Source organism: Hylobates moloch, unplaced genomic scaffold (assembly GCF_009828535.3).
Source record: "Hylobates moloch isolate HMO894 unplaced genomic scaffold, HMol_V3 SCAFFOLD_17, whole genome shotgun sequence".
Classification (NCBI taxonomy): Eukaryota; Metazoa; Chordata; class Mammalia; order Primates; family Hylobatidae; genus Hylobates; species Hylobates moloch.
Window position 1 is genome coordinate 31,508,448 of NW_026652292.1, and position 288,358 is coordinate 31,796,805.

The 288,358-nt window shown below is 40.7% G+C and overlaps 2 protein-coding genes across 3 annotated transcripts; both read right to left on the minus strand.

The window, feature by feature from the left end:
- Positions 1–3,826: 3,826 nt before the first annotated feature.
- On the minus strand, positions 3,827–48,526 carry AGXT2 (alanine--glyoxylate aminotransferase 2). 2 transcript variants are annotated; one of them, XM_032135629.1, is made up of 14 exons: positions 48,382–48,526; positions 41,152–41,240; positions 39,923–40,107; positions 37,551–37,674; positions 35,831–35,925; positions 34,069–34,162; positions 33,352–33,445; positions 27,137–27,237; positions 26,491–26,583; positions 20,376–20,508; positions 19,289–19,380; positions 16,350–16,499; positions 10,151–10,249; positions 3,827–4,544 (listed from the first exon to the last, which is right to left on the minus strand). In XM_032135629.1, the coding sequence occupies exons 1-14, from the start codon at positions 48,467–48,469 to the stop codon at positions 4,437–4,439; spliced, it is 1,545 nt and encodes a 514-aa protein (XP_031991520.1). In that variant the 5' UTR covers positions 48,470–48,526; the 3' UTR covers positions 3,827–4,436. The 2 variants fall into 2 exon arrangements, with proteins under 2 accessions (XP_031991520.1, XP_031991521.1); XM_032135630.1 differs by lacking the exons at positions 19,289–19,380; positions 20,376–20,508 and having other exon boundaries at positions 4,437–4,544; positions 48,382–48,469.
- A 10,321-nt stretch (positions 48,527–58,847) lies between these two features.
- On the minus strand, positions 58,848–236,383 carry PRLR (prolactin receptor). Its single transcript, XM_058430249.1, has 11 exons — positions 236,185–236,383; positions 233,193–233,849; positions 116,899–116,960; positions 90,930–91,042; positions 87,589–87,721; positions 85,849–86,018; positions 73,985–74,154; positions 71,534–71,675; positions 70,187–70,286; positions 69,625–69,694; positions 58,848–67,502 (listed from the first exon to the last, which is right to left on the minus strand). Exons 4-11 carry the CDS (start codon positions 90,997–90,999, stop codon positions 66,495–66,497), a joined length of 1,863 nt encoding a protein of 620 aa, XP_058286232.1. The 5' UTR covers positions 91,000–91,042; positions 116,899–116,960; positions 233,193–233,849; positions 236,185–236,383; the 3' UTR covers positions 58,848–66,494.
- Between the last annotated feature and the right edge of the window lie 51,975 nt (positions 236,384–288,358).

Consider the following 288,358-nt stretch of genomic DNA (forward strand, 5'->3'; position numbering starts at 1 on the left):
GTTGCAGTTTATCCTGATGAGCAGGAACTGGGGTACAGCCACGTAGCCTTCGTAGTCAAGAAATGAGACTCAGGGCCTGGCTACCTTTTGGAATTTCATTTCTGACTTTGACATTAATATGTCCCTTGGACATGGGAAACTAGCAGGATATACTGTTAGGTATATAAAAGATTCTGTAAGACCCAGGGAACCGCAAGGAATTTGTCGTATGAATTTACCTGAATGACTAAATCTCTCAGCTTCCTACTTCCTGGAGAGGATGTCCTGGCACTAGCAGGGATCTTGGCTGGAGACATTTGTTGTTGTTGTTATTGGTTTTCAGTTTGAGTTTCATCGTTTCATCTTCATATTTTACTAATTCCTAAATTGTGTTTTCAGTGTTCTTCGCTTTTCCTTTATCTTAGAGGAAAAGGAATGTTGGAAGTAGAGGGCTTTGAAGAAGAACTGGAAAGTAAATGTTGACTTTCTTGTTCAATCTCCCTGACCCTGTAATTTTCACTGGCAAAGAGGAGAACATTCCAGGCAGAGTGAACTATAGAAGCAAAGAACTAAGGTGCATGACATGGAAAGAATGGTGGAAATAAATCTCAAAAAGCTTGTTTGGAGACAAATTGTGAAGGCTCTGGAATGCCATAATAATTGGAGTTTGGACTTTGTTCCCTGGGCAATAGGAAACCCCAAATGCTTCAAGAGACAAGAGACATGATCATATTTATTTGTTAAGTAAATGACTTTGGTATCAATGTAGAGGAAGGATTGGGAAGAAATCCAGGATACCAGTTAGAAGGCAGTTTAAATAGTTTAGGGAGATGATGGTCCAAATTAAGGCAGTTTTGGTATAAATGGGTCATACTGGAAAAAATTATGTCAGAGAAGGTATTCATGAGACTTAGTCATATAAAGGGCAGAAAGATAACTTGGGGGAAAAATGATCTAAATCATTGTGAGCCTGAGACTTTTAAAAGGGTACCATTAATAAAGAAGGATTCTTGGAGGAGATATTTAGTAGAGTTTGTGTTAAGTCTGTTGAATTTGAAGTGTTCCTGTGACATCTAAATGACAGAGTCCAGAGAGCTAGAATTTTGGGGTTAGAGCTCAGAAAAAGGGTTGAGACTAAAGATAAATATTTGGAAGTCTTCAGCATAGTCAAGATAGGTGAAATTTCAGAAGTGGTTAAGGTTGACTATAGGGAGAGAGTATAGCATGGAAGAAGAGACAGCTCAGGACAGAACGTTATAGTTGAGGAGTTGCCAGAAAAGAGGTTGAGAAGGCCATCCGAGATAGAAGGACCACACTGCAGAAGCTAATGAAGGAAGTAGCAATTGTTCAGAAAGGTCGTTTAAAGGAAACATTAAGTTTCGGTCTTAAAGAAGTCACCAGGTGCCTTCTGAAAAGGCATTTCCAAGGAATGAGAAACAGGAATGAAATCCTAGTGGTTGGGGCTTGGGTAGGAGGCAAAGACATATCAGTGAGGCACAAAAACTGCTCTTGAGAAAGATTTTGTAGTGAAAGAAAGAGGAGAAATGTGGCTTGAAAGGAAGAAGTTTCTATTTGTCTAGGTCATTGGTTTGCAAAGCACTTTATGTCCACGGGGTCACTCTATTCCCAAGGCAACTCTGGAAGGTAGGAAGGGCAAATATTTATACTCTTGGGAACAAACCGAGGTTAAAAAGAAGTTAAAAGGCTTGCCCAAAGTCAATTATAGCAAATAAGGGGAAGAACTGGATTTAGAATTCAGGTCATTTGACTCTTATTCCAATGAATAATACTGTGCCCAAACAGAACATTTCTAAAGTGTTTGCTCTATTTGGATATTAGATACTAGACAGCATCGAGCTTCTTGTTAAAGGGTTTTGACCTCCTCCAGGGTTAATGGCAAGCTGCTGGAAGGTTTTATGCCAGGGAATGCTATGTTTCAGTTAATGCCTAATGGAAACAAATCTGGCAGTGAGGTGTAGGATGTGTCAGCAGAACAGACACCTGGTGGTGGGGAGGGGTTAGAAAATGAGGACAATTAGCTTCAAACAGAAACACAACTTTTTTTTTTTTTTTTTGAGACAGTCTTGCTCTGTCACCCAGGCTGGAGTGCAGTGGCACGATCTCGGCTCACTGCTAGCTCCGCCTCCCGGGTTCACGCCATTCTCCTGCCTCAGCCTCTCCAAGTAGCTGGGACTACAGGTGCCCGCCACCACGCCTGGCTAATTTTTTGTATTTTTAGTAGTGACGGGGTTTCACCGTGGTCTCGATCTCCTGACCTCGTGATCCGCCGGCCTTGGCCTCCCAAAGTGCTGGGATTACAAGCGTGAGCCACCGCATCCGGCCTAGAAACACAACTTTTGATACGCATTCAATCACATGCTGAGAAAGTGATTTCCCTTCAGGTCTCCAGACCCTATTCTGTTTGTATTAAAGAGAAGGTCTCAGTTTGCCAGTGTATTTTTAACATGTTTCAAATACCCTCTCTCTTTTTTTTTGAGACAGACCCAGGCTGGAGTGCAATGGCACAATCTCTGCTCACAGCAGCCACTGCTTCCTTGTCCTCAAACAAGCTTTTTGAGCTTTGTTTCCACCATTCTTTCCATGTCATGCACCTTAGTTCTTTGCTTCTATAGTTCACTCTGCCTGGAATGTTCTTCTTCTCCTCTTTACTGATGACAATTACAGGGTCAGGGACATTGAACAAGAAAGTCAATACTTACTTTCCAGTTCTTCAAAGCCCTCTACTTCCAACATTCCTTTTCCTTTAAGATAAAGGAAAAGGGAAGAACACTGAAAACACAATTTAGGAATTTAGTAAAATATGAAAAGGAAACAATAAAACTCAAACTTAAACCTCCCGAGTAGCTGGGATTACAGGCATGCGCCACCACACCTGGCTAATTTTTGTATTTTTAGTAGAGACAGGGTTTCACCACATTGGCCAGGCTGATCTTGAACTCCTGACCTCAAGTGATCCGTCTGCCTTGACCTTCCAAAGTGCTGGGATTACAGGCATGAGCCACCTCGCCTGGCATTTTGAATACTCTCTAATTTCCCTTTTGAACAAAGAAAGAACAGGACTCAGGCTGAGAATCTTTGCAAAAACTGCATCTTGCTAAAACTGAATTACATTGTTTTCTGTTCACTCTGTTTTTATGGTTACTTTCTACTTATGACAAGTAGGATTGATTTGTCATTTATTGTAATTACAGAAAGTTTACTACACATCTTAGTAAAAAAAAGTCAAATTGGCCAGCCGCGGTGGCTCACGCCTGTAATCCCAGCACTTTGGGAGGCCGAGGTGGGTGGATCACAAAGTCAGGAGATCGAGACCGTCCTGGCTAACACAGTGAAACCCCATCTGTACTAAAAATACAAAAAATTAGCTGGGCGTGATTGCAGGTGCCTGTAGTCCCAGCTACTCGGGAGGCTGAGGCAGGAGAATGGCCTGAACCCAGGAGGCGGAGCTTGCAGTGAGCCGAGATCACGCCACTGCACTCCAGCCTGGGTGACAGAGCGAGACTCCATCTCAAAAAAAAAAAAAAAAAGTCAAATTAAGGAAAAATATACATAAGACAAGTGGTATGCCTCTATGGACAAATTATATAAGTGTGTATTCTAATGACTAAAGTTGGGGAAATTATGGTCTTGGAGAGTATTGCAATAGGAGTAATAAGGGTTCAGACCAGAGTGGGATGTGGTAGTAGGTAAGGACAAGAAAAGAAGGCTCTGATAGATGTTTTAAGGGAGTTAAAGGAGAGGGAAACTTGTTGTTTCTTTGGGGGTATTTTCTGCCTCATTTCTCAGTATGCTTTTGACCGTAACAGTGAAAATTAAAAGAGTCTTATACAGTACAATGAATTTATTGCCTCATATATCAAGAAGCCCTGAGGTAGGGTGGCTCCAGGAATGCTTAAGTGAGTGGTTCATTGACATCACTAAGCACTTGGCTTCCATCCATTTTCCAACCTCACCAAAAAGGGTTGTCCTCATGACTACAAGATGGCTGACATGGTGCCAGGAATCTTGTCATGGACATATGGTGTTCTCAGCACAACAAGAAGACATCTCTTCTTGAACTGAAGAGTGAGGGGTGAAGAAAACTTTCCCTGAAGGCACCTCCACCAAAAGTCAAGATTCACTGGACAAAAATAAATCACATATTCGTGCATAAACCAATCACTGCAAAGGGGAATCAAATTACCCTACCTAACATAAACTAATTAGGATTTATTCTCTGAGCTAGGGAGATCTTTTCCCTGAAGAATGGAGTTCTCAAGATAATAGGGGCTCTGCTAACAAATATGGTTGGTAGGCAGTCAACCATGTCTTTTACAGCTCCTATGGAGAGCTGCAGGTTTTCTCTGGATACCAGTGGTTCTGAAATTCTTCAAATTCACCCTTGAACATAAGCGGCAAATTCTTGAGACTTGTGGTTTTCTTTATTTCTGACAATGTTACTTAGCTCTTCTTTCCATGTGTTGGGTTAAGGCAGAACGAAATACTTCTACTGCAAAATCAACTTCTGGTTTAGTGATGCACATTGAGGGCGCAATGCGAAATGTCTGAGGAGACACCAAAAAATAAGAAAACAAATCATCAGAGAATCAAATATGACTTCGAGGAAATGCACTAAACTAAAAATCCAAAACCTTGTGTTTAGGGCATTTCTCATTTTCCTCTTGGTTTGGTTCCTCCTGTATCTCCAATGCTGGATCCAGGCCATTCACCCTCCAGTCTCCATACAAACCCTTGTACAATTTGGTTCTGCCCCTTTTCCTTTTTGTCATACATTTACCTCCTGGTCATTCTACACCTTCACTGAAGTCTTAGGCCCCTCACTATACTCCATTTCTGCCCAGGGTGACTTCCATGTCCATATGTGCAACCCAGCAAACTCACTTCTCACTGCCCTTATTGCCACAACTCCCAGAATCTTTACATCCACCTTCTGCAACCATTCATACCCATGGCCAAAGCCATGAGCCTCCTCTTCACCAGGAACAACTCAATTTCTGATTCCCACTATAGCTCTCCTTTTCATGAAGACTTCAGAATCCTCATTCACTCATTATCTTCAGGTCTATTGCTCCACTCAGGTATCCTCCTTCCTTTCCACCCAGCTCAGAACACAGAGTTGACTGAAGTAGGCTCGCACTTGCCCCTCATTTTGCTTGCATTTCTACCCTTCTTCTGCTGCACCCACATAGCCAATCCCAGGGCTAATAAAATATTTTATTGAATGGCTTTTCTCTAATCTAGATGGCTGAGAAGAGTTAGAGAAAAATCACACAGCTAGGCTGAGCAACACCGCTAGATATTCAGGGTCTCCCACTTCTGTGGGTCACCCCAACTTTTCTTGTTCACTGTCAGCGTCCTTTCTCAATCTAAACCTTTAACATTCCTCTCAATTTCCTTACTCAACTCCTGCGCCTCTCCCTCTATTTCTTTCTTTTTTTTTTTTTTTTTGAGATGGAGTCTTTCTCTGTCCCCCAGGCTGGAGTGCAGTGGCGCAATCTCAGCTCACTGCAAGGTCCGCCTCCCGGGTTCACGCCATTCTCCTGCCTCAGCCTCCCGAGTAGCTGGGACTACAGGTGCCCGCCAACACGCCCGGCTAATTTTTTGTATTTTTAGTAGAGATGGGGTTTCACCGTGTTAGCCAGGATGGTCTCGATCTCCTGACCTTGTGATCCGCCCGCCTCGGCCTCCCAAAGTGCTGGGATTACAGGCTTGAGCCACCGCGCCCGGCCCTCTCCCTCTATTTCATAGACAATCATGCCTCATACTTCTCAGAAAATTGAAGCTGTCGGGCAAAATAAACTTGTTTGCTCTCACATCCATTTTTATAACCTTTCCTAAAGGCTCAGAGAACAAGATGTATTTGCTGTTCAACTCCAAATTGTCCACCCATGCCCTTGACCCTGGATTCTCCCATTACCTTCACTCCAGGAAACACCCACTTAGCCTATAAACAAGCAGGCTTAAAGCTCTCATGACCCCAATCTAGACCACATCAAATACAAATCTTTGTTGACCCCCTTGTCCCTTATGGCTACCTCGCAAATGCTTTCTTCCTGCTTTTAGCCACACCACTAAAAAGACTGGTTGGTGCTTATTGGCCATTATTTATTACTTTGCCCTTCCCCCATTCACATCTCAATTGGTTGCAGTCTGACTTCTGCCTCATCAACCACTCTACTAAAGTTACCTGCAAGTGTGGAATCCATGGGGCATCTTCCAGCCCTCATCCTCTCTGGCCTTCTCTGCACTTGACTCTTTGGAATTCCCCACCCCACTTCCTGAACCTCTCCTGTCTCTTTCTTCCATGACTTCACACTCTTCTTATTCTCTTCATACCTGTCCATGCTTTCTGCCTCTACCTGGGCAGCTTTTCCCTTCTCCTGTCCTTTATTATTATTATTATTGTTTTATTTTATTTATTTATTTATTTTTTTGAGACGGAGTCTCTCTCTGTCACCCAGGCTGGAGTGCAGTGGCGCGATCTCGGCTCACTGCAAGCTCCGCCTCCCGGGTTCACGCCATTCTCCTGCCTCAGCCTCTCCAAGTAGCTGGGACTACAGGCGCCCGCCACCACGCCCGGCTAATTTTTTGTATTTTTAGTAGAGATGGGGTCTCACTGTGGTCTCGATCTCCTGACCTCGTGATCCACCCGCCTCAGCCTCCCAAAGTGCTGGGATTATAAGCGTGAGCCACCGCGCCTGGCCTATTTTTTTTTTTTTTTTATTTGAGACAGAGTCTCGCTCTGACAACCAGGCTGGAGTGCAGTGGCACGATCTTGGCTCACTGCAACCTCCGCCTCCCGCTCCCGGGTTCACACAATTCTCCTGTCTCAGCCTCCTGAGTAGCAGGGATTACATGTGTGTGCCACCACACTCAGCTAATTTTTTATATTTTTTGGTAGAGACAGGGTTTCACCATGTTGGCTAGGATGGTCTCAAACTCCTGACCTCAAGTGATCTGCCCGCTTCGGCCAAAGTGCTGGGATCACAGGCATGAGCCACTGTGCCCGGCCTCTCCTGCCCTTTAAATGTCAGTGTTGTGCAAGTTTCTATCTTCATCTTGCTGAGCTTCTCATCTAGACATTAGACTTCCTGGGAGATTTCCTCATCTCACCATATAAATGCTGATGACCTATAAAACATGATCTTTAGTCATTTCCTCCGAGCTACAGACTTCTACAGATGGTCCCTGACAGAATTTTTTTGACTTTACAATGATGGGAAAGCGATACACATTAGTAGAAATTGTACATCAAGTATCTATATAACCCTTCTGTTTTCAGTTTCAGTACAGTATTCAATACACTACATGAGATACTCAACACTTTATTATAAAATAGGCTTTGTCACATGATTTTGCTCAACTGTGGGCTAATGCAAGTGTTCTGAACACATTTAAGGTATGCTGGCTAAGCTATGATGTACAGTTGGTTAGGTGTGTTAAATGCATTTTTGACTTAAAATATTCTCAATTTAGGAGGGGTTTATCAGGACGTAACCCCACTGTAAGTCAAGAAGCATCTGTAGATAGAGTGAGATGTTTATGAACACCTTGAATGGAGCATGCTCAAAGCTGGACTCACTCTTGCCCACTCCAAACCAACATGAGAGCTTCTTCCTCGACTCTCTCTTGTTCTTCATATCCATATTCTGTGCATTTTCCAGGATTATCCTCAGAACGACAGCTCAAGTTCAAACAGCATCCTTGGCTCCCAGAGGGACCCCCCTGTCTCCAGTCTTGTCCCCTTAGATTTGTCCTCCTCAGAGGACAGATTCTGAAATCAGACTACCTGAGTTTGGATCCTGGTTCTGTCATTACTTAACCTTTCTGTGTGTCTTTTTATCTGTAAAATAAGGATAATAATAGTACTTATTTTATAGGCTTGTTGGGAGCATTAAATGAGTCAGTTCATGCAAAGTGTTAGGACAGTGCCTGACAAGCAGGAAGGGCTTCATACCAGCTCCACTGACTACCTCAAGCCTTTGTGCCAGCCACATCTGTGTGGTGTCATGTGGTGTGCAAAATTAGCTCTTTGTACTCTGCCATGTTTCATGCACAGTTTGGTTGTTTATGTCATTATTTAAGATTCTGCTGGCCAGAAAGCCTGGCCTAGAAGTCCCTTCTCTCTCCCCCTTGAATACCTTTTAAAAAATATTTATAGATGAGCTTACTACATTGTATTGTAATTTTCTATGTAGTTGCCTTTCTCTCCCACCAGCTGCATGAAGGAAGGACCAGATCTTATTTATCACCGTATTAGGTTGGTGCAAAAGTAATTGCAGTTTTTGCAATTAAAAAAAATCACAAAAACTGCAATTACTTTTACAGCAACCGAACAGTTTCAGTTTCCAGAATAACACCTGTTGCTTAGCACATAACAAATTTTGCCAAATAACAAAGGAAGAGCTAAGCAAGTACACAAGTATCTCATGTCTTTATAAATTGCACGTCTTACGATTCATAATTATTAAATTATGCTATCTGGTTTGTACAGAAAAATATTTACGACCAAGACTAGAAAAAAAATCACAGAGCACATCCCAGCAAAAGTGCTTATTCTGGTTTTGTTGTTTGGGCTGGGAGAACTTTAAGTCTGTTTTGTTTAAAGGGTAAGGGGAAGTTGGGGAAAAGGTGAAGATGCAAGAAAACATGGGGATGTTTCCTTGAGTGAAGGTAGAGGGAGCTTGGAGAAACAAGCACACAGATGGAAGATCTAGATTTGAAAAGGAGAAATGCCTCATTTCTGGAAACTTCAGGGAAGGAGGTGCTATGATCTGGACATTTATGCCCCTACCCCTTGAATGCCTATGTTGGAACCCTAACTCCCAAGGTGATGGTCTTGCGAAGTGGATCCTTTAGGAAGTGATTAGGTCAGGATGGCAGAGCCCATGTAGTCCCAGGGAGCTCTCTTGCCTCTTCTGCCATGTGAGGTCACAGCAGAAAGATGTCCGCCTCGAAAGAGCACCCTCACCAGACACTGAACTTGCTGGCACCTTGATCTTGGACTTCTCTGCCTCCAGAACTATGAGAAATGAACTTCTATGATGTACAAGCCACCCAGTCTATGGCACTTTGTGATGGCATGCTGGGGGGACTAACACAGGAGGAAAGAATAAATGTGGGGACCGATGAGTTTATATAGAGGTTTTGCCTGACAGTTTCAATTTTATCTGAGAAATATGAGGCAAGAAGTAGATATTTCAGTATCCACTGAAGTTGTGAGAGGCAGGGATGGAGCAGGGAAACTGGGAAGGATGAGGAATGTTTAAAATGGGAAAGAAAGTTAACAAAGGACAGGACAAGTTAGGGAGGAGCAGAAGTTACCTTCTCTCTTAAGTCTCTGCCCTGTAGCCCATCCCTGGGGAGAGGCCTGTTGCTGTGAGGGATTGAGGGGCAGCCCACTTCACTCACAGCAGCAGCAGCCCCTCGGGCAGTGCGTGCAGGGCAAGCTAGGGTCCTGACTGTGGAGCTGGGCATGGCTTTTCAAGGAAGGGAGTGGGGAGGGCTCGACCTCTGAATCTCCCAGCCTAAGGGTGAAGGACACTGGCTGTGGCTGATTTTGAGTTTGGCAATGGGGGTTATGCCCAGGTGGTCCTCCATCTCTCCGACAGGCGTCACCCGGGCCTGCCAGTGCTGTCGGGTTGCTCCCAGCCACAGAGGTCACTAAGGCTTAGCAGGGTCACCAAGTTAGAGCCCGGGGCTGAGCTAAGAACGGCCAGAATTGCTTTCACAGGGGCTAGAATTAATTATACAGGAGACAAATTATTTACTGCATGACTCTGATGTTTATCATCCACACTGTAAATTATCTGCTTTGACCATCCTGTCTGCCTCTATCTTTACCCCACAGAGCCGCAACAACCAAACCATTTTCACTCAGCGCCCCCTTGTGGCCGGAGAGCTGCACTGTCCTCGCCTTTTTTTTTTTTTTTTTTTTTGTACCCGAGCTTCATCCCTAGATGACATGCGGCTGGGTACCCCGGCACAGTTGTGAAAAAACTGCAACCAGCATTAGGACATCTTCACAGTTGTGAAGAAACTGTGATCAGCATTAGGACATCTTCACAGTTGTGAAGAAACTGTGATCAGCATTAGGACATCAGAGAGACTCCTACCTAGAGCGATAGGTAAAGACCGGTCTTTCTCTTACCTGAGAAAAAATGCTGCCTCTGCCAACGAGGAGTCCCATGTGCTTGCAGTCCTCATGGATCTGATTTACTTCTTCACAGGGAAGAGGCCGACGGCTTATCTGTAAATACATTTTAAAAATGCTTTCTATTTAGTGTTGGAATGGTTGAAGGAATTATTTCCAAGAGAGGAAAAAAGAAAAATCCTTCAGCCATCAATGCCCCTCTTTTTCTTCTCTCTCCCTCTTTCTCTCTGTCCTCTCCTTCCCCTGTAATTAAATAAAGCTGCTAATTGCTGAACCAGATTTTTGGAGGATGTTATTTAAAATGTTTGTTTTTAATCCGAATTCATCCCAAATTCCCAAAAGACAAAATGAAGTTCTGTGCGGATAGCCAGTCAATCTCAGCTTTGCTAATGGCTGCCTTGGGAGTCTGGTCCCTTAGTAGCTAAATTTGGAGTCTGTTTTATGTGGAAATTTTCCTTAACTCTTCACTTTGTTCTGCCCACGGAAAGGGCTCATTTCAAAGGCCAGGAAATGGCTCAGAAGTTGTACAAAGGCACCGGCAGCCTCAGCTTTCCCTGGGCAGCGCAGTGGGACAGCTGAGGAGGGGCCGGTTTGTCCGAATTTCCCTGCTTGTAGGACTTGCTCTTTCTCCCCCAAGACTGCATCCCCCAGGGTTAGGAAAGGTAAGTGCTCCAGGAGCCGAGAGGCTGTGTCAGATCCCCAGCCATCCAAAGCAGGTCCCCTCCCTGTGGGGTCAGACATTGGGCTGACTTGCATCCTTTCTGTGCGTCCCGTCTTCCCAGTCTGTGAGTACAAACATCCCTCTCTGACTTAGTCATGTCACACCTGACAGCATGTCTGCATTACCTGGAAGGCTTTCAAATGACAGATATTTGGGCCTCATGCTAGGCCAATCGAATTAGAATATTTGAAGCAGGGCTTAGGCATCTGCATTTTTAAAATGGTCCTCAGGTGCCTGGGCTAAGCCAGCTAAGTGAGGTAGGCGGGGCCCCTCCAGTGTGCCCAGCTTCATTACATCCTCCACACTTCCTACCCACCCTCACTCTGGGCTTTGCCATCCACTTCCTTCTTCCCACCAACCCCAAATCCAACTCTTTCCCCAATCCTCCATTTCTTGTAAGGTGTCATTGTCTGAGAACAGAGTAAGACGGGACCTCTTAGAGAGATGTGTGCATTTTGTTCTGTCTTAAAGCCTTAACATAAGCAAAATACATATTCAAACTTTCAGACTATTGGATCAGAAAGGACCTGAGGGAGAGAGAAGGACTAGAATCTTCTCACTGACTTCAAAATGCTATCATGCATTCCACTTATGATTGATTGGAAAGGGACAATGATAATAATTTAGGGCTAAACTGTGAGAACTAGAAGGGCGTTAAATATGATTCGAGAGGCCAGAGGGATTGGAGAGTAATCCGGAGGGAAGGTTGGGTAGGGGGGATCAGTTCTTCTGTTGTTGTTGTTGTTTTGTTTTTCGAGTCAGAGTCTCACTCTGTTGCCCAGGCTGCAGTGCAGTGGTATAATCTTGGCTCACTGCAACCTCTGCCTCCTAGGATCAAATGATTCACCTGCCTCAGCTTCCCCAGTAGCTGGATTACAGGCACCTGCCACCACACCTGGCTAATTTTAGTATTTTTAGTAGAGATGGGGTTTCACTATGTTGGCCAGGCTGGTCTCGAACTCCCGACCTCAAGTGATCCACCTCAGCCTCCCAAAGTGCTGGGATTACAGGTGTGAGCCACCGTGCCTGGACCAACATGACAGTTTTGAATGGGTGGAGTCTGTGTGGCTTCACCCCAGCCTTGCTCTGGGCCAGTACCCTCTTGGCTCCCTTGCCCGTTTTATCCCTCCCTGGCCTCAACTGCTATGGCTAATTGAACATCTTGTATGCCATCCTCAGGGTAAAAAAGCAGGGTCTAAAACTCTACTAAGGCTAAAGCCACAGCACAGCCTGCCGAGGCCCTTGTGCCCATGCCTGTGCCCCAACTGCTTGATAATGAAGTGGGCATGCTAGTAATTAAACTGCTTGATGAATGTATAATGGAGCATTGTGTTTATCTCTTTTGGTGAATCTATGTTTAAAGAATTATAAATTTAAAATTTGAAAAAAATTCAAATGTTCTGGAAGTGCATAAAGTGAAACCAGAATATTTCCCCACTTCCTATCCTATTCCTAGGGACACCTCCTATTGACAATTTGGTGTGAAACAGATACTTTTTCTATGCATGCAAATACATCTATATGCATGTTTTTAAAAATAAGTCATTTAATGATGTTTGGCAATTTCCTTTTAATAATATATAGTATATCTTGGACATCTTTCCATGTCAGTATATTTGGACTTAGTCTTCTTAAACGTTACCTAGTATTTCATTGCAGTAAGTTGTTCCATCTCCTAATGTTGAGCATTTAGGTCATTTCCAGTTTTTCATGATTGTAAACAATGCTGCAAATATTCCTATCCATACATATTTTTAGACACTTTTGAGAGTATTTCTTTGGGACACACTTCTAGAAATTGCCGGGTATGTTAGACCATTCTTGTGTTGCTGCCAAGGAATACCTGAGACTGGATCATTTATAAAGAAAAAAGGTTTAATTGGCTCACAGTTCTACAGGCTGTACAAGCATGGCTCCAGCACCCGCTCCTAGCGAGGGCCTCAGGAATCTTACAATCATGGCAGAAGGCAAAGGATGAGCAGATGGGTCATGTGGTGACAGCAGGAGCAAGAGAGAGAGAGTAGGGAGGTGCCACACATTTTTAAACAACCAGATCTCACATGAAGTCACTCATCACCAAGCCATTGATGAGGGATCCGCCCCCATGATCCAAACACCTCCCACTGGCTCCACCTCCAACACTGGGGATTACATTTCAATATGAGATTTGGAGGGGACAGATATTCAAACCATATCACCAGGTCAAAATGTATAGATATTTAAATTTTGAGAGCTACAGACCAATTGCCGTCCAAAAGGCTGTACCTCCTTACCAACAGAATATGAGAGTACCTATCCTGGGTGATGCTGGACAGCATTATAGCAAAGGTCTTGGGTGTTATAACTATGCGAATGTGGTTTGATGTGTTGCAGGGGCCTGAAATTAATTGAGAAACACAAAGCACTTACCATCTGCATGTTTCCTGGCCTCAAAAGTGTAAACTTATTTAGGAAAATAAGGTATTTATACATAAAAAGTGAGTCAACAAATACAGGTTAGGTGGCACAGAGTGAATGTTTGTGTCCCTCAAAATTCATATATTGAAACCTAATACCCAAAGGGATGGCATAATATTTGGAGGTGGGGCCTTTGAGAGGTGATTAGGTTACAAGAGTAGAACCCTCATGAATGAGATCAGTACCCTCATAAAAGAGGCTCCAGAAAGCTCTTTTGCCTCATTTACCATGTGAGGGCACAGCAAGAAGGCACCATCTATAAACCAGAAAGTGGGCCCTCGTCAGACACCACGTTGGCCTGCGCCTTGTTCTTGGACTTTCCAGTCTCCAGAACCATGAGGAATACATTTCTGTTGTTTATAAGATATCCAATCTATAGAACTTTGCTATAGCAGCCTGAATGGACTAATATAGTGGGAAAGATCTTTTCAAAGCAGCTCCTTAGACAGTGAGTACCAGAGGAATTCTCTGAAGGGTGGATCTCCTGGATAGAGGAGAAGCAAAGGCAAGTTTTAAGGAGATGCGATGGAGAGCTTGATCTTGAAAAAGACTAGGATTTCCATAGGTAGATATAGAGGGGAGAATACTGTGTTCCATGGTTGAGAAAAAGCTTGAGTGGCATTTGGATTTGGAGAGTAATTGCATTGAGGGGACAGTGAGTAGAATTAGGGGATGTAGGAGCTGGGATTTAAATCCAGGTGGTCTGCCCTTAGAGCCCATGCTTATACTAACAAATGGTTCAGCGAAGAGAAAAAGAGCCCCTTCTATAGATACTATTTTATAGCCTTGCTATAGTTTGGATATTTGACCCTCCAAACCTCAAATGGAAGTTTGATCCCCAGTGTTGGAGGTGGGTCCTGAAAAGAGGTTCTTGGGTGGTGGGGGCAGATCCCTCATGAATGTCTTGGTGCTGTCCTCTCCATAATGAGTTCTCATTCCATTAGTTCCTTCTAGAGCTGGCTGTTGAAAAGAGCCTGACATCTACCCACCCCTGCTCTTTTGCTTTCTCTCTCTCTCTCTCTCCCTCATCATGTGATTTCTGCATATGCCAGCTCCTCTTCCCCTTCCACCACGAACAGAAGCAGTCTGAGGCCCTCATCAGATGCAGATGCTGGTGTCATGCTTCCTGTACAGTCTGCAGAACCATGAGCCAAACAAACCTCTTTTCTTGATAAATTGCCCAGCCTCAGGTATTCCTTTATAGCAACACAAATGGACTAAGAAAAACCTGTTTTACTGTTTCCACAATATGGCTTGCACATATTTCCATGTCAAATATATATCTATGCCATTACAGTGGGGATATGCCATAAGCTAGCTTGCTTTGTATGAATGGTCATCTGGGAGGGGGATTCTGGTGTTTTACTAAGACAAGTTGTGATGAACATCTTTGTTCATATGACTTTGAGCACACAGAGGTTAGGTTCGGAACAGAGCAAAAGGAAGAACTCCTTCTCTCTCACTGGGCTTTCCTCTCTCGAGTCTACACTTCGAGGAGTATAGATAACTTTCAGGGAACCCCTTGGGTGGAGATTAGGATGAACTCTTCTGAACGTTACAACAACTCTTGTACTTGTCCACACACTTAAATACGTTATGACTTGTGAGCTCTTCTCCATTGTAGAATGCATGTTGGGGTCAAAACAAATAAATAAATAAAATGACCTATGAGCTGGGGACCTTAGTCTCATATTACCCTTTGTTTATTTTCCTGGTGTCTTCCCTTGGCTTTCAAATCTTACTTAAACATCCCAGCTTTGTACTGGCTCTGACATGTGGTATGAATTGAAGAGTCTTACACCATGTCTGGTCTAAAAAATTGAGCATCAATCCTTCTAAAGTAGAATGGTGGTAAGACCAAAGAGGTAGAAATTGCTAGAGAAAGCTGGATCACTGTGGACATGAGGTTAGTCTGGCTATTCCTCCCTACTCCCAAGATTCTCCTGCTCTTTTCAGGTTTTGATTTTATGGAGGAAAGGCACAATTTCCTATGGGCATTTACTATAGGGGCTGCAGTAGAAACAAAGGGAAAGATTTGAGAGACATGGGAGAGATCAATGAGTCTTGATGTTAGAAACAAGGGAAGAGGAAGAGTCAGATGATTTTGTGGTATTGAGGCTGAGTAATTGGGAGAACGGTGGAGGGTGAGAAACAAAGAGTGATTTGGGGAGAAATACCTGGTTTGGGGGAAGATGCTAAGTTCAATTGTTGTTATGATGAGTTAGAGGTCTCAGTGGGCAACATTCCTCCCTGGTTACTTGGGAGGTTGAAATCCATTCACAAGTAAGTAAGCATGCAAACAAACACAAAACTCAATATAGGCCAGGCGCGGTGGCTCATGCCTGTAATCCCAGTACTTCAGGAGGCCGCGATGGGCAGATCAGTTGAGGTCAGGAGTTTGAGACCAGCCTGGGCAACATAGCAAAACCCCGTTTCTACTAAAAATACAAAAATTAGCGAGGCAAGGTGGTGCATACCTGTAATTCCAGCTACCCAGGAGGCTGAGGCTCGAGAATGGCTTGAACCTGGAAGGTGGAGGTTGCAGTGAGCCAAGATCGCACCACCGCACTCCCGCCTGGGTGACAGAGCAAGACTCTGTCTCAGCAACAACAACAACAACAACAACCCCTAATATATATTTAACCTCCTCACCCCAAACCTTCACCATAACATTTTCCTGGCCCTTCTTTCTTACTTCCTTCTGTTTCTCCCCAAATAATTTCCTCCCTTCCCTGTATTTCTAAGTATTCAGTCATTGCCTATGCTCTTTGCCTAGGATGGCAAGGATAATGTTGGTTTCTTTTCCCAATGCTCTCCCTCAACCCTCTATAATTCTTGATGATCTGCCAGCATTTTGTTCATACTCAACACTCTCTGCTCATCTCTAAAGGGCTTTGCTGAAATCTTGCTGTTTGTGTGTTCTCTCTCCCTGAGAGTAAATGAAGTTTAGCTGATGTTTCCTCCTATATCTCCTGCTGGCTCCAAGCAGCTGAGAGAGAGGAGCAGATTAGCACCTACCTTATCCTGCACCATTTCTATGCCTATCATAAGGCCTTTGCCTCGGACGTCTCCAACAATTTCAAACTCATCCCGCAGCTTAGCAAACTTTAGTAACATGTAGGTCCCAACTTCTTGACTGTTTTCCTGTAGATTTTCTTCTTTAATCACCTGTTGAGAGAAAGCCCCAAAAGATCTTACATGGCAGAAGTTTTAAGATTGACTGAGAATCATGGAGAAGTCATTTGACATGGCCCTCTTGTAACTTAACCAAACAGAATGCAGAACAAGTCTAGTGTGACCACAAGGACTACAAAAAGATTTGTTGTAAGGAGAGAAGAAAAGTCTTAGGGGAGGTTATATGCTTCTGCCCCCAACTCCCTCACCTTCAGAGGTGGCTAAGAATTTAGGAAATAATGGGCCAGGCATGGTGGCTCACACCTGTAATCCCAGCACTTTGGGAGGCTGAGGTGGGTGGATCACAAGTTCAGGAGTTCGAGACCAGCCTGGCCAATAGGGTGAAACCCCATCTCTACTTAAAAAAAAAGAAATACAAAAATTAGCCAGGCTCGGTGGTGGGCACCTGTAGTCCCAGCTATTCGGGAGGCTGAGGCAGGAGAATCGCTTGAACCTGGGAGGAGGAGGTTGCAGTGAGCCAAGATTGCGCCACTGCACTCCAGCCTGGGCGACAGAGCAACACTTTACCTCAAAAAACAAACAAAAAAGAATTTAGGAAAGAATAAAAGGTGTGTCTCAACACAGTTGAAAATGTAGATTCTGAAATCCCAAGGCTTCTTATTGTCAGGCTTTGCTGAGAACTGGGATATAGTTGTGAATAAGCTGAATGCTCTGAGGAAAGAAATATCACAGGTGGTTTCCCTACTGGAAGATGGTGACCTTTGCTCAGCAGCCCTCAGCCTGACATGGGCTCTCATAGCCCAAGCAGCCTGGTCTGGGGCTCTGGCCTCTTTGGCTAAGCCCAGAGCCAGAGCACCAGAAGATATAAAAGGATTTTTACCTCAGTTTTACTTACAGCAAACACCTGTGGTTCTTGACAAGACACATGAAATATACTACATTTTTACTTAGCTGACAATAATTGCATGACTCCAGGCAAACCTTATTATTTTTAAAGACCTATTTGTTCACCTAAACCTTCTCTACCTTCTAAATTGGTTGAGGTAACAAAGCACTTTTTAAAAGAAGTTGGCAATGTCAGCTCATGCTTGTAATACCAGCACTTTGGGATCTGCGGTGGGTGGATTACTTGAGGTTAGGAGTTTGAGACTAGCTTGGCCAACATGGTGAAATCCTATCTGTATCAAAAATACAAAAATTAGTTGGGCGTGGTGGTGCGTGCCTGTTATCCCAGCTACTTGAGATGCTGAGGCAGGAGAATTGCTTGAACCCGGGAGGCAGAGGTTGCAGTGAGCCAAAGTTGTGCCTCTGCACTCCAGTCTGGGTGACAGAGCAAGACTCTTTCTAAAAAAAAAAAAAAAAAAAAAGGCAATGTCTACAAAGCAAAATAAATGACACATTCCTACCCATACTTTCTCATCTCATGACTTAATTGTAGTTGAAAATAACTTTTTAATTAGCAAGGACAGCGTTTACTTGTTTATTTTTATTTAAAATTTTTTTGGAATAGGTAAATCAAGTTCTTGGTCGAAAATCAGTGAGTGTAACTGCTGATGGGACTGTAAATTAGTACAACCTCTGTGGCAAACAGTATGGAGATTTCTGAAAGAACTAAAAGTAGTTCTATCCTTCGGTCCAGCAATCCCACTTCTGGGTATCTACTCAAAGGAAAAAAAGCCATTATATCAAAAAGACACCTGCACATGTATGTTTATTGTAGTACAACTCACAATTGCAAAGATATGGAACCAACCTAAGAGCCCATCAATTGATGAGTGGATAAAGAAAATGTGGTGTGTACACACACACACACACACACACACACACACCATGGAATACTACTTAGCCATAAAAAAGAAAATAATGTCTTTCACAGCAACTAATAAGTGTTCTCACTTATAGGTGAGAGCTAAGCTATGGGTACACAATAGACATTGGAGACCCAGAAGAGGGGAAGCTGGGAGGGGGGTGAGGGATGGAAAATTACATATTGTGTACAATGTACACTACTTGGGTGACAGTGCACTAAAGTCTCAGACTTCGCCACTATACAATTCATCCATGTAACCAAAACCGACTTGTATCCCAAAAGCTATTGAAATAAATAAATATATATACATATATAAATATATATGTGTATGTATATATATAAATATCAGCAAGTATAAAAGTATATACAGCAGAATGACTTTTGTTGACCCTTGGCCCCCAGCCACCTAGTTTTCCTCCCCACAAAAAAAACCATCATTTACTTCTTAGACATTCTTCCAGAAATTTGTTACAGTTCTTTAAGCAAATGATATTAGGCATGTTAACAAGAACATTAAAAAAATCTTTTTTTAAACAGATGCGATCCCAGGCTAAATCAATGGTGTAGGGTTGAACAGCTGAATTACCTTGCTGTAAGCACGTAGAACTCAGTGTCTCCTTAGTCATTCAATTTATAATAGTACAACAAAAGGAAGGAAGAAAAAATACACAAGAGAAGGCCAACATGAAACTAATTACAAGGATAGCAGTTAACATCTATAAATCACTACCCAGATAACAAAGAAATTTCAGCTGGCTAGGAAAATTCTTATATTTCCCATGTATGTGAGGTTTATTATATATTATTTCTTATCCAATACTTCCAGCACCCAAAGTAGATCTTTAAAAAGGGAGAAGGCAGAATAATAAATGGAAATCTAACTTTAATGGATAAACTATGAATTAACTCTCCCCTTTAACAATTCAGCATGATAGAGTTCTGCTAACGCGTGTGTGGTTTTCAAACAGTCATTTGTGAAATGAGTGAGGATAATGTGGCTGCTGGAACCAACCTCAAGCACAGCAGATCCAATGGCACAGGCCATGGGGTTCCCTCCAAAGGTGTTGAAGTGCTGCAGGCGTTTCACTAAAGATTTGGCAATCTCTAGAGGGAGAAAATAGAAGGTGTGGAAAGAGAGACACATTCCTGTCCACAATCTCTCATCGCGCCATTTGGACTACAGTTACTTCATTTTATAAATGGCATCCAATCCAATTCAACCTTCATTCAACTGATAGTAGATGTTAGGGACTGAATTGTATCGCCTCAAAATTTATATGGTTGAAGGCTTAACCCTGAATAAGACTGTATTTGGAGATAATGCATTTAAGTAGGTAATTAGGTTAAATAAGGTCATCAGGGTGGTAGGTAATTAGGTTAAATAAGGTCATCAGGGTGGGGCCCTATCTAAGCCCAAGGAACTGGTTTTCTTATAAGAAGAGGAAGAGACACCAGAGCCCTCTCCCTACCCTCTCCTCTTCCCATCCCTCTCCTCTTCCCATCCTCTCTCCCTCTTCCATATACCTCAAAAGTGTGGTAGAACCCTGAGTTTCATTGTAGGCATGGGAGAATTAGTCTTCCCTACAGGATGATCAGAATGGGCTGGCTTTCGAATGGGGGTGCAGTGGCTCACGCCTGTAATCCTATCACTTTGGGAGGCCAAGGTCAAACACCTGAGGTCAGAAGTTTGAGACCAGCCTGGCCAACATGGTGAAACCCCGTTTCTACTAAAAATACAAAAATTAGCTGGGCGTGGTGGTGCGCACCTGTAATCCCAGCTACTCAGGAGGCTGAGGCAGGAGAATTGCTTGCATCTGGGGAGGCAGAGGGTGTAATGAGCCAAGATTGTGCCACTGCACTCAAGCCTGGGTGACAGAGCAAGACTCTGTCTCAAAAAAAAAAAAAAAAAAAGGGCTGGCTTTCTTCCATCTGTTTCACAGTCAGGCAGACAGACTCTTTCTGTCTTTCATTTGCTTGGGAAATGCATCATGTGGTTTCCATGATTGTCTCCAATCTACACAAGTTCCAACACACGTGTTTTATACCATAGCCCAATGTACGAGGCCCAGAAGCAAACACAAACTGCCTGTGGGTCCTACCTGGAGTGGTTACGACTGCTGCCATGGGAAAGCCATTCCCAATCCCTTTAGCCATGGTGACAATGTCAGGCAGGACATCGTGGGTTTGGAAGCCCCAGAAGTGAGAGCCCAACCTTCCAAATCCTGTCTGCACCTGGGAAAACAAGTTCAAAACCATTGGAAACCCTTCAAGAAATGCTGTTTTTGACTGGGCACGGTGGCTCACGCCTGTAATCCCAGCACTTTGGGAGGCCAAGGCAAGTGGATCACGAGGTCAGGAGTTCAAGACCAGCCTGGCCAAGATGGTGAAACCCCGTCTCTTCTAAAAATACAAAAAATTAGCCGGGTGCAGTGGCAGGTGCCTGTAATCCCAGCTACTTGGGGGGCTGAGGCAGGAGAATCGCTTGAACCTGGGAGGCAGAGGTTGCAGTGAGCGGAGATTGCACCATTGCACTCCAGCCTGAGCGACAGAGTGAGACTCCAGCTCAAAAAAAAAAAAAAAAAAAGCTGTTTTCTTCTCTGTTCCGTTCCCTTTCTTCCTCTTTCTCCTCATCCTCATGACAGCCATCATCAGTCACTATCATCAGTATCCTGTATATCATGGACAAAGCGCTTGATCTGTGCCTGAGCTATTAGGCATCAAGAGTCATTTCCTAGCTTTGTGCAATTCTGGGTATGTTTCTTAAGTCCTTGGAACCTCTGCTAACTCATCCATCAAGTAGAAATACAACAATATGTCACAGGCTTCATGAGGGTCATACAAATATTATGACAGGGATCATTATGATTAACAATCTTTGATGAGCATTTCCTCTGTGTAAGAAAGCAGGATAGAAAAGTAGAGAAGCTGAATCTGCCCCAGGATAGATGAAAAGGGAGTCACTATCAGTCAAGTGGAGCTGGGGTACTTGCTCCAGCCCAGTTTAACTGGTCATCCTCTTCCCAGGGATACCTTCCCCTTCCTGAGAACTGTATCGTGAGGAGGACCCAGCCGAGGCAGTTAACTCAGGGTTGAACTCCTCTAATCTAGAAACTGTGGTTTGGACTAAAAGTTGACCTTAGTTTTTTTGTGCATGCCGTTCGCTCTTTCTAGAAGACCCTCTTCCTGCTGCTTCATCTCACCGACTTCTTCTGTGCTTCAGAACAAACTTTGCCATCACTTGGTTCCTGAAGGTTCTCCTGAGCCTTAGTTAGGCTCCTTCTCAAGATACTCTGGGCAGGCTGCCGCAGAGGCTTTCACAGAGGACTGTGATCACCAGTGGGCATGTCAGATGGCAGGGACTGTGTCTTACTCCATTCTCTATCCACAACACCTAGCACAGTGCCTGACACAAAGTAGACACTTAGTAAGCACTTGTGGAATGAATGACAGGGTGGCAGAAGTGCCTGATTAAATAAAGCCACACAAACATCTCCATGCACATTTCTGCCAGAGCCTTTCTGGTGAAGTCTCCTTGATTTCTTTCTGGCTCTCAGTTTCCCTGCCTGTCTCTCTGTCTGTCTGTCTCTCTCCACACATACACACAATGCAAAATGGGGGTTAGGGATGTGGGCACTTGAAGCCAATTCTGAAATGCACTTAAAAGTGTGAGCTTCCAGGCTGGGCGCAGTGGCTCACGCCTGTAATCTCAGCACTTTGGGAGGCCGAGGTGGGTGGATCACCTGAGGTCAGGAGTTCGAGACCAGCCTGGCCAACATGATGAAACCTCGTCTCTACTAAAAATACAAAAATTATCTGGGCGTGGTGGCGGGCGCCTGTAGTCCCAGCTACCTAGGAGGTTGAGGGAGGAGAATCTCTTGAACCTGGGAGGCAGAGGTTGCAGTGAGCCGAGATCACGCCACTGCACTCCAGCCTGGGTGACAGAGAGAGACTCCATCTCAAAAAAAAAAAAAAAAAAAAAAAAAAGAGTGAGCTTCCTTTTCAGATTCCTTCTCATTTTCAAGGACAGATTCCAGGGGTTAGAATTAGAGATAGTGACCAATGTAGGAGAAGAGCTTAACCTGGGAGTCAGACAGACCTGGGCTGGAATCCTGGGTTGCCTCCTTCCTACTAATGAGCCTCTGGGCAGCTGATTGATTTTTCCAAATGGGATAATGTATGAGGAGTTCGTGGAAAATCCATTCATTTTGTCTTCCTGCCTGTCTTTCTTTTTCACTCCATCTAAATACCATACGTAAATGGCATAAATGGTGAAAAATCAGATTGCTTGGACAATGTGTAACACTGAAAAGGAAGCCTAGCATGACTTAATCCATTTTGCTCCTAACCAGCTTGCTCACATCTCCCACTGTGATGATGTCTTTTAGGTTAACTGCTTTTGTTTATCTCTGCATATAGGCTAAGCTAACTATGGGAGGAATTTAGTCTGTGGTTTAACTTTAAGGCAAGGATGCTTTAAAAAGAATCCCTGAGGAGATAAGAAGGATGTACACACAAGTAACAACGTTACATTAAAAATTTATAACAGTATTGTAACCTGACCAAGGATGAAAGTTTATTTTTGCTGTGGCCCAAATGTCTGTGGTCACCAGTCACCTTTTGACCTCAACCGCCTCCCTCTTCCCCTTTCCTTTAACATAAAAGGAACCCACATTTGCTTAAGGTGGTGCTTTAGGACAGGAGTCTGCCATCTTCTGGTTTTGCTTGCTCCCCCAAATAAAGTGGTCTTCCTTGCCCCAACATCTTACTGCTTGACTTACTGACTGTTTTGCAGCAAGTGGTACAAGCTTTGGACGCAGTTACAAATGCATGGAATTATGTAAACCATGTTTAGTCACTGAGAAAGTATCAGTTTCATAGACTCTTACAGTAGTACAGAGATGGATCATTCTAAGGTCCACAAACTCAACTGTCTTTGGAGATGAGGAGCATACGTTAGGGAGAGAAGCAGGCTAGGTCACGACAGCAAGTAGGGTGGGGACTACGGGTGTGCATGTCCTGCAGTCAGTTTCAAATTCAAAATCGGTCTATGCTGATATGGGCCCAGAGGCTTCAGTTTTCTAACTTTAATCCAGATTCCACATTTTAAAGAAAAGAATGCCACTGATTGTTAATTAAGATGACTTGTGTAAGACTGCTCCTCAACAGAACTGGCCCTCTGCACTCAGGTTTTTCTGTCCTCTATTCCTTCCTTTTCTGCCATGATTTGCCCTTTCTACACCACGCTCTGTCATTTTGGAGGGGCAGCTTGATACAGTGGCTAGTCATGTGGTTTTGGGAGCCTGAGTTTGAGTCTTGGACCTATTTCTACTAACGGCATAAGCTTGACAGATTGTTTAACCACCTTGGACCTAAATTCGCTTATATTTAAAATGGGATGATATGGTTTGGCTGTGTCCCCACCCAAATCTCATCATGAATTGTAGTTCCCATAATTCCCACATGTTGTGGGAGGGACCTGATGGGAGATAATTGAATCATGGTGCTGGTTTCCCCGATACTGTTCTCATGGTAGTGAATAAGTCTCACAAGATCTGATGGTTTTATAAGTGGAAACCTTTTGGCTTGGCTCTCATTGTCTCTTGTCTGCTGCCATGTAAGATGTGCCTTTCGCATTCCGCCATGATTGTTAGGCCTCCCTAACCACATGGAACTCTGTCCTTTAAACCTCTTTTTCTTTATAAATTACGCAGTCTCAGGTATTTCCTTGTCAGCAGCATGAAAAAGGACTAATACGTGGGAATAATAGCAATAGGGCATGCTATAGAACTGTTGATAGGTATGAACTGACTTAACACATGCAAAGTGTTATGAACAGTGTCTGACACATAGTAGGTACTCAGAAAATTCCAGCTATCCTTATTTTTACCTAGTCCTCGGTATAGTCCTTCTTAAGGATACCCTGTGTTAGATAGCTTTCAATTACATTGTTTGAAAGTCATAAAACCACAAGACAGAAAATTCTGAAATTCATATTTCCTTTGAATTCAGCCTACCTTCTCTTTAATTAGTCTGACTGTGACAGCTTCACTATGTGCTGATTTGGAGGCCAAAGTTTATCCTTTTTACTGATGTAGCTAATTTCAAACTGACTGGATATACTCTTCTTTTTAAAGTAGCAGATTAACTTTCTCCAGCCAGGACTTCGATCGGTTTGTGGGCAGATTGGAGAAGGGAGGATGGGCACAGCAGAAGCAGGCTGGCCCAAGCTGCCTGTGGTACACCAGGGACATCCAATGCACCTGGGCATAACAGAGACCCAGCTGCCCAGGCAGAAATTGCAAAATTTCTGCTGATGGGACAGCTCAGTGTCAGCTGTAGGGAATATCTATTTATTTATTTATTTTGAGATGGAGTCTTGTTCCGTTGCCCAGGCTGGAGTTCAATGGCGTGATCTTGGCTCATTGCAACCTCCACCTCCTGGGTTCAAACATTCTCCTGCGTCAGCCTCCTGAGTAGCTGGGATTACAGGCATGCACTACCACACCCAGCTAATTTTTGTATTTTTGGTAGAGATGGGGTTTCACCATGTTGGCTGGGCTGGTTTTGAACTCCTGACCTCGAGTGACCCCCCTGCCTCAGCCTCCCAAAGTGCTGGGATGACAGGTGTGAGCCACCGTGCCCAACCTAGCTGTAGGAAATTTTTAGTTGAGGAAGTCTATCCCAGCAATGATGGCTGGACTGAAATAGGTGTGAAACATACTTACAGATTCTCCACCTGTCCTTGGCTGGTCTAACCACCTGTTAGTCCAATCATGATAGGTCACCCAGCAGTGGGGCACAGCTTCTGTGGCCCTAGTGATCATCCTCTGGTCTTTTAATCTCCATAGCTATTCTCAGTAGACAGAGGACTGCTTTATTTGACACACTCTAATATGAGGTGTGATTATAAGTAAATTAATCCCTTTTGAAAACACACAGGCTAGAGCTCACATAGCCAGTGAATTTCATTCCCATTAAAGTAATGCCCTTGGGGGTAGTGTCCTTATTCCACCAATGCTGCTTTAATTCAATCTATTTTACAATTTTTTGGGAGCTATTTTCAAATGCAGTACCTGCAGTGGTGGTACTCTTCTAATTTAGAGGCTGGATTATTATTATTATTTAAAAACATTATTTCGGCCAGGCACGGTGGCTCACGCCTGTAATCCCAGCACTTTGGGAGGCCAAGGTGGGCAGATCACCTGAGGTCAAGAGTTTGAGACCAGCCTGACCAACACAGAGAAACCCCAGTCTCTACTAAAAAATACAAAATTAGCCAGGTATGGTGGCAGATGCCTGTAATCCCAGCTACTTGGGAGGCTGAGGCAGGACGATCACTTGAACCTGGGAGGCAGAGGCTGTGGTGAGCTGAGATCACGCCACTGCACTCCAGCCTGGGCAACAAGAGAGAAATTCTGTCTCAAAAAGAAACAAACAAACAAAAAAACCCACATTATTTCCAGGCAAGTTTTGTCAGAAAAATATATGCTGCCAGTTGGTAAATACTATTTTTGCAAAAATAAAGATTAAAAACTTGGCTATCAGGCCTGGCACAGTGGCTCACGCCTCTAATGCCAGCACTTTGGGAGGCCAAGGTAGGCGGATCACTTGAGGTCAGGAATTCAAGGTCAGCCTGGCCAACATGGTGAAACCCCGTCTTTACTAAAAATACAAAAATTATTCAGGCTTGGTGGCACACGCCTGTGGTCCCAGCTACTCGGGCGGCTGTGGCAGGAGAATCCCTTGAACCCCAGGAGGCAGAGGTTGCAGTGAGCCAAGATTGTACCACTGTACTCCAGCCTGGATGACAGAGCGAGACTTTGTCTCAAAATAACCAAACAAATAAAAACAACAAAAACCTTGGCTATGAGATTAAATTTCCTATGTTGTTTGTCAGCCCCTGAAACAATCCCTAGAAAGGAATTAAAAAAATATATTGAGTCACGGTCTAATAACATCACGTAATGGCTGTTAGCAACTTATTTGATAGACATCAATTTGGATATTTAAGTCCTGTTGTACTTGTTAAACTGATCAGCGAATGTACTAACAAATCAACCAGCCGACTAGCAAAAATTTCGTTCATTTGTAGGCAAACTTTGGAATTCACAGAGCGGAGGCTTTCTGCCTGGAACACAGAGGAAGTTTAGGAGGTTTCTGTCTGTGCATCTCCTGTTCCCACAGCACTCAATGGCACTCTTACATGCCACTTACTTCATCTGCAATGCACACGCCTCCCATTGCTCGCACCAGCTCAAAGGCTTCCTTTAGAAACCCCTTTGGGTATTGGACAACTCCATTCACACCCTGCAAAAGACCAGACCAAGAAGACCTATAATAACAGCCAGCCATTTCAAAGTATATAAAAAAGTTAGATCATCATTATCATCATTATCATGATAGTAACACTAGCAATTTTAACAACAGTCTATAGAACAGTTTCCACTATGGGTGAAAAGAGGACTTATTACTCTATACCATGATTTCTGGAAAAAAGATGCAAACATTGATTATTTTCTGAGATTAGAAAACAGTAGAATAAAGGAAATTGGTGAGACTAAAGAAAGAGTTCTTTGGACAATGCGGATGTTATTAAGCAGCTAAAAATGGCCAAGGTTTCCTCTTCTTAAGAATCTTAGGAGTTCAGTAGTTTCATCTGCCTGGTGAGAATGGAGGAGAGGGTTTTTAAAAGGTCATTTGAAAGTCAGCATCTTCTTTTTTTCAAGGAGACCAAGAGAATGAATTTAGAGAGGGACACAGTGAGCACTTAATTCATTTGGAATTCTCTAGAATGCACGAGTTAAAACTTTCTGATAATTGAAGATTCAGCTCCATTAATATCTAAGGTTCATATACCCACTTGAATAGGTTCTGCGAAAAATCCAGCAATTGACTTGGCCACAGATGTGCTCAGCGTATCTTTGAATTGCTCAATATACTGATCTTTAGCTTGGCAGCAGTCTGCAAAAAGCAAACAACAAGACAAAACAAACCACAGCATTTGAAAATGTGAGCCTGATATTTAGAAGCATGGGGAAAAACAGGAAAAAAAAAAAAAAACAGACAGGGTAAGTTAATCGGGGATTTCAGAATACGGTAAACTGGGGTGAGGATATGCATTTCCCAAGGGGGAATATTCTCTCTGAACAACTTATACTTTGGTTCAAGGAGGGAGACTAGGATAGCCATAAAGGCATAAACAAACCACTTCAGTTCTTTCCATCTGGGGAAGAAACATCCCAAAGTGTTATTGAGCTGGTATAGACAGCTGTTTCACCTAAGGATGCCCGTCCTCTCAAACGGGTGGATCTAATTCAAATGAAATTAGAGTGATTTAATATATTTGAAAATAACTCTATTTACCTTTCATTGCCATTTAATCTGATGTACAGTTTTAAAGCTACAAAGTGTCTTTGTCTTTAGAGTTAGTAAATATGTTTGTAGAACAATTAGAATTCAGTCTAAAGAGAAATGTTCGAGAGCCAGGTGGCTTCCATCCATCGCAGCACTTGGCACTTAGTCCTGTGCTTGTTTTTAACAGGCCTTTCTCCCATTAATCAGGAGGTTTTTGTGGGCAGGGACTATACCTTGTTCATTTCTAAAATCTCTGTGGCCAGGCAAGCTGTTTGGTACACTGTAGGTGGTGCTCAGTAAATGTTTAATGCATTAAGAAGAAAATATTAACAAATAGTAGAAATTATGGCTGGAGTGACACTGAGCAATTTTCTTGAAGGCCTTTCTTTTTTTTTTTCTTTTTTTGGAGGTCTTTCTAATGGGGAAAAGCAGTAAAGTGTCCTTGTTGAAGTGATCTGTCTTTAATTCATTACTTCTCCTTTTGGCTGCATCTTACTGTTGATAAACCCACCTACTGAGTTTTAAATTTCAATAATCACTTTTATGTTACTAGAAGGCATATTTGTTTTTAAAACTTGCTTTCTTATTCTTCACAGTGTCCTATCCCTTTCACATATTTTCAAGCTTATATTTGATTTTCTTTAACTGTATTAAACATACTCATTTTATAGTCTATCTGATAATTCTGTTATTTGAAATCCTTGCTGATCTTTTTCTTGATTGTGGAGTTTTGTGTATTGTATGTTTATTTTTGACAAGGGGCAGTTTATTTTCCTTGGAATTTCATTTGTGAGAATTCTTTGAGGCCCAGAATGAGGTAGATCCCTCCAGAGCCTATCTGAGTTTGCAGCTTCCAAGCACATAGGGCATTAGAGTCTAAGAGTCCTTTAAATTATAAGCTTGAGGAAGTGAGCGTTCACAATGCAAAGCCTTGGAGGGCCAGTCTGCAGGTGAAATTTTCAGTGGTGGCTCCTCCCAGTCCCTCCACTTCCATTCAGCACCAGAATCCTTGCAGGCCCTTTGGCCTGTGACAGGTAACATGTTCTTGGTGGTGTATTTAATTCTAGTTGACCCATGGATGAAGATGTGGCCTCTTGGGGGCTCCAGCTTTGTGGCAGGGGAGCGTTTCCTGTAAGATCCCTTACTTTGGCTGGGCCCTGGACTTCGTCATCTCCTCCCTGTACTCCACAGAGCCATCAACATGGAAGCTCAAGGTTACCAGGTTCAAGAAATGCTCTCAGGGTCAAAGCTGGCTGCAGTGCCCTAATGATCTATTTGTGTTTCTGAGAATTCGTGCTTTCTTGTATCCATGCTTTGAAGGGAATGCATTTCATTTTATCCAGGATTTTTTGGTTGTTTTCCATTGGAGAAAACCCAGGCTATCATGTTACCAGTACCAGCTGTCCATCCAGCTCAGTTTTCTTAGTACTAACCATGTCTACTTTCTCATCCTGCTTAAAGATACTAGAAACATTTCTGCCATGCTTCACTAGCTGCAAGCCTCACCACACAGACACACAGGCATGGAATCCTGTGAGTGGGAGAGGACGAGAGATGAGTGGGAGGATTGCCCAGCAGGCTTGCCCAAGCTCCGGAGGCCTTCATCTGTGTGTCAGAATTGAAAGTGAGAATCACCACGGAAGCAGGAAAGGTGAGAGAGAGAGAGAGAGAAAGAGAGAGAAAGAGAGAAATTCTTCTACTCTGGAATAACAAAGGTCCCAGATCAACTGTATCCATACATGACTGAACCTTCAGAATTTTTATCCACACCCGTTATTTGGTTCTAAACAGCACCATGCAGTCTCTGAACTTAAATTTATATCCATAGATGACGGAAGGAGCGCAAAGAAAGATGTGGATGGGATGGAAAGCCTCAACCCGAGTGACAGTGAAAGCAGTTGTGGGAGAGGGTTCCCCACCTACCATCCCAGTGCTTGCTTAGAGGCATGGATGCAGTGCTGTCTCCACAGTGCTAGACAGAAGGAACAAAAACCTGCAATCACCAACAAAACCGAATTTTATACCTCAGTTCTTCATTAAAAGTGAGGAAAGACTAGCTGGCCCCAAACATATTTTTAGGTTACATGTGATATTCGGAAAAGTTTGATTGACAGAGGTACCAGATATCTTTGGTTAGCTGGAGGTTAGAGGTTAAGGGTGTGAGAAAGGAAGTAATGACAAGTATATCAAACCCTCAAAGTATGTTTTTGGCATCACTTGTGTTGTTTTGATGAGAAGAATATAGTAGACAAATAAATCTATGCCTCTAGAGTCAGAAATTTCCCGTTTTTATTGGGAAAGGAAGAGAAAACAGCTTCAGATGACTCTAAAAGATAAGAGACGTAATTTGGAAATTTAGCAAGCCCATTTGTAACTGGAGAAAACAAAGAGTGGAGCTTAAATTTGGGCAGAACCAAACCAAAAGGTTTTGCTTGAACCTATGCTAGACCTTTCATGACTTTTTCCCTCTCTGCCCACATGCTCAGCGATGAGAGCGTCATCGACTGTGATGAGCGTTTTACTTTATTTCACATTAGCTGCGTTGACTCATTGCTGTAACCCCAGGTTAGGCCACTTCTGCAGAGGCTTGGCAGCAGGAAAACCCCAACGGGGTGGAGACAGGATGTTCTGTTGGATACTACGACAGGATGACGAAGGAAGAATTTATTCCAGCTAGTGGTACAGAAAGAGTTAAGCTGAGTGAGGAGCCAAGAAAGAACTACAATTTTTAAGAAAAACAAAACTTGCCTTTCAAAAGAAGAAGAATGACATGATCAGTACCAGGTTTGGGACATTGTGGGGGCAGTAGGTGATGAGGAGTGAATCTCGTCATGGGTTACCTCTGAAACTCAGGGCCTGGAATGAACCGCTGGGGAGAAAAAATCCTGGGAGGTAGATGAGTAGGACAAAGAAATATACCACATAAACATCTAGATTAGACTCACGAAATGGCCCCCTGCCTCTGTTGGGAGGAATGACATATTTCTGAGATGAGAAAAATCTCTACCATGGTCGGTGCCTCAATTCCTCTTAAGGTATTCCTATCAATAGGTTAAGAGGAATTGAGAACAGGCAACATCTATAGTCAAAGAACTGTACATGTTTGGATGCTTTTGTAAACATATATGAATATTCCAGTTTTACAGCAAAGACCAAACCCTTTCCAGGTCCTAAAGGCAGTAGAGGAGACTGGGGTCCTCCTTTTGGATTCCAGTCCTGTTCAAAGATTCCATAAACAGTCTTGTCCCTTGAAGATGTGAGTTAAGAAAACAGCTGGCCGGGCACGGTGGCTCACGCATGTAATCCCAGCACTTTGGGAGGCCAAGGCGGGCAGATCACCTGAAGTCAGGAGTTCGAGACCAGCCTGGCCAACATGGTGAAACCCAGTCTCTACTAAAAATACAAAAATTAGCTGGGCATGGTGGCAGGCACCTGTAATCCCCACTACTCGGGAAGCTGAGGCAGGAGAATCATTTGAACCCAGGAGGCGGAGGTTGCAGTGAGTCGAGATTGCGCCATTGCACTCCAGTCTGGGGGACAAGAGCGAGACTTCATCTCAAAAAAAAATACATAAATAAAAAAGAAAACAACTGACTTCAGATATGCCAAAGGCAACAGTTCAGAGCAGAAATGTACGCCTGTCACTGTCATTTAGCCTCTAGATGCCACTAGAGAGATGACCATGGATTTCTGGTATTGTCAAATTGGCTTAAGTAGTCCTGTAGAAGGCCTTATAGTAGGCTTGTCTCTCTTCTATATGGAAAGAGGAACATATAGCAGGAAAAGAAGGAAATGACCACCTCTTAGTGCTTCCATCTACTAGGCTCTGTGCTGGTGGTTTTGCAGTCAGACCAGGGTCTGGGAGGTGCATCAAACTGATTTTAGTTCTTGATGCCATACAGATGCAATATTCAAATATGGCTTTACCAGGCATTGCTATGGTCTGTTTTTCTCTACAAAAACTCTCCATGCCTCATCTTATGAAGTGCTGTGATGATGTTGGTAGCAGCCAGATGTTGCTGTCTCTGTTTTACAAATGAGAAAACTGAAGCAAAAGGTGAAGCTTTTGCTCATAGCTGAACCATGCCAGGGCTGAGAGTGGAATCCATCTCTTGACTTCATTCAACTCCTCAGTCCTGGTCTGTGGAATAGGAATGATTTTTCAGCTTGGGTTTATCTTGACGGCACATCAGTGTGGATGAGGATGGCTATACGAATTGGGAGCACTGGCTTTGGAGTCAGAAGACCTGGGGTCAAATCTTAGCTCTCCAGTCTCCTCTGTGTGAAACTGGCTTTCCTGATATTTGAAGTGGAGAGTTTGATTTATAGCTTTACATTTCCTTCTGGTTTTAAATTCCATGAGCGTGACATCTTGTCTTCTTTCAGTACTTAGGCTTTCATTCTCTTACCTCCATTTTGTCATCTGAATTTTAAGACAATGGTGAATTTTTTTCCTTTCAGAGCTGGTTTTTTAAGACTTCTGTTTTGCATTTTTCCTCTCAATCTAGTGATTCATACTATTCCATTAAAAATCACTGGGCTGAAGCATTTAGTTATTTCCTTCAGAAGTACTAAGGAGCAGCTATTCAAAAGGTTGTGATGACAAATCGGAGGCAGGGCTTGTTGATTAGCAAGGAACAGATGATGTTTCCTGCCTCCTCTCCCTCCTGTGAAGCATAGGTAAAGAATGCAAATAAAAATGTGATTGGTAAATGGAAGTTCTCCTTGTGAGAAAGCCTTTGAAACTTTTGCCAGGGTTGTCAGCAGCCTGCAGGAAGGGCAGCCTTGTGTTTTGTTTGACAGATGCTTTCATTTTGGCTGGCGGTCCCTGGAGAACTTTTTGACTGGAGTTTTGAGATTCCCAAAAGCATTATTTTCCCTCTTTCCACTGGGATTGGTAAATAATCCCACCCCCTACCCATCTTGATTTCTTGTTTTTTTTTTGTTTTTTTTTTTTTGAGATGGAGTCTTGCTCTGTCACCCAGGTTGGAGTGCAGTGGCGTTATCTCAGTTCACTGCAACCTCTGCCTCCCAGGTTCAAGTGATTCTTGAGCCTCAGCCTACCGAGTAGCTGGGATTATAGGTGCACACTACCATGCCTGGCTAATTTTTGTATTTTTAGTAGAGACAGGGTTTCACCATGTTGGCCAGGCTGGTCCCAAACTCCCAACCTCAGGTGATCTGCCCGCCTCAACCTCCCAAAGTGCTGGGATTATAGCCGTGAGCCACCATGCCCCGCCAGGGCTTGCTCTTTCATGCAGACTGGAGTGCAATGGCATAATCATGAATCACTGCAGCCTTGACTTCCTCAGCTCAAGTAATCCTCCCACCTCAGCCTCCCGAGTAGCTGGGACTACAGGCATGCCACCACACCCAGCTTGTTTTCTTCTAAAATTGACACCAGAGCTATTGCTACTATAATAGAGCTAATAGAATGCCTTGAATCAAGTACCAGCTGATAGTCATTTTTTTAAGCTTGGCTCTGGTAGCGTGAGATGCATTTCCTACATGGCCAGACAGATGGTCTGAGAGTGAAGTGATAGCAGGCATAAGCGTTGATTCAATGAGGAATAACTTGGTTATTTTCCAGTTTTGCTTCCTCTGGCTTTCCCCTTTTCCATGTTTGCAAATCCAATTGTTCCCTCAGGGATGGATCTGCCTTTATTCGTGTCCCTTCCAGCTTCCAACACTCCACCGGCACCCCCCCTTGCCCAGTTGGACCTGGTGCACAGCTGCACTTCCTGATTGTTTGCACTGGAGAATCTCGACAGTGGCTTCCTCCCCAAGGGCCACGAAAAACATCTGGACACATTGTCTGCAAATGACAAAAGAAGGAGTGTGGCAAAACATGAACACAAGACAGCCAATTTAGGGTAGCATATGGCTGCCATCAAGACAAGAGGGCTTCTTAGTTTTCCTCCCTCATTCTTCCCCCACTTAAGATGAAAATTGAAGCATCTGCTTTGAAGAGATAATTTTTTCTTAGAAATCAGCTATGTGGGCCCTCTACAAAGGAAACTGATTTCAGTGTTAGCCTGGAAACAACTTGCTCAAGGGTGCAGTGGGTAAGGGCATCTGAAAGAATAAGAATAATTAGGTATCTGATTCAGATGCTGAAAAGGTGGGTACAGTAAGTGGGAACAGAAGGTGAGTACAGTGATGACTGCATAGAAGTTTCGTGCATTCAAGATTCTCAGAGACTTGATTTTATTTAAAAACAAAATAAATTTTAAAACTCTGTCATTAATTATTATTCAGACTCGGAACGCCTTTCTAATGGTGTCCTCAAGTGGTCTCCAATTCAGTTAGGTCAAATTGAGCCCCTGATTAATGACAGGCTTTATATTAGTTTCTAATCCTTATACCAGGAAAACCTGATCAACTACTTCACATATCCAGCAGTCTTTAAAGGAACAAGAGAAAAATCTCCAAACTCACTGGTTGGCAACCTGTCCCACCAGGGAGTTCCATCTTGTAGGTCCCTACATTTGTCAAGCCAAGTGTGTAAGGACTGCATCCATGGTAGGCTCCTCTGCAGAGAAGAAACAACAGGAGGATGGGGTCAAGTTCCTGGTCCACTGAGTAGGACAAAAGAGAAAATCCAGGAAGGCTATGAAGATGAAATAGAACATCATTCACATTCATCTCTGATTTCTAAGAAGGCATCTAAGCCTAAGTCAGGGGAATATACTTAATAGTCTTTTCTAACTGTTGTTAGAAAACATAGATTTGAAACTGTGAAAGGAATTTTGGAGAACATTTGTCCAAGAAATCCCATCTTAGAACCTGCCCTACTCTATTATTCCATAGTAATGAGACTCATCTTTTAGCAACATACCAGAAATTATATGTTCAATGAATACCAGTCTTCGAAGTAGTCGCCTTGGGAAGCCAAATATTTTTTCCTATGATATGCCTGTTGTTCAATATTTTTAGGGACTTACACACCTTATAAATCACCTTATTCTCCATCTAAGAAACACAGGTTTTGTTTCTTTTGAACATGAAACAGTCATATTTAGTATAAATGCTCCTAATCATCAGTGTCAGCTTCAAATGAGTTCTAACAATTTCCCATATCAAAATCACCTTTAAACAAGGATTTAGGACTATTAAGACTATTCAAAAGAATGGTTGTATTAGGTCGGTGCAAAAGTAATTGTGGTTTTTGCCGTTACTTTTAATGGCAGAAATCTCAATTACTTTTGCACCGACCTAATATATCTTGAAAAAGAAGACACAGTGTGTGTTGAACCCTGGTAGTACCGTGACTACTTAAAACTTACCTCGACATACATATTCGGGAATGTTGTTTAGGTATTACATCAATCACAATTCTTTATTGCCATATTTCTTATTCCTGTAATAACTGCACGTTCATTTGATATGGAATGTGCAGTATTGAATGTACTGTCATAAGGATTAAATAAAATCTTCTTTTGAATTCACACAGAAATTATGACCAGACAGCTTAAAAATGTGACTGTTTATTCATTCCATCAACTTTTACTGTAAGTCACTCCTATCTTTTACATTAACTTTACAGGAGTCTGTTTAAATATGCTGTATACAATTACCCAAGGGAGGCAACTGTAAGCAAAATGCATAGTTTTCTATTATTTTTAGTGCTAATATAGCCATTAAGGGTTTATTAATTAATCTATTATCAGTGCTCAAGAGTCACTGAAAGAAGCAGAAATATACAGGGTTATATGTGCATCCTCTGAACTTAAGGAGAATAAAAGGTAAAAAATGGGCGCAGCTGGCACTATGAATTAAGTGGACAGCTCCTTATCATAAGCAGAAATTAAAATAGGCCGGTATGTTTTTGGTAGAGCCTTGATCTTCTAAGGTGGGGAACAGTCATTTACCGCTTGGTATATGGTGTGGTCCCCGCCACATCTTCAAAGTTAAAAAACTGTCATGTGGGTTTCTCTTTAAGTCCACAGGAGGATCTATGACATAATGAGGACTTCAAGCTGGTTGTGACCAGTTGGGGCCCCCTCTCTTGTATCAGGTTAACTCAAATGGAGTTATCCTGTCATAAAATTCAATTGACCGATCCTTCCTTAAAACTTAACAATTAGAAAAATATCCCCGAGAAAACCTCTCTCCCACTCCATGCTACAGTGTAAAGATACACATTCAGAATGGGGGTAAGTCAGTGTTCCTAAAGTGGAATATTCCAAGTTGTGATTACCTGAAAGAAATGATGTCTATGTTGTTTGAGTGAGCCCTGGCCATCAGCATGGCCAGATCATTGGCTTCTGAGCCACTGTTCACCAAGAAAATTACCTGGAGAGGAAAGGAAGACACGTGGCCTCATAACTTATTTCCTTATTACCCATTCATTTAAAATTGCTGAAGGGCAGGTGTCCAGTCCCTGAGTACTAAGGAGAGTTCCCTTCAGACCAGCTCGGGTTACCCAGCAGTTCCATCATTTAACCACAGTATGAATTCCATAGCCCTTCCTCCAGTAGCCACTAAGTGCTAGACATACAAAAATATCTAAGAGATTGTCTCAGCTGTGGAACATTCCCGGCTTTCAATGGCTTTATTTGATGGTCTGCAAAATGCCAAGAGAGGAGACTTGCTGAGGGGCGCACAGTGGTGAGTAGCTGATAGATCCAAAGATTGGGTTTCTTGGCTCCTGACTGTAACCCACTCACCTGATTCTAAAGGCTTGGAACAAGACAGGACCTCTGACCCTGCAACTCCAGGGGTTGTCCCAGCCTGACTGTGCTGTGTGTGTGAATGTTGAAAAAACAAGTAAACAAGCCGGGTGCGGTGGCTCACTCCTGTAATCCCAGCACTTTGGGAGGTTGAGGCAGGCAGATCAGTTGAGGTCAGGAGTTTGAGATCAGCCTGGCCATCATGGTGAAACCCCATCTCTACTAAAGATACAAAAATTAGCCAGGTGTGGTGGTGTGCACCTGTAATCCCAGCTACTTGGGAGGCTGAGGCAGGAGAATCACTTGAATCCAGGAGGCAGAGTTTGCAGTGAGCTGAGATTGCACCATTGCACTCCAGCCTGGGTGACAGAGTGAGACTCCATCTCAAAAAGAAAAAAAAAAGCAAGTAAACAAAAAATGCAGCTCAGCCTGGACAAAAGAATGGAGAGAATGAAAGTGAACTGTGCCCTCCAGACTCAGGGACTGGAAGGCATGTGTTCATGACTCTGCTGACTCTCTGCTTCTGCTCTTCTGTGAACATCTGGGGCTGAACTGTGGTTGCAGCTCTTCCAAGTTTCTTTATCTGTTCTAGGTAATGTAGACAACATGGTAAAATCATCATAGATAACACTCGGGACTGAGCATTGTTCCAGGTTCTTCATATGTATTAACTCATTTAATGTCTAAATGGAAATCTTGGCCAACATTTTAACATCTTAGTTCAGTTTAAAAGATCAGTCATTTCAGATGCAGAAAAACAGCACATGTAGAAAAAAAATCTAAGTGTATTTTGGACCAAATGAACCAAATGGCACTTATTAAAAATAGTTTCACTCTTTGTAAAAGAAATGCAAATAACTTTGCAGAAAGGCTAAGGAGCGATGAGATAAAAACCTCTTGAGGACATAGATGAGAACATCAGGAGGCCTACAGCACCTGGGAAGTGATTTCTGCTAAGATATGATGAAGAGAGCAACCAAAGAGAGGCAGAGGCTCAGAGTTGACACAAGGGAACACTGGTTTGTTTCACCAGCAATTCATAAATTCCCTTCTTCTGTCTGATTGCTTTCAGATGTAGCTATCAGATCACCACTACAGATGTTCAATGCACAGGCTAAATTCCCTGCCCATGTCCCTGCTTCCTAGGGAAGCTCCCCTGGAATCATAAGACTCCTGCCTCTTTGAGCTGGGAGCATCATACCTTTTTTTTCCCCATAAAATTCAGCTCCTGCTGGAAGAGCATTGTACCTTAAGAGGCTCAGGAAGAAGTGAGGCAAGCTTCTCTGCATATTCATGCATTGGAGGGTGGAAGAAGACGGTGCTTGTATGCCACAGGCGGCTGAGCTGCTTTTGTGCCACTGCATTCACCTTTCTGGATAAGCAGTAGAGCAGAGTTACCTGCACTGTGTGCCACGTCCCTCCTGCACACACACTGGTCATTGGACCCAAACATACTGTTTTTTCTCAAAGAGTTTCAAGAGGCAGATTTTGTTTACATATGAGAATAAACTCCTTTAACCACTAGAGGTGTCCAGAAATGGGATGTGTTGACTCAAAAGGTAACGAATTCCTCTCCAAGAGCAGGGTTCAAAAGGAGACTCATTGATTACAAGGGATTTTAGAAAAGAAATGCCTAGTTTAGGAGGAAGTTTGGGCTTAGAATTTCTTCTAACTTTCTTATTAACCATCCTTTGCAGAGTTTGGAAAAAGAGATGACTAGTTGTAAGCCTAAGTTCTTCCCATTTTATTTTTCTAAAGAAGACTAGATTCATCAAGCACATGTATGCAGGATCAGTAGTTCTTCCCTCCCTGCCTCCCTTTCCCCCTTCCTCCTTTCCTCCCCTCCTTCTTTCTTTCTTAAGGGATGGGTTCTCACTATGTTGCCTAGGCTGGGGTGCAGTGGGTATTCACAGGCACAATCATAGTGCACTGCAGCCTCAATTCCTGGGCTCAAGAGATCCTCCTGTCTCAGCCTCCTGAGTAGCTGGGACTATAGGTGCATGCTACCACATCCAACTAAGATTAACAGTTTTTCTGCAGGGAGATTCTAATATCTAAGTCTGAATACTGGTTAGTGTGGATGAATATCTTGTAACTATAAAGCCACATTCTTTGAAGGATTGGGCCAATCTTACAGGATTAGAAGGTTCATACTGAGAGATACTAGGCACTAAGGATGATAGATTTGTGGAACCTGACTTGGCTTTGAAAACACAAACCAAGATGTCTGAACTTGCTGTAAAGGACATTAATTGCTACAGTTTGTTATATGCCAATTTTATTTGTTATTAATATCTTTCACATCAGAAAAAAATCAATTTAGTGGGTAAGTATTTTGAGAAATACCAGATTATACAGATTTCTTTACTACAGGACATTTTGGTACCTACAACAGACTAGTGTACACTGTTTCTCTTCAGAAGGGAGATATGGTTTAAAGTGTTTCTCAAACTTATTTTCTCATGGTACCCTTTTCCACGGAAACTCCTGTGATCAGTGTTCCATGAAACTCACTTTAGAAAATTGTGGAGTATCAGTAAATTCTTGAAAAGAAGAGACACTTGACAAAAACATTGTTTAGCAAAATATATGAGAGTCACAGGAGGGGTAGAAAAAATGGCTTCCCATTTCCAGGGAAGACTGTCAAAGTTATTGGGAAGATTCAGTGAGCATGTTTGAACTCATTTTCTATTCCATTTTCTCTACTTCTTTCATGTATGTTTGTCCCATGTTTGAAATTGCATCTGAAATTTATTTTGGATACTTCTTGTGACTTTGCATAGGACTAGGGCCTCCTGATGATGGAAGAGGGTAGGAGAAGTGAAGGTGAGGAAAAGATGAGGGCTGGGCCCCTGAGGCACACTCACTCCTTATCTCCTGACAGCTGTCTGAGGGGGTACTCTTTGCCTCCTGCTTTGGCGGAAGGGCCCACATCTATTCAGTTTATTTTAGACTTGCTGCTTTATTGCTTTCCCCTAACTTAGTGTGAGGTTGCATTGGTCAGATTATTAAAGGAAAGAGAGAACAGACATGAAATGAGAGCGCTGCAAGGAAACCAAGAATGCTCCAAGGGTATTTGTGTGGGCGGGTATACCGTCAACACTGCAGACAATCTCTAGATTAATTGATCCATACATTTCCAGGGAAATGGATTGCATCTGTCTCTTATCATTCTTCTTTTCCTCTTCCATCGGTCAGAGGCCATGAAGAAGATTCTCTAGGCTAGAAGTTATTTCTCGTCTCTCATCATCCCTCGCCTGACAAGCCTGTCATGTGTTTCTCTGAGAGCCGCCTGCCTTTCTCTTCCCTTCCTTTCCCTGAATGCACCCCTCTCCTTGGAAAGCTGTTGCTAATGAGAAACACACACAGGAAGACTCCAGTCACACGGTACATGCCACACTACATGTGCCATGAGAATAACAAAATCTTGCGTTGTCAAGAAAGGAAAAGTAAGAGGTTCAAGATTTTGTACTCAGGGAATAGCAGGGAGTATGTCGGCCACAATCTGTCATAGATATTTTTAAACCAAGATAAGCAAATCAAGAGTTCAGAGTCACTAACATAATTGTTTTCCATGCATTCTTTTGGAATAAAGATCTCCAGATTTTAAGGATACTCACGGGTGGCAGTGGCCAACACTGACAGTAACAATCCCGGAAAAGAAATCCAGGTATCTGTTTCCCTCAGCATCAAAGAGCCACTCCATGTGCCCCTGGTGGAGCAGCAGGGGTTTCTGGAAATATGCCGTCACCACAGGAGAAAGATATTCCTTGTGGATTTCCAGGACGCGGTTGTAGCCAAGGGACTGTAGAGAAACAAGATTTAAACCAGCACACTTCTCACAAGATCAATAGCAGTCAATCTATGAGTAACAGTGCCCAGACTCTCTAGTGCACAGAGCAGAGGGCTGCTGGCCTGTAGAGGCTTAAAAGTGGGTGTACTTGCAAGAAATTAAAGGCTTTTCTCTTAAGGAGGTGAATTATTATTTGTATCTTTTCAATCTCTTTCTAGAAAAGGGCTCGAATTTCTACCTAGCAATGAAAACCCTTGGCTCTGAGTTGATTTTAACTATGGAAAAAATAGGCTTTGGAAGTAAATGTCTAAACTGATAAGCAATTAGTCTGAACTAATAAGTCATTTTTGTTGTGGTAGTGTTTTAAAAAATAAAAATACAATGAAGTGCTAGTCATGTTTGTATCTTTATTTATAAAATATCTCTCCTGTATTTCTCTTCTTTGTGGATCCCTTGTAAGTACCTATTGATTCTACAATTTCTAACCTGTAAGTATCATGTAGAATAAAGGAGTTGCCGTGTGTGTGTGCATGCACATGTGCATGCATGACAGAGAAAGAGAGAGAGGGAGAAAAAAAGAAAGAGAGAGAAAGAAAGAAGGAGAGAGAAAGTGAGAGAGAAAATGCCAGCTCAATCTTTATTAGCCTGAGAAAAAATATAATTTGCTGGAGGACTCAGGAAGCTCAGATGGCCACATGAATCAGTTAAAACAGGAGCAACATTTACTTTAAAGCCAACGTGTGCCATCACATTTGTGATGTGTGTGTATCTCCCTGCCATACATATATTAATTATCATGTATAGTGTGCTTCTTGTACTCTCTTTCTTTGCCTCTGTCTCTGTCTCTATCTCTCACACATGGACACCAATTTGTACACTAGTATTAAGGCAGTAAGAGGGTTTCAGATGCTTCCAATGACTTAGAGGTACAATATCCGGAATGAGATAGTTTAGTGGCAAGCAGGGCTATTTTTGTGTCATTCTTAAGGAAACAATCCATTGAGACCTCCCCAGAGAAACTACCTCTTTGAGTTTTCTTAAAGCCCTGAATCTTACCTGGTATCTTTCAGGCATGAAGTCACATGGAGGCATTCTGGGCTTTGTATGAAGACCGAGCTTGGTTACTGATGTCCAGGAAGCACCTACTGAAAGTGAAGTGAGTTAGAATCCTCAACTAAGCACGACATAGGTCTGTTTGTGAAAGTCACCTATAGTTATCCAAATAAAACTGCTTAGACAATTTTGTTTATTTCTTAGTTAAAAAATCATGTAAATCAGCTTTTAGTTTGGATTAAAAAACTGAGTATCTCAATAATGAGTTTTCTGGAGGAAAAAAAGAGATAGTTCTTCTCAAATCTAGTCTGGAAAAAAATCTACTGCAGTCCCTCACAAACTTGGGAAGCTCAGTTTAGGCAAACTGTCCATGTTACCCTCACCGTGTTGATTCTGTCGTCAGTAGGCCAAACTTCTGCCAGTGCAATGCGTTGTTGGAGTCCATCCTCTGTTAATAGAGGTGCTTTTTAGGCTTCAAGCTGCCTAGTGCCTGAATTCTAGTGTGTAGCCAGTGCCTGGTACCTGGTTAGCTCTCAATACACACGGAATTAATGACTGTTGACTATTCTTGTAGGGAATGAGGAGAGGCAGGTGTTAGACAATACACTAGACTAATAAACACATGCAAATAGACCCGGAAGACAAAACCTCCCCCCACCAAAAAAAAAAAGGCTGCCAACACAAGACCATGATGAAACAGGGATAAGCTGAACCAGATTTATTAAATATTTGGAGCTAGGAGGGACCTTACATTTGTGTGTGTGTGTATGTATGTGTGTGTGTGTGTGTGTGTGTCAAAATACATACTTTATAGATAAGGAAAGCAGTGTAAAGCAGTAAATTAGTCTGTTTCAGGTTATGAAGCTAGTTAGGTGAAGAACGGGAACAAAACTCCTCTGACTCCTAGCCCAGTAGTCTGTTTTGCTCATTCCTCAGCCATTTCCACCGTTCGCTGCCAGCACAGACTTTGGCCCCCCTGCAGCAGTGGGATGGAATAATGGAACCAGAACGTCAGAGCTGGAAGAGGTGTCTAGAGACCTTATAAGTAATCCTAGGAAAGATGCTCCTAATTTTGAAGACTGAAGGTCAAGATTAAGATAATTTTACAGGTGGAGAGAGCTAAGGAAATTATGTCTCTTTCTCAGCATGAAGGTTTGAATGCATGAAAGAAAGTTTAGTGCTTTGTGTGGCTATGAAGTCACAGTCCTGAGAAATAGAATGAACAATTGTGTTTTTAAATGAAGATGGAAAGTAACAGCTCTGAATACATCTTCTTTCAAAGAGATCCCATTCACTTTTCTGCTCTAAGTAATCACTAATGTCATTAATTTGCTCTTACTTTAAAAGCAAGTGACTTTTGGTTATCCATGCATAGAAAGGACCAAAAAAAGGATAGCTTCAGTTTTCTGAGAATTTCACCTTTTAAAAAGCTTTTCATTGTGTCTCTCTGCATTAGTTATGCTTCTGAGATGGAAAAAAAAATTCCGAGTGTTTCTAAGAATTCAAAAATCCTTTCGTTTCTTCAGTCTCATTTTTCTATCTGCAAAATTGGAGTTGCCCATTGAGGAGGTTGTAAGCTCTCTTGACTCCAAGGTTATAGGATTTATGAAAGTAGGCTGGAGGGGGAAGGGAGTTGGAGAGAAAGACTTGATAAAGAAAAGCTTGAATTTTAAACAGTCAAGGCAGGTTTATTAATTCATTTATTCATTTATTCACAAAAGTGATAAGCACATGATGGTGGAGTGAGGGCTTCAAATGAAATACATGAAATTCTGCAAGGAAGAAAGAAGAGGAAGAAAGGAAAGAAGGGGGAAAGGAAGAAGAAAGAGGAAGGAAGAAATAGAGACAGTAACGAGCAAGTAGGAGAAAGAATAATAGGAGTCAGTAAGTGAAATAAACCTGGATAATACCTCCAAATCTATTGACTGTCATATCACCCCTCTTAATAAATAACTAGAACTCAAAAATAATAGTAATAATGTTGATATTTGATGGACAGAAAGAAATAAAACTACTTTGGTTTTTATCATTTGCCAGAAAAAAATTAAAATCTAACTAGCTAGATAATTGCATGCATTCTTTATTCAAAATAGTCTGTGTTTTGAGGATGATGTAAGAGTTGAGGGTCCATAAAGCTTTTTGGGGGCTTCTGGAAATTGTGTATGTGTATATATGCATATGCATACCTGTGTGTGTGTGTGTGTGTGTGTGTGTGTGTATGTGTATAAGAGATGGAGGTGGAGGGGAAGGAATGAATGAGATTAGGATTAATAAAACTATATCCAAGGTCTATTTCTGAATAGGTATTTGTTTTGTTTTGTCTTATTGTTTTAACTAATCGGATAATGCCTTTTTAGGCTAACCAGATGACAGCTAATGATTTTCATCCAATTCACCAATTTTCACTTCAATTCACATGAGCAACTCAAGACATTGAAAGATGGAATTCAATTTGGAGAACAGCATCGCTTTTGTATAATGAATGCCAAGTGGGTAACTAGTGAGCTTTCATTTCCAAGCTGCCTAATTCTCACAGAGTTCTATAGCATACAGGTCACTGCAACTTTGTCTTCTTTCCCCAAAATCATAATATCGAATGACAAAAACTGTTGGGCAAAGTAAGTGAGAAAAATCAATTTTTTTTGGCATTTGGAAACTCTAGGGAAAATTCTCTTTGTAATGATAACGAGTTTTTCAGTATTCACAACCAGTTTTCAGCCCAGAAGGAGTATTTATTAAGGGCTTCCTCACCCTTTAAAATGAAAAAAAGATTCTAAAATATTTGAAAATATGCAGTGGACACAGTGTGATTTATTAAAATGCTAATTATTATTATTATTACTGAGACAGGTTCTGGCTCTGTTGCCCAATGCTCATATAATGTGTTAAAATAATGACATGCTATCCCAGCTGCAATAATTTTAAAAATCAAAGGAAAGCATTCAAAATAAAGTATGGCTTTAATTTACAGATGGCCAGGGATGACTTCTTTCTTTTTTTCTTTTTTGAGACAAGATCTCCCTTTGTCACCCAGGCTGGAGTACAGTGGTGAGAGCATGGCTTGACCTCCCAGGCTCAAACAATTCTCCCACCTCAGCCTCTTGAGTGGCTGGAACCATAGGCACCTGCCACCATGCCCAGCTATTTTTCTTTTTCTACTTTTAATAGACATGGGGTCTTACATGGAGTGCAGTGGTGGAATCTCTGCTCATTGCAACCTCTACCTCCCAGGCTCAAGCGATCCTCCTATCTCAGCCTCCCTAGTAGCTGGGACCACAGGTGCATGCCACCACACCCAGCTAATGTTTTGTATTTTTAGTAAAGACCGGGTTTCTCCAGGTTGCCCAGGCTGGTCTCGAATTCCTGAGATCAAGCCATCTGTCTGCCTTGGCCTCTGGAAGTGTTGTGATTACAGGCGTGAACCACTGAGCCTGGCCCAAAATGCCAATTATATCTCATTTCCGTATAGCATCTTAGGTAACTTGAAAAAAAACCTAGTCACATTTGGAATCTCATTTGATGCTTAGGATTGCCAATGAGTTAGGAAAGGGAGATTTCATCCTCCATCCACCCTAGAGTGGAGTCAGTGACAGATGGAATTCGAGGCCTTGGCAGTTTTGAAGTCCCTCACTGACGTTGAGGTTTGAGACACTGCCTCCCGGGGAGGCCTGCTGAAGCTGTGTTGGGGTTTGGATGACTGAGGGACAGTGTCTGGTCGGTGGAGAAACTTTTTCTCCTCTGCTTCTCTGTGCTGGAGCTGCCAACGTGGAGACTGCAGAGTGGTCCTTTTCCCTTTACACATGGGGCTGCAGTCTGCAGGACGCTGCCGAGGACCCTCACCATTGCTGTTTGGTATCATCCAGCTCCGGACATGATCTCTCGCAGCCCGCTCTGTGGAGGTCCCCTCTGTCCCATGCATGCTCTGGGTGAAAGGATGACGGCAATGAATGCCAGGTACCTGCATCCCCCAAGCAAAGCTGCTAAGAGGCGGTTCCTACCAGGAGTTACTCTACTCCCGCCTGGCCTTCCTTGGCTTCTTTGCGTGTGGGGTCCTGTCCACCTCCTCAGCCTCCTGTATACTATTTCAGCTGCCCTCCCTCCTTCCCTCCATTCCTTCATACCCTTCCAGTATATGCCCTTTTGCTGAAGCCAGACAGCGGCAGTTGTGGCTGTCCACAAGCAAGAGCACTGCTCGATTCCTGATTCTGAGGTGGGTGGGTCTTCTGCACGTTCGGGAGTAGGCATTCTCTGTGATCACCCTTCCTGGGCCTTGGAGTGTGTTAAATCAGTTCCGACTATGGCAAGGCTGCCTGGAGGGGTGTAGATGGGAGGCCCCCCTTTAGGGCAAACTTTAAATGTTTTCTTAAAATAGGCTTGGCAGGAATGGAGAAATATCTCAGCTGGAAATGGATGACTTTTTGTGCCCCCCTTCCTTTGTGGGAGAGCAGGCATATATTAGGAAATTGGTACATGGGAGCACATACCCCAGCCACCTGCAAATGTTATACATTTCACAGTCATTAGCTAATTGTAGGAAAGAATGCCCCACTGAGATATTTCTCCACACTTTTGTGCTGAAAACAAATTGCTTCCATAACTTTGCATACACAGTTAGCCCAAAGTGATTGTGCGTATCAAAGTGTAAACAAGGCTGAACATTTTATGCGTATGAATATTGTACAGTAACTATGTAGATACAAGAATTGTGACTTACTTATTTTTGCATATAAAACAACACTTAAAACATGGTGATCTCCCTATCACAGCCCCTCCCCTCCCCCCCATTATATTTTTCTATTCCCTTTCCAGATTTGGTTTTATTCATGGCATGTTTCTCTACTGGATACATACATAAATACATACATACGCATACACATATATATTTTTACATATTTACTTATTCGTTTATGTCTATCTCCTTCCTAGAATAGAGGGCAGGGGCTTTTTCTTGCTTATTGTGGCTAAGTCTGCAGCACTGGTGCATAATAGATGCTCAAATATTTTGCCTGAATGTATATATTGCACATGGCAGGTGCTCAATAAATGTATGTTCAGTGAGTGTGTGTTTGGATGAGCAAGCACAAGCAGGCGTAGACCTAGGTAGAGTAGGTAAGAAAGCAGACATAAAAGTCCCAAAGGTTTTTGCAAGGCCAGGTAATGAGGATGGCATTCAGTCTAGGTGCTGTGGTTATTTCTTGTTTTGTTTTGTTTTTTGAGACGGAGTCTCACTCTGTCACTCAGGCTGGAGTGCAGTGGCGCAATCTCGGCTCACTGCAAGCTCCGCCTCCCGGGTTCAAGCCATTCTCCTGCCTCAGCCTCCTGAGTAGCTGGAAATACAGGCGTTCGCCACCACAACCGACCAATTTTTTGTACTTTTAGTAGAGACAGGGTTTCCCCGTGTTAGCCAGGATGGTCTCGATCTCCTGACCTCATGATCCGCCTGCCTCGGCCTCCCAAAGTGCTGGGATTAGAGGTGTGAGCCACCACATCTGGCCAGTGGTGTGGTTTTCCAAGACTGCTTCTCTGTAGTGTCCTTGCTGGGCCTATGGTAAGGTGTCCCCAAGAGTTGATCAAGATCTCTAGGTACTAGGCCTCACCTGCCCTTTCTAGGTTACCTGCTGCTCCACTGTGCAGCTCCACAATGCTCAGAGGTTGGGGTAGGAAAGGGGAGGGGGCAGTCTAGGGCATTTCTCTCGCTAGGTCAACAGCTGGTACTTTCTGCATAATTTCCTCCTCACTGAGCATAAGACTGGTTATAATTTTACCTGCTTCTGAGAAAATGTTGGAGTTAAGTGATGTTCTGGCAAAAAAAACTCACGACCAAGGGAAAAGAGCAGTCCAAACAGGATTGGAAGATGAGGGGAGGATAGACAGGGCCTGGTAGAATCTCTTCGAGTTCGGAGTCAGATAGACCTGTCTTTGAATCCCAAGTTATCACTTACATGTTTCTGCCTTTGACCACCTTTCTTAGATATTCCTTATTCTCTTGTCTCCTCATCTGTGGAATGAGATAATAGTACTCACTAACAAGTTTGGTTGAAGATAAAAGGAGATAATGCATTTAAAGCATCATGCGTGTGTCAAGTTTCAAAAAATTGCAATTTTCAGGGGGAAGAAAGCGAAGAGGAGTGGAAGGAAGGAGGGTGAAAGGGAAAGATGAGAAGAAAATGAAGGCAAAATTGGTCACCATGGGGAATGGAAAGTGGTCCCCTATACCTGTCTAGGGCCTGTGAAGCACAGGCACATAAACATACAAACAGTTGCTTAATCTCATGTTTGCACGAGGGAATTTGCTGGGGAGGAGGTGGGGCTCTCGTGAAACAAGATCCATGTGAAAATCACAAGCATATAGGATATCACTCATAAAGCCACCAATGTCTGGTTACCCCACATCTCCTCATATTTTCTGTTCCTGCTGCAGAGAGGAGAGTCTGAGTGCATGGGGAGGGCCTGGGGTCAAGTCCTGGCTTGGATGACTCTGGGTGAATCACAGCACTTACTGGTAATTGAGAGAGTGGTCTCACTTCCTAGAGGCATGATGAAAATTCATGCAGATGCTTTATGTCTTTTAAAATAGTCATCCTAGCCTGGTGCAATGGCTCAGGCCTGCAATCCGAGCACTTTGAAAGGCTGAAGTGAGAGGATTGCTTGAGCCCAGGAGTTCGAGACCAGCTTGAGCAACATAGTAAAACCCTATGTCTACAAAAAGTTAAAAAAGAAAAATAGCTAGGCATGGTGGCATGTGTCTATAGTTCCAGCTACTCAGGAGGCTGAGGTGGGAGAATTACTTGAGCCTGGGAGGTCGAGGCTGCAGTGAACCATGATCACACCACTGTACTCCAACCTAGGTGACAGAGGGAGACCCGGTCTCAAAAAAGAAAAAACAGAAATCATCCTTGGGCATCTGTAAATTGAAGTCACACTCTATTTTGATTGCTTTCCTTTGGTTTTTAAAAATATTGAAGCTGAGATAGCATGTCATGTTGAAATTGTGTATAGTTGGGTTTCATTATCCATGAATTTCATTTCAAACCAAAAAGGAGCATTACAAAATACTGGCTATGAAAACGGGGCATTGACTCTGGGTGAGAACCTGTGTGTCAAAAATATGCCTCATCTCTAAGACCTCATCCAGGTCTAACATTCCAGAATCCCAGGCAGCAGCCTTCAGAGCTCAAGCCTTACCCTCTCGCTGATCCTCTGCTGACCCATGTCCCCTTGGTTTCCACTTACGGCTCAGGAAAGGACGCATCTCAAGGATCCTGGGAGCGGAGGTGACCAGGCACAAGGGTCTCAGCAAATGTCTCCAGATTAGAGTCATCTCTCCCACTCAGGAAGCCAACCCCCATGGAAGCAGGTCGGAGGTCAGGCTCTAACTGCTCACTATCCTGCTGGACTTTGAGATTAAGATGGGGAGGAGGCGCTAAAAGGGGAATCCTGGAGTGGTGACTGCCCATGGCTTCAGGCAAGCCCCAGACCTTCTATTTCTAGTAACAGTGCTTTCAAGGGGGAGAAAAAGAGAGTGAAGAAAAGAGGTAGAGAGAGAGTGAAAGTAGGAGGGAGAGAGAGAAGAGGAGAGAAAAGAAAGGAAAAGAAGAGAACAGAAGGGAAGAGGAAAGCAAGCAGGCAGTTAAAGCAAAGGTCATCTGATGAGTTCTGTTAGTTTAGTATTCCATCGGGGTTTCATCTGGGTACACTTTTCTCTGCAGGAGGGTGGTGCTGGGTGTGGGAGAAGGATCAGGACATGGTTGAAGGGGTCAGAGATTGAGAAACGAGGGATGTGACTAAGAGAGCAAAAAGGAGGATATGCATGAAGTGAATGAACAAATAAATTGGTTTTGGGGGTCTTAGAGAAAGAGAGGAGAAAACAATGGGGAAGGAGCCATTCCAAAGAAAAGCAGAGAGTACCAAATAGCTAGGTAAGGTTCTGGACAGCTGTGGATCATCTTATGTGTCTGAGGAAGGCAAAAGTTTGAGAGCTGAGGAGTTAGTGTGCCTTATTTTCATTATTTCTTAAATTCCCATTTATCCCACTCCAGCCTCCCCTTAACTTCAATCCCCATAAGCAACTATTTAGCATGTTTATATATGTCCTTTTGTTGGAATGCATTCTTGTAAAATGTGTATTATTTAGGGTGAATGCAGTTTTAATTTATGTAAATATGTGTAATATCTGTCTTTTTTTCTTTTCAGTTAGAGCCATGTTTTTAAAATCCAACCAGGTTGCTAAGAGTACATCTCTTCTAGGTTTCCTGCTGCTTCAGAATGGGGGAGCACGTGCTTTACATGGCAGTGCCTAAGGGGGACAGTGACAAAGTTGATTGCAACTAGGGCGTCGAGGCAGTGGGGATGGGTAGATATCATTAATCTTGGGTCACCCTGTAGGGGAGACAACTGACTTGGCCACATCCTTCACAAACACCTGCATAACAACCTTTTACTCCAAATGCCCATAGGAGGTGAAGGCACTAGGTAAGCACAGGGAATAGGTTACATTCAATATAATTGTCCCTTTTTGTGTGGGTTTCCAGCTCCCAGTCAATTCTGTTTTGGGGGCAGTAGGGAGTGGTCATATAAGCTGGCTGGTCACATGCTGCAGGAGTAATCCAAGTCAGTGAGGCCAGTGGACACACATCATCTCCCTGGGGTGCACAGTCTGTCCTGTGGTTGGACAGAGGGGAAAAAATGTTGAATTCCTGAAGTCTAGTATATGCTCTTCAGCTCTACTGGACTGTGGTCAACGTTGCCTTTGTGAACACCGCACGTCTTCCTTGACTTGAGATTTTTCTTGGGCTGTAAGATTTGAGATTTTTATAATGAGAGGCACTCAACATCAAGGCGTCACCTGAGTGGGGAAGAAAAACAGTACATTCTGAATAACTTCTGGAGGGAAAGTGGGAGGTTATACCTCTTTTATTTAAAAAGAAAATAAATTATTCTGATTACCATAACATAATATGTACTTTTGTTAAACAAACTCAAGCCTAGAAAAGCATAAAGAAGAAAGAAAAAGATCACAACGAACCTGACCATTATATTTTAGTAAATTTCCTTTCAGAAATCTGTCTCTACATGTGTCTATCTGTGTATACACATGCTGTTTCAGAAGCTGAAAGTCTTCATATTTTTTACTTAATAAGCTTCTTTTGATGGATAGCTGTATTTTCTCCAGCATCCTAGGACAGAGAATTTTCTGTACTTGACTAATTATTTTTTTCTTCAGATAAGTTCCTTGAAGAAGTTTTCCTAGGTCAAAATATATGTACATTTTAAATGCATCTCAGTAAGATGACATCAACTTATAATTCAACTAAACTAACATTGCACGAAACTATATTCTTTTTTTTTTTTTTTTTTTTGAGATGGAGTTTCACTCTTATTGCCCAGGCTGGAGTGCAATGGCATGATCTTGGCTCACCGCAACTTCCACCTCCCAGGTTCAAGCAATTCTCCTGCCTCAGCCTCCCAAGTAGCTGGGATTACAGCTACTCCATGCCCAGTTGATTTTGTATTTTTAGTAGAGACGGGGTTTCTCCATGTTGAGGCTGGTCTCGAACTCCTGACCTCAGGTGATCTGCCCACCTTGGCCTCCCAAAGTTCTGGGATTACAGGCATGAGCCACTGCGCCCGGCCGGACAAAACTATATTCTAAGATGTTTGCTCTTTTGAACTCTGAGGAATTACCTGATATCCACAAAATCTGAAAACTAGGATGAGGAGGAAACTTAGATTGCCTCTAGAGCTTCATTCTCAGCCTAGGAGTCATTTGGAATATCAATCCAAGATCCTACCCTACCTTCACAGATAAAGCTCCAATTAAACAGATATTATTTCTGAGTTATAAGCAACACCTGCTGAGTCTCTCTCTTCTCTCTCCTTTGAGCAGATCAGGTATAATTTTCTCCATTTTACATAAAACTAGAGAAGATGAAGAACTATCTCAGTTTGCACAAATGGTAAATAGGAGGGGAGAAGCCTTTCATCAGGTAGGAAAATATAGAAATTTCTCCTTGAAAAAAATACTTCACAAATGGGGAAACTCAGAAATTCTGTTGTCATGTTAGTAATTATCAGGGAGGATTTTTGCACACAGGTTCACCAGTGATTTATCAGTTAAGTCCTGAGCGTAACTGAACTTTGCTCTGCCCCAGGCCTTCTGTCAATAATAGAGTCCAGTAAGGCTCTGAAGATACTTAACAGCTTTTCCAAAGCAATCCTTTCCCTCTCTTAACTAATTTAGGAGTTGTGAAACTGAAGGAAAGGAAAATTGTTTTGGAAGGATTTCAGATAAATTTATACAATTTACATGAAACTTCATATTACAGGTGTTCTATTTCACAGTTAATGGACTATGAAGAATGCTGTGTGCAGAGTGTTCAGACTGAGGTGCAGAGATTAGCAGTTGTGTAAGAAGAGAATAACTGCTTAAAGATGTGGCTCAGATACTGTAACCCTTAGAATTTCATGGAAAACTGATTTTCTTGAAAAATAATGCAAGGTCAAAGTCCTTTTGATTATTTATTAGGACTCTTTGAAGAAGTGTCATCAGAATTATTGGACTTACTATGTTTTAGAAAGTAACATTCTGGAGAAAGCTAGGGACACATGGATTACCTTATCCCTCCCACTAGACTGTATTCCCCAAGAGGCCGGAGAGCACATCCGTACTGCTCACTGCATACCTAGCACAGTGCCTGGCATACAGTGTTCAAGTATTATTCAATAATGTATGTGGTAGAATGATTGACAGATAATTTATGTGGGGAAGATTTGTGTTTAAATGGGAGATCCTGAAAATACAACTCAATCTCTTTTTGGTGAATGTATGGCAAAATCTTTTTGAGCATAGGCCCTTCTCTTAGCAGTTGGGATTTTCTAGTTGTTCCTTCCCTTGAACTTTACAGTCAAGGCTTAATTATTGTTTTCAATCACAGTAAGATGAGAATCCTTAGAGTTTGGTTCACTATGACTGGGATTGTTCCTGTATGGGGGAAGAGCTGTTCCCAAGCTTAGGGCTCTCAGTTACAGTGAATTATCTCACAAGGATCTTTAATTACAAGGACCTTTAATTATATCCTATTACTATAGTGATTATTACAGAATTGGCTGATTTAAATAATTCAAATTGCAAAAGAAAAATGAAGGAAGCGTGCATCAGATGAGAAGGAGAGAACTGTTTGGCCACCAAAAGGAAAAAATTCTCAACTAGAAGAAAACAAAATCTAGCTTATGCTGTTTTTAAAAGACACACCTAAAACATAATGACACAGAACAATTAGTAAGTAAAGGAATGAAAAGAAACTTACCAGAGAATTACCACTCTCAAGGATCCAAATTAGCAATATCAGTATCAGAAATAATAGGTTTTTTTTTTTTAATTATACTTTAGGATTTAGGGTACATGTGCACAATGTGCAGGTTTGTTACATATGTATCCATGTGCCATGTTGATTTCCTGCACCCATTAACTCTTCATTTAGCATTAGGTATATCTCCTAATGCTGTCCCTCCCCACTCCCCCAACCCCACAACAGTCCCCGGAGTGTGATGTTCCCCTTCCTGTGTCCATGAGTTCCCATTGTTCAATTCCCACCTATGAGTGAGAACATGCGGTGTTTGGTTTTTTGTCCTTGCGATAGTTTACTGAGAATGATGGTTTCCAGTTTCATCCATGTCCCTATAAAGGACATGAACTCATCATTTTTTATGGCTGCATAGTATTCCATGGTGTATATGTGCCACATTTTCTTAATCCAGTCTATCGTTGTTGGACATTTGGGTTGGTTCCAACTCTTTGCTATCGTGAATAGTGCCGCAATAAACATATGTGTGCATGTGTCTTTATAGCAGCATGATTTATAGTCCTTTGGGTATATACCCAGTAATGGGATGTCTGGGTCAAATGGTATTTCTAGTTCTAGATCCCTGAGGAATCGCCACACTGACTTCCACAATGGTTGAACTAGTTTACAGTCCCACCAACAGAGTAAAAGTGTTCCTATTTCTCCACATCCTCTCCAGCACCTGTTGTTTCCTGACTTTTTAATGATGGCCATTCTAACTGGTGTGAGATGGTACCTCACTGTGGTTTTGATTTGCATTTCTCTGATGGCCAGTGATGATGAGCAAGAAATAATAGGTTTTAAGACAAACATGACCATTATAAATAAAGGGGATTGTATGTAACAATGAAAAGAATAATTTATTTGGAGGACTGAACATTTAAATCTATATATGCCCAATAATACAGCCTCAAAATATATAAAGCAAAAATTCATAGAATTATAATAAGTAGAAACTTACTTAATCCTAGAAGATTTTAACTTACTTATAAATCACCTCCAAAAATGATATCTTAAGCAGCAAAAAAGGTGAACCTCATTAATGCAAAAATCCTAAATAAAAGTTTAGCAAATTGAACCTAATAATGTTTGCAAAAATACTTCATGTATAAGTGAGGTTCATCTTGAGAATGCAAGGGTACTTTAACCTTAAAATATACTCTCTGAAATAATTTTCTGTAATAACTTACACATTAATTAACAGAGAAAAGCCACGTGAACATATCAATAGACGTAGAAAAAAATTTGAGAAGTTTTAAAATCAGTTGGATAAAAAATTATTAGGAAACTAGAAATATAAAGGAATATCTTTCACATAACTACGGGTATTTGAAAAATTGTAGGGGCCCAGCAGCAGTTCTCTCTGACCTGCTGCCCCCCTGTCTCGTCCCTCATTCTCTCCAGAGCCTGGCCATAGAAACTGGAATCTCACTTCCCCAAGGCAGGTCATAGAAACTGGAACCCTCTTGCCCCAAAGTCAGCTTTACAGTCTAAAAATATTACTATAACTTTACGCCAGACTTTCTGTGTAAAAACTGACTGTAGATAACCTGATCTATCTTGTTTGACTGTAGGTCATAAGACCCCCTTTCCAGAGAGGGTCCTGCCCCATACCCAGAAGGAAGGAATGGTGAGAGGCATTCCTACACAGGCCAAGAAAAATCTAGACAGACAGGCCTTGCTATGTTTTCTCACTCAGTCTGTCGGCATTAGGTCCAATCATTTTCCTACAAGGCTGTCCATACTTGTTGAAACCAAGCATAAAAATAGACAGTTTCCTCTGTATCTTTGGGTCTTCATTCTGAAGGCTCCCATGTCACATAAAACTATAATCGAATAAATTTGTATGCCTTTTCTCCTATTAATTCAACTTTTGTCAGTGACTTTTAGTGAACTCTTGGAGGGCAAAACGGCAGCTTTCCTTTTCCCCCTACACCACCTACATGATGCCTTATATGTAATAGTGAACTTTTGATAGCATTCTCATTAAAGTCAGGAAGAAGAAAGAATGCCCATAACACATTTCTATTTAACACTGTCCTGGAAGCCCAATAAAATAGATCAAGAAAGGGAAATAAGAGTTATAAAGACTGGAAAAGAAGAAACAGTGTTGTTAGTTTGTGGTGACACAGTTGTAAAAATTGAAAATCCAAGAAAACCTACAAATTATAAGAATGTTAATTAGAGTTCAGTAAGGTTACAGAATGCAAGATCAGTATTAAAACATCAGTGGGACTGGGCATGGTGGCTCACGCCTGTAATCCCAGCACTTTGGGAGGCCGAGGCTGGCAGATCACCTGAGGTCAGGATTTCGAGACCAACCTGCACAACATGGCGAAACTCCGTCTCTACTAAAAATGCCAAAATTAGCTGAGTGTGGTGGTGTGGGCCTGTAATCCTAGCTACTCGGGAGGCTGAGACAGGAGAATCACTTAAACAAGGGAGGCGGAGCTTGCAATGAGAGGGTGCCTAGGGATGAATCTAATAAAACATATGCAAACATTAATAAAGAATAATGTAAAGTTTTATTGAAGCCCAATATAAAGGAAGTGATATACCATGTTCATGATTAGGAAGGCACAATATTATAAAGATGTAACTTCTGGCATTAAAACATAAATTCAATCTAGCTCCCAACACAATTTTTTAGGAGACCTGATAGGCTCATCTGAAAATTCATATGATGAGTAAATGGCCAAGAATAGCCACAACAATTTTGAAGAAGGGTATGGTGGTGTGAGAATTAATATACCAGATAACAAGACTTTGTATAAAATATGGTAATAAAACAGTGGCACACCAGGACAGGAATAGATAAACAGAAAAATGGGCCAGAAAAGCCTGGACTAACATTTGGGCATACATAGACACTCAGAAGATGACAAAGATGGCATAAAAGATTAGCAGGAAAAGGATGAGTTACTCAGATACAAATGGATTCATCAGGGAAATAAATAGTAAAATAACAATGCATCATTTTATGCTCATTGAATTGTCAAACATTAAAATATCTGACTGCACCAGGTAGTGATAAAGATGATGAGAAATGGAAATACTACACTGATGGCAAGGGTACACATCAGTAAAACTACTTTGGAGAGGAAGCAATTTGTCAGTATCTAGGAAATATTAAGATATGCATTTTATACGACCCAACAATTCCACCTCTAGGTATATATTTTGGAGAAACTTTTGCACATATTCCAATGACACTGGCATAGGAATGCTCATTCCGTAGTCATTTATGACAGTGAAAATCAAATGTTGCTAAATAGGGGGATTAATAAATAGTATATATGTGTAAAATTATAGCAGTGGTATACACACAACTTTTGTCATTTATGGCAATGAAAATTAAATGTCGATAAATAGGGAGATTAATACATTATATGTATGTATATAATTACAGCAGTTGTATGCATAAAGCAGTGAAAATTAGATGTTGATAAATAGGGAGATTAATAAATTGTGTACATATATATATATACAACTACAGCAGTTGTATGCATAAAGCAGTGAAAATTAAATGTTGATAAATAGGGAGATTAATAAACTGTATATATGTATGCAACCACAGCAGTTATCTACATAAAGCAGTGAAAATTAAATGTTGATAAATAGGGAGCTTAATAGATTGTATAGATGTATAAAACTAAGCAGCTGGAGCTATTGGTATCTCAAAAACCCAATGCTGAATGAAAAAAAATCAAAGTGCATAATGATATCTGCTATTTTTTATGCAAAACTCATAATACCGAAGTAATTGGTCATATTACTTAGGGATAGATAGATATGAGGTGAATGCATTTTAAAAATAGCTGGGAAGGATATGTAATAACTTTAGGATTGTAGTTACTGCTGAAGAGAGAGGTAGAGAATTTGGTTGTTGAGGGATGTAAATGATGGTATCTGTGATATTAAATGCATCTTTGTTAAAGAAAGGAACAGACAAGGCAAAATATGAATATTTACTAGATTTGGATGTGGGTAAATGAGTCTTTGTTATGTTTTTCTATATATTTTCAAGTATTTGTGAAATATTTTATGCAATAAATAAAAGATCACAAATGGATGATGAACTCACAGCTGGTTTTAAGTAAAGACTGAATAATTCTAGTCAGGAAAACACAAACAAAAGAAAATGTGAAACTTTGGTCCTGAGATTTGTGGCTTGTTAAATGAAAGTTGATCATATCTCAGGTTTGGAAACATGGGAAAGTTAATCGAATCTCAGGTTTGAAAACTCTCCTTTTGATTGTTCTTGGTTGTTCCCAGGAGAAGTTCCAAGAAACTTCTGGGTGCTTCCAAGCATGTTTGCATTTTCAAGGCTCGAGTCTGGCAGATGAATAAAGACTGGGGAAATGTGTGTTCAGTTTTGATTTAGAATTAGTAGGAAAATAAAATCAGAGGTGTTCAAAGATGAACACAAATTTCTGCCTGAAAAAAATGCCACGGGTGAGTGTACTAAGATAAATGTTTTAGCATGTGTCTGCATACTTTATTTCCGGAGTTAAAACACAGTTCCCCCTCCTTCTTTAAAAAAATCTATTCTAATAAATTTTGTTGTGGCAAAGAAAAAAAACTTGTCTCAAGTTAAAGTTTTCATGTAATGCATGTTTCACGTACATATATAAAGACTCTCCAAAAACTATTGCTCAGGTAATAATTTATTAAGTCAATTTAAACTAAACATTGCTACCACTGCAAAAGCATTTGCTCTGAAAAGGGACTGAAAAAATGAATCATAAAGTTATATAGTTCAGCAACAATATCAATATTGATTATGTAAAGTAAAACTACTGGCAAACGTCATTTAAGCTTACCCTGTAATTTTTAGTAACTTTATAAGGAGCAAATGTGTCACCTTAAAAATGTACCAGTGGCATTTACAAATTCCTTCAAACTCATTTACAAATACAGTAATAAAAATTCCTGAGCTCCCTTTTCTTACACCAGTGTTCACCAATCAACATCCACGCGGTGTTTTATTTGACCGACATCCTCTTTCCTTTTCTTAAGAAAATATTTTATCACATTCGTAAAAGTATCTGTGCTTCAAGTCAGTTTGTAAGTATCTGTTTTTAATGTGAACCTGATCATAACAAGAGAAAATGCTTAACATTAGCAGGGGCAGCAGGAATCGAGGGGCGGTGTGGGGCACAGTGGAGGAGATGTAAATACAAGAATTCCAGCTTAGATGTTGGGACTTCCAAAGTGGAATACATCTGACAGTATCAAAAACAGGCTCAGTTTCATCTGCATGGTTTCGAGGGACTTTCAAAGGTGAAGCCAGCAGGAATTACTCTGCATATTCTGGCTAGGAAGGTCCCTGTTGGGGGCTTTTCAATAATTCTATTTCTTATTCTTCTCCCTAGTCCCCCCACTGCTCCCTTACCCCCAAGATGTCAAAGTTTCTATTAAATGGAAGTTGCATCTTCCAGCCCCGAAAGAACTGGGGAGATTTAGAATGTATAAAACTTGATTAGTAAGTTGTAGGAAACCTGACAAGGTTAAGGTGTGAGATGGGATTCTGGCAAGATGTGGCAATATTTAATTTCTGTTTTCTTTCAGGAAAGTATATTCAATGCTTTTGAAAAATTAGCTACATATTACTTCTCCAGCTCATCATTAATTGTATAGATCCTGTGTCTGGTGACTGAGATTCCAAATTTTGCACCTTAAAAATATGAGGGCCCAAGAATTAAAGGCAGATGGCTTCAATATAAGCACAGGAGAGCTAGCGTTTCTTTGACTGAAGCCAAGTTTTTTAGAGCATGATACTCAAGTAAGAAAGAAATTTCTGATTCTTCTGTAAGACACGGCATTAGAGAATTAAGAGGAGGCAGAGAAGAACTTGGAAAGCAAAACCACACACCATTTCACAATTCTGGAACACAAATATGAACAGTAAGTGAAACTTTCTAGGTTTAGATCCATTAAAAGTAAAAGGTTATCCACTTACATTTCATTTGAAGGATTTTGTCAGAAAAGATGTTGTTAATAATAATAATAACTGTTCGAAAGGATTCCCCACTTAAAAAAATGCTTTGGTTCTTCCTTTATTTCACAATATTTAAATAAGCTTCTCTTATTGGATCTCCTTGTATCTGGTTCCATCTCCCCTCATTTTTCTCAGCCTCCCATGTTATAGGGATGAGGCAAAGGAGGGAAATTTTGTCTTGCAATTATATGGAAGGGTGGACATAAAGGGGAAGAATTTCTTTTTGTCCAACTTACATAAACAATGTCCTGATTATAGATCTTTTAGCAACAAGAAATGTCCAAAAAATTGCTTCAGCCATGAATGTGTTATTTTGCTCATCTCCATTTCAAATAAAAAAATAGAGCAAGAGTAGGTAAGGGAATTAAACATTTATTAAGCCAGGCACTGAGCTGGGTATTTTCAATAATGATGTGAATAGAAATATAATTAACATATTATATTGGGATGACTAAGATTTTGTTTGGCAGGCATTGGTTTTGGCATGCAGTAAAAATGAAGACGTTATGATAATAGCAGTTAGTGTTATCTCCAATCCTACTGACAAAGATTTAACTACCCATGTTGTCCCCTCAAAATAGAAGGAGATAAATGAATAAACCCATGGAAAACAGAGAGCACAAGGTGCCATAAGCAAAGATTTACAGAATGAAAAATGCAAAATAACAAATCAGATAACTATAGTCTTCTATAAATCTTTAAGTCTAAAAAAATAGACATTACAATAACTACATATAGAAATGAGTTTTTAAAATCAAAACAAGATTATTTCTGGTAAATGGCTGACTTTTCCAATATCATACTATGTTTGATGACTAAAACCAAATAAGGAAAAGGGTTATTTCTAGGGGGGTTACAGAAGTCAATTTGTAAGAGATATCATTATCATGGCTTTGGACAACTATGAGGTGACTTATAATTAGGAAAAAATCTGCACTCTATGGTTTTGTTGGTTTTTCATCTGATGACTTACTAAGTATTCTTTCTGAACTTTTCTTGCAGCCAGTTTTTATAAAATGTAAAAATGTAAGAACGGTTATTCAGAAACTCTTGCATAACCCTACAAAGTGATGAATTAGAAGGTGTAAAAAAAAAAAAAACCCAGCAACTTAATTATAAAACAATTACTTCTAATTTCTCACTTAGTGTTGGGGAATTTTGCTTGGCCTTTTCTAGGGAAAGAGGAAAAGCAGAGGTAGTGGTAGCTTTGAAAATGTGGAACTTTATGCTATTATGTATAGCTTCACTTCAATATGGCTTTACAGAAGACACAGTCACCCAACAGGCTGTTTCTAGATTGCTTTGGTTTCCACATGAGACTTTTCAATTGTTTAAAATGAATGATGAGCACAAAAGCCAGCCTCATTATGCAAAGAACACTCGAGAAGCGTCAGCAGTCACATGAAACAAAGCCGAGAGGTTGACTTTCAAACAACTGTTGGATTGTACCTTAAATGTGTAACACCCCAGAGTAGCTGTACAATGAATGACATAGGATCTTTCTTGTAGACAAAGATTAAGAAAAAAATTAGTACATTCACCGTTTCAACAGAAATACATTACATAGTTTTTCAGTTTTGTTTTACAGTCATAGACACAATCATATTGAAACTACATATGGATAAATTGTAAGTTATTAAGTAATGATTTTCATTTGTATTACATGATGAGTTTCACAACATGAGTATTACATATTTCAATATGGCATATACTATTTTTGAACCACATAAAGCAATATAGTGCAAAATAATGTAACAGTTACTGTAAAGTCAGGAATGCCACTTGGCAAATACATCAAATATGCCACTGAAAACCAGTCAAAGCATGAGACGTGACATCTTTCATTTCTAAACTATAAGCAGCTTTGAAGGAATGACATTAGGACACCTAAGGGAGGTAGTTACTTTAAAAAATTCAAAATTAGCTTTCAGGAATTTCATAAAACAAATTATTTTTCAGAGGTATCTTCACCATATAGTTTTTCAGATAACATGGAAAAAAGATTTTTTCCCCCAGGATTTGTAAAGTGTGCACAAAAAAACTCAGACTACATTTTGAAGTTTATCCAAGTGAAGCATAATTCGACCATAACTAATAAAGGTTATTTTTATATTACTACTTCAGTTGCTGAAGGTTTTAGGGTTTTTTCTTTTTAATCAGCAGCAAGCAGAATGTCAACTAATAGTCTCAGATGATCTGAGAGTTAATTAATAGACTAAGATTATCTGTGGTCTATTTATTGACCACACCTTATAAACAGGATAGGTTTTTCCTATTTTGAGACTTTACATATCTCATTACTTTCTAAATTGAAATCAGAGCATTAAATCAAGGGAATTGATGTGGACAAAACAGCTGCCAGCATGATAGTGTTTGTGAATTATGTACCTCTCTTAGACATAAACTGTCGGACATAAACTCATAAAATCCGTTCAGAACACTGAACAGATTTAGATTTACCATATCCAATAAAATTTGGATTTAGTGGGTTAGTCTCAGCATTTCATGGAATCCTGAGATGCCCAAATCTCTGGAAACTTCCTATTTCCTATTTTACTATCTTTTTCCTTTTATTGAAATGGGTGCCATGAGGGTCCCAGACCAAAACTCACCATCCTGAAAAACAAAAGTCTGGGGAGAGAACTCCTGTTTTATTTTCAGATGACAAATTTGCTAATCATAGAATAAGTTCAGATCATAATTATAAATAGGATTTCTCTGAAGCAATCAATCTGTATTTTTAAAGCTTCTCCTTAAGACCTCCAGTATCTAGTCATCGAAGTAACTTGGATTTATTTACTTATTGAGACAAAGTCTTGCTCTGTCACCCAGGCTGGAGTGCAGTGACACAATCACGGTTCACTGCAGCCTCGACCTCCTGGGCTCAAGAAATCCTCTGGCTTCAGCTTCCCAAGTGGCTAGGATTACAGGTACACGTCACCATGGCTGGCTAATTTTTAAAATTTTTGTAGAGACTGGGTCTTACTATGTTGCCTAGGCTGGGCATGGATTTATTAATGGTCTTTGAATTAACTAAATAATTAATGAACATGGGCTTAGTCTCTAAGTATGCAAATCTCTAAATGGGATATACTTGTGATCTTCACCTTGGCCTTGGATATCTGTGTGACTGATTTAACCTTTGACTCAGTCTTTTGCAGTGCCAAAGTCATTGTTTATGAATAATTTCATTTCTTGTGGATCCTATGGCTGCTACTAACTCTTAGGAAAAATAGTAGGCTGTGGAGAAGGAGTAAAAACCCTATAAATATGTAAAGCTAGGAAGGAAAAGGAGAAGCAAGGATGTTAAATCAATCTGACTTGGAGGAACAGATCTCTGTTTTTCTCTGAAGCATTGTCACAGTCTCACGTGCTCACTGCTTCAGGCCAAGGGCATGTCAGCAAGGCTTTCTTGCACTGCACCAGGGACACTGACCTGAAACCCTGGATTTTACCTAGATCATGAGAGGTCTTAGAAACCTTTTAGGCCAACCCACTTGTTTAATAAGTAAGGAACCTGATGGCCAGAGTTTAAAAGACTCATCCCAGGACATAGAGCCTACTTAGTCGTGGTGATGTGATTTAGTCTTGGACATTGAGTGCTCAGTCACTGTATTAGTGACAGCAGTATTGTGCTTGAGCCAAAAAGGAAGAAAAGGAAATTTGTTCACTCAAGAACACATGAGACTTTCGTCAATGGCACATCTATGTTAGCAATGCTTGGGATGGTAATTCAAAGTCATTTATATTTTTCTGTTTGTGTGCAAAGTTCCAATGTGCATGCATTGTTCTCTTCAGGTTTAGGCATGTAAGCCAATGACATTCAAAAATGTATCAATAAGTTTTGGTATGGAGAGTCTCAAATCACAGGGTGGCAGGTTTATCCCCAAATCACAGCCAGACTCAATTTCTTATCAGGCAAAGTAAGTCACACTATTCACAACAGCTCTGTGTTGATTCAATTAAACAATACATTCACTGAACATTTGCTGGTTGGCCCTTAGACCATTTTATTGTGCCCTTTCTGGCTTCTTCTCATCTCTCCATTCATATATATATATATATCCCTATAAGGCAAATGTTACTTTCTAATCAATACATTTTTCCTTGCAAAATGAAAAGTTTTTTTAAAAAATAAAACTAGAGGAAGGCACTTTGTAAAATGTGCACAAATCTGTTTCTTTCTTGTCTACTCTAAGGAGATAGGGAAGTTGCTAAAGGCAGGGCCAAGTCTTTCTGCAAATGATGGGCAGCGGTGGACACTTGAGGAAAGAGAAACCCGGAGTTTCCCCAGAGCCAAACTGCTCCTTGGAATGCAGGGGCCTCTGGTTGCTCAATAACTCACAGGCTTTTCACATTCAGCTGGGTCATCACAAGACACAGAGCAAAACTGCCCAGATCTTGTATAGGCAGTAAAGGATTGACCCCTTCAGACCAAGCCAGTTAAAGTGACTCTTCTGTACTTAAGTGACTACCAGGATTGGTCTTAGGCACTTAGGAAAATGTAGAGTCTGTTAAATAGCTAATAAATGTAGGATCTGTTAAATATCTGACACAGCTGATATAACTTGTGCTTATACACATCTGTTGGAATGAATCGGAACATTTTGCTGTTCAGGTTGTAAGCTACACAAATCATCCATCGCCTAGATTCAGTTTCTATGCGCCTTAAAACTTGAATATTTAGGTATTTGTTTATAAAAATACAACTTATTATAACTCAGAGTGTAAGGATCCATGAGCCAACTGTGCAATGGTTGTTAACAATCTAGGATGGTGCGAGGAAAAAAATTAACAGCCACATATAAGAAAAGAGATTTGGGGCTGTTGGATTCAGCAAGGAATGAGCATGGCTTGATTCAGTAAAAGATCATTTTTCTAAAGATTAGTGCCTCATTCAATATGTCTCTTTTCAATCTCCTGCCTCTTTTTTTAATGCCTCTTTCTACACATATATTTGCACATAATCTTAGAATATGATTCTGTACACATACCACTTATAAAATGCTTGTGCAATATATTAAGACCAACTGGAATGGACGGTTTAAAAAGCAAAGTATAAAGAGCACATCACTGAAGATTACTTTGTATTTCTATGATGAAGAGCAATCTTTTGTTAGATTAAGATAGAAGGCATCGGTTGGAATTATCTTTGCAGAAAAATATTCAGTGAGTCATGGAATCAAGGAGTCAGTTTCAAAGGACCTTAGAGGTTATCTGATCCAACATCTTCAGAGGAAACTGAGGCTTAGAGAGGGGAATTAATCTCTCCGAGGCCAAGTTAGGACCAGAATCCAGGTCTCTTCACCGCCCCCCTGCCCCACATGTATCCTCCCGTTTGAACAGCTGTCTCCTTGATAGACCACAAAAAAGCTTAATTCAGATAAACAGTGCTAATTGATCACAGAATTAAAGTCTTGGCTTAATGAGCGGCTAATCGGTGTTTTTTAGGGATTTAGTTCAAGTCCTTAGCTGTCACATTTTTTCATATGTATTATACAAAATTATATGTCAAAAGCAGATTACTTTTATGTTTAGGTTTTCAGACTATAAGAGTGACTGATACATATCTTCTCTATTCTTAGAGAAGAATAGACTATGTTAAGAAAGATTTAGTCTGCATTGGCTTTGAGGGTGACTGTCTTTGGTTAATGCTTCTCAAGATAGATTATATTCCTTGGCCTTTCAGAAGTTGTGCGTACTTTTGCAGGTCATTCTTTTATGTGAATTCACATAAGATTCAGCATAATGTGAATCTTAAACTACTGATATGTTTCTTTTTTTGCCTTCTTACATGCAGTGTTGTTCATTGCAAGTCAAACAGACTTGATCTGTCCTTTTCAAAAGAGGATTGTTACTATGCACTAAAATAACCTTTAGTGGAAATGGTTGCCCAGAACAGTGCTTCTCAAACTTCAGTGTGCACTTGAATCATTTGGGGATCTTAGTAAAATGCAGATTCTGATGCCTAAGATTTTGCAACCGGAATTTTCAAACACTGCCCAGGTGATGTCTATGCAGTTGGTTCTCAGACAGTTAAAGTATCGAGGATTTAGGGGACTGAATGAGCTTGGACAACTTTCCCACATGCTTCCCTTACTCACATGATATTTTTATATATTAGAAAAACGGAGCTTCATATCTATTGCTTTTGCCATTCTCAAAACATTGGCAATGTGTTCACTTTCAAACAGGAGGGGGACCTCTGGGTCCAGTTGCTACCAATATGGGATAGTTGGGGTGGAATATTTAACTCTCAGAGGTGAGCTCAAGTTCTCTATGTCCAGCTAGTAAATGGACATATAGAATAGATTTACCATCAAGTGAAGGGAAAAACAGAGGGAGGCTGTTAGATGAGTCATGGATGCGCCCTTTAAAATGAGGATCCAAGCTTTGACTTCTTTCAGGAAGCCTGGCACTGGAACTGACTGGGAGATTCTCACTACCTTACTCTGACCTTTGGAGCTATTCCCATTGCTCTGGGAAGCAAATACCTAGTTTCCCAGAACTTTTATTTGGACACTTCTGATGTGAGCTGTTTCTGCCTCTGCCAAGATTTTGCAGTTGAATTTACTTCAGAAAGACACTAACTCCTGGCTTTGCTTAAAATTTTTTTGTGGCCCAAGATTTCTCACAAAAACAAAACCTCTCTCTTTTAAACAGCTGTTAGAAATCGTCGCTCTCCCTTTTTATGGTAGCTTTAGGAAGATTCACCCATTGATGACCAGGAGTCCCAGAGGAGCCTGAAACTCAAAGAAGAAATAATTTCTGGTCTGTGGAGAATCCTAAATCCCTAGGTTGTTGGTGGTGGTAGTTGTTGTTTAAAGTGTCCTGGAGATCAAAAGAATCAGATAAACTATACTATATTGCGTTGAAAACTGAATTTTGTCATTCACTTCGTATTTCACAGTGGGCTTTGGGTTGGTATGGCATTTTACTCCACAAACGGGAACTGTATATACTACTATGTACTGTAAATACACATTATAACCTTGCAGCAGAAAATACTGTACCCACTGAATACATAAACAGCTGTACTGGGAAGATAGAAAATAGTCTTTTGTTTTACCTAAGTTATAGAAAAATAGTCTTCAAAAATACATTGTTAAACTTATGGGTTTATATTAAAGTAGAATTTGTATGTACAGTAAGGCAGCAATTCCGTTAGCATCCTGCTGTGGTTTTCTTTTCAAGTTAGTCTTTAGGGATTTTTTTTTTAACTAAGAAGAGACTAAGGTGTATAATAAATTATCTATCAGGCTGAAATGAAGCAGGAAAACATCCTAAAAGGATTCACATGAAATTCATTTGCCCCTTGTGTAAGAAAATTTTTATTTCCAAACTATATTTTATAGAGGCTTTAGAATAGAATTTAGGGGGAAAATCCATGCTTAACATATCTAAACTATTTTAAGAAAAAAAATGGAGGCATTATTTCTTACTTGCCTATCAGCAATGTGTCAGTAAAGTATAGGAACTGATGTAAACAATTTGTTCTGGAATGCATTCTTTCTTTAAATGGTTATATTTGGGTAATCCTAATAAAACGGAGGAGGAGTGTAAAGGTTATGCAATTGTTTTTCAAAAGCAATTTTCGTGGCATTTTCCTATGTGGAAAATTTTCCTTTGTCATCTTTCTATGGTAAACAATTTTGACAATTTCATTTCCGTCTGTCCCATGCCAAATCATGAAAGCCTTTTCCAGAGGATATACCTATCGGCATTGTCCCTCAAGAATACTAAGCAGTGTGCTTTTATTTCATTGAACACATAATTTTATAACTAATAGCAAAAAGTAAATCTACAAATCACAGTTAGGAAACAGAATGATTTGTTCTGGAATCAGCTGCTGGAGAAAGAGGCAAGTGGTTAAAAATGGAGCATGAAAGGAGCTGGGAGCTTTAGTAGTGTCAGTCTGACTACATTCTTGAGCATTTCATGTACTCCGTAGTGTTACCCGAAGAAAAATCACATTTTAACCAATCATTCCATTAGTCAAGCTATCAATGAAAGGAGTGTGTAAAACATGCGGGATCCAGGTAATCCAAACCACCCAGCTGGAGCCTGCACTTGCTTGGTGTCGCAGTGAAGTTGGCCAGGGCTTTCTCAGCTTGATTCTGTTCAAGTGATGGTGGGGCCTCTTTGGCTGATTCTTCAAAGCAAGCCACGTTTTTAGCATGTGGATCCGGCACCAACACCAGGATGTTGTTATCCATGACCCCGGACACCTTGGCATACTCCTTATTGTTCTCAGGAGTCCAGGGCTTCTTGGGCTGGCCGCTGTTGTCTCTCTGTTTTGGTAGCAATGATAATGCGCCATCTTTGTTGACCTTGTGAATCTCCACATAATCCAAGGGTTTAGCGGAGCCAAAGGGGGTTTTCTCCTGGGGCAGCAGCCAGGGCGTATCTTGGTCAGTCTCGGAATGGAAGCTTTGTACCTCCTGGGTTGGCTTTCCCTCCTCTCTAGACTTAATGGTTTGAGAGGATTTTAAAGCATCATTACCTGCTTCGTCCAACAGAGTGGCCGGTGCACCTGCAGGGCTCACAGCCAGCTCACACACATCAGTAATATTGTGGTAAGAGGATCTGGGGTTGTGCTGGCTGGGCTGTGGTAAGGGCCATGTTGAACATTTGGATCCACCAGCATGAAAATAGGGGGTTTTGCCTTCCATGCTTATACACTGGGGGTCCCAGGTGTGGGTTGTTTCAGGATTCTCTGGCTTCTCAATGACCTCAGGATCATAGAAGGTGGAGGGATTGGCCTGGGGTTCCTCACACTTTTCAGACAAAAGGGAAGGGCTGTCACAGCTCCCCCGGCCTGAGTCAGTGTCAGGATCCAGGTATGTGGGTTTCATACCTTGACTTGGGTGTTCTTTTGAATGGACTGACATTAGATGCTGGTCCTCACTATCATCTACTTCTAAATACTCCACCAGCAAGTCCTCATAGTCAGAAGTGGGAGGAAAGTCTTGGCATCCCAAGGCACTCAGTAGTTCTTCAGACTTGCCCTTCTATTAAAACACAAACACAAGAAGAGATAGCTGTTAGCTTCATAACATTCCAAATCAGCATCCCTGCTAAGTGGTGCTTTCATTGCCACGAGCAGGTGGGAAGATCTCAAACTTCAGACGTTTGTGTGCCAGGCCACCCAGAATCACCTTCTGGATACTATTCCACAGATATTATTTTTTAAAGTCAACTCAGGATATTTAATGTAGTCTCTCTCCAAGCAAGAATAATCATGAATTTAATGGGCAAGTAGTATATACACATACAATAATAAACAGATAACTATAAAATGAAGGTTTGTGAAACTTCTAAACCCACAGTGCTCATGCATGCATCTGACACTGCGGCCCACTGGCAGAGCTGTGGTTGCTGGCCTCCTAACTTCCTCTATCACGTTCTAGAGTCTGGCAATAGTAAGTGGATTCTTGTCTTTTTCTTCTGTGGTTCATGTTCCTTCTCTCCTTCCTCTTCTTATTTCCCCTTCCCTTCTCCCCCCTCTTCCTAATCTACTGTTTTCTTCTACTCTATTTCCTCTCCCTCCTTCTCTTCTCCCCCTTCATTGCCCTATTCCATATTTCCCCCCCTTCCTATTATTCTCCCTCCTTCCATCATTCCTTTACCCCTCCTATTTCCTCCTACCTCCTCCTCTCACTCTCGCCTCTTTTTTTTTTTTTTTTTTTTTTTTTTGAGACGGAGTCTCACTCTGTTGCCCAGGCTGGAGTGCAGTGGCGCGATCTCGGCTCACTGCAAGCTCCGCCTCTCGGCTTCCCGCCATTCTCCTGCCTCAGCCTCCCGAGGAGCTGGGACAACAGGCGCCCACCACCACGCCTGACTAATTTTTTATATTTTTAGTAGAGACAGGGTTTCACCATGTTAGCCAGGATGGTCTTGATCTCCTGACCTCGTGATCTGCCCGCCTCGGCCTCCCAAAGTGCTGGGATTACAGGTGTGAGCCACCGCGCCCGGCCTCTTTTTTCTTATCCTCTGACTTGGGTCAGGTACTGACCTAGGTCTTGGCTTTATCACTTATTATAGGGTATGTGACTTTGGACAAGCTGCTCTCTGAACCTCAGCTTCTCCATTTTTAAAAGGTAGAAAATAATATTAATACTACCCATCTGGGAGGGTTGTTTTGAGGATTAGAGGTAATATCATTAAGAATACTAACACGTATTTTTGAGACAAAAGTAGCTATTTTATCATTAAGTCTCTGTGGCTAGCAGGTTAAATTGTGAGCTGGACAGTAACTAATTTAGTTTGCTGAGACATTCATGCTGGTTCTATCAGGTCAATGCTACACTGGATAGTGGAGGAAGGGCACTGGGTCAGGAGTCCGGACTCCTGGGCTCTAGTCCTTGCTTCGATATTTGCAACCAAAGTGAACACAGACAAGCCAGATTATCCAGGACTCAATTCTTCTATTCTTACACTGCCAGACCCAGAGCAGCTGGGTCAAGTGGTATTTGCCTTAATATACAGCTAGTTGCTTTTATATATGTCAGTGTTAAGCTTAAAAGCCAAACTGAAACTATTTATTTCAACTTAGAGAAAAATTTAAAAAATGTTCTAACCTCTCTTTTCATTCAAAACACTCATCATTTAATTCCTTCTTGAATCAGCCCAAATGGGCCCTGGCAAACAGATGGCCCCACTGTACTGATCTGGTCTCAACTGAGTGCCCAAAGTGAGAGATAATGGCAATGGGATATTCTGTTACTGTGGCTTTATGTAAAGAACATTCAAGTAGAAGCTTTTACCAATGTATGATTGAGGGGGTGGTGGTGGGTCCCTGTTTTGCATTAATCAAAATATTCACTCTCTTTCTAAATTGATTATTTGTACAAAATGTTTATCTCTATGCTTATGAGTAGATCTGATAAATCAATAAATGTGTTTCTATGTTTTCTTGGCTTTCTCTCCTTGCCCTCTGACATTTAGTGTGTGAAAGTAAGTACCCTCATCCTTCACACATCTTTCTGTTAACACACATGCTGACCAGGAGAGACAGCCCAAAAAGGCTGGCTGAAACTACCAGGCTGAACTGACGGGGACTGTGTATGAGTGTGTAGAGTTAATTACTACAAAGCAGTGAGTCACACTCCATTTTTTGACTCCTGTACTTACCTCCAACAGATGAGCATCAAATCCTTTTATTTTTGGCCCAGGAACTGGCGGAAAGATGCAGGTCACCATGCTATAAAATAATTCATGAGATTGGCTAAATGACTCATTTCTGACTTTGTAATTTTTGAAAGGTTAGTATAATAGCCACTATATGCACTGTGATAGAGATAGGACTTAGAGTTTGGCAGCTCCATGAAACAATCAATGATGAAAATAAAATTACAGAGGCCTGTATTAAAATTAACTTTAGCTAATTAAGGAGGCTGACTTTGAAGTTAGTGGATTATTTGGACTATTTGCTTCTCTTGATGTTAGCTACTCTTGCCAGATTTTTACTGTTTCACAACTATGAATCTCTGTTTCATAGAAAGAACATCAGCCTGAAACGAGTCAATTTTTCTACTTTTTATAGCACTGATAAAAGATTTTTTTATGGGCAAACACACTACATCTAATGGCTAAAATGAGGATTATCTATAGGTTTCCATCATCTTTGTATTTTTTTTTGTCATTATACTCAACTATCATGATTGGGAGGAAAAGTTGAGAGACAGTGAAGTACCTATAGCCCTTCAAAGCCACTGCCCAGACAATAATCAAGCAGATGACAGCAGAAAGGACAGCCACAGAGATCCACACGGTTGTATCATTCATGGTGAAGTCTAAAAAACAAACAGCCAGAAAGCTTTGGTCACGTACAGCATCATTAAAAACAAACAAACCTAATGAATGAAACTCTTAAACCCAAGAGTGTTTTCCTCCATCTATATATTTTTTTGATTTGAACAGCAATCCAAAGTATCATCAATGACAGGGCTATTTTCTTTTCAATATTATTAATATTTTAATATATTGCATATATTTTATAGTACTCTAAAAATTTAAAAATCCTTTCACATATTCTTTTTAATTGATCCTTAAAGAGGAAATCCAAGGTCACATGGTCGTTTGCAATAATAATAATAAAAGCTAACATTAAGTTCTTACTAAAAGCCGTCAATGGTGTTAAGCTCTTTGCCTACATTGCTTTGTTACAAAAGATAAGAAAACTGGGAATCAAAGAAAGATTTACCAAAGGCCATGTAACTGTAGTGTTGCAGGCTGGGATTTGAACTCAGGCTTTCTGCCTCTAGACCCTGTGCTTTTGTTAAGTAAGAGTCAGGACTGGACTAGATGCATGCCCGATTTGCAGTTCAGTGCCCTTTCCAGTATGCCAAGCCAATGAAAGCCCGATACTTTGGTCAGGTAAGTTGTTAGAAGAGCTAGACTTTCCTTTGTGGTTTTGGAAAAGACCCCTAACTTTGCTGAGGCTTGGTTTCTTCACTTTTAATTTTTAATGATAATCATATTCTCTGAATACCTGGGAGGGTTGGGAGGACCAAATAAGGTACAGGCTTTGTAAGCTGTAAAGCATTTTAAAAATGCAAGATGGATTGTTCCCTTATAGAACACAAGCTACTGAATTAAGGTGCTTTGCTGGAGCTGTCTATCTTATATCCTGTGTCTTCACTAAGAGACTGAAGTGTAATCCATGGCAGAGACTGAGCACTGGTTCATGCCTTTGAGACAGGGTGCTGCCTTATAAATTCTGGAAGCACTAGAGGATGACCTTGACCAAATCCTCTAAATGATAGGAATAGGGAAGATGGTGGGAGCATAATAACATCAAGCCCCTTGAGGCACCAGGCCCATGTCTGTAGCCTTATCCTTAAACTGTTCTCCACTGACAGTAATCCAGGGAGAAATGCTGCTTTTCAAAATGTCTTTGTATTGGGCAGAAAGATTATAAACCCACCTCTATTGTTCTGGCTAAGGCTCAAAATGGTTTCTCTATTAGTAGTTATTATATACAAATATACCATTTAAAACATATTTAGGGACATAAGCAAAAAAGAGCCAAGACACTCACCACTAGGTACCTGAATGAAGGTCGCTGGACTCCATGCACTCCAGTATCCATGGTCTGGTTTGCAGCGAACCTGGACAAGGTATTTCTGTCCTGGATGTAGGCTGAGAATCTTAAACTCTGTTTGCTGCCCAGCAAAATGGATCTAAGGTAGGATAAGGAAAACAGAAGTCACTTCTAACATTTGTTGTGAAGAAAGAGTTTTCCCCTAAAAAATAAATTACAGTAGAGTTAGGCTGAACAATCATATACAGAGAATTCCCTGCTGTCACTACTCCACTGTCTTAGCCCTATCTCTTCCTCCTCTTAAAATTGTTCACACAAAAATTTAGCAGGTTTTCTATCTCTCCATTTGGGACTCTACTTCAGAAAAGTCAAATATTCTGCCTCCTTCCCACTTTATGAAAAACAACTACTTAATAAATGTAGAAAGAATAACAAAATTGGCCAGGCATGGTGCCTCATGCCTGTAATCCCAGCACTTTGGGAAGCTGAAGCGGGCAGATCATCTTAGGTCAGGAGTTCAAGACCAGCCTGACCAACATGGAGAAACCCCGTCTCTACTAAAAATACAAAATTAGCTGGGCGTGGTGGTGCATGCCTGTAATCCCAGCTACTTGGGAGGCTGAGGAAGGAGAATCGCTTGAACCCGGGAGGCAGATGTTTCAGTGAGCCGAGATCGTGCCATTGCACTCCAGCTGAGTGACAAAGTGAAACTCCGTCTCAAAAAAAAAAAAAAAAAAAGAATAACAAAATTAAAGAATTGTTAGCCTTTAAACCCTAATGAAATAACTGATTCAATAATAAATTGGCGTTGAAGACACGAGGTGAAAGAGAATTGGGCATTCATGTATGGTAAAGTAGTAGTATACAAATTACACATGACCTTACAATCAAGGGATCAGTTTGTCATCTCCTCAATTCAGGGGCCAGTTTTAGCATCACTTATGGTGGGTCAACCAGATGGCTTTTGACATCTGATTAAATACAATATAGAGTACATAGTATCACCTCTGAATTTACCAATTCTTGGTAGAAATTGTTCAACCTACATCTAATCGAGTCTGGTTACAGGAAATGGAGGCATAGAGAAATTAGCTAAATGACCCCACAAAGAACTGATCAGAGAAATGTACAAGGTGGGATACTCTATGGGACAAGTGGCCCAGTCTCCTCATTACACTGAAACTGAAGGGATATAACAACCAGTTACAATGTGTGGTCTGGGAGCAGATTCTGGTTTGGACAAAGTAGCTGTTAAAGATATTCGGAAACATTGGGAGGAATTAAACTAGGGACTGGGTATTAAATAATATTAAGGAATTTTAATTTTCCTATGTGTGATCATATTATGTTGGCTATGTTTGGAAATGTGCATTTTTAAAAGAGGCATATACTAAAGTATGTAAAGATGGAATATTGTACCGCCTGCAATTTACTTATTATTTCTTTAGGTTGAAGTATTTTATTTTTATTTTTAATTTTATTTATTTTTTTGAGACAGAGCCACTCTTGTCACCTAGGCTGGAGTGCAATGGCGTGACCTCAGCTCACTGAAATCTCTGCCTCCCAGGTTCAAGCAATTCTCCTGCCTCAGCCTTCCAAGCAGCTGGGATCACAGGCACCCACCATGCCCGGCTCATTTTTTTTGTATTTTCAGTAGAGACTGGGTTTCGCCATGTTGGTCAGGCTGGTCTCAAACTCCTGACCTCAAGTGATCCACCTGCCTCGGCCTCCCAAAGTACTAGGATTACAGGTGTGAGCCCCCGGCCCCACCCTATTTTTTTTTTTTTCAGAGGGAGTTTCACTCTTGTTGCCCAGGCTGGAGTGCAATTGTGCGATCTCGGCTCACTGAAACCTCCGCTTCCTGGGTTCAAGAGATTCTCCTGCCTCAGCCTCCTCAGTAGCTGGGATTACAGGTGCCCGCCACCATGCCTGGCTAATTTTTTGTATTTTTAGTAGAGATAGGGTTTCTTCATGTTGGCCAGGCTGGTCTTGAACTCCTGACCTCAGGTGATCCACCTGTCTCGGCCTCCCAAGGTGCTGGGATTAAGAGGTGTGAGCCATTGCACCCGGTCCGGTTGAAGTATTTTAAAGTAAATAAAAACACAGCCATTGACTATGGACAGGATATACTGAGATTGCCCCCTCCCACCTGGTGCCATTTAAGTACTCTTACGAGGGTCCAGATCTAAAATGTACTAAGGGAGGCAGGTTGGAAACCTGGTCAAGTGTCTGTGCACTGCAAGAAACTAGCCCAAGGAGAGCTGTGAAGATGAGCCCCCATCAATCCTAATAGAGGGGAGAAGGGCTTTTCACATCTGGGTGGGTCACAACTGCATCGGAGACCAACATGGTGACCCAATAATTAGGAGGAATGACCTGTTTTCAGCTGTGAGGGCTTTATCCTTGCCAAAGGCCACAGTTCCTTCAAAAAGCATATGGATCACTCACCTCCCACTCAGCTGCTTTCTCAGGTTTTAATCGAATTTCATACAGGAGCGTGAACCAACCAGTTTTTAAGTCAATCAGGGTAGGTGGAGACCATTTAATCCACAGGTAGGGTTTTCTGTCTTCTGGCTGTTTTACTTCCACAGCCAGCTCCAAAGGAGGGTCTGGTTGAACTGCAGAAATACAGCAAACGCCAGTAGCACTCATTGCTTGCACCTTTTCTTTGGCTTTACCATTTTCTATTAGGAATTCCTTTTTCTGTTTATCATCTCACTCTTCCCACTGTACTATAAGCCCCCCAAATACCAGGGCCTTTTGTCTTCTACCTCTTAGTATGTGACCAATCATATTTGTGCATACAGATGAGGTTTACACGGTAAGAATAATAAGCAGCTGGGATTTCATTCTCTGAATGTTCTCGCTTTTCATCAGTTAGAGTCTCATAGCTATCCCCATAATTTTCATGATGACAGAGACCAGGTGATAAAAACTGGGCTGGGATTTGCAAGTGGAAGTTGGCATGGAAGACTATAGGGAAGAGATTTCGAACAGTTTATTTCCCTCATCTGGGAGTGAGATTCTCCTTAGTGACACACGGTTTTTTGTGAATGAACTATTCATAATCATAACTCTGCAGATAACAGGTTTACAGATTCCATCTTCACTTCAGCAATTACATCTTATATTCAACATACATATTACACCCTGTGGTAAATGAGATCCACTTTCCCATAAGCTAAATGGAGGTTGAGCTTTTTGGCAATGATCCTTTTGGTGATTTCATAACAGCCTGTTGGCCCAGTCACTCATTCAACAAATGCTTAGCGAATTCCCATTAGCAAAATGACAGCTAATGTTTCTCGAGTATTTACTACATGCCAGGGACTGTATAAAATACTATCTCTGCATCATTTCTTATAATCCTCCAGCAACTCCATGAAGTACTATTATTGTTCCCATTCATTTTACAGAGGAGGAAACAGGCTTAGAAGAGGGAAATTACTCACCTAAGGTCACATATTTGGTAAAAGTGTTACTTGAACCCATAACTATGTGACTTAGAGGAAGTGGTCTCTACTATTTCACTCTACCATGGTTGTAAGACATTGCATTTGATGTCAGGTGCTGGAGAGTAGGCCTGGGATTAGGCTGATGTGAGTGAAGTGCATAGGACACAAAATTAAAGGAGGGACAAATGGCCAAGAAGCACATGAAAAGATGCTCAAGGTCATTAGCCTGCTGGGGAATGCAAATCAAAACCGCATTGAGATACCATTTCACATGTACTAGCATGGCAAGAATTCAAAAAACAAAACATAACAAGTGTTGGTGAGGATGTGGAGAGATTGGAATCCTCAATACTGCTGGTGGGAATGTAAACTGGTGCAATCACTGTGGAAAACAGTCTGGAAGTTCCTCAAAAAGTCAAACTCAGAGTTGCCATATTGCCCCTCAATTCCACTCCTAGATATAGATTCAAAATAATTGAAAACAGATGTTTAAGAAAATCTTGTATGTGAATTTTCATAGCAGCACTATTTATAATAGCCAAAAGTGAAGAAATCCAAATGTCCATCAGTTGATGAATGGATAAAAAATGTGGCAGAGGCCAGCCACAGTGGCTCATGCCTGTTATCCCAGCACTTTGGGAGGCTGAGGCAGGTGGATCACCTGAGGTCAGGAGTTCGAGACCAGCCTGGCCAATGTGGTGAAACCCCATTGCTACTAAAAATACAAAAAATTTGCCAGGCGTGGTGGTGTGCACCTGTAGTTCCAGCTACTTGGGAGGCTGAGGCAGGAGAATCACTTGAATCCGGGAGGCAGAGGTTGCGGTGAGCTGAGATCATGCCATTGCACTCTGGCCTGGATGACAAGAGCGAAACTCCATTAAAAAAAAAAAAATGTGGGACAGCTACACATTTTATGATTCCATATATATATGGAAATATCAAGATGAGGCAAACTCCCAGAAACAGACAGTAGATTAGTGGTTGCCAGGGGTGGAGGAAGGGAGAAATGAGAAGTAACTGCTTAGTAGCTGATGTGAAGTTTTCATTGAGGGAGATAAATGTGTTACAGAACTAGATAGTGGTGATGGTTGCATAACATTTTAATAAACTAATGCATTCAATTGCATACTATAAAATAGTTGAAATGGTGGATTTGTGTTTTGTGTTTTTTATCAGAATAAAAACAAATGAAGTGGCTTCCTGCTGGCAAGAATTTAAAAAAAAATGAAGGAGGCATTTACTTCTGTAGACTCCTGTAGGTACAGGCCCTGTGAGTTCTTTCCTAAGACTCAGGTGCTGGGGTGCTGGCTTGCCTCATCCCAATCTCAGTTCTGCTGGTCAGTGACATTTTCTCCATTCATTTATCACCTCCTTAGATCAATCTCCGTACCAGATGGGGAAAAGAGTGACTGTAACTATAGTGTACTTGGCATTATGAGCTACACTTGCCTAAAATCCAACTTTTAAAAATTTGCCATCTGTGGTCTGGTTCCAAGATGGCCGAATAGGAACAGCTCCAGTCTGCAGCTCCCAGTGTGAGCAACACAGAAGATGGGTGATTTCTGCATTTCCAACTGAGGTACTGTGTTCATCTCACTGGGGCTTGTTGGACAGTGGGTGCAGTCCATGGAGCGTGAGCTGAAGCAGGGCAGGGCGTTGTCTCACCTGGGAAGTGCAAGGGGTCAGGGAATTCCCTTTACTAGCCAAGGGAAGCCATGACAGATGGTACCTGGAAAATTGGGATACTCCCACCCTAATACTGCACTTTTCCAATGGTCTTAGCAAATGGCATACCAGGAGATTATATCCTGTGCCTGGCTCAGAGGGTCCCAAGCCCACAGAGCCTCACTCACTGCTAGCGCAGCAGTCTGAGATCAAACGGAAAGGCAGCAGCAAGGGTGGGGGAGGGGTATCTGCCATTGCTGCGGCTTGAGTAGGTAAACAAAGCGGGCAGGAAGTTGGAACTGGGTGGAGCCCACCGCAGCTCAAGGAGGCCTGCCTGCCTCTGTAGACTCCATCTCTGGGGGCAGGGCATAGCTGAAAAAAAGGCAGCAGAAACTTCTGCAGACTTAAACTTCCCTGTCTGATAGCTTTGAAGAGAGTAGTGCTTCTCCCAGCACAGAGTTTGAGATCTAAGAATGGACAGACTGCCTCCTCAAGTGGGTCCCCGACCCCCGAGTAGCCTAACTGGGAGACACCTCCCAGTAGGGGCCGACGGACACCTCATACAGCCGGTGCCCCTCTGAGACGAAGCTTCCAGAGGAAGGATCAGGCAGCAACATTTGCCGTTCTGTAATATTTGCTGTTCTGCAGCCTCCGCTGGTGATACCCAGACAAACAGGGTCTGGAATGGACCTCCAGCAAACTCCAACACCTGCAGCTGAGGGTCCTGGCTGTTACAAGGAAAACTAACAAACAGAAAGGAAATACACACCAAAACCCTATCTGTACATCACCATCGTCAAAGACCAAAGGTAGATAAAACCACAAAGATGGGGAGAAACCAGAGCAGAAAAGCTGAAAATTCTAAAAATCAGAGCACCTCTTCTCCTCCAAAGGAATGCAGCTCCTCACCAGCAACAAAACAAAGCTGGATGGAGAATGACTTTGAGGAGTTGAGAGAAGAAGGCTTCAGATGATTGATAGTAACAAACTTCTCCAAGCTAAAGGAGGATATTTGAACCCATCACAAAGAAGCTAAAAACCTTGAAAAAAGATTAGACGAATGGCTAACTAGAATAAACAGCATAGAGAAGACCATAAATGACCTGATGGAGCTGAAAACCAAGGCATGAGAACTACATGATGCATGCACAAGATTCAGCAACTGATTTGATCAAGTGGAAGAAAGGGTATCAGTAATTGAAGATCAAATGAATGAAATGAAGTGAGAAGAGAAGTTTAGAGAAAAAAGGGTAAAAAGAAATGAACAAAGTCTCCAAGAAATATGGGACTATGTGAAAAGACCAAATCTATGTCTGATTGGTGTACCTGAAAATGATGGGGAGAACAGAACCAAGTTGGAAAACACTCTTCAGGATATTATCCAGGAGAACATCCCCAACCTAGCAAGGCAGGCCAACATTCAAATTCAGGAAATACAGAGAATGCCACAAAGGTGCTCCTTGAGAAGAGCAACTCCAAGACACATAATTGTCAGATTCACCAAAGTTAAAATGAAGGAAAAAATATTAAGGGAAGCCAGAGAGAAAGGTCGGGTTACCCACAAAGGGAAGCCCATCAGACTAACAGCTGATCTCTCGGCAGAAACTCTACAAGCCAGAAGAGAGTGGGGGCCAATATTCAACATTCTTAAAGAAAAGCATTTTCAAACCAGAATTTCATATCCAGCCAAACTAATCTTCATAAGTGAAGGAGAAATAAAATCCTTTACAGACAAGCAAATGCTGAGAGATTTTGTCACCACCAGGCCTGCCTTACAAGAGCTCCTGAAGGAATCATTAAACATGGAGAGGAACAACTGGTACCAGCCACTGCAAAAACATGCCAAATTGTAAAGACCATCGATGCTTGGAAGAAACTGCATCAACTAACGAGCAAAATAACCAGCTAACATCATAATGACAGGATGAAATTCACACATAACAATATTAACCTTAAATGTAAGTGGGCTAAATGCTCCAATTAAAAGACACAGACTGGCAAATTGGATAAAGAGTGAAGACCCATCAGTGTGCTGTATTCAGGAGACCCATCTCACATGCAGAGACACACATAGGCTAAAATAAAAGGATGGAGGAAGATCTACCAAGCAAATGGAAAACGAAAAAAATAAAACAGGGGTTGCAATCCTACTCTCTGAGAAAACAGACTTTAAACCAACAAAGATCAAAAGAGACAAGCAAGAAAAGCTAACTATCCTAAATATATATGCACCCAATACAGGAGCACCCAGATTCATAAAGCAAGTCCTTAGAGACCTACAAAGAGACTTAGACTCCCACACAATAATAATGGGAGACTTTAACACCCCAATGTCAACATTAGGCAGATCGACAAGACAGAAAGTTAACAAAGATATCCAGGACTTGAACTCAGCTCTGCACCAAGCAGACCTAATAGACATCTACAGAACTCTCCACCTCAAATCAACAGAATATACACTCTTCTCAGCACCACATTGAACTTATTCCAAAATTGACCACATAGTTGGAAGTAAAGCACTCCTCAGCAAATGTAAAAGAACAAAAATTATAACAAACTGTCTCTCAGACCACAGTGCAATCAAACTACAACTCAGGATTACGAAACTCACTCAAAACCGCTCAACTACATGGAAACCGAACAACCTGCTCTTGAATGACTACTGGGTACATGACGAAATGAAGGCAGAAAGAAGGATGTTCTTTGAAACCAATGAGAACAAAGACACAACATACCAGAATCTCTGGGACACATTTAAAGCAGTGTATAGAGGGAAATTTATAGCACTAAATGCCCACAAGAGAAAGCAGGAAAGATCTAAAATTGACACCCTAACATCACAATTAAAAGAACTAGAGAATCAAGAGCAAACAAATTCAAAAGCTAGCAGAAGGCAAGAAATAACGAAGATCAGAGCAGAACTGAAGGAGATAGAGACACAAAAAACCCTTCAAAAAATCAATGAATCTAGGAGCTGGTTTTTTGAAAAGATCAACAAAATTGATAGACTGCTAGCAAGACTAATAAGGAAGAAAAGAGAGAAGAATCAAATAGACACAATAAAAAAATGATAAAGGGGATATCACCACCGATTCCACAGAAACAGAAACTACCATCAGAGAATACTATCAACACCTCTATGCAAATAAACTAGAAAATCTAGAAGAAATGGATAAATTCCTGGACAAATACACACTACCAAGACTAAACCAGGAAGAAGTTGAATCTCTGAATAGACCAATAACAGGCTCTGAAATTGAGGCAATAATTAATAGCCTACCAAGCAAAAAAAGTCCAGGACCAGACGGATTCACAGCTGAATTCTACCAGAGGTACAAGGAGGAGCTGGTACCATTATTTCTGAAACTATTCCAATCAATAGAAAAAGAGGGAATCCTCCCTAACTCATTTCATGAGGCCAGCACCAACCTGATACCAAAGCCCGGCAGAGACACAACCAAAAAAGAGAATTTTAGACCAATATCCTTGATGAACAGTGATGCAAGAATCCTCAATAAAATACTGGCAAACCGAATCCAGCAGCACATCAAAAAGCTTATCCACCACGATCAAGTGGGCTTCATCCCTGGGATGTAAGACTGGTTCAACATATGCAAATCAATAAATGTAATCCAGCATATAAACAGAACCAAAGACAAAAACCACATGATTATCTCAATAGATGTAGAAAAGGCCATTGAAAAAATTCAACAGCCCTTCATGCTAAAAACTCTCAATAAACTAGGTACTGATGGGATGTATTTCAAAATAATAAGAGCTATTTATGACAAACCCACAGCCAATATCATACTGAATGGGCAAAAACTGGAAGCATTCCCTTTGAAAACTGGCACAAGACAGGGATGCCCTCTCTCACCACTCCTATTCAACATAGTGTTGGAAGTTCTGGCCACAGCAATCAGGCAGGAGAAAGAAATAAAGGGTATTCAATTAGGAAAAGAGGAAGTCAAATTATCCCTGTTTGCAGATGACATGATTGTATATTTAGAAAACCCCATTGTCTCAGCCCCAAATCTCCTTAAGTTGATAAGCAACTTCAGCAAGTCTCAGGATACAAAATCAATGTGCAAAAATCACAAGCATTCTTATACACCAATAACAGACAGAGAGCCAAATCATGAGTGAACTCCCATTCACAATTGCTTCAAAGAGAATAAAATACCTAGGAATCCAACTTACAAGGGATGTGAAGGACCTCTTCAAGGAGAACTATAAACCACTGCTCAACGAAATAAAAGAGGACACAAGCAAATGGAAGAACATTCCATGCTCATGGATAGGAAGAATGAATATCATGAAAATGGCCATACCGCCCAAGGTAATTTATAGATTCAATGCCATCCTCATCAAGCTACCAATGACTTTCTTCACAGAATCGGAAAAAACTAAAGTTCATATGGAACCAAAAAGAGCCTGCATTGCCAAAACAATCTTAAGCCGAAAGAACAAAGCTGGAGGCATCACACTACCTGACTTCAAACTATACTACAAGGCTACAGTAACCAAAACAGCATAGTACTGGTACCAAAACAGAGATATAGACCAATGGCACAGAACAGAGCCCTCAGAAATAATATCACACATGTACAAAGATCACCTGATCTTTGACAAACCTGACAAAAACAAGAAATGGGGAAAGGATTCCCTATTTCATAAATGGTGCTGGGAAAACTGGCTAGCCACATGTAGAAAGCTGAAACTGGATCCCTTCCTTACAGCTTATACAAAAATTAATTCAAGATGGATTAAAGACTTATATGTTAGACCTAAAACCGTAAAAATCCTAGAAGAAAACCTAGGCAATACCATTCAGGCCATAGGCATGTGCAAGGACTTCATGACTAAAACACCAAAAGCAATGGCAACAAAAGCCAAAATTGACAAATGGGATCTAATTAAACTAAAGAGCTTCTGCACAGCAAAAGAAACTACCATCAGAGTGAACTGGCAACCTACAGAATGGGAGAAAATTTTTACAATCTACCCATCTGACAAAGGGCTAATATCCAGAATCTACAAAGAACTTAAACAAATTTACAAGAAAAATCAAACAACCTCATCAAAAAGTAGGCAAAGGATATGAACAGACACTTCTCAAAAGAAGACATTTATGCAGCTACCAGACACGTGAAAAAATGCTCATCATCACTGGCCGTCAGAGAAATGCAAATCAAAACCACAGTGAGATACCATCTCACACCACTTAGAATGGCGATCATTAAAAAGTCAGGAAACAACAGGTGCTGGAGAGGATGTGGAGAAATAGGAACACTTTTACACTGTTGGTGGTACTGTAAACTAGTTCAACCATTGTGGAAGACAGTGTGGCGATTCCTCAAGAATCTAGAACTAGAAATATCATTTGACCCAGCCATCCCATTACTGGGTATATAGCCAAAGGATTATAAATCATGCTGCTATAAAGACACATGCACACATATTTTTATTGTGGCACTATTCACAATACCAAGACTTGGAACCAACATGAATGTCCACAAATGATAGACTGGATTAAGAAAATGTGGCACATATGCACCATGGAATACTATGCAGCCATAAAAAAGGATGAGTTCATGTCCTTTGTAGGGACATGGATGAAACTGGAAACCATCATTCTCAGCAAACTATCGCAAGGACAGAAAACCAAACACTGCATGTTCTCACTCATAGGTAGGAATTGAACAATGAGAACACTTGGACACAGGGTGGGGAACATCACACACCGGGGCCTGTCCTAGGGTGTGGTGGGGGGAGGGGGGAGGGATAGCATTAGGAGATATACCTAACGTAAATGATGAGTTAATGGGTGCAGCACACCAACATGGCACATGTATACATATATAACAAAGTTGCACGTTGTGTACATGTACCCTAGAACTTACAGTATAATAATAAAAAAAATTTGCCATCCATTGCAAAAAGGACTCATGTTCACAGTCCATGCCATCACTCCACTGAGAAGACTGTTAATGGCCCCTCTGGGAAACTGTGGTGCAACAGCCGTGGGGCTTTCCAGAACATGATCCGTGCATCTGTTGGTGCTGCCAAGGCTGAGGGCAAGGTCATCTCTGAGCTGAATGGGAAGCTCACTGACATGGCCTTCCATGTCCCCACCATCATGTCAGTGGTGACCTGACCTGCCATCTGGAAAAACCTGCCAAATATGACATCAAGAAGGTGGTGAAGCAGGCATCGGAGGGCCCCTTCATAGGCTGCAGGGTTATACGAGAGTTCCGTGGGCACTTCTTTTATGATTTTGAAAAATATGGTCCAACATATTCTTTCACCAGAGAATTTGTTTTCCAGAATCAATGAGAATCTCGTATACACTTGTTGATTTCTCTTTTTAAACATACTACTTTTCCATAGTGAGCCCCTTTTTCGTGGATCACATTTATTAAAACAATTACTAATTTCAGAACATTTCTTGCTTTCATTGTTTTACCTTCAAATATTATAATGCTTGAGGGTAAGGCAATACACACACACACACACACACACACACACACACACACACATGCCTCCTGGGCTACACTAAGCACCAGGCTGTCTCCTCTGACTTTAACAGTGACATCCACTCTTCTACTTTTGATCCTGGGGCTGGCACTGCCCTCAACAACCACTTTGTCAAACCCATTTCCTGGTATGACAGTGAATTTGACTGCAGCAACAGGGTGGTGGACTCATGGTCCACATGGCCTCCAAGTAGTAAGACCCCTGGACCACCAGCCCCAGTGAGCACACAAGAGCAAAAGCGAGACCCTCAGCTGCTGGCGAGTCCCTGTGGCACTCAGTCCCCCACCTCAGCGAGAATCTCCCCTCACAATTTTTATGCAGACCCCCTGAAGAGCAGGTGCTTAGGGAGACCCACTTTGCCATGTGCCATCAATAAAGTCCCCTGTACTAAAAAATAAAATTGCCATCAAGTCTAAGCTGATATGTTACTGAGTAAATACCTAAGAAAGATTATTTTGAGCGCATTTCCTAAACAAATAGCAGCTAATTAATATATATTTTAAGTTAAATACATACTAAACAATGCTTTTGATAAAAAAATTATACAAAAACGCAAGTAAAATGTTCAGGATGTATCTTTTAGAGCATACTTTCCCAACCTCAGCACTATTTGCATTTTGGACTGGATATTTGTTTGTTGGAGGGGGCTGTCCTATGCTTTGCAGAATGCTTAGCAGGGTCTCTGGGCATTACACACCACGTACAAGTAATACCCCCATCTCCCCACTTCCCTAGCTTGTGACAATCAAAAATGTCTCCGGTCATTGCCAAATATCCTGTGGGAAGCAAAAACAGCTCCCAGTTGAGAACCACTGCTTTTAAGTGTTTTCAATGTAACTAAATATTACTCAATAACAAAGAATTCTACTTCTGAGCAATTATCTTTCAATGTTGTCATTCTGTACTGCAGGTTATCACTGGATGAGAGTCGAAGTGTCAGAAAATGTACCGTGCATTTTAAAATGAACTTCCGTGGCCTGTCCCAACACTGTAGGCTGCAGGGTTATACGAGAATTCTGTGGACACTTCTTTTATTATTTTGAAAAATATGGTCCAACATATTCTTTCACCAGAGAATTTGTTTTCCAGGATCAATGAGAATTTCATATACACTTGTTGATTTCTCTTTTTAAACATATTATTTTTCTTTAGTGAGCCCCTTTTTTGTGGATCACATTTATTAAAACAGTTGCTAATTTCAGAACATTTCTTGCTTTCATTGTTTTGCCTTCAAATATTATAATGCTTGAGGGTAAGGCAATACACACACACACACACACACACACACACACACCACACTTATATAAAATTTGTCATTCATCATGGAAGGACTCATGTCCACGGTCCATGCCATCACTCCATAAAGAAGACTGTGAATGGCCCCTCTGCGCAACTGTGGTACTACAACCATGGGGCTCTCCAGAACATCGTCCCTGCTTCACCACTGTCTTGATGTCGTCACATTTGGCAAGTTTTTCTGGAAAGCAAGTCAGGTCCATGACCGACACATTTGTTATGGGGACATGGAAGGCCATGCCAGAAAGCTTCCCCTTCACCTTGGAGACGACCTTCCTGCAACCTTGGCAGCACCAGTAGATGCAGAGGTGATAAATCTCCCTCTCTCTCTCTCTCTCTCTCTCTCTCTCTGTGTGTGTGTGTGCACAGACCATTGGTAGTTTTTAACATTTAAATTCTTTATTTTCTTTTTTTTTTGACGTGGAGTCTCGCTCTGTGGCCCAGGCTGGAGTGCAGTGGCGTGATCTTGGCTCACTGCAACCTCCACTTCCTGGGTTTAAGCAATTCTCCTGCCTCAGACTTCTGAGTAGCTGGGATTACAGGCACACACCACCACAGCCGGCTAATTTTTGTATTTTTAGTAGAGATGGGGGTTTCACCATGTTGGTCAGGCTGGTCTCGAACTCCTGACCTTGTGATCCGCCTGTCTCAGCCTCCCAAAGTGCTGGCATTACAGGCGTGAGGCACCGCGCCCAGCCTACATTCTTTATTTTCTTGAACACCGTGTTTGTCAAAAATTACATGGTGCCACCTCATATTATCTTCTTATGTTATAAAAGTAACATGTTTAGTAAAAAAATTACCAATGGTGTATATATGTATATATATATATACACACACACGCAAATATATATATCACATATATGCAACATATATATGTACACACACACACACACACACACACATATGAGTTTGGGGTAAAACAATGGGAACAATTGCTGTGGATGCAGAATCAGATGAATCCTTCCAAGAGCTGCTTCTTCATGGAGCAGCTCTGTCTTCCATGAAGAGAAATAAAAGAAATCCCAGCTTGCCAAGGAAGAAGGGGACATTGATTGCAAGGGGAGGGCAAGAAAGAAGGGTTGGCAAGGGATACGTACATAGAACATTTGTGCTGAGTGCAAGAGGATGAGGGTCAAGGGAAAGCACAGGAACACAAGGATCCCAAGTGCCAGCCTTAGTGTCATAAATGACTTGATAAAAAATGATTTGAAATGTTCAATTGATAAGCATATTGTGAGTTTTCTCATCCTTCTTTTTGGGGATCCATCCAAAACCCAAGAAGACTCAAACTGAGTGTGACTATTGGCTAATACATAGTGGAGTAACAAATTCCTCACCCACTTTCCTTCCCCTTACCTATGTAAGTCACGTCCACATAAAGTTCATCCGAGAAACTGCTTCCCATCTGGTTAGTGGCATTGACCATCATGATGTATGTCCTCCACATGGAGGTGTACTGCTTGCCAAAGTGGCAGGAGTTGGGGCCACCAGTTATGTAGTCTGGACATTCATGCATGAGTGTCTCTCTGCAATAAGTAATGTATTAGGAATGAGTAAGAAAGTAATAAAGAGAGTCTAGTTTTTTTCTTCATAGATCAATACCACTGGCCTTTGAGTATCAGAAATTCCAAGCACAAAACCCAGAGCTGACAAATGGTTCCTTAGGCTTCCATGATCTGCCCATTTCAGCTGGGAGTGAGAGAGAGAAGAGCATGCTGGAAAGGTTATTTTAGGGCCTCAAGTATTCTGCTTCTCATCAACCCTTCCTTTCTGTAAGTGTTCTTGTGGGCTCTGGGACCTATATTCCCTGCTGATAAACACTCGAGCTTTCAATGGCCCAGGCACCACCATACCCAGGTCATGCCCATTGAGTTGCCTCAGGAAATTGGAACTTTCACCTGTCCACATACAGAGGGGTCATGCACAATGCAGCAGCTATTTCACATACGTTTTGAATTACATTTCATTTTTTAAAAAAGAGTTCAAGAGGACAAAAACTGATGTTGATCAATTTCAGACTGCACCAAGTCAGCAATAAAGTGAAGTGACATTGAAAGGAGGTATTTCAAGCCCACGTGGCTCAGTAGGCTGCTCACGTTTAGACTCAGGAGCCTCAGCGCAAGATACACTGCACAGGTGTGGAGGCTTGTTCAATTCTGGTTGCATTTGAGTTCCTGAAATCTGTTTACACGATGTCCCTTTGGATTTCAGCCGAGATGACACTTTTGTGTACAACAAAGTACAGTCATTGGAACGTGGGCCAGCTGTCTCTACCAGCAACTAAATATTTTCCTTTCTGAAGAAGAATGCAGCTCTCCCAGGATTTCCAGGAGGGTCTCACTGTGAGCGTAACAAAATGCTTGCACAGAGATGATCTGGTTTAGCCCTCATTGCAACCTTAGGTCCCAGTATGTCCTCTAGGAGATCATGGCCTTTGGATCAGCAATGTGCTAAGGAAAAAACCTCACCTTCTTTTCCCTACAAGGTTCTTTATTTTCTTGAACATGAAACAAGTTTGAAAACCTAATGTACCATATTTGTCAAGGATTGTATGGTACCACTTCACACAATCCTACTTATTTTGCAAAAGTGACATGTTTAGTTAAAAAAAATACAAACGGCATAAGAATTATAGATGAACATCTAAGATTAACTAGCAATTAAGAAACACTTCTATGGGGCCTCAGGCTGCAATCTAAGCTGTGAGAGGGGATTTGAAACATTACATCAATATTGAGGTCCATTTAACCATTTGACCCTTCTGCTGGTGACAGAAACAGATTGATGGGACCCCAGCAAGTGATGAAGTCTCAGGGTGAGGAGACCTAGGATGGATGCTCAGAAATGCCAAGCATCAGCATCCAGCAACACTGATATTGTACTGCTATGGCTGGTAACCTTAGGTATATTGACACAGCTCTTAACAGACATTAACAGGAGAATGTGGGCATGGACCTTAGACTCCCCTTTCCCCGGTGGTATGAACCTTACTGGTGTAAATTCAGGGAAGTGCTGTCACTCAGAACCAGTGTTTCTTTGGCCTGCAGAATGGGAGTACTCATGTGGGGTTTCATAGGAGAGAAGGGAACTTCTTACCCTTCCCTGTGGTAAGTCAGCGAATAATTGGTAGGAAGTCCTCCATCTGTCCCAGGCCTCCACCAGCAGGTGAATGTTTCCTTATTGGGAGAACGACATTTAAAGATTTCAGGTTTTCCAGGAGGTAACTGTCCTAGAAAAAGGCAGAAGCCACTGCATCAATATTGAGGTCCATTTAACCATTTGACCCTTCTGCTGGTGACAGAAACAGATTGATGGGACCCAAGCCAGCGATGAAGTCTCAGGCTGAGGAGACCTAGGGTGGATGCTCAGGAATGCCAAGCATCAGCATCCAGCAACACTCCTCTGTGGGCTGCCCTAATGTTGGCAGGGCTCTTGGAGAGCTTTGTGCTGGTGTGTGTGTGTGTGTGTGTGTGTGTGTGTGTGTGTGTGTATACTTTGAGATGGAGATAACAATAGCCTAGTGACCAACTGCAAAATTTCAACAAAGAATGAGCCTTGAATGCAAGATAGACACATATTGGTTGAAGAGTGTGTGGTGGCCCTTTTGTAATCCCACGAGGTCTGTAAAGCTGATACCCTCCCTCAGCCTAAGCGGACCATACAAAGAATCCTTCCCAGGTATGAGCAACCTGCGGACACTCTGGCAAAACACCACTCTATGGCACTTCTCCACTCTGCTCACCAATCTCCGTCTTTCTGCCATCCCCACACAATGAACTCAACTTGTTCCTGATCTTCTGTCCGTTCACTGCATCGCTGAAGCTCCCTGAATCTGGACGTCCCTTCCTTCCTCTTTCCCTTCACTTTTTCTTGATTTTTTTTTTTTTGAGATGGAGTCTCGCTCTGTCGCCCAGGCTGGAGTGCAGTAGTGTGATCTTGGCTCACTGCAACCTCTACCTCCCGGGTTCAAGCAATTCTGCCTCAGCCTCCTGAGCAGCTGGGATTACAGGTGCACACCACCACACCCGGCTAAGTTTTTGTATTTTTAGTAGAAATGGGGTTTCACCATGTTGGTCAGGCTGCTCTCGAACTCCTGACCTCGTGCTCTGCCCACCTTGGCCTCCCAAACTGCTGGGATTACAGGCATGAGCTACTGCGCCTGGCCACTTTTCCTTGATTTTATTCAGCTTTGATCTTGTGACCCAGACTCACAGTCTGTCTCCTCATCCACCCCATCCCCATTTCTGAATCGTGGTTTTTAGTCCTTTTTTTTTCTCTTAGATTTTCCTCTCTTTCCTGTGTGTGTGTGTGTGTGTGTGTGTGTGTGTGTGTGTGTGTGTGTGTGGTGAGGTTGCAAATGGCTTCCTTTGGATACGTAGGGCTTGAAGAGTGTGTGGCCCTTTTGTAATCCCATAGGGTTTATAAAACTATAATTTGATGGATGTTTTTGGGGTAGGAAGTGTGGTAAGAGGTAGGAGAGTAGCCAGCTCCTCTCCTGGTTCTGAGCAACCACTATTATCTAAGAGCTGTACCCAGTTCCAGACTGGATGCTAGAAGGTCTCAGTGAGGTGGTATGAAAATACAACACCAAGGGTGTAAAATTTTTTAGTTGCCAAATCCCCAAAGCTCTTGGCAAGCGGGCTCCCATTTCTCTTGTTTGGATATCAGGTTCAAAGAGGGACAGCAGAGCCCTGGGAGTTTGCCCTGATACTATGGGGCTGGGAAGCCATCATGCTCGCCTACATGACTTCAGCTGATCCTCCTTTTTGTCTAGCTGGATCCCCTAGCATTGAGTTCAGGATATCAGGAGCAGAGAGGAGCGCTTTCAGAGGTGGGTCAGCACCTCTGGGGGTTCTCTCTGTTTTCTCCTCTACCCCTCATGCAGGCTCCAAGGCCAGGGTTTCTAGCTGAGCACCAGAGCAGAAACAGCAGGTTAGGAGGAGACCTCAGTGAGGAGAAATGCATGGGAAGAGGATTCTCTAGGCAGAGTTGGACAGAAAGAGGAATTTAGTGGAATGGCATGTTGTGGGACACAGGCTGGAGCCCAGGACACCAGGCTGGTAGTGTCAGCTGGAACTCACCTACCCTCCTGCTCACAGGCCCTGCTAAAACCCGTCCTTGCCAGCTGGGTCAGCTCTGCCAATATTTGTAACATTGCTCATCCTCTAGGGACAATTTATTTGGGATAATGTGTTGCTGGGAGTTACAGCAAAAATGGAAGTTTTTGTTTTGCTTTGATTTGTCATGAGTGGGGAGAAGTGTGTGAAGTAGAAAGAAAAGTTTATTTAAAAAATTCAAAGCCCGTGGTTCCATAATGAGCACACTCAGAAGCCAATTAGGGTGATCATTGATTTCTTGAGTATTTAGTTTCTCTTGTGGGTCATTCTGACCTCTGCTTTCCCCTTTTTCTCTCTCTGAAAGCTTCTCTTTCTTATTTTACTGTTTATTAATAGTACCTCCAGGAAGCTCAAGAGAGGAGGGTAGATTTATAAAATTACAATTAGACAAATGTTTCCTTCATCTACATTAGAGGAATAAGTTAAAATTAATGGACTTTCTCAATGCACAGAAACATGGAGAAAACCACACAGGAACCACACATACAGATATGTAGATGCCCACACAGAGCCCGCATCAAAAGTACACACACCACACACACACACACAGAAATATACGCAGGTGCATACTCATGGAAGTACATACTGGTATGCACACAGGTACATGCAGAGAAGTGTGCACATATGGATATACACAGAACACACACAGACATACATAAAAGTATATACATACAGGTTCAGACAGAGAGGCATTTGCAGTCAGGTCCATATAGAAAAGTTAATATATACACAGGTACATATAGAAGTCTGCACACCCAGAAATGCACATGGGTTGACATACAGAAGTGTATATTCACAGGCACCCACCCTCTCATTTAGCTGTGGACTTCATTTCTCCTATTAGCACAGATAATAGAGTTGGCTGTACCCGCTTCCTGCCATGTAACAGCAACCTCTTATATCCTATCATGGTTTTTCAAAGAGTTTAATATACATTATTTCATCTGCAGTAGAGGAAACATCACTATTCTCACTTCGAGAGTTTGGAAACCCAGAGAGTTAGGTAACTGGCTCTAGGTCACACAACTAGAAACTGGCAGGACCTGGATTAGAACTCAGGTCCTGTCTTCTTCAGAGCTGTTTCATTACACTCCTGAAATGAGGACAGAAGGCAGAGAGCATGGTGACAAGATTTTGCATTAATTGCATTAATTTTTCTGCATTAACTTTAATGCAAAATATTGCAAATAATTTAACAGCAGCACATAACACAGCATTTTCATTTTTCATAATGGTATTGCAAGAAGACTGCAATGGACTCTCCACCCTGTTGACAAACACCCCAGGCAATGAAAGAGAGCATGATAGTCTCTTACTTACCATTCAGAAGGCAGGTGTTGAGAAAAAGTAGCAAAGTGAAAACAGTTGCAGATGCCACATTTTCCTTCATGTTGGCTGCCTTCTCTTGCTGCAGGAAATGTATCAGAGGTTCACTGGAAGAGAAGGTACCAGGTAACTTTTGTGAAACGGCAGTCTGGTCAGGCACATCCACCACTTTGTTCTGGGTGTTTGCAACTGATTGTTGCTCCTTGCTTAATGTGAATGACAAAATAGGAGGAAAGGAATGTAGGAAAATGTAACAGGGTCGGATGGCTTGGCACAGAAACATCAATTCACACACGCTGGGAAAATTTCCACCACCAGAGGTCCTCAGATGACAAGGTAGAGAGTTCAAGGGGCATCAAGGCAGTCAGTTCCTTTGCACACACCCCAGAGAAAAATTGTTCTCTTTCCACCCCATAGCCACCTAACAATATATCATCCATCTTACGTAACATAGATTGTATGTCCTACAGGAGAATCCTTCTATGAGGGCTCTTGCTCTGGTCCATCAGCCAAAAATTGTCCAGGCTGAAAAGTCAGTACCCGCAGTACAATCTCAACATAACCATACTGATTCCACCAAATTAGGGAGGCTTTGAAGGTTCAAGCTGAGAAGGCTCTGGAAGTCTTCCGGGTTATATGCATTACCGCAAAGTGAACCATACAATGAACTCTAGTGAACCTCCACGTGGTTTCTTTCTCCTGTTTGGAAAGCCCCATAAACAAAAGGTAATAAATTCTGGTAATAATTTAAATCCCTTCGGTTTAGAGTATTAAGTAAATTTTGAACCTGCAGGGATTGGGAGTTTGGAGCAATTTATTATTAATACTATTATTATTACCCTTGGAACAACTTTCAAAGCCTCTAAATGTCCTTGTAAGAAAAAAGGATTTTTAAAGACATTTGGAAAAAAAGGCTCATTAGTCTTGTTGGACTTCAAACAACTGAGAAAACAATAGATTTAATGAGCTAAGTGTAAATTCTTAGAAATGCACGGCTTAAATTTCTCTTTAAATTTTTATTGTTTCATTTTGTTGTTGTTGTTGTTTTAATCAAGGAAAGAACATTCAGGATCAAAGCTGCCCATCTTGGGACATTTGAAACGTCTGTGTTTGATGAGCCCCTGAAAGACCAGCTTTTGCCACTGCTCCTCGTGGGACATACTCAGAAATGGACAAACCATAGCAACAGTAGAGGTTTGGGCACCAGGTACCATCAATTAGCTTTTTTTTTTTTTTTTTTGAGACGGAGTCTCGCTCTTTTGCCCAGGCTGGAGTGCAGTGGCGCGATCTGGGCTCACTGCAAGCTCCGCCTCCCGGGTTCACGCCATTCTCCTGCCTCAGCCTCCCAAGGAGCTGGGACTACAGGCGCCCACCACAATGCCTGGCTAATTTTTTTTGTATTTTTAGTAGAGACGGGGTTTCACCGTGTTAGCCAGGATGGTCTCGCTCTCCTGACCTCGTGATCCACCCGCCTCGGCCTCCCAAAGTGCTGGGATTACAGGATTGAGCCACCGCGCCCGGCCAAGTAGCTCTTTTATACTGAGGCTCCAGCTTCAGTAAAGGATCCCGGTCCAGCGGTGGATCCTGTGAGGTGACCCATATTTTGTTCTTTTGGGGACCTTCTACCTGCTCCTACAAGATTCCTTCCAAACAAATGCCCTCCCAGGGTGCACTTTCTAAATCACCCACTGCATCTCACCCCTGAGGGTCATCTAATTAAAATCAAGTGGTTAAAGGCTCCTACTGGGTTTAAAATAATGCCTAACACTTCTGGAGCATCTATTATGGACAGGCACTGGGGAAAGTTAAGTACCTTAATCATGTAAATTTCATTTCGTTATCCAGAGCCCCGTGAGCAGGTACAGGTTTTAACAGATGAGCAAATGGAAGTACAGAGATTTAGTAGATTGTCCGTCAGGTGCCCATGGGAGAAAGATACCTGGGAAACTTGAGAGCCACTGAGAGATCATCCTGACTTGTGGAGAGTCTGTGATGGGGGTGCAATTATTCCCCCTCTGTGGGAGAGATGGTGGAGACAACAGCCACCGACCCATGGTGAGCAACATCAAGCCTTGGGTGAGTGTGGCATTCTGAGTAGGGGCAGGAGAGCCAGAGCCGAGAGAGGCCTTCTCAGCTACTGCCCTACTTATGCCCAAGGACCTTAAATACTGTTGATCTCGTGAATCCAGCCTCATTAGGTACATATAGCCCCAAATGGTTTTTTATCCTGCTGATCTGGTGATCTCAGCCTGGCTTAGAGATGAGATTCTGTCCACTGGCTGAAGACTTTCTATAATATCCCTTTATTGAGACTTCCTTTCTCTTTTGGGCATTGCACTAACATGCTTAAGATCAACATGCTATAAATCAGACCTTCCTGGTGAGGTTGGCTGCTATCTGGAGAGCTTTGCCAAAGCAGGGCTCCATGCGTTTTGCAAAAGAAACTCTGGGATGGGAAGCAGAGTGGGTCAGGCAGCAGCAGATATTAGATATTGTCATCTGCTTACATGTTCTCATGTGCTAGTACAGGATCAAAGAAACTCTCCTAAATAAAGTTTTCCTATAATAATGTCTTCAGGAAGTATTCTATGAATGAAAAAAACTTCCCTTTGGGATTTCCTGAGACACATCCTGGAATCTAGTTACTATTATGCATTTTCTAATGCCTAAAATCCCCATGCCAAGGAATTAGACATACTCAGAGTGGTGTCATGGTTGTGTTTCAACAATGATTTCCCAACTCATCCTGCATTTTCTTCCCAGGAAGGCAAACACAATGGGGGTAATTTAACTTTTAGAGAAAGACAATCGCAACTTCTCACCCCTAAAGGGGCTACGCTAAATGTTAATTAACTCTGATCACACAAGGAGATGCTTCTCAGCACTAGGCACATCACTTGTTTATCCACCAACCTTTTTTTTTTTTTATGGCTGGCAGACACTAAGCTGGGGATAAATTAGGTTTTTGTCTCCTGAGTCCACCCTGCATTGCACTCAAGATCTTGATCAAGAACAGGCATGGCCCTTCTTATTCTCTCCCAATCGGGACTGGAATATCCAATGAGGATCCTCATCTTTTTAAGATGTTATAGCAGCAAATGGCTCCAAATATGTGCAGTTCGGTTAGCAAAAAGTCAGCCCCACACATCCTAGGGACTATTGTCTTAGGCATCACTCCTCAGCAGCTCCTTGATTTTGACTGAGGGTTGAAAATGTAAGTGGTGGATCTGAAGAGCAGGTTTGTAGCAAGTTTGCAGCCCCCACACCTTGCCCATGGCTAGCTGCCTTGGTTTCCTTGTTCCCAATCTTCGAAGACTCTCTTACCCTTAAGTTCCTCCCCTTACCATATTCAAATATGCCTTCCCACCACGCTGTGGCCCACCGTGGTATGAACGCCAAGAAAAGTCCCTTCTCCCTCGTGTTGCTCGGCATCAGTGCTGATCCTGTTTAGGCCCTCTCTTTCCAAAAGCCTCTCTTCATTCTCCCTTCCATTAAGCCAAGTCTCTTCCACAGAGGCCAACAGTTGAGTAAAAGGCCCAGCAGCTTGTGCTTTTGAGAAACTAGAGCCAGTCTCCCTACATGGAAAATCGGGGCCACACTCCCATGGCCTGGGCTGACCGTACTATCCACATTAGGAAGGGAATGCCATAGGAGAGGAGGCAGTGTGGCCTCATGAGAGTTAAAAATAAACCCGATCTGAGCTCCCAACATACCACTCCCCACTGTCAACCCCTCATCCTCTGCAATACCCTCTCTTAGACTTCACCTTTATGTTCTGGCCGATGCAGTCCCCGAGCCAATCCTGCCTGCCAGCAATCTCAGCCCTTCCATTCTGTGGAACTTACTCCCAAGACTGGTATCCAGTGATCCCCCTGAGTACAGTCCCCAACCTGTCCTGCCGTATCTGTTGCCGCAACCTTCTACTCAGGTTTTTGACTCAGTTTTCCTAACTCCAGAAATGGACCTACCATTAGGGTCCGGAAATGGACCCTGCCATCCCTGTTAGACAGGGATTCTGAGGTTCTTTTTAGCTCTTGCAAACTCAGTTCCTGGATAATCAAGCAAGGCCCAATCCAACATTTGCATTTTAGACTATCATACATATGACATGCACAAATTGTAAGTACAGTCACGTGCCACATAATGACATTTCGGTTAATGATGGACCACATATATGATGGTGGTCCCATAAGATTATAATGCTGTATGTTTACTGTTCTTTTTCTATGTTTAGATATATTTAGATACACAAATACTTACCATTCTGTAACAATTGCCTACAGTATTCAGTTCTGTGACAGCTGTATATAGGTTTGTAGCCTGGGAGCAATAGGCTATGTCATCTAGCCTAGGTGTGTAGTAGGCTGTACAATCTAGGTTTGTATAAGTACACTCTATGATGTTGGCACAACAATGAAATCTCCTGACACATTTCTCAGAACTTAGCCCTATCATTAAGTGCATTAATGACTGTATTCTGCTCAGTGAAGTATCACAAAGAGAATATATCTATGTTACCACTCAGGTCAAGAGATTAACCCCAATAGCACCCCAGAAATCCAACTTGCACCTCCTCCCAATCTCTACCTACTCCTTCCTGATAGAAACCATTCTTCCAACTTCTAACAGTACAGATTAATTTTACCTGCCTTTGAACTTTATATAAATAGGATCATACAACATGCATTTTCTGAGTGTGTGTGTGTCTGGCTTCTTTCATTTCACATGGTTGTAGGATTCATCCTTGTTGTTACATGTAGTTTTACATAATCCATTTTCATTTCATCTCATTCATTTTCATTCACGTTATATTGAATGAAATACCATAACTCATTTATTCATTCTACTGTGTTGACGGACATTTGAGTTGTTTCCAGGTTTTGGCAAACTGGGTTTTGCTGAGACTGATCAAAACTCGAATGGTAGGGAAGCCCTGTGCATTTCATAATCACTCTGTGCTACCCGCCATATCTCCTATTAACCCAAATTAAATTTCAAGTGCCTTTTTTTTGTCCTAAAAAGGCAAAAAGTCTCATTTCTTGCAAACAAATTTTGAATACATTCATCCATTGTTTTCAGTATTAGGCATTGTGTTAAGGGCTTCCTTCAGGGTCCTCAGCCCACTGGGTTTCCTTGCCTGCCTTGTTCTACCTGGGTTAGATGGCCTGAGGCTAACATAACAGGGAGCAAACCCCACATCAGGTACCATTTGATTTCCAGGAGTTGGGCTTTTTTTTTTTTTTTTTTTTTTTGAGACAGGGTCTTGTTCTGTTGCCCAGGCTGGAACGCAGTGGCATGATCACTGTTCACTGCAGCCTGGACCTCCCTGGGCTCAGGTGATTCTCCCACCTCAGCCTCCTGAGTAGCGGGGACTACAGGCACGTGCCACCAACACCCAGCCAATTTTTGTATATTCTGCAGTGACGGGGTTTCGCCATGTTGCCCAGGCTGGTCTCAAACTCCTGAGCTCAGGAAATTTACCCGCCTTGGCCTCCCAGAGTTCTGTGATTACAGGCATGAGCCACTGCACGTGGCAAGAAGTTGGAGTTTTCTTTCCAGTACAGAATGCCAACACTTAATCTGGAAAATAAAGGACGTAATGTGCTCAGAGTGGGAAGAGGAACAGTAGGGATTAGCTATTACATACCAGGCTAAAGATTAAGACTGTTACACAAGCTCTGCCCAATGTCAACAGTCAATGATTGTGAATAAATGAAGCCCAAAGGGTGAAAAAAACACAACAAGATTCTAAGACATGGGACAAAACTCTGCATATAGGAAGACTGGTCCCACGCTGGTATTTCAAACACTAGACTTACAGCTGGCATAGTTTTCAGTATTTGACAGGGGAATCTAAAGAAGTTTTAAGGAGAACATGGCAGCCACTCTTTCAGGAAGACATTAAAAACTGGGGATATAGTGCCAAGAGAACCCTGGCCCGCAGGTGGGGAGATGAAAGTTCCAGCTGTTCTTGCTTTGTCAATAATTGGCTTCACACAAACATGTGCCCACAATGAATGTTTATCTGCCCATAGTCCAGGCAGCATATCTATGCATTTGTCTGTGAAAGTTCACAAGAGGACACTTGCTCGTGTGGTCATTCATTATTGTTTTTTATCATCACTATTATCCAGTTTACAGTTTTCTGTTTCTTGAGCAAGTTTCCATCTTGTACCCTGTTTTGAGGTACCCATTGGGGAAAACATCCAGAACTTTCCGTAGTGAATTACTTTTATATAAAATGTTTATCACCTTACAATCTGGCAGTTTAGTCAGGTGAAAGTAATTAGAATAGTATAGAGGCTGCTGTAAAATGTTCACCTCTGATTCCAGATATTCCCCTGCCCCTCTCCTAGAAACCCCAAAGGTTCCACAGAGGAAAGAACTTCCTGAAGACTCTGCACTCTGTGAAGATCATCAAGAGGAGCGCATGTGCTGTGCTTGGTGATGGCTGCATTTGGTAAGAGGTAGATGATCAGCAGAGATAGGATTTGTCTAAACAAGAGCTGACTTAGGCCTTGGGCCACTCAGGAATACCTATGAAAAACCATCTCCTGGCTTCTAACCTAGTCAGGGCAAATTACTGCAATCTGATATATGTGCCTTTGCACTGGAGTCACTTTAATAACATAGAACACCGATGCTTCCCCATGCTGGAAGTATTGCTTCCAAATCTAATCACATTAACTCCACTCACTCACCACAGCTTCCTCATCCTAGCAACATCTTTTATCCCAGGGAGGCTTGTTTTCGAGCAGTCTTTCTGGCTTAAAGGCAGGAATAGGAATTGGGTGAGTATCAATTCCCCCCAGCCAGTGCACATGTAGGACAGATGGTGGAAAATCCATGCTGGCCTGATTTTCAGAGGAACTAGTCCCTCATGAGATCATCAATCAGTTACTAACAATCAAAAAACGCCCATAAATCGTACATTATGTTTTGCAGTTTACAAAGCTGTTCTATAGACATCAGTGGTTTTTAATCCAGGATTCCCATTACAGTCCAACCCTAACCCTAACCCTAACCCTAACCCTAACCCTAACCCTAACCCAAATTTCTTTTTTTTTTTTGAGACAGAATCTTGTTCTGATGCCCAGGCAGGAGTGCAGTGACATGATTTCAGCTCACTACAGCCTCTGCCTTCTGGGTTCAACTGATTCTGGTGCCTCAGTCACCAGAGTAGCTGAGATTACAGATCTGCGCCACTACGCCTGGCTAATTTTTGTGTTTTCAGTAGAGATGGGCTTTACCATGTTGACCAGGCTGGTCTTGAACTCCTGGTCTCAAGTGCTCTGCCTCAACCTCCCAACGTGCTGGGATTACAGGCGTGAGCCACTGTGCCCGGCCTTAAAATTTCTCATTCCTTTGTTTTGTCCCTGGACATTCTCACTAATTGGCTCAGAATTGAGCCCACTTGGAAGGACATGGGCATTTTAAATAAACTTTCCAGATGATTCTAAATTAAAGCTGGGGTTGAAAACCACTGACTTACGTGCTATCACCTGACACGTAAGTTCTCTGAGTCCTCTAAGGCAGCCTTCCTCTTGATAACAGCTGACTCAGCATGCTCCTCATATAACACCTCCAACAGGAGGCAACTTTATCTCAAAAGCCTCTTGTGTTCTCAGACCTGTGTGCCAATAAAATCAGAAAACTCTTGTACAGAATACACTTATAAATATATAAAAACATTTATAATATCACATGCGAAATGTTTATATGTGATCCACTGCATGCCAGGCACTGTTTTGTTAACTCGCTTCACCCTCACAACAAGCTTGAGGTGTAGGTATGATTATTATTCCTGTCTAACAGATGAGGACACTGAGGCCCAGAAAGGGTCTGTGAGTTGTCCAAGGTCACACAGCTAGTGAGCTGGATATGGAGGAAGAAGATCTCAGGATTTGATCTCTGGGGTCTGTGCTAACTATCACACTTTCAAATGTGCAATGGCCCTCCTTTAAGGAGCTCCAGAAGTACAAAATCCATGCTGGCTGTGAGGAGTGGGGACAGGTCAGAGGACCTTGGGGTCGTAGCTTCTGAGTCCTCTAAGGCAGCCCTCCTCCTAATAATGGCTCACTCAGCATGCTCCCCCAACTCAAAGGCAGCTCTGATGTTGAAGGCTGTGGGAACCAGGGATAGCTCTTCAATAGCAGTAGGTATTCCTGGGGCATCATGCCTGGGCACCACAGTCTACTTCAGATCAAATGTGTGAAAATCTTTGGAAAGGGTGACCCTAGGAAGGGGCATTTTTAACAAGCACTTAGATGATTCTTATCAAGCTCAAGTTTTAGAGCCTGAGCTCAAGCTGAGAGGGGCAGGAAAGGAACATGCAGTGGAGGAGGCTGAGTGGCTTCCTCTCTATGGGAAATGTTGTATTTAGAACTTAGAGGTTTTGGGGGTGTGATCTGTTGGTTTATTGTCCCCAACTATTTGCTTCCTCCCAGCCATAGGATTGCATATCCCTACCCACTGTCATGGGAGGTACTCGTGCATTCTGTGAGAGGAGTACACATCCCACCTCAATCACTTTGGACTTGGCCATGTGAAAAGCTATGGCCCAAGGGATGTGAATGGTTGTGATGTTTTTTTGCCGTGTTTAACCTGAAGCTTAAATGCAATTGGATGGTTTGTCTTAGGTCTCCATGCTCTTGTTCTCCACTGCCCTTAGGATGTCACAGATAGTGTCTATACCCTTCGTTTGGGTTTTAAAATGAGAAGACAGGTGGAACCCCACTGAGCCCAGCTGAACCTCGCCAATTCTAGCAGAGCCACAGCCAATCTGCCGCTGACTCACGCCCTCATGTAAAGTGAGCGAAGAGTAAATGTTGTTGTAAGCCACAGAGATGTCACTGTTGTTTGTTTGTTACTAATTGCAAAACTAATACAGGGCAAGAGTAGGAGGAGGACATAAGTTTTGCAAGACTTCAAACAAGATTATTTTTTCACAGATGGAGCTCTGTGTATGTTATATACGTGTGTGAATGTGCTGTTCATCCAAACACAAAATAACTTTACTTTGCCATAAAAGTCACTACTGTATTCATAACAACTTTGTCTATTGTTATATATTAATATCTAGCAACTCAAGCTTTGAAGGTGAGAAGGAAAATTAAAATAAAACATAAATTATTGGCATACTGGCACTGCTTATTTGTCTCAGGAGGAAGGGAACATCAGGGGAATCATATAAAATCATTATAGAATCATGGGATTTTGGATCTTTAAGGGGCCCAAAGACTTGAAAGGCATTCTAATTCAACCCCTCACTTTAACACATGGGGAAACTGAGGCCTGGAAAAATGAAGTGCCTTGTCCAAATGCTTTGTGGGAGAATCTTTGGAGCTTGAGGATGGGCACAACTGAGAACACTGACAAGTCTAAGAAGAAACTCTCAGGAATGTTGCTGAATGTATTTTCCCACTCTGATTCCTGCTTTCCCTATCCTCTCAGTTAGAACCTTGGAATCCATTCATAGGAATAGTAAAAACATCAGATGTCCATCAGAATTTGGTTTTCTTTTCCTTTCTGGCCACACAGTTAAAGTTACTTCATTGCCTCCCCTGTCGTTAGATGAGGCCAGGTGATGAAGCGGTGGCCTCTGAAAGTGGGTAGAAATAACATACAGTAACGCACTGAATGACAAACTTTGTCCACTATAGACTACATATATGGTGGTGGTCCCATAAGATGACAATGGAGCTGAAAAATTCCTATTGCCTGGTGATGTCAGGGCCATTCTAACATCATAACGTAATGCATTATGCCGTGTTTGTGGTGACACTGGTGTAAACAAATCTACTGCACTGCTAGTCGTATAAAAGTAGAGCACATACAATTATGTGCAGTATATAATACTTGATAATAACTATGTTACCGGTTTGTGTCTTTACTATACTATACTTTTTATTGTTATTTAGAGTGTACTCCTTCTACTTATAAAAAAAAAGTTAACTGTAAAATACCCTCAGGCAGATCCTTCAGGAGGTATTCCAGAAGGCATTGTTGTCATGAGATGACAGCTCCATGCGTGCTATTATCCTTGAAGAACTTCAAATGGGACAAGATGTGGAGGTGAAAGATAGCAATAGGGATGATCCAGACACTATGTAGTCCTAGGCTAATGTGAGTGTTTGTGTCTTAGTTTTTAACAAAAAAGTTTAAAAAGTAAAACAAAAATAAAAACTTTTAAAAATAGAAAAAAGTTTATAGTATAAGTATATAAAGAAGGAAAATGTTTTGGTACAGCTGAACAATGTGTTTGTGTTTTAAGCCAAGTATTATTACAAAATAGTCAAGGCCAGGCACGGTGGCTCACGCCTGTAATCCTGGCACTTTGGGAGGCCGAGGCAGGCAGATCATGAGGTCAGGAGTTTGAGACCAGCCTGGCCAACATGGTGAAACCCCGTCTACTAAAACTACAAAAAAAATTAGCTGGGCCTGGTGGCTGGCACCTGTAATCCCAGCTACTTGGGAGGCTGGGGCAGGAGAATCATTTGAACTGGGAGGTGGAGTTTGCAGTGAGCCGAGATTTGCAGCGAGCCATTGTGCTCCAGCCTGAGCGACAGGGTGAGACTCTGTCTCAAAAAAAAAGAAAAAAAAAAGTCAAAATGAGTTTAAGAAAGTTTATAAAGTTAAAAAGTTACAGCAAGCTAAGGTTAATTTATTATTGAAGAAAAAAATTTTTAAAAAAATTTGGTGTAGCTTCAGCGTACAGTGTATATAAAGTCCACAGTAGTGTACAGTAACTTCCCAGGACTTCACATTCAGTCGCCACTCATTCACTGACTCACCCAGAGCAACTCCCAGTCCTGCAAGCTTTATTCATGGTAAGTACCCCATACAGGTGTACCATTTTAAAAAATCTTTTATACTGTGTTTTTACTATACCTTTCCTATGTTTAGATACACAAATACTTACCATTGTGTTACAATTGCCTGTAGTATTCGGTAAAGTAAAATGTTGTATAGGATTGTAGCCTAGGAGCAATGGCCTATCCCATATAGCCTAGGTGTGCAGCAGACTATCCCATCTAGGTTTGTGTAAGTACACTTTATGATGTTCAAGCAACAACAAGATCACCTAAGGATGCATTTCTCAAAAAGTATCCCCATTGTCAAGCGATGCATGACTGTACTTCTAGCCTGGTCCTGGTCTTTAAAGCTTTTTATGTATTCTCCCCTCTATTTCTCTCTCCTCCATTACTGGCCTGAAGAAGATGAAATTGAGGACTGTGAGGTCCTAAAAGCTCAGTACAGCCAATAGATGAAAGGCTCTTGAGTTCATGCTGACCCCCAGCAAACTGTCACATGGGTGAGAAATAAACCTTTGGTTGTTGTGCTCTGAGCTAAGAGGCTGGGTGTTATAATGGCTAGCTTTATTTAGTTGGGCAAATCTAGGGACAATCCAGAGACAACCAGTACAGCCTAGTATAGATGGTAACTACTACATTTAACCAAGTAGAAGAGCAGTGATTAAGACGGAAGCCTCCAACGCCTGACCCACTGCCATTGTCCCATCTGGAATACCATCATCAAAGTTCCCGAATAATCTCAGTTTGGCTTCGTCTACATATTCAGCCCCCTACACTGTCACCTGTAAACATGTCTACAGGTGTTCAACAACACCTGTTGGGTGACTATTTTTATAAAGTCATATAGAATGCACTATTCTCATGTACAGATCCATGGAAACAGCACTCGGCCTTGAGTTGTGCAACTCTTTTCCATTAATCAATAGGCTTTCCATATTACTAAGGGATAGGTTCTGAGACCTTCTTGATTCCTCCAGTAACCTCTTTGTGTGCATTAATTTGAACTCAAGGGCAGATGGGTGACAAAGCCCACTGAGTTGTGGCTGCAAGGTGGTTGGGCTAATAGCTGAAGTGAATAAAAATTGCAGTATCAGAAATCAAGGAAATGTGGAGACTGTCAAGAACTGGCACAACCTCCATTGTGAAATCTTCAACTAGCAAGGCAATAATAATTCTCAGCCCATTCTTCCTTTTCCTTCATAAACGCACACAATTAAAACATATTTTTCTGGCATCATCATGTCTAAATATCTAAAATACACCCTTTCAGGAATGAAAACATATATATATCTATGAAAACATATATATATATATATAGATAGATAGATAGATAGATAGATTTTTTTTTTTAGATGGAGTCTTGCTCTGTCACCCTGGCTTGAGTACAGTGGCACGATCTCGGCTTACTTTAACCTTCGCCTCCAGGGTTCAAATGATTCTCCTGCCTCAATCTCTGGAGTAGCTGGGATTATAGGTGTGCACCACCACGCCCAGCTAATTTTTTTGTTTTTTTAGTAGAGACGGGGTTTCACCCTGTTGGCGAGGATGGTCTCCATCTCTTGACCTCGTGATCCACCCGCCGTGGCCTCCCAAAATGCTGTGATTACAGATGTAAGCCACCATGCCCGGCCAAACTTTTATATTTTAATCAATTGGGTGCACACTTCTAAAAAATGAGGCCCTTCTCTGACTTCCTAATTGAAACTTTTTATGGAATACCGGGGTCATTTATGAATATAAAAATTATGGTGTGATATGGTGGATATATGATATGCTCAGCTGCTCCTACAGATCAAGGGCTTGTTGCCAAAATCAAATGCCTAGGACTTGAGCATTTTAAGTTTCTGAGTCTTCTTTTTATAGCCTCCTTCCCTCCCTCCATCCTTTTGCCCATCTCTCCTCTCTCCTTTTGTTTTTAATGTCTTCTTTCTTTCCTTCTTTTCTTTCTCTCTCTTTTCTGTCTTTCTCCCTTCCTACCTTCCTTCCTTCCTTCCTTTTTCTCTGTTTCTTTTCTTTCTTTTCTTTTCTTTCTTTTCTTTCTTTCTTTCTTTCTTTCTTTCTTTCTTTCTTTCTTTCTTTCTCTTTCTTTCTTTCTGACAGAGTCTTGCTCTGCTGCCCAGGCTGAAGTGCAGTGGCCCCGTCTTGGGTTCCAGAAATTCTCCTGTCTTAGCCTCCTGAATAGCTGGGACTACAGGCACATACCACTATGCTCAGCTAATTTTTGTGTTTTTAGTAGAGATGGGATTTCACCATATTGGTCAGGCTGGTCTCGAACTCCTGACTTCAGGTGATCCACCTGCCTTGGCATCCCAAAGTGCTTTTTTCTTTTTTAATATATTTTTCTTTACATTCAATTTAACAGCTAATAGTTCTCACTTTTGTTAGCTGACTCCCTTCTAGATGGCTCAAGATAGTTTCTTCTAGCCCCTTCCACTCTATTGTTGCTTCTGATCTGATATGAATTAAAAAACCCAATAATTAAATTTTAGAAAATTAAGGTGATTTCAGATAAGAATAACTAAGTTCTGAGTGATGACTGAAGGAATTTCCTACCAAACCTGTAGGTAAATAGATTTTGTTGTATCTATTTTGCTCAAAAACCTATTTACCTTGCTTCCTGGATCTCATATATGTTCCAGATAGTTAAGGTTGCTGGATAGGTGAGTTTTAAATAGTGATGCATTTCTGTGTCCCAAAGTAAGACTACTGAACTTAGAAAAATATGGTATAGTATGTTTAACATCTTAAAAGGCAAGTGCTATTGTCAATTATAAAAGGATCTCTCTATTGCTTAATAAGTCCTCCATGCCACTAGTGCATATCAGCAAAGGAAGGGTACAGCTAACTCCCCATTGGTTGCTAGGCTTCCTGGGCCAATGGAAGTAGAGTGGGCTTCTGCAAATGTCTGCACATTTGGCTACTAGGATATTAGCTTGGCAGATCCCAGTAAATCTTCATTGACTCACTGCTTTACAATAAAAAAGAGCATCACTTTGTACAGCATATAATCAATGGTGTGTCTTCCAAACATTCCTCTCTGAAACCACTAATGTTTAAAAAAAGAGATTGGGAAGTCAAAACTAAAAATGTTAGTCAATTTCTCTTTATCTGTGTAAACACTCTTCTTAGTAGTTTACCCATGATGGTTTTTCATCCTTGGCCTAGAAAACATCCTATTGTCACATATCCATGCCTCTATACTCAGTTTGGGAGACAGAAATTAATATTATCATAAGAACAATAGAATTTGGAAGGGAAGTTTGATGCTTTGCTGATACTCTCAATTATAGCAATTGTCAGTTTATTTGCAAGTCAAAATATAAATGGCTTGGGATGCTTTCATGTGTGTGCCTAAGCAGAAGGGCTGACAAACACCTGAATGTATTTTTGAATGTCCTTGATTGCCTAAAAGATCCTATTATAATATTTTCCTTTTTTTTTTAAAGCTCTATAAGTGCATGTGCCCAGGCAAACAGAGCCCAAGTGAGGCTAGTGGGTCAGTATGGGAAGAGCAATAGATCATGTTCACTTTTATATCCTGTACAGTTCAAAAGAGGGGTTTCCTGCTTAGCACAAATGTTCTGAGAACACAGTAGCACTTAGCTCCTTACAGAATGAAGTATGAGTAACCAGGCAGGACTGCCTCTAAATGGCAGCCTTTGGTCTCACCCTCCACCCACATGTAGGGCACACTGAACTGTATGTCACTTGAGGTATTAATAAGCGCAAGGATAGGGGTTACAAGATGGCCAAATAGGAACAGCTCCAGTCCACAGCTCCCAGCATGAGCAATGCAGAAGATGGGGGATTTCTGCATTTCCAACTGAGGTACCGGGTTCACCTCACTGGGGCTTGTTGGACAGTGGATGCAGCCCATGGAGTGTCAGCCGAAGCAGGGTGGGGCATTGCCTCACCTGGGAAGTGCAAGGGTTCGGGGAATTCCCTTTACTAGCCAAGGGAAGCCGTGACAGATGGTACCTGGAAAATTGGGACACTTCCACCCTAATACTGCGCTTTTCCAATGGTCTTAGCAAATGGCACACCAGAAGATTATATCCTGCACCTGGCTCAGAGGGTCCTATGCCCACAGAGCCTTGCTCACTGCTAGCACAGCAGTCCGAGATAGAACTGCAAGGCGGCAGCGAGGCTTGGGGAGGGGCGTCCGCCATTGCTGAGGCTTGACTAGGTAAACAAAGAGGCTGGGAAGCTTGAACTGGGTGGAGCCCACCACTGCTCAAGGAGGCCTGCCTGTCTTTGTAGACTCCACCTCTGGGGGCAGGGCATAGCTGAACAAAAGGCAGCAGAAACTTCTGCAGACTTAAAGGTTCCTGTCTGACAGCTTTGAAGAAAGTAGTGGTTCTCCCAGCATGGAGTTTGAGATCTGAGAATGGACAGACTGCCTCCTCAAGTGGGCCCCTGACCCCCGAGTAGCCTAACTGGGAGACAACTCCCAGTAGGAGCCGATGGACACCTCATACAGCCAGGTGCCCCTCTGAGATGAAGCTTCCAGAGGAAGGATCAGGCAGCAACATTTGCCATTCTGCAATATTTGCTGTTCTGCAGCCTCTACTGCTGACACTCAGGCAAACAGCGTCTGGAGTGGACCTCCAGTAAACTCCAACAGACCTGCAGCTGAGGGTCCTGACTGTTAGAAGGAAAACTAACAAACAGAAAGGACATCCACACCAAAACTCCATCTGTACATCACCATCATCAAAGAGCAAAGCTAGATAAAACCACAAAGATGGGGAGAAACCAGAGCAGAAAAGCTGCAAATTCTAAAAATCCGAGCGCCTCTTCTCCTCCAAAGAAATGCAGCTCCTCACCAATGGAACAAAGCTGGAAAGGGAATGACATTGACGAGTTGACAGAAGTAGGCTTCAGATGATCGGTAATAACAAACTTCTCTGAGCTAAAGGAGGATGTTCAAACCCATTGCAAAGAAGCTAAAAACCTTGAAAAAGATTAGATGAATGGCCAACTAGAATAAACAGCATAGAGAAGACCTTAAACGACCTGATGGAGCTGAAAGCCATGGCACAAGAACTACATGACGAATGCACAAACTTCAGTAGCCGATTCAGTCAAGTGGAAGAAAGTGTATCAGTGATTGAAGATCAGACGAATGAAATGAAGTGAGAAGAGAAGTTTAGAGAAAAAAGAGTAAAAAGAAACAAACAAAGCCTCCAAGAAATACGGGACTATGTGAAAAGACCAAATCTACGTCTGATTGGTGTACCTGAAAGTGATGGGGAGAATGGAACCAAGTTGGAAAACCCTCTTGAGGATACTATCCAGGAGAACTTCCACAACCTAGCAAGGCAGGCCAACATTCAAATTCAGGAAATACAGAGAATGCCACAAAGATACTCCTCGAGAAGAGCAACTCCAAGACACATAATTGTCAGATTCATCAAAGTTGAAATGAAAAAACGTTAAGGGCAGTCAGGGAGAAAGGTCGGGTTACCCACAAAGGGAAGCCCATCAGACTAACAGCTGATCTCTCGGCAGAAACTCTACAAGCCAGAAGACAGTAGGAGCCAATGTTCAACATTCTTAAAGAAAAGCATTTTAAACCCAGAATTTCATATCCAGACAAACTAAGCTTCATAAGTGAAGGAGAAATAAATAAAATCCTTTACAGACAAGCAAATGCTGAGAGATTTTGTCACCACAGGCCTGCCTTACAAGAGCTCCTGAAGGAAGCACTAAACATGGAAAAGAACAACTGGTACCAGCCACTGCAAAAACATGCCAAATTGTAAAGATCATCGATGCTAGGAAGAAACTACAACAACTAATGAGCAAAATAACCAGCTAACATCATAATGACAGGATCAAATTCACACATAACAATATTAACCTTAAATGTAAATGGGATAAATGCTCCAATTAAAAGACACAGACTGGCAAATTGGATAAAGAGTCAAGACCCATCAGTGTGCTGTATTCAGAAGACCCATCTCACAGGCAGAGATACATATAGGCTCAAAATAAAGGGATGAAGGAAGATCTACCAAGCAAATGGAAAACAAAAAAAAACCAGGCGTTGTAATCCTACTCTCTGAGGAAACAGACTTTAAACCAACAAAGATCAAAAGAGACAAAGAAGGCCATTACATAATGGTAAAGGGATCAATTCAACAAGAAAAGCTAACTATCCTAAATATATATGCACCCAATACAGGAGCACCCAGATTCATAAAGCAAGTCCTTAGAGACCTATACAGAGACTTAGACTCCCACACAATAATAATGGGGGACTTTAACACCCCACTGTCAACATTAGACAGATCGACGACACAGAGAGTTAACAAGGATATCCAGAACTTAAACTCAGCTCTGCAGCAAGTAGACCTAATAGACATCAACAGAACTCTCCACCCCAAATCAACACAATATACATTCTTCTCAGCACCACATCACACTTATTCCAAAATTGACCACATAGGTGGAAGTAAAGCACTCCTCAGCAAATGTGAAAGAACAGAAATTATAACAAACTGTCTCTCAGACCACGGTGCAATCAAACTACAACTCAGGGTTAAGAAACTCACTCAAAACTGCACAACTACATGGAAACTGAACAACCTGCTCTTGAATGACTACTGGATACATAATAAAATGAAGGCAGAAATAAAGATGTTCTTTGAAACCAATGAGAACAAAGGCACAACATATCAGAATCTCTGGGACACATTTAAAGCAGTGTGTAGAGTCAAATTTATAGCACTAAATGCCCACAGGAGAAAGCAGGAAAGATCTAAAATCGACACCCTAACATCACAATTAAAAGAACTAGAGAAGCAAGAGGAAACACATTCAAAAGCAAGCAGAAGGCAAGAAATAACTAAGATCAGAGCAGAACTGAAGGAGATAGAGACATAAAAAACCCTTCAAAACATCAATGAATCCAGGAGCTGGTTTTTTGAAAAGATCAACAAAATTGATAGACCACTAGCAAGACTAATAAAGAAGAAAAGAGAGAAAAATTAAATAGATGCAATAAAAAATGATAAAGGGATATCACCACCAATCCCACAGAAATACAAACTACCATCAGAGAATACTATAAACAACTCTATGCAAATAAACTAGAAAATCTAGAAGAAATGGATAAATTCCTGGACATACACACCCTCCCAAGACTCAGCCAGGAAGAAGTTGAATCCCTGAATAGACCAATAACAGGCTCTGAAATTGAGGCAACAATTAATAGCCTACCAAGCAAAAAAAGTCCAGGACCAGATGGACTCACAGCCGAGTCTACCAGAGGTACAAAGAGGAGCTGGTACCATTCCTTCTAAACTATTCCAATCAATAGAAAAAGAGGGTATCCTCCCTAACTCATTTCATGAGGCCAGCACCATCCTGATACCAAAGCCTGGCAGAGACACAACCAAAAAAGAGAATTTTAGACCAATATACCTGATGAACATCAATGCAAAAATCTTCAGTAAAATACTGGCAAACTGAATCCAGCAGCACATCAGAAAGCTTATCCACCACAATCAAGTTGGCTTCATCCCTGGGATGCAAGGCTGGTCCAACATATGCAAATCAATAAATGTAATCCATTATATAAACAGAACCAAAGACAAAAACTACATGATCATCTCAATAGATGCAGAAAAGGCCTTTGACAAAATTTAACACCCCTTCATGCTAAAAACTCTCAATAAACTAGGTATTGATGAAACAAATCTCAAAATAACAAGAGCTATTTATGACAAACCCACAGCAAATATCATACTGAATGGGCAAAAACTGGAAGCATTCCCTTTGAAAACTGGCACAAGACAGGGATGCCCTCTCTCACCACTCCTATTCAACATAGTGTTGGAAGTTCTGGCCACAGCAATCAGGCAGGAGAAAGAAATAAAGGGTATTTAATTAGGAAAAGAGGAAGTCAAATTATCCCTGTTTGCAGATGACATGATTGTATATTTAGAAAACCCCATCTTCTCAGCCCAAAATCTCCTTAAGTTGATAAGCAACTTCAGCAAGTCTCAAGATACAAAATCAATTTGCAAAAATCACAAGCATTCTTATACACCAATAACAGAGAGCCAAATCATGAGTGAACTCCCATTCACAATTGCTTCAAAGATAATAAAATATCTAGGAATCCAACTCACAAGGGATGTGAAGGACCTCTTCATGGAGGACTACAAACCACTGCTCAATGAAATATAAGAGGACATAAACAAATGGAAGAACATTCCATGCTCATGGATAGGAATAATCAACATCGTGAAAATGGCCATACTGCCCAAGGTAATTTATAGATTCAGTGCCATCCCCATCAAGCTACCAATGACTTTCTTCACAGAATTGGAAAAAATTATTTTAAAGTTCATATGGAACCAAAAAAAGAGCCCGCATTGCCAAGACAATCCCAAGCCAAAAGAACAAACCTGGAGGCATCACACTACCTGACTTCAAACTATACTACAAGGCTACAGTAACCAAAACAGCATGGTACTGGTGCCAAAACAGAGATATAGACCAATGGAACAGAACAGAGCCCTCAGAAATAATATCACACATCTACAACCATCTGATCTTTGACAAACCTGATAAAAACAAGATAAAGGGATGATAAAAACAAGAAATGGGGAAAGGATGCCCTATTTAATAAATGGTGCTGGGAAAACTGGCTAGCCATATGTAGAAAGCTGAAACTGGATCCCTTCCTTACACCTTATACAAAAATTAACTCAAGATGGATTAAAGACTTAAATGTTAGACCTAAAACCATAAAAACCCTAGAAGAAAATCTAGGCAATACCATTCAGGACATAGGCATATGGAAGGACTTCATGACTGAAACACCAAAAGCAATGGCAACAAAAGCCAAAATTGACAAATGGGGTCTAATTAAACTAAAGAGCTTCTGCACAGCAAAAGAAACTACCATCAGAGTGAACTGGCAACCTATGGAATAGGAGAAAATTTTTACAATCTACCCATCTGACAAAGGGCTAATATCCAGAATCTACAAAGAACTTAAACAAATTTACAAGAAAAAATCAAACAACCTCATCAAAAAGTTGGCAAAGGATATGAACCGACACTTCTCGAAGAAGACATTTATGCAGCCAACAAACACATGAAAAAATGCTCATCATCACTGGCCATCAGAGAAATGCAAATCAAAACCACAATGAGATACCATCTCACACTAGTTAGAATGGCCATCATTAAAAAGTCAGGAAAACAGGTGCTGGAGAGGATGTGGAGAAATAGGAACACTTTTACACTGTTGGTGGGACTGTAAACTAGTTCAACCATTGTGGAAGTCAGTGTGGCAATTCCTCCAGAATCTAGAACTAGAAATACCATTTGACCCAGCCATCCCATTACTGGGTATATACCCAAAGGATTATAAATCATGCTGCTATAAAGACACATGCACACATATATTTATTGCGGCACTATTCACAATAGCAAGGACTTGGAGCCAACCCAAATGTCCATCAATGATAGACTGGATTAAGAAAATGTGGCACATATACACCATGGAATACTATGCAGCCATAAAAATGAGTTCATGTCTTTTCTAGGGACATGGATGAAGCTGGAAACCAACATTCTCAGCAAACTGTCGCAAGGACAGAAAACCAAACACCGCATGTTATCATTCACAGGTGGGAAGTGAACAACGAGAACACTTGGACACAGGGTGGGGAACATCACACACTGGGGCCTGTAGTGGGGTGGGGGGAAGGGGGAGGGATAGCATTAGGAGATATACCTAGTGTAAATGATGAGTTAATGGGTGCAGCACACCAACATGGCACATGTATACATATGTAACAAACCTGCACATTGTGCACATGTATCCTAGAACTTAAAGTATAATTAAAAAAATAAGAGCAAGGATATTGTGAGTAGACAGGAGTGAGGGGCTCTACAGCACATTTCATAGCAGACACTTGGCAAAATTCCTTATTAGGCATCTCTGTATTTGCCCTCAAAGTTCCTCCCCTATCAGTTGTCATATCTTGCCCCTTTTCTTTCCTCACACCTCTCTAAAACCCCCTCTAAAATAAAATAAAATTCTCTCTGTAGTCCCCAGGAATCCTGCAATCAGCATCAGCTTGCGTATCTCACTCACCAAATGGTATGCTGATTTCTAGAGACATGTAACCATTTAGTGTTCCTCAAAGTCAACCCCATGGGGGATCTTAGCCTTCCCACCATGTGGCCTATTAAAGTCTTTTTTCCCACAAAAATTGGTGTCTTTCTATTGCAGGAATATAGCTGCCAGAAAAATGTGATTTCTCCATACTGTTTCAGAAACAACAGGAATTGCCACATTGTCCCCCAGTAGAAAGCTGGGCTGCTTCTCATGCTCAGTTTCAGATTACCCTCTTTCAGGCATGGACATCCCTGGGTTTTCCAAAGCTGGGTCATGCCCTGTCTACAAAACACCCAGAACCTGACCTTACCATACCTTACCATAGCACTGATAATGAATCTTGACCTATCTTTCTCTTTACCCCCACCCCATCTCAGGCTAGAAGCTCATTGCTCTGTGTTTGTTTCTTTCATATCTCCCATGCTTAATGCAAAACTCTTTCCATCAATCCATCAACCCACCCACCCATTTATCCACCTGTCCGTCCATCCATCCATCCATCCATCCTCTGTTAATCCTTCAACAAATATCAACTGAGCATCTGTGATGCAGGGTTAGGGTCCTAAGAATACAATGTTGTGCTGAAACAAACCTCCTAGTACTTCCAGTCTCCTGAAGAGAGGAACTAATAAAGCACTTCAGTGTAAATGATGCAAGTGCTAAGGAGGAACCCTGCAGGTACCATGAGAACCAATAGTGGGCAGATTTGACCTGGCCTAGGAGGCCAGGAAGGGTTGCCTGGGGAGGCTGCTTCAGGAGAAGGAGGAGTAGAAAGCCCCTCTTATTTCTCTATCATAGCCCTGAATATAGCTAGGTCCGGCAGACACTGCTGGTTGCTTCTCCAACACCCACTTCTCCCTTCATTTTTATTAGGTGTCCTGTTTTGTTAGGTATCAGGCATCTAGCCCCAGGGGATGAGGAGGTATCAGTCTAAGCTAATCATGGTGATCTCACTTGCTTTCTGCCTGTGATTGGTTTAGGAATGTTCTTGACATCAAGGCCTAACAGAAGTCTTCAAGGGCTCGGTTGTCAGCTTGGAGTTGGATGTGAACTGACTTTGCAGCATGATCCATGAGCAGGCACACACTTTGGAGCTGACACATTTAGGGACTTGGACAGGTACCAAGTAACCCCATCACTTGAGAGAGACAAAATAGGTGGTTTGTTTCTAGAGCTGGTCCTGTCATTCATCAGCCACATTGAATTTGGCATGTCTTTTCCTCTTTCTGAGCATGAGTATCTTTTAATGTAAAGTGTCAAGAGGGTCACATGTGCCCTGCTTTCCTCAGTCAACTGTTGTGAGGATGAAATAAATGATATTTTTGTGCAAGTGTGCCACATGGCTGCAAAGTGCTATTGAAGTGTGAACCACTGTCATTGGCAAGGCTTGATAAATACTCCACCATCATCAGTTGGGGTTACAATTGCTCCTTGGAACCCTCCAAGCTCCTCGGATTTTTCTGAGTGGAGGCCTAATTTCAGATGGAGAAGATGCTCCTCTTCCTTGAAATGTCTTTTGACTTGGAAACTCATTGCTCTAATTGGGCTCCGGGGGACTGTCTGACTCCTTGTGTCACCAGGGTGGAGATTTTCCTTTGTCTGGAAGCCCAGTGGCTCCCGTATGTGAGTGAAACTCTGAGTCCCTCTTGCCTCAGGATTCAGGATGGGGTCTTCTGCTTCATCAGAAGCCCACAGAACTCAGAGGCCATCCAATGGAGGAAATGGGCTACAAAGCCGACCCCAGTGGCTCCTCTCTTTCCATTTATTAACATAAAGAGTTTGGGTGGGGCAGATGCATGTTTGCTCAGGGCTGGGCCTGAGCTTTGGCTCCCTTCCTTTTTGGAATTCGGTTCCTTCTACTATTCTCTATCCCTGCCCACAAAGCTGGTGATGTTGGGCTGCATCTCTTTTCCAGAACTCGTTGCTGGAAGTACCAGCCTCTGTCTTGAGACATGCTCTTCAGAACTTTCTGTCATGATAGAAATGTCCAGTGGATTTCCTTTGTCTGGTGGTGGTAGCCACAAGCCACAAGAGGCTGGCAAACATTTGAAATGTACTCAATGTGACTGAGGCATGGAATTTTTAATATTATTTAATTTCAATTTATTTATATTTAAACTGCTACAAGTAGCTAGTGGCTTGTGTATCAGAGAGTACGGGTCTAGAACTCAATATCCCAATCATTTCAGTCTCTCCATTGCAATCAAAATTAATTTGTCCTGTGTCCCAATCCCAAGGCTCTCTTCTTAGAGAAGCACCAGCAAGACAATCTCATAAACAAATTGATATCCATAAATTAAGGCCTTTCTCCCTTAGGTACATGTGTAGGTTTTGAGTAATGTCACAATTTAGTCAAAGCAGAGGCTCAAATGATAGGAATTTGAGAAACTCTAACAGGTAAGTAGTGGGGGAAAAGATTACAAGTATAGAGCTTTAAATGAACTTCAAAGCACACCCTATGAGTGGACACATCCTCCTGAGGACTCTGGGCTTCTTCTAAGCTCCTCCTGGCCTCTTGCAGTCTGGAGAGAGTTAAGGGCAGAAGTGTGCGGATGGGAGCCTGGGAAAGGGCTGGAGGTGGGAGAGTTGGAATGGGCAGAGCCTGAAGGATGCCAGGGTTCTTGCAAAAGAACCTGGCATGCCAGGCAGAGAGACAGTTTGTTCCACCCTGGGTGGGTATGGGGCATGAGGGAGTGATTGTGAGGGAGTGATGATTACCACTGGGACAGGACTGGAAAGTTAACAATTAAGTTAGAGAGACCAGACGTCATATTGAAGGCTGCAAAATGGACTGTGGCACTTTGGGTTGAGTCTTGGACAGGAATTGCAATTTTACTCTTAATTTTTAATCCCCTCTTTTAAGGAGGTTCCCCACTCCGGATTCTTCTATGAATATTGCTCTCTGGATGTTCTTTTCACCCTGAAACTAAGCTGTGTTTCTGTTTCTCTTGGATGACCATGTAACTGCTTTCAAGTTCCTGCCTGTGATTTCACAGATATCCACTGGAATCAGAAGTATCTTTGTAATCCAAACACCAGTTTGGGAAAGGGTGGAGGATGATGGAGGCTGGGTGCAGGGGTCAGGGGAGATGAATCAGAGGAATAAAAGGTCCTTGAGGTGCACTTAAAGATGAATAGGAAGTGTGTGTACAAACCCTAGGGCTTTGGAATTTCCTTTTAGGGCCTTGATTTGCCAATTGCTACCACAGATAAATCTCTACCACCACCTTGTCTACTCTGTACTATTTGGTTAATTTTTTTAAAAAAAGGATTTCTGGTTAAGCCACTCTTTAGAATGGTGACTTGTTTGCTATAAAAAGTTAAAATTCTATAAAGTGAAGTGGAGAGTATGTCTCAAATCTTTTGAGCAATAATGTTGTCTTTGAATACATGTCTATGAATAATGAATACACACAAATACAAAGTAGCAGCCAAATTTTCCGGGAGCTTTGCAACACAGCTCTGACTACTGGGTGCTTTCTGATCTCTTCAAACTCTTAAAGGAAAGGTCCACTCAGTATTCAGCATTGCCCTGTTCTCCTTCATTTGCCTTTCCTTCCAGTAGATAGCATGAGGCATTTGGCATCAAGGGATAGAAGCCAAGACTGGAGAAAGCAACTCAGAGAAGTCTGAATGGGTCGATTCACCACTTCCAATGTTACCAGATGCTCCTGGGCAGAGCTATTATGCTATGGGTTACTCTTCTACCCAGAGCGTTTTTATGACTGATGACACTTCTTCTGCAAGTATTTGCTAATGTTATTCTGAACACTATAAATTTCAGTCGATTTCCATGAAAAACAAAAGCTCCTGCTGGGCTGAGGCAACTTAAAGCAGTGGTTCTTGGTAGGACAATTTTGTCCCCACTCGGAGGACATTTGGCAAAGCCTGGAAACATTATTTTATTGTTAGTTCTGTTGGGGGGAGTTTTGTCCTCCTTGGAACTGTCTGGAGATATCATGGGTTGTTAGAGCTGGGGTGGGGTGGTGTCCTTCTGGTATTTAGTGGGAGACACCAGGAATGCTGCTGAGCATCAAATGATGCACAGAGGAGCCCCACAACCCAAAACGATCTGACCCAGAATGTCCACAGTGTTGTCTGAGAAACCCTGGTCCAGAGGGCAAGTTCAGGCTCAGTTCTTGACACCAAAGCAGCATGATGGCTCTCAAGGGGCTATCATGTTTCAATGTGGGAAGACTAGTAAGTTCCCTTAGATGGCCCCAAGAAATCCCAGGAAAATTTTGCCTAGGATTTTCTTCAACAAATAACTTCATCGTTTTCCTATCTTCCTGGCTCCTTAACTTCCTCTGAATGAGAGAGTACAGCCTCAAAGTCGTACACGTTGAGCTCATCTCAGTGGGTCCAGATCCCATTTGACTGTAGTGTAGACAGAGGCAAGTCAGGGGGCTTGGTTTCTCCATCTGTAAAATGGAGTCGTAATACTTCATGATCTATTTGCTAGGCAGCCCTGGCAGCCTGGGGTTTCCTTGCCACTGGTAGATGAGGGAAGACCCAGAGCCTGTCACACATGAGTCCTGCCATGACGGCTGGGAGGAAGGAGACACAGCAGTAACATTATGGGGCCCAGAAAGCTGTGGCAAGAATTTATGTAGAGTTGCTTAAGAAAATAAAAGCAAGCACAATATTTCTCTCTCTGATTATAAAAGTAACATAATAGTCATTGTCGATAATCTCTCAATTACAGAAAACTACAAGGAGAAAATAAAAATCTCTCATGATTGCACCACTAGGAGATATCAGCTATTAAAAGCTTTGGTATTTTCTTTGAGAAAAACAGAAAAGGATGAACATCAGGTTTTCTGAGCTGGACAGGCTGGGGAGATTGAAACAGCCTTTGAAGACAGCAGAATGTGCCAGTGTAGACATTGACTGGTTTGAGATGATATTCTGTAAACCAAGATAGTTGAGCCCCTGCCCTGGATGAAATGGACAGTGGGGAAGATGGGTGGTGTGACCAAGGGGCATGTGAACAAGTCCCCCTTACCTTCAGGGTTCATGTGGAAAGCATCCTCAGTGTTTGCCTCCATGAATAGGAGAGTTCTTTAGCTGAAAGAGGAAATGATTCATTTTAGCTCCAAGATGACAAAACAGGAGATTCCATTTCTGGCTCACTCTGCAGTATGTAGCATGGCTGAGCATTGGCACCTCAGTGATAGGCATGAGACAGCTCTAGTGTTCTGGAAATAGTTTTTTGGCAGCTTTATTTTGAAGTAATTTTAATCTTGCAGAAAAGTTATAAAATAGTAAAAAAAAAATCTCATATATCTTCGACCCACATACCTCAATTGTTACTATTTCACCACATCTGATTTATAATCTTTCTTCTCTGTATATAAAAATTACTTCCTAATTATTTCTGAATTAGTCACAGTCATGATGCATGTTTACCCCTAAATATTTCAGTGTGTTTTCCTAAGAACAAGGACAATTCTCCTACATAAATGTAGTACAATAATTAACATCAGAAAATTAACATTGATACAGTATTATTACCTAATCTATAGAGCTTACTCAAATTTTGCCAGTTATCCTAGTTGGGATTAGATTTCAGAAAATTTGGTCCTGGAGACCTTAATGAAATTTATTAACAAATCCTGACATAGTTATAGATGAACTGGAATTCTGGGTTTTGTATAAGAACTTTCAGACTCTGGGGACTGACTGGCCTGGGTCTGGGAGGCGTGAAGGGACAACTGTTAGAGGTATGGATCTTTTTTTTATTTTGACGGGGTCTTACTGTGTCTCTCAGGCTGGAGTGCAGTGGCACAATCACAGCTCACTGCAATCTCAACCTCCCCAGGCTCAGGTGATTCTCTCATTTTACCCACCCCCTGCCCCAAGTAGCTGGGACTACAGGCACATGTCATCACACCTGGCCAATTTTTTGTACTTTTGGTAGAGATGGGGTTTTGCCATGTTGGCCAGGCTGGTCTCAAACTCCTGGCCTCAAGTGATCTTCCTGCCTCAGACTCCCAAAGTGCTGGATTATAGGTGTGAGCCACCATCCCCAGCCTACAGCTACTTTTTAAAATGGGCTTCGGGGCAGGGCACAGACAAACAAAGTCAGCAGTAACCTCTGCAGACTTAAATGTCCCTGTCAGATAGCTTTAAAGAGAGTAGTGGTTCTCCCAGCACACAGCTGGAGATCTGAGAACAGGCAGACTGCCTCCAAAAGTGGGTCCCTGACCCCCGAGCAGCCTAACTGGGAGGCACCCCCCAGTAGGGACAGACTGACACCTCACTCGGCCAGGTACTCCTCCGAGACAAAACTTCCAGAGGAATGATCAGACAACTGAATTTGCGGTTCACGAAAATCTGCTGTTCTGCAGCCACCGCTGCTGACACCCAGGCAAACAGGGTCTGGAGTGGACCTCTAGCAAACTCCAACAGACCTGCAGCTGAGGGTCCTGTCTGTTAGAAGGAAAACTAACAAACAGAAAGGACACCCACACCAAAAACCCATCTGTATATCACCATCATCAAAGACCAAAAGTAGAAAAAACTACAAAGATGGGGAGAAAACAGAACAGAAAAACTGGAAACTCTAAAAAGCAGAGCACCTCTCCTCCTCCAAAGGAACGCAGTTCCTCACGGGAAACGCAACAAAGCTGGATGGAGAATGACTTTGACGAGTTGAGAGAAGGCTTCAAATGATCAAACTACTCTGAGCTGCAGGAGGAAATTCAAACCAATGGCAAAGAAGTTAAAAACTTTGAAAAAAAAATTAGATGAATGTATAACTAAAATGACCAATGCAGAGAAGTGCTTAAAGGAGCTGATGGAGCTGAAAGCCAAGTTTTGAGAATACGTGAAGAATACAGAAGTCTCAGTAGCCGATGTGATCAACTGGAAGAAAGGGTATCAGTGATGGATGATGAAATGCATGAAATGAAGTGAGAAGAGAAGTTTAGAGAAAAAAGAATAAAAAGAAACAAAGCCTCCAAGGAATATGGGACTATGTGAAAAGACCAAACCTACGTCTGATTGGTGTACCTGATTGGTGATGGGGATAATGGAACCAAGCTGGAAAACACTCTTCAAGATATTATCCAGGAGAACTTCCCCAATCTAGCAAGGCAGGCCAACATTCAGATTCAGGAAATACAGAGAATGCCACAAAGATACTCCTCGAGAAGAGCAACCCCAAGACACATAATTGCCAGATTCACCAAAGTTGAAATGAAGGAAAAAATGTTAAGGGCAGCCAGAGAGAAAGGTCGGGTTACCCACAAAGGGAAGCCCATCAGACTAACAGCTGATCTCTCGGCAGAAACTCTACAAGCCAGAAGAGAGTGGGGGCCAACATTCAACTTCTTAAAGAAAAGAATTTTCAAGCCAGAATTTCATATCCAGCCAAACTAAGCTTCATAAGTGAAGGAGAAATAAAATACTTTACAGACAAGCAAATGCTGAGAGATTTTGTCACCACCAGGCCTGCCTTACAAGAGTTCCTAAAGGAAGCACTAAACAGGGAACAACCAGTACCAGCCACTGCAAAAACATGCCAAATTGTAAAGACCATTGAGGCTAGTAAGAAACTGCATCAACTAACGAGCAAAATAACCAGCTAACATGATAATGACAGGATCAAATTCACACATAACAATATTAACTTTAAATGTAAATGGGCTAAATGCTCCAATTAAAAGACACAGACTGGCAAACTGGATAAGGAGTCAAGACCCATCAGTGTGCTGTATTCAGGAAACCCATCTCACGTGCAGAGACACACATAGACTCAAAATAAAGGGATGGAGGAAGTTCTACTAAGCAAATGGAAAACAATAAAAGACAGGGGTTGCAATCCTAGTCTCTAATAAAATAGACTTTAAACCAACAAAGATCAAAAGAGACAAAGAAGGCCATTACATAATGGTAAAGGGATCAATTCAACAAGAAGAGCTAACTATCTGAAATATATATGCACCCAATACAGGAGCACCCAGATTCATAAAGCAAGTCCTTGGTGACCTACAAAGAGACTTAGACTCCCACACAATAATAATGGGAGATTTTAACACCCCACTGTCAACATTAGACAGATCAACGAGACAGAAAGTTAACAAGGATACCCAGGAATTGAACTCAGCTCTGCACCAAGCAGACCTAATAGACATCTACAGAACTCTCCACCCCAAATCAACACAATATACATTTTTTTCAGCACCACACCACACCTATTCCAAAATTGACCACATAGTTGGAAGTAAAGCTCTCCTCAGCAAATGTAAAAGAACAGAAATTGTAACAAACTGTCTGTCAGACCACAGTGCAAGCAAACTACAACTCAGGATTAAGAAACTCACTCAAAACTGCTCAACTACATGGAAACTGAACAACCTGCTCCTGAATGACTACTGGGTACATAACGAAATGAAGGCAGAAATAAAGATGTTCTTTGAAACCAATGAGAACAAAGGCACAACATACCAGAATCTCTGGGACACATTCAAAGCAGTGTGTAGAGGGAAATTTATAGCACTAAATGCCCACAAGAGAAAGCAGGAAAGATCTAAAATTGACACCCTAACATCACAATTAAAAGAACTAGAAAAGCAAAAAGCAAACACATTCAAAAGCTAGCAGAAGGCAAGAAATAACTAAAATCAGAGCAGAACTGAAGGAAATAGAGACACAAAAAACCCTTCAAAAAATTAATGAATCCAGGAGCTGGTTTTTTGAAAAGATCAACAAAATTGATAGATCGCTAGCAAGACTAATAAAGAAGAAAAGAGAGAAGAGTCAAATAGATGCAATAAAAAATGATAAAAGATATCACCACCGATCCCACAGAAATACAATCTACCATCAGAGAATACTACAAACACTTCTACGCAAATAAACTAGAAAATCTAGAAGAAATGGATAAGTTTCTCGACAAATACACCCTCCCAAGACTAAACCAGGAAGAAATTGAATCTCTGAATAGACCAATAACAGGCTCTGAAATTGTGGCAATAATCAATAGCTTACCAACCAAAAAGTGTCCAGGACCTGATGGATTCACAGCCAAATTCTACCAGAGGTACAAGGAGGAACTGGTACCATTCCTTCTGAAACTATTCCAATCAATAGAAAAAGAGGGAATCCTCCCTAACACATTTTATGAGGCCAGCATCATCCTGATACCAAAGCCTGGCAGAGACATAACCAAAAAAGAGAATTTCAGACCAATATCCTTGATGAACATTGATGCAAGAATCCTCAATAAAATACTGGCAAACCGAATCCAGCAGCACATCAAAAAGCTTATCCACCACGATCAAGTGGGCTTCATCCCTGGGATGCAAGACTGGTTCAACATATGCAAATCAATAAATGTAATCCAGCATATAAACAGAACCAAAGACAAAAACCACATGATTATCTCAATAGATGCAGAAAAGGCCATTGACAAAATTCAACAACACTTCATGCTAAAAACTCTCAATAAATTACCTATTGATGGGATGTATCTCAAAATAATAAGAGCTATCTATGACAAACCCACAGCCAATATCATACTGAATGGGCAAAAACTGGAAGCATTCCCTTTGAAAACTGGCACAAGACAGGGATGCCCTCTCTCACCACTCCTATTCAACATAGTGTTGGAAGTTCTGGCCAGGGCAATCAGGCAGGAGAAGGAAATAAAGGGTAATCAATTAGGAAAAGAGGAAGTCAAATTGTCCCTCTTTGCAGATGACATGATTGTATATCTAGAAAACCCCATTGTCTCAGCCAAAAATCTCCTTAAGCTGATAAGCAACTTCAGCAAAGTCTCAGGATACAAAATCAATATACAAAAATCATAAACATTCTTGTACACCAATAACAGACAAACAGAGAGCCAAATAATGAGTGGACTCCCATTCACAATTGCTTCAAAGAGAATAAAATACCTAGGAATTCAACTTACAAGGGATATGAAGGACCTCTTCAAGGAGAACTACAAACCACTGCTCAATGAAATAAAAGAGGATACAAACAAATGGAAGAACATTCCATGCTCATGGGTTGGAAGAATCAATATCGTGAAAATGGCCATACTGCCCAAGGTAATTTATAGATTCAATGCCATCCCCATCAAGCTACCAATGACTTTCTTCACAGAATTGGAAAAAACTACTTTAAAGTTCATATGGAACCAAAAAAGAGCCCGCATCGCCAAGTCAATCCTAAGCCAAAAGAACAAAGCTGGAGGCATCATGCTACCTGACTTCAAACTATACTACAAGGCTACAGTAACCAAAACAGCATGGTACTGGTACCACAACAGAGACATAGATCAATGGAACAGAACAGAGAACTCAGAAATAATGCCACATATCTACAACTATCTGATCTTTGACAAACCTGACAAAAACAAGCAATGGGATAAGGATTCCCTATTTAATAAACGGTGCTGGGAAAACTGGCTAGCCATATGTAGAAAGCTGAAACTGGATCCCTTCCTTACACCTTATACAAAAATTAATTCACGATGGATTAAAGACTTACATGTTAGACCTAAAACCATAAAAACCCTAGAAGAAAACCTAGGCAATACCATTCAGGACATAGGCATGGGCAAGGACTTCATGTCTAAAACACCAAATGGCAACAAAAGCCAAAATTGACAAATGGGATCTAATTAAACTAAAGAGTTTCTGCACAGCAAAAGAAACTACCCTCAAAGTGAACAGGCAACCTACAAAATGGGAGAAAATTTTCACAACCTACTCATCTGACAAAGGGCTAATATCCAGAATCTACAATGAACTCAAACAAATTTACAAGAAAAAAACAAACAACCCCATCACAAAGTGGGCGAAGGACATGAACAGACACTTCTCAAAAGAAGACATTTATGCAGCCAAAAAACACATGCAAAAATGCTCATCATCACTGGCCATCATCAGAGAAATGCAAATCAAAACCACAGTGAGATACCATCTCACACCAGTTAGAATGGCCATCATTAAAAAGTCAGGAAACAACAGGTGCTGGAGAGGATGTGGAGAAATAGGAACACTTTTACACTGTTGGTGGGACTGTAAACTAGTTCAACTATTGTGGAAGTCAGTGTGGCGGTTCCTCAGGGATCTAGAACTAGAAATACCATTTGACCCAGACATCCCATTACTGGGTATATACCCAAAGGGTTATAAATCATGCTACTATAAAGACACATGCACACGTATGTTTATTGCAGCACTATTCACAATAGCAAAGACTTGGAACCAACCCAAATGTCCAAAAACGATAGACTGGATTAAGAAAATGTGGCACATATACACCATGGAATACTATGCAGCCATAAAAAATGATGAGTTCATGTCCTTTGTAGGGACATGGATGAAACTGGAAACCATCATTCTCAGTAAACTATCGCAAGGACAAAAAACCAAACACCGCATGTTCTCACTCATAGGTGGGAATTGAACAATGAGAACACATGGACACAGGAAGGGGAACATCACACTCCGGGGACTGTTGTGGGGTGGAGGGAGCGGGGAGGGACAGCATTAGGAGATATACCTAGTGCTAAATGAGGAGTTAATGGGTGCAGCACACCAACATGGCACATGTATACATATGTAACAAACCTGCACATTGTGCACATGTACCCTAAAACTTAAAGTATAATAATGATAAAAAATAAAATAAAATAAAATGGGCTTTGATATATATGAACAGCAATTCATAATTTAATGCCCAATTTTGTCTTGCCCATTCCAAGCAAAGGCAAATAATCTAACCAGAGTAGCAGACCAAATAATGATTTTTCTAAGTCTTCAAAATCCAGAATCTTCAGGATTATTCCTTGAGGAAGCCAGTGCTGAATATTCTCCATGCTGACTCAATGGACAGAGGAGGAGGTGACTGGCAGGAAGCTGTGGTTGGCCACTAGTAGCCTCATGCCATTGGCAACCTCTCTCTCTCTCTCTCTCTCACACACACACACACACACACACACACAGACACACACGCCACTTTCTCAACATTGCTGCTGTTGGCGTATCAATCAAAGGCTGCCATGTGACAAGGGCCATCTGAGCATAAGACAGCCAGCCCCGAGGCATTTGATAATAAGGGGCCTGCTGGATCCAGAGTCTGTGACACAGATGTCTGGGGCACGTTTCTTAGGAGCCACTCATTGTTCTCCATAGGGTGCAGTGACACCAAATTTTCTGTTTAAAAAAATTTTAGATTCTAAGAAATATTTTAGAACTTAAAGTTCTCTCTTTGATTAGAGTTGTCCTGTTCTGTTCAGAGCAAATCCTGTTCCATTCTGTCATCTCCCAAATAAGATCCAGACTGTTTTTACACTCTTGACAGAAACCCTGAGGGGTCAGCGAGGGAGTGGGGAACTAGGACAAGGGCTGTGCTGGGGGTGGGACATCTGGAATAGCAGACAGCAGCAGTGAGGGCTTCGGGGCAGGCGGGGATAAAGGGATGACTTCTGCAGTTCAACACTTATTGAGTGACAGGCCCTGGGCCCACTTGGTCCGTTCATCTATTATTCATTCAGCATTTATGAAATGCTTGGCTTACCACTTAGCCCTTGTCATCCTCTGCCCTGGCTCCCACGTCTATTCTTTACCTGCTCTGTGCCCTGTGAGTCTGACTCCTGTGCCCTCCAGCTTCAAGTAGGGTTCTACCCACAGTGGGTAGAGCATGGAGATGGGCATGTCAGGGTATCGATTTCCCTCCCTCCCTGCCTGCCTCAGAGAGTGGTGTTAGCCGTGGTTGTGTATCTTTTACCACAAGACCAGTTAAGCAGTCATGACTCCAGCTATCACTGGGCCCTGGCAAAATTCTTCCCTCTCCAGTCTTCTTTATGCAGATAGGGGGTGACAAATTCCCTTCTTCTTCTAACCCCACCCCTGGGCATGTAAAGAGTCTCTTTACATTCTCTTCAAAATCCTAGCTGCGCATGCCATCCTTTTTCTATCTGACCCTAAGATGGCCCTTGAATATGTGTTAAATTGTGCCTGATTGCTCTGGACAAGCAAAAAAGGTGTAAAATTGTGTATATACTTCCTAACATGAGGATATACCATTATGGGGTGGGGAGACATAATTTAATAGAAGCTCCTGGGAGAAATAACTCACAGACTTCATCTTTTATATACTTGAGTACTGTGTGTCAGTCAAAGACCAACCTGATCTCTGGTCACATTATTTGAAGTATGGCATCCAGAACAGGGGAGGTGATAGTACTACTTAGTTCTGTGAATTCTACATTAGCTCCCACTTGGAGTACTGTGCTCATTTCCCTGCTCCTCACTTTAGGAAAAAGCATGTTGTTTATCTTCAAGTTCTGTCACATAAAGCAGAAGTTGAGAGAGTTTTTCTTCAAGAACCAAATAGTAAATATTTTCAGCTTTGTAGGCTGAAATGTTCCAAGTACTCTGTTACTGTAGTACAAAAGCAGCCGTAGACAACATGTACACGAATAAGCTTGGCTGTGTTCCAATAAAACTTTATTTATATAAATAAATGGGCTGGATCTGGCCTGCAGGCATTACTTTGCTGACCTCTGATAGAAGAGTGCAAAATGAATTTATTCTAGAGGTGCCCAGAAGGCAGAAGTTTGATCAATGTGTAAAAATCATGGGGTGGTAGATTTCTGCTAATTTTAAGATCATTCTAGTGGTGATTACTGTTCCCAAAGAGAATCATCTGTTTCATAAGTCAGTGAGTTTCTTGTCATTATAGGGGTTCAGAGCAAAGGCTGAGTGTTTTAGAAGAATTTTCTGCTGAGCATGGACAGTAAATTGGATGATGTGGGAGGTAACATTGCCTCACATTTCTGTATCTTCAGCATGGTACAGTGCACACACAGTAAGTCTTCTCAGTTCTGTGTTCCTAGAGGGAAGGGGCTGTGTCATATCCATCCTTGCATCCCACCCTCTCCTGAAAGCCTAGTATAGTGCTTTAAATATGATGGGTGTGACCAATACATTTTTTTGTCAACCTGACTCTTTAAATCAAATCTTGCTGACAGACTAATTGTACTAATTTGTCTTTAGTACAATCATCACTACCAGCCATATTAAATAATTCCATTGCCTCTGATAAGCTTCAACATTTGAGGACTTTCACTGAAAATAATAGACAACATTTACTAAGTTCTTAAAATATGCCAGCTATCATGCTAAGAGCCTTACAGGCATTATCTTATTTAATGCTCCCCAGAACCTATGAGGTACGCACTATTATTACCCCTATTTTATTGATGAAGAAACTGAAATTCAGAGAAGACTCATAACTAAGAAGTTGCATATCCAAAACTTGAACTGAGATCTCTTTGATGCCAAAGGCTGTGCTCCAACCACAATTCCATTCTGCTTCTGAGTCATTCATTTATTCTTTCATTCACTGAGTATTCAATAAATACCAATTGGTTGCCTACTATTTGCCAAGTAGTATTTTAGGTGCTGATGATAGAGCTGTGGATATAAACAGGTCAAGTCCATGCTCTGAAGAAACTTACATTCTGGGTGGAATAAAGTGGGGGTTGATACACAATTAACAAATGAGAAAGTAATACATGGTAATTCATCACAAGACATGAGGAGATTAAAAAGACAATAAATATTTCTTGTCCACACTAGAATCACAGGTATAATCCTAACTGATGAATTTAGCAGGACATGGAGATTAAAAAGATAATAAATATTTCTTGTCCACACCAGAACCACAGGTATAATCCCTAATTGATGAATTTACTGAAGTTTTCTTTTTTTTTTCTTCAACTTTTAAGTCCTGGGGTACATGCTCAGGGTGTGCAGGTTTGTTACATGGGTAAACATGTGCCATGGTGGTTTGCTGCACAGATCAACCCATCACCCAGGTATTAAGTCCAACATCCATTAGCTATTCTTCCCGATGCTCTCCCTCCCCACGCCCTGATAGGCCCCAGTGTGTGTTGTTCCCCCAACTTACTGCCCCATGTGTCCATGTGTTCTCATCGTTCAGCTCCCACTTATAAGTGAGAACATGTGGTGTTTGGTTTTCTGTTCCTGAGCTCTTTCTTGTTTACTGACATTAGCCCAAGGTTAGTCTTTTGTCCTGACAAATTGTCAGATAAACTGACATTAGGCCAATGTTAGTCTTTAGTCCTGACAAATTGTCAGATAAACTCAGATTCAGAAAGAAATCTTCGAGATTTCTGCCAATTGATAGAGATTACTTATGGCAATTTATAGACATGCATGTGGAGCTCTTGAATGAAAAGGAAGTTTATCCAATAAAGCACTTGGGAATCACTCTTTTAGGGCAGGCTGAACTTGAGCAGAAGCAAGCACATCCACTTGAGTCAAAGGCATGGGCCTTGTTTAGGAGTAGAGGTACCAGGGTGGCTGAGAGTGGAGGAACCAAAGGGGAATTACAAAATCTTGATTGAGATTGAGATGGAGACAGAGGGAGCAAGATAAATAGGGTAAAGTCAACTGTCAGGTCCAATTGGCAAGTGCTGACTGGGAATGGGAGACAGTGCCCAAAGGTCAGGGGTGGAGTAAACACAAGCCCAGCAAACTTCTTAATAGGGAGCTAATTAAAGAATGACTAAAAACATAGGTGACATTTGGAGGGAACTTGTATAATGTCATCATTGAAAATGAGTCCTAGTCATTCATATATTGATTTGTTCACTCACATATTTATTCAGCCTATAATAATTCGGCACCTAATACATGTTGGGTGCTATTCTAGGGCCTTTGCCTGGATGATGTTATTGATTTCATTGTTTAACAGAGAGACAGTGGAGGGAGCAAGGGATTTTGAGTCAGAAAATCTAAGTTCTGTTTCTAACTCTAACTGGTCCTGTGGTCCTTGGAAAAGTCAGGCTGCTTCTCTCTTTAATGTGTTCTGATGTAAAACAAGGAGCTAAGATGCTTGAGGTCTTTTAGAATTTACTGTTAAAGTATTCAGTAGCTTTACAGTACATTGACGCTTATAATAAATACTCACTTATAGTCTGTCATTCTACACTCCCACCCCCATCAGGGAAATCATAGTATTTATGAGGCTTTAAATGTGGAAACTTGTCAAGGATTGGACCAAGTTCCTCTGCTTTTCACTGAATTCCTCTGCCTTCCATGTAGGAATTTGTGTTTAATTTCTAAAAGAATTATAACAGATCTGGGGGAAGATGTCAGAGGAAAAGGGAAAGATATAGATCATATAGAAGACAAGGAGAAGTTAAGACTGGGAAGGACAATGTACTAGCTCTCAGGAGCTTTGTGCCCTGTCTCTGAAATCATTCAGGCTGCTACAATCATCAAAAAGATGTATCCAAAGGCACAAGAAGAGAGACCTTCCAACTGGTGGAAATCACATTAAGGCAAATTTGGGTTCAGTAAAATGGTAGAGGAGTTCCTCACTGGACATTCCAATTGCCCATGACTGGGCAGAGCTAAAACAAATGAGTCATGTTACAAGGCAAAGTAGCTTTTTAATTTTAAGGCCCACTGGTCCATAGATTGCTATGGCCAAGGATGAAATGGGCCATTCTGGTAGGAAGTGAGCTCCTCCTCATGGTGCATGCTTATGCTGAGACAACGTAAAATCCTAGAGGGGTTAGCAACTTGGATCAGGGCTACAAGACCAGGAAAGAGACTTTCAACTCAGAAATGCTATGACTGTGGGAGGCAGGAGGCTTACAATTTTATCTGTAGTCTATAACCCCTAGTCCAGAGTTTAGATATCCTTATAGTAATCTACTGGGGAATATTGAAGTCCCTTTTGCAGGCACTGACATCCAGGCAAAATTCCTTAATTAATTTATTTTATATAAGAAGTTCCTTGTATGAATTTTTGACAGAATACTCACCCTAACTCCTGTCTTTGGCATTTCTGACCTCTCGTTCTTGACAAATAACCATGATGGGGGACTTCTCTGGGAGCCAGAATTGAAATCAGAGTTGGACCAACACCCTGAAATTCTAGGCCCACCAGTCAATAGATTAACAGGGTTACCTTTGAATTTGTCCAGCGCCCTTATTTTCCAAAATGTTTTTCATCTGCTACCTTTATCAGAAGTGTGTCAGTCAATTGGTGTTCTCTGAGGGTAATAACTTTAACAAGAGAAGGTGTATGGAAGTGCTTTGTAACAGTGAAACACTCTGAAAAGTTAGAAGTTTTATTATTGTTATAACCTGCCAAGGCCACAGTACTGGTTATTAGCAGATCCATATCTAGAGCGGGTTACTTAGAATCCTTTTGGAGGTAAATAAATAACACTACTTAAAAAGAAGCAAAGTCCAAGTCTCCTTGATTGACCAGCAAGCAATAGTAAAGTTTAGAGCTGGATTTTACAAGCATGAGAGGACCAAATCAGGATCACTTAAACACAGGCGGTTGTTCCAGTCCAGTGAGTAACTTTGGCGTGAATGTGAGTCTGTAGAAATTGGCCAAAGATCATGTTGACTGGGACAATGATGGGTTGGACACAGGTATGAGGTGGCCACCAGCAGTGGACCTGAATGAAATGACTTTCTGCTTAGTTTGGTTCAGAGGTCATGAGTGTAAATCTATCTTTCCCTGATGGTGAGGGGCATTTACAAGCTAGGGCTACACTAATAATTTAAAGTGGACTGAGAACTAGTGATTAAAAAATACCTCTGAGTGATGAAAGGACACTGTTTAGACTTCTAAAGGAAATGGTTTAAAAAATAATTCCCAATTGATTGCAACATTAAGAACATTCTTAAAATGTTACCTTTGCCCTGATCTCTTAATCCCCATAAGGGGTTTTCTGTAAAGGTTCTTTAAGCATTTGAAGCCACTAATACCATGAGTGGAAAAGGAACACACTCTTTTAATTAAAGTGGAATATTGCTATGTTCATGTTAATTTCAATTGAGAACACCTCAAAGTATAAGAGAATACATATTTCCTGGTCTTAGTATCCAGGGCTTAGGATTATTTAAGATCAGTAGCCAAAATTGTTCCTGTTTTACACTGCATAATCAGGAAGACTGTTGAGAGGGGAATGTTAGCAGGAGATGGGTTTTAGTTTTCCAATTATGTCAGCCTGGTTGAGGAACATCTAAATGCCATTTGTCCTTGACCTTTGAACTGTTTTATCCCTCACTCTTAGGCAACACAGCAAATGACCCTTACGAAGCAGCAAATTAGTAGCATGTGTCAAGGCTGACACTTCTGTTTTTCAATCTAGTTGTCTGTTTTGCTATCCAAAGCTGCCTTCTTCAGGGGTAGCTGCACTTGGCAGAATGATAAACTGTGCTTCTGTTTACTCATTTTTCCCAAGGCTAATTTAAAAGTGCTGTGGGTAGGTAAGTGATGTTGATAATGGGAACATCTTAAGCTATTAAGTTGAGAACTGAAATATTAGCATGGGCAAATAGACTCATTCTCTAGCTGATGGAAATGAGTCCATGTACTGTTTTTTAGCCCAAGAGTGCCATGTGTAGTTTCTTTTGGTTTCCATAAGCCAGGGGATCTGGCTCCCCAGAGCTGGGAAGATTATAGCATTGAGCAAATAATGTGCTTTGAGATTCTTTAAGGCCCAAATTTGTCCCAATTGCTTCATCCCAGGTTCTCACTTTTATTTCCCCCTCATCGGTTTTGGTGACATTATTTTCCAAAGTAGCCCAATTGCATCAATCATTCATTTTAATTTTAAAAAATTAGAGGATTTTTTTTCTTTGTGTTACTGTGTGTGAATATTAGCCCACCTGATTCATTACATATAGGCAGCATGGTTCACTGGATGTGTATAGGATTCTGAATCAGACCAAAAGGGATCTAAATATGACTTGTGCCACTATCTAGTCTCGTGACCTTGAGCAAGGCGCGTAAGTGCCTTGAGTCTTATTTCTTCAACTGTAAAGTGGAAGTATCTATTGCTACCTTTAGCTACCTTTTTGGATCATTGTGAATGTACACAGTATCTAGGAAATAGCAAGTAATTAATATATGCTAATGATTATTAACAGCTAACATTGATTGCACATCTGGTACGTGCCAGGAATTATGGGAATCCTCAAAACATCTCTAGGAAATAAGAATCATTATTATCTTCACTTGCTGATGAGAAAGAGATGGGCTAAATACTGGCTCAATGTCCCAAATATAGGAGATGGCCATGCCAGGATTGTAGAGCCTTCAGTCGGCCTCTACTCCCCATGTAAGAAGAATGGCTGTGAAGGGTTTTGCCACCTGGAGTAAGAACTGCCTGAATATGTATCCCAGGGAGGATTCTAAGACCTGGAGAACTCCTTGCTCCCCAATCCCTCCTCTTTTCCATGCCTTCTCATTCATACTTAAGCCAGAAGCTGTGAAGGGCAAATCTGATGCCAACAGACAAGACCACGTGGCAAGTAGACCCCTGGAAGACCTGCTATAGCTTGGCTTCACACCCAGCTGTGAACTTGTCAGCTGAACACACAACTGCAGGTGCAGTGTTCCATGTGCATGCCATTAAGAAAACTCCAATCATTCAAATGTTATTTTATTAGAAGGGAGGAATGGAGTCTTAAATACAGACCCACTCTATTAAGATAGTTGAAAAACACAGATGTAAATATCATGACATTATTGTGCTATCACCATTACATCATCCTGCAAACCCCAACTCTCCACAAACTTAAATAGAAGTCATTTTTATTATCAATACTAAATACCCTTAAATCTAAGATAGTAAGATCAGAAACTGTTGTAGTAACTCATGTACAGCTAAAAAGGTGTACAATGCAGATTAAAGAGATCATGGCACTTTGCTCTTTAGTTAAAATACTAGTGTGTTGTCCATCAACTAATGAATGGATATACAAATGTGGTATAACCCTACAGTGGAATTTTATTCAGCCATAGAAAAAAAGGAAGCACTGATACATGCCACAACATGAATAAACCTCAGAAAACAATATGGTAAGTGAAAGAAGCCAGGCACAAAAGACCCCAGATAGCACGATTCCATTTATGTGAAATGTCTAGAAAGCTAATCTATAGAAACAGAAGGTGGATGAGTGGTTGCCAGGGGCTGGGGGTCAGGGAGAAAAAGGAGTGGAGAGTGACTGCTATCATGTACTTCTTGGGGTGATGAAATGTTTTAAAATTAGATTATAGTGATGGTTGCACAACTGTAAATACAGATGGTCTCCAACTTACTATAGTTCCATGATTTCTTGACTTTATGAGGGTGCAAAAGAGATAGGCATTCAACCTGCTCCTTGATGGGGTTAGATCCAGATAAACTATAAGTTGAAAATATCATAAGTTGAAAACATCCTTCTGACTTAAACAATATTTTTAACTTTCAACTTGCAATGAGTTTGTTGGGATCTAACCCCACTGTAAGTTGAGGAGCATCTGTATACTAAAATCCATTGAATCGTATACAGTTGTTCCTCAGTATTCATGGGGGATTGGTTGCACATACAAATTGGTTATATGCAAATACTATAGCATCTTCTATCAAGGACTTGCGCATCTGTGGATCTAATAAATACAAGAATACCAGATCCACAGATGAGCAAGTCTTTGGTACAAGACGTTGTAGTATTTGCATACAACATATTCACATCCGCCCATATACTTTAAATTATCTCTAGGTTACTTATAATACTGAATACAATGCGAATACTATGTAAATAGCATGTGAATATTTGTTACACTATGTTGTTTTACATTTTGTATTATTTTTTATTGTATTATCATTTTTTTCAGAATATGTTTTATCCTTGATTGGTTGAATTCATGGATGTAAAACTTGCGAATACAAAGGGCTGGCTGTACTTTAAACAAGTGAACTTTATGGAATATAAAGTATAAAATAAAGCTGCTTAAAAAATACAAGCCTATTATTTCCCCTAATTATTCGCAAAAATGATAATATTCTTTCATGTTCAGCAGCTCTTTTTGAATAAATAGCAATGAACAAGAAGGCATTTTCACCTCTGAGACTTGATAATTAATCTTGTCCTCACCTCCTCACTTTTTAACCTGCCCATCAAGTATTTGACTGCTGGGAAGGTGGAGTTGCAGAGATAATTGGCTCTCTGCTTATCAAGCACAACTCTCAGGCCAGACCTGTCTCCATCTCTGCCTCCTTCCCCCTATTCCCTCTTTTTCCTTTCAACCCTTACTGCTGAGCACCCAGTCAGCATTCAAAATCAGAGCTGAACTGACTCAGAGCAGGGACTTCTGCCTCTGTGGGTCTTCACTGCAAAGGGAACCAGAGCCATTTGTTAATGACTAAAAAGCAGAAACTAGTGGAGATAAAAAAAAGATGGTGTTGAATTCTTTCCTTTCTGGATGCTGGTGGTGGTTATGTAGGCAGCTTTCATTTCTGTAAGTGTGCACTACAGTAGGAGTGAGACAGGAACCAGGATGCCAATTGAAAGAACTAAGAAAAATTGTGATTGGCATTTAGGCATCAAGAGAAAAAGTTCTCTTAGTGTTATTGACTTGCTTAATTTACTGTACAAGCAACTAAGGTGATGGGCAAATTGTATCCTTTGGATTGAAATCTCAATCCAGTTTCTAAATATTGAGGGAGTCTTGTTCTCTGCTCAGATTTCCCACATCCATAAGGTATTGGCCAGGACACGAGCCACTGGGGAACTGTACAACTCAGACAGAACCCTTACTCCACATTCCTCTGGCCTAGCAAAGTTGGGAGGATTTACACAAAGGTCAAGGGATCAACCACAGCAAACATGGGGTTGCAACTTAACTGGGCTCAAGACAGGAGGTGGACCTCAAGTCTGAAAAGATTCCAGAAGCTTTGCCAAATCCACCCTCTCTATCATTCAGAAACATCACCACTATAGTGATAGGTTTTAAGCACTGTAATCATTTTTTTTTTTTTTACTCATTGGATACCTATTTCTCATTTCTCCCATTTTCTTCTTCCCTTTACTGTCCCTCTTCTGCCAGTGACAGAGTAATTTTACTCCTTCCCACTTTCCCTAAAAGTGCCAAGCAGTGGGGTAGGAGTGGGTACAAGGCATGGATTCTGCAAACATGCTTTCTTTGCTATCCCCTTGAAGGACCTACTCCTGAAGCAGAGAAAGAGAAGTGAGCTTGTGGCACAAGGAGATCTGTCCAGAATCCAAGAAGCCAGGTGACTTACCCTGGGCATGTCGCAAGCCCGTCAAAGTTTGAATGCTTGCTTCCTAATGCAGAGGGTGAAGTCACAGAGCTTGCCAGATTTACCAAGGTTGTCTGCTAGGGTTTGCTCCTGGCACTGAATATCCTCAACTACCAGTCTGTGTAGCTCTCATGAGCACCAACCTATTTGCCGATTACCCCTTGGCAAGCTGACTCTTCAGACAGATTAATATTTGCCCTGGGATATACAAGGGTCTTATGACCCCTCCCCATTGCAAAGAAAACAAAAAATGACTAACTTGCTTTTGACGGTGGTTGGATTTGTTTGGTGTGGCTTGATTTGGTTTATAGCTCATTTGCGGCAGAATTAAAATGGTTCGATTCAAGGCAGCTGTGGTTTCAGCAAAGCAGGAGGAATAAGGAGTTGGGAGGGGTGGGGCAACCATAGCAAGGGCAAGCTACAGGGTTGAGTCATGAGTCCCTTTCACTTAAAGCTGTAGTCTATGCTGTCATCCCTGCATTGCCAGCATCTGCTCACCTGGCTTCTTTGAAATATGGCACACAGGATGGGACAAGTGATTCTGAAAGGGCAAGCAATGGCCACAGAACTTGAGCTGTGATCTCAATCCTTCTTGTCAAAAATCACTTTTCAGACAGGAAGTAAAATTTTAGCTCTAAATTCTGTAAAATCAGGAATCTAACCACAACAGAGGACAAAAATGGAAACCTTATAATGTCATTTGTTTGGGTGGTGTTATGGGTTGAATTGCATCCTCCCAAAAGAGACGCTGAAGTCTTTCAGCACCTTAGAATGTGACCTCATTTGGAAATAGGGTCCTTGCAAATGTAATTTGTTAAGATGAAGTAATAATGGAGTGGGGTGGGCCCTTAACCTAACAGGACTGATGTTTTTATAAGACAGAGAAGAGACACACAGGGAGGACACCTTAGAAAATAGCGGCAGAGATCGGAGTGATACAGCTACAAGCCAAGGAATGCCAAGGAGTGCTGCCACCACAAGAGGCTAGGGTGAGGCAAGGGAGGACTCCACCCAGCATCTCAGAGGGAGCATGGCCCTGCTGAAACCTTGATTCCACACTTGTTGCCTCCAGAAGTGTCGGAAAATACATTTTTGTTGTTTTAAGCCATCTAGTTGTGGTGCTTTGTTATGTCAGCCCTAATAAACTAATACAGATGATTTATATGTGAGCCGGCTGGTTTTGCCTACAAATACCTTTTCTGCAACTTCTTATATGAACCAATTTAAAATTTAATAGTATTTTTAATCAGTGAAAAAAGTTGGATGGTATGGGATTTTGTTGGCCTGATGTGGACACAGCATATGTTTTATTCTAGTGTAGCAGTGATGTGCTGAATCCCTGTCAACTCCAAAGGGGATGGCACCAGGTTCAAGAGGCTGAAGAAGAGATCCAGAGCCAGAAAATGAGACACTGGGGTTTTACTGGGGGTTTATGTACAGGGGAGAGAGTCTAGTGGTGGGGGGCTGGACAGGAGAACTGCTGGTCCAGTGGCAGTGGGCTGGTAAGAAGAACCACAATCGCTGGCAAAAGGCATGCAGTTTATAAAACATTTTCACTTAACACCCTCCCCCTAGCAACCTCAGCCTGGCAACCTTCATTTAACCCCAAACAAAGGACGCTGATCCCCTGTGTGGCCCACATTCCCTGGGACGGGCTGGGGCTCAGATGTTCCTCATAGATAAGGAATGAATCTCTGGGATGGCCACTTTCAATTCCTTAGGTTGGAACTCTGAACATATATTTGGGTGCATCTGCCACGCGGGGTCACTCTCAGGGTAGGCTCAAGTCAAGTTATCATTGTCAGGAGCACCTACCATATAGGCATCCCTGCCCCCTCCAGTGAGAAAGTTGCTCATGTCCTGTGAAAAGCCAGTGATAGTGCTCTGAGTTCACTGCTATGATGTCTTGTTATTCTTTCTTTAAAGGAGAGCTCTGACCACTAGAAAGAGTTTTAAGAATGAATAAGGAGATACGGGACAGACACAGAAACGCTGGAGGACAGATGGTGCCAAAAAGATACTTATACCTTTGCCATTTCCCCAGCAGGAGGGGAAGGAGTAGAGGGAGGTAGTCATAGTACCTCACCCTTCAATCCTCACTCTGGCTTTGATGTTGTCATTAGCATGTATCCCCAGAAAAGTCACTTATCTCCCTCAGGGCTTCTATTTTATTCAGGGGAAATTGATTTCCACTTACTAACCTATCCATAACACATGCAGGAGAAAAAGAGAAATAAATTAAACCTTCATGTTCTAGGTCTTTAGGAAAAGCATTTTGTGGCCTCTAAAGTCTCTAGTCTCTTGGTTCCATGTCCAGAACACTCAATACCATCAACATCTGCATACTCTAGGCTCCTGACTCCTCTTTCTAGAACACAGATACTATATTCAGAAACCTTTCCAGCCCAAAGGGAATCTTGTGAAATCTGGATATATATTATTTTATTTAAAAAATCCCAGACATCATGTTATTTTACTCCTACATATCTCAGTATGTATCTCTAGCAATTATGACCATATTCTTATGTAACCAGTGTTCTTTTCACATCCAACAGAATTACTAATTTCTTGGTATCAAATATGGATATTGTTATATTTTTTGCAATTCAAAATAGGAAACACAGTCCTGTTCAAAATAGGAAACACATTGGTGAATTACTCTAAATCGTTGAAGTTGAAGGGACCTCAGGGAAACAATTTCTGTTAGTACCTAAATTTCTCAAGGCAGAAGGCTACATGTCCTATTGTTAAATATCATAGGACATTCGTATGCAATGAAGGTCTTTGGGGATTATCCAGCTCAACTTCTCATTTGATAGATGAAGATGCTGACACCCTATGATGGTTAATCTTGTGTCAACTTGACTGGGTGAAGGGATGCCCAGATAGCTGATAAAATATTATTTCTGGTGTGTCTCTGAGGGTGCTTCTGGGAGAAACACCCAGTACACTTGGTATTGAATCCATAGACTGAGTAAAGAATGTCCACCCTCACCGAGGTGGGTGGGCTTTATCTAATCTACTGTGGGCCTGAATAGAACAAAAACATGGAAGGGGTGCAAATTCTCCTTCCTTGAGCTGGGACATCCCTCCATTCCTGCCCTTGGACTTCAGACCCCTGGTTCTCAGGGCTTTAGACTTTCAGAGTTATACCAGGCCTCTCTCTTGTCCTCAGGCTTTGGCCGTGGAGTGGGAGTTATACTATCAGCTCTCCTGGTTCTCAGGCCTTCAGAATAAGACTGAATTACACCACTGGCTTTCCTGGGGCTCCAGCTTGCAGATGGCACATAATGGGACTTCTTGCCTCCATAATCGTGTGAGCCAATTTCCATAATATATCTCCTCTCATGTATATCCATCTATATCCCATTGGTTCTGCTTCTCTGGGGAATGTTGACTAACACAGGCCCTGAAAAGCCATGTAACACGTGGTGAGTCAGAGACCAAAGCAGAATTGTAACCCACCCATTTCTGACTCCCATTCCACAGCAGACTGATTCTTTAGGAATGGAGATGCCATAGGCTTTCTTAGCAGCCAAATTTCTTATTTAATTCCAAATTTATTGTCTCTGGCTCACTTACTCCCAATTAACTGCACTTTAAGCTCACTTCCTCCATGGAAATAGAGACCAAGTAGCTTGAATGTTCTTCCTTCTAACCTGTCATAGTTTTGAAGACCATCAATAAGTTGTGTTTCAGGCTTTTCCCATCAGATTAAGCAGTTTTCAGTCTGATCCCTTCCTCACAGCATGTTTTCTCTCCTTAAAGGCTGTAAACAAACAAATGAAGAACCTATGGGCTACCAAAGATACATCTGTTGGGAGCAAAAAAAAGGTCACAATCTCATTTTTGCCAAGTGGTCATGAGAATGTGCTGGCAAAACAGACTACACTCAGAAACAGGCCCTACTGAGCTACTATAGCCTAGTCTTTTCAACCATGTTTTTTAAAAAATGAACAACAAATGGAAAACCAAACATTGTATGCTCTCACTCATAAGTGGGAGCTAAACTATGAGGATGCAAAGGCATAAGAATGGTACAATGGACTCTTGGGACTTGGGGAAAGGTTGGGAAGGAGGTGAGGGATAAAAGAGTACAAATTAGGTTTAATGTACACTGCTCGGGTGATGGGTGCACCAAAATCTCACAAATCACCACTAAAGAACTTACTCGGGTAACCAAACACCATCTGTTCCCCAAAAACCTATGAAAATAAAAAAAATTAAAAAAAATAAACAACAAACAACAACCCTTCACATATAAAGAGGAAAAGAAATCAGGAAGCTGAGATTGGGACTTGGGTGAGCTCTTGAAAGATTTACTGAGTGGCTGAGATGTTGCTTGAGTGGCTTGATGGCTCCTCTCTTCTGGGATTATCACACCAAGGTCTGGCGCTGTGAAGATCATATTGCTTTCTGGTCACTCTGGTGAATAAGGGCGGGGAGTGGGGGAGGGGGTTGGTGGGCAGTAAATAAGTCTGGATATCTCCAGGGTCCAAAGTTGTGTTTGGATAAATTAAAACACCAAGTTACAAAGTTGAAGATTAAACTAACAACCACTCATCAGTGGATAAAAACATTGCTTGACTACACAATGCCAAAATGCTGGTCTGCTGTTTTGACTGAAGTAAGCAACTACCTGGCTGGTTGCCTTCTGGCATGAAATTAGAGCACAACCTCAATGAACTGGGATTTAATTTAATTAACTGAAAAATAAAAGGTGTCTTTTGTTACCTTCTACTGGAGGAAAAGTAAAGTGGCAAGAAAGCAAGCAAGGATCAGGGCTTTATTAAAATCACCTCCTAGACAGTGAGTCCCCAGTGATGCACATTGGAATCATCTGAGAAACTTTAAAAACTACTGTCTGGCTCCCATCCCTAGATGTTCTGATCTAATGGCATGGGGTGCCGCCTAAGGGTTAAAATTCTAATCTGGAACAAAGTTTGAGAACCACTGCTCTAGATATTTCCTGGTGCTGGTGTAACGCAGCCCAGTCATCTAAACCATCTATAACATCGGACTAAGGAACATGGTTTTTTTTTTTTCCCTTTTAAATCTACTGACTGAAAGTAGAACAATCCATTCAAGGCTACACAAATAAAAATGTAATTTAATGTCATTTAGAGATTTGTGGGTTTTTTTTCTTAGAGAGTTCTACCCTGTTGCTTTTGAAATGAAGACTTAGGAAACAAATACTTCTTTACCATTCAGTCCAAAAAAGAAAACAAGTCTATCCTAGGGAAATCAGCTAAGGAAAAGGCATGAGGAAGGGAAAAAGAGACAGAGAAGGAATGCAGAGAGAATCAGGGCACAAGACACAAACCAGATCTCTCAGACCTGCCTCCTGTCCTGCTCCTCGACTTCCCCAGCACACGCATGTCCCACTGTCTTGTCCTCGCGACCTCTCCACCCAGCGCGTATGCGTTGGCTTCTGGTGAGAGAGGAAGGGAGAAAAGGCAGCCAGAGGGAGACACAGCTGCCTCACCTTCGCTGAGCCGTTGGGTTTTATTGATGTTTTTGTGTCTGCACTTCGGCCTGTTCCGTCCTGATTATGTCCACTGCTTTGAGTCGACCCTTCTTTCTTGTCCCTGAATTATTTTTTCCTCGTGGTTCTGCAAAACCTCCTCTTAGGTTTCTAAGGGTCTGCATGTGTTTGCCACACCCTGGAGTTTCAGATTGACTCCAGTATCTTCTTGTCTTTCCAGGTGCTTTGTGGCTTCTCTAGCCACAACCTAACCCCGGGGTTTTCTGACCATCTTTGTTAGACACGGCAATCACAATGCTTGCCTCAGCCAGTGCCTGTCCTGAGGGAGCCTGCCTTGGGCAACCACGTTTTGTTCTGGGTGACATTGACTCCCTACTGGCCTTCCTCATCCCATGGGGGACCTGATCAGAACCCAGGGCAGCTGTGGTGTGGGAAGGCCGGGGGCCTACGAAGTTTTCTGGTGGGAAAAGTTTTGTCCGAATAGGGGAGAGCAGGATAATCAGATTCCTTACCTTGGGAATTCGAAGTGGGAAATATGGCCACGACAAGAAAGCAGCAATGTGAGAAGCAGCTGAGAAGTTATGAAGTAGAAAAACAGCAGTGTGGCAAAAAGAAGTGATGAATGAGCAGAAAATGTGAGGTAGGGAAATCACACACAGAGTGAACATAGAATACAACCTTTGAGAATTTGGTGAAAGCTCCCTTCCCCAACAGGCGGAATAAATACATACACAATAACAGAATTGTGTAAGCTTTTGGGAGTTTGGGGACTCTCTGAGGCCCATGTATGAACCCACATAGGGTTCACAAAAGCCAACTGAATTTCTTAGGTACAAGGTAAAGCCTTAGTTGGTGAAGGAAAGAGAGACGAGCAGCTTGGGAGGACAATCTCTAGAAGAGGCTTCCTCAGCCTCAGCGCTGCGGACATTTTGGACTGGATAATATTTTGTCCTAGGGGCTGTCCTGTGTATTGTAGGGTGCCTAGCAGCATCCATGGAGTCTACTCACCAGATGCCAGTAGCAACTCCCCAGTCATGACAATAAAAAGTGTCTCCAGACATTGCCAAATTCCCCTGGGAGGCAAAATTGCCCAGGAGAGAATCACTGCCCTAGAAGCTGACTGAGTCATGCATGGGAGAGGCAGCATCAGGGTGAAGACTCATCACCTGCAGCTGCAGAGGTCCTCAGATCTAGTTTCCCTTCCTTGAGAGGCCCAGTTGCTACTCATTTCCTGTCTCTGCTACTGACTACCTCCGCCCACCCTCAACCTCACCGGCTCCCACTTTAGCTGGCTAGCCCACGTGAATCTCTATTTTTTACAGTGGTTCTCAAACTTCATCAGAATCACCTAGAAGGCTTGAAACATAGATTGCTAAGCTCCACCCCCAGTTTCCGATTCACAGTTCTGGGTTGGGGTCTGACATTTAGCCTTTCAATTAAATTCCCACTCGATGCTGATGTTGCTGATATTGAGTCCACACTTTGAGAACCATTGCCTCACAGAAAGAAAAAGAAAAAAAAAAAGCCTAGCTAATACTTTTTCCTGAGCTCCTATAACAGAGGCAGATGAGTAGAAGGAGACAGAAAAAAAGAAAAACTGATGCTTCAATAATGTCTGGTACTCTGCAATTTCTAATGCAGAATACTATCAGCAAACATTTACTGAGGGTGAGGATGCATGCAATAACACTCTACTTTTTAATCCTTACAGCGACTCAGCGATAACAATAGATATTATGATCCTCATTCTACTCACAATGAAAACAAGGCTTGGAGAAGGTTAGGGATTGGTCTAAAGACCACATGTGTTGTAAGTGACTGGACTGTAGTTTGAATCCAGGTCTGTTTAAATAAGTCTGAACTTTCTCCACTTTTAAAGACTTTTTTTAAAGCAGCATAACTTTCATTACCTTATAGAAAATCTCAAGGGGGATCTCCAAATAGAAAAGAGATAAGAGGAGCTGAAACAGGACCAGAAGGAGCATGCAGTGAGTTGCAGCCATTTGGCCTCCTGTCCTTTGTGGACATGCTGGAGGCATCACCAGAAAGGTCCAGCGTTCCTAGAAATCCAGTAAGAAAGTTCCTGTCTTACAAATTCTGTCTTCTCATTGGTTCATATATTTCAGAATAATCTCCTTTAACGAGGATATGATTATCTGATTCATCTACACATTTGAGTGCATATCATGAAAGGTTATTCTCTGATGTCAAAGCAGCATTCAGTCATTAAATGACAAGGCAAGACAAGAAAAGAGATATGGAAGTGACACTGTAGTGCTTTGGCTCTTTTAATGGAAGGACACATGCATTTTAGTGGGAATCTACCAGGAGGAAACATTCTGAAATATTAGCGTGTTAAAATATTCACAAGGCTGAGGCAGGAGAATCGCTTGAACTTGGGAAGCAGAATCGTTTCAACCTGGGAAGCAGAGGTTGCAGTAAGCAGAGATCGCGCCATTGCACTCCAGCCTGGATGACAGAGCGAGACTCCGTCTCAAAACAAAATAAAGAGTTAAAATATTAAAATGTTTAATTTCATTAATTTCATTTTATAGACTGAAATAGCCATTTGTTCTTATACACATATACTTAAAGAGAGTATAGTTTGGAAAAAATGTTTAAAAATTTAATGGTCCAGTCTGGCCTGGGTTAGGGCTAAATCTCAGGCTTGAGGCTTAGAGCTATTTGAAAATGTTCGACAAAAATTAGAAGCGCTGTGTAGCTAAGAGCTAGAGACGAGCTATTTCAATTCCGTGCAAGAATTCTTCAGTAAGAATGGCCTTTTAAAAGATATGATGGAAGTTTCAGTTTTGCAAGATGAAAAGATTTCTGGAGATGGTTGCACAACAATCCGATATACTTAACACTGCTGAACTGTACACTTAAGAATAGTTAAGACGGTGAATACTATGTTATGTGTATTTCACCACAATTAAAGAAAATGTCATCATGGTAAAACCACAACATTTTCATTGAGGAGCTGGGCAGTCAGGAAGTTTTTTAATTTTTGATTTGTTTGCTGTTTTGTGATGGAATTGCTGTGGAGAGATTGGAATTTATGGAAAACAGGACATGCTTTAAAATGATGCACATTTTGGTTTCATTAGTCATGTGAAAGGCACAAGTCAGTGAGATTCAAATGTGTGGTTGAGAAAAACATCCTGTGTAGAGAATCAAAAGGAAGAATATCTATATACTTATTCTGTCTTATTTTCTAGTTTCAAAGATTTAAACTTCATTTTGGTTAGGATACAATAGGACACCAGTCAAAAACAATACATGGTTCACAGCAGGTTCCTGGATCCTTCAGAAATTCTTCAAAGGACACCGTCACTGTTGGAGATTACTTTATTTCAATGCATCTATGAAGCTATAAATTGTTTTATCTGCTGCCATTACTTTATTTACTACCAAGAAAAAAAATCTTCCAGTTTAATCATGATATGCCCAAAATTATAAGATGTATTCCAATTTCAAAGATAATAAAATGTATTTAAAAAGTTCTTGTCAGGGACTGAGGGGTAGGGGAAAGGACAGATATTGGTCAAAAGGTACAAAAAAGAAGGAAAGAAAAACATACATAGCTTTTTGAAATTTGATATGGGGGAGGGAATATTTTCCATGCAGTTAAAAGGTAAATTTTGTAGGCAGTTGACCTATAGGAGATTTGAAACATATTAGCCCTATGGTTTTATTTTCTTTTTATTTTTTGAGATGGAGTCTCGCTCTGTTGCCCAGGCTGGAGTGCAGTGGTGCAATCTCGGCTCTTTGCAACTTCTGCCTCCTGGGTTCAAGTGATTCTCCTGCCTCAGCATCCTGAGTAGCTGGGATTACAGGCGTGCACCACCATGCCCAGCTAATTTTTGTATTTTTAGTAGAGACAAGGTTTCACCATGTTGGCCAGGGCTGGTCTCAAACTCCTGACCTCAGCCTCCCAAAGTGCTGGGATTACAGCCGTGAGCTACTGCACCAGGCCAGCCCTATAATTTTCAACAAGTGCTAATAATAACATGAATCCTGGTCAACAATTATAAAAAAAGAAAGAAGTTCTTCTTAGAATTGAAGATGTATGGTAGAAAGAAAAAACCCCACATACTATAAAATAATCCAGATACAAACATAAAAATAGAGATTTTCCTAGAAGACGACAGATGTAAGCACATACTTCAAATATTAAAAAGAACCAAACTAAGAGATTAAAGATAAAGTAATGAAACAAAATGCCCATTATAGTATAACCTTTATTACTCCATAGAATAATTTGCATCCGAGAGGTGTTTTAATGGAAATGATTTCTCAAAAAGATATGTCTTACCAAAGCCAGTTTGGAAATTGGATATTGCATATATGTATTTTTTCTTGGTAGCCCATTATCAAGTCTCCAAATAATTTAGGATAAACTTGCATCTCAATTCAAGATATGCATGGAATGGAGAATAAACTGGAGAATTAGAGCAAATAAAAAATATAGAAGTTAAAATATCATTTAGAAATGAGCAAAGTAGAGAAAATGAAAGTCTGAAATAATTACATTGGTGAAAGTTAAACCACAAACATTAAAAATATAATTGTTTAAAGAATTAGAATTAACACATGAATTTTCCAATTGACCTCAAGCTTATAAGAAAATTAAATTAACCATAATGCTCCATCCCAACTTCTGAGCATTATGATTACTCAAGATCTGAGTGAAAAGAAATGATGCACTATTATGTTCATTATAGGCTGGAAGAACCAGATGGAAGTCTTTAAGGAACTGACTTGATTTGATTATTGGGATGGCTCCTTATTAGTTTTATTCAATGGAATAAATGAAGAAAAAGGGCTACTGAACTCTATTATTCCTGAAGCTTTTCACTGCAGGCAATACTTTTTCTAAGTCTGTAATAATCCTTTTGAGTAGCTGTAAGAGATTTGAGCAACCTTCAAAGTCCATCTCTATTGGCCAGGTTTATAATCAATTGTGGAATTTGGGAAGATACAGCCATCAATCATAGAAATCACTCATTCCTGAGACAATAGACTAGGTAATAATTTGAACACTTCTTGGTTGGGTTGTCTCATCCCTGGATTACAATTTGAATAATTCAACAATTAATTCTCTTTCACAAAAGTGAACACTTACTCTGTATGAATCTTTCTTGAGAGCTGGAAAGAATACATGCAAAGTGTAATCCTGTCCTTGATGGACTTAGGCCTTATGATGTGGGGGGAGGAGAGATGACAACTGTATACAGTAACTATAATGCAAAGCAGAAAAACATCAGGGCTGCCATTCAGCTGGCAATAACATGCTGGCCAGTTTCTGTTCTGATTGGTCAGTGGCTATGCCAGAACTGTTTTGAATATTTTGAATGTTACATCTGAATAACCTTCAGTAAACAATGCCAGCTGCCTGTCTAATATCCCTTCTCTGTTTCTTCTTTATTTTGCTTAGTATATCAATGTACCCAACTGAAAAAAAAGAACATCTTCCAGCCTCCCCTCCTACATCTAGGGGTGGCCTATGACATAGTTCTGGCCAATAAAATTTAAATAAATTCCACTAAGAACTTCTGGGAAAGCTCTTTCAAACTAAGCCAATTCAGTTGGCCCTTGATTTTGCCTTTTTTGCTATTTTTCTTCTTGCCCAGAGCACAGACTTGAAGCTGGAGATGGGGCAGTTATCTCGGGAACAGGAATGACTAAGAACAAAGATAGAAGGAGTCTGGGTCCCTAACACTGTTGTTTGGCCATTTCTTCGTTCATGTATTGCTTACCTCTGGATTTCTTAATACCTGGAAAAAACAAACCCCTAATGTGCTTAAGTCCTTGGTTAATTAGGTTTGGTAACTGACACAAAGTGTAACACAATTCTAACAGACACACTATCCTAAGGCTCAAAATTGGGAAATGCCACATGAATCTATAGGGGTCATGAAAACACTATGAAATGGACGGGGTTTAAAAGGTAGAATTTCAGATGTGGAGAGAACCACAGACATAATTTTTTCAACATCCCTATGGAGATGAAAAAACCAAGGCTGAGCAAAGTAGTTTGTCCAAAATCCCACAGCCGGTTACTGGCAAAATGAGGAAAGATTGGTTTTCTTGCTATCTTGAAACAAAAAAGCACCCATGAAGAATGAAAGAATGTGTGGCCATTTGAACAGACAAGTATCAACTTCAGGTGTGTCTAGAAACATATACTGAAAAAAGGCTAATAGTTCAACCAAATGTAAATGATGAAACCAGATGTCATCCTTGAATCATTGATTTCCAATCCTTCCCCTCCCCACACTCTAAGTCTAGTCAATTTTACCTTCTAAGTCTATGCTTTAGGGAGGCTTTCTGGACTATGCCCTCCCACCCCCAACTCCTCGTTGGATGCCATGTCCCTGGACCACTCTATCATCCTGCATTCATGACAGCACTTGTTACATTGCATGTTCATTTTCTCTTAACTGGTTCCCATCTCCTCCACTCTGTGAGGGCAGGGATCCTGCCCACCTGTGTGATTACGTACTGCTCAGCACCGTGTCATAACTCAATAGCTATTCATAACCCACACTCAGAGTTGGAAAAAATGGCAATTCTCGAATGTTTAATTTTTTCACTGGATGTGAAAATGTTTAAGTACAAGTGACTTTTGGAAGCTTATACCAACCTTCGGCAAATCTCTTCAGCCTATTCAGAAGTGAATAGGTTGGCCAAACAAAAAACCTAGAAATACAGATATCTTCCATAGAAATTAGCAGATATATAGTATCAGGGCTAGGGCTAAGTGTTTGGTGCCTAGGTTGAACTGAATATCACAGAACTGGGGCTTTCTGAAATGGACTTTTCAGGTGGGTTTGCACATGGTTGTGCCATGCATATCCGGGATTTTTGTGGAATCACCTGGCGATTTTAGATGGGGATGCTGAAGTTATGTTGGGGTTTTAGGAAATGGGGAGAAAAGGGAAGGCAGTATTTGCTCTAATGGCACATCTTATAGCCACAACAAGAGAGAAGGCTGCAGAATTATCTAGTGAATTTAATAATGAGCACTTTTAAATATCTAAAGAAACAGTCTTGATTGCCAGTGTGAGAAGGACCATTCTTGAAAGCACCATTTATCTACCCAAAGCTTCTCTATGAAGCTTGAGAGGAAATTACTTGGAAACCTTCTTCATATTCTAAATGCTAAGCAAGGAATAACAGTAAAATTTGGCTCCAACAGAAATTCTAAATTCTTTGGTGCAAGATGGTGAAAGATGTTTGCTTCCTTTTGCAAATTAGGAACAGATAGGCAGTATTAAGCGGCAGATCTACTATGGTGGTGAGGTTACAGAATATTAAATGACAGAGGCAGTTTAGAACAGTGCTATGGCCAGGTTGTCTAGTTTTGATTCTTGGCTCCACCATTTACTTGCTGTGTGAGTTACTTAACCTCTGTGTTCTCATTTTCCTCATCTATAAGCTTGAGTGATAATAGCACCTACCACATAGGACTGTTCTGGGCATTACCTGTAATGCATTTCACGCAAAGTACTTGAGTGCCTGGAACATAATTTCACCCAATAAATGTCAGCTATCTTCACTAGGCATATTTTAACAGAGTTTCTGTAAATTGTTGATATGAACTTACAGGTCTAAAAACAACAAAATAAAAAAGACAAAAAAGTTATGATTATGCAAATAAGGAATTTAGAGCCAGAGTCGGCAAACTTTTTCTATAAAGGGCAAGATGGTAAATATTTTCAGCTTTGTGGCCCATAGGGTCTTTGTTGCAAATATAAAACTCTGCTATTGCAGTATGAAGACAACTATAGGAAATATGTTAAAGAATATGTATGGCTGTGTTTCAAAATACTTTATTTACAAAAATGGTTCTAAAACTTTATGAAAATAGACCACTGGCTGTATTTTGCAAACCTGTAATTTGGATAAATGTGTACTGCTATTGTCCAGGCAGCACTATCTTCTGGAAACAATAGGTGAATATTCTGTTTCTGTCTGACATTCCTCTCCTATCAGCATGATTGAATCCCTCTGATCACCTTATGCAAAGTACCTCCTTACAGACACACAAACCTCGTTTGTTTTCTTCATGGCATATATTGCAATTTCTAATTATCCGGTATATTTGTTCACTTATTTGTTTTCATTGTCCTCTCACCTAAATGTAAACTCAAGGAAGGCAGGACTCTTAATTCCCAATGCTTATAACAGTGACTGATTGATCCATAGTAGCAAAAGAAATATTTGTTAAATGAATGAAAGAATTGCTGACCACAAAGAACTTGTATATTCTGACAGTTTAATACACATAAATTAAATCCTACCCTCAGTAAAACATGTTTATGTATTCACACATTTCTAAGAAAATGGAGCTATGCATTCTTTTAATATGCTACTTATAAAACAGATTTTCTTTCTAAAATTAATGGGCCTTAGAATAATATGAGTATGACAAAAACAAACAAAATTTTTAAAAAATGACAAAAAAATTCATGGGCTCAATCATAATTTTTTTCCAGCTGATCCATTTACTACTCACTGCTGTTAACTGAAATCATGTGTTCTGTAGACTTTTCCCTTCTCTTAGCTTTAACACTCATTATTAATACATTTTTATTTAAGGCACCAGTTTTGCATTCTTTTTTGTTTTGTATGATGCCACAGATTTTCAACAAGCTTCCAAAAAAAAAAAAAAAAAAAAAACCAAAACAACCAGTCCCTGAATCAGAATCAGATACTTCTTTCTTTTGTTTCATGCTTAAGATTTAGCATAGTGCTTGACACACAGTAGGTGCTTAATAGATATTTGTAAATGAACAAATGAATGAATCTTTATTGCGATATTGTAGAACATTCTATAGTAAGAGAACAAGTGAAAGGGGCTGTGTTCCCTAGAGATGCAGGTAAACATAGAGAAGAATGTAATTTATGTGTTGTATGGGCACCAGAAAGTGAGAATAGGAGTAATGTAAAATCAAATTTTTAAATAATTTTTTATTTTAAATTTTAATTTACTTTTTTTGAGACAGAGTCTTGCTCTGTCACCCAGACTGGAGTGCAGTGGCACAATCTCGGCTCACTGCAACCTCCGCCTTCCAGGTTCAAGTGATTCTTATGCCTCAGCCTCCCAAGTAGCTGGGGTTACGGGTGCACACCACCATGCCTGGCTAATTTTTTTTTGTATTTTTAGTAGAGACAGGGTTTAGCCATGTTGGCCAGGATGGTCTCAAACTCCTGGCCTCAAGTGATCTGCCCACCTTGGCCTCCCAAATTTCCTCCAATTACAGGCATGGGCCACCACACCTAGTCAAATTTTTAGGCATTTTTTTTTTAAAGACATAGGGTCTCACTGTTGCCCCGGCTGAACTTCAAGTCCTGGCCTAGAGCCTCAATCTCTTGAGTAGCTGGGACTACAGGCACGTGAGGTAACTTTGCCTTTGATTTGCAGCATTTAGAAAAGACAGACAGAGTTCTGGAAATTAAAAAGAGCAATGGGAACACTGTGTCTCTCAAATTACCATATGCATATTATTTACCAGCGTGGTGAGACAAGTAATGAATACATTAGGAGAATGGTGCTCATCTCCTTTGTATTCGTGATAAAATATCAGCCCTGTCAAATCATCCCGGAGTGAATATTATGAACTGTGGAAAGCTAGTTCTCACATCAGACTGGTTCAGCAGGCACTGAAAATTGATTTTCATAAACGTTTTATGCTGGAAAAGGGCACAGGAGCTTTCTGACTGCACAGAAATATCTATCTGTTTTTTCTATAATCTATTGCTGAAGCATCCAGTTGTCCTGCGGGTGATTTAATAAAAGAAGAACACAATGAAGACAAGAAGAGGTATGTTTCTCTCCAGGGTCTGCTCCTCCATTAGGTGAATCATTGCAAGAAAAAATAGACGGCCCCTAATTTATGTCTACCGCACACCAAATGACTTCTTTCCTTTCCAGCTAAGGGAAGAAGTCCCCACTCTACAAAACCTTAGGATTGGATGAATCTTTGGAGGTTGCCTTTTCTTACCAAATGCACCCTTTGAAGGTCCTTGTGGCATGACATACATTAGAGGACTCTTTGAACTCAGCTTCAGCATTTCCATGGCTTTCTCTATGCTTTTGCCCTACTATGTACACACCACCATTGTTGCATTATTGCAACTTAAAAAATGTGCTGGCCGGGCGCGGTGGCTCATGCTTGTAATCCCAGCACTTTGGGAGGCCGAGGCGGGTGGATCACGAGGTCAGGAGATCGAGACCACGGTGAAACCCCGTCTCTACCAAAAATACAAAAAAAAATTAGCCGGGCGTGGTGGCGGGCACCTGTAGTCCCAGCTACTTGGAGAGGCTGAGGCAGGAGAATGGCGTGAACCCGGGAGGTGGAGCTTGCAGTGAGCCGAGATTGCGCCACTGCACTCCAGCCTGGGCGACAGAGCGAGACTCCGTCTCAAAAAAAAAAAATGTGCTCGCTTTGCCCACATGAGAATTAACACAGGGGTCTTAATTTACCTTTGCATCTCTAAAACTTTGCTATGTGCCTAGCTCATGGCAGGCCCTCAACAAGTGTTCACTGACAATGAAAGAACAACTAAGAGCTTAATACTTCAAAATAACACCTTTCTTCTCTGGTTAGAAACTTCTTTATAAAACTGCATACAAAATAGTCTACATTTCTGTTTGTCTATCAGTGACTCAGGCAATTGGAGTTTTTCAAAACATGGCTAATGCAGAGGGTATTTGAATGCTGTTGAATAGAGAGAGACTTGCCTCCAAATGAATTGTCCCTGCTAATTGCTTTAAGCAGGACTATTCCCAATAGACGACATACAGTTTCCTTAAGTCGCTGGTGGTGTGAACTGGTTGACAAAGAACTTCCATAAATCCTAGTACAACTTCATCATGACCCTCAAATCTACGATGATGGCATTCTTATGAAGCTAGACCTGCTTGGTCACTTCCAGAATCTGGTTCTACCAACCAGTCCTTGTAGGCATTTGATTTGACATATTTAGTAACAACTATTTAGAAAGTACTACACTAGTCTCAGGGTGGGGGATATCATAGAGAATATATATAGATAAAACAAATGAATTTCATGGCCCCAAGGAGCTCATAGTGTAGGAAGAAACAGGCATTCAAATAAATCAATTGCAATGCAGATTTGTATGTGTACTCTTGGGTGTAGTTATTGTCTTCATAACGTCCATCTCCTTGTAATGTGTCCATCGTTTTATCACACTGGAGATTAAGTTCCTCCCGTAAAGGCCTTTACACTTTTGAGACTCACTTTTAACAGAGCTCTTTCCAAAGCACTATTGTGTTCAGTATATGGGTGGCTGCCTTATTTCCTAACTGAGGGCTGGGGAGGACCTCCATGTCTCCCTCATGCATGCGTCATTGTCATCGTTATAACTCCTCCTAAGAACAGAAAGTCAGGAACACAATGGGGCATCCCACACACTGTCAGTGGTTTAGAAATGTGGAGACTTAATTCCTCTCTCTGCAGGAGAGGACGGAGGTCTCAGAATGTCTAGACTTAGAGTGATGAAAGACAACCTCAGTACTTTTTGGAGACAAATGCTTTTGCTGGAGTGACTGTTTAATTACCCAGGCAATCAGGTCAGTTTTCAGAAAATCCAGTTTGTGCTCTTATTTAGCCCTCTAAACCTTTTTGAAGCAAGGCTTCTTTCATTCTTTTGCAAATGAGCTGGAGAAGATGCAAGGAAGATGGAAGAGGAGCCATCTAATTGAGTTGGGAAGAGGAATCTACCCCCTTCACCACACACACACACACATACACACACACACACACACACACACACACACACACACCCCTTCCACTCCTATCTAAACTCAAGGGCCAAGAATGGGAAAGGATGTTGAGGAGGAGAGTAGGATGCTGAACTGAGCTCCACTCTCTCTTCCCAAAATTATCCCATCTACCAAGCCATTAGAGGTCAGTCCCTTTTGTCCTACCATAGGTAACTGCTCATACAATTTTATGTTTCACAATTTCTTAAATATCAATCCAGCTAGAAAAGACAGCAAAGATTTAATGAAATTGTAGTGGGATAATGGCCACAGCTGGGAAAGTGATTGGTCGTGTCTGAGATTGGTCCTGTTCCCAGGAGACCCACTTTTGTAAGGCCAGTTACTGTATCACTCAGATTTCCCCGAGATTTGCTGCATACTCTAGTATCATTGCTTCCAATTGTTCATGAGCAACATCATTGCCACTTCTCCTCTCATTTCTAGAAGCATGAAATGCCTTCTCAGGTTCACAGGGGTCTGCTATATTTCCATCTCAAGAATTATAAAAACACAATTTTAAACAGCAAATTTCTTGCTTTGTTGAAATGAACTGCATATTCATTTCATTCAACCATTTTTCACTCAAAGTAGGAGTTGATAATCAGACAATTTATGTCTTGCGGGACAGAGATTAACTAGAGGCCAAATGGTAATGGGACTCACGATAGCTGAAAGCTATGATTGTCCAGTGTTCTCAGGATTAGTTGAGAAAAATGTTTTGTAAAAAATTGGGGCCTCAAAATAAAGAATAAATCCTAAAACAAGAGAGTAAACTTAAAACAACCACAGTTTAAAAGAACCAGAATATAGAAGAGATTCAAAGTACTATTAATTTTCAGAAGAAAGGGCTTGGTTTATACATGGACAAATATATTCTAGTGCTCAAGAAGCATAGATAATGATATGCGGCAAAAGAGAAAAACAAACAAAAAAACCAATGATTTGTCAAATTCATAGGGTATTTTTCATGCAATCAAATGGAGAACAAGATTGTCACAGGGTAGACAAATCGGTGGATTCACTATGGCGAATCCATAGAAGAAATTAGAAGAATTAGAAGAAAATTGCTCTCGAAATCAGGAGGACAATATATAAAATACATTTATATGTATAATACAGATAGAAAAACAACAGAGAATTAATCATAGGTTTAAGTTTTATACTCATTTGTAAGGCAATGAACTTCAGAGGTGTTTTGGCTAAATTCCCTGAATATGACTACCTTAAGTTGGATAATTTTGCAATCTACCCTTCTAAATATTTCAAACTGCTCTTTTAAAAAAATTGCAGTTATTTTTGCCTTAATTATCTAGAAAACTGCTTCAATCTCCACTTCACTTTGTATAATTAATTTTTAGATGTGGGTCAGTTATTCCATATAAACCAACAATATTCCAACCATTCAATTTGGGTTGAACTTGGGAGTATAGAGTTTTTGAGAATTGGTGATTTTTGTGCCTGTGTGATGCCAATAAAGGGGGTAGAAGATTCAGTTTCTAGCCTTTCCTAAGGAAAAAAAGGCTTAATTTTATCTGGGGTAGATAGCCACTGTTTGCTGAAAGCTACTATGTGAGCTGAGAAGGGGCAAGGATGGAAGAGAGTGAGCTTTGATACTGAACAGATTTGGGGTGGAATCCAAGCTCTCCTAATTGGTTATGTTAACTTGGACAAACTTTCATCTTTAGAAGGTTTAGATTTTTCATCTGTAAGAGAAGAATAACAGCATTTACCTGATATGATTGTTGCAAGGATTCAATAACTATAGATGACCACCTGTACATGCACAATAAATCCTAATTCCTTCCTTCTCTTAGAAATGAAAGGATCTTTGAAACCATTTATAATAGTTCAGATCTTGATTTTAAGAGACTTTTTAAATTCAATGTTTTAAAAAAATTTGATATTGCAAACAAGGTAATTCCTAGTTTTAAATGTAACACTAACATTACTTGTACTTAAGTATAAAAAAGAAACAAATTACAGGTACCATGTAAGTTCTAAGGGGTCTTGGAAGTATATATAGATACAGAATTTTAAATATCAAATATATATATATACACAAAAATACACATTTACAGAATTTCTTATATTTTTGAGGACAGATGATCCCTCTTAAGTTTTAGAAGAATGCAAGAAGATGGCCTTGAGAAGTACAGCTTTAGGCTGTAAAATAGTGCCTTGGACTCCAAAGCACCAAATAAAAAGTTCATAATCTTTATCTACTGTCATGTAACTGAAATTCTTGGAAATCAAAATGTTGAGTTGCTTAGTAACTATTTTAGTATAATCAGTAAGCAGCTCTGTGTACATCTGACCAACTTTAAAAGACCCAAGATTTATTATTGTGGGAGTTAAAGTTATCAGAATGTCTATGATCAGTTTTGTTTGTGGTTTTGATAGCATCTTTATTTCTTCTGACTCAGCCAAATGTGGTACTCCAGATCTGCAGGTTAAATGGCTGACCTAGTTTGGAAGACCTAAGGAAGCTGTATAGTTTTAGCAAATTAAAACCTTTGATAATAATAATATTGTTATTAATAAAATTGTGCTCCATTTGATAATAACCTTTGATAATAATAATATCCAGTTTTCATCCAGCTCACACATATGATACTGCAATAGAGTAGCAGACAACTAAGCTTCTTTTGGAATTTCTGATAAGTGTTGTTGCCATTTTAAGGTGCACTTCAAAAGGTAAGGGTCTCTGCTAAAGAGTCTTAGCGACTCTACTTTATAGTTTTATCATCTACTTGTTTATTTAAACACATCTTAAAGATACTACAATATTTGTAGTGTGTGCCTCCAATGAATGCCATTGTATTTCCTACTATTTGCTTTCAAGTCAGAACTTGACCAAAGATATCAATAATTTAGACCTTTTCAGTGGGATATTTCATAGCATGATTTGGTACATAAATTAATCAAGAGTAAGAGTGATTTTCTACATAGCCAAAACCACCCAGGAAGATTACTACCTAGTCTTCTTTTTTTTTTTTTCCTTCTGAGACAGTTTCACTCTTGTTGCCCAGACTGAAGTGCAATGGCGTGATCTCAGCTCACTGCAACCTCTGCCTCCTGGGCTCAAGTGATTCTCCTGCCTCAGCCTCCCGAGTACAGGCGTGAGCCACTGTGCCCGAGTAGCTGGGATTACTGGCATGCGCCACCATACCTGGCTAATTTTGTATTTTTAGTAGAGATGGGGTTTCTCCATGTTGGTCAGGCTGGTCTCGAACTCCCATCCTCAGGTGATACGCCCACCTTGGCCTCTCAAAGTGCTAGGATTACAGGTATGAGCCACCATGCCCAGCCACTACCTAGTCTAAAATAGGTAGTATTCTTGCTTCAGTCTATCATAGAGCCCACTTCTTTCTCTTTATTCTTTCTTACCACAGAGTGAGGATTGTTCTACAGTTTTCCATCAGAAACACAATTTTTTCTAATTGAAGACTAAAGCACAAACAGACCTCAAACAGTTCCTGATGGTTTTTGTTGTTGTCATTGTTGAAATGCAACGATGGGCTCTGTTTTTGGAAAATAAGAGCCTTCTGCCTAGACTCACTCATTCTCTGCAGGCTTGATATCTAAATTTCCCTTAAAACAACAACAAACAGAATTGTGCTGTCAGACTAATTATGTATGATAACTTTAAGGTGGATTAAAATGATTTAATTTGTAAGATAGTTAATTGCCATGCAGTATTGAATTAAACCATCTACATTTTCTGGAAATACAGCTGCATGCTTAATAGTGGGTCATAAAGTTAAGGCCTACAAAGGGAAAGATACATGATAAATATTGGAAAGATATTGAAAGATATATGATAAATATTTGACTGTCAGTAGTGCATGAAAACCATAAAATGGGACCATAGGAGGTAAGAATAGGAAAAAAAATCTTATTTCACATGGCTTGGAGGAGACAGGACAAAGTCAGAGCTGAAAGGGACATTTTCTCCCCACAATAATCAATGACAAAGCATCTGAAATTTTAGTTTTCTAGAGTAAATTATACGGTGTTTTGGCGGGGAGCAGCTGCATTCCCTCCAGGAACAAGCTACTGATTGTTGCTAATAGTAGGCATATAAAACATCTTCGTTGGATGGATGAAGGAATGAATAAAATGATTTGATAAAGGGCAAAAATCAGCATTGAGGGGACTTATAGGGTTTCACCATGAGGCAATATCTCTGAGGCTATGGTAAACAATATTGGTATTTACTAATATTTCTAGCTCTCCTTCCTTTCTGGGTACACAGGAGGGCCATGCTTGCTCTACTGAATTTGGGCATGGCTATGTGAGCCATAAAATTTAAGCAGGAGTGATTTACACCCTTTCCAGCTGGTGGTTTCTAAGAGTAGTGTGTGATCCTCCATACTACTCTTGCCTCGTAGCAATGGTTGTGGAATCATGAGTTGATATGGAAAAGCTGCAAGACGGAAGCAGCAGCTTGGATTGCTAAGCCAACAAAAGAACAGCTGCTCTGGAGAATTGCCTAGATTCACAGCAGACTTTGAGCAAGAAATAAACCCTTGTTGTTGTAAGTCAATGCATGGAGGAGGGTATATTTCATAGACGAGCAAGATGACCAAGAATAGCTTGCATACAACTTCTGTGTGAATTTGACACTCTCCCATCCACGGGTGGAGTCTGTCTCCTCTTCCCCTTTGATCTGGGTGGCAAAAGTGATGCTGCGTGACCACCAAGACTAGATCAGAAAAGGCCAAGTAGCTTCTCTTAGAGCAACCATTGTCTTGGAATTCTTTTCTCTGCATGCTCCCTCTCAGAATCCAGCCACCATAGAGCCAAGGCCCCTGAGAGGGTTCATGTATAGGTGCTTTTGTCAAGAGCCCCAACTAATCTGAGTCATCCCAGCCAGGCACCAAACATATGAATAAGGAAGCCTCCAGCTGATTTCAGTTCCCAAGCCATTTGAGTGTTCACAGCTGAGAACCCAGACATTACACAACAGACATAAGACCACTGTGTTGTGTCTTATTTCCTAACTCACAGAACTTGTGAGCACAATCGAATGATAGCTGTTTTAAACAAATTTTGGGGTGGTTTGTTATAAAGCAACTAGTTGACCGGAACAAACAGGTCGGGCTTGTTTGTCACCACACCGTAATTTATCCCATCGTAATAGAAAGGTGTTTTTCAGAAATTCACAAAGGGCACACAACAAAGTAAGATGAAAAATACTATTTCCAGTTTTTTGGTGTTAATATCTTATTTGGTATCAACCTTCTAGGGAAGTTATACAGGTATAATCTGCATGATCCATTCTCCTTAACTATAAACCACATTTCCAATGTCTCATTCATGTATGTAAGCTTCTGTAAACTGAATTCACTGGGGCATAGCAATTTTTACTATTTTATCCAGGCAGATTTATGCTACAAACAACTTTCCCTCAAGGAAATAAATAGTACATTAAAAGATATTTATACATGATAAGATGCATGAATAAAACTGGGAGGCTTATATTGTGGGATGATTTATGTTTCAGAAATAGGTGGTATCTAAGCTATTACTACATTACATGCAGGTTTCAGATATTGCCACGTAGGTTGAGAGACTTAGTAAATATTGCCCCCTCCCACCTTCAAATCATCACAAAAAATTTTAGCATAGAAGAAGATTGCCAATATTGTACACAACAATAATAGTGATTAATTAGCTGACTTTCAAGGTTCTACACCTCTAAAGACAAATGGACACCAGAACCCACACTAGTACAAGTCTGAGTAAGCTCTAGTTCACCGCTTCTTAATTAAACTTTGTAGGCCAGTTTCATTCTTCACAATATATTGGGAGTTATGTACCCTAGAGAAAATAGAGCATGCATATTTTTAGTTTGCAGAGAAGTCAAAATAAATATCCAACAAAAGAGAAAACAATCCAGAGCAAGGAACCAACCATCCTCTGAAGACAGTGATATACATGATCATTTCATGTCATTTATTTCTCACTCACAGCAACAGGCCAGACAAAATGAAGGGAAAGTGGATAAACGCCTCTGCACTGGGGTGATGTGTACATTTCCTAAGTATCACATGACTTAACAGGTGTGAGCTGGCAGGCATGGAACTTGGTATCCATAAGACCTGGAATGAAATAGCAGTTCCTCTGTTACCATGCTGTTTGACCTTGAGCAAATAACTTTTGTATGCCTCAGTTTCCCTCTCTTTGATATGGAGACAATAATATTGATCCTTCAGGGTTATTCTGAATAAGGCAAATCATGTACATAAAGTGCCTGGTATATCATAAGCACTTAATAAAGGATGGCTATCATTATTATATTTTAATAAAAGATGATTAGTAGCAATCCTTCCAACACAAAGCTAAACAGATTAAATAATCTTTGGATTACAAAATCTAGCAGTTAATTTGTTTCTTGAATAACTTGCTGAGAGAACTACAGTTTGGATTCTAGGTGAAGGCTTTACAATGTTGTTTTGTCTTGCCTTCTCATGTTGCCCCCCAGGCCAATTCGTCTGAGATTGTCTCTCTCAAAAGATATGTAATGATCAGCTTGAAATCTGCCTGTCCAGGTCTGTGGGCCAGAGATTTAGACCCTCATCTTTGAGGCCTTATTCCTCACAAAAGCCATATGTAAAACTGGCTGGTAAGTGGTAATTCCCTTCAGGGCTTTCATCAGTGACACTGAAATGATTGGTATTATATAACAAGCAAATGGAGGAAGTGATTTGCAAGCCAATTATTCATACACACCGCTAGTGTTGCATTCTAAGAAATTCTTTGATTTGCTCAGGGTAGGTTGCTGCTTTTGTGAGTGTCATTCCCAATTTCTTGCTCATCGCTCTGCCAACTGTTCCCCACCACTGAACATACACACACACACACACATACTACACACACACACACACACACACACACACATATTATTATTTCTGCAAGGCTACAGGAAGTCAGCTGCCTTATGCCAGTGCAGTCTTCTAGACCCAAAGATGATGGGTGCCCATTTGGTCAAGTCTGAGAAGGATCCCAACCCCAAATGTCATCCCAGGTTGCCTTATTTGCAGCAAAGTCTGTTGGTAACCAGGATCCTTGCCTCCAGAAAGAGCCCACTGGACAGATTTCAAAACCAATTGCACAAAATAGATGATTCCTTTAATTGGTTTTGATAATAATTTTCTCAGATCCCAGAGGATGTCAACACCTTCAAATGACTGCAGCTTACCAAAATGGGATTCCAAAGTTTAAGATTAAATAAAACATACATGAATATATTTCCTAACTGAATGGAAGGAAGAGTTTCTAGGTAGAAAACTCTTAGAATTATAGAACTGTCAAGCTCAAAGACCTCTGAGAAGTCAGAGGCAAAGGTATCTAACTTCTTGTTTTATATTTGAGGAAGCAAGGACTCTGAAAGCTTGCACTGGATGCTCAAATAATTCAAGGCATAGAAACTCTTGGAGGCTCTGAAAATGATCTCTCAACCATTTTAGTGCCTAAATACTTTTTGACACATTTCTAATTTTGTAGTTATTTAGTATCACACTGTCCTTCCTATTTTTTAACTTATCTATTTATGTATTTATGATCATCATAAAGGATCTGAGGTCAAGTCCTTCATATATGAAGAAATATTACTGACTCTAGTGAGGTTGCAGAGAAAAAGGAAGGCTTTTATGCTGTTGGTGGGAGTGTAAATTAGTTCAACCACTATGGAAGATAGTGTGGCAACTCCTCAAAGACCCAGAGGCAGAAATACCACTTGACCCAGCAATTCCCTTACCGAGCATATACCCAAAGGAATATAAACCATTCTATTATAAAGATACATGCACACATATGTTTATTGCAGCACTATTCACAATAGCAAATACATGGAATCAACCCAAATGCCCATTAATAATAGACTGGATAAAGAAAATGTGGTACATATACACCAAGGAATACTATGCAGCCATAAAAAATGAGATCATGTCTTCTTCAGGGACATGGATGGAGCTGAAAGCCATTATTCTCAGCAAATTAATGCAGGAACAGAAAAACAAACACTACATGTTCTCACTTATTAGTGGGAGCTGAATGATGAGAACACATGGACACATTGCACGGACCAAAACACTGGAGCCTGTCAGGGGAAGGGGTTCAGGGGAGGGTGGGCACCAGGAAGAATAGCTAATGGACGCTGGGCTTAATACCTAGGTGATGGGAGGATCTGTGCAGCAAACCACCATGGCACATGTTTACCTATGTAATTAACCTGTACATCCTATACATGTACCCCTGAACTTTAAATAAAAACTGAAGATAAAAAATATTAAATCATATGAATGAATATACATTCACAGCTTTTATAAAAAAATGTTACTGACTGACATGCAGGAATGCTTGTTTTTTGAACTGCTTTCTCAATAACAATGATAGATCTACACTCTCTGGTCTGATTCATGTTGTAATCAATTCTACTCATTTGTGAAGCTGAGGTGAGGTGTGTGGCCAAGAAACAGAGGGAAGTTAATTTGTACACACATGCAAGAAGAGCACCTTATTAATTTCAGAATATAACCAGTTGAGCTAACTGGTTTCACCTCTTTGATCACATAAGCCACAGCTAAAAAAAAAACCCATCAACTATTGGTAGCAAGGAAGAACAATGAATAAGGGTATAAATTATAATGCCCGTGTAAAACCAAATGTTTGTTTAAGAAAACTTCTGTTTACAATGGAAGCCGTTGGTTCTTAATGATACGTGGGACTTGGATGCCGTTTCACAGTTGATGAAATGGGCAGCCATCATCTTTAAGATGTAGAAATTGAGAATTCAAAGGATTAAAGGAGTTGCTGGAGATTCCAAAGCTAATAAAAGTCACTCCTAGGGCTTGAAGCTAGAACCAGGGCTTATTCCATTGTAACATGGTAGTTTTAGGCTCTTACCTTTAGAAAAAAAGGTACAATGGGTTACAAAGATACTTCTAACTCATTAATAAAATAAAATTCAAACAAAAGATAATTCATGATTTCATAAACAGTTCTCTCCCACTGTAAATATTAATGACTGAAAAATATATAAATGCACACAGTTTTACAGATTGCTTGCATGGACAGAATAATACAAGTTCATCTTCCTTACTTGGTAATTTTTTTTAACCATATTTCAAATCAGCCAGGTGCTTATTTTGATTGCCACCTGTAATACAGTTTATAATTATGTTTACTGCCATGTTACCAAAGAACAAAGTAACTTAAAATGTTGTCTCCATCTCTCCAGTTGCTCAAGATAAAAAAACAAAACAAAACAAAAAACCAACTTTGAATCATCCTGGATTTCCCTCTCTCTCATTTACTCCAATCCAATCCAATGGTGAATCCTGTTGACTCTATCTTTAAATGAGATTTTTATAAATGCAATTTCCTCTCATTTTCCTTACTTGCACCACCGAGGTCTAAGGGATATTTGCCTGGATAACTGTCTGTGTTAGCCTCCCAATGGGTCTCCCCGCCTCTCTCCTTGCCCTTCAGTTTATTTTTAATACAGGAGCCAGAATACTTCTTACAGAACGTAAGTTAAATCATATCACTTTTCTGCTCACAAGTGCTTACCATCTCATTCAAAGTAAAAGTCATACACTGACCTACAAGACTCTCCAGGATCTGGCCTCCAGGCATCCCTCTGAAATCATCTCCTACCAACACTTTCCTCACACTTGTGCCATTTGGCCAGTATGGTCTCCTTGATGCTCCTGAATGTACTGGGCAGGTTCCTGAGGTCAGGGCGTATGAACTTGCCATTCCTGCTGTCTACAATGCTCTTCCTCAAGTGACTTCCATGGATTGCTCTCTCAGATATTGTGCTCAAAGTTATCATGTCTGCAAGTCCTTTACCAGTTCTGCCTTTTGACCTAGGTTGGAAGGGATCTCTCTTCTCCAAACTTCTAGACAACATTCTGAGTACCAAGAGCTCCTGCCCCCGTGCCCCTAAGCCCACTTGCAAGACATGCAGACTGTGAGATGAAACCTCATGGAAGAATTACACATGCTGGGTGGGTCTGCTGTTCTCTAAAGCTTCCTCAAGTCTTGTGACTACAGTCTTTCTCCCAGGATGTCTCGTTGCATCCTTAATTTAGCTCCTAATTCAGAGCTAAGCTCATGGTCCAGAGCTTGAAACAGTCCATGAGCTTGGCTCTGAATTAGGAGCTAAATTAAAGATGCGATGAGATATCCTGGGAAAAAGAGTGTAGTCACAAGACTTGAGGAAGCTGTTGTCCTGCCTGAGGGTTCTGTCCCGAGATACATCAACACGAGGCTGTTCTTTTCCTGTAGACAGTCCTTCAAAGTTTTCCTTTATGGAAACTGTATGCAGCTGAGGCCAGAGCAGTATCTTATGTCTGAAATATGCACTTCTCACCAGGTGTGGGGGAGAACTCACTGGCGGTCCAAATTTATATCAGCACAATATCCTCTTGGCTTCCTATGGAAGGCCTAGATTTTGTGGGGAGTGGACATTAGGATACTTCAAGGGGGCTGAAGTATAGATGCTACTGTATCCATCCTGACCACCATTTCCTGGTTGATGAGACAACCCCTGTCAGGGAGGACTTGCCCTCCTCCCTTAACAGAGCAGAGTTTGGTGGCTCTTCGGGGTTGCTTATGCCATATTCAATGTAAGCCCAGAACACAGATGAGGAAGGTCAGCACAGGGTTACAGCATGTCCACACTGGACAGGGCCGTGGGTCCTCATTCATTCAACACTTCCTTCTATTCATGGAAATCTGAATTTCCAAGAAGACCCTCAGGCATCTACTTTAAGCACACATAGCCTCATCCCCTCAAAGTCAGTGAAAAGCCTGAAACGGCAAGGGAAAAAACAAATAAATAAAATTCTCTTTCATACTCAGAACTAAAATTGTCCCTCTTGAAAAGACATCTGTCTTCATATTTGAATACTACTTTGGGTGAGTTTTGGCAGCCTTTAAAAGGGCACCTTTAAAAATACTTTTTTGTGTGTGTGTTCCAGCTAATATCTTCTTCCCAGCTGAGAAATCTGATTTTCAATTAATACATTAAAAATTTGTTCCTTTCTTGCTATGTTCTCCCCATGGTATGAAGCTCCCTCTATAAGCCAAATTTATCTGCTAGCTTCACACTTTGAGTATTTAGAGAACCTGTGGATTGTGCTGAAAATGGTGGTCCTTTTCTCAAAGTCAGGTCAGGCAGGGATGTTAGCACTGGCATCCAAGTTTTTGCACTGTCTATATTCTCACAATAGCAGAGGAAGATGAATGCTCTTATTTCTGTTGTCTTTGGTCCATGAAAGGTAGACCACCAGCACCCTGGGCAGACATCACAGTCTACTGAAATTGCCTGTATGCCTGCTGTTTATATGTTGCCTTCCTGAACTAGACCATGTGTATATTGAGAGGAGAGGGTCTTTTTGGCTTGTGTTATTTCCACTTACAATGCAGTGAAAGGGATGAAAGAAGATGATCAGGGAATAAAGAAGGAATCCAGAAATGTCTAGAGATAACTGATGATTCACAGGGTGGCTTCTGATTTGCTTACTGTTTATATAAGCCATATTCATATTAAGTACACAAGAATAATTTACTAGCATAGTGCACAGCTTTGAGTTTTATGTCTGTCCCACATTCTTTTGTTTTCAGAACTTCCTTTTGCTCACTCCCCATGATTCGAGTAGGACTGTTAACAGGCTTACCTTGCCCAATGAAGGGTGAATTTGTGCCCCTTGCTGGCACGTATTGAGAGTATCCAAGTGAGAGTATCCAAGCCCCTCTGGACTCATTGCTAAGTCCAAGAGTGAACACACGACTCAAGCAAGGACAGTGGCTTCTTTTTATGGAGACAGACGCTGGGACAGAATCTCTTTCCTTCTGGGACTGTGAGCTGCAAGGAACTTAGGAGCCTGGAAAGGCTGGAGCCCGTCTTTCATTCCACATGGAGAAAGCTTATTAGAGCAGGACATTAACACAGATGAAAGCAGAGATAAGAGAGAGGAAGGGAAGGAGAGATGGTAGCTGCTGCTTGAACACTGCATGCAATTATGTCTGAAGATCAATCCAGTGAGTTCAGACTTTTGAGCTAATTATATTTATTTATAGATTTATTTTTGCTTAGCTCTGTTTGAGTTAGGTTTCTGACACTTACAACCAAAAAGTCTTGATAACAATGACTACTATAACAAGTAACAATGAACCAGCACAAGTGATTGAGTGGGGTGTCATGTTCTACAGTGTGGAAAAAGCAATATGAGTCAGGGTTCCTGACCTCATGGAAGAGATCTGGATTACAGTTCTAGTGACCCACTTATAGCCCCTCATTCTGCACTGGCTCCAGCCAAAAGTCACCACTGTGACAATTTTTGGCATCCTTCGGCCTTCTCTTGGCCTCCAGAGAACGATTATGGCTCTCCTTTTCCTTCTAAGGGTACTCCACTCAAGACAGGAAAAAAAAAAAAGAAAAAAAAACACGAAAAAGAAAAAAGCATTTTTCTCTTAGCTTAGACCCATTGGCCCCATCCAAGTCAGAAAAACTACAGACCTGCATCTGCTTATAACCCAGAAAAAACTAGAGTGTCACCAGAGAGCCCTCCACTCTACTGATACAAATAAACAGTGTCAGCAGGACAGAAAGTCCTTGAATTTCAAGGGAATGTTTGGCCGTTAAGCAAGCATGTTAAGTTAGCAAACAAACCAGGCCTGTCCAAGCAGTGGGCCACCAGAGCTCAGGCAGACGCAAGGAATGTGGCAAATTCCTTGAGGCAGTTGTTTTTATAGAAACCCAAGTAATTCCTTTCATTGTAACAGTTTAGTTCATGATCTTAGCATGGAGTTTTGGGGCATTTTCTGTATTTTCCGCTAAAGCTATGTTAACAAGCAAAATTTATACTTTCTTTTGCCCTCTGTTATCAAGTGCAACCCAAGCCACCAATACTTGGGACAATATCACTGGCATTTGTGACTGGGTCCACATTTGTCAGAAGGAATTATTCTCTTCAGTCCTTTTCTAAGTTAGCCCTGGAACTTTAGTCATACCTAGAATGACTTTTATTAAATAAGGCGTGTTAGAGATGAAATATAAAAGTGATCCAATTTTACAGTCTAATGTGACAACAATCTTGCAGGGGAAAAGCAACTGAGGTGTAGAAAGGAGCCAGAGAGGAAGAGCATTACCCAAGGTAAGGGATCAATTCTCTCATGGGCTGAGATGTGTTACTCTGTAACAGGCAGGCAAACTACTGCTCTGGACCAAATCCAGTCCACCACCAAGCTAAAAATGATTTTGACATTTTTTATAGTTGAAAACAATTGAAAATGAAATATTCTGTGACATACCACAATTGTATGACATTTCCATTTCAGTGTTAATTCATAAAGTTCCATTGGAACACAGCCATGCCTGTTCCTTTCTATGGCTGCCTTCATGCTACAATGACAGAGTTGCGTAGTGTGTGAAAATGCCTTTGCAAAAATTGTATCAGTGAGAAAATTATGGCAGTGAAGGAGATCTGATTTAGCCATCCCTGCTCTTACCTTTAGTGGTCAAACTGCCTTAATTACTCCTGGGCTGAGGCCAAGACAACTATGGAAGACCTTTAGGTTATAGTTTAAATGGTAATAGCCCCTCCCTAAAAGTCAACCACCTTTGTAAAGCTATGAGAGAGCCCCAGTCTATGGGGAGGAGAGGAGCCTGAATTCTGCTAAGGTGTAGGCTGGTCACAAGATATGCAAATTCCCCAGTTACTCCTGCAGATAACATCACTATTGCAGATTGGCCTTTTGAGATATCTTTTCAGGTTTTTTGCATGTCTGACATGGTTGGCTCCACTTGTACCAGATGGCTTCACCCGGACCTGCCAAATCACCCTTAGGGCCCCACCTATAAGTGAATCAGCTCAAGAGGACAGCTTTGACCCCTTATGATTTCTTCTCTGCTTCAACCAATCAGCGGAAAGCACCCATTTCCTAGCCACCCCCACCTCTTCCCCTAAACTGTCTTTGAAAAACCACTAGCCTACAAGCCTTCGATAAGACTGACTTGAGTACTAACTCTGTCTCTCACATGGCGTGGCCGGCCTTGTGTCAGTTAAACTCTTTACTGCAGTGCTGTGGTCTTTGTGTAGTGGGCAGGAAGAACTCATTGGGTAGTTACATTTTATAGAGGCCACTTAACCTGCAAAAGCAAAACTACTTCTATCTAGTCAATTACCAACATAATCTGCTGACCCTTTCTCTACAAAGATCTTTCTTTCAAGACTATTGATTATATTGTTATCACTTGGAAGACATCAGAGAAGCATAAGATACAATGAAAGAGCAAGTAGAGTTGTCATCCTGGCTTCATTCCCAGTTACCTGCGCAACCCTAGAAAGTGATTTAACTCTTGTCGGGCCTTACTTCCCTCCTGCTGTACCTTATTTTAGAGCTGGTAACTTCATTTCAACTCTAAAAATTATTTGATCTCACAAAAGCCTGGTTGCAAAGGGATAGGTTGGATGGTTGGGAGCACATTCATCATGACCAAAGATTAATACTAGGAAAGAGGCCTAGGCAGGATCTTGTTCTACAAAAGAATACAGCATTGTTGTTTTATGAGGCATCCTGATCCCTAAAAATCACAACTCTATCCACACGACTTTATTTTCAAAACTGTGGCCATAATCACAGAAGCAAAGTGAATTCAAAAATCAAAGGACCCAAATGAATGGATTCCAACTTGCCAAGTACTTTGTCTTGAAAATATCTGATCATGGTGCCAGTCAAAGGAGATGCATTAATCTGGACGAATCGGTGAGGTTCCTTGCTTCATCAGGCAAGTTACTTTTTGTTTTCTCAGAGGGTAGTGCTGGCTTGCATTATCTGGATAAATGCCCCGACTGTCTTTTTGGCTTGGCTAATGAAGATCTGGCTAGAACCAGCATGCTTGGCAGCCCAGATTCATGTTGGAAAATAAAACTTGCACAGAAGATAATTTTACAAGTGTTAGATTCTTTTCCTTGTGAGCCTTAAAACACTGTCGACCCTAGTTCTTTTCCAAAAGTCTTGTGAGACAGAAAAAGCTTGAGGTTTGTCAGGTGATACTTTTTAAAGCCAATTTTCCAAGGCTTTAAAAAACTTGAGCTACTATGGATTTAGCACTTAATCATATTCATCTGTGTACGTGATACACAGTCACAATAAATAGCTGCCGCTTTTCAGGTGAGTCCTGTGCATCAAGAAAAATCCCGGGCATTAAATTCTAACATTTGTTACAAGACCTGCCAACCCTTATCCTTTCCAGTAACAAAAGACTTGTCAATGATTATGGTGAATTAAGTTCTGGTTACAACACAAGTGTGGCACACAAGAAAATCTATCTATCTTAGCATTACTATTTTGTAAACTTCAATGTGATTTTACCTTTCTGCTGGATCAAAAACTATTTTATATTCAAGATTGGCTCCAAAAACAAACCACAAAGTTTGAGTAGCTCAAATTCATAGGGCTCAACATTCTTTCTACCCAAAGGAGCTTCTTGGCCTCTAGGGTGTATTTTGTATACTTTTTATCCATATTTTGAGGAAATATGTACAAGGATTTTCCATTCAAAATAAGCGGAAATACAAAAGTAGCATAAGAATGAATTTTACCAGATTCTTATGAAACTATGTGAGCACAGTAAGTACGTAATCACGTATATGCCCTCCGAAGAGATTGCTACTTGGGACGGCAGTCTCAGAATGCAAGGCTTCTCCAACAGGAGGGTCAGAGCTGAGCGGGATCTCAGAGATAAGCTGGTCCAGCTGTTTCATACCCCAGATGAAGAAAGGGAGGCTCTGGAGGGGAGCAACAGGTCTGAGTGATCAGCTCACTGGCTGCAGAACTGGATCCAAGGCCTACATCTCCACATGCCTTGTCCCTGTGACTCCCGGGCAGTTTCCTCTATCCTGATTCCACTGTGACCCCTTGTAAGTAAAATGATTCACTATTTTAAAAATCAGTGCCTTGTGAGTGGAAGGGGAGTACGTTGATATATTCCAATGGACTCCTTGAGTTAATTTGCCTCTATTTTCTGCCAGTGGATCTTGTTGAAGAACACATACCTCTGCAACTGAGAGTCCTTTTGAGACAGCCAGGTGGGAAGGGGTCCCCAGAAAATTCCAACCGACTCGTGCACTGGGAGGAATACACACTGGGGTGGAGCCACAGAAGTTTGCTCTGCTTGCAGAGGGGAGGAGTCTGGCCCCTCCTCTTCCTGGGTGGTACCTGGGATTCAACCTGTGAGGTGGGAAGTGCTCCAGCAGGGACTCTGGCTTTGCAGAGGGTCCCTGTTTCTAATTTTCCCCCCTTTTGCCCAATAAATTCCATTTTTCTCCCCCTTGAAATCGTCTGTGAGCCTAATTTTTCATGGCTGTGCAACAAGGACCTGGCTCTTCACTGAACTAAGGAGGAAGTCCTACCACACTTTGCTGTTATTTGCACTAGCAGACAACAAGGCCCTGAGTCTTCCTGAAAGCCTGCCAGAATGATGTGGGATTTACTTTGCCTTAACATTAGGACTCAGCAAATCCAGAGGAATGCCACTTCATGAGGAGCAGCTAGGATGCAAGATAATGACAAGTGAACAGTGCATTCAGGCTGCATAAAAGAAAGGCTTACATTAGAACACAAGTGAAGGAGTGAGGACCGTGGCTTTTTAAATTTCTATTCACTGCTGGTATTATCAGAGTGGAATTTGTAAGGCAAAGGGTCAGAGACATGGTAAGTGCTACAGGCGGATGTATTTGACTAAAGGAAGTATATATATTGCTGAAATTATACATGTAAATTGAATAATAGATTTCAATTATAAATTCAAAGAAGGCTTATGTTAATTTCTTAATCCTTCTCAAGTGCCAACATTTTCTAACTTTTAAAACATCAACTTTCTCTGGCCCTAGCATTCCTGAGAAGTTCATTTATTCATGCATGCAGGCATCAAGTATTCACTGATTGCTGACTATGTAGAAGCAGTGTACTAGAGACACTGTGACAAATAGATGGACTTGGCTGCTGATGAAATGCAACCCAAGTAAAGGTACCAGGTTAAGGTAGACACACTATGTGACTAGTTGGTAGGAAGCTCTGGCAGTTCATATACTGGAAACATGCGGCTGAAAGCCTCTTATTGAAGCTGAGGTTTGAGATAGAACTAAATAAATTTTTAGCTATTTTAAGCCATCAGTCATGTCATTTTTGCTTGGAATAATTCTTCAAATTGGATTGGATATAAATAACTGTCCATGTCTCCTTGGCCACTTGCCTTAGTGGCTTTACTAAGTACATGATTACTATTCAAAGACTATATAAAGAATGGAAACTTATACAACCAATTAGCTGATATATGGGGCTTACAATCTAGTGGAGGACACAGGCAAGAAACAAGTAAACCTGATGACAAACATAATAATTATAGACAGTGGTAAGTTCCAATAATACCCAACAAAGCCAAGAACAGTTTACTAAGGGTGCTCAGGGAAGGGATCTCTGAATATGAACCATGTAAAGCTTATACATAAAAAATGCAGAGGAGTCAACTGCTTGAGATTCTCAGAAAAGGCAGTCCGGGCAATGAAAACAGCAAGCACAAAAAGTCTCAAATCAAGAAAGCACTTCGATTGCTTGAGATGCTGAAGAGGCAAGCATGGCTGCAGTGTATGAGAAATGGAGTCTGGTGTAAGACTGAGGAGGCAAGTAGGGGCTGAATGCATCACGATCTACAAGTCTGGATTTTCTTCTAAGTACCCTGAAAAGCCACAAGGGTTTAAATTAGTGATACAGATTTTAAAATATTATTTTGGCAACTGTGTGTACAATGGAGTGGAGAGAGACAATGGAAAAAAAATAGAAGCCATGAAACCAGGCTGCTGGAGGACTCAGTCCAGTTTAGAGTTGATGCCAGGATTAGGATGGTAGCTGTGGAACTGGTGAGGACAGGTGAGACTTGAAATATATTTCAGGGACACAGATTTCAGGGATAAGATTTGCTAATAAGATTTGATAAGATTGAAAGAGAGTAATCAAAGATGATTCCTAAATTTCTGGTTTGGGTCTCTGTGTTGAGGATGGTCCACTTATGAATGAGAGGGAAATAAAGAGTCCCCTTAGTACATTTACATTTAAAATGTCAGTTAATGGGTGACTTATTAAAGTTTTATAACTGCATATTTCCTGAATTAGTTTTTACCTAATCAGTTCTACAATGTGAAGACTTAGAGACTCAAGGAGAATTCCGCTGGTCTTTTCATGGGATCAAAAATTACTCTGGATGACTTTCCCAGGTGTTCTGCTCTTCCATCAACCACCAATTTACCCTGCCCAAGTCACTGCAGCACCCTACTATAGGAACAAAAGCAAACAAGAACTCAAAGCAGGTGAAAACACCAGCAATGAACACCTGCATTCCATGTATCTGCATAGCAAGGACTCTCTGATTAACTCTGTTTACCAAATGGCTCACCTTTGAACAATTTCTCTGCATTGTACCAATAGGCAAGGAGATATCAAGTTACACCATTCAAAAATTGCTATTGAATGGAAATAATGATTTCTTCTTTTACACAAAGGTTCTTTAGGTGTTCTCAGGAATTAGAACCAACTATTTCATTTGAGATGTCTGTTGAAAGGGGTTTCTGATGGTTCTGTTCAAGCCAATTTATTTCTATGGACTTATCTTTTTAGGTCATAAACAAATAATGCCTGGGTAACCCATTGGCCTTTGGAATCTAGTGATTCGGGCTTATTTACAGTAGTACGATCTTACCTTGGGGTAGCTCCAGAGTTTACAGAAAAGGCTAATTCTTATGGAAGAATATGTGAAGTATTTACTGAAAGAATTATATGTAGGGGATAGTCTTATTTTTCTTATAAAGCTTTATAAATACATGGTTGAAAAGTTTGAGAAATTAAAACAATACTGTTTCACGACTATTTCAGCAGAACTGAATTCTGCTGGTGAACATAGAATTTACATTCCAGGAGAGGAGAAACCTGGGACTTGCTAAGGGTTAGTCTCCATGGACAAGCTCTTTCAGACAATCTTTGAAACATGTCCAATATTACCATTTGGTTGATAGTAATGGTTTCTATCCTCATATTCCTACACACAACTCAACTACACATAGGTCCATAGTCAGAAATGATACCGTTTAGCATTCATGTGTTGCAAATAATGATACAGAGCTTTGATTGTTGAGGCCAAGGTTTGAGACAGAACAAGACATGCTTGGAGACACTTTAAGATTGAGTCCTCCATAATCATTCTTGTTTGTTTGTTTGTTTTGCCTCAGAATAGTACTTCAAAATAAATATGAATTATTGTCTAAGGCATCATGGTCATGGCCCCTAGTGGTCAATTCTAGATTGTCTGATATGTGTTGTAGCCCTTTTACATCTTTGCAATATTGGAATAAATTTCCAGCCACAATAAATTCTGCTTTGGATAGCATGGCTTGTTTAATGTGACAACTGGATTTTGTAATAACAATGTCCACAAAAGACACTCTTGGGGAAAAGAATTCATAAATGGAGAATACCTTGCTTTTTCAACTGTATAATCTTTATTTTTTTCAAATTTATTCCTCTCTTACATCCATTTAGATTTGGTAGTCCACAGAGTTAACCAGGTAATTTAATTAGCTTGGATGGTTGAGCCTTTGGACTGATTTTGCCAACATCTTGGAATACATTATTGCAGATGTTCAGAGAATCAGCATTCAATATTCTCCTTTCAATCTTGAAGACAAATATGAGATGAAGCTCTGATACTCTACAAAAAACGAGGGTAGATTTAGTCTTAGATAAAAATTCTCAAAGGAAGCTTACAATGAATACAAGTTGTGAGGCACACATATAATGGCCACACTGCAGAACTCTTACAATCCTTGCAATAAGAGCAACAACTCATATATCAATTGACTATATTTGCTTTCTCTGTGTATTATATTGCTTTTTAATAGTAATTATTGGTATGTCAGCATCATCTGGAAGTTTGTGGCTAAACTGGTTCCAAATACACACCCTTAAACATATGATAAGAAATAGTGGTTTCTGTTTTTTGTATATGCTAGAGTCTTGGGAGTTCAATTGGCCTTACATTCAAGAATGGCTATGATGGTAAATTCAATTCTATACAAACATTTTCTCTAAGAAGAAATTACTTCTACCTCTAGCTAAAATGGAGTAGCTTATTTCACACTATTCACACTAATGCTGCTGCTAAAAATAACATCAATCTGTTTGTCTATCATCTATCTATCTATCTATCTATCTATCTATCTATCTATCTATCTATCTATCATCTCTCATCTAACTCTTTAAAGACATTGGTCAATGAGAGGGATCCAAGATCCCACAGAAAAGGGAAGTAGATTGAGATGAGTCTCATACTGGCTTCTCCTCATTTCTTCTTGAGGCATTTGCCAATTTTTGGAGCAAGAATAGATGTGGCATTAAATAAACTGTTCTGGGATTTGAGACAGTGTCATTGGGCTAGGGGCTGCCAATATGACTGAGTTTTGAAAGTCAATAATCCAAGGATGAGAGAATCACAGAAAGTGAGCCCAGACTAAAACTGAGAAAATACATACCAGCAGCTCTGAACTAAAAGAAATATTAGTAGGAGTTCTATAGGCCGAAAGAAGGTGATCATGGAAGTATGTAATGTGGGAAAAAAGAAAGTTCATCGAAAAGGTTAAATATAGGGTACATTTTTTAAATTGACTATTTAAAACAACAATAATAATGTCTTGTGATTTTAATAATATATGTAGAATTAAAACGCATACAGTAGTACGGAAGACAGAAATGATGCTAACTAAAGGACTAAGTTAACTTAAGTAGACTGTAATGAGTGAAAGATGGATGCTATAATCCCTGGGTTAGCACTAGGTGAATTACAACAGAGGCCTAATTAATAAGGTAACAAAGAAGATAAATGAAAATATTTTAAAAATTGTCATTGGTTAAAATTTTTATAAAGGCAAGCAGGGATTAAAATAGAAACAAAGAATAGGTGAGACAAAAGAAAAAGAAATATTAAGATGGTAGGTTTAAATTCAAATAATCCAGTAATTACAGTAAATGTAAATGGATTAAATACTCTAATAAGGACCAAGAAGTTTGAAAATAAAGATATGGGAAAAAAAGACCATCATAACACTAACCTGAAGAAAGTTGGTATAGTTATACATAATATCAGATAAATTAAAACTTAATGCAAGAAATATTATTAAATATAAAAAGTGACATATCATAATGATAAAAGGGTAAATTCATCAGGAAAATAAAGATCTACATTCATCTAATTACATAGACCCAAAATATACAAAGCAAAAACTTCCAAGACTAAAAGGAGAAATAGACAAATACACAATCATAGAAGATGTTAGCGCACCATTCTCACATCTGATTAAACATGAAAATAAAAAATTAGTAAGGGCATAGATGATTTCTCAACATGATTAACAAATGACTTAATTGACATTTATATAATAAAACACTACAGCCAACAACTGTAGAATGTATGTTCAAGTACTCATGGAATATTCACCAAGGCCATATCCTGAATCATAACATTGTTTCAGCAAATTTCAAAGGGTTGAAATCATACAGAACATGCATTCTTGCCACAGCGAAATTGAATTAGGGATCAATATCAGACAAGTAACTAAAATATCCCTAAATATTTTTTAAAAAGCAATATACTTTTAATAAACCCATGGGTCTAAGGAGCAATCACAAAGGAAATTTAAAAATATTTTGAAGTGAATAGTAATAAAAGTATTTCATTCCAAAAGGAGCAATGAATAGGCTAAGCAATGATTGTTCTTTCTGAACAAAAATCATGGAAGAATTAAATAGCCCTGGGAAGTTTGAAGATCTCGTTTTATTTATGGTGCAGGTATATCATGGATTTCGCATACTGTGAGTTGATAAAACGATACTACAAGTTCTAACTTTATTTATATTTTTCTTTATTCATTTGATATATTACTAATATAGAACTTCAGTACAAGATCATCCTGTTCATTTCGTGATTAGGCTATAAGAGAATCGGGATCCCCCACCTCAAATCTGGAAAGCAGGATCTTCATGAAGCTGGATGATTATGGGGCAGAGGAAATACTTTTTCCCAAGTGCTTAACTGAGAATCGTTCATTAAATGATGATTGGCTGTTTTCCCGCAGTAGCATTGCAGCTAGTTAGTTTCATATTAGCTTCATTAATGCTAGGTTTTGTATAGGCTTTTATTCCAGCAAGAACAATTAAGAACTGAATGACTCAAGGCAAGGACCTGGATGCTTGTCAAACATAGGTTGACAGTGTATTGGACTTGATGCCTGATTATTTAGCTCTGTTATCCATATCTAGATATGTGTGGCTTGTGGAAAGACCTTATTTTATGAGATATTCAAGTTCTTTTTTATTGGTTTATCAGTAAGGCAAAAATATATTTCAGGCTTATCAATATCTGGGTATAATAGGTCAAAATGAAATATGATTAATTTCTTCATTCTAACTCTGATTTCTGAGAATGGCCCAGGAAATCTCAAGAAAATGCTGATGCAACAGCAGGTATTCTAATGATGTAAATTAATATTGAAGACATGACTTCATGATGGTGTAAACTGGATCTCTACCAAAAGGTTAACCAAGGAACCATGTTGCATATCCCTTCATGACTTCAACAGTTTGTCTTGTTTGACCATTGCAATCTTGGGAGTCTGTGTAGTCATTACAACAATTTAAGCCATGATTCTTATGAGGAAATATTATGGAAGATCTCCAATCAATTATTGATTTACCAACACCCACGAGGGTTAGCTTTTATCTTGTTTCTTACCCTAAACTTTTTGAATTATACGACTTTTGGACATCACTCAATATTTACTGAAAAGCCAAAATTGCTGGTGGTATGGAAGTTTCTCTACTTCTATATAGATCTCTCTAGGTGGCTGGTTTCTTGCATAGTCTGCGTTTAGCATTCTATAATGCAAATAACCTGAGGTGCCTCTCCAAATTCATCTACAGCATGAGTTTCCTGTGTGCTGCTTACTGTTTTCATATGAGGCTCAGTCTCTGTGATGGAGGGAGTATTTCTTTTAGAAGCTACCACTTAATTTTCTTTAGTATAGCATTATAGAATCTTACTAAATAAAGCTGTTTCATGGAGGTTTATAAAAATGCAAATTTTGGCTTAGTCAAGAGGCTTCAATGAGAACACATTATTGTCATCCCACAATCCATCATGTAAGAAATCACACAAATTGAAATGGTAAAATAGATGCTATGTGCTGCAATATAAGCAGCTGTGTGTACACTGTGCATTTTGATTGCAAAATTTGAGTCTGAGGAAAATAACTGATCCTGCTGGTGGAAATATAATTCAAGCATCATTAGAAGTTTATCATATGCCTTAAGCAAAGGGGGCCACTATGAAGTCTGGAGTTAGTGGACAGTCAAGAGCAGAGGACACTTCTTCCTAGGACTCTTTATTCATTTGCATCATTTTGTTTGCTTCAAAATAGAAATAAAGGCAGGAGGATAGCTTGAGCCCAGGAATTTCAGACAAGCCTGGGCAAAGTGGCAAACCTCTGTCTCTACAAAAATAAAAAAATAAAATTAAAAAATTAGCCAGGTGCGATGGCATGTGCCTGTAGTCTGCTAGTGAGGAAGCTGAGGTGGGAGGATTGTTTGAGCCGAGAAGTTTGAGGATGCAGTCAGCTATGATCACACCACTGCACTCAAAATGCAAAATGCACTCTAGTCTGGGTGACAGAACAGGAACCTACCTCTAAAAAAAGAAAGCCCCTTTGTCTATAAATTCCATAGAGATGAACTGACTTCAAAATTTAATATGCCTTAAAACGTCTATTGTGAGCACAGATGTAACACAAGGGTCAGAGCCTGAGTCTAGTTTATTTCATCAGTTCATTAAATAAACATATATTGAGGGCCAACTATGTACCAGGCCCTGTAATAGGCACTAAGAATAAAGTATTGAACAAACGGACAAAGTACTGTCTCTGATGAAGGTTTAAAATTTAGTGGTAGGGAAGAATTGCTTATCAGTATTAGAGGGTGAATTTAGTTTCCTCTTTTCCGGCTTGTTTCTGTTTGCTGTTTTTCCCCGGAATTTTTTTTTTTTTAATAGGATCTAATTTTACCCCTATAATTTGTTGAGTGATAGAATTAAGGAGTAATGAACACTAATTCTTTAACTGATGCTAAAACCACTCTGGAAAAATCCTGCCATAATTACTGCAGCAGACACTCCAAGATCTCAAATGAGCCACAGCAGGGAATCAAAGAGTAAACAAATCGTGACAGCAATCCTTGCTGATATGAAACAACTTGAAAGTCCCAGGATCTGTCATCAGAGAGGTTTTTGGATTCATTTCCAGAGAAATTTACCATTGGGTAGAGGTGTTATTCAGCATGCTGAGTCCTAAAACTTGAGCCTACCCAGCAAGGTGTGAGCTAATGGCTCCTACAGAGCCTGTGTTTTTTAATTTGCAGGTGAGGACCATCATCTCAGTAACTCCTGTGTGAGCATAGGTGATGGTCAAACTGTTAGCAACTGGTCTGTTTTGGGCACTGACCACTCGGAACAGATGTACCTGGCTGTGCTAGACAGGGGAAAGGAGATGCTTTCATTGCTGGCATTATAATGGGGTCCAGGACACTATGGGGAGGGGATTTAGGAAGAAGGCTAAGCCAGCAGTGGAAGATATTTGGAAGCTTGGGGCAGTGGAATTTGCCAACTGAAACAGGAAGTATTTGGATAAATTGAAGGTATGGGATGATGGGGTACGCCTGGGTTGTAGGACATGGAAGACGGGAGTCTGGGGTCTGCTTAAGTTCATCCCTCAAAATGTCTGGCCTAGGGACCACTGTGATTTTCTAATAGCCCTTAAGTCTACTCTAGATGATATCTTTTAAAGAACCTTTACTTTTTGAAAAAAGGAAACACTTATTTTTTGTGATGCAAAAAAACTCACTTAGGTATATATTTTGTCAAAGTTGAATGCAAATGTATTTATTTATTTTTTGCCCAGCCACAGCACTCAGGTTGTTTAACATGAGGGGCTGGGGCAGCTTTGTGAAATGAGCCCCTAAAACCTCTAAACCGATGAAGAGGTTAACAGTACAAGCTACATGGTTTCAGAAAATGTGAGCACGTCCTGTGAGACTCAAGGCAGGCTCTTTATCTCAGAGGCATCTTAAATGCTGAAAGCAGGACACAGTAACATTCAGTCTGTGCTACAGTGACTGCAGGCACGACAGGGCCGTGAGCTGGAAGACCTGCTCAATGTCTTCCTTTTGCCTCTCCTGTCTTCACCCTTCCTGCCCTGCATCCTGCTCTGAACTATGTGGACTGCATCTAGGGGCTCTCTTGCCTTCTGATTCCCAGGATGAACTTAACCCCCAGGGAGCCTTGGTAGGAGGTTGGAGGAAGGGAAGGAGTGAGGCTGAGGGTACTCATCTCCTTGCTGCCTGGCTGTCACCTTGGGCTGACTGAAGGTCACTGCTTCCCTCGAGATGGCCCTTTCTACAGAACTCTCCCTTCTAGGGTTGTGGTGACTGTCCCACCCTCTGACCCTTCCGACATGGGTTGGCTCTGGAACCCTACAGTTGCTAGCCCTGATGCTAAATTCTCCTGTGGTTTTGAATATTCTGCTGACACCTTTGTAAAGAGTTCCATTGTCAAGCCCCTCTCAATTTGTCCTGTTTCCTGTAGGGATCCTACCCTGTGGAGAAGACAAATCCCTCCTCCGGACTGATGGAGCAGCATGAGCTCCCTCTCCTCCCGCCAGGCCATGCTACCTCTGACAACAGTGGAGACTTTGTGTCTGTTTTGACTGCCGATGCACTTTGTCTTCTAGGGTTATAGAGGGGACTTGATTTGTTCTGAGAAAAATTTTAAAGTATTTATTTAAGGAGAAATGAGTTCCGGCCCAGGAAATAGTTCTGTGAAAAATGTAATAAATTCATTTTGGCTTTTTAACCATATGGATAAGAAGATGGTTTCTGATACTTAGGCTGTTGGGTTTAGATCTTTTTCTTTTTTTGGTTTGTGTGCTTTTTGTCTAGTATTGCAATTGTTCTTAAGATGGTCTCTAGAAAAATTAGCCTTGAAAAAACTTGTCTGGTTGGCAAAGCACATCTTGTTCCCACCCTTTGCCTCCACATTGTTCACTTGTTTTGTCCCGATTCAAACTTTCTCCTATCACTCTCCTCCCACTTGCCCCAGCCCATTTGTGGTATAATTTGCCAAGGTCTTGTTTTCCATGGACACCCATATACATGTTGGCTGATAAAATTCAACATCTCCCAGGAGTGGATTCATTTTTACAAGAGCCTCTTACAATTTAGAAAAGCTTCACTGTGATGGTGGAATGGCAGGTGGAGAAAATACAATTACTATTTTGGGTATAGGGTCCATTCATGCCCTGCTTTTTCTCTTCCTCAGCCTTGATCTTGTTCCCCGGGGAGTGAGTCAGTTTGGTGCAGAGGAAGTCAAAGCAGGTCTTGACCCCACACAGCTCAGCTGAAAGAATCTGGCAGAATCATTTAGCAGCTCAAGGGGCAAGACTGACCTGAAGTCCAGGGCACTTTATTTAAGGAAAAAATTGGCAAACAAAATGCAAAACCTTGCCCTCCTCCAAGGCCTCTGGCAAGAGTGACCTTCCACTTCAGAAGCTAAATTCTTCCCTGTTTCTCTTTTATATTTGGCAACCAAAACTTTCCTGCCTCTTGTGTCTTCCAAACACGTCACATCCAATTGAAAGACACACTGATGCTTCAGTAAGCAAACTGTGAAATGAATGTGAAAGAAATTATTGTTTATATGCATTCCTTTAAAGGGTAGTTTTTGTTGTTGTTGTTGTTTATTTTTTTTTTACTTTTTAAATTATACTTTAAGTTCTAGGGTTCATGTGCACAACGTGCAGGTTTGTTACATATGTATACATGTGCCATGTTGGTGTGCTGCACCCATTAACTTATCATTTACATTAGGTATATCTCCTAATGCTATCCCCCTCTCTCCCCCCATCCCACGACAGGCCCCGGTGTGTGATGTTCCCCTTCCTGTGTCCAAGTGTTCTCATTGTTCAATTCCCAGCTATGAGTGAGAACATGCGGTGTTTGGTTTTTTTTTTTTTTAAGAGACAGAATCTTGCTCTATCGCCCAGGCTAGAACGCAGTGGCATGATCTCGGCTCACTGCAACCTCTGCCTCCCGGGTTCTAGCAATTCTCCTGCCTCAGCCTCCCAAGTAGCTGGGACTACAGGCACAGGCCTCCACGCCCAGCTAATTTTTTGTATTTTAGTAGAGACGGAGTTTCACCGTGTTGCCCAGGCTGGTCTCAAACTCCTGAGCTCAGGCAATCCACTCGCCTCGGCCTCCCAAAGTGCTAGGATTACAGGCATGAGCCACCACGTCCGGACACTTTGGGTTATTTTCTACATTGACACATGCAGCTCAGTTTATTAATTTCCTCTGCTGGAAATCTCACTATTTGAAAACACCACAATTAAATTATTCATACCGCTGATAGATAACAAAGTGTTTTCCATGCCTTTCTCTTTCAAACAACACTGCTGTGAACATTCTCTAGCTTGATGACAGGCCTGAATGTAGATGCTGCCCTTTGCCTTATCCACCATTACTCCCTGTCTTCTACCTAGTTTTTCAATGAAACCCTCCCGCTTGCCCCACACCCAAGTCCCTCTACTTGGGCTCCTTGCCTCCTGTTGTATGACCAGAACCTCATTCCTATGACCTGTCTGGGGACCAGCCACCTTGACTTTACCCTTGTGAACTCCTTCAGAATGAATTTCTTGTCTCTGCCTTTCAGCTTCCGGGAGGAAATGTTGGGTAAGACCCCCACCCTGAGTACCACAAAGCCTATGAGACTTGCTCTACTTGGCCCAACTCCTTCTGGCTCACACTTGACAAGAGTGTAAGCTCAGAGAGGCAAGAATGGGTCTGACTTAGTCAATGTTGTGTGCTCTGATCATGTTAGGTATAATATAAGGATGGTTTTAATGTTATTTTGTGACTTAGCAAATTAAATTCCCATACTTTTAGGTATCAATTGTCTTGTAGACATATCCCAATTAAAGATAAATGGATGGATGGATGGATGGATGGATAGATAGATAGATAGTTGATATGGTTTGGTTCTGTGTCCCCATCCAAATCTCATCTTGTAGCCCCCATAATGCCCATGTGTTGTGGGAGGGACCCAGTGGGAAATAATTAAATAATGGGGGTGGGTATTTCCCATGCTGTTCTCATAATAGTGAATAATTCTCACAAGATCTGATAGTTTTGAAAACAGGAGTTTCCCTGCACAAGCTCTCTCTCTCTCTTTGCCTGCTGCCATCCATGTAAGACACGACTTGCTCCTCCTTGTCTTCCACCACGATTGTGAGGCTTCCCCAGCCATATGGAAATGTAAGTCCATTAAACCTGTTTCTTTTGTAAATTGCCCAGTCTCAGATATGTCTTTATAAGCAGCATGAGGACGGACTAATATGATGATGGATAGACAGATGTGTGCTAGGTCCAGTATATAGTGACTTATGGAGAGTGTAGATGTAGATGCCTTGGGAGAATCTACTAAGCAAGGAGAAAAAGGCCTTTTGTAAACTTTGCCTAAAAAGTTTCTAAGAACAAGTCTCCTAAGCCTTAGTATTTCAGAGGTAGTCCTGTGCCAAACTGCTCTGCAAGTGATGCCCACCTTGCTCTATGCATTTTCTTCAGTGCAAAGACTGGTCTTCTCAAATAGGATGCTATTCATTAGGAAGACTTCACAAACTGCCCCCACTTCCTCCATATAATCAAGAATACACTTTCTCTAGCAACATCCTTCCACACTCACTTTCTTCTTATTATTGTTCAACTATCAATGATTTTGGCACACAAAGTTAGAAGATACTGAGAGGCCAAAGGGGGAAAGGATCTAAGTCACCTGAAATCCCACTAAACAGGGACAGCTATTGTTAACATTTGGTGGTATATTCTTTGAGAATTTTTCCAGTGTGAATATGTATTTATTATATGTTATAATATTTCATGTAATATCGTGTGTATATTAGATGTAAATAAACATATACACACATACGGATGCACATGCAGCCCCCATGTTTATCTGCCTGAGTGATTTGATAAAACTCAGTTGAGTCTCTCTGTACTGTATCTTGTCATCTATTTCTCTCCCAATTTTCTGTGACTCATTCATCTTTTTGTTTATAACTTCTCCCACTTACAATTTTTTAAAGGCTTTTCCAAAAATCAAGGACTAATTTCAGTAGTTACTAATCTGCTTCAAAAACAATCATCATTAATTCCAAGTTTAACATTTTTTAACTTTCTTTTTTATTTTAAAAATTAAGATAAATTTACATACCACAAACTCACCCTTTCACAGTGTACAGTTCAGTGGTTTTTGATTTATTCACAAGGCTGTGGATCCGTTACTACAATCAATTTTAGAACATTTTTTTCACCACCTAAGGAAACTAACCATCAGCAGTCACTCCCCATCCCCACCTCTCCCCAGCCCCGGGCAAACACTCATCTACTTTTTGTCTCTAAGGAGTTCCCTATTCTGGACATATCATACACATGGAATCATAAAGTATGTGGTCTTTTTTGACTGGTTTCCTTTACTTACCATAACATTTTTGAGGTTCATCTATGTTCTAGTATGTATAAGTACTTCATTCTTTTCTATGGCTGACTCCTCTATTGTACAAATTACCACGTTTTGTTTATCTATTTATCCATTGATGGATATTTGAATTGTTTTCAAGTATTTGGACAGTGTGAATAGGGCTGCTATAAACATTCATGTACAAGTACTTGCTTGAGTATCTGTTTTCAATTTGGAGGGTATATAGCTAGTAGTGGAATTGTTGGTTCACCTAATAACTTTATGTTCAACCTTTTGAGGAACCGCCAAAATGTTTTCTGAAATGGCTATTTCATTTTGCACGTCTACCAACAGTGTATGAGGGTTCTAAATTGTCCACATCCTTGCCAACACTGATTATTGCCTCTCTTTTTTTTTTTTTTTATCATAGCCATCCTAGTGAGTGTGAAGAGGTGACTCATTGTCATTTTGATTTGCATTTCCCTAATTAGTAATGATGATGAGTATCTTTTCTTGTGCTTACTGGCCATTTCTATATCATTTTTTGAGAAATGTCTATTCAGATCACTTTGCCCATTTTTAAATTGGGTTATCTTTTTATTATTCCAAGCTTAACTTTTTGAAACCAAATTTTTGCAACTCAGTTGCAAACTAGGCCTTCAGGAAAGATGATTTAAGAAGTATTTCTACATGCAGTAGATCTTCTTTGTCTTCTCACTTGCTCTTAGGAGCTGAGTATACTTGACTCTTATGTGTCATATATATCTCATGTCTAGAGGTGAGTATCGGCAGTTTGCTCTGTAATTTACATGATTCATAGGGACTGAAGATAGACATATGGCCTATGAAGCAACTAGCTTGTAATCAGAATACACACTGGTAGAATTTGGCTGCATGTAAAGAACTGCAAAATGTACACTGTATGTTCCTATAGAAACATTATAGGGAAGAGATGGTTGGGCTAATGGTGTTAGTTATTACACTGTCTGCCATTACATAAAATGTAACGAACAGATGAAAACTAGCAAAGTTTGCTCTATGATAAATTTAGTATAACTGAGTCCCATTACCTCACTGAATTATGAAATGGAAGTATACTCTGTTAGAAAAGATTTCTGTCTGTGAATAAATCAAAACCACATTTTAACAATGCACCAAACTTTTTAGAAATACCATATTTTTAAAAAGTTATATTTATGAAAAAAGTCACAAAGTACTATCAATATTAATATACTAGTTAAGTAAAAATTTAACAAAAAAGTGCAAATATAATCCAGTCCTAGAAATTCTGTCTGTGTAAATATATATCTCACTTTTCTTGAAGTTTTGAGATAGGATTTCTTAAAGTGTTTGTGACCTGGCTAAAGTTTTCAGGAATGGACATCTCCTCATGATGTCATAGGCACTTCTGAGACCTTTATAGTGACTTTTTAACCTTCCTTAACATAAATTCTTTTGTTGATTTTCACTGTCCTCACGACAAAGGTCTCAAGGCTCTCTACACCTAAGCAGCCCTATCCCTCACAGAATCCCAACTACTCCTGATCTCAACCACATACCTCTTCATCTCACTACGTACAGGCTGATCTCAAAATCTCTCCAGTTTTGAGAGAGAAAAACACCAATCCACACAGAAATGTGCCCACCGTGTCTAGCACATAGTGAGGAATCTGCAAATGTTTGCTGGGCAAATGAAAGGATATATTTGCCATGCGAAACCTTGTTTCCTGTCTTGGTTCATCTGTTCATCCCATCATTAAATGTCCATATCTAAAAATTTTGCCCACCTGTCAGTATGTACTTTCTTTCTGTAGCTTCATCCATGCTGTAATTTTTTACTAATTGCTAGCTACAGGCCATGCGAATAAGACAGTTGTGGTAATAGATGAGACGTGGGCCCTGTTCTCATGAAGCTTCCAATTCAGCGTGGTGGGACAACAATAAGCAAGTGAGCAAGTACATTACTACCTGTGCTTCATTGTGAGTGCTCAGTGGGTCACACAGTGACTTGATAACTGCACCTCTCTATGTTCCTCATACATATGACATTTGACATTTATTGCATATCACACTGTACAGTTATTTAATTTCTTTTATGAAGGTATTGATATAGTTTGGATGTGTGTCCCCACCCAAATCTCATGTTGAATTGTAATCCCCAGTGTTGGAGGTGGGGCCTGGTGGGAGATGACTGGATCATGGGTTTGGATTTCTCATGAGTGGTTTAGCACAATAGTTCCCAAACTTTTTGGCACCAGGGACTGGTTTTGTGGAAGACACTTTTTCCATGGACTGGGACAGGGCAGAGAGTGGGTGGTTTTGGGATGATTCAAGCACAGTACATTTATTGTGCACTTTATTTCTATTATTATTACCTTGTAATATTTAATGAAATAATTATCCAACTCACCATAATGTAAAATCAGTGGGAGTCCTGAGCTTGCTTTCCTGCAACTAGATGGTCCCATTTGGGAGTGATGGGAGACAATGACCGATCACCAGGCATTAGAATCTCATAAGGAGCGTGCGACCTAGATCCCTCACATGTGCCGTTCAGAATAGCGTTTGCACTCCTATGAGAATCTAACGCTGCTGCTGATCTGACAGGAGGCTGAGCTCAGGCAGTAATGAGCGATGGGGAGCAGCTGTAAATACAGATGAAACTTTGCTTGCCTGCCCACCACTCACCTCCTGCTGTGTGGCCTGGTTTCTAACAGGCCATGGACCAGTACTGGTCTGTGGCCTGGGGGTTGGGGACCCTGGTTTAGCACCCTTCCCTTGCTGCTGTCTTCGTGATAGTGAGTGACTTCTCATGAGATGCAGTTGTTTAAAAGTGTGTGGCACCTTGTTCTCTCTCTCGCTCCTGCTCTGGCCATGTGACATGCCTGTTGCCCCTTTCCCTTCTGCCATGATTGTAAGTTTCCCGAGGCCTCCCCAGAAGCTGAACAGATGCCAGTATCATGTTTCCTGTATAGTCTGCAGAACTGTGAGCCAATTAAACCTCTTTTCTTTTTTTTTTTCATTATGCTTTAAGTTCATGTGCACAACATGCAGGTTTGTTACATATGTATACATGTGCCATGTTGGTGTGCTGCACCCATTAACTCGTCATTTACATTAGGTATATCTCCTAATGCTATCCCTCCCCCCTCCCCCCACCCCATGACAGGCCCTGGTGTGTGATGTTCCCCACCCTGTGTCCAAGTGTTCTCATTGTTCAATTCCCACCTATGAGTGAGAATATGTGGTGTTTGGTTTTCTGTCCTTGCGATAGTTTGCTCAGAATGATGGTTTCCAGCTTCATCCACCTCTTTTTTCTTTATAAATTACCCAGTCTCAGATATTTATTTATGGCAATGTGAGGATGGCCTAATACAGGTATGGATCTCCTACCTTCTCAATTCAAGATTGAAAGTGTTTTTGAAAGCAGTTGTACATAGTAGGTATTTAAAAATATATTGGTCATTAGTATGTCCTTGAGTAAAAGTAATGAGCAGCACATTTAGTCCTAAAATGGCCGATTCTCAAGGCTCTGTGCAAATGGAAATTTGTCCTCATTGCTTCCTGGTATGTGTAGTTAAATATCTAGCAACCAGCTAACCTCTGCTGACTTTACATTGGAATTCCACTGGCCATTCAATTTATTTAACCAAGCGTAATCTCATTAGGGGTTAAAACTTATCAAAATCATGCTTAATAATCCTGGCATTATTTTACATTAACTAGGCATTAGAGTTTAGCTGTTCGTCTAAAGAAGGGTGAGCCACATCTTGCAGGTGAAGTAAAAGTGAGAGAAGAATGATTTGGAACCCTTAATTTCAATAAGGTTATGGGGAGAGGTGCTGTGTGCTTATATTAATTTTGAATTATATCATGTATCCATTAAGTTCAGAAACATTTCTAGGTAGATGCCTTTTAAGTGAGAGCTGCCACTCAGACTACGTTATTATTTTAGAAGAGTCTTTCTTCATCCCTTAATAGACTTAATAACACAATTTGCCATATCCAATTTTCATAACATCAGAACTCATTTACAGATTAACTGCAATTCTTTGTGAAGTAAGGAATAAAGAGGAGGCTACAATAAGTTAGCCCAGCAAATCCCTTTTTTATGATTAATGGGAATAGATCCTCAAGCCTTCTTAAGCAGAAAAGGCTCTTAGGAGAGAAATATCTGTGCCAATAACACAGGCTCTATGTGCCTGTGCTTCTAAGTAGAAGTCGTCTGGGTTGCTTTCCTCCTTGGTCCACACAAATGTAAATGTTTCTCCAGGTTCTTCTGGAGACATTATTCCAGTAGTCCTGATAGCTGTTTGGAGGTCTTCAACTGTGGTTAGGTAGAGTTGGCCAGTTATCACACATGATTGAGTGTGTACTTTAAGGATATTGTACTACCTCAAACTCATGACTACCAACTCCCACTGCCTTTGTTGATGATATTTTTTTTTGCACGAGAAAGACTAACATGCTGGTCCACGGTCTCATGACAACCAAGGGGCTTTGATGGTATTCTGACCAGATCAATACTTAGAGTCTTCCAGACAAATGAAACCTTTGTGAAGAGAATTTTGCTAAATTTAACCACCATCTATATATGTGCTAGGTCAAATAAGGAACAACTCATAATGGCTGACCTAAAGAAACTGAGGCACTGATTCTACCTGAGCCTAAATCCCGAGTTAGGTGGCCAAATAGTGCCTCTTCCAGTGAAATGTTACTGCCGACAAAAATATTTTCCCCTCTGTAAATTGTGATGTAGTGTTCTATATAGTAGATAGATTTCCACACAGATAGATTTGACTGTTAGCGTTATAAACAAGAGAAGGAAGGAACAACAGAGAAAGAAGCAATAAAGAAGAAGGCAATCAGAAGAAGCAATTTCATGTTAAACTTAAACTACCATCCAGAGTAGTCTATGGTCTTGTATTTACTGGGAGCATGAAATAAGCTCATTCTGCCATATACAGGTGATCATTTAGCACTGGGATGGAGCTGCTTTATTTCACACAGAAACAAAGGACTGGAAAACATTTTGCTCAACAGCAGGAGGCCTTTGCTGTTTCCACAGTGATAGATTTCATTTAGATAATTAAGCAGGTGGGATCTCAAGGGCTGAAAAGTGAAGTCTTAAATAAGTGAGGGAACCTGTCCAAGTTCATGGAATCTAAGAAGGGCAGAGGCAGGATTTAAACCCCTGTGGGCTCAGATTCCACAAACCACGCTCTTAACCTCACTGGGCACTGCCTTTGGGATACAATGATCTCTCAGAAGTATTTTTAAATTATACTGCAACCTTCTTAGCATTCCTGTTTCTCAGATTTTCCATATATGAAACAGTTAATGTGGAAAATAATAGTTTGTGGAATACAGACACCATAAACACACTCTTATTGTTTACCCACTTTTAAACAATTATAAAACCATGCTCATAGTTAGCAACAACCTGAGACGTTCTCTAGCCCCTCTCCCACCCAAGAAAAAGAATTCCCTCTTCAGCTGAAAGTTGCGACTCCTACTTCCAGCTGCGGCGTGAACACATCAGATGCGGAGTAGGCACTACCCTGCCAAGTGTCCATTCACTGCAGAGAGCTCCAATTGCTAGAAAAACCCGGCCACCTTATAAACTCATTTTACTCCTCCTAGTTTTGTCATTTGGAGCAAGGAAGCATCTCCTTCTCCTGCTTTCATATGACAGTCCATTAAAGAACAGACAGCCACCACGTTTCTCCGAGAATTTCTCTTCTGTAGGAAACAACATGTAATTAGTTGTTACATTCTCTGGTTTCATCAGTCTGTTTCTTTGTCGCCCCCCAATGGACACCCGGTGAGTTGCCAATGTCTCTTGTCAAAGGTATTAAGACATCACAGAACTGGGTACAGGGCTCTTGATATATCCTGGCCTTAAGTCTCAGGTTCTCCAACAAAGCTGGCAGTCTGTGGTGTGCCTTCTGGGGCCAGAGAGTGTGGCATGATCCCAGGTCCTGAGTCTCTCTCTCAACGAGCCCATCATATTGGCTTAACCAAAGCCAATGGTCTTCAGGACATGGAAAAGAGAGTCCCTTAGGCTCCAGGTTTTTTTTCCCTTCAGTTCACACTGGGAGAAGGGTCATAGAGCTCCAGTGAAATCTGGTCCTGTTAGATCATTTGTGGTTGGCTGCAGATGCACATGTGGGCATGTGATAGTTTTGATTTAGATAGAAAGCCCACAACTGAGTGGAGTGTTGAAACCTCAGGGTTATAGAATGGTGCATCTGTGAGAAAACCACAACAAGTATGGTATTTGAAGGACCCTACCATCTTCTTTTGCCAAGTTATTCATTCAGAGCCTAAAAGTTTTCAAAGTATTGTCCCCAACTGAAAGAAACCCTGTGATAACTTGAATTTATTTATATAGAAGTAACTCTACAGTGGATCAGACTAGATGTCAAATGACCATCTCTACTTAGGGTCTGAATTCCAAGGCATCAGAAGGTTTGCCCTTACCTATAAGACCTTGCTCTTTTAGATTCCTGGGATGATGTAAAGAATTCCTGATAATTGGAATAACTGGAATTCCTGATAATTGAGAATTCCTGATAGTTAGCTGATTAAAAGGTTATCCTCAGAAGAGTATTTGAGTTTAAGTGGAAGACCCTTAAACTTGCAAGATAAAAACTGGCCAGGTACGGTGGCTCACGTCTGTAATCCTAGCACTTTGGGAGGCCGAGGTGCAAGGATTGCCTGAGCTCAGGAGTTCGAGACCAGCCTGGGCAACACGGTGAAACCCCATTTCTACTAAAATACAAAAAATTAGCTGGGTGTGGTGGCGTGCCCCTGTAGTCCCAGCTACTCAGTAGGCTGAGGCAGGAGAATTGCTTGATCCCGGGAGGAAGAGGTTGCAGCAGTGAGCCGAGATTGTGCCACTGCACTCCAGCCTAGGTGACAGAGCGAGACTCCATCTTATAAAACAAAACAAAGAAACAAAATAATAACAACCAACCAGACAATCCTACTGGACTAGAATGACTGAATCAGGCATGGGCATGGGATCCATTGCACTACATGGACGCTCACCTATTGTGTCTACCTGTAAGGTCAACTCTGCCTGTTTCTTATCCTCTTCCCTTCCTCACAGGGAATGATTCTACTTGGCCAAAGCAGGGACTCACCAAAGCTGTAGGTAAGATGGGGTGGTAGACTTCTAAGCATTTTACATGTGTTTATGCAATCTTCCAAATAACACAAGTATCCACAAGGCAGCTGTGAAGTCACCTTACTGTTACACATGAGGAAAGGAGGTAGTTAAGTTTAGCATAGCACCACACATATAGTAAATGCTCAACAAATGTAGGTGTTACTGGTTTAGGGTGATAATATTTTGGCACGACTTAAGCCAAAGTCCACCTCTAGATTATAGCAACAAAGGAAAGTTTTGTTTTGCATAAACACAGTTTCAACTGCTGGAAGGACTTTAGAAAAACAACGTGTAGGACATTGTGAAGCATCCTTTAGCTTTCAGCTCTCCTTGGGCAGGAAGCCCACAGACCAGTGAGTCTTTAGTCTTGCTCTCTAGGCTTGGCCCTTCTCTTCATTTCTGATGCTTCATCCATACACTGAGAAGGACCAATTTCCATATTCTTCCATCTAAATTCCAGAATGTGTTAATTTCATAGTGGGTATATGTAGCCAGTAGATCAAGTCTCCTAAGAGCTTACCATTATTTAGAGCTATTTTATACAAGGAATGAAATTCTCTTTATAAGTCTGGCCAGATGACCCCAGTTCCTTCTAAGGTAGTATGCTTTTATTCTCCCCAAACACCTGTTTGATTGAGATGTCAAATAGGAAAGGTAACTTTCAAAAAAAAAAAAAAAAAAAAAAAAAAAAACACCTTCCCAATGAGTTCCCTGAGGTTCTGGGCTTGGGTCTTTTCTAACTAAAATTACGGGCCCCGGGTTTGTGTATCTATCTGCCGCGGGTCCTGAGGAGGAACCCAATGGGGACAAAAATCCCCATGGCAATGTACTTCTAAAAAACACAGGAGCCTTACAGCAAGACCTAGCTTTGGTTCACTGTGGATTTGCTAATAATTAACTCTAGATCTCTGAGCAGGAACAGTCACATTAGTAGAAGGCAGAAATTCTATCTATACACACACACTGCTGAGAGTTACAGGTGGAGGCCTCCTAGGAAATAGAGCAGGTTTCACCAGCCTTGACTAGGTGTCTTTGTCTGAGACCAGCCCATTGATGGCTTGTGGGGAGGGAGTCAGTAGGAGGGAGAGAGTCGTGATTGTATTCTGTGGTGTCTCTTTCTGTTCAGACTATGGGGAGCAAGATAAAAGTGTTCCCAACCATATTAGTGTTCTCTGATTCGTCGAATGTCAGGGTGGAATGCGACCTCAGAGACCATGGACTTCAAAATACCCACTGAGCCTTGCTGGGCTCATCTATCTAGGAGACAATCGCCGTATATGGACCTACAGCCTTTAAGTACACACTGGGCACGGGATCCATTGTACCACATAGACCCTCGCCTATTGCACCACATTGAGGTGCACTGTCAGAGTGAAATACACACTGAGTATCAAAGACTTTGTATGAAAAAGGGAATGGAAAATATCTCACTAATAACTATATTATCACCCATTGAAAGGACAATATTTGGGATATATTGAAACAAATAAGATCTATTAAAATTAATTGCACTGGTTTCTTTAAATTTTTTTTTTTTTTTTTGCTAGAAAATATAAAGTTACATTTTTGGCTTACATGCTATTTCTATTGGGTGTGCTGTTGTAACAAGTACACATTCCCTCTCCTCGAGCTTCACCCTCAGCGTGATGCTGACCTGACGTTCATCAAGACTTATTGTCACACTGGCTAGTACTGCCAAGCCATCTAGACTACAACTTATTCTAGATTCATCCTGGAGAGATCTTAGAGGGCATATCTTCTTCACCCAGAGAAGGGATTTATGCCTTATTAAGGCCTCAGTTTACCCAGAGGAAACGGCTCTTCCCTATGACCCTGAGAGGTGCTGGTGCTACTCAGGGCACCTGTGTTCTGGTACACCTGGCCCTTTAACTAAAAGATAATGGGGCAAAGGAGAGGGTGGGGAGCAAGTGTAAATACCTCATTGTGGAGCAGAGGCAGCTACCACCCCACCTGCGCTAGGGTGGCCCTAGCTCATTTTGCTCCACCCTTGATTAAGCAGATTTTTACAATGTTCTTGCTTAAAAATCTACTGGATTCACTGAGAAGTAGTTATAAGTGGTTACACTGGGAAGATGAATACTACTGTTCTGCACCCCACTGTGTGATAAACCTGCCTGCCCTCAAGAAGCAGATCCTGGCTCTTGCTGGGTGGGGTTGGTGCCAGCCTACACTAGAGCACCCGCGGTGGCATGCGGCTAGGATTATCAAAGGGAGATTGGAGGCAGCTGGTGTGTACCAGGAAGCGCACCAAACCAGCAAAGTTCCGGCCCCTCTATTCAGTAGCTGCAGGATCCTGGGCAAGCTGGTCTCCTGATCAGTAAAATGGGTGTAAGAGTGCCTACTTCAGAAGGGTGCTGGCCAGGCATGGTGGCTTACACCTGTGATCCCAGCACTTTGGGAGGTTGAAGCAGGTGGACCACTTGAGGTCAGGAGTTTGAGACCAGCCTGGCCAACATGGCGAAACCCCATCTTTACTAAAAATACAAAAATTAACCAAGCGTGGTGCATGCCTGTATTCCCGGCTACTAGGGAGGCTGAGGCTGAGGAACAGCTTGAACCCGGGAGGTGGAGGTTGTGGTGAGCTGAGATCGCGCCACTGTACTCCAGCCTGGGTGACAGAGAGAAACTCCGTTTAAAAAAAAAGAAGGTTGTTATGGGGTGTAAATGTGAGCATTCTAACACTATCAACAGATGAGAGCTCACTATTAGTGATAAAAATGTGTCCCAGGTGGGAGTCAAGACACCGGAGTTCTAGGTTCCTTGCCCCTCATTTAGCTCTATGGCTGGGTGCAAGCCCCTGACCTCTTCACCTTAGGTTCCTTATCTACAAAATGGATTATGAAGATTCCTCTCAGTGTGAAGAGTTCATGATTTCCATGACCCCAAGCCCTTCAAATAATAGTGAAAATCAAGGAAACTGAGCCCAGAAAGGTCAAACCACTTGTCTAAAGCCACAGAGCTTTGGGGCAGCAGGATCAGAGTAGACATCCTCCTTCCCAGTCCAGGGTTTTCCTGCTGGAGCACAGGAGCCTCCCTGTTTACCCAGTGAAATGAGATGCAGGAATTCAAGGGGCAAGAGGGAGAGAGCCCCCATTGCCTTGGCCTTGGAGGTCAGGGAGTCCATGCTTCTGAGGTGAGTCGGTCAGCAGCAAAGTCAGCCCCATCAAAACCTCTCTGTGGACACAAATCCTTCTGGCATCTCCCTCAGCTGTAACTGTATATCCGGAATCATTTTCCCTTGGCAGCTCAATTTGACTTTGGCCTATTATGTCAGCAACCTTTTTTGTCAGGCAGGTGCTGTCTCCTTAATCTCCTGCTACTGCAGTCACCTGGGGCAGCCACCCAGCTCCGTCAGGAACTTGCTAGGAAGAAACTAGCCATGCCTGGAAAGTTGGGCTCTTCGAGTTCAGCTCTTCCTAATTTCAGCAGCTTGCCTTCTGATATTTTATTCCTCTTTACCTGGAATTCATTTTGGGCCATCTGATTTGTTTAATCATCATATAAAAGATCAACATACCTTATTTATTTTTTAAAGGACCGATTCTAATCGGTGAGCAAACACTTTTACACTCATCAGCTGCTCCTTGGGCAGCCCAGGATCAGCCCGTGTTGCACATTCTCTAAGAAGCTTTGTCTCCAAAGCTCAGCGTGAAGGCTCTGCTTCAGCCCACTGAGTGAGCGACAGACATGAAGAAGTTTGCTTTTGTAGGCTCATCGGGACCAGACCTTCACTGGTTCCCCTTTAAAAAAAAATGGCAGTTGTTTTTCCCCGGTTGGGGCAACTTGCATGGTTCTGTGTACACAGCTTGGAGAATGGGGAAGAAAAATCAGAACCCACAGTATCTACTCCTTCTCATCTTGCACCTTTTAGCCAGGAGTATTATTCAAAATATTTACCTGGTATGGCTTAAGCCCTGACCAACCAAAAAAGACACAAGATGTAAATAACTGGCAAGGCCACACTAACACAAACCAGTGGAATCTCAGTGCCGTCCACTATCCTGGGAGCTTTTTATTTATACCAAGCATAATCTAACGTTTACTGAGAGCTTTCTGAATGTCAGACACTGTTTTAAATGTTTTCCAGGAGTTAACTCATTTACTTACTGTTGAAAACTTTATTAGGTAATGTTTGGGTTGAATTGTGCCCTCCCACCCCAAATTCATACGTTGAAATCCCAACACCCAGGACCTCAGAATGTGATGTGTTTTGGAAGTAGGGTCATTGCAGATATAATTAGTTGAGATTATGAGGGTGAGCCCTAATTCAGTATGATTGGTGTTCTTATAAAAAGGGGAAATTTGGACATAGATACATGCACACAGGGGCAGCACCACATGACGATGAAGGCAGAGGTCGATGGTGCTTCTGCAAGCCAAGTAACACTAAGGATGACCAGCACACCACCAGAAGCTAGCAGACAGGCATGGCACAGATTCTTCCTCACAGTCCCAGAAGAGATCCAACCCTGCTGACACCATGCTTTCAGATTTCTGGCTTGCAGCACTGTGAGACAACACATTTCTGTTGTTTAAGCCACCCAGTTGTGGTACTTTGTTATGGCAGCCCCAGCAAACCAGTACAGGGGGACAATATAATTATCCCATTTTAGTGTGGAAACTGAGGCACAGAGATTAAGTTCTTCCCCAATGCCCCACAGCTAACACTTGGCAGGCAGTTTGCTCCAGAATGTGCCCTCTTTTTTTTTTTTTCCTTCCTTTTTTTTTTTTTTTTTTTTTTTAATTATACTTTTAGTTTTAGGGTACATGTCACAATGTCAGATTTTTTACATATGTATCCCGTGTCATGTTCCCCTTCCTGTGTCCATGAGTTCTCATTGTTCAATTCCCACCTATGAGTGAGAACATGCGGTGTTTGGTTTTTTGTCCTTGCGATAGTTTACTGAGAATGATGGTTTCCAGTTTCATCCATGTCCCTACAAAGGACACGAACTCATCATTTTTTATGGCTGCATAGTATTCCATGGTGTATATGTGCCACATTTTCTTAATCCAGTCTATTGTTGTGGACATTTGGGTTGGTTCCAAGTCTTTGCTATGAATGTGCCCTCTTAACTACATTACCAAAAATAATCCTGGCTGGGCATGGTGGCTCACGCCTGTAATCCCAGCACTTCGGAAGGCTGATGCGAGTGGATCGCTTGAGGTCAGGAGTTCAAGACCAGCCTGGCCAACATGGCAAAACCCTGTCTCTACTAAAAATACAAAAATTAGCTGGGCATAGTGGCAGGTGCCTGTAATCCTAGCTACTCGGGAGGCTGAGGCAGGAGAATCGCTAGAACTGGGGAGGTGGAGGTTACAGTGAGCCAAGATTGTGAGATTGTGCCACTGCACTCTAGCCTGGGTGACAGACTGAGACTTTGCCTCAAAAAAAAAAAAAGTTCTGCTTTGGCCTAAACAATCAGTTGCTTTTTCTTTGAAACAATTTTTAATTTGAACATAGTCTTATCATAATCAGAAAAGAATAAGTGTACACCATAGGGGTCAATGATCTTTCCCTAGTGAGCCCATCTTATTCTGCTGCACTGTGCTAGAGCATCTTGACCACTATGTATCTACTTATAACCAGAGATGAATCTGCTTTCCAACAGAGGCTCTGGGGAAGAGCCACACAGCCGGGTCCTTGAGCCTGGTGATGAGCAAATACTATAAGGAAGCTGGTAGGGTTATAGACACACAGTGAGCTTTTATCAGGAGGAAATATTTACATAATGGGGATTTTATACTACAATGACCAAAACAAAGCCCCTACAGACATTGACCACACAGAAATGATCCAACTAACAGATGTGTTATTTTCAAGAAACCTCTCTCCCCAGCCTGCCTTCCCCTCGAACAGGAAGTCTGAGGTGGCCAGGTGTGCAGCGAGAAAGAGATTTCTGGGGAACATAATTTCTAGCCTATTTTATTGTAACAGCATCCTAAGTGTTCTCCATGTCATCTGTCTTGTCCCCTTGAAACTGCTCTGCACATTTCAGCCAGAACTTTCCTTCTGCCAATGCAAATCTAATCATACATCTCTCCTGCCGACAGACCTTCCGTAGTTCTTCTTAGCCTCAGCCTTGTTACCTGGCCTCAAAGTCCATCTTTAGAAATTCTGTTCTGGTTAGCACTCAAATAACAGACACCCGAAGAAAACAGCCTCTTGTGAGACACAGACACTGTATCTTTCATATAGAAAGGTTTGGATACAGAGACTTGGCTCTGCCCCCCACCATGGGTCTCACTTCTCCCTAGGCTGCACCCTTACGATTTCAGCTACTTGAATCCCAGTTTTCCAGTGACCACCAGACTTCCTCAGTGCCTTTGCTCTTGCAGTGGGCTTCTTCTGCCAGGAACATGCTACCCAGAGCTCTTCTCCTTCCATCTCTACCTTCAAGTTCAGGAATCAAGTCCAGAGGAATTCTTTCTAGATCAGCCCAGTTGGGTTCCAGGCCCTCCCATGCAGGCCCGTGGTCCAAGTGTCCCTCAGGACCATGGACTTCATCACGCTTGACATGACCATCATTGGTCCATGTCCCTGTCATGACCACATACTTCTTTGGGACAAGGGCTACGTTTCATTCATCTTTGTATTGCCAAGGCCTACCCTGTTATATAATTGGTGCTCAATTGCAATGTTGAGAGAATATATGAGTGAATGAATGACACATAGTTCAACATTACAAACAATTAGGGCACAGCTCTATGCTCTGTCATGAGCATCTGTTCTTTAATGTCCCTGGAAATTCAGGGCTCCTTGTGAATAAGCTAGTGCCATCCTCAGCTCTGTGCCCTCCTCTCTCCCCTACCTCTTAATTCTCTAAGGACTCCAGCATATTTAAATGTGCTTCAATGTCTATGGCTGAAAAGTACCCACCAGTATGGGTAGAAAGAAAGCATGTAGGGTAAGATAAAAGGAGCTAAGCCTAAAAAGGGTTCCGGAATGTCAGGGAGAAAAAATGTGAATGGGAGGAGGATTTTGGAGGTGTGAGAGTCACATTCCCAGACAGTGGAACACAGTCCAGAGCTTTCTCTTCTGTTTCTCTCCACTACTACCAAATGCTGGACATTGCCCTGAATATTCAGGACCAGTCCCTTCCATATAGCGCAAATGAGCAAGAAAATAAGATGGGAATTCTGTTTTAGTTAGCTGCCAAATTGCAGATGCCCCAAGAAAACAGATTATTGTGAGACACAGATGCTGTATCTTTCACATAGAAAGTTTTGGATATGGAAAGCTTAATGGTAGGAATTCTGCTTTTATTTGGGGGCCTTTGTGTGGAAGAACTGCCCTGAAGACATCCAGGTACAGCAGAAGCAGCCAGATGCTGCTGCCTTAGGAGAGGCCAGCTGTCCCCAAGGCTGATGCTGTGCTGAGATTTGAGTGTGGTTTTTTCCCGCTTGCACTTGCAGTTACATGGAACTCGCTGGGCCACTTCTTGTGGTTTGAAGAGTCTGAGCCTGGCACATTAGGAGCAACAGAATCACCATGGGGCCCTTCTCCCTGTGGACATGTCCTTCTTCAGAGATGCCATTTAGGAGACTTCGAAGTGGCAAGGCAGCTATACCTTGCCCAACCACTGCCCCCATCTCTACCATCTGTGTCTGTCTACAGTGACCCTCAACTCCCTAGTTATGCAACAGCAATGGGGACAAGGAGCGAGATGTATGTCTCTAGATAAGCCCCACACTGAAAAATAGCCTCTGAGCAAAGCAGCCCCCAAGTTCTTTCCCTTAGATAAGAAATTCTCAAGAGCTCTCTACCCTTGTACTGACTGTGTAACTCATGTGAGCACAAACACAGGTAAGATATGAAAAGATCCAAAGCAAAGCACTCTATCATCTTACTGGGTTCATTCTCTCTCTTCATTTCATCCAGAGAAAGTAAAATGGACACCACGCCTTGGGAGGACTTGATTTTAAGCAGTGATGTTGCACCAAGACACAGGTCTGGCTGATAAGCTCTCTTGCTTGGAGGGCACCACTGAGCTAGTAAATTCTGACTGGCAGGTTCCTATTGGTCCTGCAATCTTTAGGTGAATTGTCAGACCCTCTGAGAGCTAGCCCCTACCACCCAGATTGCTAGCTGCACCCCTTAGGCTGGGTTCTCACATCAGTGCATGGGAGCTACTGCTATTGTTGCACAGATGTTCTCTCCGAACATCTGGAGGGCACAGCTGCCTCATCATCCTCTCACAGCTATTTCTTAGCCCCCAAATCACCCTGCTTGCTCTTCTTGTCCCATAGAGGTCAGATGGGCTAATTCTGATGCCTTGTGATTGGGTTGAAAGCTGAGTGCATGGAGAGCTGGGTTCTTACTCTGAGGCAAAAATGCCTTTTTTTACCTGGCATGTTAGATTGGCATGCATCTCCTTTGGTTTTTCTGCTTCCCTGCAGCACAGCTCTGGCTCTGTCCATGGAGCATCTCCCAAGCCAGGTGGAGATGGTGGCAAAGTGGTGCACTCCTGGCCCAGGAGGTGTGTGTCAGGCAAGCTTGATGCTGCCCTGTGGCACGGAGGGTTCAAATAAGCAACCAGCTCACACCTGCCCGAGATGACTGGCTCAGGGACTGCTAGGCCATTTGTCTTCTGGTGTCTGGGAGAACTTGCTTTTTTAGAAGAGACTTTGAAGATTTCATTGGTGTAACAACTATTTATTAGATGCCTACAAAGTGCTGGGCTCTCAGGATGAAGCTGACATTGTTCCTGCCCTCATGACCTCATTACACTCTGTCTATAAAATCAGGAAAGGCCTGGTGCAGGTCAGGGAGGGGCTACCTCTCTCACTGAGCGTTGGTTACAAGGCCCTGCCTTACCCCAGGTTAGGCCTCTGTGCCCATCTCTCTAGCTTGTTTTTCCACTTCTCCAAAACCTTCCTGCTCTTGCTTCTATCTTGTCCTGTGTTCCTTGCAGTTTTCCCTTCATCCACCCTTTCCATTGCTTCTGCCTTCTATCTTGCTAGAAAGTCTGCCCAAATGGATAAACAGACTACAGTACATCCATACAATGGAGTATTACTCAGTGCTAAAACAGAGAGAAGCTACCAAGCCCTGGAAAGATGTGGAGGAACCTTAAAAGCATATTGCTAAGTGAAAGAAGCAGTCAGAAAAGACTACATTCTGCATGATTCCAACTACATGACATTTCAGAAAAGGCACAAGTATAGAGACAGTAAAAAGATCAGCAGTTGTCCGAGATTCACAGGAAGGAAGGGAGGGTAATTTTTAGGGAAGTGAAACTATTCTGTATGATACTGTAATGATAGATACATGTCATTATACATTTGTTAAAACTCATAGAACCATACAACCCAAAAAGTAAACCCTAATGTAAACTCTGGACTTGTTAGTTAATAATGATATATCAACATTGGTTCATCATGATAAACATACCACATGAACATAAGATGTTATTAATAGAAGAAACTCTGTGGGGGAAAACGGGTATACGGGAACTGTCTGTACTTTCTGTTCAATTTTTCTGTAAGCCTAAGACTGCTGCAAAAAATGAAGTTTGTTAAAACAATCATCTCAACTCACCCTGATGTCACCCTGGCACAGGCTGTGGCGGCTCTTCAGAGTTCCCTGTCTGGCCTCTCTCTGCCTTCCATTGCGATCTAGAGATGTTCTCAGCTCCATGCCAAAGCAGCCTCCTTGTCTCCCAGTTCACTCCAAGGACTGGTCTGTCATGTGACCGGGCCAGTGTGTTATTGAGCCGCCCTCCTGATCTTCGATCCCACGCCTGAACAACACTGTCTCCCTGGAATTCCTACGGTCTCAAATGAGCCTCAGTGTTGGCCTTTTAAGTTAACACGCTGTCTCCATGCTCATCTCTTATTCAACATGGACCTGCCCATAAGACCATCTTTACCACCATTGATGCCCCAACACACCCCACCCCTGCCATTCCCAATCACAGATGAGAAAGATTGAAAGGAGAGAATCAAAACTGACAGCGAAAAGAGGAAGGGGACCTGAGTATCTCACCTGTCACCTTTGGGCAGCTGGACACCTCACCCATGCTTCAGGCTGGAGCCTTCCTCATCTTTATTAGGTGTCTTAGAGACAAGTGCCAGAGGTAACATCCTCCTCTGCATTTCCTACACTGACAAGGAGAATGCTGTGGCTCTACACAGTCATCCTTTTACAACCTGGTGAAAGGTACAGCCTACTGTTAATAATTGATCTGCATATTAAAGTACAGAGTATTTTTGTAGGCAAGGCAATTCCTTGCTGGAAAATGCAAGGATACATTTTGTTTCAGTTGGTTCTAGGGGCTGGAGCTTTGGGTCAGGTGACAACTTGCTCACATGTGTCTATTGGGTTTGGCTGGGAGTAGAAGGGACAGAGAGAGGACCTCAGTCTTTAATAGGCTCTAAGCAAAAAAGTGAAAACGACTTTGAATAAAAATACGAATTCTCAAGTTTCCAGGAAAAGCAGTCCATCAACTTGTATGAAATGTCGGCCCTCCCTAAATAAAATAAAATAAAGAGAAATATTGGCAATGATAAAGGCCAGGAGAATGGTTCATTCTGAAACTGTGTTTAGCAGTCCTGTACTAAACCTGCACTCCATGAAAGGCCAAGCTGGCAAGTTTGGACTCAATCCTCTAGGCTGTGAAAAGGCACGGAGGTGACACTAGGCTTTCCAGGCAAGGAGGTGACAAATGTGTATGGTAAGGTAAAAGGACAGGGAGTGAAGAGGGGAAATAACACAAAGAAAAAGCAAAGGGAATAAAAAATAGTCCTATTTTATGAAAGGTTCTCATGCATGCACTGTCAGCCTGCTCAGAATCTGGACATCAATAGAGAAGGGTGTGTTTTGGGATCCATAAGGTCAACCGAGACTCTTAAAGGAATTCTCCAAAGCCTGACTCCATCAGCCAGGGGATTAGGAGGAAAATGAATATAGGGCAGGGGACAGGTTTGGACCTTCAATGAACAAAAGCAGGACAAGAAACTTAGCTAGTAGGAACTGCCTCCTTGGGAAGATTGCTCCTGCTGGAATCCCCCTCCTCTGTCTCCCAGGCTGCTACGTGAAGATTGCCATGGGCAGGACACTCCAGTGTGTTTGCAAACTGGGCTAGGCTAATCAAGACCTTCCCCGAAGGAATGGTTCTCAGGAGTGTCTTAATCAGTTCAGGCTGCTATAATAAAGTGCTATAGACTGAGTGGCTTATAAACCACATAACTTAATTTCTCACAGTTCTGGAGGCTGGAAGTCTGAGATCAGGTTTCCAGCATGGTCAGGTTCTGGTTAGGGCTCTTTTCTGGGTTGCACACTGCTGACTTCCTGTTGTAACCTCACATGGTGGAAAAAGGTGAGAGAGCTCTCTGGGACCCTTTTGTAAGCGCACTAATCTCATTCATGAAGCCTCCCAAAGGCTCCATTACATTGGGGCTTAGGATTTCAACATGTGAATTTTGAGGGGAGCACAATGTTCAGTCATTTCAGGGTAGAGAGGTGTAGGTTCTTGGAAACCACTTTCTCCTGTCCCCAACTGTTTTTTATTTTATTTTAATTCTATTTTATTTTTAAATCCAAGGTTTAATCCAATTTGCCGAAGACCTTAGCCATGATGTGGAATCAAAAGTCACAAGTGGGAGAATGGGAAAGTGAGGCCAGATCCACCCATGTGCTTGGCTGTAGGATTTTGGGGAGGTCACAGGCTCATTGGGAGTGTCTGAAACTATGATCGTTTTCTGTTTTTGTTTTTCTTTCTCTGAACCTTAATCAACTACAGGGTCAACCCCTTTCCTTCTGGCTGCTTCCCCAGGTCTACTCAAGTGCAGTGTTCCCCCTGGGAAGTTTCCCTCATTGCTCAGATCTGGGAGTGACCCCTGATTGGTGCTCAGGTGAATGACTGAAACTCAGCCAGATGTCATTCTTGCTGGATTTGCACAGGTGCCAACACTCCTCAGCTCAGCTGCTTCCATTACTCACACTAGTCCTTCCTCCCACCTGTTCAGTCCCAGAGGCTGATGTAGTAATTGATGGACCTACAGGCCTAAGTTTGGGTGGAGGCCGAAGATGACCCAATTAACTGGTAGCATCCCCAAGAGAGGACCCTCAGGTTGTGGCTGAGACCCACTCCACAAAGAAGCCTCCCCAGCCAGCGACTGCTGCTCAGAGCATGCACCTCAGTACAGTCGCTGACTGCAGCAGATCTCTGAGAGGATGAGATTCAGCATTTTCTCCCCACTTGGGTTTGCCACCCTGGATCAGCACCATCCTCTGAGGGCATGCCTTGGACATGCAATTGCATGAGGAGAGGTGAGACTGGCAAGCCCAAGGAGTGATGCCCATCCTGGTTAGAAGGAAAACCACCTCTGATGGCTGCCCTGACAAAGGCAGGGCAGTCCTGGAGTATTGTGGCATGGATGCCGATGGCACCATTCCTCCAGCCAGTCCAGCCCTTCAATCTCTTTTACAATATCTTTCAGCCCCCCTCAGATTCCCCAGCGACAGGGCAGCATCCTGGGCAGCTCCGTTCTACTTCAGCCATTTGCTAACACTGCTAACACAGTTCATCATCCTTTTGTTGACATCTCCGGGCCGCTCCGACTGCAATGCTGATGGCAGGAAGATTGAGAAGCCTTACCCCAGGAAGCCTCCCTTTTCCTACTCCAGCAGTGCTGGCCCTGAGCCCCAGCAGAGTATCGCTTAGCAAAGTCATCTTCCACTTGCCAAAGTAAACAAATGGAGCACTTTATAATAACGTGCCCTTGACTCTATGGAGCATTGCCCCAGTTCTGAGTGAAGCTGCAAAGCTGAGCACCTTCTGTGGTTCCCATGGCACTGGACAAAAGGCGAGCTTCTGAGGATGCCTACAGTAGCCTCTTTTTATTTCATTGAATGGATATTGGCATTTCCAATATCTTCTCTTTGCCGCTCTCTTTCCTCAGATGTAAGAGTCTGAAATCTTGACCTTAGTTTCTTTGCTCTGCTATTTAGCAAACCGGACATTTAATCTTATTTGATCTTACGTGTTGTAGTTTGTGGTTAAGTAGGAGATAACAATCTTCCAAACAGAAAAATATGTTAGCTGCTGAAAGAAATATTTTTTTTTGTTTCCACCACTTGGTCTTTGTTCTCTCTTTTTCTCTCTGCTCCTTTTCTACCACTAGAAAACACTTAGTGTCTGCCTGGTTTGGGTCATAAAACTGCTCACTTGGACTGTGTTCACAGCAGCTCTGACAGTGTTTCAGCCACATGTCCTCAACTTTCTCTCAGTAAGCTGTTAGCAGATGATCTGCCTACAACGAGAAGCTGGAACCCTCCCTACGGCCAGCTGATCTGCTCTCTGTGAGGCCTCTGCTCTTCAAGGACAACCACAGCATGATTAACAACAGCCAAGTTCAAAGGAGCTGAACATGGATTTCTGGCTCTCCGGATCTGGCTGCTGAGAAAGCAGGGTCCCTTGGCAGGAAGCTCTTGCCGGGCTTCTCCTCCGAAGCAGGAAAGACGAGGGAAAAATGCATAGAAATGCAGTTCTGAGCTTCTCACCCTCACCAGAAGGTTACAGAGGCTCATGCAGTTCCCAAATCTATGAGCTCTTCTTAATCATAAGGAAATGCTATAGGAGGAATGCAGATCAGCTGAGTGAGAGACAGAATTCCATGCAGGCCCTAGTTCTTTTCTTCCCCCTGAGCCAGGCCGTGTAATGCTGTGGACATTTTCAGTTAAGACATTCCAGATGTGGAAGCGGTTAGATTGTGAGACAGACAATATGTCTGATCGAAAAACAAATGTCATTTTCTGAAAGAAACAGCTGTGATCTACTTTATGATGCTATATGGCTAAGAATATTAATAATTCTCACTCTCTCCTATGATTATGACAGAAATGTTTCCAAGGTGCCATTTTCACAGCTATCAATTTACCTTAAAGGGAGTGAAATGTAGGAGAAATTCTTTAAAAGTTTTTAAAAACACGTCATTCTTCAAAAATTGGAAGTTGAAAAAAAAATCATCATCTAAAATATATTTCCCCCTTAAGTTGTACCTTTTATAGTTCTCTACATAAAATCTGATTATTAAATGAGTACTACAGTAACCACATAACCTACTTGATATCCCCAGATAAAGTGATTGTAAATCTGTAGAGGAGAGAGAAAATTAATAATTTGTATATTTCAATTTCCATAACATTTTGTTACTCCCTTATCCTCCATAGATTCCAGATTTGTACCCCAAGGTATTAAAAATTCAAAAAATGTATCTATTATCACAACTAAATAGAAACTCAGGACTGAACGAATATAAGGAAAAAATGCTCTGATAAACTGTCATAAAGAAAAGAGTAGGAATTGGGGTTGATCTCAATCTTGTCCCCTCCAAAGTGTGCGTGTGAGTTTTAGAAAATAGAAGATTTCTTTTTTGTCAGCACAGTCCTCCAAGACTTGAGTGGCTCCGATGATTGCCAAGAAAGAAGGGGTAGTGCTGGACAAAGTCGCACATTGTAACCAGCTGGTTGTGTAGAGCACGTTCTTTCTAGCACGTCTCGCAGAGCCTCATTTCTTCCTTTGTAAACCGGGAATAAAAATACTTCACAGACTTATCATGTGGTTTAGAAAGAATATAGTTAACACGCCTGTCCTGTACACCAAGTATCAAAGAGGTAGTTGATAAATGGCAGCTCTCCTGATAATCATGACTTTGGACACAAAAGCAAATCAATTCTATCATGGCTACACGCTGCCCCAGAACCTGCCCTCTGAAAGCCCTGTTTGCTCTAGGATGAGAAAATACAGAATACAGAATACAAAAACTCTGAGGGCAGACTCAATCTACCTGGTTTCTTGACTAACAAGTGCTTTGCCCAGCAGCCATTGAGAGGGCTTTCAAATATATATTCTTTGTGAAGGACACTCTAATTTTACTTAATGTGAAACTGCGAGGAAATAGAGATACTTTCATAGACATACTCCCCAAGAACAAGGTTTTTCTTAACCAAGCTGTCCTGGCAGCTGAGGAAGGAGTATGGGATTGAAGGAAGAGCCTAGGGTTTCTGGGTATTGATATGAGGTGTCAGGACACTAGGGATGTAGTTTCAATCCTAACACTAAGAATGGTACCATGTCTTTATATAGGGCTTTCCAGGTCAGAGAGACCCTACGTATGCCTGGTCTGACTGAATCTTCCCCTGTAAGATACCAGGCCCAATAGCACCAGTCCCATTTTATAAATATCCAACAGTTTAAAGAGTTAACAGATTTTCCAAAGATCACAGAGATGAACGGAGGCAGGGTTAGAATTCGAACCAAGATCTTTCCTTTACAGAGTACTTCATCTTCAGATTGTTCATCCTTCTTGCTCAGGACTCTATTCATAAGGCTCTATTTTTTCCTTCCAATTTTTAATTGTATGGAACTAGCAAATTCTTTGGCTTAACACACAAGTTCTGTGGCAAATTCTGTTTCTACCAAGCTGTGTAACTTTGGGCAAGGCACTTAAGCCCCCCAAACCCTAACATCTTCATTAAATGGTGACAATAAAGATAGTACTCAAAATTATGAAGATTAGAAGCAATAATGCGTGCAGAGTTCTTAGTATGGTATATGCACTGGTTCTAGCCTTTGGAGTAACTCCTCCTCCTCCCCCCACACAATAAATCTTTGATGTTGAAATTCCAACAAATATTGATGTCTAATAAGGGATTTGAGGACTATGGCTATTGAAAACAGTATATTTGTAAAACCACAACATTCAAGTGATGTTGTGAGAGTACGTTTATTATTTGTGTGTCCAAGGAAAATGATATCTTACCCCTTTGGTAAGTGTAAAGTAAGGAGACAGCCTTAAGGCCTGTTTGGATGTTATGAATATCAATGCATCTAAAGAAACACTTGCAGGACCTGTCTGTCCTGCTGTGACTTCACCCTACATGCCAATGTCTTTTCCATTTTCTCCATGAAGACTTAAAACCAAACAACCAATATTTACCAGGGACATCATAATTCTCTTAGATTTACAGCCATTAACTTGGATAGTAAGCACAATTGCAATCTTTGGAGCATCTGAGAGTTCTCAGTCAAATCCTTTAATATTTTTGCAGATACTTTTAGTCCTCTTCTTTTCTCTTCTCTTCTCTTCTCTTCTCTTCTCTTCTCTTCTCTTCTCTTCTCTTCTTCTCTTCTCTTCTCCTCTTCTTTTTCTTTCCCTTAACAGGGTGAGGCTGCTTAGTTCCAGATATCTGGTCTCAAATTCTCATAAATTGGTAAAGAAAAAAGTATTTAGAGACAGGATGGGATGAATTCCTTTCACTCCTTGACCCCAAAACCTCTGTTATCATAGATATTAATCTTTCAGTTTCAGACTTGGCAATTTATCAAACCTATTCTGGAAGGGAATATTTACTCACCAATACCAACATCTGTAGAATGCAGACAAATGCATAAATAACTCTAGATAAAGAGAGGCTAAATTGTTGTAGTTAGGACTAGAGACTCTGGAGCCAAATTGTTTGGGATCACCTAACTAGCTGTGTTATTTATACTTCTTTATACTTCAGTTTCCTTATCTGTGAGATGGAGATGATAATAAGAGAACCTACCAATTGCTTCTTATAGGAAATTTACATATTTCCACTGAGAGATCTTTGATAAAATTCAGTGTGGTGTCCACTAGCATTTGGAAGGATAAGTGCAATCTAGCAGAGAAAAAACATGACTTTTGAGTCAAGAGACCTGAGTCAAGTCCTCTACCTGATTCACGGATCAAACCGTTTAGCACAGTATTCAAGGCTTTTTACAATTTGACACCAACATACATTTTCAGCCATGCTTGCTGTCACTTCTTCTCCTTGTGATTTGCTCATCAGACTATTTGCAATTGCCCAAAATATCAAGGATGTACAACTTACCCTCAGTCCGTCTGTACTGTCTCTCAGAATCCCCTCCCTACTCTCTGCCTACTTGTTCATTAACTGCTCCCCCTTCTGGCCATGGCTGCATTTTGTCTGTCTCCTCCACTAGACTGTGCTTAGGAAGTGCAGAGAATGCTCACCTTTTCATATTGGTGCCTGGTATAGAGCCTGGCACATAGTGGGTGAGCAACAGCTATTTTTAAGTAACTGAGAGATTAAATTAGTGTCTTTTAGTTAAGTCTCTTAAGAATGGTGACCATAATATGTCTCCTTTCTACTTTAAAAAAATATATGAGGGCATCTGAAAGTAAAGTAATAATATACTTTATTGTCAGTAATACAATGACTCATTAAAGACATGAATGTAATTTAGCCTTAGGCCATTCTTACATTCCTTTGAAAGCCTGGAAAAACGTTCAAATGGCAATTACTTGATGTGTCCCTGAAAATACCAGTGCAAATTCCTTTGTTAATAGAGTATCTGTCCTCTGACAATCAAACGGGGATGTGTTGCAAAGTGACCCCCCATTGGCCTTGTTCTTAGACAGGTTGTAAATCCCTGATGACTTCTCATAGTCAGCTGTGTCTGGGTAAATCTTGTTCCCATTGGACACCGGGGAGAAGAGAATGTCTGAGCTGGCCGTTTCCTTCAACTGGCTCTGAAAGGAACACCAATTACCAGTCCACTTTGTTGACATGTTGCCTCAAATGCTTTCTTGTTTGAGAACAATTCTTTCAGGAAGACTAAGCTGTCCTTTTCTATAGGCAGTAGAGAAGTGGATGGATTCTTATGCCATAGAACTTGGGATCTTGGCAAAATATGGCTAAACTCCTTTAGGTACCTTTAAATATCTGGTTATGCCAGAGGTGATAGTGGCTACAGCAGGTGTCTTGCTCAGCAGAACATTGTGTTGAGTGCGTAATTAGAAAGACCAACTGGATGGAAGAAAAGAGACAAGGAACCAAGATTTCTTGAGCTTTCTATCATGGCCAGGGGAAGATAGTTGGAATTATTACCCTGAATTTGAGATCATCACAGAAAGGCAGACATCATTCTTTGTGCCAGAACTTTGGACCCAATGTCATTCTTCTCATCTGTGGTCTGAAGGAGAGGGGTAGAGAAACCTACTTAATGAAACTCCAGTGGTTAGAGGCGTTAACACAGACCTGATGGGTCTCTGTGCTCATCGAAGACAGCTTTGCTAGTAACTTGTCAAATATCCATTACAGAGCAATAATTCATAGGAAAGAAGCAAAGTATTAATGAGACTTATTTCTTGAATATGGTTTACTAGCAGCAAAGCTCCCCTTTTCATTTAGTGGGAAAGCATGAGAATTTTGAGCCTTTACCAAAAGCTCAGCATTGCTATACTAAATATTTAGGGCAGGTAGTTGAGCTTTCCCTCATTGAACCAGTCTCTTTGTTTGGTAACCTTGGTGTTGCAAATCAAGATTGAGAAAGTCAGATTGATTTTTTGAGGGTCACAGTAGTCATCAAAAAACAAAAACAAAACCAAAGACAAACCCAACAACAAAAAAAACACAGCTGTAATTTTTATTGGTGGTAACAAGAAAAAATCATTGTGGGAGGGACATGTGTGTTTCTTAGAAATATTGTTGTATGGGACAATGTTTTCATGGTACTTAAAGGAATGTGTATTTCAAAGGCTAATTGTGTGAAACTTTTCTCTCAAAAGAAGATCAGAATGTTGCACCATTGTATTCCAGCCTGGGTGACAAGAGCGAAATTTCTGTCTTTAAAAAAAAAAATAAATAAATAAATAAAATAAAATAAATTAAAAAACAAAACACACACACAAGATCAGAATGTAATGTTATCTTACTCTTGAGTTGGAAAGTATCCTGGCCTGAGAGTATATAATACTCAAGTGAGAAGATGAGATGTTTAGCTATGCCTTGCATCTTATGATGAGGATGGGGATGGGCCTCTTTCCTAAGGGAGCAGGGCTTTGGGACTTCTTATAAGCAGCAGACAGTACTTACAGGATGCCTTAAGAGCTGTGCTGAAGATTCAGCCTTAGTGTCTGGGTTATTTAGCGTTATTCTTCAAAGACACTCCTACCTTACCAATCCTATTACCCCAGTGGAATAATGCAATCTAATTCCAGAATCAAAGGATTTCCTGGTAGCCATAAAGAACATAATTCTAAGAAATAGAAAAAAATACATTTGTGAGAATCAAAATATTTTTTAAACAACCTGGAAGAATCTTCACAAATTCCAAAGACTCAACCCATCAGCCTTACACATGACAATGCTAGCAGTAGAAGAAAGACCTTAAATTACCCACTGCAAAAGATCATGTCTTATGCATCTCCATGTGTCGACTTTCTAGTAAGGCACCTGATATGTCATGGGGTCTCAATAAATATTGACTTGAATTCAAGTGATACTCAAAGATGATAACACCACATCTTTGGAGACATATACTTAATCACCCTTTGAAGAAAGTGACACAAATATAATAAGTTTCCCGACACCCTTCTTCTCAAGGACACTTGGTTATCTGTTAAAGGATTTTCTTAGTGAGAGAGCACTTACAAATGCTAAAGGCTGCCAGAGAGTTCATTATGTGTTTGAATTTCTGTATGTATGTAAAATCGGGAAACATGTTATTTGTTCATACTAACTTGGACTTTATTAAATGAGAAATTCAGCCAAGATTCACAGGAAATATATGTAATATATATGTAAAATATAAGATAAAAATCTTAAAACCAGAAAGGACTTACGAAGATGCTAGATTTCTGGGAAGAAGTTCCAATCTTCAACTATGCTAAAAGATAAGAGGTGGGGGAGGAGGGAGAAGGAAAATTCTAGATAATACCAAACTCCAAGACCTACAGTTAGTCCATAGCCAGAAACTTGGAAGACATATTATGACAAACATTACCCATGTCACTGTAAATCACAATTATTAGCCAATATATTATTTGCTGTTGGCAACAAAACCAAATTGTTGGCTTCTTCAAAGAAAGTAAGGAGACAGTTCATTCTTTGCCTAAAAACTGTTTGGCTATTGCTCTGCCAAATAGAACCATTTCAAACAAGCACACCATCCCTTCTATATCTGTATAAAAATCTCAGCTCTCAGAAAACAATGAAATTGGATGTTAGAAGACTGGGCAGTGGTGAACTGAATCCTGGAACACACATCTAGCAAGTAAGGACTATGGGGGTTGGGTTGGGAGAAAGAAAAAGCCCCTAAAGAAGAACATACCAAAGATGATGACTTTTTATGTTCTCTATTTTGCCTCCAGGAGAATAGGCAATGGAAGAAGAGAAGATCCTATCTCAGTGCAGAAAACTACATCAGTAGCACTCCTGTTAGAGGCTGATATTGAACTAGGACATGTCATTCTGCCCTCCAGCTGTAGGCCAGAACATTTAGAGCCCAGTACATATTGAACAGGTTTAAGAACACATTACATATGCTCAGTGTTCAAAAATATTGGGTCTAAGTAGATTGATTTTCATTCCTAGACGAGTAATCATGAAAAATAAGTAGCTTAGACAGTGAACAAAATTGTCTAACAAGAAAACTGAAACATCATCTCAATGTCAATGTCAGAAAACTGTTTATCATCTTCAACTGAAATAGAAAATACTGTGGAAAAGGACAGGTAGCCATTATGAGATAAAAGTAAGGAAGGAAAAGAGTGCTGGGTTAGATTAAAAGGGGTTGTAGGGGAGCCAGAAATGAAATAATAGTAATAATTTGTCCATTGAAGGCAGTAAGGGGTAAAACTGACACTATAGTAAACAGAATCAGGCACTTCTCAAAATGTAGGTGACCTACATTACACACCCTAAAAGGATAAATGGGATAAAAGGTGGTGAATCTTAAGATATTAAAATTAAAAAGTAAAAAATGAGAAATTTATGGTATAAAAAGACAATAGTTATGGACACAGAAACCAGATAACCATAGAACTGCTCAGGAATGTATTGTAAAAGGATTATGTTGGCCGGGCGCGGTGGCTCAAGCTTGTAATCCCAGCACTTTGGGAGGCCGAGGCGGGCGGATCACGAGGTCAGGAGATCGAGACCACGGTGAAACTCCGTCTCTACTAAAAATACAAAAAAAAAAAAAAAAATTAGCCGGGAGTGGTGGCGGGCGCCTGTAGTCCCAGCTACTCGGAGATGCTGAGGCAGGAGAATGGCGTGAACCCGGGAGGCGGAGCTTGCAGTGAGCCGAGACTGCGCCACTGCACTCCAGCCTGGGTGACAAAGCGAGACACCGTCACAAAAAAAAAAAAAAAAAAAAAAGGATTATGTTGCTGAACAGATCACATAATTTACAAAAGAGAAGTCATGTAATATAAAATATTTACTGACAGTAACTTGAATAAAAAATGTTAAATTATTCTTACCAATACTGAGGAAATGTTGGAAGAAAGTAAAAATGGATTAAATTTCTTTTGATGGGGTTATTCAAAGATACCATTTCATTTTGAAGTTGATTAGAAAATTGTATGGTCATGTCTCTGACTTTGCTAGGTATAAGATATGGATAGAAATGTCTTGGAAACTTTAAGTGTAACCACTTGTAGAAATAAAAAGAAGGGTGAACCACTTGTAGAAATAAAAAGAAGGGTGACGAGCTTCTAAATTATTGAAAAAAATTAAAAGTAAATCCAAATTGTAGTCCATATGGCAAAAGAGAGATCAAACAGAAAAGACAAGAAAGTATGAAAATTACTTTTCTAAAAAAAGAAAGAAGATCAAATTAATATAATTTTGACTGTCATAACTGATGTAAAATTCTAAATGAGGGAAAAATACTTGCATAGTCAAACACATTTTAGAAATACTGGGTTAAACTCAGTTGAACTCATCTCTTTATTGCAGATCTCATCTTAATATGTTAATATGAATTAAGAATGCCTGGGAGAGAGAATTTTCATTTGTCGCATTTCCCAAGTTTATTTTATTAGCTTCCACATAACACACTTTTAAACGTGTTATGTAAGAGGCATTCTTCTTGAAATTGATATTAAGACAGGATGCTCACTATTATCATTATTATTTAATATTAGAAGTTACGATTAATGCTGTAAGACACCAAATAAAAATTAGATGCAATTATTGGAAGGAGAACAATTATCATTATTTAAAGACACCATGATTATAAACATTTATAATTAACTATAAACACTTATAATTAATTATAATCAGTTAAATAATCAGATAAAAAGTAAATGTACATACATCAATATTTATCCTGTAGTCCAGTAATACCAGAGAGGATATAATGGAAGAAAAATCCATTCATAATGAAAAGCTAAAATTGTAAAAGAAAAAAGAATACCCCATCAAGAAATATGCAGGACCTATATGAGTAAGACTATAAAGGCTTAAAAAGAAATATAAAAGAATTGAGTAAGTGAGAAAATTTTCAATGCTTCTTGATGGGCTGACCCAATATTAAAAAGAATGTCTATTCCCCTGATTTAACACATTCCCAATCAAATTACCAATGGGAGATTGTGTGTGTGTGTGTGTGTGTGTGTGTGTGTGTGTGTGTGTGTATAGAGAAGTCATGTAATATAAAATATTTACTGACAGCAACTTGAATAAAAACATCTTATTCTCCCAAAAACTGAAAAATGGTTGGAAGAAACACACATACACATATATACATGTATTTACACACATGCGTATACACACACATGTGCTTTTGTGACTTTTGAAATTATTTTAGAGTTTATTTGGGAGAACGCATTGGCAAGAATAGGTAAATCAATTTTGAAAATGAAAAGTGATGAGAGGACGCATGCGTTACCAGTTTAGATGTTTCATTAAACTCAAAAACAGTGTGGTGCTGGCCCAAGAATTGATATAGCAATAAAACTATTAGATTATTCTGGAATAGACAGTATGCTATGAATAAGAACTTAATATACACTGAAGAATTGCTTGTCCAATGAAAAGGGATGAGTTATTCAACACATCCTCTGCCCAACATCATTATCTTTCTCTCAGACTGCTGCAGCCTCCCCAATGGTCTCCTGCTCACATTTGACCACCACCCTGCCCTGCTCCTTCACACACACACACACACACACACACACACACACACACACACACACACACTCTCTCTCTCTCTCTCTCTCTCCATGTTCTGGGGAAAGAGGACCTTTAACATTTAGGACACTGAACAACACTTTCACACATACTGTTTCCTCTCTCTAAATTCATGTCACTATTTTCCTTCATTTTCAGCTAGAAGTTTGTTTCCTTCCAGAAGCCTTCCCTCACCCCCCAGGTCCAGATCAGGTACTTCTTCCCACCTGTATTTCCTCTTGCATAGCTTGTAATATACTATTTTATAATGACCTGGTTTTGTCTATCCCCTCATTAAATTGTAATCTCTAAGTGGCAAAACCACCTGTACCTTGTTTTTTTGTCTTACCTCTAGTGTCTCGCTTAGTGCTGAACACAAAACACTCAATAAGTATGTGTTGAATTAACAACTAAACTGTAATCACAAATGAAAAAAATGAACAAACTTCAAGCCACAAAAACTTATTTATTTGTCAAAAATACTTTAAACAAAATTAAAAGACCAACATCAAACTGGGGAAATATTTATAACAAGTATTATGGAAAATAGATTGCTCTCTTTAAGATGAAAAGGGTTTATTTTTTAAAAATTAAGAATTTTTTTACATCTATTAATGATAAAAAAAATTAAGAAAATGTTGAGAGTCAAATAGAAATCTTGATAATTAACATAAAAAGGAAATCAATAAAAAGAAGTATGAAGGGTAGTGAGTGTATGAAAAAATTAATTATACCTGGTAGTCAAAGAAATGAAAATAAATATTATTTTAAACTTAACGAATTAGCAAAATCAGTACATCCATATGACGGAATGTTATATAAGCTTAAAAAACAAGTTTTCAGGAATGATTTATTGCTACTTATATACATATATATTATTGACTATCATATAACACTAAGTAGAAAGATTTGAAAAATATGTATACAATCTATTCCTGATTCTTTTTAAAAATGAGAGAGGAAAATATTTCACCACATATCAGTGTTTTTTTTCTTCTGGGTGATGAGATCAGGATGATACCAATTTTATTTATTTCATTCTAAAATGCCAAAAAAATTATAAAAATTTTAAGCCTATATAAGAATCCATTTTCCTAACCTTTCAGCAAATTTAGAAATTTATTCTGTAATATGCTGGACAGCTGGAATTTATATTCTTATGTAAAGTTACTGTCTTCCATCTCTTTAATGTACCAAATGAAATAAGCCTTTCTTAGATTTCACTTATCAAAGAAATGACTACTTTTTTTCCAGGGCAAAATGAGTAGAGAGGTAGTCAACAAAAATAAAAAAAAACCTTCAAAGAAATCCAAAGAGTACTTAAGACCCACTGTTCAGAACTGAGCAGTCCTGGAGGATAAACCAACTAGCTTTATCACTGGAAAGAATTCATGGAGGTGAAATACCAAGCAGATGTTAATGAAAATTATGTCTATGGAGTTCCTAAACAGAGGTTAATTAAAACTCCTTTCTCATCTTCTGAAGTATGTGTCAGAGATCCCACAGTATTAAAAGTCATTGGGGACAGTCAATCAAGCTGTGTGGCACAATATTCATTTCCACGTTCCAGAAAGAAAACGTATTCACTGTGCCATGATGGTACATGGGCTTGGGCCACCTTCTAGCCTATAATCTAAAAAGCATGTGAGGTAAGTTACCATCATTGTTTATACTCTTACCAACTGCCTTAACCTCTGTATAAGTCTATAGGCATCTACTCTGGCCTCCCACAATATTCTCAAAAGAGTAGACTGAGTAGTTCTTTAAAAAACTACACATGAGATCATGCCATCCTTCCACTTCAAATGCTGAAAAGGCTTCCTCTTGCTCCTTGAGAGCCTGCGGACTGGTCTCTCTCATTCTCCAGCTTCTTCTCACGTTTTGTTCAACATGGCTCATACACACCGTGTTTCTTCATTTCCCTATATTGGCATGCTCCCTCCCACCTCAGTGCCTTTGCAGGTACTGAGAAAATTTTACCTTCCCATTTTGATCTTAAATCAGTCATCACTTTGACAGGGTTATTCTCCTACAGAATAATGTCTCTCTCCTTTGTTGTCCTTACCATACTTATAAATGCATTTGAATTTGATTGAGATCTCTTTCCTCAATATATTATAAGCTCTGTGTAGGCAGAGACCACTCAGCTCACTATTATTCCCTTAGCCTCCAGCACAGTGTGCCTTAGGGTTTCAGAGATCTTTGTTTTATGAATTTTGCAGAATCATTCCCAAAGATAACTATGATATATTTTAATGTGAACTTCTGCACAGGACTTTCAATGACACACAGTTCCTTCTATAACTGATCTCAGTAAATTCATGCAAACTTTTCTCACAGAGTCAGGAGAGAAGAGGAGAGAATTCAATGCAAGGGTAGATCTTCCCAGATCAGAAGTAGAGTCCTGTCTGGGCAGTGAAGCTCAGTCTAGAGTTATTTAGCTCATTATGCTAAATTATATCCAAGATTTTCTCATTCTACAGAAAGAATGTGGTTTGTGTAAACTACTTGCATGGTTGGTATCCGTCAGAGACAAACTCTAACTAGAGATCTCTTCCTCTTTTTTTTTGAGACAGGTCTCACTCTGTTACCCAGGCTGGAGTGCAGTGGTGTGATCATGACTCACTGCAGCCTTGACCTTACAGGTTCAAGTGATTCTCTCCCCTCAGTGCCCCCAAGTAGCTAGGACAACAGGTGTGTGCCACCATGCCTGCCTAATTTTTTAATTTTTTTGTAGAGACAGCATTTCGCTATGTTGCCCAGGCTGGTCTCAAACTACTTGGGCGCAAGCAATCCACCTGCCTCAGCCTCCCAAAGTGCTGGGACTACAGGCATGAGCCACTGCACTCATCCTAACTAGAAATATTGGCTCTAAATTACTGCAGGATAATTTCTATACAAAGAAGGATTTTAGTTTTGTTCTTATTCCAACACACCAGAAAGCTTAACTGTGGTTACAATTAAGGTTTAAAGAATTACGGAATACATTTGTAGCCAGCTTAGAGCATTTTGCAAAAGTCAATGTTTTCTTTTCCTGTAGTCCATTTTGCTCTCCCCTAAATCCCCTGCGCTTTCTCAATTTCTCCCCCACTTTCACACTTCTGGCTTTGTTTATTCCTTGCTTTAGTCAAAAGGTACAACGGGGCATCATTAGGAAGAGGTGATGTGACCAACCTGGAACACCATGTTCCAGCCTAGTCACTGCACTTCAAGGACTCACAAGACCTGAAGAGACAGTGATGGAGGCATAAAATGTTCAAGAGGATGAGGAAGTGGGGGTTGTTTAAGGACAAATCATGAAGATTTGAACTATTCTGTCTGCAAAGATAAAAGCTATAACAGAATATGGTTAATATGAAGACAGATAGGGACAGGATAAATAGACTTACTTCCCAATACCATAATAATGTAAAATCCCTTGTAACAGAAAGAGTTACAAAAGGGGGAGAGGATCTGCTATATAACCCGATAGATAATTAACTTAAGATACTTGCTTATTGATGTTATTGACAAGTATGCTAAATAAGGGAAATTTTTTAAAGAAATCTGTATATGACTTGATAACAGATTCATGATGTAGTATTAATATTGAGTAAATATTCATGGGTTAACCAAATGTTCAGATAAATTCATGTATAATATGACACCAGATTCATAAAATATTAATGTAATATTGGCTGAAATATTAATAGGTTAAACAGATTTGAGGATAAATTAATTCGTGTTATTCCAGCAGATAAATATTTGGCATTAAGAGAGTCTAATTTTATTGAAACACAGCCACATTCATTCACTTATGCATTGTCTATGGCTGCTTTTGTGTGATAAGGGCAGAGTTGAGGAATTGTGACAGAGGCTATATGGCCCAAAAAGCCTAGAAATATTTACTATCTGGCTCTTTATGAAAAGTATTGCTGACTCCAGTCTAGAACATATTAGGAACATCTTTAATATTTGAGGTCCACATTAAGTAGATGAATATAAGTTCTTCTAGATAATACTTCTTCGTAGGTGTACAATTTTGGCCAGGGCAGCCATTTCTGATAATCATGTAGAGTCTGAAAAAATACCCATTAACCAGTCATCTGATCATCATGTCTTTGGAGATTCAGCAATCAAGTTAAAGATACTTCCTGAATTTTAGAAAGCTGGTGAGTTAGCAGGCTTCTGGTTATATTTAGCTCTTTTTGATGCCTTTCAATTCTGGGTTCCCCACCTACTAAGAAACATGAAATTGTTGGGAAATGAAACTCAGAAGTACAAAATGATGTCACCAGATTAGTTGAAATTAAGGTTGGGGGCTTCTGATTTTTAGAACATAATACCACACTATCCTGTACACCAAAGAGATTAGCAGTGCTTTATTCAGAAAGAAACCAAAATCATAGTTTTCACAAATAGGGACTTCCCTTTTTTCCCCCCAGTGAAGTCCTCCGGTATGAAATTAATTTGTATACATGTATTACAACATGACTTTGGTAATCATGTCAGTTATACTGCCTAAATGAAAGGATAATATAGAAGCCTATTCCGTTGTTTGGACACTACTGTTCCCATTTTGCATAACCAAACATGTAAAACGTTGAATCCCCTAGCGAATTTAAAGTTTCTCTCAAAACTGAGGGTGGGAGGAAGTCATAGCAGTTCAGGGTCAAGATCTAAATGTTGAGGCATCATGATTAAGCTCTTCAAGTACAGGGCTCTGGCTCAGCAGCCAAGTCCAAGTATGAGATTCATTAAAGCATTTCATTTTCAACTGTCATTAACAGTGATCAGCGTCATTCCCCTACTCCCAGTGAATGCTTGCCATTGGTTGGGCAAATTCACCCACAAAGAGAAAGTCTCAACAGCAGCTGCCTGCTTACACAGAAGAAAGATTCCAGAGTAGCTTAATGCTTTGCCACTGAATAATGCCCTAGCTGCTTGAATAATCAGAGCTACCTATCACATTGGACAATAATCATATCCTATCTAAAATTCATTGCTTCCAAAGGAATATATAAGTGAAAAATGTCCTGATCAATGACCACTTTGTAAAAGGAGATCCCCATGAAATACCATTGTGGGAACTTTTACATTTTTACATGGATTTGCCAAGTCTTTACATAATCGGTCTTAGTGATAACACAGCGAGAATCCATAAGCATAGCTTATGCTTCAGTTGATGATTTCCGAAAGCCACATGTGATTTCTACTTTAAAAGAAATCCACAACCTTTTAGGTTATCACACTTGGGTTATGCCTTTGATTTCAAAGCATTCCCTTTACATTAGTCCCTTTACATTATGGATTCTCACCTTAACAATACAACTCAAGATATTTGGAGCTCATGTTACTGCTGTTTCTTTAGCTATCTTAGTTTTTTTTTTTCTGGGAATTTCACTATTACATTCTGACTGCACACTTTGCTCACAAATGAACGTTTCCTTTCTATACCACTAATCACAATAATATTTGAGGAATTCGAAGTAAATAGACAGAACCAAAATTGAACGATGAACAATAACAAGCATCTAAACCTCACTGTTTTTGGTGCAGCCACCCCAGAGAAGTGGCACACAGCTACTCAAGTCTGAGGGCCCCTCCATGTGGCTAGAAGAAGCCAGGCATCTTGCTTTCGTAATTGTTTGGCCTTCCAAGTGGTTTAGTGAGTCACAAAACCCATATCATTTCATCTCTCACAAATGGAAACAGGTATGCTTTGTTGGGCTGGTTTTCAGTCCTCAATGCCTGGGGCCCAGTTCCTGCAGAGCACAGCCCCTGGTCCTGGAGGCCTTTGTCCAGGCTGAGGTGTGTCTGCAGACTCTCTTCTCCAGCAGGCAGCTATGCGTTGACCAACAATGTGATTTTCCTCACCACATTTCCAGCCTTCCCCATTGTGCCTCTTGCTAATGGTGCTGATATATTTCTGAGCTTTTCCATTTGCCTTGGTTTTGCTAGAGGAAGAACAGGTGCTTCTACCCTTTCCTTATTTCTGGGAATTGTATACTGCCCAGCTGGCTCTGGTTTGCCTGCTGGCATCAAATGTGGGACAAATGGAGAAAGTATATTCTGCTAATCTCCCAGCTTCATCTCCCTTGAGGAGTTTTCCTCCATACTTATCAGATCTGGGTTCCAAAGGCTCATAACCTAGCTCTTCAGATAGTATTTGGCAAGAACAGTGGCCTTGAAACTGTGCCATTTGTGGGTAAATGTACAAAGCACCAAATCAACAAACTATTTGTCATCATTCCATTGCCTTTCCTCCGTGTGTGACGCACTGCTCGAACCATCCAAATACATAAGCAGCGTCACAGGAAAAGGGGCAAACTCATTGAGGATCAACTATAGATGAGAAGTTTCTCAACCATTATCTTCCTCCACCCTCAAAAGGGCCCGGAATGCAGGCATTAATTTTTCCATTGTTACAAAGATAGAGCCCGAGGTTCAAGAGAAGTAAAACTTCCCTAGATCACCCAATTTCTCAGTGGCACAGGCTTGAAGCAAACACCGCAAAAAGAAGAAATGTATTGCTCTTGTATTCAGGGATGTGTAACAGAGGGAGAAACATCACATAGCTGACTCCATCTTGCTTCTAACCTCACAAGCTAACTGCCTTTGCTCATTCCTGCACATAGGCCAAGCTAATGATGGGAAAAATTTAGATTATAGTTTAACTTCAGAACTAACAACCATCTCTCTTTTGAAATAGACCCCTGAGGAGATTAGACAGTATGCACACAAATAACAATGCCATCTTAAAAATTTATAGAAACAAGGTCAGTCTGGAAAGTAGTTGACCATGAACAAAGAAGTTTTGCAACCTCCTCAGATCCCTGCTGATGCCCAAATGCCTGTGGTCACCAGTCAACTGTAGACCTTAACCCCCTACTTATTCCCCCTTCCCCTAACATAAAAGGAGCCTAACAATCTATCAGCTTAAGATGGTTCTTTAGTACATCAGTCTGCCATCTTCTAGGATTGCTGGCTCCCTGAAATAAAGTCATCTTCCTTGCCCCAATATCTTGTCTTATTGGCTGTCATGTGGTAAGCAGTAAGAGCTTTGGACTTGACTACAGAAGGTAAATTCTTTTATAAAGGCTGCCAACCAGAAGCATGTTGCTGGTTTGTTGGTGAAGTGCAAGAAGGGTGTGAAATAGAACTGAGTGGTCAAGGATGTTTTAGGGCCTTTGAGGCTCATAAATTTGTACTGAGCTCAGACGCAACACTTGCCCCACACCCTTAGCATTTTACCCTGTTGACCATACATGTGTTAGTGTCCCCCACTAAATCATGAACTCTTTGGTGAGGATGATAGTAATTACTCCCATGAATTGTGTGCTTCCTTGGTGCCAAGTGTTGTACATACCTTGTCTTGTCTTTTTCTCCCAGCAACCCTGGAATGTATGTTTTAGTAGCCTCATTGTACAGATGAAAAAGTGAGACAGAGAGGTAACTCACTTGCTCCACAGCTTCACTCCTGGAAAATTAGAGCTGAGATCTATGTTGTCTGTCTGATTCTAGCAAAAGTTCTCAGTTGCAAGATGTACAAAAGACCCTCACCCCTAGGGCAAGTTCCGGGTCCTTGGAAGAGTGGAATCCATTGCTATTTAGAAATAGAAATAAGGGCCGGGCACGGTGGCTCATGCCTGTAATTCCAGCACTTTGGGAGGCTGAGGCAGGTGGATAGGCAGGAGTTCGAGACCAGGTTGGTCAACATGGTGAAACCCTGTCTCTACTAAAAAAAAAAAAAAAAAAAAAATTAGCTGGGCTTGGTGGTGCACATCTGTTGCAGCTACTCAGGAGGCTGAGGCAAGAGAATCGCTTGAACCCAGGAGGCAGAGGTTGCAGCAGGCCGAGATTGCGCCACTGCACTGCAGCCTGGGTGACAGAAAAAGACTCTGTCTCAAAAAAAAAAAAAAAAAGAAAAAGAAAAAAAAAGAAATAGAAGTAAGAACTCTGGAAGTGAGGACTTTCTTTTCACTTAGCTGGATATCAACAAGCCTTCTGGAAACTGTGGTATTACACAGGCACCAGAAGAAGCTACTATAAGGTGCTATTGGAGGTTCCCACAGGCTATCAAAATGTTTCTCTCACCTAGATCACAGTGACGTTTCCACCAATGGAGACTTGAGGTTGAACCACTATTAAAATGCAAATTCTGGAAGTGCTCATTTATTGAACTATAGTGACCTGAATGGTTTATTGAGTTCTTTGGTATATTCTCAGGAAAGTTCAGTTTGGAGGAGGAAGGGGTCTGACAGAGGAAAACAGACAACAAAGTGGGAGGGGGACAAGAAAAGGAGTTGGGGGCTTATGTGGGGCATCTTAGTAGGGTAAGCAGAGGTAAAAGAAATTCTTCCTAAAACAGAGTAGGATGACAGTGGAGAAGTGAAATAAGCAGGTAAACTTATTCCTTGGGCCTAGCATACCACTCTGCATGATCCTCTAGATGAAATACACATACAAGTGGTCATTAGTGTGTGTGACCATGGACAACCTGGGACATAGGTCAACACCAAAGACAGTGTGCTGCCTTATAGTTTTGAGTCCAGACCTATATAGGCAATTAGAAAACTTTTATTTCTTTAGGAGACATGGACAGTGATTTGGTTTGACACTAGTTAGGCTAACAAGGACTTGGTTTTTAACCATCCGTTATCTGTGATTATTTGAAATATTCAATTTCAAAAGTTTAACCCACTTATCAAACATTCCAGTTCCAAAGACACTGTTAGGCACTGGGGCAGGGTAAACAAAGGGGAATAAGTCATAGTCCTGCCCTCAGGTAGCTTATAGCATACTGGTCTTGACCAAGAAGTCTATGTTTGACACAAGGTGATAAATGCAGGTGGTAGGGTAATGCCATGAGTGTAATAAGTACATTCTAGAATTCCCCTTTAGGTGACGGGTTTTGCCTTCCCTCACCCTCTTCCCAAATCTTAGCAAGCCTCTAGCTCCACTGACTGATGTTTAACTCCACGTATCCTTCTGGACATCCAACCCATGCAATCCTTTTCTGCTGAGAAACTTCTGAGGCCTGTGATGACCTGAGACAAATGCAGAGAGGAACTTACACCTCCAGTCTCCTGAAAGTGGGTGTACATGCCAGCATTGGGGGCCTAAGTGAACCCCAACATTCATAAGTTCCTGCAGAAGACTGAACCCGTGCAGGCTTAGATCCTAGGACTCTTAAACCTGATACTTAACTCTATCTAGATTATTTGTAAACTCACCGCTGAAAGTACACGCCCACCAATACCCAGATGTGTGCATCTTGTGTGATTTCATCTGTTCTTCTATACTTTTCTCTGAAAATACTGCTGTTCATCCCTAAATAGCCACATTAAATAATACACTTGAGTTTAGAAAGGAAGCTCCAGGGCCACTAAAGAGTCACTGCTACTACTACTGGGGGATCAGCAATAGTCTGTAGGCTCCGGCTTCACACAGTCATAGCATCTCACGTGTGAGATAACTTAAAAGGGTATTGGGCCCATATTCATATATATGGTATATTTTTGTAAAGGCTGGAGGACAGGAGAGGGGGACATATTTTTATGAATGCTCTTTTGTATCTTTGAATTTTAAATGAACTAAATGAATTTTAAACCATGCATAAAAATAAAAATTTAAAAGTCACAGAAATGAACATTATAATGATTTCAATGATATCCTTTGAAAAGTAAAATAAGAAAAGTTGCTAAGAGAAAAATAAAACCCATTGAATCAAACCCTGAGGGAGGTGATAGACTCATCCCTGTGATCTAATAACTGCCATTAATTGCTCTGATCTTTAAACGACTTGATTTTAGCTTAGGACATACCTATATCTAATATATATTCACCCTTACTTTCTGCTAAATATTTAACCAAAATCATCCCAATAAAGAAGAAATTTATATTATTGGTTTGAAGACAATTTTTTTTAAACATTTAGCTTTTTGTAGGATTCTGAGTTATTTGGAGAATATGCAAAGATTTGAAATAGCTTTCAAACTTTAATTAACTGATGTTGCCACTGCAATCTTCCAAACTTAATTGAGTATAGTTTACTGCAACTATGTATATGGATTTCTGTTTTCTTTGCAGTTTTAAATTTGAAAGTTAACCATAAGAAACACCTGACACGTATCATATAATATTTTAAAATAACTTTTTTTGAAAATTAAAGTTGAATAAACAAATTGATGATTGGATTAGGTAAATTCAACACTTCCAATGAATGCATGTTAATCTCTATTGAAAATTACCCTATGGAAACTGGAGCAAAAAAATTGCCTCTTATATAATTAAAATATATAACTAGTTTAAACATATAGTATAGAAGACAAATCATCACAATTACTGCCTTTACGGCCATCGCTGAAGAATTCATTACTTAAGTTAAAATCTTAATGCATTTCCTTGTATAAACTTCAATTCTGCTAAATCCATTGTTGTTATTATCATTAGGAAGGAAGGTGTGTTACTTTCATGCTAGTTATTGAGAAACCAAGGTAGATATGCAGTGAAAGGTAGAGAAGACAGAATGAAATATTGTGTTTCCTAGGCTTATTTCGCTTCTACTAATAAAACACTGGAGAGAAGCCATCAAAATTTTAAAGTAAATAATGTGGTAACAAATAAATTAATATAACTCTCTATCTTTTTTTAATATTTTTTTTAAGTTTCCAAAGGCCAGCCTCAGATGACCGTAGGGATCAATTAGAATTTGCTTCATGGCTTGTTGAATAACCCTGGTTTCTTCAGTCTTTGTTAAGTGGCAGGTGGGTGGGTACAACACAGAAACTATGAATAGTAGGCAGAAAGAGTTTGAGGAAAAGAGAGGGCATTTCATCAAGACTCCTCTGGTACTGGCAACTTTTACCAGCCAGTGCCCTGTTGGCGGCAGGGTGGGGGGTGGTTTATCCTCCCGCCTTGGCAGATGGCAGGTGGTTTAGATGTGAGGCCTTCCTGGAGGGGGGTTGGATCATTCAGCCTCTAGATTATGCCATCTCCCCACCAGTCCCACTCCTGGAAGCCCGGCCCACTTTTAGTGTCTCCTAGTGGTACCTTGGGGTTTTTGCAGGAGAAACAAGTCTACTTCTGAAGGTGGCAGCTTCAGTTATATAGAAAAGTGGCACAACATAGTGGCTAGGAACCCAGAGCTCTACAGACAGATCCAGTTCAAAACCTGGCTTTACTACTTACCAGCTATATGATCTTGGGCATATGACTTAACCTCTTTTTTTTTGCCTCAGTTTCCTCATCTATAAAATGATAATAAGAGTACACACTTTTTATTATAAAGGGTGGCTGGAAGGACTAAATGAGTTAAAACATGAAATTCTTAAAACAAGGCCTTGCATATAGTCAGTGCCCACTGAATGCTTGCGATTATATTAGCATTTATATGGAGAAACTGACCAACGGTAGAAAGCCCCATGTAAATGTCTGACAGCAGGAAGGCCTTGGTAAACACAGTCAAAGTGTCAAAACACTCAGAAAAGAGATAAACTAGTAATGCGAATGTGACCTTTCCAGCACTTACGAAAAGCACAGTTATCAAAAACAACAAAAGCCATCAGAATAGTCTTATGAGACAGGATGAAATTTTTATGGTTAAGAGGCAAAAGCAGCAAACAGAAGTTTCTCCCCAGGCAGGGATTTGTTTTGTTCTGCTTAAACAAGTTAAGGTTAAAATTCCTAATGTTTTTAAATAGCACTAGATATTATTCTGTTTTAGTTCAAAACAAGGGGTCTAAAACAAGGGTAGCGCAGGAACAATCATCTTGAACAGGATAGGTTTTCCAGCACTTTCACTGGTCCCCTCCATCTGAAAGCCATATCTCCAAATTCCATCCTGAATCCAACACCTCTTCCACCTTACTTGCTGTCACCTTGGCATGATCCACCCTTCCCTCTTGCTTGTACTTCCGATCAGCCTCCTACAAACCCTCTGCTTTCAGTCTTCAAGCCATTCTCCACTCAGAAGCTGGGAAGAGCTCTCAAAGGCCATGCCAACCATGGTCCTTCCCTGCTGAAAACCTCCCAGTGAGTTAGGATGTTAGGCTCTCAAAGCACTTAACAGCCTAACTCCATCCCATGACCTCGGGCCCTCCTTGCTCTTTTCCCACCTGTCCCTCATTGCTTCTTACCTCGGGTCCAGCCACAATGGTCTCCTTTCTGTTTCCTGAACAACTCAGACCTTTTTCAGTCTTAGGACTTTTGCTGTTGTTCTTTCTACCTGAAGGCTTCTATCTGCCTGAAGCCTTCTTTCTGCCAGAAGCCTTCTTTCTGCCAGCTCTCAGCATGCTTTTCTTTTTAGTATTGATGTGCTAGCTTGAAGGCCACCTCTTCAGACAGTGCAACTCGTACAAGCTATTGAAAGCAGCCCTCAGCAAACTCTATTCCTTCACTTCGCTGCATTTTTTTCATAGTACTGACTAATTTATTGGGTTTTATTTATTGTTTGTTTTTAGTGTAGATATCTGTTTCCTCTTACTGGAATGTAAACTACACTAGAGTAGGAACTTCATCCTTGTATCTCCAGCTCCTATAATGGGTCCTTGGAACAAAGCAGAACCTCCATAAACATTAGTTGAGTGAATAAAGAAATTCTGATGCCCATGATACTTGACTAACAGGAGGCCTCTGTCCATCCTTCTCCCCTGCAATTTTTTTTTTCTTATTTTCTCTTAATCTCGCAATCTCAGCACCCCAGAAAACAAAATGCTACATCATCTTCTGTCCCCCAAACTCTTCCATCAAATCTAATACAAAAACCTGGTTTCTTTTTGTTATTAATACAACCTTCTGAGGATTGGTGTATCAGACTTGGCTGGACCCTGGATAACTGATTCCAGAATCATTCTCGAAATCACAGATTCTTCCACATTTAGAATGACTTGGAATTGGCTTTTTCCAAATCCAAATTTATGAGTACCCCAGCCTACTCTGATACTAAGTAGCTTCTGCAACCAAAATGATTTCCAGGGTCTGAGAGGGTGTTACGCAGCCTAGTTATTTCTTGGCTAATTTACCTTGGTAAAGCCTACCCAATGACAGTCCCTGGAGACTACTGCTGTAATTATATTTTTAATAAGGGTGTGAACAGGAACGGAGTTAACTGGCTTTAAAATGGCTGAGACAAGAAAGCAAGTCTTGGTTAACTAAAGATTAACATAGCAATTGGGAAATCTAATATATAGGTGGCAGGAAAGCTTAACCTTTATCTTTCAATCTCATAATTAATTAGCAAGCTTCTGGCAATCTGATTTCTAAATTGCACACAGAAAATTTTAATCATGAGGCTACTGAGTGTGAGGTCTCTCTATAGAAGTAGCAAACTTAAATTATGCTCAAAATAATGTTTTTTAAAGAACAGAATGATGAAATTGCTATTCAACAAAAATATAGTTTGATGGTTTTCTGGACCATGAGACTCTAAAACAAGGCAAGAAATATAAATAAGTAATTAAGATTTGGATCATAGCTGACCAGTAGTAGCTCCTAGCCCTGGATGCACATTATAAACCTGGAGAACTGTAAATAAATACGAATGTCCAGGCCCCTTCCCAGAATATTGATTCAGTGAGTCTATGAGTTGTTTTTAAAGCTCCCTAGGTGATTCTCACGTGCAATCAGTGTGGAGCAACACTGTTTATGAGGCTTGCTTTTTGCTATTGCTAAAGCTTTTGGAAGTTGTTTTAAATCAGTAATGGATTTGGAGACAGAGAAAAGAAAACCCAACCATTTGAGAATGGTACAAATTGACCTATCTTTTTGTCTAAAGAGGCTGTATTGCCAAGACTCTGGCTTTTCCCCCACACTGTCCTTCAGAAGAACCTCCATCCCCACCCGCAATCTCACCATGGGCAGTGAACCCAGAAGCTCCCAACACATATAGAGGATTCTTTAAAATGCAGCTGTTGGCCTGGTGTGATGGCTCATGCCTGTAATCCCAGCACTTTGGGAGGCCAAGGCGGGCAGATCGGGAGGTCAAGAGATCGAGACCATCCTGGCCAACATGGTGAAACCCCGTCTCTACCAAAAATACAAAAATTAGCTGGGCTTGGTGGCACGTGCCTGTAGTCCCAGCTACTCGGGAGGCTGAGGCAGGAGACTAGCTTGAACCCGGGAGGCAGAGGTTGCAGTGAGCCGAGATTGCGCCACTGCACTCCAGCCTGGAGACAGAGCAAGACTGTATCCAAAAAAAAAAAAAAAAAGCAGCTGTTTAAAATGCTGGGCTTTCTCCTCTTTTTTTCAGGGGTGTAGCAAAAAGCTGATATCCTTTCAGTGAACAAGAGCTTCAGAGAAGAGAAATCAGAACAGCCGTAAAGTGTGGGGCTAGGAGCACCGGAATAGCAACCAGAGTCTTCACTTCCCAGATGTTAGAGTGGCTAAACTATAAATATGTAAGGCCAAACTTCACTAGACTGAGAGCTCCCAGGCATCAGGGACGGGGCTCTCGGGACCACTGTGACTGCCTATGGGTCACTGACACTCAGATAATCACAGTGTTGGCTGCTTAGGGAAACCAGTCATCTTCACCTACTGATCTGTGACACTAATTCATTCATGTAAGAAATAACATTCTAACACCAACAGGAGAGTGGGTAGACTCACTTTGGGAGTTTAATAAGGTATGTGGAATTCAGTGGCTGGAAATTCTAATTTCACCTCCCTGAGAATTCTCATTTCACCTTCATCACCAGCTAGTCTCCTGGCCCAAGGCAAGTAATTAAACTCCATTTCTCAATTTGTAAAGTTGAAGAGGTGAGGGAAGATTGCAGATGCTTATAAAATAGCTACTGTGGGCACCATTAGGCATGATAATAAAGCCCTTGGCAATGATTACAAAAAGCCTGGTGGAAACGAGCACCTGTGAGATGCCCATTGTGCCCCACTTAGCTAGGATCGACTGTAGGACACCCCCAAAGTACACAGAGGACAAGAGTAGGCAGCTGGTTACAGAGGCTTTCAGCCATATCATCCAAGTAGACAGAATCACCATGAGGAATTATCTGTGAATTTAAAAGACTACATACAAATGTGCGTGTATATACAATTTCTACAAATTAAAGGTCATACTCTTGGTTGTCCATTTAATCGCCTTTAAAAGATTACTTCTTTCAATGTCCCATGATTATGATATAAAAATCTTGGTTTTTGCTCAGTGATTCTCAACTCTGACTTCACATTAGAATATTCTGGGAAATCGAGACAGAAACAAAAACAAAACAAAATCAATCGAAAACACCACTGAGACCAGGCCCCAGTCTTAAACTAATTAAATGGAAGCTCTGGAGTGGGGCTGAGGCATTTGTAATTTTTAAAAGCTTCCCAGGTGATTCTGATGTAAAGCTCAGATCTGGAGCCATTGGATTAAGCCAACTGTTCTTTTCCACATCATGCACCCCCGAACCCATGCACATTTCCACTGCCACACCATTGGGCATTTTTTCTTATTTGAGGTGGCTCTCTCCTTCTCTCCATGTGTCTTTAGGCTTCCAGCCCTCAATACCCATTTTCTACTTGGTCTTTCTTAATGTACCTTAGAGGTTATGGGCATGCTGCCCTCCAGAATCACAAAACTTTGTTTGCATCACTTATGTAACACTTAGAAAATGTTCTTTACATGATACTGGTCTTTTATGTTTCTGTCCACCTTCCCAACTAGGAACTATGCTCCTCCAGAGCGAGAACCATGTTTTATTCTTCTATTTTCCCCATGGAGTCTAGCATAGATTTCCTGGCTTACACAATGCTGAAAAATATGTGTTGCTGTTGATGTAGAAATATTACCAGGGCAGCCCTAGAGAAATAGCTGGGAAAGCTCATTATTTTCTTAAATTGTTATCTTCCCTAGTTTCTTTATCTATAGATACTCTTGCTTAAAGAACTCCAGATGGCCTGGGATGTCGCAGGAGCTTGGTGATCTTTTGCCAAGTACAAGAGGCCTGCAGGAAACCAGTGCGAACCAGAAGTGGCCACCCCTTGTTCCGTTTAGGTCATTAACATAGCGTTACAATGCTGGGCTCCCCACCCCTAGAAGAAAACTGCCACCATTTTCTCTCCATAGGATGCATGGAGAAGCATGTTTATCTGTGTCTGTGCCTCTGTACTTCCTCCCTGCATGTGTTTACACAGCTCCCTACCCAACATCTAACTCGTCACAATCCTGCAGCTTCCCACTGGGGAAGAAGATGACTTTTTAGGGCAAGAGGTCTTTCATTTTCCATTTCTGGCCAGTGAATAAAACCAGCTTGTCCTTTTTCAATTGGGTGTTTTCTCTCTGGAACCTATACAGACTAGAGAAAGAACTCAGTCTACCAGTGACAGATGCACTAAGATTCATTCTTGTCAGCTTCTTTACTGCCATTTCCCCCAGATTTGGATTTCAAGTGGAAATGAACAAATGTTATTCCAAGTGAATCTTACATAATGTTTTGCTCCAGCTACATAAAGGCAATTCCTCCCTGCAGGCACATGTCTAGAGATGCCATTTGTATTCAGGTTATCAATCATAACCATGGCCAATTTGTACAGCAAATTTCACCATTAGCATTTTTTGTGGCATTATCTCATCAACACCAAACTTACTACAGGAAGTAAGGAAGAAAGTTGGGGGAAAAAAGGGAGAGAGAGGGTAACACGCAAACCAGTAGAGTAGACAAAAGCAGAATCCAGGTCTTTGCTCTCCAGAGGCTTTCTCCAGCAATACCAGAATCTGACTGCTCTTTTTTTTTTAAATAAATGAAACTGCAGGAAAAAAAATTGTATCTTTATTTCATTGACATATTTGAGGGCCACTTTAGCTAGTGGACAAAAGAAACCGAAGTTGGTCTTTTGTGATGCCCCTGGAGTAGCCCTTCTGGCAACTGGGACTACTTTTTGTTCATGCTGTTTTAAGCAAGAGGACAGGGAGAAACATTTATTACTGCATGAGATTACTTATTTAATGAGCCTTGCACAAAAACATGAAGCTCTAGTTGTCTCCTCGTCTGATTTTACAAAGTGCCCAAAACTACAAAGACAATGTACTAGGAAGTGATTTAAAGGTAAAACTTTAAATCCAGATTTAAAATGACCCTTTCATTGTAGGATGTTTGAAAGCCTCTTGAGATTTACCTGAGTGAGAGGATTGGTCTTGGTGATGAATATAATCACTGAGTCTATTTTATCAGATCCCAAAGTGACGTGGTATAGTGGACTTCAAATGATCACCTGCTAACCAGCAGCATGACGGTGGGGGAGAAAGAAGAGGGACCTCTTGTCTCTCATGCTTTACCAAATAACTGAATATGGGGGCAGATGAGAAGGAGCCTGACACAAGAATAGAGGAAGAAGTTACATTTGGAAGAAGGGGGAAAAAGGTCCTATCATGTATTTGTCAACTTATTAGTCTAGATCAGTGCTATTCAACGGAAATACAATGTGAGTCATATATGTGATTTAAACATTTCTATTAAGCCACATTAAAAGGAAAAAGGTAAAATTAATTTTAATATATTTTATTTAAACTAGTATATTTAAAAATTATCATTTCAGCATACAATCAATATAAAAATTGAGACAGTTTACTTTTGTTTTTGTTTTTGTTTGAGACGGAGTCTCACTCTTTCACCCAGGCTGGAGTGCAATGGCGCAATCTTGGCTCACTGCATCCTCCGCCTCCCGGGTTCAAGCGATTCTCCTGCCTCAGCCTCCCAAGTAGCTGGGATTACAGGCGCCTGCCACCATGCCTGCCTAATTTTTGCATTTTCAATAGAGACGGGGTTTCATCGTGTTCCCCAGGCTGGTCTCGAACTCCTGAGCTCAGGCAATCCACCCATCTCGGCCTCCCAAAGTGCTTGGATTACAGGCGTGAGCCACCGTGCCCGGCCGAGACAGTTTACTTTTTTGGGGGAATACTAGGTCTTAAAAATCTGGGGTGCGTTGTACATTTACAGTACATCTCAATATGAAATAGCCACATTTCAAGTGCTCAATAGGCACACGTGGCTAGTGGCTACTGTATTGGACAGTTCAGTTGTAGGTGCACTAACTGGAATTTGGGACATCAAATACAAATCATTGTCAGCATTCAGCTAGTTAATATACTTTTGATATTCTCCTTCTATCGGCTCCCTCACTTTCTCCAAAAGACATTATCTCTAAGGCCACATGCTGTGTTAGCAAATAGTTGTGGGCTTTGGAGTGAAATAGACTAAGGGATTCAAATACCAGCTTCATAACCTTGGACTAGCTCCTTAACCTTGATGACTCTCGGTTTCTTCAACTGTAAAATAAAAACAAAAATAGCTAACTCACCAGATTATTGGGAAGATAAACAGAGTATATAGCACAGCCTAGAATAGTATAGTAGGCATTCAAACAATAATTCCCCCTATATACAACTCAACTTCTAAAGGGCCCATCTTCAGACTTTAAGCTTTACTGCTTCATTTACTCCAATTTAAGAACTTTCTCTTGAGAGTTCTGCTAAGGTAGCCCTTTCCCTAGACTTTCCCAGGGCTGGCTCCCTTTTGGAAAATGTGGGTTTAAGTTCAAGGGTATCCTTTGTATGGCAGTCTTCTCTGACTTCCCTGTTGAAAGTTGCTCCCACGCCCTGTCACTCTCTAGCCTTCAGCCTCTATTTTCTTCATAGCATTTATCAGTACCTGAAATGATTTTATTTATGTATTTGTTCACCCTACTGTTTTCTGTCACTCTCTCTGGCATCGAAGCTCCACAAGGGCTGGGATCCTGTGTGTCTCATTCCCCACTGTGTCATCAAGTGCCCAGCACAAAACAGAGCTCAGCGAATGTTTGTCGAATAAATGAATGAAAACGTGCTCAGCACAGGGAGGTAAAGGTAAGTGGTGTTCTGATTCTAAAGGTGGTAGAGAATGAACATTCCAGGGCTCTGTTTAACTGAAAGGATTACCAAGGAAGTCAGTGACAGAGAGCCAGCCTCACCTGCTAATGTTGGGTATTGCCAATCTTGAGTCTAATGGCTGGGCTTGGGAAGGGTCAGGAATATTATTCTCCCGTAGGTGATCTTGTTGTTGCTACCTGTTAATATGTATCACAAGCCAAGTACATGTTCACACCACTCAAAAGCACCCACTAGATTTGGCTATTCCTGCCTTTTAGAAGAATCTTAATCCAGTTGGCTGATGCAAGTGTCTGATATTGGGGAGCTTGGGAGCACTGGGTAGTGGAAAAACAGTGGGTGCCAAAGTCAGACAGACCTGGGCTTGGATCCTGGTTCTGCCTTTCCTGAGCTAGGCAGATGGGGGATGTGGGGTGGGGGGTGTATGTACATTTCTATGTTTCAGTTTCTTTACTGGTAAAGCGTTAAATGATAACTCATACTCTGCAATCTTGCTATGAGAATTAATTGAGGCAATGTGTGAAAGTGCTTAGCGCATCTTAAAGGCTCAGTAAATAGTAGGCATCAATGTTGCTATCTTTGCATGCAGGAATACCTCACCAAAGTATACTGATAGATCTTTGGCTACTCTGTGGATATCCAATTTCCTTTTAAGTTTCCGATGTTTCCTTCTTTCATTGCTACATCATCTGACCACTTGCAATGGAGGCACCAGGACCCCATGGAGAGAGAATACCTGCTGAGTTGGCTACATCTGTGCCAAGCTGTGAAAGATGACAATGGAGACATTTCTCTCTACAGTTTCTGAAGATGGACCCAGCCACAACACTTCTTTCCATGCCTGGCTGTTTTTAGCTGCAGGCACAGCTCTAGCTGTTTTGTACTCAAGATTATGGGTCAAAAGAGAACTGAGAGACAGGTCAAGTATCCATGCTGGTCTGGACATATTTTACTTGCCGGCAACACATAGTGCTCTGCTTGACACTGTACAATTGGAACAGCCAGTCTGACTCTGTATTCTGAGCCCACCACTCCTTTTTGAGCATAACTAGACCAGAACTAATTTTACTCATTCTTCTACTAATGTAAGCCCCATAGGAGAGAGAGAGTAAGCTGTTCTAAAAAGCATGAGACTATTGAACACTTACTTATGGTGCCACATTAATATTAATAAAAACAGTTTATCACTGACTATGGGCTAGGCATGATTCATAGTATTTCCATTCTCCCAACAACCATGCCAAAAAAAAAAAAAAAAAGCAGCATTATTTTCATTGTGCTGATAGGAAAAGTGAAGCTCAGGAAAACTCAGAGGCTTGCTCAGTGTGGGAGTCAAGATCTGAAGCCCAGTCTCTTGAGCTCCAAAGCCCTGTGTGTTTTCTGATGTGCCTTGCTGGCACTGCTAGTGAAACACCCAGGGTCCCCAGAGATCTGAGTCCTTAGTCCTCTAAAGGCAAAGTACAGAGGTTCAAAAGAATACGGCTGCCTACTCATACTATGCCTCAGGGAGCAAAGAGTGCTTCATTTCCAAACAAAGCCTTGGCCTCCCTGCCATCCAGCTAGGTGACCTGAAGAGCACTCTGATTCAGACAGCAATCCTCTTTAGATGGCTCTCCAGGGTTGGTGGGACAGAAAATTCTAGGGGTAAGGACTGTCGCCTTAGGAGAGTCATTAAAAAGAGTTGTGAGGAGGGGTCCCCTGGAGTCAGAGGCTAGGCTGGTAGAGCTCTGGAGAGAGCATGTGGGGAGCTCACCCATGACACGGGAGCTGTCTCCTTCAGCAGCGTGGCTGACTCCAGACCCCCAAGAAGGCTGTGGATTACTCCCACAGTCAGCCCAACCGGCAGCGAGGAGTTGGCTGGGTGGTATTGATACAGGAGGAGGAACAAGGGATTGTCACCTGGGATTCAGGCATGGCTTTCAGGGAGTATCCACAAACCCTCCGGGATTGCATGTAAAATTTTATGTACATGCCATATGCATTTTCCCCCAGGAAGAGGACTCACAGCTAATTCTCAAAAGGACCTATCACCCCTAATTTTTAAGAACCACTGAAATTAATATTTTCATCTGCTCCTCTCTTGCACTATTCAGCACTTCCACCTCATTAAACATTTATATATATATATAAATAATTAATTCCCTAAACTTTGCAGGAAAAAAACGAAGCCCAGAGAGGGTAAGTATCTTGCCCGAGTTTGCACAGCTGATGGTCAGGATTGGGCTTAGCAGCACTTCCCTGGTCAAGTGAAGCACGATTTCAGGTGGGAAATCTTTCCCGGTCAACTTGACAAATGAAGATAAAGTGATCCCTCCAGACTAACAATAATGTTTTGCAACCATTTTCAAGTCCAGTCATAGAATCCCCTATGTTGCTTGTTCTTAGGGCAGTGTGGGTTGCTTCCCCAGGATACAGGTAGAGGTCACTAAAAGGATAGTTTTCTACTCAAAGAGCCAGAACTCCAGCCCTTGCCTTCCCCTGCCGCAGCACTCGGGCAGGCCCTCCAGTTACCCGAGTTTGCCTGACTTTAACCAACTCCCCTTCCCTTACCTCCTCCCTCCTCCAGCGGGCTCTCCTTCCAGCTTCCTCCCGGGCTGCAATTCCTCTGCCTAGGTGCCTCCATCCAGCTCCGGCTTCCGGCCCGGAGGCTGCTCATCTGCCCCTACCCCCGCTGACTTTTGGGAGGAGCAACACCTTTCGGGTCAGCATTGCTAACCCTAAACTTTCCCCGCCGGATGCCCGCGAAGCTGCTGCGGCGGCGTCTGCTGATGGGAGAGTCTCGAGTCCGGCTCTCATCACATCACCTGTCTGCGCCTATTCCCCCTCCCCGCTCTTTTTTTCTTTTCTTTTTATTTTGACGCAAATAATTTGCATTCTGAGAATCCCACAATCAACGCCGAAACTCATGCTCAAGGATGCAGGTGAAGATGCCTTTGACAAAGGCGAATGCGAGCCGAGTGCAGTTTGTAAAAGCTGGGGTTGGGGGCAGTGGTGGAGGCAAAGCACCTTAAGAGTATTTTTCAGCCCCTCTGAGAAGGGACATCCGGGCGGGAGGCGGGCGGATCCCGGGCTTCCCCGCCGGCTGCCGGCTGTGGCTCCTGGCTGGCGTTCTCTCCAGCACCCCGCGCCGGCGGCCCCGCGCTCCCCTTCAGCACGCGGGCCTCGAACCCGCATCTCGGACAGCGGCCGCCCGCGCCGCCCCTGCCGCGCGCCGTCGGAGGCGGCCTCAGCTCGCCATGGGTACTCACTTTTGCCGGGGAGCAAAGTCTGCCACATCAGTCGATGAGCACTTCCTGCACGAGGACGTGAAGCTCCATTGTGTGGGAAGCTGTTTCGCGAACGGTCGGTAAAATCCACAAAGAGGGAGAAGGAGTGAGTAAGGCAGAAAGCCCAGCCCAGAAAACCGGCGTCTGGGGATTTCAGCCTCAGCTCCACGGTCCCCAGCCCGGTGGCTCTGTGAGAAGAAGCTCAACTCGGTGCACTTGTTCACTCTTTCTTCATGAGAGGAGGAGTCAGTGTTGCAACATTTATGTTCCTTGCTGGAGGCAAAACAGTGATTTTCTTCAGCATGCAAAACGTCCAGAGCCTGCCAGTTTTACAAGGCGACGGAGGTAGTTGGGGGAGCTGGAATTCTGCGAAGACGTGAAGAAACAACTGATTCCCCCCAGATCGGTTTTGCATGATTAGAGCCACACATCTTTCATTGAGACTGTACCAGAAAATAGACAGACAAAACAATAATAAAAATGACTTAGTGAGTTGAATGACCTCAAAGATGATATTTTTCCAGGCAGCCAAGATGTGGAGTGTCTCCGTGTCAAATTTCTTTCCTGATTTCTGAGTAACATTGAACAGCAGCTTGACAATATTTGAGAGGTTCTCCAGGGATTTGAATTGCACCTTGCCTGAGGAGTCAGATAGAAAGGAGCAAAAGAAGATAGTCAGTGACCTAAGGTTTTGCTTTCTTTTTTTAATACCCAGAGTGCAAACTTCCAGGGTGCTGTGTTTATTCTCTGCCATATGAATATAATACATAAACATTAGTGGTGCCTAAATAGCCCCACTTCTGTTGTTTTCCACAAATAAAGAATTTATCTTTTCTAATGGGCCGCATGTTGTTCTGACTTTTCTTTTTCTTGAAACCACACACAACCGCCTTTTCTCTTGCAAAAACAAAAACCCCACATTTAACAGTACTGAAACAAATAATAGCACCTGCCTGAATCAAATAGTTATTTCTGACTATGTATGTTGCTGGTGTCATTTGATGCCATAATAATTAATGCATCCGATTGTTACACAACCCAGAGGGCCACCAAGGGAATACTTTAAACCAAGGTTATTGAGTTTTTTTGTTTGTTTGTTTGTTTTTTGAGACACAGTCTCGCTCTGTCGCTCAGGCTGGATGGCAGTGGCACCATCTCGGCTCACTGGAACCTCTGCCTCCTGGATTCAAGCAATTATCCTGCTTCAGCCTCCTGAGTAGGTGGGATTACAGGCGCGTGCCACCATGTCCGGCTAGTTTTTTGTATTTTTAGTAGAGATGGGGTTTCACCGTGTTAGCCAGGATGGTCTTGATTTCCTGACCTCATGATCTGCCCACCTCGGCCTCCCAAGGTGCTGGGATTACAGGTGTGAGCCACCGCGCCTGGCCGTTTCTTTTTTTTTTTTTTTTTAAGTTATTGAAACATGAGGCTTTCCCCTTTGATTTGACTGCCACTCTGGAATAACTGGGAAATCACAGTTAGCAGTGGGCATTAGCCAAGCCACAGGAAGACACTGAAAATCCCATGATGCTTTGGTGATCCTTTTGGACTGGAATCCCAGAAGCAACTACATAGGCATAATAACCTAATGCTTCCTGATCAATAACATGTCCTTGTTAAAACATAGACTCCACCTGGTTCTGTTAGCTGATGGGAGACGCATCTTTCACGTGCAGACCGCACATGCTTCCTGTGATTAGGGTATATTTACTTTCATTCATGGGTGTCCATGAAGGTACGCAACTTCTATTTATTTTCAGAACCACTGGGCGACATGAGATCCTCAGTGGCAGAATATTTCTATATGACCTTTGCAAAGCAAAGGGTCACTCAGTTCTACAGTAGTTGTTCTAATCAGACTATTTTAACAGTTAGTGAAATAGAAAATCACTCTGGGTAACTCCAGACTGTCAGCTCTTAGAAGGCAGGGGCTTGGATTTTCTTCCTTGTGGTTCCCACTCAGCCGCAGGCAGCTCGGCTCGTCTGTACTCTTGGTTTACAGACTGGTCGTTGCGTGACTAATCCATACCTCACTGGTAAGAAGGGCGGGGCTGGCTTTCTGCTCTGTTGTGTAGCACACGGGAACTGTCACAAAGCCACGGGTACTCATGGTCAGTGAGTTACCTTGCCCCAGCTTTCCTGAGATGATGAAATCCGCGGTGAGCTGCTATATTTTCCCTTTCTGCCCCACGGTGGTTCTTTTACTATCTCCTTCTCTCTATGCACTGATGTGCTCCAGCTTCGCAGCTTCTTTACTGATGTCCTCTAGTTCATTTCTGCATCTGTCTTAGCGGACATGTTTGTCCTTCTTTCCAAGCTGACTCCCCACCTGAGTCCTGGGCCTCACATCCGTTTATTTCCTCTAAGACCTTGGTTCTCAGCCTGATGCAGAGGAAGAGCCCAGCACTGGCACAGGGTTAGGTCCCTGCTATTCTTGGTTTCTCACTGTAAATTGGACATAGTAACATATGGCTCAAAAATCCAGTCAAAGGAATAATAATGGTGATGGCATATGTAAAATGTGTGCCATCTAACAAAGTCTAGAAACATCAAGTTCCTTTTTTTCCTTTCCCTTTCCTCTACCTTTCTTGCATATTTAATCTTTTCTGCCCCACAGGCTTCTTTATCTCAACCTACAACTTCCCACATCTTCTTTGACCCTTTTGATGGCTTTACAATTTAATTCACTCATTTCTTTACCTGCCAAACTTAGTGAAAGAATGACTTACACACACCAGCTTTCCTGACTTACTACCCGCTCAGTGCCTTAACTCACTGGTTCTCAAGCTTGGCTGTGAACAAGAATCACCTGAGTGTTTAAAATGTACTGTGTCTGGGTGTCACTTGCAGAGCTTCTAATGCAGGAGGTTTAGAATGGGGCTCTGACTTCTCTGTTTTTACAAAAATGCACAGGCAGAGTGGAAAATGGCTCCCTTGAATCCCTTTGCACCTGGCTTTCACCACTACCACTCACTGGCTGCTCTCTGGGAGGGCCCTCCAGGCCTGTCTGCAGCATTGGGCTTCGATTCACTTCCTCCTCTTGAAGTTCTCATGCCTTGGCTTTCAGGCCTCTGCCGTCCTCTGGCTCCCCTCTATCTGTGGCATTCCTCTGTTCGTTTCTGAAAGGGGCCGGGCGGAGACCAGACTACACCGGTCGCGGTCAAGAGATCTTTATTGGAGGTATCAAGCGGAGAAGGAAGAGAACAGAGAGAGGAGAAGGAAGAGAAGACAGAGGAGAGGAGAAGGAAGAGAAGACAGAGGAGAGGAGAAGGAAGAGAAGAGAGAGAGAGGGCTGCTGGTGTGCTGGGTTTTATATCCCTTGGGCCTACGTGGATTGGGCTAGGGGCGGGCCCAAGGGAAGGCGGGAGATGCTTCTTTCTGATTGGCCCTCCTTTGGCGGGTTCAGACAGTGCCCGGTCAAGGAGGGGAGAAGAACCCGGAACCGGCCCCATCTTAAGGTACGGCGCCATTTTAAGGTACCCCGTGTTACCTAACGGTTTCTGCCGTGGCTCCTTTTCTCTCTCCTCCTTCTCAAATAGGGAACGTTTTGTCATTGCTGCTTCATTTGTCTTCTTTGAGAACCACATTTCTTTTTTTTTTTTTTTTTTTTGGTTTTAAGGAGTGGAGAGGTTAATAGGCAAGAAGGAAAGGGAGAAGGAAGAAGGAAGAAAGAAGCTTCCCTGTGCAGAGACAGACGGAGAGGGGCGCTCCAAAGCCGAAAGAGTAAGTCCCCACTTGCTGCAGATACCAGCCAGGTATATAAGCAGAGGCTGGAGGAGGCGGTGTTTGATTTGCCTAGGGCTCAGGGGATTGGTTTGACTAGGCATGTAATTCACGTAGCCCATGAAAAAGGGGGCGCTCCCACTCTAGTCTTTTAATATGCAAATGTGGGGCACCGTGACGTTCCACACAAGTAGGGATATGTGGGGGCAGCCATGTTGCCAGGAGCATGTGGGGCAAGGGCAAGAAGGCCCCTGGAATCAGCGCGTTTTGTGAACCCAGTTTCTAATGGCCTACATTTGCATATCAAAGGTTGCCGGCCTGGCTCTAAAACCCTGGGCTTTACAAGAAACTTTTCTGGAGATACGTTAAAAAACGAAAACTTCCCAAGGACCCCTTTTCCTCTCTATCTGCCTAAAATAATTTCTTGATAACTCATACCACGTTCCTCCCTGTGGCGATATCACACTAACTGCTGTTAGGGGGTTTTGGGCGAGGACTCTTTCTGGCTACTTCCTGCTGAAAACGGGCCTCTAATAAGGAACAGCCGCTAGGGCTCCTCCTGGGGTCAACTTAAGGGTCCTCGGAAGAATGGCATGTCCATATGTGGGAAAACTACGTTTCTTTCTTTAGAAAAAAAAAAAAACTGCTAAAAATATCCAAAGATTAAAAAACTACCCCAAATCCTAGCACTGTTAAAAAGAAATCTACATCTTTATCTATACAGTAAAATATAGTACTTCCAAATCACACATCCTCCTTCCTTCATCTAATCCCGGCTTGGAGGTAACCACCATTGACATATTGGTGGTTGCCTCCTTTTTTATGTGTGTATATAGTCATGTCTCTGTTTGCATATGCAAATATTTTAGAAATTCAAAATGCAATAATTTCTGTGACTTTTTTAAGCTTAATGAAATCACATATTCCAGGTAACTATGTATAGATTTACTCCATTTTTTTTTTAATGGTTACATAGTTTGTAATATATTCTACCATTCTTCCATTGTTAGGTCTTTAGTAATTCCAGCTTTTTATTGTAAGAAGTGCTGCTAGGATTGTTTTTGCATGGACCTTAGGATAGATACTTAGAATGGCCTGGTTGGCAGGCATGTTGGCTCACGCCTGCCTGTAATCCCAACACTTTGGGAGGCCAAGGCAGGCGGATCACCTGAGGTCAGGAGTTTGACACCAGCTTGCCCAATACAAAAATTAGCCAGGCGTGGTGGTGCGCACCTGTAGTCCCAGCTGCTAGGGAGGCTGAGACCAGAAGATCGCTTGAACCTTGGAGGCAGAAGTTGCAGTGAGCTGAGATGGTGCCATGGCACTCCAGCATGGGCAACAGATTGAGACTATGTCTCAAAAAAATAAATAGATAAATAGATAAATAAAATAAAATAAAAAATTAAAAAAAAATGGCCTGGTTGGCTCAAAGAGAATGAACATTAAAATTTTGATAGCTAGCTACCAAATTGTTCTCTAAATATGTTGTTGGAGAAAGCCCTAGAAATGAGATTACTGAGTCACAGGGTAGGAACATTTTAAATTTTCATATATACCTTCAAATTTTATCCACAAATGTTTGAGTGTCCACTCTTACCAAGGATGTTTACTCACATTTTTGCTAGCACTGGACTTTATCAATCTTATCTTGCTAGTCTGATAAGCAAAATAAGATAGCTCATTGTTGTTCTCATTCACAGTGTTCTGGTTGCTTTCAAGGTTGAGTTCATGTGCTTATTATATTTTGACTTTTTCTCTTACATCGTGGCTGTTCAATCCTATGACTGTTTTTCTTTTGAGATGCTTTTTTTTTTTTTTTTTTTGAGACGGAGTCTTGCACTGTCACCTGAGCTGGAGTGCAGCGGCATGATCTCGGTTCACTGCAACCTCTACCTTCCAGGTTCAAGCAATTTTCCTGCCTCAGCCTCCTGATTAGCTGGGATTACAGGCGCCCACCACCACGCCCAGCTATTTTTTTGTGTTTTTAATAGAGACAGGGTTTCACCATGTTGGCCTGGCTGGTCTTGAACTCCTGACCTCGTGATTCACCCACCTCAGCCTCCCAAAGTGCTGGGATTACAGGTGTGAGCCACCACACCTGGCACATATATTTTTTTTTTTTTCTGAGATGGAATCTTGCTCTGTTGCCCAGGCTGGAGTGCAGTGGTGCAATCTCGGCTCACTGCAAGCTCCGCCTCCCAGGTTCACGCCATTCTCCTGCCTCAGCCTCCTGAGTAGCTGGGACTATAGGTGCCTGCCACCACACCAGGCTAATTTTTTGTATTTTTAGTAGAGACAGGGTTTCACTGTATTAGCCAGGATGGTCTCTATCACCTGACCTCGTGATCCACCAAGCTCGGCCTCCCAAAGTGCTGGGATTACAGGCATGAGCCACCGCGCCCTGCCTCCATATTTTTTAAAACTAATTTTTGGCATCTCTTTTATTATTAAACATACTAACACTTTGTTCAATGTATAGCAAACATTTGCACCTGTCAGACTTCCTTTAATATTGTTTATGGACTGTTCCACTGCACAAAAGTTTTTAATTTTCATGTACTCAAATCTGTCAATTATTTTCTATTACAGCTTTTGGGTTTTTTGTATTGCTTCTTTGCAACTAACACTGTTAAATTGTTTTTTTTTAAATAGATCTTTAATTGTTATATAAGGTAGACAGTTAATTTTCTCCTGAATTTTATTTTTAATTTTACCCCTTATAGAAAAATTCATAATTTCTCCACTGATTTCTAGTGTCACATATCATGTGTTACATTTTGATGTATATTTATATGGATTTGGGACACTACTCTGTTTCTTTGAGATGCCTATTCATATGCCAAAAATATACAGTTTTGTTTACTGTAACTGTAAAAATAGTACAATACCTGTTAGTGCAAAGCACACTGTCACTTTCCTTTTGAAATTGTCTTGATAAGTCCACTATATTTATTTTTTCATAAAATTTTAGGGTCAATTTGTTCAATTCAAAATCTTTTTTTGGCATTACATTACATTTATATATTAATTTGAGAAAAATTGATATTGTTAGAGCATTAATTCTTCCCATCAGGAAATATATCTATTTATGTCTTTTTAAAAGTATCCTTCAATTTTTTAATGTAATCTTATCATTATAATCTTTTTGCACAATAATTTATGTAATCATTCTATATTATGGACATTTAGATTGTTCCCAAATTTTTACTCTTATAAATAATGCTGTAATAAACATAGTTATGGGAAGTGTAGAAAAAAATGTTGTCTTTGGGGAATTAATTTCCTTTGTCTAAAATACCAGGTGAGGCCCAGCTAGCTCAAAGGGCATGCACTTGTTTATGGGCCTTGAGATATAAAAGCTTATTATTTTTTTTTATGGCTTCAACTGTCAGCGTTCTCTCTGTTACACTCTACATCCAATTAGGAATGAAGTCCTTAAATATTTTTGTCCCTTCCACTGTTATTGCCTCAGTTTGTGCCTTCATCATTTTTTACTTCTTCCTCTGCAATAGCCCCCTGGCTGGACTCATCTTCACCAGTCTTGCCTACATCAAACTCAAATGCTTTCATGGTAAACCTGATTACATTAGTCCCTGAATTAAAAATTTTTAATGGCATCTGCTTCCCACAGAATAAAGTTAGAACATCTTTACTCCTGCTGATTTCATTGGGCTTTAGAGTAGTAGCTCAATACATATCTACAGTGTGCTTGAATCCATCCTCTCTTCTTGGAATGTTATATTCCCCCTCTCATCTAAAAACCTTACCCGTTCTTGATCTTCAGACTCCATGGTACTTTCTTCTTAAAAGCTTTGCCTGATCACTCCAACTCTGAAAACACTGTGCTTGCTTCTGTCATATAGCACTTGCAAATGGGTTTATAATACATCTGCTTTGTTCTACCTCCAAAGGTCATTGTGAGGCTGATATGAGTTGACATTTGGTTAATTATAAACCATGTGTAAATATAAGGCACTGCTATTATTAGACAATGTGTTCTTCCTTCTAAGGAAACCCACACTGGTGGATAAGCAGTGACCTAAGTACAATCAGCTTTTATGAGCATGGGAATGGGAATCATTTGCTCCATGGGAAGATGCTAAGAGAGCTGGTCTATTGACTGATAAGAATTCATGTCTCCCAAACCCAAAGAGGGAAAACTGAGTCTGCTGAATCAAATGCAGAAGTTGTTAGTCTCTGTAATAGCTGAATAGATGTCTTCAGGCTACTGTGGTCTGAGTCCTGCTACTCAAAGTATAGTCTTAGGGCCAGGTGCATTGGCATCACACTAATTATCATTTTAACCCTAGGCCTAGCCTATGAGTGAACCCAGAAGGCATTAGAGTGAATTGACTTGGTAATTAGTTTAAACCAAAACAAATTATTTCAACTTATTAGATTAATCATCTTATTAGAAATGCAAGATCTCAGACCCCACCCATACTTTCTAAATCAGACTTTGTATTTTTTCTTTAATTTATAAAGAACATAAATTTATTTCTCACAGTCCTGGAGACTGGAAAGTCCAAGATCAAGGTGCTGGCATTTGGTCTGGTGAGAGACTTCCTGCTGCATCAGACTTTATATTTTAACAAGATCCCTAGGTAGTTCATACGCACATTAAATTTTGAAGTTATTTTCTAGAAAAGTGACCTCCAATGTTTTCTGTTTATCATCTCAGCAGTAAAATCATTTTTAGCATGCCTTTCCAAATACATATGTATTTTTAGTCATAAATTATATATATGTACTACTGTATTATAAATGAATGAAAGTAGAATTTTAAAAGAATGAAATAAGATGAAACAAAAATTTGACCATGGAATACTACACAGCCGTAAAAAACCCCAAATCGTGTTCTTAGCAGTAAGATGGATGCAGCTGGAGGCCATTATCCTAAGCAAATTAACGCAGAACAGAAAACCAAATACCTCATATTCTCGATTTAAGTGGGAGCTAAACTTTGAGTACACACAGACGTAAAGATAGGAACAATAGACACTGAGGAATTCTAAAGGGAAGGGAAGGAGCGGGGCAAGGACTGAAAACTACCTGTTGGGTACTGTGCTCATTGGATGACATGATCATTCATACCCCAAACCTCAGTGTCATGCAATACATCCATGTGACAAACCTGCGCGTGTACCCCCGAATCTAAAATAAAAGTCAAAATTATTTAAAATAATAAATAAAATAATGTTATTTTTAACAGTATAAAACCATTTAGTTCTGAAAATTATTAATTATCAAAATTTTAATGAGAATAATGTGATTAAGTATGCTTTTTTTTTTTTAAAAGATGTTGGCTTAACACTTTGAGACACAGTGATATGAAGATCTGGTTCTAAGTTTAGTTTATTTTCAGTTTTTAGTTTTATACCTATTATGGCTGAAAAATATACTGCATGAAAAGTGGTAGAAATTTTCTTTTTGTTCAGCAAAACTTACTTTTTTTTTAAGTGAATGTTTTTAGGTGTAACTTGCTATAAAATTCATACTCATTAGTGTATAGCTCTAGGAGCTTTGACAAATGCAAAAAGTCACATAGCCATCACAATCTAGATGTAGAATGGTTTCATTACTCCTGCACCCCCCGCACCCTCCCCGCCACCCAGCCCCTCAAAATATGCTCATGCTTCTGTGTAGCCGAACACTCTCCCTACCCTGTCCCCTGGCAACCACTAATCTGTTCTCGATCCATATAGTTTCCCTTTTCCAGACTGCCATGTAAGTGGAATTATACAGTATGTAGCATTCTTTCACTCAGCATCATGCATTTGAGATTTATACTTTGGGAACAATTATCATTTTGTAAAAGGAAATGGACAACTCATTTTTAAATCCAACAACTTTTTTGCTACTTCGTCATGAATTAAACAAGAAGCTTCTATGTGGTACCAGACATTTTCATACTCACTCCCTATTTTGTTAAGTTGCATATTCTAAAGGTCTTGCTTTTATAAAATAAACTACATTGATGAAAACCTGTAGCACATAAATGGCAATCAAGCAGTGGAGGTACCATGGCAACCCCTGTGTGTTTGCTGAACTCTTTTTGATTCTGGAGATTATCTTGTGTAGTTTCCGGAACTTGTGTTGAGCTAATTTGAGAACTCAGTGAAGGCACTATTGTCAATCTAAATATCAGTAAAGATTAGTTTCTTTCTTTCTTAGAAAAAAAAAAAAAAAAAAAATGCTAAATACCAGTAAAGATTAGTTTCTTTCTTAGAAAAAAATACCCCAAATAACTACTATATTATTTTCATTCTTCAACTCACTGGATCATCTTGTATACCTAGGTATGTACTTCTTTCTTGGAGAGCTTTGCTTTAGAGCCATAATTCTCAAACATAGCTGTGCATCAGAATAACATGAGCTGGCCATTAAAATGCAAATTCCAAGGCTCCATTGCAGGCCTATTCAATATGTGTCCCTGGGGAAGAAGAGCCTAGGCAATTGTATTTGATATGTTTTCCCAAAAGACTCTTATGCAGCTAGCCCAGCACTTGATGGACACAAGGGTTCAAGGTCCAGTGGTCTAGTGCCTCCCAACACAGAGCTGGATCCAGAAGCACCACCTGAGAGTTTGTTGGAAATGAGAACCAACCCCTGGCTCCACCTCAGAGTCACTGGATCAGAATCTGATTTTTAACAAGACCTCCAGGTGATTACGTGTATGTGAAAGTTTGAGAAGTGCTGCTCTACTGCCAGAGTTCCTAAACCCCAAGTGACTGTAAAGCGAATGTTCTTCCTGAAGTCTCCAATTGGCACCCAGGGAAACTGACTCAAATTTATGGGCGTCTCCAGCTCTAACTTGTTGGGGGAGATATAAGGGCAGGCTGATGTCACAAATTCCACTTACCAGATTGTAACACTGAAGAAACATGTGACTGAGAACACACTGTCAGGTAAATTTCCAATGAGGTCTCTGATACGTAGTGAATATTCTTTTTTTTTTTTTTTTATTGTAATAAGAACATTTAACATGAGATCTTCCCTCTTAACAAAATTGTAAGTGTACAATACAGTACTGTTAAATATAGGCACAATGTTGTACAGCAGATTTCTAGAACTTATTCATCTTTCATAACTGAAACTTTCTACCTGTTGAACAAAATTCCCCTTTCTTTTGTCCCAACAGCCTCTGGCAATCACCATTGTACTCTCGGCTCCTGTGAATTTGACTATTTTAGAAAACCTCATATAAATGTGATCATGCATTATTTGTCCTTCTGTGACTGGCTTATTTCGCTTAGCATAAAATCCTACAGGTTCATCCATATTGTCACATATGGCAGGATTTTCTTCTTCTTTTTTCTTTTTTCAAGGCCTAACAGTATTCCATTGTACATGTATGCCACGTTTTCTTTATTCATCCACTGAGGGACATTTAGGTTGTTTCCATATCTCAGCTATTGTGAATAAAGCACAAGGAACATGGGATTGTTAATATCTCTTTGAGATCCTGATGTCAATTCTTTTAGCTATATACCCAGTAGTATGATTGTGGGATCATATAGTTCTATTTTTAATTTTTTAAAGAACTTCCATACAGTTTTCCATAGCGGTCGCACCAGTTTACATTCCTGTCAACATTGTACAAGCATGTCAATTAATCTACATCATCACCATTGTTATCTTTTGAATTTTTTAAATAATAGCTGTCCTAACAGATATGAGGTGATATCTCATTAGGGTGTTTATGTGCCTTTCTCTGATGATTAGTGGTGTTGAGTATCTGTTGCAAATAGGGACAATTTTACTTTTTCCTTTCTGATTCGGATGCTTTTTATTTCTTTTTCATGCCAAATTTTCTGGCTAGAACTTTAAATACTACGTTGAATAAAAGTGGTAAGAGTGGGCATCCTCATCCTGTTTTCTGATGTTAGAGAAAAATATTTCAGTTTTTCACAAATTAAGAATGATTCTAGCTTTGGGCTTGTCATATATGGCTTTTATTGTGTTGAGGTGTTTTTCTTCTATTCCTAGTTTGTTGAGACTTTTTATTATGAAAGGGTGAAGGATTTTGTCAAATGCCTTTTCTGCATCTGTTGAGATGATCATGTGATTTTCATCTTTCAGTCTGTTAATGTGGTGTATCATATCCATTGCTTTGTGAATGTTGTATCATCCTTGCATCCCAGGGATAAAGCTCACTTGGTCATGGTGTATGGTCCTTTTAATATGCTGCTGAATTTGTTTCACTAGTATTTTGTTGAGGATTTTTTCATCTATATTCATCAGGGATATTAGCCTGTAGTTTTCTTATCATTTTATCTGGCTTTGATATAAGGGTAATGCTGGCCCCATAAAATCAGTTTAGAAGTGTTCTCTCCTCTTAGATATTTTGGAAGAGTTTGAGAAGGAAAACAATAAATAAAGGAAGCTTTCACCACTGAATTTTCACCATTTGAACAGCCTCAGGTGACAAGGCCCCGTGGCTGGAGGCGATTGCTTCCTTCTGGCTTCAAGGTGAAGATTTCACTAAGCTTTGTTTTCACTGGTGCCTGAGGTGTGGGAATTAGGGAGAATCCCAGAGTCTTTTCTAGAGTAAGACTGTTTTGATGTCTTTGCCAATGTTTATTTTTCTAACTGAACTTACAAATAGGGACGGTTATTTTTAGTGACAGAAGCAAAAGCTCAATAGTTCTTCTGGGATTTAGATGTGGGAACTCTGTTCCTCCTACTTCTCTCTCCCTAAGCTCCCTCTTTTTTCTCCCAAGGACATTTTATCTGCACTCAAGATAATGTGATATGGAGGAAAAAAGCACTGGAGTGGGACCTAGAAGGACTGAGTCTTGTCTGGACTGACACCAACAAGCCATGGGTTTGCTAGAGCAGAGGTGGTGGACTGGAGTGGTAGTGAGTAGCAGGAGCGCTGCAGACAGGCTAGCCACTGAGTGTCTGCTTCCACTGCTTACTGGTTATGTGTCTTCGGCAAATTATTGACCTCTGTGTTTTATATTGTCCTTATGTATAACATGGGAATCATAAATGTACCTACCTCATAGGACTGCTTCAAGTGTAAGATGAGGTAATTGACATTAAAAGCACTTAGAACTGTATGAATCATGCTCTTACCGTTCTGGTTCATACTGTTGCTGACAAGCCAATCATCTAAGTTATGTCCAAGTGCTGGAATCTCATCACATGCAGAACATCCTGTAGACCTGAGTATCATCTGATGCAGAAAAAAGAAGGCAAAGTAGGCTGGTGTTCTTCAGTCATATAAAGGATTGTTGCACAAAAGAGATGTTTCTTCTGAGTTGCTTGGAAAGTTCGCTGGAGTTTAATTCAAAATACTGGAAATAATCTGTAGTGTTTCTATACGTTAGTAATGAATTATCTGAAAAATAAATCAAGGAAACAATCTTGTTTACTATAGCCTAGCAAAAAATACTTGAGAATAAATGTAACCAAAGAGGTGAAAGATCTGTACACTGAAAACTGTAAAACATTGAAGAAGATAAAACAATGAAGAAATTCTATAATCAATGGAACTTGGGAATGAAAATCACCATTTTGCAAAACAATGAGTCTTCATAACTGAAATAATTCAAGCCAAAACAGGCTCTTTGTTTGGATTAGCGTAGAAGGTATTCTCTTCTCTAAAATGTGACTCTAGAAAAGCAGGGAGATTCCTCTTCTCCCTGTGACAACCTAAAAGTTATTTCTCAATCTTCTTACCACTCTTACTGCTGCCCTGATCCCAGCAAGGGGAATAGTTCACTTCTTTTCCAAACAGACATGATGGTGTCAGTTGTGGTCAGAGCTGGTAGAGCTATCTTTCAGATGGGGAAAGTGATGCCAAAAGTCTTGTATTATGTTAGAAACAGCAAGTTAAAAGGGTAAGATCAATAAATGGTTGGAAACCTAAAAGCTAGGATATCCTTGGGGCAATAAGAGTTAGTTAATAATGGAAAACCAGGAAGTTAACATAGAAAGCTTAGTTTAATAAAACCACAGGTAAGCGTTGGTGGGCTATGGAAATATTCACACACAGGGCATGCATACTGCTATCTCTGTCAGTTTCTCTGCCTGCCATTACCACATTTCTTGACTTTCAGTGACAAGATGTACTTGTGAATCAGGTTTCCAGCTGTGGCAACCCTCAATCACTAATGTGTAGTCATAATATCAAATATCTCTGATCTTCTATCCCACTAATCTGTCTTTCCCTGCTTATATCACTGGTTTTCGTAGTCACTTTGGGCTGCTATTACAGAATACTATAGACTGAGTGGCTTAACCAACAAACATTGATTTCTCATAATTCTGGAGACTGGGACTGTGAGATCAGGGTGCCAGCATGGTTATGTTGTAGGTGAGGGCTCTCTGTGTGGTCGGACAGCTTCCTTCTTGGATCCTCATGTGGAAGAGATATCTGTGGTATCCTTCATCTCCTTATAAAGACACTGATACCATGATGGGGGCTTTGCCCTCATGACCTCATGTAAACCTAATTACTACACAAAGAACCAGCCTCCAAATGTCATCACCTTTGGGATTAGGACTTCAACATAAGAATTTTGGGAGGATGCAAACATTCAGTCCATAGCACTGGTCTAGTTACTCTTGCCTCTGAGCCTTGCACTGGCTCTTCTTGTTGCCTGGAACATTCCTCTCCCTCATATCCACACGTCTCTTTTCCTACCTCCTTCAGGTCCTTTTTCAAATATCACTTGTTTCCTCTCAGTGATGACTTCCCTGACCTCCCCATTTAAAATGACCTCCCATGACCCTCACTATCCTCTTTCTCTATTACTGTATGCCATAGCACCCATCACCTTCTTTCACAGTTTTAGTTTCCCCAGAAGTAGACCTTGTGCCAGGATTTCGAGTGTAAGTGGTTTATTCAGGAGATGCCTTATAGTTATTCCACCCAAATGGAGAAGGAGCTGGGGTATTTACATGCCAGCTTCCATTAGTCATAGATTGTGGGCTCTTTGGGAGTGGAGTGTTGATTTCATGGCACTTCTCCTCAAGGTGGTCAGATAAGCCTTCTGTAACTTTGGAAAAAGACCTAAGACCTGATGTAGATGCTGATCCCTGGAACATCAGGGAGTGTACCAGAATGCTGAGGTCCAGGGAGGTGGGTGGAGCACTGACAATATCTGCTATATCATCTGATATACTATATAGCTTACTATTTATATCTATATATGTGTGTGTATATATATGACATATTTATATCATATATACATTCTTCCAGAATGTAAGCTTTATGAGACAGATATTTTTGTCCATTTAGCTCACTCCTGAACTTAGAAAGGTGACCTGGCACATGTTGGTGTTTAATAAATGTTTGCTGAATGAATGAATGAATGAATGAATGATGTAAATGAGAGATTTTAAGCTGTGAGTTGTGATCCATCCAACAGGTCATAAAATTAATTTAATGGCTCCTGACCAGCATTAAAGAGATAGAGAAACATAAAAAAATCAGAGTATACCGCAGGTGGTAAGGGTAGTACTATTGTAAAAAATATTTCACTGCACTTATTTAATACGCATTTTTTTTTTTTTGAGTCAGAGTCTCACTCTATTGCCCAGGCTGGATTGCAGTGGCGCGATTTCGGCTCACTGAAAGCTCCACCCTCCGGGTTCATGCCATTCTCCTGCCTCAGCCTTCCAAGTAGCTGGGACTACAGGCGCCTGCCACCATGCCCGGCTAATTTTTTGTATTTTTAGTAGAGACGGGGTTTCACCGTGTTTAGCCAGGATGGTCTCGATCTCCTGACCTCGTGATCTGCCTGCCTCGGCCTCCCAAAGTGCTGGGATTACAGGTGTGAGCCACCGTGCCTGGCTAATATGCATATTATAATTATTAAATTAAATAAAAATATACATATTATATCTATTTTGAGTCCTAAAGTAAAATGTGTTTTTCACTCTAGGTTGTGATACTTGACCATCATTGATCAATTTGCTCCTTTTAGAGACTAGGAGATCAAGGCCCGGAGAAGTGAAGGCTGTCCCCAGGTCACAAAACGGCCCAGGCAAAACAGGCCTCATGACATCAAAGCTCTTCTGGCTGTCTAGCAAATGACAGATATTGGAAATTTATTTTATGGAATAGAGGCCTCCAGTTAGGTCTCCTTCTGAGCCAAAGGAAAGCAGATCATTTGTATACATCAAAAAAGCCAAGTTGCAAACCCTCGAGTATCTGGTGTTCTATGGGTGGCTGAGAGATTGGCCTGGCTACCAATATGGCTTCAGTCATAGCATCTGCTTGCCAGTGTGCCCGTGTTCTGTGCATCAGAGTTGAGCTGGCTTTGCTATCTGCATCTGAGCACAAAAGACAGTCTTCCCAGGGCTTGCCTAGCTTGCACTGCCCTCAATACAGTCATTAAAAAAAAATTGACATGATGGGGTTATGTCCCATTAAAGAGATTTTCTAAAGCATTATCTTTATTATTGTTTAATTCCACTTTTAAAATTCAGATTAAAAGCAAGAACCTGCTCAGAGCCAGCCACGCTTCTTGTTTGTCATTTGCTCCCTTCCCTTACACTTCCTACACAGAAAAACAAAACAGGCGGAAGGCATTTTCCAGCCTCAGGGCCACGCTTCTGAGAGAACAATGCCTCCTATATTGCCATCTACAGGGTGTTGTGCAGGTTTGCTCTGTAAACCTGCAGTCCTTTCTGGAGCCAAAGGAGGAGCTGCTGGTAATAATAAAGTCCATGAAGTCACAGCAGTGTTCTGCTCACTCATGTCACAAGGAAATGTTTGGGGGTTTTGTGGAACACATTTCCAGCCAGGACCAGAGGCACAGGGGAGCTCCATTTAATGCCATCTAAAGGTGGGGTGGGGCTAGGGTTAGGGTCTTCTTTAGGCAAATAGGGAATCAGAGACACCTTGGAAACTCAGTTCATAGGGACCAAAAGGCCAGGATGGGCCGTTTGTGAAGTGAATATATACTCCTCAAATGCTGTTTTCTCTCAGGTATTACAAATACATTAATTTTCAATGTTCATGAGTAGAGAAAGAAGGAAATGGGGGAAGGGGAGGGGAAGGGAGACAAAAGGAGGGGAGAGGAAGAAAGAAGGAGAGGGGAGGAGGAAGAGCGGAGGAACAAATGTGTTTATCTTTCTTATTTAGCTGCTGCCTGCTGCCCTTGCTCCTTTTGGTTGGCCTCTTTTTAGATCAGGAATGCAGACTCGGGTCACCACATACAGGGGCTCTCAATCCCATTTTCTTTTATTCCAGCCATCCATCCCCAGAATTTCCCTTGTTCCTCAGCATGTGGTTGGGGTGGGGTAGTGGGCAGTGGGTGACAGGAGGCAGAGGGAGTAGAAGTGCTTTCCGAGGCAATAAAACCTTGTCACTCACACCCTCTGAATAAACCATCAGCATTGCTGGTGACCTAGCTAGAAACTGAAAATGATAAGACAAAAGCTAGAAAATTAACCTTTTATCCACTGTTCTTTCTTTTTAAAAAAATGTAATGGGAAGGTAGACTCTCTCCGGCTAACATACAGTGCGCTGGAAAAATTGCTTCCTTATGGAGGAAGAAAAGCCACCAGCAGGGCTGAGAGTAGCAGAGCAGCTGCCTGGACACTTGGCAGGCTGGGCACCTTGTCAGTGCCTGCCAAAGAAACCATGGCCAGCATTGCCTCCCGGCCTTTCTCAGGCCCTCTTCCAGACCTGTGGACTTCCTTTATTGGCTGAAATCATGAAACTAACTTTTGCTCCACATGGTAGAAACAGGGAGGTTTAAGCTAATTTCTACCTTGACATTTCCAATGAGAGAAACAGATTAATGAGTTAAATGGAAGGGTGATTTTCCCCTTGGCCTCTTTACCATATCTTTTGCCTCCTGCTGACTAATAATGCAAGGGCAGATCAGGTGATTCACAGAAATCCCGTGTGCCAGGGCTTCTTGCATGGGGAGGATGTGGTGCCAAGAGAAACACACCATGCTCCATTCAGACCGAAAGGCACACAACGTCTCTCATTGTTTATATGGTATGGAGGACCTTAGAGCTGTCCATGGAGATCCATCAGCCCCTTCTTCAAGTGTATTTGGGATATACTGATTTATTTTCCTGTAGTTGTAGAATATGTCTTATATCATGCAGCATTTAAACTGGTTTAAGCTATTTAATGCTTCCAGGCCAAGGCAAATTTATTTCTTTGCTTGAGTCAGTTGACTTATGCCCTTCCTGAATTCAAAAGGCCACGAGTCCTGATCATCAGGGGATATTGCACGTCTAGTGTGAAGTCGGGCTGGTCTCAAAATTACCCTGGTGTTTCTCCTTTTCACGAACACATTTCTTAAAAGGAGAGAACAACCATCTTCAACTACACAAATCTTTCAGGAATTCATATTTTTCGTCATGTTAACTTTTAACCCTTCTATTGCAATTTAAGCCAATCACATATTTCAAGTTATAATGTTTTCATTTATATATAAAGCAAAGGCTATATAAATGGCAGCTATAGCACTGAAGTTGAATGAAGCTCATGGACTTTTTTTTTTTTTTTTTTGGTCCAAAATTGTTTGGGTCAAAATTTTAAAATTAAGAGATTTTACCATAAGATCTGTATCTGCAGCTCTTCTTGAAAATCCATGTTTGTCGCTGTCTGTCTGTTCATGCTGCTATAACAAAATGCCTTGGACTGGGTAAATTATAAATAATAGAAACTTATTGCCCGGGTGTGGTCGCTCACGCCTGTAATCCCAGCACTTTGGGAGGCCGAGGCAGGTGGATCAGCTGAGGCTAGGAGTTCGAGACCAGACTGGCCAATGTGGTGAAATCCCGTATCTACTAAAGATACAAAAATTAGTCAGGCGTGGTGGTGGGTGCATGTGATCCCAGCTACTCAGGAGGCTGAGGCGGAAGAATCACTTGAACTGGGAAGGCAGAGGTTGCAGTGAGCCGAGATCACACCACGGCACTCCAGTGTGGGCAACAGAGTGAGACTCCATCTCAAAAACAAACAAACAAGCAAACAAAAAGAAACTTATTTTCACAATTCTGGAGGCTGGAAAGTCCAAAACCAAGTGCCAGCAAATTCAGTGTCTGGTAGGGGCTGGTGACTTATTGCTGTGATCTCACATGGCAGAAGGAGCAAGGGTGCTCCTTTAAGCCTCTTTTATAAGGATGCTAATCCCAATTATGAGGGTGGATCTGTATGACTTAATCACATTTCAAAGGCCCCACCACTTGATATTGTCACATTGAGTGTTAGGTTCTAACCTATGAATCTGGTGGGGGGATACCCACATTCAGACCATAGCAGTCGCCACGGGACTCACATTCCCTCCTGTCAGCAATCTATTTATGCTATCCTGTGGCTTCTCTATGAAGTGGTGCCTGACCTCTCCATTCTCTTAGAGAGAGAGTTCACCCCAGGCTCCTCTTGTTATTTCTCTACCCTGAAGCCACATGTCAGTTGCTTTGTTATTTTACTTGTATTATTGTTTTTCTTAGACTAGAAAAATATTTTTCTGTGCCCAGATGACTATTAAAAGTGGGAAAAACAAAAGTTAAACTGGAAAAAGCTCCACATTTCTAAGAGGACACATGGAGAGATTCTAATTGCCAGAGAGAAAGTAACTTTTATCCTTGAGCTTGCTTCACTCAGAAAGATTGCCTCTGGCTGTTGTGTGCATTTGTGATTGAAACCTCCAGTATATCCTCTTTCTAACACCCTCTCTACACATTCTGTGGTGGCAGCCCATCCTCTGTCTTACCTTCTGTTCTCTAACTGATTTCTCTTATAATACCACACATAAACGAATGTTAGATGATTTGAGAAAATGAGAATCCAACTGATCGAAGGTAAGAATTAGAATTTCATGGTCATCAGCAAAGGGTAAAAATAAAATGTAGAGATAATAGGAGATATGTGTTTTTTTCCTCATTGCTGACTGGTTACAGAGGCAGAGGTTGAAAAATCACTATTGAGTCTCATAAAGGACAAACTTTTACTTCTTATTTCCCATAGACATAGTTTTCTATCTTCAGGATTCACATGTATAAAAACTCAAGTATAAAACTTATTTTCTCTTTGGCAATTAGAATCTCTCTATGCATTCTCTTGGAAACGAGTAAGCTTCTACAAAGCTATCCAAGACGGTGACTCTGAATTCCCCAAGCTTTCTACAAAAGCTTCTCATCAGAGACTTTAGGAAATTTCCTTGAGGTATAAGGCAGTTTCCAAAACAAAGCCACAAAATGTCAAATTTAGACATGTAATAATAAATGTCTGTTATGAAAAAGCCGCATGGCTGTGGAGGCCTCACAATTATGGCAGAGGGTGAAGGAGGAGCACAGGCATGTCTTACATGGTGACAGGCAAGAGAGTGTGTGCAGGGGAACTGCCCTTTATAAAACCATCAGATCTTGTGAGACTCATTCACTATTATGAGAACAGCATGGGAAAAAGCCACCCCCATGGTTCAGTTACCTCCTACTGGGTCCCTCCCACAACAATGTGGGGATTATGGGAGCTGAAATTCAAGATGAGATTTGGGTGGGAACACAGCCAAACCATATCATTCTGCCCTTGGCCCCTCTCAAATCTCATGTCCTCACAATTCAAAACACAATCATGGCCTTCCAACAGTCCCCCAAAGTCTTAACTCATTCCAGCATTAACTCAACAGTCCAAGTCCAAAGTCTCATCTGAAACAAGGCAAGTCCCTTCTGCCTATAAGCCTGTAAAATCAAAAGCCAGTTAGTTATTTCCTAGTTACAATGAGGGTACAGGCATTGGGTAAATACATCTGTTCCAAATAGGAGAAATTGGCCAAAACAAAGGGGCCATAGACCCCATGCAAGTCCAAAATCCAATAGGGCAGTCATTAAATCTTAAAGTTCCAAAATGATCTCCTTTGACTCCATGTCTCACATGTAGGTCATGCGGATGCAAGAGGTGGGCTCCCATGGCGTTGGTCAGTTCTGCCTCGGTGGCTTTGCAGGGTCCAGACCCCCTCCCAGCTGTTTTCACAGGCTGGTGTTGAGTGTCTGTAGTTTTTCCAGGTGCAGAGTACAAGCTGTTGGTGGATCTACCATTCTGGGAGCTGGATGATGGTGGCCCTCTTCTCACAGCTCCACTAGGCAGAGGACTGTGTGTGGGGGTTACAACCCCACACTTCCCTTCTGCTCTGCCAGGAGAGGTTCTTCATAAGGGACCCATCCCTGCAGGAAACTTTTGCCTGGATATCTAGATGTTTCCCTACATCCTTAGAAACCTAAGTGAAGGTTCCCAAACCTCAATTCTTGACTTCTGTGCACCTGAAAGCTCAACACCACATGGAAACTTGCAAAGTTCTGGATTGCACCCTTGATTCCATGGCCTGAGCTGTACCTTGGCCCCTTTTAGCCACTACTGGAGCAGCTGGAACACAGGGCATCAAGTCCCAAGGCTACACACAGTAGGGGGGCCCTGGACTCAGCCTATGAAACCATTTTTTCCTCCTAGGCCTCAGGGTAGATGATGGAAGGGACTTCCAAGAAGGTCTCTGACATGCCGTGAAGACATTTTCCCCATTGTTTTGGTGATTAACATTAGGCTCCTGGTTACTTATGCAAATTTCTGCAGCAGTCTCAAATTTCTCCCCAGAAAATGGGTTTTTCTTTTCTATTGCATCATCAGGCTGCACATTTTCCAACTATGTTCTGCTTCCTCTTGAATGCTTTGCCACTTAGAAATTTCTTCTGCTAGATAACCTAAATCATCTCTCTCAAGTTCAAAGTCCCACAGATCTCTAGGGCAGGGGAAAAATGCTGCCAGTCTCTTTACATAGGAAGAGTGACCTTGCCGGGCGCAGTGGCTCACGCTTGTAATCCCAGCACTTTGGGAGGCCGAGGCGGGCAGATCACGAGGTCAGGAGATCGAGACCACGGTGAAACCCCGTCTCTACTAAAAAATCCAAAAATTTAGCCGGGCATGGTGGCGGGCGCCTGTAGTCCCAGCTACTCGGAGAGGCTGAGGCAGGAGAATGGCGTGAAATGAGCCTATGGCCATGATCCACCTGGGACAGAGCAAGATCCGCCTCAAAAAAAAAGGAAGAGTGACCTTTACTCCAGTTCCTATCAAGTTTCTCATCTCCATCTGAGACCCCTCAGTCTGGATGTTATTGTCTATATCACTTTCAGCATTTTGGTCAAAGCCATTTAACAAGACTCTACGAAGTTTCAAACTTTCTCACATCCTCTTGTCTTCTGACCCCTTTAAGTCTCTAGGAAGTTCCAAACTTCCTCGCATTTTCTTGTCTTCTTCTGAGCCCTCTAAACTGTTCCAACCTCTGCCTGTCACCCAGTTCTAAAGTCACTTCCACATTTTTGGGTATCTTTAGAGCAGCGCCCCACTCCTGGTACCAATTTACTTTATTAGTTAGTTCTCACACTGCTAGTAAAGACATACCAGAGACTAGGTAATTTATAAAGAAAAAAGCATTTAATGGAGTCACAATTCCACATAGCTGTGGAGGCCTCACAATCATGGCAGAAGGTGGAGGAGCAAAGTCATGTCTTACATGGCAGCAAGCAAGAGAGTGTGTGCAGGGGAACTGCCCTTAAAACCATCAGATCTCATGAGACTTATTCACTGTCACGAGAAGAGCACAGGGAAAACCTGCCCCCATGATTCAATTATCTCCCACCTTGCCCCTCTCATGACACATGGAGATTATGGCAGCTACAATTCAAGATGAGATTTGGGTAGGGACACAGCCAAACCATATTAAATAATAGTATTTAATACATAGTTCATACCCAGACTTGCCCCCAAATGTCCTTTATTTATTATTAGTTTTGGAGGAAAGTGAAAGCAAGTTTATTAAGAAAAGAAATAAAATAATGACAACTCCATAGGCAGAGCAACTCCCCAAATGTCCTTTATAGCTATGCATATACATGATTTACCCAGACCAAGATTCACTTATGAATCACGTTTTGCATTTCAGTGACATTTTTCTTTAATCTTTATTCTATAACAATCACCCTGCTTTTCATAACATTGATATTTTTGATGAGCCCATACCAGTAGTCTTGTATCTTCCTTTATTTTTTAAATCATGTGTGCATGTGTATTTTGTACTATTGGGCAGATCTTATTGTTTAAAAGTACACACTGTGAAAAGTGGTGGCTTCTGTTACCATCCTAGGTCCATTTATTAGCTTTAGGCTCTTAGACATGTCATTTAAACTCTCTGTGCCTCAGTTGCATCTAAACCATGGTTATAAGTTACCCGAATGTTCAGAAGGATACCAAGCACATACAAATGGTTAGCTATTGCTGTTTGTTTTATGGTCTCATTAGAGAATATACTCTGATTGATCTTGGAGCAGGTGGGGTAGTTTTATATGATTACTGATACTCTAGTTGCAGTGAAAACAATTTCTTCTTAGCTTAGAATAATAGTCACAGTAGTATATCCTGACTTCTTATCAAAGATAAAATCATGTTGTCTCTAATTACTGTATATACTGGTTCAGATTTAAGTTATGCCAATATTATATGGCAAATTATAACACTAACTAATAGTATACATAGAGGTTAATTGTGTGGGCTTGGGAGTAAAAATACCTGGATTTGCTACCCTGCTTGGGCACTCATGAGCTATTTGAACAAATCACTTATCCCTCTGAGCTGTTATTTCCTCACCCATTAAATGAGGTTAATAACTATCTCAGAGATATGTTTGCAAAACACGTTCCTTTCCTGGCACCTAGGAAACCCTTTAAAATTTTCTCTAGAACAACAACAACAACAAAATCACTTATTAACTTGCCTTCAGGAGATATTACAAACATTTAATAAAATTACTAAAAATTATTAAACATCAGTGATTTTATTAATGATAACCCTAGGACAATTGTGCTTAAAATTAGCCAGACCATTCTCTTTGTTCCACATTTTTAAAGCATCTGGATCCTCTTTAGATGACACATAAACCTATACTTCAGATGGTAAAAGTATCTGAAAAGTTACAGTAACTTGTGGAAGTTGTTTTGTCTTATTTTATCACCTTTACTTAAAAGTTGGCAAGCATTTTGAGGAAAAGCAAAGTAGTGTTGTGGGAAGGACATGGGCTATGTGGAGAGACAACCTGGCCCTGCCCCCTTCTAGGTACATGGCATTGGAGAAATAACCCAAGATTTTTACACTCTAATTTTTTCTTTTGTGAGAAAGTATATAATACAGTGTCTAAAACACAGTGACTTCTCAATCAGTGGTTCCTTCCTTCCCTCCTTCCTTTCTTCCTTCCCTGCTTTTTTCTTTCATCTTCCACATCTTCTTCCCCTTTTCCCCCTTCTTCTCATTCTCCCTTCTTGAGTACATGAGCTTATGGTGAGCATGTAACTTGTGAGCATGTAAGCTGGTTTACTTTGCCAGAGAATCACATGAGTGCTTTTCCTTTCACAACTGGTATGAGAAAAGGTGTTATATGAACTCATTTCATCACACAGTATCAAAGATTTGTACTCAAGGTTTGAAAGTTCATAAAATTAATAGATCTTATTGTTTCATTAAGGACATTCTTAAGTGAACTTGCTTTGCCCCCACTCCTTTTACCTGTGAATCTGTGTCTGTATAGAATACAACGACTATTAACGCAGTGTGGGCCCTGCCTTGATTTATACTAATGTGACAGCAGTTTCACCCAGGATGGCTTTTGCACATCAGTGCAAATGTCTACATAGTGGAAAAAAGCAAATACAATTATTACTATTATAAAAATCCATTTGATCTTGTAGACCTAGCTCTGAAAGGCTCCCAGGGACCCCCCGAGAGGTCCGTGGACCACACATTGAAAACACTGTTAAAGGATATGGATCAATTCAGTTTTAATCCTGTAGGTATGCTTTCTGCAAGGCTTCAGTGAGAATACTAAATCATCTGAAACCTAGTCTTGGGGAGCTAAAAATCTAGTGGAGAAAACAGACACATACACAACTAAATAAAACCCCCTCTACACACAGGGGGCTATGGATGCTGAGGAGAGAGTAAAACTTTTGGCTTGGGGATAGGAGAAGGCTCATCGGAAATTACCATTCTGGGCCTTGCAAACCACATATGATTACCCAGTTCCAAGAAGAAGCATTAGCCCATGCACATACAACTGTCTGAACCTTTAGGGAATGGGAGGGAGGCTGGACTGGCTGGAGTGTAGGGTGCTTCAGAGTAGGTGACGGCATAGCATAGCACTGGGTGGGCAGCACATTTTACAGGATCTTGAGAGCATTGACAATATACGACCTTGCTTGTTTTATGTTATATTGAGCAGACATGTTAATTTAACCCAGAGCAATTGTTCACAAAGTGTGGTCCCTGAGCCAATAACATCAGTGTCACCTGGGAACTTGTTAGAAATGCAAATTCTCAGGCCCTACCCCTGGCCTATCAAATCAGAAATTCTAGGGTGGGTTCAGCAACCATGTCTTTATATGTCCTTCTTTTAAGAGTCTGTTGCTCACTAAAGTTTGAGAGTGTGTTTCTTTAAAGAGTGGTCCTACTCTGCATCACCTTTGGGGAAATGTGCATGTGGGGGGGTTGCTGTTTGCCACATCTGCGTATTCTTGGGCTGCACCTCAGAACAACAGAATCAGAACAGAATGGGGCCTTGGACCTGCATGTTTACAAGCTAGCTGTGCAATTCTGACCAAAGCACAAGTATCACTGCCCTAACAGAGGCCAGGTTAAAGGAAAAACTTCTGATTTTTTTTAAACCAAATATTAGAGTTTGGAGGAAGGAATGTAAACCCAAATTTTATCGCAAGTAACTACTGGTTTGCATTTTTACAGGATTATAAGTGAACCAAAAATTCTCTGTAGATTTACCATGCTTTTCAAAAACATTTTAGTATATTAATGATCATTACAGTTAGTGTATTGGATGGTGGGAGTGAAGAAGGTGACTGCCTGAATAAATAGTTACAAATTATAATGAGATCTTGTGGCAGAAAAGACTACCAGATAAAGATACACATTATAATTATCTAAGGAAAGTTTTATCTCCTGGTAGTTTCTAAGAGCATCTAGATGTCTAGCTTTGTTTTCCTTCAAGCTAAGTATACGTTAAGAGACACCTACATCTTAATTCCTTTAAGTAGTTGCTCTAATCAGATGTGTTATTTTCTCAATTTTTACAGTAAACTTGAGGTAAATATAATTTAACTGGATGCTAAATGGACACTAATTTGCTAAGTGCTTCAAAATTATCAGGTATCCCACATAGATCTTTGGGAGGTAAGTATGCATATGTTGAGAGGATTTAGTTTATGTATTGGAGCCTAGAAATCCAACACGAACATAGGTGACTTGACCTAAGTAAGTACTGTTGGAGACACCCTGTGCAACTGTACATGAATGGATCAGGAAGGGGGAATAGGTAGGAACAGGAGAAGGGCAGAATTTAAGGTGGGGGGGATATTTGAATCTTGCAGATTATTTTAAAAAGATTTCTTTTTTTTCCAAAGGAAAATAAAAGCCCTTTAAAATATGCTTTTTATACATAAACCTTATAAATAACATAGCAATAGAAGAGGCTAGTTATTCTGCAGTGATTGGCTAGTCTGAAAGTGGCTGGATTTTTGTTTTCTGTGTTTTATAAAGTACTTTGAGATGAATATTTCTCTAAAATCAGAAAAAAAGAGGCAGGACTATATATTCAATTCCCAAGTCTTTCTCTCTACTCTATTTGTCACAGACCATTTAAATAAAAAGGTTTTTGTGATTATACACATTTAAAAGAAGGTCAGTGTTTTTTTGGGGGAAAATTTCACATGAGCAAAGCAGAATCTTTAAAAAGTTCCAGCAAACTGAATTTAATTTAGGCTTTTAATTTAGGCCTCCTATAATGTAGACAACAAGTGCTGTGGAGGTGGGGGTGGGAAAGGGTGTCTTCAGACCCCACCTCGAGATCTTTCCATCAGAAGTGTATGCTTCTCAGAGATACTCTCTGCTGCTCTTTTTGTTGGGACATTAGTTTCTGAAGTGCTTTTCAGAAAATGAAACTACCCCACCCAGTGTTTTAACTAATTCACAGATGTTGCAAGCACCTGCAGAATGCTGGAGTTAGCCCTGGGCAGGGGAGACCCTGCCTAAATTTACTGAAACTGGCCGAAGGGCAGAGCTGGATCAGAAAGCACAGTTCATGGCCTTAACATAGGAGGAGGGTCTGTCTATGACAGTTGAGAGACATATTTTTAAAAGGAATCATTTGGGAAGACTTGCCTGGCCATTAATCAAGGAAAGCAAGTTTTACCTGATGAGGGCTTCCAGGCTACTCTGTTTTAAAATTATTCGTGCTGGTAAGACTGGCCATTTCCCAAGTGGGAAGAAATGCTGTTTCTTCTGATAGGCAGAAACCTCTCTGATATGCACTATCCATCTGGAAGAAGCAGTTTAAGCAAGCATATGCCTGCTGTTGCTTTCTTGCTAAAACCTGCAGTGCTCAAACTAGTATCCCCTTAACATTTCATGACATTATGAATACCCCCTTTCATAGTAAGCTAACACTGATTGTGACCCTTCACATGCAAAACATTGCCTGCTGTAGACTCAGTGGAAAGATTCAGGAAAAGGAGCTTTCGTTCCATCCCTAGGGAACCTCCGATTTAAAGGAGGAGGACGAATAAGGGTGTAAATAATTCTAATACAAAGAAGTTTTTGACAAGTGCTATAATAGAGGTGAAGAAACAAGATCTCATACATACATAAATACACGCATGAAGTATGCACACACAAACACATACACTAAGTGGGTTATACATTTCTAAAGCAAGTCCTATTAATTCACATTATATATCTCCAGTACTTTCATTACAATTTAACTGAAGGAGAGTGTGACATATTCTTATAATGAATACCTGCTTTATTTGGAGCATATTAAAGCATATTCAGGAGATTTATTTATTATTCAAGGACACCAGAGAAGTGTCATTTAAAACTCCAGAAAATTTTTATCACACATTATTATGTTCCGCAAATTAAGATCTCAAACAGTCTTTGTCAACACAGATGCAAAATGAATGTAAGTGGGGTTAATGAATGTGAAACATTCAATGAGACATGAATAAACATGAAGTGGAACCTAATGAGGTCAGCTTGGTGGGAGCAAGGTGAATGGGGAGATATTTGGGGTTGTTTTTCAGGTCCCTTGGAATGTTCCAGGAGAGATTCTCTAAGACTGAGACATTCTCAAGAGCCACAGCCTCACTGAGTACTCATTAAAGGCTTCTCAGTATCTCATATAGTGTATTATGTAGTGTATGTAGGGTATGCCAATTTTACTTCTCCTCTAGAGCCTCCCAGTATACTGGGGAAACAGACCAAAATGTACCAAAGGACAGACAAATAATGTAGGTGACAAAATCCCCAGGAGGCTAAAGGTAGGAGAGTTTTCCAAGAACAAGGAGGAGTTGGGGAGAGCAGCAGCTGGGAGAAGGTTTCTAGAAGGAGGTGGGATTTGAGTTGGTACTTCACAACCAGGTAGGAATGAGATAGGCAGAGAGGAGGGGGCCAGCATTCCAAGCAGAGAAATACTCAGGTATTTTTCTCCAGATACCTGCAACCAACCCACATTTTGCATATAATTTCAGGGGATATTATCAACCCCTTCTAACCACAGACCAAGGTTAGGACGCCCTGCACTAGCACTTATGAAACTGCAATAGAGCATGCTTTTTGAGCAAAATAGAGCAAAATAGGATTCCTTTCTTGCTAATAGAGTAGGAAGTAACATACAATACCGAGTAGTCAAAAGAAAAACCCTCCTGCTACCTAAATTACTTAATTATAAGAACTAATTACTCAAACACAAAAACACCTCTGTGGATGTGCCCCATTTTCTTTTCTTTCTTTATTTCATTTTTTGAGACAGAGTCTTGCTCTGTCACCTGGCTTGGAGTGCAGTGGCCTGATTGTGGCTCACTGCTGCCTCAACCTCCTGGGCCTCAGGAATTCTCCTGCCTCAGCCTCCCAAGTAGCTGGAACTACAGTTGTGTGCCACTATGCCAGGCTAATTTTTTTTTTTTTTTTTTAGAGACAGAGTCTCACTCTCTTGCCCAGGCTGGAGTGCGGTGGCATGATCTCGGCTCACTGCAAGCTCCGTCTCCTGGGTTCATGCCATTCTCCTGCCTCAGCCTCCCGAGTAGCTGGGACTACAGGCGCCTGCCACCACGCCTGGCTAATTTTTATATTTTTAGTACAGACGGGATTTCACTGCGTTAGCCAGGATGCTCTCGATCTCCTGATCTCGTGATCCGCCCGCCTCGGCCTCCCAAAGTGCTGGGATTACAGACCTGAGCTACCGCACCCAGCCGCCAGGCTAATTTGAAATTTTTTTTTTTTTGTAGAGATTAAGTCTTGCTATGTTACCCAGCTGGTCTTGATCTCCTGGGCTCAAGTGATCCTTCTGCTTCAGCTACATATCAGTCTCAAGAAACTAGTGTTTCTTTAGGACTGAGTTTCTTTAGGACCATACTGTCTCATGCGTCCATGTGAAGAGATCACCAAACAGGCTTTGTGTGAGCAACAAGGCTGTTTATTGCACCTGGGTGCAGGCAGGCTGAGTCCAAAAAGAGTCAGCAAGGGTGGTGGGATTATCATTAGTTCTTATAGGTTTTGGGATAAGCGGTGGAGTTAGGAGCAATGTTTTGCAGGCAGGGGGTGGATCTCACAAAGTACATTCTCAAGGGTGGGAAGAATTACAAGGAACCTTCTTAAGGGTGGAGGAGATTATAAAGAACCTTCTTAAGGGTGGAGGAGATTACAAAGTACACTGATCAGTTAGGGTGGGGCAGAGACAAATCACAATGGTGGAATGTCATCAGTTAAGGCTGTTTTCACTTCTTTTGTGGATCTTCAGTTGCTTCAGGCCATGTGGATGTAAACGTGCAGGTCACAGGGGATATGATGGCTTAGCTCGGGCTCAGAGGCCTGACACATACCACATAATATTATGTAATATTACAGTTAGCAGATTCCGTGTTCATGTGACTGCATCTCCACAAAAGGGCAACCTCCACTTCCTTGCAACAGAACTCTCCTTTGAGAATTCAGTATGTCACTTATGAGCACCTTGAAGATCTGGGTCTCAGACCAATTACCACCATGATGATTCATCACCTAGAAAATGGCTACTAATAGGAAGACACTCAGTGTAGTGACAAGCAATGCAATGTGGTAAGAACAAAGCCATTCTCCTCCTTCACCCCTCCCCAATCTTAGGATTCTATTAATATGACAAACAGATAATCTCACACTCATCAAGTAAGTCAGAATCAACATGGAAAGTCTGGAGTGTGCACAAGACTAGCTACTTAATTTGTGGGTCCAGTGAAGAATAAAAGTACAGAGACCCTTGTTCAAAAATGATTAAGAATTTCAAGAGAGCAAGAGCAGAGCATTAAACCAAGCACAGGGCCCTTCTAAATGCAGGGTCCTATGATTGCCTTGGTTTTCTCTGTAAAATCAGATAATGGAACTAGCCAATCTCTAAGCAATTTTCTAATTTCAACATTCTGCCATTCTCACTATAGCTTATTTTATAGTGTAGTTCTCTACAGTCACTATATTGAAAGATAATTTTTCCTAAAGCCATTTTTCCTATCCACTGTCTACTGATATTTCTATCATGGCCACCACCATTCTCATACTTTCTTAGAGCCATCTTGGTTTATTTCTTTTCCTCAACTTCTTTGTTCAATAAGCCACTAAGTTTTACACCGTATAATATTTTATGTTTATTTATTCCTTGCCAATCCCATAGCCAAGTCCATATGTCAGGTCTTAGGTTGCTACAGCCACTTTTTAGCTAACCTTACCATCTACATTAGTTTATCTAATGCTGTGTAACAAATCATTCCAAAATTTATTATTGCAATTTCTGTGTGTCAGAAATTTGGGAATTGGTTAACTGAGGAGTTCTGGCTCAGGATCTCTCTCATAATGTCAAGTCATGATATCTCCAGTGATGCAGTCATCTGAAGGCTCACCAGACCAGAGGATGTGCTTCCAGGGTGGCTCGTTCACATGAGCTGGTCAGTTGTGACTGGTTGTCGGTGAGATGTCTCATTTTATCCCTACATAGGCCTGTCCACTGGGCAGCTTGAGTGTCCACCCAACATGGGCCTGGCTCTCCCCAAAGTGAGGGATCCAAGAGAAACAGCAGACAGAAGCCACTCTTTTGGCAGCCTAGCCTCAGAAGGCACAGGTCATCTCTTCTGCCATATCTTATTTGTTAGAAGTGAGTCACTTAATCAGGCTGCACGTTCAAGGGAGGAAAATCAGACTCCACCTTTTGAAGCTTCCTTCCAAAAGGTTTTTAAATATTTTTTGACATATTTAGAAATCATTACACCATCTTATATGTTCTTTCCAAATTCAGCTTCCTAAACAAGGCTTAAGTTGATTCAGTTCCCTGATCAGAACATGTAAGTGAATTTAAGTGGAAAAAAACAAGTAGAAAAAACTCTTCTTGTTCTAGTGAACACATCTGCTCTGCACCCTGCTTCAGCCAGGTCTGTTCACTCACAAACCCAAAAGACACCTGGATCTTTCTCAGGTGTGGACATCAGGTCCTTGTCTTCACTGTTTCTCCCAATTCGAATGCTCCCTCCCTTATCATCTTCTAGGTTCAGAACAAAACCCATTCAGTCATCCTTTTAAGTTTTCTGTAAGTCTTCTGCAATACAATAACACACAGTATTTCTCTCTTTACTTTCACTTTTTAGCCATTCAGTGGGCCTCTACCTGCCACAACCCAGGGAATGTGCTGAGGAGTGGGGATATAAAGGCAACTTGTTTTAAAGTTTGCACGTACCTATCTAACGTTCACAGGGTCTCCTTTGAACTTTCTTTTTGGAAGTTTCTTGAGGGGTCTTCTTCATTGTGCATAGCTCAGTGCCAAGCAAATGCTGGGTATTTGATAAACATTCCGTGAATAAATAAGTAAATGAAGATGATAAAAATCAACAGGTAAGCCTAATTCCTTCTACTAAGAAGTGGCCATTTTGCTCTTTTTCTCCTTAAAAATGGTAGCTATTTTGAAGCATTTGAGAAAATTAAACCTATTTTGCCTTAGGCTGGGGTTATAATATTTGAACACTAACCTGATTACAATAGCAACAAAGGTAATAGCTTCAAATTGATTCTGCTACTTCCTTCAGCTCAACCTCTAATCTGGTTATCGTATTGTCATCCTAACTTATCTATTTTTGATATTTAAACTATCTCTTTATGAATTCTGAATTGTCATACAATGTAACCAATATTATAAGGAAAATTCCCCTCTCTGAAAGCTTTATGAATCCCTCGTTAACACCCTACCTGAACAGTCCTGCGATTGGCTGCCAAGTGCTTCTTATTTTGATTTTCTGTAGATACTTAATGAGACTAAGGAGCAAATCTTTGTAGTAAAACATTTCAAATGGCCCATCTTTGCCTCCATAAATGTGCACCAAAACCTTAGAAACCAGTCATGAGTCTGGCTCCAGGAAAACATTTGGTGACAGGTGTGTAAATCACTCCTTCTAAGAGAAAGAATAGGGAGTTGAACAGTAACTGCCTGATTCAGAGCTTATGAAATTCAAGGGATTTTCTGTTGGGGAGGCTTGAATTTTGTTTTTTAAAATCTATACCTGAGATGAGCATCAATAAATAGGGGAAGGTGACATTATTTGATAAAAGAAAAAAAAAAAAGCTAGAATCAGATCTGGATCCTCCAGTCTACTACATGGGGAATCTTGTTTGACACTAGAACATCAGGCTGTGTTGACTTCCCATGCCTGTTTATTGCTGGAAGAGAGAAATTGAGAATCGAGAGATCAGAATCATCAATATTTCTGAAATTAAGGCTTCTTCACTATAGCCAAAACAACCACTGTGTCTTCTGATTCCCTCGCTGGGAGTGTTACATGGTGATCTTGTCCATACTCACCTTCATCTTGTTAAAAAAAAATCAACTATTCAACTAAGAAATGACTTGATACTCTTTTAATGCTCTGCCTCTACAAAAGCCTTGTGGAGCTGAGTTGTTTGGTTTTCAAATGCATCCTTGCAAGTTCCAGTGGGGTCTGGAATAAGCTTCTTGGTTCTTAATGAGCAAAACACTGGAAAATTTGTAAATTTGGGTTTTATGCATCTTTTAAAAATCCCAGGATAAATTCTTATTAAAAGGGGCAGGTTACAATATGGTCTTTTCTCCAGGCAGAGGGAAGCACTACAAACTTCTTTCAGAATGTGGCTTGATCATTCAATATACCCATGTAACAATTCAGGCACATGTACCCCCTGAGTCTAAAATAAAAGGTGAAAAACAAAAGAAAACTCAAATGCTATGTAAACACTTTAAATGCAATGTATATATATAAAAATTTGTTTATATATATATAAAATTTACAAAGAAAATGTCAAAAACTGCAATGATATGTATAGAAGACAAGAAAGATTGCATTTTAGAGGATGAAGTGGGAAAAATATGAGGTCTTCTATGAGAAAGGATAAGAGAAAAGAGCTAAATTTTGATAAATAGTTGAAAAAAGAAAATGTTGAAAACTACAATAACATGTACAGAAGAAAATAAAGATTTTTTTTTTGAGGATGAAGTGGGAAAAATGTGAGGTCTTCTATGAGAAAGGATATAAGAGAAGAGCAAGAATTTTCATAAATAGCTGAAAAAAATCTAACAACATTACATGGCACAGTAAACTGCTAATGCATTTCTTTAGATATGTACATAAGAAGTAAGCACAGCTCCTGCCCTCAAGAGGCTTCATGTTACTTGGGGACATTAAACAAAGACAGGTTCAAAAATACATGAGGATGTTTCTGGAACAATATGGGATCAATAGCAAATTCACATTCCAAATATAAACGAGCACGGAGAATATGCAGCAAAAGGTAGAGAAACAGTTCTGTAATTCACCTCCTGCAAATCAGGTAGTTAGAGTAGAAGGAGATCCTGGAGCAAAGGCATAAAGGCCTTTCAGGACCCAGAAGTATATTTTATTCCCCTCTGAGAATGGTCTTAACAGACCCAGCTGCCCTAATTCATCGGTTCTCCTGTTAGAAGCATTCTTAAATATCCCTCCCTATCCAGTTACCTCTGCTTCCATTTCCCTGCTTGCCATTACTTGGTTTTGAGTCTGATTTTACTTCTTTCTAGAATCTCAGTTTGGTAAATGCTGTGGACTAAATGTTATGTCCCCCAAAATTTATATTTGAAGCCCTAATCCCTGGTGTGATGATCTTTGGATATGGAGCTTTGGTGGAAGTACTTAAGAGTTAGATGAGGTCATGAAAATGTAGCCCTCAAGATGGGATAAGTGCCTTTATAAGAAAAGACACCAGAGAACTCCCCGCTCTCCACCACTGTGTCATGTGAGGCCCAGTGAGAAGGTGGTCATCTGCAGGCCTAGGAGAAGACCCTCGTCAGAAACCAATCTTGTTGGACCTTGATCTCAGACTTTCAGCTTCCTAAACTGTGGAAAATCAATTTCTGTTGTTTAAACTTAAAAAAGAAAAAAAATGTGGCTTGATGAAGACCTCATAAAAAGTAACCAGTTTTACTGCATTTATAATAATATGTCATAATCCTTATAGGTTTTCTCTTTCTCCAAAAACAGGCTGCCAACCTCCAGTTGTGACCTATCTGGGTTATCTAAAGAAAGGTTCTATGACCAGATACCTAAGCTTTGGTAATATGATAAGCACACTTGCAGGTGTTATATAACCAATCCTATAGCATTGGGCATCAGGCCATCCTGGGCCACTCCTCTATCCACCGTTGGAGAAACAGGAGCTGGGCCTCTTGCTACCTCTCTGCAGGGCTAGGCAGCTTTGACTTCTGACCTCAGGCTACAACCATGGCTTCCACCTTCTTGCAGAGATATTTGACCAGAGAGGCAATATTCACTGAGGACATAAAACAAAGGTTCTCAAACCTTTTCTGAGGGAGACCCACTTGATGGATGAGAGGAAAGTTACCTGCAGGTTAACCTTTCATGGGATTTGTGGCTTTTTAAAAAAAGGTTTTAATTGGCAGTAGAACAGATAAAAGCTTGTAGAAAATTTGAGGTATAGTGTTGCTATTACTTCACTCTGACCCTCCCACTGATCCAGGTCACAGTCATCTTCTTGAGAATCCTCACTAAGCAATACCTCATTATTTATGACAGACGTTACATTTGCCCCAGAGACATAGGGTGATGCAGTGAGCTGGGCTTCTGTGAATTCTCTAGCTCTAAAAATTATTAGATAATTATTACTCTAATAGTCTTGAGGGGAATAATAAGAAAATATTACAACATAGGCCCACTGGGACCAATACATCTTGGGGGATCTACTCCTGTCTCTGTCACTGGTTAATGGTGTGACATTGAGTCTAAATCAATCAATTTCTTATTTTTCTCCTTTGTAAAATTGAGAAATTGGACAAGATGATCTTAAAAGTTCCTTCCCTACAATCTTGAATTTATACATTTGCACAAAGATTTAAAAAAAAAAAACTTTTATGGCTTTTGGTTTTCATGGTTATGACAAATTTTTCAATGAAGAAAATTTCCAGTATCAAATTTTAATTTACTTAACTTTACCATAAATCATCCTATTACTTTTTAGAAAGGCTATGAAGAAAATAAAATGAACCTCAAGAGATTCATTTCCCCTTCAGACTGTTCAGTGATTAATTAAGAGAATATACAAAAAGTGCTTAGTGCAGTCTCATGCACTTGGTAAATTCTCAGTAAGTGGAAACAATTCTTACTGTTGGTATCATGATCATTTCTTTATTCAATAAATGTTAGTGCATATATCAGCTAATTGGGATAGAGAAAACATTGAACAAGACAGGCAAGTTTATTATCTTCACTATTATTATTTACTGAGCCATGGGGATTCCCCAAGCTGACCCAGGCAGTTTGAAAACCTGATGAGCAAATATTTGTTGAAGCCAAATAAAATAAAGAGACAAATCCCTAACTTTAAAACGTTTTATTTGGGAAGCAAGAATTGCAACTCAGGGCATACACATGCACTGGATGGCCTTCAGTATGTCTGAAGAACAAAGAGAAGGTTGGAGGTTTTATAAAAAAAGAGAAATGTTACACATTGTTTTGAAAGACAGTTCATTGGCACTAGTAAGGATTTGGGGAGCTGGCAACCTCTGATTTGTGGATGACACAGTGGGTAAAGCTAGTCTTAGAGTTGCAGCAGGTTAGTTCAGTAGTTATTAGATAAAGCTGGTTTCAGGTTACAGCAGGCAGTTTCAGCAGTTGAGCTTGCGTAAAATTTATTTCTTGGAACAATATTATGAGCCCTGAGTGCTTTTCTCCCCATCTTCTAGATTTTTTAAGTTGAATATGACAAGAGTGACTCAATTTGCATGATCAACTTTCACAGGTTCATGGCCTGAAGTGCCTGCTTCCCTTTGGATGGAGTGGTATGGGATGCTGTATCAAGGGAAAGAACACTCCTTTGCTTTGATTCACCAAAAAGTCACTGGGACAGTTTCCCAGGTTTCTTGCTTGGGTCACCCAACAAAGGGCATCAGAAGCTTAGGTTAATGAGTCTTTAGTCGTCTCCTCTCCCTTTCAGAGTACAGTGGCACCAGACTTGGTTAAGGCTATGTAACTACCCTCCCATCAAATTATTTACTCATGAGTTTTACCCTCGTTAAGAGGCAAGAAATAAAGTGTAAAAAGTACAGGAATCCCCCTTTTACCCAAGGGCAACTGTGGTCTGCAAATATTAAATAGAAAATTTCAGAAATAAACAATTTAACTAAATAAGTTATAAATTGCATGTCGTTCTGAATAGTGTGATGAAATCACGTGCCATCCCACTCCAACCCAACTGGGATGTGAATCCTCCCTTTGCCCTGGGGCTTTGCCAAGTAGATGCTACTTGCCTCTTCGTGACCTACTGGTCTGATTGAGAAAACATAGTATATGTGGGGTCAGTACTATCCACATTTGTGGACATTCACTAGGGGGTCTTGGAATATATCCTCCAAGGATATTGGAGGTGTGATGGAAGAAAAGCATTGGAGAGATGCGGAGACAAGGTCCTTGAACTTGGGCAAACTTGTTTGCATGCCCACTTTGCTACTCGTTTTGTCATTGAGCATTCACTTATGGAACTTACAGTTTTCCATAAGCTGTGGTGGACATGAAAATGCATCAAGGACTGTAAAAAAATTGTAACTAATACAATATAATGTAATATAATACCTTCTGTCAAACATTTATTTACAAACATCTGTTGAATTCCTACTGTAAGCCATTTTCTGTGCTAGGTGCTGGCAATACAAAGATTAAAGACATAGTTCTAACTCTTTATCATAAAAATATTAAAAACAGTACAGATAAAGTGCCTTGGAATCTTAGGAAACACAAAGAGTGTAAAGAATCAAAGAAGGTTTTTCTTTTTTTTGAAGCAAGCTTCATGCTGATGGCAGAAATAAAATTATAAAGAGGTGAATGCAAAAAGTGTGCCCAAGGCCATGGATATTAAAAATAAAAGCAAGGGTCATCGTTTTTATAAAAAATAATCTTTGTTATATATGCTTCTCAGTAGAAGACAGAATTATTTTAAAAAATCATTAACTGTAAAGTAGCTATAGGTAATATTTACTGGAAGTGCCCAAAACTAAGTAAACAAAGGTCATAAGTCGACATGAGAAGGAAACATAGGTACTTGTAAATTTTAACATATTTAACAAATTTTAACAAATGTGAAATGAGACAAATATTAAAATAAATTTTTAGTATGGTAACAAACAGGGGCTTAGTCATGGGAGACATGGGATTGTCTACGATGAAGACAAATACACAGCCTTCTTTTTTAAACAATTGTTAGCAATTTAACCAATTAAAACTTCGGTAAACGTCTTGGATACAGTACCTAAAATACTCTTGTAGGTAGAGGTTCTTGAAACTCTTTCCCAAGCTCACCATCACACTCTGTCCTGCACAGAAGAGCCAGTTTCACTGGATCTTTCCGTAAGACCTATTACTAGAACAATATTCAATTCTCACACTGTATGGAGATGGAAAATTCCATTTAGAGAGGATGATTGCTTTGTGGCACAAATCTTGTAGTTGTGTGTTTGATGGTCCAAGAATTGATGACAACAGTTCAATGTGCTTCGTCTTACCTGGTAGCTGGCACGTTGTGCTTCTGTAAATCTCTTTGTATCCAAATAGGAACTGTGAAAGATTCAGCAGACTTCATTGTTCTTAGCCTCTCACTTTCCTGACAAGGAATTTGTTGGCATCAGTAATGGGAAATGCTAATTACGCCTTTATCCAATTCTCAAGCCAGAATGAAATCACTCTTTTTGGTTGCAGCATTATTAAGTACTTTATTACATCTTGCACTAGAGAAATAATACTTAAACTGCTGATTTTGTCCTATATTTAAAACCCAAGAATCTCTGCCTTTTGGCTTTCTTAAGAGTAGGTTATGTGTGTATGTATTTTTATTTTGTTTTTAATTGACATAATAATTGTACATATTCATGGGGCATAGCGTGATGTTTTGATACATGTATACATTGTATAAAAATCAAGTCAGTGTATTTAGCATATCTGTCACCTCATACATTTATCATTTCTTTGTTAAAGCTCTCTTTTCTAGCTATTTTGAAATATACAATACAATATTGTTAACCATAGTCCCCAGCCTACTTTGAAACAGAATACCAGAACTTACTCCCCCTATCTCACTGTCGCTTTGTACTGGTTGACCAATCTCTCTTTATTCCTCATCCCCAGACCTTGTTAACCACTATTCTAATCTCTACTTCTATGAGATCAACTTCTTCAAATTCCACGTGAGTGGAATCCTGTGGTATTTGTCTTTCTGTGCCTGGCTTGTTTCACTTAACATAATGCCCTCTAGATTCATTCACATTGCCATAAATGACAAGATTTTATTCTTTTTTTATGGTTGAAAAGTATTTCATTGTGTATATCTACCACATTTTCCTTATCTATTCATCCTCTGATGGACACTTAGGTTGATTTCATATCTTGGCTATCGTGAATAGCATTTCAATAAACATGGGAGTGTAGATATCTTTCAATATACTGATTTTATTTTATTTGGATATATACCCAGTAGTGAGATTTAAACTTTTGAGGAACCTCCATACTGTTTTCTTTTTTTCTTCTTTTTTTTTTTTTTTTTTTTTTTTTTTGAGATGGAGTCTCGCTGTGTCACCCAGGCTGGAGTGCAGTGGCGCAATCTCGGCTCACTGCAACCTCTGCCTCCCGGGTTCACGCCATTCTCCTGCTTCAGCCTCCGTAGTAGCTGGGACTACAGGCGCCCACCAACACACCCAGCTAAGTTTTTGTATTTTTAGTAGAGATAGGGTTTCACCGTGTTAGCCAGGATGGTCTTGATCTCCTGACATCGTGATCCAGTCCATACTGTTTTCTATAATGGCTGTACCAATTTGTATTCCCATCAACAGTGTATAAGAGTTCCCCTGTCTTTATATCCATGCCAGCATTTTTAGTTTTTGTCTTTCTGATAATAGCTATTTTTTTTAACGCAAGGTGATATCTTATTGTGGTTTTAATTTGCTTTTCCCTAATGATTAATGATGTTGAGCATTTTTTCATGCACCTGTTTTCCATTTGTATGTTTTCTTTTGAGAAATGTCTATGCAGGTCTTTTGCCCATTTTAAAATCAGATTATTTGATTTTTTTGCTATTGAGCTGTTTGCGTTTCTTATATAACTGAGATATTAAACCAAGTTAATATCCTGGGTAATTAACCCAGGATATAGATGCATCATTTGCAAATATTTTATCTCGTTCTGTAAGTTGTCTTTCCACTCTGTTGACTGTTTCCTTTGCTGTGCAGAAGATTTTTAGTTGGATGTAATCCCATTTGTCTACTTTTGCTTTTGTTGCCTGTGCTGCAGAGGTCTTATCCAAAAAATTCTTCCTCAGATCAATGTTATGAAGCATTTTCTATATGTTTTCTTCTAGTAGTTTCACTGTTTAGGGTCTTCCATTTACGTCTTTAATCCATTTTGAGTTGATTTTTGCATATGGTGTGAGATATAGGTCTACTTCATTTCTCTGCCTGTGGATATCCAGTTTTCCCAGAACTATTTATTGAAGAGAGTGTCCTTTATCCATTGTGTGTTCTTAGTCCGTTTGTCAAAAATTGGTTGGTTTTTAAGTACTGGGATTTATTTCCATGTTCTGTATTCAGTTCCATTGGTCTATGTGTCTATTTTTATGTCAGTACCATGCTGTGTTGCTTACTGTAGCTTTGTAGTACATTTTGAAGTCAAGTAGTGTGACACCTCCAGCTTTGTTCTTTTTGTTAAAGATTGCTTTGGTTATTTGGGATCTTTCCTTCACTGCAGAAGTCTACCAAACATTTAAAGAACTAATGCCAGTTATACTTAAACTATTTCAAAAATTTGAAGAGGAGAGAGTACTTGCAAATTCATTCTACAAGGCCAACACAACCCTGATGTGCAAACCAGACAGAGATAAAATGAAAACAGAAAACTGCAAATCAATATCCCTGATAAATATAGATGCAAAAATTCTCAGCAAAATACCAGCAAACCAAATTCAAGAGCAAATTAAAAAGGTCATTCACTGTGATCAAGTGGAATTCATCTCAGTGATGCAAACAGGGTTCAACATATGTAAATCAATAAATGTAACACATCACATTAATAGAATAAGGGACAATAGCCATATAAGCATTTCAATAGAATCAGAAAAAATATTTGAAAAAATTCAACATCCCTTCCCAATAAAAACTCTCAATAAATTAGGTATAGAAGGAATTTACCTCAACACATTAAAGGCCATATATGACAAATCCACAACTAACTTTTCTCTGAGTGGAGAAAAGTTGAAAGCTTTTTCTTTAAGATCTGTAACAATTCAAGGATGCTCACTTTTACCACTTCTATTCAACGTAGTACTAGAAGTCCTAGCCACAGAAATTAGTTTAAAAGAATGAAATAAATAATCAAAATTGGAAAGGAAGAAATTAAATTGCCCCTATTTGCAGGTGACTTGATCTTATACATAGAAAACCCTAAAAATTTCACTAAAAAAACTGTTAGGACTAATAAACAAATTCAAAATGTTACAGAATACAAAATCAGCATAAAATCAGTATGATTTATATACAATTATAATCAATGGACTATTTGAAATAGAAATTTTTAAAAGTCCCATTTACAATAGCTACAAAAAAAACCTTAGAAATAAATTTAACCAAAGAGGTGAAAGATCTTTACACTAAAAACTATAAAACATTGATAAAAGAAATTGAAGGAGACACAAATAGATGGAAAAATATTGTGTTCATGGATTGGGAGAAGTAATATTGTTAAACTGTCCATACTACCCAAACCAATCTACAGACTCAATGCAACTCTTATCAAAATGCCAATGACATCCTTTATGGAAATAGAAAAGAATCCTAAAATGTGTGTGTGTGTGTACATATATACATTTTTTTTGCGTGTATATATATATGTACATAGGTTATATTTTAGAAACATGCTCATGAGCTTTATTGCTTTTAGTCTCTGTTCTCTCTTTATCTCAATAATAAGTGATTTGTGTAACCAAAGGGATCAGGAATAACCTGGATTGAGGAAAATTCAGCGGGAAAATTGATGTCTCTGTCCCTTAAATTGCACATTGACTTTAAAGAATAAATAGAACAATATTTCATCCAAATTGGCTTTGGTCTGCTAAGCTTAATGCAGTTGGAACTTAAAAGCACACAGAAGATAGCAATTCTACCATTTACCTAGGATATTTTGGTCATTAAAATATCTATGGGTTCATATTTGGAAGAATCTTAATTGACCCTCAAAGGCATATTGGCTATGGTCATTGAAATGCATTTAAAATGGAAAGTAAGAAAAATCATACTTTTGTCAAAATCTAATCATTTTTAAAAATCAGGCTTAAATATAGACACCACTCTCTTCCTGATGTGATATATTTTTTTTTCTATTAAGGTGATAGATTTAAGAGTGTTCTAGACAACTCTTAAATGAGCTGACCACTTTAGTAGTTATGTGGTTGTTCTGATATACCTAACTTAAAGCAGATGTTATTTACGAAATTTGGATTTAAAAAATATAGAGAGATTATATACTCTACAAAAAGCTCCACTTTATTCCTTTATTAAACATTAATCTCCTCTTATGTGTCAAAAAATATTATTCAGACTTTCAGAATAAATTTACAGGTTAAAACTTGATTGATCAGAAACTGACAATTAGAACTTTAAACTGTTTATTATTTTTTCTCTATAGTCTAGCTTTATAACAAAGAGGAAATCACAGGAAAAAAAACACTGATTTCAGGAATTTACTTATACATTGATTTACATTTACATATTCCATTACATATTTACAAAGCAGATTGGTTTATGCCTAATCTTTCTCCTTTCCCTATTTTCTCCCTTCCTTGCTTTCTTTCCACTTTAGTCTTCCGAATTCATAAATATTTACTGAATCTCAACTGTGTTCCAAGCCTGTGCTACATATCAGGGATATAGTGGTGAACAAGACAGGCCAAGTTCTAGGCTGGATGGTGGCTGGGGTCTGCTGGGGTATAAACAAGCCATCTGGGAATTCCCTACTTCTGTCCTCCTGTCCTGCTGCAAGAAAAGTATTGAGTTCTTGGGGACTATAAAGAAGAAAAACCTTACTTAGATTTGGAGGTTGGGTCAGGTCAAGCTGAGGTCTGAGGTAGGTCAGGTCAAGCTGAGGTCAGTAGCAGTTGCCTGCCAGGAAGTTGCCTGCCAGGAAGTAGCAGTTGCCTGCCAGGAAGGGCAGAAGGGAGTCTTTAACCAGGAGGGCATGGCAAATGTAAAGGCCCACGTTTAAAGCAGAGAATACAGCTTTTGCAGAATTGCAAACACTTAGATAAGATTGAAAGAAAAGTCTGGAGAGTCAGCAGGAGGAGGGTAAGAATGGAGTCCAGGAGATTAATTTATTAGAAGGCTGTTACAGTTATCGGAGCTAGAGATCATATGACCTTGACCTGCTGTGGTGGCAATTCAGATGGAGCCTAGTAGTTTACTTCCAAAGGTAGAATCAATAGCTGTCTTCGAAGAGTGAGTTCATGTGTATGTGTATTTTGGGCCTATGGAAAGAGAGAGGAGAGGGAGGAGTCAAGGATGGCTATAGAGTTTCTGGTTTTGGTAACTGTGATGATATCATGATACCTGAGATGCAAAACACAGGAGGAGCAGGAAGTGCAGGAGAGATTGTGAGTTCAGCTTAGTGAGAAATTAGAGTCAAAATGACTAGGAGACAGTTAGCTATATGATTCTGAAATTAAGAAGGGAAATCATGATTGAAAATCAGAATTGGGGGCCATCAGCATAAAGATGTTTATTAAAGAAATGAGAGTGAGCAAGGCCACTTAGGAAACATGTGAGAGTAAGATGAGGATATAGCTGGATACCTGTTCATTCTGCTCATCAGCGGGCAATAACCATGTATACAAAGAATTGCCAACATTCTTCTTATGGGGCTTCTTCCATATGTAAATGTAAATATGAAGATGTAAATGTAATCTGTAGAGATTTCAGATTATGACTCCCATCACCATGATCTGTGCCCTAGGACCTTCCATAGTGTATTGTAGGGAGGGCTACTTTGGAGAACCTTCCAGATGCCTGCCTAGGTGAACACAGGGTCCTGGCCCCATTAGTGACTGGGCTCAAGCCACACAAAAAGCATGTTGATGAGTTCTTCACTGAGTTTTTTTCTGAGTGTCACAGAGGTATGGAGAGTTTTAAAAAGACTCAAATTCTTTGGATCCAAGTTGCTTTAAAAACTGCCACTTTCCCTGTGCATGGTAACAGCAGTCACACTCAGTTATCAGGTTTCACCCTGGAAAGAGAAGGTAAGATGATCTCTGCCTCCAAGTTCATGTAGAATTGCCCGTTCTTTTTTCTATAGAATTCCTTTCTCATGGTCTGCTAACTTTTAGGGCATGTGTAGGACAGCAAGTGTCTGTGCTTAGGAAGATGTGGGAAGGGCACTGCACTTGCTAACTATAAAACCAACCAAGTTCATAGTAAATAAAATTGCCCACCTTTATTTCTTGAAAAACTTACATGCTTTTTGAGAACACACAAAATTGTTGAAAGAAAGAAAAGAGCTCATTAGCAGCACTGCTAAAAATATCAACCAGAATAAAAGGCAGCCATCTTTTGTTGTTGCATTCATTCAAGTTTCCAGGCAAATTACAAACTATACAGTGATTCCCTTGGGACTTTTGCCTAAACTGGAGTTTGAAAATTCATTTTCAGGAAAATGGCTTTAAAATAGTGTGAGCACTAAACCAAGACTATATAATCCAGGTTGGTAAAATAAGTATTCGAAAGACACATAGTCAAATAAATTCAAAAGGAATAACTAAAAGCAAAAAGAAATGTAAAAAACAAGGAAAAGTGGCTAGGCCAGAAAATGGTCAGGAAACTAGGATTTTGCTTGCATGACAGTAAACATTGCCAGTTAAATTCATTGTCTGTTCAATTCCAGTATATGTCTACCTCAATAAAATGCTGTGAAGATTAAAATGTGTGTGTTCAAATCCTTGCAAAAAGCCAAGATGAAAGGTACTGTATATAAACAAAGCATTTGTATTGTTTAACCATGGCTAAAAGCCTAAGAGTGTCACAAAAAAGCATCTTCCCACAGGAAAGAACTTAACTTCAAAGAAAGAGAGACAAGTACTTAGCATAACTGACACATCTCCAATTTTCCTCTTCTATAGGTTTCCCAATGTTCTTTTAACAATTTCCTGAATTCCTGAACAATTAAAGAATATACTCTACTTTAACAAATGAGTTTGTTTTAAACATACCACTGGATTCAATGTTTTTCTTTTAGTTCTCTACAATGCAACAGCACACTCCTTTGGAGCTGTTGGAGGAATTCCCTGTATTGCCCAGACCATTCACAAGCATATTCAAGGCCATTCAGATTTTATGTGGGGATAATAAACAATGGAATATAACTCAGAGCTCAGGGCATCTAAGTATAAGCCAAGATTATTAGTGCTATAGGGACCAAAAGTCCCAGCTCCTTAATTTGTAATTTGGCCAATTGTAGGATTATAACATGGAATCAAGGATAGAGCTTTGCCACCTGGTACCTGGGCACAAAGTGATTTAATAGTAGTAACCTTGACTACTTCTGGGGCCCTGTTAATAATGTTCCGCAAGGGAGGTATTTGTGCTGAGTGATGTTCTTTGTTCAGTGTCCAACCAGGAAGGGAAGATTCTTATAAGAGGAGTTTACACAGGAGAGTGGAGAAACCAAAGACAGCATGCCACCAGTGAGGGCACAGGTAGAAAACATTTAGGCTAGAGAGAGACAGAGAGCTGCAGTATCACATGAACATGCCCATTAACTAGTAAGCGTAGTGGCCAGCTTTTCCAGAATGGATTAGGGGAAAATAAAATCTTCTGCAGAAATTAGTGATAAGCACTCTGAATGTACGAAGTTGACGAACTGTGGGTGATGTTAAGGTCTCTGAGGGAAGAAGCAGATATCCCTACAAGATGACATGATTACAAGAGAGTTGAGGACAGCCAGGGGACAGGCTCTTCTCTTAGGCACAGAGGATATGGGGCATTTTGAGATATTTAGGGGAAAGGAGTAAATTGATATAAAACTCCTTGATATTTTCATGAATTATTTGTTGAAAGTATGGATCTTGATAGAGTTGTTGAGGCATTCTCACAAATCTGTTAAGACCTTGTTTAAATACAATGACTGAGTGTTCCCTAAACCATTATTCAAAAGAGATTATGGTGGCCAGTGGGGACAGAACAAGGTATGAAATTCTGTGTTAAGAAGGTATACTTATGAAGGAAAGAATTAGGCATTTCAGTCAAGTCATTTTCTCTTTTCTCATCTGCAAAATAAATTTGGAAAACAGTACTCACCCTAAGTGAATATTCTAAAGATCAACAGAGATAATGCACATAAAGCTTAGCAAAGAGTGAGCATTTAATAAATATTTGTTACGATTACTCCCTGTCACCCTCCCACACATGTTGAGTGCATTCTTAAGCATAGACACACAAACCATAACCCAGTTTTTTTTTAGAAAAAAAGAGTGCTGGACAAGAAACTATGGATATATACATGAACTATGGATATATACATGAAAGCAGTGTATAATTGGTTTTGAAAGAAATAGGGATTATTTTTCTCCTCCTAACACACAATTAACTTATTTCAATGATGCATAAAGACAATAAACTGCCTGTGGTATTTTCCATTTTGAGGAGCAAGTTTTACCTTTGAATGGTATCTGATTAATTTATGGAAAAAGTGTTTTTATTCCCTTCATATGTATTTTTTATTTGCAGTGATTCTATCTCATGCCAAACTAAAAAACATTAAATAGTCAACATTCCTGTCAGATAAGAGAATTCAATTGTAAGATTCATATCCTGGTTATGTTAGCAGTAATAAAACATTTTTCAGAGCCTGTTACTCACATTACACATAACCTTTAAAAGGCTATGCCCGTTTTGTAGCAAGAAAACTTGGTAGCAATTTGTGCTGGAATTAGCATGGACAATATTTTGTGTTCCTCAGGCTATCTCCTGGCATGTTCCCCTGTTCCCTACTGGGTCAAAAGTTTTCTTTGTGCTGTAATAATTGAGAAGAAAATTATTACAGCACAATTGAGTCTTCCTTCGTCAGTTTTCACTAAGACATAGCTATATTTTCATCTTCTTCTCTGACTCTCTGCCAAATATAAAGTCAGTTTACATGAGAGATTTAGAAACAATTACAATCCATATGATTTTCACTACAGAAGTTGGTAAAGGGCTTTGAAGGAGAGGGTGGCTGCTTTGTCCTAACAAATAGCTCCTCTATTCATTCCCTTTAACAGCAAGAACTGGTCAGTGGCTGCTCAAGGCATATTGTATTAATGGCATTGAGATTATTAATTGACAGCACAATATTTCTGCTCAGTATATTCCTCCTGTGTTGTACAAATACCTGCTGGCAACACAGAGTTTGCAAAGGTTGCTGGCAGCAGCTGCCACGTGTGATTGAAAGAACAATCCCAAGTTGCTATTCAGGGACAATGATTTGAAATGGGACCCAGTAAAAAAGCTAAAGCAGTTTGAAGGTGGCAGACAATAGCAGTTTCATGTGTATATAATTGTATAGCCAGTAATCCCAGCACTCAACTTGTGTGGAAGGCAACAGGGAATGTCTTAGTTCATAGCCTTTGCCTGATTTTTCAGCTGGGTAAGAAAATTGTCCAGCTACCTAGTTTAAAGTCACAACAGGTGGTAGAAAAAGGCTTACCTGTACCTTGCAAAATCAGCGTCACTAACAGTGATGATTTATTCAGCCTATAAATAACCTGTTTGTTTATTGTTTCTCACTGTAAGTTTCACATAATTTTCTGAATTTCTTTCACGATATCTACAGACTTTCCAGTATTTAATTAAAAGAGCTTCACATTTCTATGGTGTACATACTCCCAGGTGCCTGGGCATCAAGAAGGTTTGGAAGAGTCTAGTGGAACAAAAAATTATTTGATTCTTGTGCCAAACCCTACAGTGCCTTGCCTCAGCAAAAGTAAATGGAGGTAAATACTACAATAAGCTGCTTTGACTTTCAAGGAGAGACCACTCTCCACTTCTGTGGTTAAAGATAAGGTATTCTGAGGAAACATTGTCATAACATCACAAAATAATGATGACAATGGATACTTGTTGATTTCTCACTAAGATTCAAAATGAATACACCTTAATGCTCTGAGTTATATAAACCTTATGGGACGTCCATGGTGAGAATACTTTTATTATCCTCATTTTACATATGAGGAAACTGAGGCTAGCAAGAAACAGAAAGAAAGACAAAGTTAAGCCAGACTATCATTGGTGCCTATACATTTAGTCATTTTTGACCTGAGTTTCTGTTATATTGGACTGCAAAACAGAACATGACTACTCATGATTGCATTTTTGCTTGGCAGCAGAGATTACATAAACTATCTTCCACTTCCTATTTGTAGAAATTTGAGGACATTAAAATTAAGTCAGCTTAACCTATGAAGTTTGTTTAGTTCTGCCCATAGCACACTCAAGATTCTTAAGGGCATTTCTGTAGCTGCTTGATTATTTTTTGGTAGCATATACAAGACAGTCTTTTTTAGTAATGCTTTTGGATAATGACACATAAATTGTGAGGACAAAGGGCATAGAGAATGTGTGAAACGATGGTTGTAGGCATTGGATAACAGACAGTGCATGGCAGTGATCCCCGAGAAAAGGGAAACAAATAAGGTGAGCTCTGCAATTGCCCCAGCTTGCTCCCTAGAGAGAGTTTCCAGGTCATAGTGCAGGGCCCAAAGAGAGTCCAGAAGCCTCCTCAAGGTGAGGAGAACGAGTTGTGAATTTGGGGAGATCAAGATGGCTAGAATTTTCAGGCACAGTCCTAGAGTAGAGAGCTTCAAGGATAGGAAGAGACTGAGAGAAAGAGAAAGTGGGGAGAGCTATTCTGGAGATGTGCAGAGTGCTACCTTCAAGTCTTTAGTTGAGTATTAATGCATGCAGTTGAGAAAACTACCAAGAACAGGGAAAGGAGGAGGAAGAATACCTGCTGTAGCTTCTAACACTTTTGAGGACACATGTCATTGGCTTTAGGGCCCACCCAGATAACCTAGGAAAATCTCATCTTGTGATCTTTCACTTACATCCATATAGACCCTTTTAAAAAATGAGGTCACATTCGCAGGTCCTAGGGAATAAGCCTAAACATTTCTTTTGTGGGGCACCATTCAACCCATTACAACTGTATTTTGTATGATTCTATTTATAGGAAAGTCTAGATAAGGCAGAACTGCAATGATAGAAAGCTAGCCTGTAGTTCCTGGGAACCAGGGAGTTGGGGGAAGAGATTGACTGCAAAGGGATATGGGGGACATTTTTAAGGTGGTAGAAATGTTCTTTATCTTGATTGTTTTGGTTGTTGCATGTCTGTTTATAGTTGTCAAACTCATCAAATTGTATGCTTAAAATTGGTGAATTTTATTTTATTTTTATATATATATATATTCTACCTTAATAAGGCTGAACAATACAATGGAAATACAAACAAACAAAATACCCGTCATCATAAATACCATTCACAAGTCGATAGAAATTGATCTGAGAGCACAGCAAGTCAGGGGACTGACTCTAGGAAAGTCAGGGAAGCTTTTAGGAATCAGAAGTATTTGACCTACAGTTCAAAGAAAAGCAGGTGAAAAAGAAGTTGTAGTAGAACCTTTGGCAATAGACGCACTCTCCCTGAGGGGGGATTATTCTTCTCTTCCCTTTTTATAAATTTAAAATTTTTGTAGGTACATAGTAGGTGTATATATGTACGGGATATGTAAGATATTTTGATACAGTCATGCAATACATAATAATCACATCAGGATAAATAGGGTAGCCATCTCCTCAAGCATTTATTCTTTGTGTTACAAAGAATTCAATTATACTCTTTTAGTTATTTTTTAATGTACAGTTAAATTATTTTGACTATAGCCACCCTATTGTGCTATCCAGCACTAGGTCTTATTCATTCTAAAAATTTGGTTTTTTACCCATTAACCATCCTCACCTTCCCCCATCACTCCCTACTACCCTTCCCAGCATCTGGTAACCATCTTTTTATTTTCTGTCCCTATGAGTTCAATTTTTTGATTTGTAGATCCCACAAATAAATGAGAACATATGATGTTTGTCTTTCTGTGCCTGGCTTATTTCACTTCACGTAATGACCTCTAGCTCCATCCATGTTGTTGTAAATGACAGGACCCCATTGTTTTTAATGGCTGAATAGTACTCCATTATGTATAAGTACCACATTTTTTTATGCATTCATTTGTTGAGGGACTCTTAAGATGCTTGCAAATCTTGGATATTGTGAACAGTGTTGCAGCAAACATGAGAGTGCATATACCTCTTAGATATATACTGATTTCCTTTCTTTTGGGTATATACCTAGCAGTGGGATTGCTGAATCATATGGAAGCTCAATTTTTCATTTTTTGAGGAACTTCCAAACTGTTCTCCAGAGTGGCTGTACTAATTTACATTCCCACCAACATTGTACCAGCATTCCCTTCTCCACATCCTTTCCAGCATTTGTTATTGCCTTTCTTTTGGACAAAAGCTTCCCTTCCCTTTTGATGCTGTGTGTTTGTGTGACTGGCTTTGGCTAACTCCTAGTGAAAGCTTCAGTACACTGTGTAATTTGCCATGCTCTTTTTTCTCCTAGTTCCTTCAACAAACAATACTTCAGATAATGCCTATTCTATCCACCTGGGGCCCAGAGTAAGAATGAAGGTTATGCAGAGCTGTGCCCCTGGTCATCTCATGATGGCATGTCTCATGAGTGAGAAATAAACCTTGGTTAATTTCAAGCCACTGAGATTTTTGGATTATTTACTTCTGCATTTTAACTTATTATATCCTAATTGATCCATCATGTAATCGTGATCTAGGAAGAATGCCAATAAAGGCAAAGAGGTTTGGAGATTAAGGAGTATTAAGTTCAATGTGTTTGTAGTGTAGAAGCATGGAGCACGGTGGCAGGGAAACAAACTGTGAGATTCATTGAATGTCAAGTTAAGTAATTGCAATAATTTCTTTTTCTTGACAATGGGGAGCCATTCAAACTTTTAATCAGAAAAATAAAATTAAAAAGAAAATGTTAACTAGTGATAGTGTTGAGAATGCCCACAAAAGGAAAACAAAGGTTGAGCAGTTCTCCATCCAGTAAGTTGAAAGATAGAAGTGTGCATTTGTGTGGATCATTTTAGCATTCACAAGAGTTAATACAGATGTATGAACTTTATATTCTATAAATTTTCTATTTATATATATTTCATATACTTTTTGTCTGCACAATTTTTTTCATTTTTATGTTCTCTTTATCTCTGTGTGTGATGGTAATAAAGTTGAGTTTTCAAGGCCATTTATCTCATACCTCAGAATTGTAGCAAAATTTGGTGTCTCTCTCTCTGGTATTATCAATTATTAAAAACAATTCTAAAGTATTATTACCGCCTAAAATAGTCACTTGCTATCAATTATATAAGTCAAAAAGAATATGTAAGATACATATTGATATGGTTTGGCTTTGTCCCTGCCCAAATCTCGTCTTGAACTGTAGTTACCATAATCCCCATGTATCATGGGAGGGATCCAGTGGGAGGTAATTGAATCATGGGGGCAGTTACCTCCATGCTATTCTAGTGATAGTGAGTTCTCACGAGATCTGATAGTTTTATAAGGGGCTTTTCCCCAACTTCACTTTGCACTTCTCCTTGCTGCTGCCATGTGAAGAAGGATGTGTTTGCTTCCCTTCCACCATGACTGTATGTTTCCTGAGGCCCCTCCAGCCATGCAGAACTGAAAGTCAATTAAACCTCTTTCCTTTATAAATTATCTAGTCTTGGGTATGTCTTTATTAGCAGTGTGAGAACAGACTAATACACATATACTATGTTGTTATGTATATTTACAGTTTATATCTATATATAGTTTATATATATAGTTTATATATATAGCATATGTGTTTGTGTATATAGTGTCCATTGGCAGCCCCTTCTGAGGGACTCAGCACTAGATTATTTCTCATAGAGAGATTACTGGGCTTTAACTAAAGCCTGGTTATTTTGCCTCTCTGGATGTAGCTGATAATGCCACAAATGTGCACCTGGACCAACGGCAGCAAATATGGCCAGGAGCCCAAGGGGAGGATGGGCATGACAGCTGAGACTGACTTTGTTGTTTCTTTGCAGGTCATTATTTTTCCTTTTTTTTTCTAAATTTTATTTCATTGTGATGAGAACACTCAACCTGAGATCTACCTTCTTAACACATTTTTAATTATAGCGTACAGCATTTTGTTGACTACAGGTGCAGTGTTATACAGCATATCTTTAGAACGTATTCATCTTGTTTAGCTGATATTTTATGACAATTCATTAGTCACTCCCCATTTCCTCATCTCCTTCAGCCCCTGGTATCCTACTCTTTGATTCTACGTGTTTGAGTATTTTAGATGTCTCATGAAAGTGGAATCATGCAGTATTTGTCTTTCTGTAACTGGCTTATTTCACTTAGCATTATGTTCTCAGGATTCATTGATGTTGTCACATATGAGAATTTTCTTGTTTTTAAAGGCTGAATAGTATTACTTTGTATATATTACCATATTTTCCTTACCTATTCATCTGTTGTTGGACATTTAGGTTGTTTCTACATCTTGGCTACTGTGAATAATGCTGCAATAAACATAGGAGTGCTAATGTCTCTTTGAAATCTTAATTTTAATTCTTTTGGCTAAATACCCAGAGAGGAACTGCGGGTTCATAGAGTAGTTCTATTTGTGATATTTAGAGGAATCTTCACCTCCATGCTCTTTTCCATAGCAGGGGCACCATTTGCATTCCCATCAACAGTGTACAAAGGTCTCAATTTCTCCATATTTTTTTCTTTTTTTGGTATTAGCCCTCCTAATAGCTATGGAGTGATATCTCATCATGGTTTCGATTTACATTTCTCTGATGATTAGTGATGTTGAGCACTTTTTCCTGTATCTGGCCAGTTTGTACGTCTTCTTTGGAGAAATATCTATTGTTCAAGTCCTTAGCCCATTTTTTAGTTGGGATGTTAGTTTTTTTCCTATTCAGTTGTTGAATTTCCTAATATATTTTGGACATTAACCCTTTATTGGATACATGGTTTCCAAATATTTTCCCCCATTCTGTAAGTTCCCTTTTCATTTTGTGGATTGTTTCCTTTGTTATACAGAAGATTTTAGTTCAATGTAGTCCCACTTGTCTAATTTTGCTTTTGTTGCCTATGTTTTTTGGGGTCATATCCAAAAAATCATTGACAAGACCAGTGTCATGAAGCTTTTCCTCTTTACGTTCTTCTAGGGGTTTTATAGTTTCAGATCTTACATTGAAATCTTTAATCCACTTTGAGTTGATTTTTGTGTATGGTGTGAAATAAAGATTCAATTTCATTCTTTGGCATGTGGACATCCAGTTTTCTAAACACCATTTGCTGAAGAGATTGTCCTTTCTCCATTGTGTATTCTTGGGCCCGTTGCTGAAGATCAATTAACTATATGTGTGTGAATTTATTTGTGGGCTCTCTATTCTGTTACATGGGTCTATATGTCTATTTTTATGTCAGTATCATATATACACACCAGGAGCTTTTTTCTTCTTTTTCAAGATCATTTTGGCTATTAGAAGTCTTTTGTGATTTCATATAAATTTTAGGATTGTTTTTTCTATTTCTGTAAAAAATGTCTTTGGGATTTTGATAGGAATCACATTGACTCTGCACTCTGTAGATCATTTTGTATAGTATGGATATTTTAATAATATTAAGTCTTCTAATCCATGAACATGGGGTGTTTTCCATTTTCTTACATCTTGTTTAATTTCTTTCATCAATGCTTTTCAGTATATAAGTCTTTGATCTCCTTGATGAAGTTTATTCCTCAATATTTTCTTGGTGCTGTTGTAAATGGGATTGTTTTCCAAATATCCTTTTTAGATAGTTCATTGTTAGTGTATAGAAACACAACTGATTTTTGCATGTTGATTTTGTATCCTGCAACTTTATTGAATTCGTTTATTAGTTCTAACAGATTTTTGTTTTAATGGAGTCTTTCAGGTTTTCTATATATAAGATCATGTTGCCTGCAAACAGGGTCAATTTTATTTCCTGCTTTCCAATTTTGATGGCTTTTATTTCTTTTTCTTGCTTAATTGCTCTGGTTAAGACCTCTAGTACTATGTTAGATAAAAGTGGCAAGAGTGGGCAGCCTTGCCTTGTGTCTCATCTTAGTGGAAAAGCTTTCAGTTTTTCACCCTTGAGTATGATATTAGCTGTTGTTTCTCATATGTGACCCTTATTATGTTGAGGTATATTCCTTCCATTTCTAATTTGTTGAGAGTTTTTATATGAAAGAATGTTGAATTTTGCCAAAAGCTTTTCTTCCTTATCTGTTGAGATGATCATGTGACTTTTATCCTTCAGTCTGTTAATTGATTTGTGTTTGTTGAGTTGTTTTTGCATCTCAGGGATAAATTCGACTTGGTCATTGTGTGATCCTTTTAATGTGCTGTTAAATTCAGTTTGCCAGTATTTTGTTGAAGATATTTTGTGTCTATATTCATCAGGGACATTGGCCTGTAGTTTTCTGTTCTCATGTCTTTATTTGTCTTTGGTATCAGGATAATGCTGGCCTCATAAAATGAGTGTGAAAATGTTTCCTCTTCTGCAATTTTTGGATGGGTTTGAAAAGGATTGGTGTTAGTTCTTCTTTTAGTGTTTGGTAGAATTCACCAGTGGAGCCATCTGGTCCTGGGCTTTTCTTTTTGGGAGGCTTTCAATTACCAGTTCAACCTCCATCCTAGTTACAGGTCTGCTCAGATTTTCTCTTTTTTTGTAATTTAGTTTTGGTAGGTTGTATGTATCTAGGATTAATCCATTTTTTCTGCAAAATTTTCATTTTTTATGTCTATTTGTTCATAGTGGTATTTAACAATTATTTTTATTTCTGTAGCATAGGGTATAATGTCTTCACCTTTATTTCTGATCTTATTTGAGTCTTTTTTTAAAGTCTAGCTAAGGGTCTGTCAATTTTGTTTATATTTTCACAAAAATAAACCAACTTTGTTTTTTTGACTTTTTCTTTTTAAAAATTTTCTATTTTGTTTACTCTAATTTTCTTTTTTTGAAACAGAGTGTTGCTCTGTTTCCCGGGCCAAAGTGCAGTGGCATGATCTCAGCTCACTGCAACCTCTGTCTCCTGGGTTCAAGCAATCCTCTCACCTCAGCCTCCCAATTAGCTAGAATTACAGGTGTGTGCCACCACGCCCAGCTAATTTTTTTGTATTTTTAGGAGAGATGGAGTTTTACCATGTTGGTCTAAACTCCTAACCTCAAGTGATCCGTCTGCCTCGGCCGCCCAACGTGCTGGGATTGTAGCCATGAGCCACTGTGCCCAGCTGTCTACTCTAATTTTTGCAATTTCTTTCCTTTTGCTAACTTTGAGGTTTGGGTTCTCTTTTTCCTAGTTCCTTGAGGTCATTTGTGAAACCTCGTAATTCAGCAAATGTTCTAGGGGTTTCTGTGGTTCAAGGTGGTCATGGCATCTATTTAGATTTCCATTTTTACAACATTCAAACTGTGAAATAATTATTTAAATGAGTTTTCAACTTAAAAATAGAATACACGGGCTGGGCAGAGTGCTTCATACCTGTAATCCCAGCACTTTGGGAGGCTGAGGCAGGAGGATCACTTGAGGCCAGGAGTTTGAGACCAGCCTGGCCAACATAGAGAGACCCTATCTCTAAAAAGAAATTTAAAAATTAGCTGGGT

What these genes read in the sequence shown, in the direction of transcription:
- PRLR (XM_058430249.1), bottom strand. Translation starts at nt 90,999, where the DNA reads ATGAAGGAAAATGTGGCATCTGCAACTGTTTTCACTTTGCTACTTTTT. An exon ending in TGTGGACGTGACTTACATAG is followed by an intron (nt 74,155 to 85,848) that starts GTAAGGGGAAGG and finishes GTATTTCTGCAG; the next exon opens with TTCAACCAGACCCTCCTTTG. An exon ending in GTGGCTTTGAAGGGCTATAG is followed by an intron (nt 69,695 to 70,186) that starts GTACTTCACTGT and finishes ATTATTTTATAG; the next exon opens with CATGGTGACCTGCATCTTTC.
- AGXT2 (XM_032135629.1), bottom strand. Translation starts at nt 48,469, where the DNA reads ATGACTCTAATCTGGAGACATTTGCTGAGACCCTTGTGCCTGGTCACC. An exon ending in GCGTGTGCATTGCAGATGAA is followed by an intron (nt 20,509 to 26,490) that starts GTAAGTGGCATG and finishes TTGTTTTCCCAG; the next exon opens with GTGCAGACAGGATTTGGAAG. An exon ending in AGCAGTCGTAACCACTCCAG is followed by an intron (nt 19,381 to 20,375) that starts GTAGGACCCACA and finishes TTCTCCCTCTAG; the next exon opens with AGATTGCCAAATCTTTAGTG.